Source organism: Epinephelus lanceolatus, chromosome 9 (genome assembly GCF_041903045.1).
Source record: "Epinephelus lanceolatus isolate andai-2023 chromosome 9, ASM4190304v1, whole genome shotgun sequence".
Taxonomy (NCBI): domain Eukaryota; kingdom Metazoa; phylum Chordata; class Actinopteri; order Perciformes; family Serranidae; genus Epinephelus; species Epinephelus lanceolatus.
The window spans coordinates 46,237,501-46,522,500 of record NC_135742.1 but is presented as its reverse complement, the minus strand read 5'-3'; the positions used below and the strand labels follow the sequence as shown (position 1 = coordinate 46,522,500).

Here is a 285,000-nt window from a genome sequence, read left to right as displayed (position 1 = left end):
TCAAAAAAGTCAAGCATCTGGAATAGTTTGAAAATTGACCAAGATGACCCCCCCCCCCAAAAAAAAATGGAGTGCCAGATAAACCAAAGGAAACTTGTATACCACAGATCTGCAATGAGCTTTGCAAATCTCCTGAAAACTATCATTAACAGCTTAGCCGTCTTGCAAAGTGTTCCTTTTTTTCTAGCTATTATGGCTAATGTTACTGTGACCTGCAGGTTATCAGATTGGCCAATTGTGAAATAATTTTAGGTGCATGGACTTAAACAAATGTTAAGAAAAAGTCCAAACCCCCCCACTCCCGTCAAAGCTTCGAATAATCGTAGATAATTCTCACCGAAGCTTCGATGCTGATAAAAATCTGGTATTTGGGACAGCTCGAATCAGAAGTGTGTGTGTGTGTGTGTGTGTGTGTGTGTGTGTGTGTGTGTGTGTGTGTGGCGCCTGACCAAGGCAGCCCCTGACATCTCTCCACTTAGGGCATGTATAGGTCCTATTTGTGCATGTGTGTGTTCAGACCTGTTTGTAATTGACAGCAAGAGTGGAAAAATTGAATTTCCCCTCAGGGGGATTAATAAAAGTATATCAAATTGAACAAACATGCAAATTCTATAAATGTTTGAGAGGAAACAGGAAAAAAATGTTTACAGATGTGCTCAGTGATCTAAATGACACGCTTAGATGATTTGTGTATCAATACAATGTTTTCTGTTGCTGTTCAAGGATGTCACAATTTTAAACTATCTATTTATTCTCTAATGGCATTTTTTTAAGTCTCCATATTCTAGTTATTCTGGGTAAGAAAACAAGTCCTCTTATAAAGCCATTTGATAAATCCCAAAAGTCTTAAAGTTATTAGTTGTTGGTTATAAAACTGTTTATGCTGGTTATCACGCTTGTCCTGTCAGCCATATTAACAATTGTGACAACCACAGAACGAAATCCTTCTGTGTGAATTACTCCTCACAGAGCCTCTTTACCAACTTTGTCACATTACATTTCTATGTAGATATATTTAGACAAAGGTTTAACAGTAGCTCTGTAAATGGTCTTTGGTTAAACAACATTGTAATTTGTGCAGGTGGAAATAAATTACAGACCACAGTGAAGATGGAAGAGGCTAAAGGGGAGACTTCTAAGCCTGCGATCTCTCATGACACCAAGACTGAAGTTTCAGGTGCCCTGTCCACATCAGCCTTGGCTGCACTGCAAAATGACGTCCAGCCGGTTGGTCATGACTATGTTGAGGAGGTAAGTATTGACAGACCAATACATGGGCTAGAGTCGACCTACACTTACTGAGCAGAAATGCATTTAAATCTTGAGTGTAATACATGGAACTCCTTTCTAGGTTCGAAACGATGAAGGCAAAGTAATCCGCTTCCACTGTAAGCTGTGTGAATGTAGTTTCAACGATCCAAATGCAAAGGAAATGCATCTAAAAGGTCGCAGACATCGTCTGCAATACAAGGTTTGTAGCTGACATGTCTCCTACTGCTACACAGGATTTTATTACACACTACATTCCATTCATCAGGTTTCCCAAAGCAGAAAAAAAGCAATACTTGAACCACAAAATGAACGTTTGTATATCAGTTGGTCATGCCATGTTACTTTGAATTCATTAAGAAAACGTTGTTTTTCTGACGTGCCTCCACGGAAAAACAGCAGAAATATTACAAAATATTCATTTACAACTCTCACACAACTCGTGCAGTAAAATCCAAGTTTCATTTATCCAATTGTTTATCAGCACTTTCCAAAACACATGCATTTACTATTTAAAACTGAAAGTGAAACTCCTCTATGCTCCTTCAAAGCCAGACTAAGTGCTAAGGTTTTTTTGTGAAAATGAATGTGGGTAAAGTGTTCCTGTAACATTATGAGAATGTTGCATATTTGGTCCTATATTTCAGGCCTGGGTGAAGTGATTACTCTTTTTTAACATAGAAATGGTGCTTGAGGGCTGCAGCGCTTAACTGACCTGTTGCAGTAAGTCATTAGTCATAGGTCACACTTGCACACATAATGGTTTCTATAGACAGAAGAAAGTTGCTTTTACTTTTGTGAAGTGACAAAAGCTTGGAAAAAAAATTGTATTGGGTCCTTCAAAGGTGGCATGGAAAACTTGCGTACTACCAAGGTCTCAGGGTGCACCTGAGGCTCAGATGCATCATGTTCCAGGAAAGCAGACATCTCCTCAAATACTGATTTAGTTAAGAACCTACACATCTGCTCTAAAGGCCTTATAAAATATATATATATATATATATCAGGCATACTGACGATGCTGATTCAGTACTGGATCAAAGACATCTGCCTGGCTGTCATTATTTTTAAAGCAGAACCTTTCTTCACCCTATGGGCCCGAATGACACGAAGTGCATCCAAATTCACACCTGTTCTTCTCTATGGATTTTCTCTGCAACCGTTCATCACAAACCACATGTTTTGGACAACTGTGAAGTGACAGAATGTCCCACCATCATGATTCTTATATTACCAGATTCCAGAGAGTCTCCCCTCTTCATATATGGCAGAATATGTCTACTTCCAACTTGCTATGGTGAGATACATGTAAAAATGTAAGAATTTAGTAACACAGATTTTTTTCTTCATTGATATAAAAAATAATATAAAATACAGGTACATAGAAGGACATGTAATGATGGCAAATCTGGATAGCCCAGATTGTTCTGGGAAAAAAAAACAAAAAAAAAAACAAGATATAGCATGTGTATGTAGCCTTTATAATGACTGTGATATGAGCTTAAAAGTAAAGGCAGTAAAAATACCCCAAAAAAGGCCCTAAGGGTTAAACTGTTCTATTCCTTTACTCTAAGGTGGGACGGACCTGCAGTTGTATAGCATCTTTCTAGTCTTTCGACTGGACAAAGCGTGTTTTACATTACGAGTGGCATTCACCCACTCACAACAGCATTCATACGCTGTGGCCTAGGCTGTCTTAAAAGGTGCCACCTGCTTGTCAGTTTTTAACACACACACACACTGATGGAACAGCCATCAGGAGCAATTTGGGGTTCGGTATCTTGCCCAGGGATGCTTCGACATGCATGCCGGAGGAGCTGGAGATTGAACAGCTGGTCTTCTGGTCAGTGGATGATCCACTATACCTCCTAAGCCTCAGCTGCCCAGGTGAAAATCCTAGTCAAACTTTATGCTAAATGTCTAGAGATGACTGAGATACTTGATAAATATTGGAGCCTGCAGTATAATTAAATCAACACTTTCCCTTTTATTAATGACTACCCTTGTGATAACTGACAGCAATTCCACTATATCTCTGAATGGAGTTTTCTTATTTCTTTATTACACAATAAGAGCTTTTTTAATGGTTTGTTTTGTAGAAAAAGGTGAACCCAGATCTGCAGGTGGAGGTCAAGCCAAGCATCCGAGCAAGAAAGATCCAGGAAGAGAAGATGAGAAAGCAGATGCAGAAAGAGGAGTACTGGAGAAGGAGAGAGGAGGAGGAGCGCTGGAGAATGGAGATGCGGTATGATTATGGTCATTTCTTATTAATGGTTGTTGAGGAGAGATACAGTATATAAATAGAGATGTATTCACACTATCTTGGGCTTTTGCCTGCCTCTGATGCAGGAATACTTTGGAGGGAGAATACTGTGGTTATCAAAGTTCAGTTATCAGTTTCAGTATCAGTAAGGCTCAGAACAACTTCTAGGCTTCATTAACCCCGTTTCCATCGAGCAGTACGGCATGGTACGGTACGCTTCAGTTTGGTGCGTTTCTACTGCGAAAAGTTGTGGATAGTATAGATGGAACCGTTCCTAAGCATTACCATTTTTGAAGGGGTACCTAGCACAAAGATCTGGTACTAAAAAGTGGAGCTGTGAAAACTACAGTCCGTTGATTGGTTAATAGCGGACGGTCATTCTGCTCAGTGCTGAGTTGTGGCTGGTTATCAGGGAGAAGCCACTGTTCATATCGTGGAGAGTTTAATTAATAAACTATAAATATACAGTGAAAGGATGTTTTGCTGCCTCTTGCAGCAGCCGGAGTTGGAGAAAAAATAACTTCATTCAGTGGGCCGACTGCCGGATTTTTAAGGTGGAACATTAACTCGTAATGTTACTCAATGTACAAGCTGACGACGTGACTCAATCAACACATCTTAAACATTCTATATTACAACTTGGACCATTACTTTGGTTTTTACATACACTTTTAGCAATAAGTGGATCTTCAAGCGTTTATATGTATTAATTTCGGACGGGTTATGTAAACTGCATATATTCTAATCCTCACTCGGAGAAAAAAAAAAGGGTTGCATAGCGTTCGGCCAACTCAACACTATACCCCTGAGCTTGCCTGAAAAGGACTAAATGCACAAACCCGGTATTTTTGTATATCCCATGGAGAGAGACTCTCACTGCAGCCTGTTTTGTTTTGAGCTATTTTGTTCTGTAAATGTTGGCGTGCAGTCTCGTTCTTTGGACAATAAGCGAGGTGCAGACTTTCCTCTGTGTCACCGATAATGAGGAAATATAGTGAGTGCTGGACGGAGCAGTGAGTGACAACAACCCCACCCACATTTAGAGATATGGTTTGCAGTGGAAATGCTAGGGTCTCTGTGCCATGTCTGAAGGGTATTTTCGGTTCCAAAGGTACCATACCGAAAATGTTTGGTGGAAACGGGGCTATTGTTTCTTACTATGTTAATGTTATGTACCAAAACACCATAGCAAATTTCTTGTATGTAAAAACCTACTTGGTAATAACAGGATTCTGATTCTGGTTGTGTTCAGATGGATAAAAAAAATTAAAGGACAGAACTGCATAATTGATGGCATATAATGAATGCAGGAGGTTCCCTACAAGGCAGAAGGCATCACTCTGAAGCTATCCTGTCAAATTAAACGTTAAAGCCAAAAAAAAAAAAAAAAAAAAAAAAAACAGGGATGGATACCAGCTGTGGTTTTATGTTCAGGCGTTATGAAGAAGACATGTACTGGAGACGTATGGAAGAGGAGCAGCATCACTGGGATGACCGACGCCGTATACCAGATGGAGGGTATCCACAGGGGCCTATGGGCCCTCCTGGTCTACTAGGAGTCCGGCCTGGGATGCCTGGCTTGCAGCCCCAGGGTCCTGTGGTAAGGTCTTATGATTGTGCCTACGCAGTGTGGCTCAGTAAATTGCTGAGACCATAAGTTAGTAACACTCTACATTTTACTTACTGGAGTTGGTAATAGTTGCTCCCTGGTGACACTACAAACTATTACTTTACTACTCTGTTAATACCCACAGACCACATCATTGTCAGACGAGTTTGCTTTGGCATTTTCCCCCTCTTGAGCTTTGTTAAATCCATCTACTTACACGAATGGGAGAGGACACTGTACATAAGATTTACCACCAAAAAAATTGATCCAGTAGTAGCATCACAGAAGCACGCCATGCATCATAAAGGTGTGTTTTGTCTTATGTAGAGAACAGGAATCCTGTTTCTGTATCAGGCCTTTATTTTTCATCACACACAAGTAGGCCTAGAGTTTTGAGAAGCATATGGGGCATCTGCAGGTCCTTTGTAAAAGACTGAACATGTCTTAAATTCAGTTTGTGAGTTCTTAAATGCCACATGCATTTTATCTCATTTCATTGATCCATCTTTCAGTTTCTTTTTGTCAAAATAAGTTAAGCTCTCTCATATCTTAAAACCTTCCACTGAACCCTAATACGAGGGGGGGCGATATGGCCTTAATATAACATCACAATATTTCAGGGTATTTTTGGAATAACAATATTCTTGACGGTATGACAAGTTAATGAATAAAAAAAAGTATTCCTAATTTAAAAATTAGAATTGCAACAAAATAAGTGATATAGTTTTACATGTTAACCTGACAGTTTTCCTTCAAATATTCAATAAAAACCAAACAAAAACAACAACAGTAACTCAGTGAGATTCAAATTCTGTATGCAATGTTAATAGTACAACTAAATAAAATCTACCACAAATTAAACAGTTTCCAAATACAAAAAAAATACCCTGGGATCTTTCTATATAATTTAATTGGCGATTTCCTTCTCCTTTAGCAAAAATGATTGAGTTGTTTTTTTTTTTCCCCCCACCTGGACCTGTATGCTTTGCCATTTCTCCTCCAGTCATCCCACTGTAACCCGTGACAGGCTGTTATGGTACAATAACTTTTGATATATGTAGTTTTTGTTGAGCAAAATCACTTGACTCCTGTGTGTTCATGGCGAGAGAGGAGAGGGAGAGATGCTGTGATGCTGCCAGAGGAGCCGCTGAATAAGTTCCCTCTGAGCGGGAAGTCGCTAAAAAAGTTTGAGAAGTCTGGGGCTGTTCTTAAAATATTCAGGACGCCCAGGCCTAACGATGCCACAGTTTATTCTACACTACTGAAGCTGCTCCTCTTTTTGGAACCACCGCGGAGTCGGTAATGGTTTCGCTTTCAGCCATGCTTGTTGGTGCCCTGGGTAACAGTATGACGTCAATATGTCAACAAGTCGAAGTATCACGAGTATCACAATATAAATTTTTCATATGATGTTAAGAATTAAACTGGTATTATTGTGAATTAGATGATATGGCACGTGCCTACCTAATACTGTCTTTTTACCTAAACTTACCTGTTGACAAAATGTAGATTAATCTGTCTCACTCTCATGACCATATTCCTGCATAAAAGCTTCTTCTGCACACAACTACATATATACTATTGTATACTATTACCTGCACTGCATGAATAAGAAAAAGACTATCCTAAAAATTAGTCCTAAATTCTGTTAAGAATTGTATTAGAAAAAGGTCTCTACCTGTAGACACCCTGACATAATGCATGTGAATCTTGTCGTGTTTAGAGGCCATTGAACCTTTTCTCTGGGTTGGTTTAATTAGGTTTTAGTCTGACATAAAACAACCTCCACAAAGGCAAGGAAGACAGATTCAAACCCACATTCTCCAAAGACATGCATCACAAAAAGAACAAAATATATCAAGCTCTACACGGCGTAGGAAACAAGGTGTTGATACATTAATAAGATATCTTCTACCTGTAATACCAAATATCACAATCTACAGGAAGTGTTTGTACATACACACGGCATGATTAAGTAGCAATTGACAAAATAGCTAGAAAAAAGTAAGCAAAATAGGATACAAACACATGCAAGCTAGCTGCTTCTTCTTTTCGTGTCTTTGAAGCTGGTTGGTTATATGACAGTTTCCCATTTCTTTACACAGTCCTTTGCATTTTTATTGAAAACTGCAAGATCCTTTGAGCTGTACTACAAGCTAGCTAAAGTTACATCATTAACTTACAATAGATGATTGGTGTTTTTTCGTCTGCTTAGATTGAGCTTTCTCCATAAAAGCAACAAAACACAGTGGCTTTCCTGGCTACTCAAACATAAATTCCTGTAGGCTGTCTTTGTTTGTGTGTAAATGTGTGTCTTTGTTACAGCTGTTTGCGTTTAGGTTTTATGCACTTAATCTCAACAAGACACTGGAGTGTGATGTCATTATCAAAACATGTCCATTTAAAGTAGTCTTGCTGTTTGGAACTTTGGTATCTTTCAGCCTCCACGTCGGCCTGATTCTTCAGATGACCGCTATGTAATGACCAAGCATGCAGCCATCTACCCCTCAGAAGATGAGCTCCAGTCTATCCAGAAGATCGTGTCCATCACAGAACGTGCCCTCAAACTGGTCTCGGACATAATTACAGACCAGGACAAGGCCAAGGACGAGGACAAAGAGGAGAAAGAACCCACTAAAGACAGGTGTGTCATCTGATAAGATAAAGTAAGACTTTATTAATCCCATAGTGGTGGAGTTTACATCTGGGCTGCCTGTACTTTTGAGATTGTCTACTGAATGCAGTAAGGTTGGTTAAATGGTTAGCCTTCCTTTGCATAAAAATACATTTCAAACAAAAGCTTTGCTCTAAAACAGAGTCCTGCACACCTGTCCCTGCATTGTGTAGATTAGATCAGACATGAAGTTGGATAAATATAGCTAACTGCAGAAGTGCAGGTTGTATTGCTCTTCTTTAACTTTTCCTCCAAACACATTAGTGTGAGTGGGTTTCTAATTAAGTATCTCTTTCCCTCTTTCAAGTTATAATATACATTGTTAATTGAAACAAAATTTGGTGTTTGGATGTATTTTGCTTCTCATAATAACATTTAACTGTTGATTGTATTGCTTCTTGTACAACTGTCTAGAGCCCTGAAGGGAGTGATGAGGGTTGGAGTACTGGCCAAAGGCTTGCTGCTTCGTGGGGACAAGAATGTCAACCTAGTCCTGCTCTGCTGTGAGAAGCCCACCAAGGGCCTCCTCACCCGCATTGTGGATCATCTCCCCAAACAACTAACAGTACTGTCTTTACAAATGTAACACCACAATTAATTTCTTCAGTGGCCACTTCAATAGGTGCCTGCCTCATGCTTTCTAAGACACATTTACCCTTTGGTTTAGTTGAATAATCTGATGTGAAAAATAATGAGAACACTTCTGTCACAGTAATTTACTTGGTCAGATATTTTCTTTTTATGATTAACATTTTATTGGCATTTTCAGATAGCACTGGGTCAGATATTATTATATATTATATATTAAAAATTTAAGGTAAGTGTGGTGGAGTAGAATAGTTTGACAGTAACTGTAACCCACACCACACACTTGCATTACACGCATACCAGAGATTACTTTTAAGTCGAAATAAGACCAAGTCAAGGTAGGAAACCTGAAAATGCATTTTCACCCAGTGCATCATGTTTGATGTTGTTGCCTGAAGGTTTTTTAAACTTTTTAAGCATTATCAGTTGAAGTGATGGTGCAGTGAGATGCCAGGTTCTGTAGTTAGAGAGCACATAGTTTTTCATATGGTATGTGTGTGTTCAACTTAATCAAAGTTTGCTGTGGAGGCTGTGTAAACTGACACACACACCACTTTGAGTTATAATCCTTAACCTCTTTTCACTACTGATGAAGCAATACAGATAGAGCAGGTTGTTTGCTAATCGTAAGATCAGCGGTTCAATCCTCGGCTTCTCCAGTCTGCATCCCAAGTATCCTTGGGCAAGATACTGAACCCCAAACTGCTCCTGATGGCTGTTCCATCAGTGTGTGAATGTCTAAAAACTAAGTAGCAGGTGGCACCTTGTATGGTAGCCTCAGCTGCCAGTGTGTGAATGTGTGTGTGAATGGATGAATGCAATTTGTAGTGTTAAAGTGCTTTGAATGGTTGGAAGACTAAAAATGGGTTTTACAAGTGCAGGTCCATTCACCATTTACATGTGTGTATGTTCCAACCTGGTTAATAGCATACTTGTGCAAGATATTTAAAACAATTGAAACAGTTTATACACACAATCAATGACTGCTGATTTATTTACACAACTAAAAATAGGAACCACGACAAAATCACAGATTTGCATCCCTACCACATTACCTTATTGCATAAACCCTACATAAAGCCTGTTTTGTTACAACAGTTAGTGGAAACCGTGATTCCAGTGAGCATCCTTTTACATTACAAAGACTTGGCAGTCTACATGTACTAACAACTGTACCTATTAAAGTGGCCACTGAGTAGTATAGATGACATTAACTCTGTATGCCCCCTAACTAGTGTTGCACGGTATACTGGTACTAAAATAGTACTGCAGTACTAGAGTATTCCAAACGGTACTATACTGCATTTGGAAAATACCGGTACTTTGAAATTGATTCAATTCATTAATTTAGTTAATTTATTTTACTCAATTATGCACACAAACACATTTCTTGTTCCTATTGGAGCACAGATTGCACAAGTGGTGTGTATGACAACACCTGTATCAACATTCGCAGCTGGCGCAAGAGAAAGTCTGCCTCGCAAAGGGAGACAACACGAGACAACACCAACTTAGTGAAACATTTGATCAACCAAACCATGACGTCCGTACCGAGGTACTTACCGAACCGTGATTTTTTGGTACCGTTACACCCCTACTATTTATTGTTCTAAAGGTTTGTAGCCAAAAGGACTTTTCCTTAGGAAAAGTACCGAAGAGTATCGAAAAGTATCGAAATTCATATTGGTATTGGTACCGAAACAAAGATTTTGGTATCGTGACAACACTACCCCTAACTGTTATTTGGAGAAATAACTGTCAACTAGTTGTACGTACAGTGGACTTTGAAATATTCTGTGCATTTACGCCATTTCTTTCAGATGGTAACACCAGAAAAATATGAGGTCAGTGGATCTATCCAGGAGGCAGCTATCATTCTGACATCCTGTACCGAGCCAAAGATGCAAGTGACAATCACGCTGACTTCACCTGTCATCAGAGAGGAAAATGGCCGGGATGGAGGTTGGGAAACCCATCACAGCCTTTCACATTGCACCTCCTTTTTTTGTCTTTCTGCTATCTCTATAAAATCAGTTTCAGTATGTTTGTTGACAACCTAAAGAGCGCTGTCCTGCTGGCACTCCATAAACATTGTTTTGTTGGGCTCTAAATCAGACCTGCTTTTCATGCATGATTTATCTGGACTTCAGGAATCCAAAATGACAGGTCAACCAAGGAACCCAAAGCTCCCATATTTGCAAAGTAGTTTCTTTACTTCAGGGTTTGTTGTGCACAAGCTGCAAACATTTTATTCTAAATACCATCATTGTTTGAACTACTGAAACCCTTAGAATGGATTTTTTTCTTTTCAAATTAAACATTATATTTTGATAATCTGCTTTTACTGGGAGCCCCCAAAAGAGGCCCAACTGATTACTATTATTTTTCAATGAATGCTCTTTCTAATTATGTGGGCAGATCACTTCAAATGAAAACAAGATGAAAAAGGCAAGTGCCAGCAGTATTGCCCTTAGGCTTTTTGCTCTTACCTCTCAAATGCTATCTTTATTCTTTAAACAAAGCATGACCAGTGTTTTGCATTGTGTTAAGTCTAGTTAATCCCAGCTGAGAGTCTATTTTGTTTCCTGTGTTCCGGGGGATTCTGTTTCCATTTTATTGTTGGCTATAATCAATGGGAGACATGAATTACAGTATATTTTCTCCAAATTTCCTTTAATATGAAGAGACAAAAAAGACAATTCCTGCTGAACATGACCAAATAGATAACAGGAGGCACTTTTGTTCCTCAAATTTGATTTGGAATTAATTGTGCAAAGGTGTTTGAATCTTTAAACCCCTTCTCAAATCAAGATTTGGCAGAGGAAATTGGATGTTACTTTCCCACAGGAAACAAATCTTCCTTTTGTGTACTGGTGAAACACAGCTCACCATGCTGAGGTCCCCTGTTCTGAGGTGCTCCCCTGAGTTGATTGACATCCTCCTTTATACACATAGGACTCAAAAACTGTAATTTTTTGACAAGCTTTTGTCTTTTTGATTTTGCTGAAATATTAGGACAAATAATTTCAAGATCAAGCATTTTCTCTTCTGAATTAATTGACAATATAGAGATGAAGATGAACCATGAACCATGAAAATTGTTTTGAAATCCAATTATTTCTAATAATTCTTGGGGGAGTATTGTTAAAAGTTCAGGTCCAGAAGGCTATGACAGAGGAATCTTTGGTTGGACCAGAGTACAACATTTGGTAGGCAATGATTGTTGGGGTCTTATTCCAACCTACTGATGTTAGGTATGCATGCAGTGATATCCTAACCCCCTTTGATTTTTTCCTCCTCTTCAGCACTCATTGCTTCCTTCTCTTTATATTCAAAGTAATATGTACGAGTCCAGCTCAGTGACCCCTTTAGTTTTTATATATATGTATATACAGTACAGGCCAAAAGTTTGGACACACCTTCTCATTCAATGCGTTTTCTTTATTTTCATGACTATTTACATTGTAGATTCTCACTGAAGGCATCGAAACTATGAATGAACACATGTGGAGTTATGTACTTAACAAAAAAAGGTGAAATAACTGAAAACATGTTTTATATTCTAGTTTGTTCAAAATAGCCACCCTTTGCTCTGATTACTGCTTTGCACACTCTTGGCATTCTGTCGATGAGCTTCAAGAGGTAGTCACCTGAAATGGTTTCCACTTCACAGGTGTGCCTTATCAGGGTTAATTAGTGGAATTTCTTGCTTTATCAATGGGGTTGGGACCATCAGTTGTGTTGTGCAGAAGTCAGGTTAATACACAGCCGACAGCCCTATTGGACAACTGTTAAAATTCATATTATGGCAAGAACCAATCAGCTAACTAAAGAAAAACGAGTGGCCATCATTACTTTAAGAAATGAAGGTCAGTCAGTCCGGAAAATTGCAAAAACTTTAAATGTGTCCCCAAGTGGAGTCGCAAAAACCATCAAGCGCTACAACAAAACTGGCACACATGAGGACCGACCCAGGAAAGGAAGACCAAGAGTCACCTCTGCTTCTGAGGATAAGTTCATCCGAGTCACCAGCCTCAGAAATGGCAAGTTAACAGCAGCTCAGATCAGAGACCAGATGAATGCCACACAGAGTTCTAGCAGCAGACCCATCTCTAGAACAACTGTTAAGAGGAGACTGCGCCAATCAGGCCTTCATGGTCAAATAGCTGCTAGGAAACCACTGCTAAGGAGAGGCAACAAGCAGAAGAGATTTGTTTGGGCCAAGAAACACAAGGAATGGACATTAGACCAGTGGAAATCTGTGCTTTGGTCTGATGAGTCCAAATTTGAGATCTTTGGTTCCAACCGCCGTGTCTTTGTGAGACGCAGAAAAGGTGAACGGATGGATTCCACATGCCTGGTTCCCACTGTGAAGCATGGAGGAGGAGGTGTGATGGTGTGGGGGTGTTTTGCTGGTGACACTGATGGGGATTTATTCAAAATTGAAGGCACACTGAACCAGCATGGCTACCACAGCATCCTGCAGCGACATGCCATCCCATCCGGTTTGCGTTTAGTTGGACGATCATTTATTTTTCAACAGGACAATGACCCCAAACACACCTCCAGGCTGTGTAAGGGCTATTTGACCAAGAAGGAGAGTGATGGAGTGCTGCGACAGATGACCTGGCCTCCACAGTCACCGGACCTGAACCCAGTCGAGATGGTTTGGGGTGAGCTGGACCGCAGAGTGAAGGCAAAGGGGCCAACAAGTGCTAAACACCTCTGGGAACTCCTTCAAGACTGTTGGAAAACCATTTCAGGTGACTACCTCTTGAAGCTCATGGAGAGAATGCCAAGAGTGTGCAAAGCAGTAATCAGAGCAAAGGGTGGCTATTTTGAAGAAACTAGAATATAAAACATGTTTTCAGTTATTTCACCTTTTTTTGTTAAGTACATAACTCCACATGTGTTCATTCATAGTTTTGATGCCTTCAGTGAGAATCTACAATGTAAATAGTCATGAAAATAAAAAAAACGCATTGAATGAGAAGGTGTGTCCAAACTTTTGGCCTGTACTGTGTGTATATATATATATATATATATATATATATATATATATATATATATATATATATATATATATATATATATATATATGAATGATATAAAAATTGATTACATTGTCTCCCATCAGAGGTTTAATAGGGCCCAACTGCTTCGGAAGGATTTTTGACCAAGGTTCTCTCACATTCCAAAAACTTTGCCACACCTACTATTGCCATGCCACTTTTTTATCAGGTCACTCCATATTTGTCGTTTGCCCTTTGTTTCTCTCTGCACCAAGTTCATGCTAATAATCATTAGCCATGGAATCCCTCCTCTGTACCTGTGATGAGTGAAGAAAATCAACTAAAATTAAAAACTGCCATGGTACTTACCAAGGTAATGGTAAGCTTTACAACATCTTTACCTGATAAAATGGTATTGGCTTCAAAACATTTGTGAGCCTAATCCCATGTCATTTAACTACAGTGGTGCTTTCTAAACACATCAGTCTATTTGTCGTCAATGTTGAGTCAGTAAATTCATACCCCCTTTTACAGAATATAATGACTTAACATGTAGTACACTGTCAATCTGTAGCCATCCACTTCCTTTGACAATGTGTTGGTTTGTGTAGTCAGATTTTTAGTGTCTGTAACCTTTTTTAAAAGAACAAAAAAAGCAACCAATTGTAGGTTGTCATGGAACTAGACATTGGTATGTGTGGCAATGTGTTTGTTCTTTGCCAGCCTCGCTGACCTGGTCAAACACCCATTCCTCATCACCATTTTGACACTTCAAATCCATTTTTAGATGTAACCTCGGGTATGGTGAAAGACCCAGCGGACGTCTTGGACAGGCAAAAATGCCTTGACGCTCTGGCTGCTCTGCGCCACGCTAAGTGGTTCCAGGTTCGGAACATCATTTTACTTTCTTACTGTAGCCTTATGAGATGCATTATTTATTTGTTTATTCATTTATTTGTGTTTACACATTTGGTTTTTATTATATAGTAATGAGAAAAACTATTATTATTAAAGCAAAAAAAATATTCAAGGATGCCAGATATTACAACAAAGATCTGGTTAATATCTCTTTGTTAATTATAAATCTAAGTTCATTTGAAGCTCTCATATGAAAAAAACATGCTCTAGCAAAGAACTGGCATCCTTGTATTCCCTTTCAATTTTCCAAGTACTGCATTATAGTTACATGTGATTCCATAAGGCTGCACAATAACTTGCACAAAGTTGTGCATTCAAGAAGTGCTTTCATGTTCAACGTTTGTATTGTTTTTATTCTATATATTTTGTAGAATAGGGATTGAGAGAAAAAGGAATATCTGATTAGCTTAGCTGTGATTCTGCTACCTGAGCAAAAGCACAGGCAAAGTAAAGCAGATTTCCTCTGCTCTTTCAGTCCCTATACTCTCCTCTCAGGTGGACTCTTGTACTCTTAAGTACCCATTTGTGAGATTCCTGGATAAACCTGGGGTCAGGGTTTAGAAGATGACAAGTTCTCATTTCTTGTGCATCTTGCAAACTTTGAACTCCCTTACTAACTGTGAGGTACAAGACTACTGGGAATGGCAGCTGATTGCAAGCTCTTAAGGCTCATATACACCTCAAACCATACTCAAGCTTCCATTATGCACAGTAGTGTTTGGACCTCTATGACAGAACTGATTCACTTGTTTGGTCCATTTCTTGTCACTCTTGTCACTCCATAAACCTAACTTTATTGCATCACAAGGCTAGAGCCAATGGACTTCAGTCCTGTGTGATCATCATCCGAATCCTGAGGGATCTCTGTCAGCGAGTTCCTACTTGGCTGCCCTTCCCAGGATGGGTAAGTGTGCTATTGAAACATGCTAATGAAACATGAAAAGGCCTCTAAGCACTGTGTGACTTTGTGCTCGCTCTAAAAAAGAATGAGTTGATGAAATGTGACATCTTTTCATCAAAGTTCAGTCTAGGACCACAGTTTTAAATTAACTACCAAAGACAGCCTGCATGACACTTGTTACAATGTTAGGAATTTAGCACCAAATATTTTTTGTGGTTCTTTCTGAAAACAGGAACTTGCACAGAAGCCTTTTCAAAGACCTCAAACATGAAAGATGCAGAAAGAACTTGAACTTACACCACGAGTATCTACTTCTCGTCAGACTACAAACTGACCCTGGTGGGGTGATTCCATACTGCTTGCGTTTGGATTTAAAGCCACAGTGTGTAGGAATTTCTCACATCTAACACTGAAATCATATATTGCATTCAAACAGATAGTGCACTCTAGTGTCTCACTGTTTCAAACACGTATTGCAACAACAGTAGCCGCTGTGTACCAAAAAGTTATGATAACATTGATGAAACCATGTCATCCGATACTTCATGGAGTGTTCATTCAGGCTCTTACACAGAGTTGACAAACCCCCTCCTCACCATGCTGGCTGTGTTTACAACGTGGGATTGTTGGGGCGGGTGTAAATTGAAACAAACTAATCACGTCTTGCCTTTTGACAACTGACAAGTGGCTCAGCCTCACACACCTCATCCCTCTCCTCGCATCACTGCGATGCTGACAGAGGCTAACAGCTGTTAGCGGCACTGCTACTACCCCGGCACTACTGCAGCATAACAAAGTCCCACTCTTTGAGCATACTGCAGGATCATGCATGTGCAGCATCACGGGAGACGGAATCCTCGTCGCCAAGAAAGCGCAAAAGGGAATCAAAAAGGCAACGTGACCAGCGAATTCAGAAAATGAGGGTCAACATCGGGGTAGCCTTTCCGAGGTGGAGAGAGCTGCTGAAGGAGAAAGGCAATGCAATCACAGGTCAGCGCCGTTGTTAGCAGCTGTTAGCGGCGCAGTGATGCGAGGAGAGGGATGAGGTGCGTGAGGTTGAGCCACTTGTCGCTGTTGGCTGTTAGGCGCTGGCCTGTGATTGCATTATCTTTCTCCTTCAGCAGCTCTCTCTTGACTGTCAATACATGTCATCTTTATTAAAAGCATAGCTGCAAATTAAAGCAGCAATAGATGTGAAAACACAGGGAAAATACATCTGTCATCAGTTCCCTAATTTAATTTTAACATTTTTTTCAATCATTTTCTCTTTTCCAATTTCTCGTTTTATTTTATGGAAGTGATCAATGTTTAAACTCAATAAAAAATAAAAGCTAACAAAATAAAAGATGCCTGGTACATTCGTTACATGCGTCTCAGTTTGTAGAACAAGTTTGTAGAACAGTTTTGAACAGTTAGAACAAGAGGCTGCACTGTAACGTGCAAATAACTCCTTCTCGTGGCTGCCTGCGCTTTCCCTGTCCTCGCGGCTGCAACTTGTGCTCTCTTCATCTGCTTCATCGCCACTGCTGTACACAATTTAAAAACTACAACACCCATGATTCATGTTGGAACTGCTGCAGCCAATGTGCAGCCGGCAGGAGCTGCAGGACGACTCAACCACCATGATCAGTTTTTAATGTTTTATCAGGCAATAACTACTACAGACTCTGCTCTAGTATAATTTTCGGGGCAATTAGGGCAGGAGTCGGGATTCAGGACAACTGCTTGGATTTCGGGACTGTCCTGAATTTTTCGGGACTTCTGGTCACCCTAGAGACTCGTTTTTATGGTAAAAAAATATTTATTAATCCATAGTTGAATAGGGAAATTCTCCTTTTATGAAAATAAGTAAGAGTATTGGTGGAGGTAATAGTACACCAATGATGACATATTAATGAATGCAGACATCGATTTTTGCCAATAAACAACTGAAAATGTTACACAATGTCCCTTTAAGACAGCAGTTAGCATACCTCACATTGACAGTCTTGTTTATTTCATTTTTATATAAACTGACCAATAACTACCAAGGCGAGGCCTAGTCAAAGATGTGCTGGCAAATAAGCTACATAGTCTGAGGCTTGTATCACCTTTCACATGCTGTACTGATGTTTGTTTCTTTGTTTGGGCGAAACTAAACCAAGTGCAGAGCGTACTTGTGCGTGTTGAGCTTTCCCTGAAATTATAATGCTGGGAAGGCTTATCTGTAATGACAATAGATTTGAAGCTACCGATCTAAGAGCAGTTTTTAGCAGAATCATTTTCACACCCATGCAGACATGTTTTGGATATTTTTTTGCAAAGAGACCACTACTGTAAATATAGTGTATTTCAGCTTTAAAAAACTGACTGTTGTAATGCCAGCAGAGATTGCATGCATTTGCCAGGCATCTAAGCCATCTTCACTGTTCATTCTATTCAGGCCATGGAGCTGCTAGTTGAGAAGGCCATCAGTAGCGCCTCTGCCCCCCTCAGCCCTGGTGATGCACTAAGACGCGTCTTTGAATGTATTTCTTCTGGGATTTTACTTCCTGGTAAGATATTTTATCTTTATTTTCCTTTGCACTGAGAAGGGGGACAGTTCTTTACATTCACACCCACTGTATTAACATTCACTTGAATTATCTGACTGTCCCTGTCTTTTTGCAATAAACTGAGTCAGCCTAGCATCCTTTTCCATACAATCCTGTGAGACAGAAATAGTTTGATTTTTTTTTTTTTTTTTTTTTTTTTTGGTCTAACTATTTCAGTATGATGGTACAGCCTGAACATGTTATCTTAGCTTAGCACAAAAACTGGAAAAAGGGAAACTGTTAAAGGTCAGCCTGTTAAGTCTCCACTGGCAGCCTGGATACTGTTTCCTGCAGTCAGCTTTAGAAAAGTATATTCACCGCTGGTTGAAGTATGTGTTACGTGCGCACCTGCTAATTGCATATTTTGCTTTTATGAATACCAGTTTGTGTGGGAAATAGCATATACTGTAAGTTCTAATATAAAAGCTGGTATTCAATTAATGGCTGAGTCTCACACAAACACATAAGGGTTAGGTTTAAAAAAAAATAAAAAATAAAAACATTGAGGAGGAGTGGAATAACCTGTAGCCTACCACAACACATCATATGAGAAAATCAACTCACCAGTCTGTAACTGACCTGGCTTGCGAGCTTTAGTAGCAGAGGAAAGTTTTAAAATGTAAACATCAGTTAATATCGAGGAAAAGATGGAGAAGATGGGCACCAGTTAAATTAGCGTTCTGCTAGCCAATGTACAGACATTGAAAAATAAACTGGATGAAGGGCGTCGGTGTCTTAGTGGTAGAGCAGGCGCCCCATGTATAAGGCTGTTGCCGCAGCAGCCTGGGTTCGACTCCAGCCTGTGGCCCTTTGCTGCATGTCTCTCCCTCTCTCCCTCCCCCCCATTCACACTTCACTACCCTATCAATTAAAGGCAAAAAAATGCCCTAAAAAATATCTTTAAAAGAAAATAAACTGGATGACCTCAGCTACATCAGTTTCCAGGAACTGTAAAGGCAGATTTATAGGTCTGCGCCTACGCTGTTCTGAACATTTATACTTGCCGTGTTGTACCTGTGTCACTCTGCAGTTACACCTCCAAAACACTGGTCAGCAGTGTGGTTTCTTTCAAGTGATAAAAAGTTTTATTGATTCAAAACACTCATTAAACATGGCTTAATAGCAACAGTATCAAATACAAGTACACAGATCAGCTTCATCTTAACTTGGGATTCATAAACAAAACACTTGTCTTTTGTTGGACACATTTTCCCCACATAAACAACATGCAAACATTATTAGCACAGGCCTATTGCATTTTACATTGTATAAATGAGCCTTGTGGCAAGCTGTCTTTCCCTCTACTCACATGAAGCCAGGTACAACAGCAACACTCAACAAAGGTAACGTTTCAAAATTCAGCTCAATTACACACAGGACTTAACATGCCCATTTTGTGGGGGCTTTATTGTTTCCACAATTTATTGTTTCTTATTTGTAAAGTCTGTAAAGGCTGATGCACACCTTGAAAAACTTTTGTGGACAGGTGGGTAGGAGCATAGAGTCCAGACAAAAAGAAAAAAGGTGCCCGCAAACTGTCCTTTAACTTGCAAAGTACTTTATTAACAGCAACGTTTTGGTCCTCAGACCTTTGTCAAGCAGAGATTTCTGCCTGACAGGCTGCAGTGAAACCACTTTGGGCACACTCAGTCGTCAATTTACGTCCAGTACAAGTGTTTGTTATTTCCACTGACAGGCTGAGATTGTTATTATCAGTGTCTGACAGCTTTATGGAAAGGATCCTTACAGAGAGAGATCTTTAAAAAAAAAAAAGTAAGATCCTTTTTGTTTAACCACAAACAGCCCAGAAATCACTATTGCCAAACCCACCAGACTGCAAATAAACAGTAATTTTAGTGTCTTATAGAGGCAGTATATTTTCACATCCACCTGGGTAACTTAAGGGTCAATTTCACCCAAACAGAGTTGCAGATTGTTTGAATAGTGAAAAGAAGAACCAAGATGGCTTTTGTCATTGAAGTGGTCTGTTGCGTTTGGCCATTGTGATTTCAGGGCAGTTTCTGATTTAAAAAAAAAAGGATCTAACACTCAAACACAAAGGTCAATCTCTGCAGGGATCCTTTCCATAATGTTGTCAGACACTACTAATAACAATCTGAGACTGTCAGTGACCAAAATAAACCCACTTTTAGTGGACATAAAGTGATGGTGCTAACAGGCTTGAGTGGTTACATTGCAGACTGTTTTGACTCTGCCTGCTGCATCATTGAATACTGGACCAATTTTTTTTTTAAAAAACTATCGTATCCATTAGTCACTTACACACAACAACAAAATATTGTCTGTACCAAAGTTATCCTTTTATGAAATGTCTGAAATTGAGGATGCAGTGACAATAAATGTTTTAGTGTAATATGTACTGTACAGATAACATGTCCTAACTTGACAAATGTGTGATCTATCTTCATAAAATGATGAAATAAAAATCAATTAATGCTGCTGTTTGTTTGTTTTTTTTTTTGTTGTTGTTTTTTTTTACAGGTGGACCAGGTTTGGTAGATCCTTGTGAAAAGAAGCCTGTTGATACTCTAACATCTATGGGAGAGCAACAGAGAGAGGACATTACCTCGAGTGCCCAGGTACAATTTCTTGAATTACACAAACTATCAAGCTGATTGAGACATGAAGAAATGAGACAATTAAAATAGGACACTGTTCTGAATACAACCGGTAAATCTAAACTTCTTATGTGATGATGAATGCTCTGAATCCACAGGTACATTAAAGAACTGAAGCGCTTCACACATTGAGACAATAGAGCGGGTTTTTTTAAATATTAAATATATTTAAATATTTGTGTGTGTGTGTGTGTGTGTGTGTGTGTGTGTGTGTGTGGGGGGGGGGGGGGGTTCACCTCATCTCTCGCACTCATTAAGACACAGCTGACAAATATGGCATGGGATGCATATTGTATCATTCATCATAATCAGATCCTTTACATCATAAGTAATATAGCCTTTGTAATATTCATAATAGATTATCAGTGGGTTTTCTGCCAGATTTACTGGTGGCTCATGGGAAACATACACCAGATGCTGAAACTGTCGCTTCAGATCGAGCTGGCTGTGGAGCTCCGGGCTGTGGCGCGTCCCAAGTGAACAGCCCAACTGGTTCACATGGGCAGCAGAGAACTGAGCAGCCCTTCACAGAAAATTGGCACACTGTGTGGTGCTTCTGTATCCAGTGTGAACCCGGCGTAACCCTACTGTAAGCCCAGACGTGGCAGTACTTGATGCTGACAGCAACTGATGTAGTATAAAGTGCGAGAAAGTCGGCATAGGGCAGGAGGGAGGGGAGGTGAATGTGTCAAACAAAATGTTTTCACACAAAAGACCGCAGTTCATGTCAAACGTGAAACCAAATGTAAGTGTTGTTTTTAGGGCTGTCACACTCTGGTCGGATAGATAGATCGATAGATAGATAGATAGATAGATAGATAGATAGATAGATATAGAGAGAGAGAGAGAGAGAGATACTTTATTCATCCCCGTAGGGAAATTGATGTGTCCAGGGGCTAATGCACATACAAAGTACAAGTACAGGTAGGTTAAGTAAAAACCAGGGTATAAATGAGTAATATAAATATAAAAAAATAAAGTAAAATAAGAATAAAAAGCATCTACATGTAAACAGTGTACACAATTTAAAAAAAAAAGTAGAGAGTGCAAAAATGCAGGAGGGTGTGCAGATGGAGTAGGGGAATGAGCTATTTGCTTCCTCCCCCACCTGAGGCGTTAAAGAGTCTGATGGGTGTCGGGATGGACGACGTCCTGAACTTCTCAGTCGTGACAGCGACAGGAGATGGTGGCTGCAGCTGCTTTTGTTGTCCAGCCAAGATGCAGTGCAGGGGATGGTAAACACAAGTATGCACTGCACCTTGCTCCTCAGGCATCTCTCGGTCATAGTCTCCACCGAGTCCAGGCTCCTGCCCAGCACTGAGGCAGCTTTCCGGATGAGCTTATCCAGCAGTTTCCTGTTCCTGTCCGTCAGGCTTCCTCCCCAGCAGACTACAGCATACAGCATAGTACTCTCCACCACTGACTTGTAAAACATGTACAGCATGTCACAGCACACGTTAAAGGACTGCAGCCTGCGAAGGAAGTGGAGCCGACACTGACCTTTCTTGAATAGGGCATCAGAGTTGGTCAACCAGGCCAGCCTGTTCTCAAGGTGGACGCCCAGGTACCGGTATGACCCCACCACCTCAATGTCCACTCCCCGATGCTGACCGGCGAGAGTGGAGTGGACTTTGACCTACGGAGGTGTATGACCATCTCCTTGGTCTTGGAGGTGTTCAGCACGAGGTGGTTCCTGCCACTCCAGTGAGTGAAGGTCCTCACCAGCTCCCTATACTCGCCTTTCCCATCATTCCGGATACACACCATGATCACAGTGTCGTCTGAGTACTTCTGGACATTGCAGGACTCAGAGTGGTGCTGAAAGTCTGACGTGTACAGGGTGAACAGGAATGGCGCCAGTACTGTCCCCTGCGGAGCCCCAGTGCTGCCCAAGACTGTATCAGACATACAGTTCTCCAGCCTGATGAACTGTGGTCGTCCCGTCAGATAGTCTGAGACCCAGGAGGTGAGGTAGGAGTCTACCCACATCCCCTCAAGTTTGTCCCGCAGAATGTGGGGTCGGATGGTATTAAATGCACTGGAGAAGTTGAAGAACATCAATTCAATTCAATTCAATTTTATTTATAAAGCCCAATATCACAAATCACAATTTGCCTCACAGGGCTTTACAGCATACGACATCCCTCTGTCCTTAAGACCCTCACAGCGGATAAGGAAAAACTCCCCAAAAAAAACCCCTTTAACGGGGAAAAAAAAAACGGTAGAAACCTCAGGAAGAGCAACTGAGGAGGGATCCCTCTTCCAGGACGGACAGACGTGCAATAGATGTCGTACAGAACAGATCAGCATAATAAATTAACAGTAATCCATATGACACAATGAGACAGAGAGAGAGAGAGAGAGAGAGAGAGAGAGAGAGAGAGAGATGCAGGTAATGACAGTAGCTTACAACAACATTAATGAAAGTAATAATATTATAGTTATAGTTCTGGCTACTGTGGTACAATATGTTGAAAGTATGTATTAGTATCAGACAGTATACTTGTGTGACAATAGTCATATGTGTATAATAACAGTAGAAGTATGACTAATGACTAATGATGGCAGCAGCAGCAGGAGGCATCTGGCAGGACCACGGCAGCAGCACAACCACACACGTCACACTGTCCAGGCACCGCTGCGGTATGAGTTATTCTGAGAGACAGTGGAGCACAAAGGCTCCGGAGAAGAAGCCGAGTTAGTGACATCCAGAATGGCCGAGTTAGCAAGATGCAGTAATAGGATGAGAGAGAGAGAGAGAGAGAGAGAGGGAGAGAGAGGGAGGGAGCCCGGTGTATTATAGGGGGTCCTCCGGCAGACTAGGCCTAAGTCAGCCTAACTAGGGGCTGGTACAGGGCAAGCCTGAGCCAGCCCTAACTATAAGCTTTATCAAAGAGGAAAGTCTTAAGTCTAGTCTTAAATGTGGAGACGGTGTCTGCCTCCCGGACCGTAACAGGAAGATGATTCCACAGGAGAGGAGCCTGATAGCTGAAGGCTCTGGCTCCTGATGTGCTTTTGGAGACTTTAGGGACCACGAGTAACCCTGCGTTCTCAGAGCGCAGTGTTCTGGTGGGATAATATGGCACTATGAGCTCTCTAAGATATGACGGAGCTTGACCATTTAGAGCTTTATAAGTTAACAGTAGGATTTTAAATTCAATTCTGGATTTTACAGGGAGCCAGTGCAGAGAAGCTAAAACAGGAGAAATATGATCTCGTTTCTTAGTTCCTGTTAGTACACGTGCTGCTGCATTCTGAATTAGCTGGAGAGTTTTTAAGGACTTACTAGAGCTACCTGATAATAGAGAGTTACAGTAATCCAGCCTTGAGGTAACAAAAGCGTGGACCAATTTTTCTGCATCTTTTCGGGTCAGGATAGGCCTAATTTTCGCAATATTACGCAGATGAAAAAATGCAGTCCGTGAGGTTTGCTTTAAATGAGAATTAAAAGACAAATCTTGATCAAATATTACTCCGAGGTTTCTTACGGTAGTGCTAGAGGCCAGAGCAATGCCATCTAGAGAAACTATGTCATCAGATAAAGAGTCTCTGAGTTGTTTGGGGCCAAGAACAATAACTTCAGTTTTGTCTGAATTTAACATCAGGAAATTGGTGCTCATCCAATTTTTTATGTCTTTAAGGCAGTTATGGAGTTTAGTTAATTGATTACTTTCTTCTGGCTTCATCGATAAATACAACTGTGTATCATCCGCATAACAATGGAAGTTTATAGAGTGATTTCTAATGATGTTACCTAAAGGAAGCATATATAGAGTAAATAGGATTGGTCCGAGCACAGAACCTTGCGGAACTCCAAAACAAACTTTGGTACGTAAGGATGATTCATTACGAACGTCAACAAATTGAAAACGATCAGATAAATAAGATTTAAACCAGCTTAGTGCTGAACCTTTTAGGCCAATTAAGTGATCCAGTCTCTGCAGTAGAATTTGATGGTCAATTGTGTCAAACGCCGCACTAAGATCTAATAAAACAAGAACAGAGACGAGTCCTTTGTCTGAAGCAATCAGAAGGTCATTTGTAATTTTAACTAGTGCTGTCTCAGTGCTATGATGCACTCTAAATCCTGACTGAAATTCCTCAAATAAATTATTATCCTGGAGAAAATCACACAGCTGGTCTGCGACTACTTTCTCAAGGATCTTTGACATAAAGGGAAGATTAGATATTGGTCTATAGTTGGCTAACACCTCTGGATCCAGGGTGGGCTTTTTTAGGAGAGGTTTAATTACAGCTACCTTAAAAGACTGTGGTACATAGCCTGTTAATAGGGATATATTGATCATATCTAATATATGAGTGTTAACTAAAGGAAAGACCTCCTTAAGTAGCCTAGTTGGGATGGGGTCTAAGAGACACGTTGATGACATCAGTCTCACTTAGCCACTAGACCCATCCAAATGAGAATGAGCCCTGTGCAGCATGTAGAGAACTGCGTCCTCCACTCCAGTGCGCTTCCAGTAGGCAAACTGGAGGGGGTTTTGGGCATGTTCCACTTGAGGCCTCAGGTGTCTCTCCAGTGTCTTCATTATGTGTGAGGTAAGAGCCACCGGCCTGTAGTCATTTATCCTGGCTAGACGCCCCTGCTTTGGGAACCAGCACCAGACAGGAGGTCTTCGACAGACCCGGGACCCTCCCTTGCTGGAGGCTCCTATTGAAGATGCACTGGAGGGGCTCAGCTAGTTGTGCTGCACAGACCTTAAGAAGTCTGGGGCACACACCATCCAGCCCCACTGCTTTGCATGGGCGTAGCCTCCTGAGCTCTGCTCTCACCTCATCTATTGTGAGGGTCAGGGGGTGCCTGGCCGCCGCTGCTGCGGGTGGGGGTGCTGCTGACGCTGCCACCATTGGTGGAGGTGTCACTGCTCCACTGCTGTGGAGGGGCTGCTGCCGCTGCTGGTCGAGGTCCCGCCGCTGCTGCTGGTGTAGGTGCTGCCGCCGCTGGTCGAGGTCCTGCCGCTGCTGATGGAGGTGCTGTTGTCACTGCCGGTGGAGGTGCTGCTGCCGCTGCTGGTGGAGGTGCTGTCGCCGCTGCTAGTGAAGGTGCTGCTGCCACTACTGATGAGGGTGCTGCCGCCGCCTTCACCATTGCTGGTGGAAGTGCTGCCCCTACAGATGGAGGTGTTGCCGCTGGTGGAGGTGTTGCCACCACTGCCGCTGACAGTGGAGGTGCAGCTGTCGCTGCCAGTGGAGGTGCTGCTGCCACTTCTGCTGGTGTAAGTGCTATAGATGTGGAGGCGCTGCAGCTGTTGGTGCTGGGGCTGCTGGTGGAAGAGGAGGGAGGGCAAAAGGAGCTGTGCCCGCTGTAGAGGGAGTGTCAAACCTGTTGAAAAACAGGTTGTACTCGTTGGCCTTTTCCATGCTGCCTTCTATTGCCAGGTTGTCAGGTCGATTGGTTGGTCAATATGCTCTTGTTCGACCAAATTGTCATTGATCAGACAATCGCTGGTATTACTTAAACATGGCCATGTGTCCACTAAGGTGTTTCTTTTCCAGCTGAAAATGGCAGTTGTTCTTAGGCATTTGTATTTGTCCTCTGTGATTGTTGATCTTAATGGTACTTGTCCCGCTCCTTCTCCACTGTGATTGGACAGGTGGTGACAGTGACAGGAGCAGCATTTTACCTAAAGTTAGACATTTTTCAACTCTCATTTTCATTCGGAAAAACTAATAATCACAGAAGACATTCAGTGTAGGATTTTTCATCAAGTCTCAAAAAAGACACTGCAGTTCAAGGCTGGATATAAAACCTCTGACAGGACAAGGTTCACACCGGAGCCCTTTTTGGAGCAGTGGGAAGGCTAACAGTAGCTAGTTAGCAACATTGTTAGTCAACCAAGATTTTCTTGGTTGATTACAGCCCTAGTTGTTAAACGTAATATTATGAAACTTAAGTATTTACACTTGTGATGTATTTATGAACGTACTTACTTTAACCGAAAACATGGTCTTTTTTCTAAACTCAGTCAAGTAGTTTTGTTGCCTAAACCTAACTACAACTGTTTGACAACATAAACCACATATTGCAATGTGATTCAGCTGTGTGTCACATAGATTTTCTAAAGGGTGCCCTGTGTGTCACTATCAGACGCAGAGAGGCATGACAAAGCATTGGTGTTTGATGGCCTGGGAATGAGAATGGGTTGGCTCTGCTTTCACTACAAGAATCAATGTTCTGAAAAGTTCTCTCTCTGTTTCCTTACAGTTTGCTCTGAGGCTTCTGGCATTCCGTCAGATCCATAAAGTTTTGGGTATGGACCCCCTGCCACAGATAAACCCTCGTTTCAACATCCGCAACAGCCGCAAGCGTCGCCGTGACACCAGTGATGGGACAGACAGCTTCGAGGGTGAAGGCAAAAAGGACAAGAAAGATTATGATAGTTTCTAAACTTCTCTATAATTAATATAATCTCCATTCAAAAATTTACTAACATGTTGTATGCGCTGTCTCCTGTGTACTGTTGTTTTTTTCCCTTTCTAAGCTTCACATGTACCAGTGTAACTGCAGCTTCACTCTGCTCTGTATTACACAAACTCAAACGTCAATTTGTGTACTGTTTTAGTTGTAGATTTCTTAAAATTGGGTTTCAGTCCTCTGTACTAGAAAAGGTAGTTTTTTTACCCGATGTGCTTCTTGAATAGAAGTGTTAATGACAGTGGCTCTGCCCGCTTCTGCTGCTGCTCCCTCTCAACTGTGTCTCTTTTTGATTTGAATTTGTGAGGAAAGAGATTATAGAATCAAAAAGACTTTTCTATTATGTGGATCAGCACTGCTAAGTGTATGCCTTTATTCATCTATATAGTTGCATTCAGAGGTGGACTGTGTTGTTACCATTGTAAAGCATTCATTTGGCCAAATTAATCTTGAAAGTTTTTCTTTTGAATATGAATTCGTGTGCTTCGTGCAAGTGATGTTTGATGTGGTCTTGTTATGTTTCAATGGTAGGCTCCACTTAAGATAAAAAAAAAATCTACAGGGCATTGCACAAAGATTCAAAAGAACCTAAACTGTTGATAGATCTTTGTTAGTAGCAAAGTTGTCAGCCCTTAGTGTGGTTTTATGTCTTTTCATTTTATATATATGGAAGTATTTGTATAATCTTTAAATAGATCAAACAGCTTTGGTTTGTGGAAAACATGACCATGTTGACATTGCTTACTGTTTTGGCTTTTAAAATGTAGTTTTTCTTGTTAATATGAAACTTAATTGGCTTGCTTGCCTTTTAACTTGGATAGGTGCTAAATTAAGTTCAATACTGAAAATGATGATAGAACCCCTGACTGGGAATGGGAGGAATGGTAATATAATTGCCCTTCAGTGTAGGTCCTGCTGTGAATGATTGCTGTGCTCTGCATTCTGTTTAAATGTCAGTAGCAGAATAAAAACATTTCCAAATTAAAGACTTGTGCCTTGTCTTTTTCTCATGGTATTAGACTAGACTTAAGACTTTCCTCTTTGATAAAGCTTATAGTTAGGGCTGGCTCAGGCTTGCCCTGTACCAGCCCCTAGTTAGGCTGACTTAGGCCTTGGTGCTCGCTCTCTCTCGCTCTCTCTCTCTCTCTCTCTCTCTCTCTCTCTCTCTCTCTCGTATTCTATTACTGCATCTTGCTAACTTGAGCTGGTTAAGATCCAGGATTACTACAATTTTAGGTGAGGAACAACAACCGCTCATGCTGTAGCCTCATCCTGCTTACTGCTCCAGAGTTTCTGTGTCTTGCTGGTGTGCAGAGCCTGAAGAAGTTGTCTGATATGGCAAGTCCTTTTCTTCACAACAACAGTGTCAAAGCTCAGGTTCGTGCAAGGAGACAGAGATCAAATTCCTGTTTGCATATTTGATTACCTGATGTCTAACCTTTACCATTCTGTGCAGTTATTTTTATTATTTATATAACACTGGAAACAGTTCACTGCACTCTGACGCTGCCCGTTGTACAGGCAGATAGCTGAGCTGGTTAATGGGCAGCTTTGAAGAACAGAAGTTGAAGGTTCAAGTGCTGTCTGCAAACAAAGGTAGCTCCATTTTGGTGCATTGGTAGAGCAGGTTGTCTGCAATCATAAGATCGGTAGTTTGATCCCTGGTTCCTCCGCATGTTGAAGCATCCTTGGGCAAGATACTGAGCCCCAAAATGCTCCTGGTGGCTGTACAGCTGGTGTTTGAGTGCATGTGAATGTTTAAACTGAGTAGCAGGTGGTACCTTGTTCAGCCACCGGTGTATGAAGTGGTTAAAGTGACATTTGGTGTAAAAGCATTTTGAGCGGTTTGAAGACCTGAAAGGTGATATACCAGTGCAGGTCCATTTACCATTGTACTAAAGTTTATTCGCATGTTAAAAAGTGAAAAGGTGAGGAGCTGTATAGAACATATGACTGACAGTGAACAGGCAACTGATGTACATACATTGCTGCAGCTGTGAACACAGCTCCCTCCACTGGGGGGTTTAGTTGTACAAACTATACCTTTGAGCATATTTAAACATTTAACATATTTAATATGGTTCACCACTGCAAATTTGAAAATGGTTGTAAAGGTCTTTACAGACTGATAATGGAACTAACCCAAATAAAAAAATATCAGCCCTAATTTTACCAGCAGAAAACTATGATGTTTTTAAACAGGCCTCATATCAGGAAATCACAAACAAAAACAGAGTAAGTAAAGGCTTTCTCTGTTGTTTTAGAACAGTCTTATGGTAAGTTTGATTTTGAAAGAAGTAAAGTGGTCTGTAAACACTTTAATTTTTAAAAGAGTTCCAGGGAATTTGAATGACAGCCCTGTTACAATAGTAAGTTTAATTAAGGGCATCACAAATACTGGATGTCTGTATGAGGAGAGTCTTGTTAAAAGTTTTGGAAAAGGAAATCAACAGTTTCATTTGCAAAATACTGATTTCTGGCAGTAACTACAATTTAGAGACAGTTGGTGCTTCTCAAAGTTAAGGAAGAATCCTTAAATGGCTGAATTTTAAGGAGGCTATGTCATCGAATCCCACCGAAGGACTGTTCCAATGTCAAGCTTCCTTTTGAATTCTACTAAGGAACGAGTCATTCCTACAGAGAATTAATAATAAAATAATATTAATACATTTTATTTATAGGCACCTTTCATAGCACTCAAGGACACTTTACAAAACACAGTAAAAAAACAAGCAGCAATGTATCTGTAGATCATGAAGTAAAACAATTTAGTAATGTATAGTAATACGATAATAAAATAACTAGACAAAAATCTTGATTATAAAAATCAGGTATAAAATCATCATCATAAAGTCATCATCAGTGCAGGTCTCAATCATAGACTGTATGGTCTCAATATGTGTGCCACCATTAAATGAGACTGAATATGACAGCTTGAAAATGTGTATTTTTAGACGGGATTTGAAGGTGGAAATTCAAATATTTTTTTCAGGGATGCATGCATGTATGCTCAGCAGGCATGTACCCACAAGTCTTTGCACACAATTTGTTGGAACAAGTACAGTACAGTGAACTCATTGTCATGTTCAAGAAACCAGTTTGAGATGATTTGAGCTTTGTGACATGGTGCGTTATCCTGCTAGAAGTAACCATCAGAAGATGGGTACACTGTGGTCATAAAAGGGATGGACACTATCAGCAACAATACTCAGGTAGGCTGTGGCATTTAAACAATGCTAAGTTGGTACTAGGGGGCACAAAGTGTGCCAAGAAAATATTTTCCACATCATTACACCACCACATGGACCATTGACACAAGGCAGGATCGATCCATGCTTTTATGTTGTTTACACCAAATTCTGATCCTAACATCTAAATGTCGCAGCAGAAATCAAGACTCATCAGACCAGGCAACGTTTTTCCAATCCTCTATTGTCCAGTTTTGGATTGCATACCTTGGTTGTAACGAGTGGTTATTTGAGTTACTGTTGCCTTTCTATCATTTTGAACCAGTCTGGCCTTTCTTGTCTGGCCTCTGGCATCAAGGCATTTTCACCCAGACCACTGCCGCTCACTGGATATTTTCATCCTCTGTAAACCCTAGAGTTGGTTGTGCGTGAAAATCCTAGTAGATCAGCAGTTTCTTAAATACTCAGACCAACCCACCTGGCACCAACAACCATGCCACGTTCAAAGTCACTTAAATCACCTCTCTTCCCCATTCTGATGCTCGGTTTGAACTTCAGCAGGTTGTCTCGACCATGTAGTTGCTGCCACATGATTTGATGATTAGCTATTTGCATTAACAAGCAGTTGAACAGGTGTACCTACTAAAGTGGCCGGTGAGTGTATATCAAATATGCTGCATTAAGAGACAAGAAAAGAAAAGAACTTGCTAAATGGGCCAAGGTGCACTCTAAACAGATGGGTTTTCAGTCTGAAGATGTGTAGAGTGTCTGCTGCACTGATGTAAATGGGGAGTTTGTTCCACCAGTGACAAGTAAAAACAGCACAGTTCGGACTTAAAGGATAACTTCACCATTTTTCAACCTTGACCCTGTTTCCCCATGTAAATTGATCAAAGACACTACTGTGAACAACAATTTTTGAAATTATTCAAGGAGTATTTAGGGAGCTGGCAGCGGCCGGCATCCACGGAACAGGCTGTAATGGAAGCACAAAGGGCATCTAAACATTGTCACTGTATATCCATCAAAAGTGGTTATTTTTGACACAGAGTGGCTCAGGTGTCTGAAGTGTCTCTTTACCTTTCACCTGATCCAGTCTATTTGTTACTGCCTGGTTAAGCAGAAGTCTCTTTCTGAAATGTCACCAGATGTCACTTGTCGCAGGAAAACAACAGTGGAAACCTGTGTGAGTTATGGAGAGAGTATAGTAATCAGAGTAGTTTACAGTTAACATAGTTAAATGCTATTGAAACGATATTCAGTGTCATGGATGATTATTTACCTAATTTCAATATGTGGATGAAGCTTTTATATTTGACCTCTGCCGGTATTTATATGAGTGGAGTACAGGCATTGAAGAGTGGACGAGGAGAGAGAGAGAGAGAGAGAGAGAGGGGGGGGGGGGGGGGGGGGGGGGGGCAGCAGAGGCTCTGTAGGACTTGAAGCAGGGAGACAATAAAGTTCCTGGAGTTACTGTGACCCTCTGCCCACAGAGAAAAAAAGGCTTCTTTTGTAAAGAGTGGTTCATGTTTGTGCATTTCTGAACTGTGCCGGCAAAATTAGGAGCTACACTTCAAGCAGCTGTCATAGACTATTTTTGTTGGATATGTTTTGGCTAGTTGTGCTACAAATGGATCCTGACACTGCTGTCCACACACTGGCATGGATACCTGCAGGTCTGCAGTGACCATTGGGATGACTACTACCTGTCAAAGAGGAGAAGAAATCTGGAGGTTATTTTCCTAAAGAAAACTGCTGTTCAAAAAGTGGATTTAACTTAAAATATTATGTTTACATTGCATAGCATTACACATGAAAGCATGGCAGGATAATGGCAAAAGCAGCTGTAGTGTAATGTACCTGTTTAGTCTTATGCTTTAGTATCAGTTGACCTTTAAAAATACATGTCCAGGCAGTATACTCTGCTTGATCATAACCACACCACACCATGGTTTATTGTTTCATGTATCCACATAATGTGCATATATACACACACACACACACACACACACACACACTCATTGGTGTATTGTATTGGATGCAGGATCTGATGTTCAAGGACGAAAGTGGAAAGTATCTAGGATCTGATAGGATCTGATGTTCAAGGACTAAAGTGGGAAGTACCTAGGATCTGATAGGATTTGATGTTTATGTATAACACCATTATGTTCGGGCTTATGTGGGAAGGATTAAAGAGACGAGGTGGAGATTCGACAGAATCTTCACCAGCATAAAAAGAGAGCACACAGAAAGCAAAACTTCAGTCCTGCTCCGGAGCTTGACTCATTGAGTTGTATGTGTTGCTGCCTGCGAACACATTAAACCCAGTTGCACTCAATTCTACGTGTCTCCAGTGATTCCTTGACTGCTGAGTATTTGGTTTTAAAGATACTTATTTTGGACAAGAGCAAAAGTACGCTAAAAGTTGAAGATGAGGTCGGGACCCACCAGGCCCAATTCCGGGCCCCGAATTCTGCTTCATCATGTGGCGAGCCAGCATAGGAGGGCAAGGAGGTCAGATCCTGGGACTGGGGGCACTGGGCTGCACACCAGACGTACAGGTGGCCACCAGATAAGGTAAGCAGAGCCTTTTTCTGCCTAAAACCGGCGTGCATCTGAGGTGCAGCGTTGGGAGCCGCCCAGGTCAGAGGTATTTGACAAATTCCTCTCCTAAAGAACCTAAAGTGTGGTGTGATAGTTGCTAATTGATAACACAACATTGGGACATAGCTGATTTATTGCTGGAGACAACTGAATCTAGTGCAATAAGCATGACCTTGGTGCGGAGAGAGTGAATGAGAGAGTGTGTGTAATCTAGTGCAATAAGCATGACCTTGGTGCGGAGAAAGTGAATGAGAAAGTATGTGTGTTAAAGACATAAAAGGAGTGCCAAGTACAGTACAGCAGCAAATAAATCACGTGAGAAGAGATAATACATAAAAGCATTCTGTGGATACTGCTGTTAATCTCGCAGCACCTCAAGCTCAAAAGCAGGGGTGCCGCGTTAGTAAACAGGTATGCATGGGCAGAACGCTGACAAGAAAACAAATCACTAGGAGCCTTAAAGGACTGCGATAGGAAAGGAGAAATAAATCGCTAGGAGCCTTAAAGGACTGCAATAGTAAAGGAAAAATAAATCGCTAGGAGCCTTAAAGGACTGCGATAGTAAAGGAAAAATAAATCGCCAGGAGCCTTAAAGGACTGCGATAGTAAAAGAAAGAAGAGTTGCTAGGAGCCGATAGGACTGCGCCAGCGATCAATCAAAGTGTAAAAATTGTAAATATTATAGAAGAAGACAGGAGTTGTTGTAAATACGGTAAAGATAAATAGACGTGTGTAGATAAAAAGACTAATGACATAATAGACTAACGACTAGACTAAGAAGAGGCGCGTAGAAGGTATATAAAAAGAGTGCACACAGCCGACAGAAGTAGGCACATAAGAACAAAGTAACCTCCTCTTGTGTGTTGCACTGTGAAACGCTCCTTCTTGTACAAGAAAATAAAGCTTTGTTAAACTTTCATACTTCGGCTCCGATCTCTATTGCTTTAAAGGTCATTACAAAGAAATTCTTTTGACATTTTGGCGCCCGAACAGGGACCCCAATAACTGATCTCCTCAAAAGGCAACGGACCTGTTAAAGGCCTTTCAAGAACAACCAAAGACCTCTACCGCGGAGTTCTTAAAACCCCGTTTTGGCAAGAGGGGGCCAGGACCGGCTGGGAGAGGAGACAGTGACGGGATCAACCAAAGAGTGAGACAGACCGATGGACCCCATTAAAAGGGTAGGAGATGATTAATCTTAATCATTAAAGAGTTAAACCTAAGTCAGGGACTTAATAAATAATACTGGGGAGTCTGGGACTCCGATAAAATCGCAACTTAGTATTTGTGTGTTCGTTTAATGTGTTCGTCATAATTTGGTATCTGTGTATTTGTTTTATGTGATTTGCTTTAAAGTTTTGTTAAATGTGGTAGTTATTAACAGTGTCTTAGTGAAATAAAACCAGACAAGGGTAACCTCACGGTGTCAACAAATTGTCTGGGGACCGGAAACCTAACGGTGTCAACAAAAGTCCATATATTTCACTGATCGGACCAGTTGCTCGGGTGAACTCCATACAAACTGGTTGGCTGTTAAGGGGAGAATAAAAAAGAAATTTTTTATTATCTTTATAAATAAATAAAATAAGTAATAATAATAGATAAAATAAAAAATAATAATAATTAAAAAAAAACAAAACAAAACGTAAGAATAAAATAAAAAGAAAAAGCTAAAGAAAGGCTGCTAATATTAGGTGGAAGAAGGTGACAGTAGTGGAAACGAAATTTGGACTGAGGAACATTGCACAGAGGGTTCAGTAGATACCAGAGGAATAAGAACACATTTTTGGTTAGAAAGAACCTACATAGATAACGAGGGAAAGGAGCAGTGGCAGGACAAGCAAGAAATTCGATTAAAACTTTGGCTGATCACTAAATTCACTAATTTAAAACAAGTACAGGAGGAATTTCCAAGTGTACAGTGGGAGATGATTCTGAGTGATTTGTGGATGCCCTACTCATTAGATCCACTATTGCAATATTTGTGTGACAATTATAAGGGTGGACCGGTAGCTTCGCTTCCTCTGAGCCAAGTGGTATTCCAGGACCGAGAGAACGGAGTGGATTTTAATCCACGGCTGCAGATTGTTGTCGTGCCCAGAAAAGTTGAGTGGGAGACAGAAAAATCTGGCAGCTTAACCAAAGTCCCCCATGGCGATGGGTCACATAAATTAGAATATAACCCTGTGAGATAGTTTTGCTCGAGTGCCAAGGAAGGTGGTAGGTAGGCAGACTCAGCAGACTTCTTGGCTCCATCAAAGTGTAAATTTATTTACAGTGCTCGCCATTACACGTGCAAATTAGGCAAAAACAAACAAAAACCCAAACAAAAAGCCAAGCAAACAACTGAGGAAAATTAACTCATAATAAATCAAACAAAAGGGCACTTGTTCACAGCAACACAGCCTCTCCTCTCAGCCTCGAGCTCAAACCTCAACTGCCTTTATATAGACGGACTGACTCACACTTAGACTGCCTCAGCCCCTACCAAAACAAAAGGAGGTTGCAATACACAGTAACACAAGGAAATCAAATAAACACCTAGGATTAATTTACAAGCACATTTACATCACTAAATGAACTACTAAAAGTAAATAATCCTAACCGGTTACTTTAAACTGCACTAAACAAACAAAAGAAATATTCCTACAAAAAGAAAACCCCTCCACTTAGTTCAGCCCAATGATGTCACTGATGCCATCACTAAAACTATAAAAGACAGGAAGTGCTGGGCAGCAGCCTTTCAAACAATCCTGCATGGTGGGTCTGAACAAAGGAACAAACAGAGGTAAGTACAGACAAAGGAACAAACAATTCAACTAAGTTCAAACCTGAAACACAATAAAAGTAACTGAAACCAACTTATGACTGTGTGTTTGTTTTAATTTACTCATGTGCATTGATGTTAACTGTAACATAACAAGAACACAAACAAACCCGGGATAGTAAGTGGTGCAATGTTACAAAAGCAATGGTAAATTATAGCAAAATAAACGTATGTTAAAGTAACATGGTATACTGTGTACAGTGAGCATGTAAGGGACAAGTGGTGAGTGAAGGTGCATTCTCACCCACTTCGTCACAAACCCCTGGAGAGCAAAAAAGAAATACAAAACTGCCATCACAGTTAATACGCACAAAAGAAACAGACGAACAACCACAGATCCCAAGAGCCAACAACGTTAAACAGGGCTTCATGGGAGCCAACCAAGGAAAAATGGAGAAAGGGGTTCTGACCCCCGTGGAGATAGTGATGCAGCAACACCCGAGCAGGAAGAACCAAATCCAACGATGTGTGACCAAGTGGCACAAAAGAACATCAGGGAAAAATCATTGACCTAAAGACGATACCTTCAACCTGGCATGCTGTGATGAGGTGGAAACAGAATTGAGACACATGGAGGCAAGGGACACCAAAGCTAGCTACAAGAAAAAGAACAAGAGCATAGCCAGCACCCCCAGGAACCATCGACACAAGAGAGCGTGGTACCCACAGCACCACCCCTGCCAGTAGCACCACCCCTGTACCCACAAGACACACCTCAGTTAGAGGCAGGACAGTATGCCATGCGTCAGAGAGGGAAAGCAAAGACAGCCACAAGGATGGAGGGTCAGTTAGAGGGAAGATTTACCATGACCCTGGCTAAAGACAGGACAGCTAAACTTAGAAGTAAAAGGCGAGTGTTGTCATCATGCAAAACCCTGCCAATGCAGTCACCTCACTGCACTGACGAAGACCTAGAAGAAGGATGGTGTTCAGCTGACAGCGGAGACGCCTCTGCAGAAGAGACAGTAGACTCAGATGAGGAAGTACAACGCGGACGGCAGTCAGGGGACTCAGACCAAGGACACGAGAGTCACTCTGGGCCCCACACAGAGGCAGAGGACACAGAACCAGAGGGCAGGGGAAACACAGCCAAACCACAGCTGGGAAATAGGGAAAAGCCTCCTCCAGATAATGGACAGCTGAGGCAATCTCTGAAGGCCAAAAGCAAAGCCTCCCAACCAAGTAGAGGCACCAGCACCCCAAGGACAGAGACATGGAACTGGCAAGAGCTGTGTAACAGAGAAAGGGAGGAAAGTGAAGTAAAGAGGCAACAGAAAATGGCCGACCTTGAACAACTGAGATTGCTGGAGCACATGGAGGCACAAGTGGCCCGCACCAAGCTCCTCACCCCACCTTTGCTAGAGAGGCCTCAGTTGATGGATGCCACACAAATCAACGGGAGGGACCAGCACCAGGAAATCCCAACCCCCGCTAGGTTAGCAGAGGCAAGAGAGCAGGATAAGGACATACTATGGAAGTGGGATGAGGTCGTGAGCAGACACAAGCAGAAAATACAACAGATAAGTCAAGACATGACCCTACTGGAGGCTCAACTGAACAGCTCCTGAGCCTCCCAACATGGGGCAAGTGAGCCCCCTACAGACACTTCCAAAAATCACATTGTAGTGCAACTTCAAGGCACTGTAGAGACAAGCAAAGCAGAGCCAGCAGGCAAAAAGGCCCACCGACAGGGACGTGATGGCAAAAGAAACAAGGGATACCAGAGTGACGGAGCCTCTGGGATGCTCCTAAGGGGAGGAAAGACAACTAAAGGGCTGGTTCAGACGGAGGATGATAGTGACTCAGAGTCAGAGTTCATGTGCCCCCTAGTGACAAGAGCCTCAGGGTGAACCCAATATGAACCATGGCCGTTCATGGATATGATAGGTCTGGCGGAGCGACTGCCGGCCCTCATGGATGGGGCAGACAAATGGATAATGGCCTGGAAGAGACCACCGCCGGCCTACATCTGGCATTGGGGGACATTAAAGCTCTACTTACATATGTGGCAGGTAAACAAACCACCCATGAGATGTTCAATGATGCTCGTTTGGGCCTTGCAGTAACTAGTAACACCTATGATGACAGAGACTTCAGAGAACACTGCAACAGGTTGTGGCAGCAACTGCGAAAACAGTACCCCGAAAAAAGAGATCTACTAAACTGCAACGCCACAAGCTGCCCAACCCCTGCCAGCGCCTCAGATGGCTGAACAAAGGCCCCCACAGACCCCAAGGCCAGGGGGTATAACCCCGCCAATACCACACATCACCACTACTACTATCCATAACAGGCAGGTGAAAACAACGGTAACCAGAGGCCCCCAAGGGGCGGGGTCAGGGCAGACCAAGGGGAGGACCGGCAGGCTGAGGAGGATGGAGAGGGGGACCAAACTTTCCTCCAGGACCCCAGCCACTTCAACAACAAACCTATCAGCAAGCCGCACCCTATCAGCAATCAGGCCCCCAACAAATTAACACAGGCTATCCAGGAGCGAATCCTGCTGCACCTGACAACTTGTGCTGGGGTTGACCAGCCCGGCCACCGACGTAGGGACTGTCCGGTCAATCCATGGGAAGGTCCAGCAGAAAATTGGCCTAACATGGAAACAGGGCGCCCATGGTAGGGCTGCCCAGAGAGGCCTGAGGGGGAAGTAATGTCACCAGTCATTTCGTTACAGCCACACGACTAGCCAACTATACCTGTTATCATCCACGAACAAGCATACCCTTTTATGGTGGACACAGGGGCTACATATTCATGCACTGGAAAAGAAGGCTCTAAACTCCCCCTCTCTAAGTCATCCATCAAGACCATAGGCTTCTCGGGGAAATCACAAGTCATACCATTGACAGAGCCCATTCCAATGTTCATCGCGGGTAAAGTCATATTTGCACCCCTACTCTATTCAGCTCACAACCCACTGAATTTATTAGGTACATACTATGCCCTCTCAAAGCTAAGATCATGTGTACACAGGATGGACTATATTTAGACTTCCCTGAAGACCCCCCACAAAGCATGATGCCACAACTGCCCTTGGATGAAACAGAGACACCACAGGCATTGGTCTACTGGCTCCAACTGACACCAGAAGAGTCTCACCTCAAACAGACATAGACTGAGTGGGAACCATGGGTCAGGTTACACTTTGACACGGCACATACGCCCACCTTGCCACTGCACTGCACGCTCATGTACGACGCAGATCAGACTCATGCAGATTACCAAGAATGTTGGGATGCCATACTCAATAAGAAACCATGTCTAATCACCATAGCCATAGCCATAATTAAATGTCCAGCCCATCAAAACACTGATTCTTTGATAGCCAAGGGTAATAACCTAGCTGATGTAGCAGCCAAACAGGCAGCAGTAGGTACAGTAATGGCACCCATACTAACCATACAAAACTGTGAACCCCTCACTACCATGCCTTCTCTCGTAGCCGTACAAAACAGAGTAAGTGAGGCTGAAAAGCGACTGTGGATCAAGTGTGGCGCCATCAGAACATAACCACAGGGGCCAGCAAATGGTCTCTGGCGAGATAGTCATGGGAATTTTGTACTACCTACCCTGTTGCTACGACATGCTATAATTTGGGCGCATGGTAGTGACCATTGCACAATGGGGGAGATCCTCCGGAAATTGCAAGCAACGTGGTGGTCACCATTCATGGCAGCCACGGTAGATAGAGTACTAAGCGAATGCGAAACTTGCGCGAGGTACAACATCAGGAAAGTTTTCACAGCCCCACTGGCGCACATACCACCCCCAGACAGTCCTTTCAGACACCTCATGTTAGACTACATAGACATGGGAGCACAATCCAGAGTAAGAGGAATGAGATATGTGTTGGTAGTCATATGCAGATACAGCCGATGGGTAGAAGCAACAGCCACAGCCCGATCAGATCACAGGACAGTTGCAAAATTCCTCTGCCGAGAAGTCTTCCCGAGATTTGGGATGCCAGACACCATATCATCAGATAACGGTAAACACTTTGTATCTACTGTAATACAAGAAACATTGAAGCAACTAGGCATCAAACAAAAGTTTGGCTGCGTCTACCACCCTCAATCACAGGGAGCAGTAGAAAGAGCAAATGGGATTCTAAAAACAAAAATAGCCAATATAGTAGCAGACAGTGAGGACAAGCTTAACTGGGTAGACGCTTTACCGCTTGCACTAATATCCATGCGCTCACAAGCCAGCAGAATCACGCATCTAACACCATATGAAATGCTCACGGGTCGACCCATGCCAATACCTTATTTGAGGGGGCCCTATGAAGGGCCCTCATTGGAGCAGCTGCAAAATGAAATGTTTGACTATTTACGAAGTTTAACTCGTATCCACAGGGCCATCTTCCAGCAGGTGAAAGGGGCCACGGAAGACAGGAGGGTCGAGATCCCAGAGGACCTTCAAAGAATACTCCCGGGAGTGTGGGTGTACGTCAAGGTGTTCAAAAGAAAGTGGGACCAACCAAGAAGGGAGGGTCCATTCAAGGTTATAGTAGCGAGACGGAGAGCACCTCCGTCTGGGCTGCAAGGGGAAGGCAAGGCCGCCTCAAGGGGAGTAGGGGGTCATCCGGGAGGGGAAGGCGATGCCTTCCTGCAGAGTCAGGGGACAAGGCGCTCCTCACGCTTGGCGGCCAGGTGGGGCCGGAGCAACATCCAGAGTGACAGCAGCGGGTCGTTGCCCGAGAGGGTGTCATCAGACAGTACCACAGAGGGGAGCACCTCCTCCACAGTGGCTAGCGATGAGTCTCATGAGTCGACACCTGACAGCCGCAGGGATGGTGATGAGGGCGCAGGGACAGCAGGAACAGAGGAGGTTGAGGAAGTTGCAGAGGAAGAAGAGGAAGAAAGAGGCAGCACAGAGGAAGGCGAAGCAGAAAGCCAAGAAAGTACAGAAGCAGACACAGGAAACACAGACCCAGCGGATGCAGACGCAGGAGACTCAGACTCAGGACAGGGACTAGCACCCTAGCAGGCCCCTTAATGATGGGCCCCTAGTCAATGCAGGAGGCCAAGGCAGAATAGGTGGAGGGATCCAGGCAGGAATAATGGCGGCAGTGCTACTAACACTACTACTTGCCTCAGGAGTAAAACCAGGTGAATGAACAGAACACAGAAGACAGAATCAGGGGCAGATAGACAGATGTCTACTTGCATTAGGATCTATGGCCGCAGAGCACAGACAGATACCTAAGAGAGAAATAGTGCAACTAACCTACTACAAATCACATGCGTATGACGACATATTGGTGGAGGGCCCAGAAAACATCAGGTTGCGTGGCCGTTCTATAGGACCACAATGTAGTGCCGACAGGAGGGGGACAGCAAGAGTCTGGTGTGATGGTAATGATTGTACTGACATAGACACTAGGCACACGATAATCATACAAATAGCTCAGCGATGGCTCAAACTAAATTTAGAACCCCACAGGAAACCAAGAGATGTGCCAGCCCAAGGCGCTGAATTGATAAGAACCACGACCTGGAGATCTAATATGTTCTACCAATGGTTAGAGTATTCAGCCAAACAGGTAACGAACACCTCGTGCATAGCCTGCCACAAAAAATTAGGCCTACCCAGAGTCAGGCCCCCCCTAGGTATAGAGGATTGTGAAGGATGAGACACCTGTTTTGCACAGTGTACTATGTGGATGGCGGCAGGGAAAACCAATTACGCCAATAATAGTGAAATCTGCCCAATAAGTCTTAAAGAGGCTCCTGAGCAAAATAAAAAAGAATTTCAAGTACCACCAGTAGTGCATTTGGCTCAAGACATTGTATTTCCCTTTTGCGTAGCTTGAGGGGACATCGAATATTGGCTAGACAACTCCACCAGCAGCAACCACACGCTTGAAGCGGAAGAATTGATCCAGTGCCGATGGGAGAGTGCCACCCATAAGCAAACCAATCGGACTTGGGTCACAAAAGTGTGCCAAACCATAGAGAAAGCTAAGATTCAGTGTCATCAGGTGGTAAGCAGCGCAGCAATCCCATCATACGTCATGGGGTGCAATCTCACCCACGCCACATGGATTTGGATTTATGACCTTAGTAAAGGTACAGATTCCCTAGCAGATATATTCTGGATGTGCGAGGAAGATAGACAGGTAAAAGCAGTGTTGCCAGCTAATTGGACTGGAATCTGTGCGCCAGTCATGCTGACAGGACCAATCACTATATTAAGTACGCAGATCAATTGGGGACCCAAAACGCTGGCTGGAGGATGAGAAAATATACATCACGTGGGACCAGGTGCCTCAAGGGGTCACGGTAGAACATCGGGCCATAGGACATGACTGGATAGGGGGAGGTAGAGGACTAGGTGCTATGCCATTTGTAGGGACCATAATGAACGCTCATTACATAGCACGTAATAGCCGCTGGGTGAACTATTTGTGGTACAATCAACAAAGGTTCGTAAATTGGTCTATAGCAGCACTGGAGGGTGTGAGTGAACAGTTGCATGCTACATCCCTAATGACTGTGCAGAACAGACTTGTCATTGAAACAATGTTAGCCCAAGACCAAGGTGTCTGTGATGTAATAGGCGAAGAGTGCTGTACGACCATCCCCATGAATACGGGTGAGGATGGCAATCTAACCCGAGCTTTAGAAAACATACGTAGACTAAGAGACCAACAAGTACAGCACTCCAATTGGAACACCAAAACCTCATCACTCCTTGAGTGGTTAGAAAAGTTTTCCGTTGGAAAAATCTTACGGACTATAGAAATAATATTTGGACTTGTTGTATTGACCATCCTCTTGATAATCTGCTGCGTCTTTCCCCTAATACAGATCCTGATAAGAAGGGCCATGAGAACGGCCATAGGACAGTTCGTTATGTTGATACAGCAGCAGGCAAGGTTCCCAGAGGAAATAGAATTGTTGGGATTAGACGACTCTCAGGTAAGCCCACACACACCCAAAAGATTGAACAACGACTTATACAAGCCCATGACTGGCAATCTGAACCTATACGAGCCAATGAAGGGGAACATGGAAGGGGAATACGAGGTCGTATAGAGGGAGAGTCAAGTAGGAGTCAGGGATAGCCATCAGACACACAGTACCCAGGTAGCCCTTGCTGTCACCAGACCCAAAAATACTAACCTTTCTACTAACCTACAAAGTTTCTTTCTAACACTGAGTGGTGGGAAGGAAAGGGAGAAGGTGAGTGGAAAAGAGAAAAACGACTTGAACTAAAAATGTCCCCTTACAACACATAGATAAGTGCAGAGTATGGCCAACCAGTGGAGAACCCCCTACCCATACCCGCAGAGCCCAGGGTGCCATCCCGGGCCGAGCTACCAAGAGCTCTCAGCCGTGCAGTATCGCCCAGACCACCCCTACCCGGCTCCTGCGATGATCAACACACCACCACCCCCATATGCGCTGCAAGGAGGAGCCCCCATCGAGGCCCACTGGTACCAGTATTCCTCGATGACCTCGTCGATGACCTACATGCCTCCAGTTCTGCAGCCGCCGCTGATGCTCAATCCGAGCCAACCCCTCTTCAACTCTGTGGACAACTCACAATGTGCCCTGCCAGGTTCTCAGCCCCTGTTCGAGACCCCTGGCCCAGGGATGGCCACGAGAGAATGGGGATCGACCATGACCGGGGAGATGGCAGGCCAAGGAACCTACAACCAACCCCCCAGCAACATCAACCTGTATGATATGGCCCAGCCAGGACCAAGCCAGGTGAAAAATCTATGGGAGGGACACCCAGGCAACGTGGCACCTCCCCCATCTCAATACATGACGCCGAAAGTGCCTGAGCCTCAACCAACCCCCATGATGTCACAGCCACTGCAGAGTGACTGTACTGAGGACAAGCAGTGGATGGCACCACTGTCCTGTCCATCCTCTGAGATGGCCTCATCCTCAGAAGAAGTGCCAGAAACAGATGCAGAGGGGCCATTACCCTCGCTCACGTCCTACTCCCCAACCAGCCCACCTGTCAATGAGCCCCAGCCAAAGCCAGACCCACCGCAACCGGTACCAGTGAACGCACATACACCCCTGCCCCAGACACCAATGTCCCAAGCTATCAGAGCTTGGCTGCAGCAGGATTACAAGGTGTGTCCCGAAGAGGTAGAGAGGCATCTTCGTGAGCTACAGACAAAGAAACCCACGACGGAAAAATACAAGCTGCTCATGGACCATCTGCGAACCCTGCTCCACAACGTTCCCTCGAAACGCTACCGTCATCTAGTGAGTAGCCTCCCCCTGGAGTTGCGCCCAGGACTGCGCAAAGTGCGCTACGCCATCCACAAGGCCCGAGTGATAGAAAGACACTGGGCCCTGAAGTCACAGTGCGAGCAGGACCAACAGGAGAAGGTAAATCTGGGCGCTCAATTCAACATCCTGACGAGAGATAACCGTGACCTGCGGAAGCAGCTGGCAACCTATTGAGAGTTGGAGCATGAGATCGAGCTGCTGAAGGACCAAGTTGCAGCCTACCGTCGTCTGCGTATGGCCGGGACATCGGCGTATGTCTCCCCTAAACAGTGACTGTGCTATATCAACAGTTGCGGGGCCACTGAAGTGCCCTACTCATGTAATCGTTATATTACTATGAATACACTGGAGTGATAATATATCCCACTATGAATTATCTTGTGTGTTGCACTATTCACCTTTGTAATTTTCTGATCAAGCACTGTGATAGAGTGTCATTACTGATTGTGTGCCTTACCCTTGTCGGGCCTAGATAAATTATAACCAGTAGAGTTGAATCACGTGTGATCCTAGCCAACTGCTTGAGTAGAATGGGACTTTGCAGTCCCAGAGGAGGGAATATATATTTTTCCTCTGCTAGCTTGATGACTTCGTGTAGAATGTAGAATGGGACTTTTCAGTCCCAGAGGGGGGAATATATATGTTCTCCCCCACCATGTAGTGGGACTTGTTAGCCCCAAAGGGGGGAATGTAGTGTAATGTACCTGTTTAGTCTTATGCTTTAGTATCAATTGACCTTTAAAAATACATGTCCAGGCAGTATATTCTGCTTGATCATAACCAGTCACACCATGGTTTATTGTTTCATGTATCCACATAATGTGCACACACACACACACACTCATTGGTGTATTGTATTGGATGCAAGATCTGATGTTCAAGGGCGAAAGTGGAAAGTATCGAGGATCTGATAGGATCTGATGTTCAAGGACTAAAGTGGGAAGTACCTAGGATCTGATAGGATTTGATGTGTGCATGTATGACACCATTATGTTCGATCTGATAGGATTTGATGTTCATGTATAACACTATTATGTTCAGGCTTATGTGGGAAGGATTAAAGAGAAGAGGTGGAGATTCGACAGAATCTTCACCAGCATAAAAAGAGAGCACACAGAAAGCAAAACTTCAGTCCTGCTCCGGAGCTTGACTCATTGAGTTGTATGTGTTGTTGCCTGCAAACACATTAAACTCAGTTGCACTCGATTCTACATGTCTCCAGTGATTCCTTGACTGCTGGTTTTAAAAATACTTATTTTGGACAAGAGCAAAAGTAGTCTAAAAGTTGATGACGAGGTCGGGACCCACCAGGCCCAATTCCGGGCCCCAAATTCTGCTTCATCACAGTCAATCAGTAAACGATTAGGAGGTGCAAAATATCAACCGATTCAGCAGTGATTATAAAAAATTTATACAGATTTATTACCCATTTTCATCAGTTGACATTCAAGTGATATCAAGCTGACACTATCAATGCCACACTGTGTGTGTGTGGTGGAAAAATAGATTTATGCTTGGCTATGATATAACTTCCAATATGTTTTATTATATTTTATGCCTACATTTGTCCTTCCTATACATCAAGGAGATGCCTACTGGCTATTAATGTCGATGGTAATGTTAGTTATTGTACGAGACCCGATACTTTTCTAATAAGATCATCATCTGTTATTCCCACAGTGGGAAAAATTGTGGTGTTACAGCAGCAAAGGGGATAGTGTAATAACAAGAAGCATCAGCAAGATGTAAATGAATATGTAAACAGTAAAATAAAACCGTTGGGCAGTTGGGATGAGTCAGCACCTCCAAGTCTGAGGCCATGGTTCTCTGTCGGAAACCGGTGGATTGCCCTCTCCGGGTTGGGGGAGAGTTACTGCCTGAAGCGAGGGAGTTCAAGTATCTCAGGGTCTTGTTCACGAGTGAGGGTAGAACGGAGCGTGAGATGGATCGGTGGGTCAGTGCTGCTTCTGCAGTGATAGGGGCGCTGCGCATGTCCGTCCTGGTAAAGAGGGAGCTGAGCCGCAAGGCGAAGCTTTCAATTTTGGTCCATTTACGTCCCAATCCTCACCTATGGTCATAAGCTCTGGGTAGTGACCGAAAGAATGAGATCGCCGATACAATCGGCGGAAATGAGTTTCCTCCGTGGGGTAGCTGGGCTCAGCCTTAGAGATAGGGTGAGGAGCTCGGACATCAGGAGGGAGCTCGGAGTAAAGCTGCTGCTCCTTCGCGTTGAAAGGGGTCGGTTGAGGTGGTTCGGGCATCTGACCAGGATGCCTCCTGGACGCCTCCCGCTGGAGGGCCCACTGGTAGGAGGCCTCGGGGTAGACCCAGAACACGCTGGAGGGATTACATATCTCGTCTGGCCAGGGAACACCTTGGGGTCCCCCAGGAGGAGCTGGAGGTGTGTTGCTGGGGAAAGGGATGTCTGGGGTGCTTTGCTCAGCCTGCTGCCCCCGCGACCCGGCCCTGGATAAGCGGATGAAAATGGATGGATGGATAAAATAAAACCCTCCACTGCTTTTGTTTTCTCTCCTCATCCACTTTTCATGCATATACTCTGTCACATAACGGCAGTGATAGAATTCAGAGGTGTAAGACATATTTGAAATTTGGTAAATAATCATCCCTCCTATTGAAAATCATTTAGACAACACTAAAATACATTTTCTTTAAACTACTCTGGGTATTATACTCTCTCGAAATGTCACACACATATGTTGTGATATCTTGTGATGTTTCAGAAAGAGACTTCTGCTTAACCAGTCAATAACAAACAGACCGGATCAAGTAAAAGGTAAAGAGACACTTCAGACACAGCAACAATCTGAGTCGCTCTGTGGTGAAAATAATCACTTTTGATGGACATACAGTGATGATGTTTAGATGTGCTGTGTGCTTCCATTACAGCCTGTTCCATGGATGCCGACCACTGCCAGTTCCCTGAACACTGGAACAGTTACAAAAACTGTTCACATCAGTCTTTTCGATCCGTTTAAATGGGGAAAAAGAATCCAGGTTGAAAAATGCCTAAGTTATCCTTTGAAGCAGTAGCCAGACCCCCCTGAGGTGAGGGAGTAAAAGGTTGGTTGGTATACAGAGCAGCAGTGTCGTGTGGGAGAATGTGGGTAGGCTGAGGACCAACCAGACTTACACTTAGACTTAGACTTTATTGTCCCCTTGAGGAAATTCTTTTACACAGCACCATCTCCATTCCCCAATGTTCACCACAGAACAGAACAAGACACACTCTTGGAAACACACATTAGAAAACAGACAAACAAAACAGTGTCAACACTTAACAAAGTCCACACTCTGGCCTGTTCAGCGAGGCCTTTTGTTCAGGGCTGCTATGACAGCAGGCATCAGGCTTTGCAGGGCGATCCCTTCTGCACCTCAGTACTCTGTATCTGCATCCTAAGGGGAGAGGGGTGAGGTGGGTGTTTAGTGGAAGTTTGATGTCCTGTTCTATTGAGGTTGCAATACGTGTTATGGTCCTGTTGTTTAAATCTGTTAGGTTTGGTGTGGGGAGACCAATTATTCTGGAAGCTGTGGTGGTTATGCGTGTGAGTTTGGCCTTGTTTTATCAGATAACATGTTGAAGAAGCAGGTGGAACAGTACTAAAAAGAGTCAATCAAAAAGAGACTGCTGCATATTGGATGAGCTGCAGAGGTCGGAGGCACCAGCCAGCAGGGAGTTGCTGTAGTCTGGCATGAGATGACAAGAACCTGGAACAGAACCTGGTCTGCCTCCTGGGTGTGGAATGAACATATCCTCCTCCCTTCTACCCGGATTATTTGTTTACTATTTTGTAAAAAAGTTCGAAAACATATGGTCCCCATTTCTCTACCAACACCTGTCTTGTAGCCACCCATTGAAAGTGAACAAACCAGTCTTTTTGATCGACTCATTTTAGTGTCTAGTACATATCAGCTCAGCCTGTCCATCGTTCGAGTGCTGAAGAATCCCAGACTTTTCCCACTCACCTACTTGCAATTATTGTAGGGTACTTCTCTACTTTGAGTAAATGAGAACTGATTAAATAGGACTTGAATTCAGACAGCTTGGCAGCTGACCAAATGAACGGTTCTCTTGAAGTGGGACGTCTGTTATGCCCAGGGATAACAACATATCAGTGCAGTCAAATCCTATTTCTCTAAGTAAGTCCTGTATGTAAGCCCATCTGTTGGGCTTACATGGCCTATGGCCTACTTATATACAAGCATACAAGCATAGGCTGTAACTATAATTCATAAAACAAATTATGAATCAGAAGCTCATGAATTGGTAAAACAGATGAAGGAGGGTGATGGAATTTGACTTTGGATATCAGACATTAAGAGTTTTATATTACAATAACAGAATTTAACCTTGGAGCAACACCCATCAAAAAATAGAAGCTGATAACCATTTAACGTAATTAATCTAGTCTCATAGACCGAAGGCTGCTACAGAGTTCTTTTGCCTGGTATACAGTGACTCGGCATTAATACACACACAAATCACAAGATCAAATATCTCTATAAATGAAAGATTTATTGAACTACTAACTACACAGCAAAACTACTCATCAAAGATTAAAATAAATGAAGAATAACTGTAAATAAATTATTAAACAGTGAACACAGTGATGACATCGAGTGAATAATTGAATAACTGAACCCATGAATGCAGCAACAATACAAATTTGTGCATGAAAACCTTGAAAATCTTAATTGCACTACAGTAATGAAGATGACCAAATGGATGAAAGTTTTAAAATTAAAGGAAAGTTAATGTCAAGCATAGTTCAACAGCAGAGAGGAAACTTAACCTATGGAACACTACAAGTAGTAAATAAGATACACCTTTTTACACGTGCACGCGCGTGAGGTGCGTGCGTGTGATGTGCATGTGACGTGCGTGTGATGTGCGTGTGACGTGCGTGTGTGACAAATGGTATAGCAGTGTGTGTGTGTGTGTGTGTGTGTGACATGTGACATGAGGGTGTGAAGAAGCATCATGTCACCATCAGAGGAGTGGTCTTGTTGTAACATGTCTATATACTCCCATTGGGGCGGCATGTACTAGATGCCAATTGCGAACAGTGGCGGTTGTATATTTTGTGGCACAATTCCAGATGAATTCCAATGGCTTCTGATAAACAGAGTGAATACTACGGTGCTAGCGATGATGTTATGGACATGCAATGGGAGCCTTATCCTGCTGGTTATTTTAACAAAACAGGGTTTGAGAAGTTTAAAGAATCAAACGTGATAAAGGATTCACTACTCCCCAAGGTCGCTAGTGCTAGGGGGACGTATTCAAAAGCAGTATCGCTCTCTCTAACCCCAGTAACTATAGCACATCGTTGTCTTGATTCCTCTATATGATCAAGGTAAGTTGTTTAATTGTTGTACAAATATATTACGGCATGTCTGGACATGTACTGAGCATGGGTGTCGATGGTCGTTAGTTGTTGATTTTACTGGAGACCATTCCTTCAAAGCATTGGAGCTGTTGCCACCACGTGTTGAGGATGTTTTGTTTTTTTAGGAAGTGATGTGTGGGGGTGTGGTTTGCCGCAGCTATATAGTCCAACCATGTGTCTGTTTGTAACAAACCACAACTGAGGACGCTGACGATCTGTGATTTAAACATGACAACCTTATACAGAGGATCCTTGTTTTTCTGCATTTCCTGTCTGAGACCCTACACTCTACAAAGATGGAAAATATAGGTACGTCTTTTAATTCTATGACGCCAACACGCCGCGTAATTATAAGCGATGCTGAACTACTTTTAGCTCCTAAAAAGAAAAGGACTGCTCCTACACACTTAACCCAGTTTTTGGACCAAAAAGCATGGGCACCCATGTATGAGTGGGATGTAAAAGATTGCAGGATTTCCGGATACTTGTTTGACCGGGGGATGGTGTATCTCTACACCAGAGAAGCCGATGAACTTTTTTTACAAGGAGTTACCCCACACGTCTGTTTTTCTGCCAAAGACTGGTGCCATTTCAGAAACAAAATTTGTAAGGAGTTAAGTACCTCGAAAGGCGTGTACACAGCGCAGTGGAACGGTTCAGTGTCTGGAAAGACCTATCGTGTGGAAACAGACTTAGAGGTCTATGATCCAGAGGCCTACATATTTTTCAGGCAGTGTATGGACAATACTGTTATTCACCAGGCCCGAAAGGGTACTCCAGATGAGGACAAGCTCTACCCCCTCACACCTAAAGAATGGGAAACTTGGTTTACCACAGGGTTTTTAGTTCAGTGGTGTGAATGGGAGAGAACACTAGAAGTTTTCTCCCGTGTTGATTCTCTATTCAGATGTTACAAGGTTTACAGACAATATGAGAGCCTCAAGAAAAGAATCTTTGAGATGGACGATGGCACAAATGCCTCCAAGGAGGTTGACATGACTCCAACCCTGTGAAAACATCTGCTATGTCTCATCTAATATTCAGCATCTATTTGTACAGGTTACCGTCCTTATGCATGGTGCGATGTGTCATCAGACATGGATAAAAATGATTTTTGTACAATCTGGCAGCGTGACGGAAACAACAGCTCCAGGGCGGATGACCGACAGGAGGACGGAAGTAATAACACCTGGGTGGACGACTTTGGCAAAGAGCTGGGAAAAAGAAATTTAACATTCCTCACGCCCGAAGAGGAGCCAACAGATACCCGCCAACAACCGTCAAGTCCTGATGACTGTTTGGGAATTCTGGATGATAAGGAGTGTGACTACTTCAAATGCGGTACTCCAGGAGAACCCACTATTCACAAAATTATAGAGGTAACAATAGGTTATTATCTCCACAGCTTATTAAAGGAAAGAGCTAAAGGAATCTGTATATATTGTATGTATCTGGATGAATTGTACAGAGGAAAATGCCTCTCATGTATTGACAGTCTGCCCCCGCATTATCTTGAAGGACATTTGGAAGAGATTAAGCAAGAGATTTTTAACGAAAATTACACAGTTGCGCAAGCATGTGTATTGTTTTGCCTTGGTAACACACCGCCTTCTCAGCAAGACATACAAGACATTGCGGAAGATGTTTTAAAGGAGTGGACAACTTCCCCATTTCTCACAACAAGACTTAAACAGGTATCCAGTGGAAACGAAAGACTGCACTCTGCTGTTCAAAAATCTCTGAAAATTTGGAGCAGAAATAATGGGAAATGTGTGTAGCCTACTGGACTATGCCAAAAACCTGTATGTCATGTATAGGATGAAAACTCTGTTGTGTAATGCTGTTAAAAATACGATGCTTGATGCCAATAGTTTATGTTGCGCTAGATTTATGAGACAGATAGACTGTGTCAGAGAACTATCAGAGGACTGGTCCTCTATGGTGCATACGGTTGCTGACAAATATACTGACGTAAAATCTACTCTTATCAATATTCTTGATTGTTTTCCTCTAAATGATGATGAATTTCACAAAGGTCATCTTGCTTGTTTTTGTGCTTTTAGTATTGATCTGTGTGTGTTGATGTTAAACAGAAAACAAAACGTAAATGTTAGTAGTATGATGCAGTGTCTTGTAGAATCGCTGGTTAGAAAAAATTCAAATGCATGTTTTGATTTTATAAAATGGGTATCCGTGTACTGACTTTTTCAGACACAATTATGTCCTATTATGCATGATGGATGTCAGAAAATAAAAACCCTAAAAACCAACATTCGCTACTCATTCTTATAACAACAACCATGGAGAAGGTCATGAAAAGAATATACTATGCGCCAGAAAGCGCTGGAGGATATGGGGGTATACAAAGACTAAAACAGGCAGTGTTTGAAAGTACCGGGACTCGTTTAGCAGATTCTGAGATAGAAAAATGGCTCTTAAAACAGGATGTTTACACCCTTCACAAAATGGCCCCAATACATTTTAGAGAAATCGGGTGCTAGTAAATAAAATAGATCAACAATTTCAGACAGATCTTGTAGACATGACTGCTTATTCTTCAGAAAACAACGGGGTACGTTTTTTATTAACATGTATAGATGTGTTTTCAAAGTACGCTTGGGTTCGATGTTTAAAAAATAAAAGTGGAAAACATGTCACAGCCGCTTTTAAAGACATTTTAGATGAAGGCAGAATACCCAATAAATTACAGACAGACAAAGGAAAAGAGTTCTTGAACAAAGAGTTTAAAGGCTTAACTAAAGCTAATAATATTATCCATTTCACCACGTCAAATGAGACAAAGGCTAGTGTTATTGAACGTTTCAACAGGACTCTTAAAACCAAAATGTGGAGATATTTATCAGCCAATAATTCTAAACGTTATGTGGACGTCTTGCAAGATTTAGTAAGGGCCTACAACTCGAGTTATCACCGAAGCATTAGAATGAAACCGGATGAAGTAACAAACGATAATGAACACATAGTTTTTAATAATCTATATAAAGCAAGGAGCAGTGATCCGCTTCAATGGAAATTTATAGTTGGTGATACGGTGAGAATTTCAAAATTAAGACAGCCTTTTAAAAAAGGTTATGAGCAAAACTATACTGATGAATATTTTACTGTAACAGAATACATACCAAGAAGACCCCCTGTTTACAGGTTAAAAGATTACGATGGAGAAACATTACAAGGAACGTTTTATGGATCAGAGTTGCAAAAAATTATAGTGGGTAAAGACACGACTTTTAAAATAGAAAGGGTCTTATCTAAAAAGAAACGCCAGGGGCAAAACATGGTGTTAGTCAAATGGGTGGGATGGCCAGACAAATTTAATTCCTGGATTCCGGAAAAACATGTCATTCAACTGTCGTAAGGGGATCTCGCACATCAAAGGCGAGGGGGGGACGACGGAGGTCTGACATGGATGGAGAGGGCTTTTTTATAACATTGCCTAGCAATTCCTCCTCAAAATTTTACCCTAATAACACAATAGCTAATTTTAGAACAAAGTTATCCAAACCTCTGCATTTCAAAGTGCCCTATGAAGTAGGATTAATTGAAATACAGTATCCAAAAACATGGACAAATTTCTCGTCAGACGACGCAGAATTTGTTGTGTTTGACAAAAAATCAAAAAGGCGGGCGTGTCTAACAGCAACACCAGGATTCTATACAACTATGCAGCAGATAATAACAGAAATAAATAACTGCTTGTCTAAAAATAATATGAATCACATCAAACTTCAGTACAATATCATCACCAATAGAGTCAGTATTTTGCCTATAAGAGATACTGAAATAACGTTTAGAGGAAAACTGGCACAAATGTTAGGATTTACTCCAGGCATTGCTTTTGACACCCCTGAGGACAGTTTATTGAGCGACGATAACATACCAGAAGAATTATATATGGCACAGCATGTTGCCGATCTGAACGTAGGCCTGTATAATCTCTTTATCTATACGGACATAATAGAACAACAATCTGTAGGCGACAGCTACGTTCCTCTTTTAAGTATTGTACATATTGCAGGACCAAACAATCATATGATCACAAGAACGTATGACAAGCTACATTACATACCGCTCTCTAAATCACACATTGATGACATTGAGATATCTCTTAAAACAGATCAGAATAGACATATTCCTTTTACATATGGTAAAACAATTCTAAAACTACACTTTCGACCTGTAAAAAATCAATTTTAGACAAGATCATGTATCAGCCATATATACACAATGCTGATAAATATATTAACTATTATACGGCACAAGCGGGTGGTGATTTACCAGGATACAGTGGGCTTAGCGCACAATATGGGGCAGGTCTTGGGGGTATTTTTTGCGGGTTATTTAGACTTGAATTTCCATTACTGAAGAAAGGAATTACGATAGCCGCCCCACATTTAAAGACGGCCGCTAAAAACATTGTTTCCGATGTTATTACTAACATCGTGACGCACCGCAACAATCAGCAGGAGGGATCAGGAATGATGGCACTTGCGCATAGACCAATAAAACGTCCTCCTGGACAAAGGAGGAGTTCCCAACCAAAAAGACGGCGCAAAGTTTTAAATAAGAAGAGCGGAACCAGAGCAAGAAAAACTACACCGTCTAGGAGAAGGAAGCAGGCGAAGCGTCGTAAGACAAAAGCCAAGGATATATTTTAACAAAATGGCGCTGGTCCACAGTATGTTGAAAGAATGCATTAACTCAGAATTGGATCTTTTCCTGCTACCGCTGACTCAAACGAGTGTTGAAAAAAGCGTCTATGTCGAAATTCCTCCTCTTGCCGCGATTTCGGACTCTGCCCCATTGGAATTTTTTGTGCCTGCAAGTAACGAGGACTATTTGGACCTGAACAACACATATCTTTATACGCGTGTTAAGATCACCAAATCCGACGGAGGAAACTTGGCTCAAGGAGATGAAGTAGGATTCATCAATTACCCGGGATGTACAATATTTTCACAAGTCGACATTTCACTGGGAGACAGGCTTATAACACAATCGTCCAACACCTATCCTTATCGATGTATCATAGAATGTCTTTTAAATTATGGGAAAGACATTCTGCATACGCAGTTTGGATCTGGACTGTTTTGTTTGGACACTGCCGGACACATGGATGATGCGACAGCTGGAGGGGATAATGAAGGACTTGTAAAAAGAATGGGGTATACTGAACGTGGCCGTGTGGTGGAATTGATAGCGCCTATACATGATAAACGGTGTTGACCTTAAGATTAAATTTATAAGAGCTAAAAACGAGTTTTGTTTAATGCGTAATACAGTTGATAATTTTAAGGTTAATATTATGTCAGCAAGCCTGTATGTAAAAAAGGTTACAGTGTCGCCCGCTATTAAACTAGCCCATGCTAAAGCCCTGATGCATAGCAATGTGAAATACCCTATCGACAGAGTATGCCTCAAAAATTTTAGTATTCCGGCAGGCACAAGGGTCTGTAATCAAGAAAATCTATTTTTAGGCCAGATACCTAAATTTTTCGTTGTAGGATTTGTAGACAACGAGGCTTTTACTGGTAGTTATGCCCGTAATCCCTTTGCATTTAACCACTATGATATAGAGTTTTTATGTGTATATGCAGACGGGCAGTCATACCCTTCAAAACCTTTTCAACCCAATTTTGTGAGAGGTAACGCCATCAGAGAATATCACCAGCTGGTTTCAACAACTGGAAGGTATCTCAAGAACCACGCCCTATCAATAACCCGAGACGAATTTTGCAGAGGATATACCCTGTTTTGTTTCAACTTGTCTCCTGACGAAGGATGTGGCGATAATGTATCTCTTATAAAAAACGGCAGTGTTAGATTGGAGGCCCGCTTCAGAAACCCTCTTCAGCGAACCACAAACATAATTCTTTATGCTGTGTACGATTCTCTCTTGGAAATTTCTGCCAGGCGGCAAGTTCTTCTAGACTACTTCTAATTGTTTGAATAATTACAGCATGAATACAATAGAACTGACAGAAATTCTTGATAAGCTAGCCCGACAAACCGTTTTTTTAGGAGTATTTGCTAGCGACCAGCTCCCTAAAACATTTACGAAGGAGCGACTAGCTATGATGGTCATAAACACAGACCCCTCTTACATGAGCAGGCAACATTGGGTCGCTATATACATTAATAAATATGATGTGAGGTCATTTTTTGACAGTTTTGGAAATCCTCCTACATATTTCCGTTTTCCAGAATCGATTTCTTTCTTTCTAAAGAGAAATTGTCCAACTATTAAACATTCTGCCAGACAAGTCCAAGACACATGCTCTACTGTATGCGGGCAACATTGAATTTTTTTTCTTTATCACATGGACAAAGGTCTAACATATGACAATGTGTTGAAAAAATATGGCAACAACTTGTCTAAAAATGACTTAATGGTTTGTAAATTTGTTAAAAAAATTCAACCTTCAACCTTCAAAAAAGTTTTTTGGGATGTATCCAATGTGTCCAATCAGGAGATTCTTTTAAAAGTGTGTGAAGTAACATTTATCATGGTGTGTACTATTGTACCGTGTATTATTAATACATGTCAAATAAATGTGAAGGCTTGCGTGAACGTTCTCTATACAACAAGTTTTGTTACTTAGCGAGATCTAAATAAACGACTCTACAAATGATAAATTTATGTTTTCTTTTGCTTTATTTAAAAAATACACACACTCAGCAGAATCACACATTTCAAAAATCTATCCAGTCACTTAAGCGTAGTCTAGGAGATACAAAGGGAGTTGTTTCAATGTCCGATCGTCGTCTTCTTTTCACAAGAGGAGTGGCTGGGGCAAGAGCTTGTTCCTTAAACTCCAGAATTTTTCCCCTGACTTGTTGATTTGGCACAACTGATAAAGGTATATTCAACACGGCTAAAGATTTTAAGTAATCCTCCCAACCGATAGGACGTCGATCATCAGGAACATTGTGGGATGCTGTGACATTTTTTATTAAATCATACACATGAGAACCTTTTACAACATTTCCATTAAAAATAAACTCTCCTTGTGGGTTCCAAGATGTAATGTGTTTTGAGGCATCCATTTTTTCCAAAATATGTTGTGCCTTATTCTTGCAGTTTTTCAGCATGTTTTTCAAAATGTCATTAATCACAGAGTCTTTCTTTTTTTCATTGCTCGTGTAAACCTGTTCTGAACCATCCTCGTTGGTCGGGAAAGCCAAAGTCAGCGTATTCTGCTCCCTTTCCTCCTGCTTTACCACTATGAGAAATCTCCGCAACGCCATAGAATATTTTTTTGCTTTTTCATGAAGGTCTTCAGTTTTCTGATCCAGAATGTCTTTAATAGCACGATCCAACTCATTTTCCACAGTCTCTCGAATAGACTCACGCCCGGGTTGTCTTCTTAAAAGATCGAGTTGTTGTTGAGGCACAAGAAACATTTTCTGAGCATGGTCCATAACTTCTCTTATTTTCTTGAGGCAATGAGACTCGATATGAAGGGTACAGCTATACTCAGGAGAGGTAAGAGAAATCCACCAGACTGATTGATAAACTTCTTTTTCTTTGACACGCAGACCTTTTTATCAGCTATTAATCTAATCTCCGCCTTCCTCTTTTTTAACTTTTGATACTGTGTCTTGTTTAAAGGTACCTTGCCCTTTAAAACATTCAAGGCTATTTCACACAATGTCAAAACAAAGTCTTTGGATGCATATTGAATGATATGCTTTCTTTGAGCAGGTGATGCATCATGCAGGAGTTTTAATAAAGACAGGTTTCTCCTCAGGCACCCAGACATGTTTATTTTTTTTTTGGTACATACACCACAGGCAGGTCAGAAAGCAAGTCTGTTCTGAGACGGAGGTGGTCAGGTGTCCTGGCTTTATAATCAATCAGTAAATACCCAAAAGGAACACTTGTAGCATCCTCAAAACACTCCATAAAAAATTTGCTTTTCCCCGGAAACATCTGTCTAGCCATTAACATGACCTGGTATTTATCTCGGGGGTTTTTAAACAAAACAAGATAATTTGTGTTTAGATTAATTGTCCTGCTGACTCTACCTTGGAAAAATAAATTCTGAACTAGATACAAACAGCTTAAATTTCTATGATGTACATATTTCGTAAACACATTTTGCACCTCGACATTGTTGCTTGCATCGTTCATTAAATCATCAATAATTAACAAATTGTTTTTATTTACAGGTAACAATGAATCATCACATAAAGACGAAGGCAATCCTTCAACAAAATTTACATTTCTTATTTTCATCAATTCATTATACAGTGGTTGCCAACAAGAATAAATATATACAATATTTTCAACATTATCTGAAATCAGTCTGTCAACATTCTCAATCAACATTTTTACAAAATAGGTCTTTCCGCAATTTGAGGGTCCTGACACAATTAGACTAAAGGGATGTTGTAGTCTAAAATCAAAACCATTTATTTCTTTTGCCCCCATGTTAATAGCCATATGGCAGAGTTGTCAAGTCCGAGAAGACGCGGCGTTTGGTGTACACCACTTGAAGTTTTTTAATGTTTGACCTATTTTTCAGCTCAAAGGTCTTTTTATTCCTCACTATTGTGTCTGATCTTGTCACTAAATTTTGCGTTGTCTTGCTACGGTTTGCAAACTCATAAACAAGACTGACGAGGGCATCATGTGTGACGACAGAAGCGTTGTGTGCGTTTAGAGTGATTCCCTTGCATTTTAATTGTGTTTTGTTATGGGCTGTCTGATAGGCATAACATTTCGGCCCTCCCGACACAAACTCAGTAATATAGTCATCATTGCCAGTATCGCCATTTACCTCATCAGTCAGGTCCCCTAAAAAGGGGCCTGTTTCTGGGATCCAATCTCCATCCTTTGACACAAAAATAACACTGTCTGTGTCAGAATAGAGGCATCTCTCCCCCAGTTTATCCATGAGGTCGTACAACATCATGCGTGCATACGCTGTCGTCATTGCCCCAATAAAGATGTTTGTTTTTTGTTAGAGCAGCCTGCGCCAGTCTGTATCTCCACTGAACAAGTGCAACGTGATCAGATACAAATGAAAACTGTCTGACATCATACTGATCGCTAAACATGTAGCGGGCAAATTGTTCAGGGTCTGTCACTAACTCACATGTAGCCTGATTTTCACGCATTGAAAAACGACCCCACAAGGAATTGAGCAGCAGTTTGTTGATACTTCGCATGGCTTTGTTGACAACTATTTTTTCAGGGTTTAGTTGGATCCCCTCTTTGTCATAGTAGTCTTGGACATATTTGGCTTTTGACGTCTCATCTTTTGCGTAACTTGGATAGCCTGAAGCTTCCTGCTTTTGCTGAAGGAACGCTTTAACATATTCTTTGAATAAGTCATTGCTCTTTTCAGCAAAATGCCACACCTCGTCAATTTTGGTAACAACATACCCTTTTTCAACAGCTTTTTGAAGTTCAAAACTGACCCAGACTGAGAGGGCCCTCTCAGGAGCAGAGTGATTACACTCACCGGTTTGGTTTTGAACTTCGGCACATGTTCGGCACAAGGAAAACATCAGCTTGTTGTTACAACGGTATGGAAGCACCGGATGATACAACCCCCGGGGAGGCGACACAGTACACTTCACCAGACCAAAGTAATTTTCAATGGGCTCAAAGTCGCGGATTATTTTGGGGTGTCCCACTGGGTAGTTTTTACGAGCCTGCACGGTGGGGTACAAGCTTGTAAAATCGTAATAACTTATCTTTTCACCCTCAGCAGCTTTGTAGTGTAGTCTGTATGCATTGGTGCGACCCCCAAACAGTGCTTTTCGCGGGTCGAGTCTTTCAGGCGCATCATAACTTTTCAGAAAGTCCTGCAGCATCTGGTCTGTTTTTTTGGCATGTTCCCACTCACATTCCCACATTATCAGTACGTTTAGCTTGTGTGTCAGTTTGAGAGCATGCAGTTTTTCTTTAAATTGTCTGTAAAGGATGCCGAATGCAATCTTGTTTACAGCATTTTTATGACCGGGACTGTAGCACTTTGGACAGCCGTGCCAGAAACAACCGGCAAACTCATATGCTGTGCGTTCATTTCCACTGTCACAAAAACCATCAACATGATACGGCCCAAATTTTTCTTCCCCATGATTGAGGGCATGTCGAATTTCTATTTTGTTTCTGAATGCCTCAAACTCTAGCCACTGTATAGACGCACTGGAGAATGTCTTGTACTGGCCGATGTATGCGCCGTCATATGTCAATGCCAGTGTGTCAGGGGGTAGGAATCGTGTTTTAAACACAGCCATGCAACACGAGGCAAGTGTGGTGTAGTCAAAAGGATCTAAGTCGGTACACTCTATGAACGCCTCACGGTACACCGTACATGCCTTGTGCAGCACAACAACGTCACTGATTCCATATCTAAGTAGTTCAAGCTGGAAATCAAACACCCCGTCACGCACTGTATTGTACCACTGCATGAAATCTGTCCTGTCTTTGTCAGACATGTTGTCATACCCGTAAAAGTGAGGTTCAGGGAATGGGCCTACGTACTTTTCATTTTCTGTTTTGTTGAACAAATGTGGAAAGAAGCCCTTCTTTTCTTCATATTCGAAACCTAATGCTGCAGGAGTCTTTGACAAACGCATTGGTAGAAAGCTGAAAGAATCGAGCCATCTCTGTTGGTAGAACGCATCATACATCAACAAGACTCTACTACCGCGCATAGTTAATCTCGGTGTGATGCCCTGTTTGGTGAAGTAGTCTAGCATTATGTAGTTGTCAAACCCCGATGCGTTGTGTGCTATGAATGTATAATTTTTGTATTTTGGTTGCCTAAATTTTTGCACAAATAGATCGACACATGTTGCACCGGAGGCACACCATTTTTTGTTTTCAAAATCAATTGCACATACAAAATTGGCTTCGTGTTTGTTGTCATCGGATCGCGTTTCAAAGTCATAAAAGACATACTTAGTCTGTGGTTTTGACGGTTTTTCGGGCTGTATAAAGCACTGATGCTGTATGTCTGATGTTAACAGATCTCCGCAATGACTGCATACGCCTTTTTGACATTTATGCCCCACAGCATTTTTTCTGTGACTTACTGAGTACAGACGGCCACAGTCGTTGCAGTATTTAGTGCTGTCACACGGTGTAAATCTCTTGCGATGTTTGGTTTCTGTCACATCTTTGTGTTTGTTCAAACAAAACGCTGACCTACAAATTCGCTGACAGTCTGGACAGCGCGTGGGAGCTAGATCCTGTTGTTTGTGACACTCATCAGATAGACATACATTGCAGAAATATTTGCATTTGTGATATGCCTGAGACGTATAACCTTTGTAGCAATATTCGCACATGTATGCACTACCAAAAAAACCTGTTTTGTTCTGTATCATATAATAATGGTCTTCATACAGATAGAGCCAAATTGTTTTTGGGTGAGGTTGTTCTCGTGTCTGATACAGATCCAATTTTTTAGTACCACAATTGTGGTGAAAAACAAGAATTTTAACTCCCATGTGCTGCTCAAATTTTGTTATGTCTGCTAGCGACACTTTGTGATTTGGATTAAACCCTACTTGGGCATGGATTTGCTGCGCCTGTTTTTGAATGTCGGTCTCAGACGTGTGGGTACATATAACGTGCTATACACATAGAGAAACACAGATTATTGTCTGTGTTTGACGGAGCGTAGAGACAGGCTTTTTTTTTTTAATGATCTGATCATACTGGATATTACCTAGTTTGCGCCTCACACCTCCTCGTTTGTTTAAAGCGGCTGTGATGACAAACTCAAACATATCGTCCGATATTGTTCGGTCATTGCATTGCATAACCTGCTCAATCTCGCTCAGAAATGTTTCTGCATTATAGTCGTTACCGGCGTTTAATACCGCGCACACGTCGCTGGACAATGATGGACCTCTCAGTACAACATTTAAAACGCCGTCTGGCGCTGCCAAATTTGTTGAAAAATCAGTAATGTCTGATAATTTGTGTCTTAGTGTCGCCAATGCTGTTTTCAAATCACTCGTCCTTATGCTGCCTAAATTGATATGCTGTCTAATTTCGACCCCGTTGAATTTTTTTCTCTCTGTGATGTTGAAGTCCCGCATCCCTCCCGCTCGCCTAATACGGTCAGCCAATTCCCTACTGAATCGTTTGTCTTGTCTTTGTGTCATAGCGTCGCCCTTCTTTTGGCATGTATGATGGTGGGGGTTTGACTCTACAGTGCCGGTGATCTGATTGTTATGTCTCTGGGGTGTTACCTCCCATCTGAGGTGTGGGATTTACAGGAGCAGGCTCCAGAAAGTCTACTACATTTCCTTTCAGTATACCCAAATCATGCAAAAGATGAAGACTGTGTGTTGTGGTGAATTCTACATCCTCCTCTTCTATCGCATCAACCTCATTTTCAACGTCAGATAGGCTTTTGAGTGGTTCATATTCAAGACAATTTTCCTCACTGTCTGAGTATAAACCGTTACACAATTGATCGGTTTCATCCTCTATATCTGACAAGCTTTTGAGAGGAGAGGAAAGTGTAGAATCATTGTCGCCATCGCTTTCGTCGTCAGTGATTACAATAGTGCATCGCTTGCCATGTTTTGATTTGCTTACGCATTTAAGAGACATGATTAATCTATACTATAAAGCGGCACTATCAGACACAATGAAATGAGTAGACGAGTCTAGGGGCTCAGCTTTTTAAGAATATCGTCAAATTTAGTGTGTAGAAGTCCAATATCCCTATCGTATTTTGCTTGTAATAGCCCTAATTCCCTTCTGAGATGGACAACTTCCTTCTCAATTTTGTGACTTTTTCTCATTTGTTTTAATGAAATATTGCCTAGTTTTCTGGTTTCACTAATTAACATGCTCTTGGTTAATCTGCATATTTGTAGCTGAGCCTTACTGCGTCTCACCAGACCTTCCTGTTGATTTTGAGCATAATTAAAAGTTCTAATTTGAAGTGGAGGGTCAACTCTGTGTACCAAAGATGTGGTGTATTTTGTCTAACTGGTTGTTGCCTCTGTCTGGGGATCGTCCACGCTGAAGCTGTGTGCGTCGTACTGCTGTATTTGCGCCTCCGTCCAGTTCTCGATGTCTGACCCCTCAGCAGCAGGGGCGGAATTCAAAGAATTGTTTGTGATTGTTCCCGTTGCATCTCTCAAATCTTCATGGCCAATGTCCCCTATGTCCGTACTGTCCGTGATTGTGATTGGCGATGCAGGAGGTGTTGTGTTCTGCACAGGTCTTCCAGGTACTGATTCGTCTCTCGGCCTTTTAATCAAACGCAGTCTGTTCCTGCTGCTTGGTGCTCGTGGCATTGTCTGAGATTCTCCTGTTTGACAAATACAAAAACACATACACAAGTTGAAATTAAAACATAATTATTTAAACAACCGTTTTATATCTTGTTTCACATATTTTAGATGAAGGGATACTGACCGTATGAGACCTTCTCAGATGGTTGAGTGGGCTTTCCAAATCTGCTCCCTGGGGTGATTAGCATCACCAGATCTGTTAAGTTCTGGCTAGCAGAGTCCTCGTGACAGGTCAACTCTGGTAGTGACTCGTCTCTCAGCCTTTTATGTAGACGCTGTCTATTGTTTGATGCCCGCGGCGTTGCCAGAGACTCACCTGTTTAATATATGTTAGGAATTTAAAACAGAATTATTTAGACAATAGTTTTTAATTTCACACAGTTTTAGAAAAAAGATTACTTACAATGGTTTCCATGGTTTTTGGCGGGAGATCTCTTTTCAGAAACAGGTCGAGAGCAATCTTCGAGCCTTCGGCACGGGATTTCATCAAGTAGATGATGTTCCTCTACAGAAAATCACAAACTTTGTGTGTTATACAGAATATATACACCTCTTTTTTCTCCGAGACAATACAGGGATATATAATTGTATATGACAATGTGTGCAACGTATTACCTAAGAACTGTGGCCTTTTTTCCAGAGCCGCTGATGAATTTTCCCGCTCCTGGGATTCTTCTAAATATCTCAGAACTGTTTTGGAAACACTAGTAGATTTAAAAATCAGACACAGATTTTTGTAACATCTTAAATAGCATTTAAAAGAAAAAAGAAAGAAAAAAAGAGTTTTGTTTCTACTTACCAGAAACAAGAGCCATTTCTACAAATGTAGAGGTGAGCGTAAGTTGATGTCTAGCGAAAAGTGTTGTCTTCACACACGGGGGGATGCGATGTGCTTGCCGTGGGTCATGTCCTTAAATACCCCCTACCCACCATTTGACCACCAATAAACTGCCCTGGGAGGGGTTTTGATCGCGTCACAATATGTAAATCTCAGATAAATACTTTTTACTTACTTCTCTTTAAAAACTGTGTATAATTTAGTAATTTAATTTATATCTCAAAAAAAAAAAAAAACAATAAGAAACCATGTAATTTATCTTATATTCTTAAAAACAGACCTTTTTTTCAAAAGAAAAAGACTTTTGTAGCCCTGAAAAACTTAAAACACTCTGTAAACACTCTGTGAAAAACCACCAAACGGCATCATTTGTAAAATGAGGAAACAGTTTGTTATGTCTGCAAACTTAAGCAGTTAAAAAACAAAAAACAATAAGAAGCTGTGTGAAATGTATGAGGATTATTGTTTTAAAAAAAAAAAACTGTATGTAATCTTAGCTTATATTCTTAAAAACAAAACAAAACAAAACAAAAACAAACAGTTTTGACAGAGATTCTCAACCGCTATTTTACTGAACCGTTTTTTTCAAAAGAAAAGACTTTTGTAGCCCTTAAAAACTTAAAAAACTCAAGTCTGTGAAAAACCGCCAAAACAGCATGATTTATAAAAATGAGGAAACAGTTTGTTATGACTGCAAACTTAAGCAGTTAAAAACTCAATACCGTGTTCCTTATTATTTGAGGAAAACTAAATAAAAGTTCTTTATTAAATTTATCTCATGTCATTAACCATTTTCCCTCATTCCCACAGTTTAAAGTCCTTGCACCATTTGTCACACACACACACACTGCTGTCCTTCTTTTTGAAATGTATGAGGTAGGATCAGACACACTGCCCCAGTTCCTTCCAACATCCTCATGGCAATTGTCAAAAGTCCTTGCACCATTTGTCACACACACACGTCACACGCACATCACATGCACGTCACACGCATGTCACATGCACATCACACGCACGCGCCTCACGCGCGTGCACGTGTAAAAAGGTGTATCTTATTTACTACTACTACAGGAAAGGATATGTTGGGAAGCCTGATTAGATGACAACCTATAATTTCATTAACAGGAGATCCTATTCTTGGCCTAACATCTGCTATCAATCAATCAATCAATCAATCAATCAATCAATTTTATTTATAAAGCCCAATATCACAAATCACAATTTGCCTCACAGGGCTTTACAGCATACAACATCCCTCTGTCCTTTGGACCCTCACAGCGGATAAGGAAAAACTCCCCCAAAAAAACCCTTTAACGGGGGAAAAAAACGGTAGAAACCTCAGGAAGAGCAACTGAGGAGGGATCCCTCTTCCAGGACGGACAGACGTGCAATAGATGTCGTACAGAACAGATCAGCATAATAAATTAACAGTAATCCGTATGACACAATGAGACAGAAAGAGAGACAGAGAGACAGAGAGAGAGAGAGAGAGAGAGAGAGAGAGAGAGAGAGAGAGAAAGAGAGATGCAGGACAGACGGTAATGACAGTAGCTTACAACAACATTAATGAAAGTAATAATGTTATAGTTATAGTTCTGGCTATTGTGGTACAATATGTTTAAAGTATATATTAATATCTGGTAGTATACATGTGTGACAATAATCATATGTGTATAATAACAGTAGAAGTATGACTAATGACTAATGATGGCAGCAGCAGCAGGAGGCATCTGGCAGGACCACAGCAGCAGCACAACCACACACGTCACGCTATCCAGGTGTGGGGAAGAAAGGGATCCCTAGGAAGTATAACAAACTGTCAATACCTGAGGCATTGGAGACTGCCAAGTGAAGGCTCACAGCTCTGGCTACCCACCTAAAGTGATACAAAAGAAAAGTAGAAGCCCGAAGAATAAATAGGATGTTCTTCACTGAACCATCCAACAACAGCATGAAAATAGATCCACCCAGGGCTGAAACTGAATAATACTGGAATAGCATATGTGAGAAGGGGGCATCACATAACACAGATTCTACGTTGCTAGTGGATCTAAGAGCAGACCGCAGCAATCTCCCAGAACAAGAGCCAGTTACCATTACAATGGCAGACATCCTAGAAAGAGTATCAGGTATGAAGAGCTGAACACTACCGGGCCCTGACACGATCCACAACCACAGGCTAAAGAAACTAACTGCATTCCATGAACACCTGGAAGCACAAATGAACCAGCTGCTGATGGATGGGACCCATCCAAAGTGGTTCAGGGATCCCCTGAAGGGCACAGTCCCATCCAACTACCACCCAATAACCTGCCCCTGTACAACATGGAAGCTCCTGTCAGGCATCACAGCGGCTAAGATGAATAGGCACATGACCCAATACATGAGCAAGGCCGAGAAAGGAATTGGTAGTAATCCCAGGGGAGCCAAGCACCAGCTACTGATTGATAGAGAAGTCACCCAAGATTGCAAGACCAGGCAGACCAACCTTTGCACTGCCTGGATTGATGACAAGAAAGCCTAAGACTCAGTGCCAAACACATGGATCCTGGACAGGGCCCTTAAGGGCCTTCATCAAGAACTCAATGGGGCTGTGGGAAATGACTCTGAAGGCCAACTCAAAGCCAGTTGCACAAGTTACCATCAAGTGCTGCATATACCAACTGTCCCTGCTACTGTTCTGCATAGGCCTGAACCCCCTCAGCCAAGTCATCACAAAGAGTGGCTACGGATACCGGTTCCGAAATGAAGTGCATCAGTGACCTACTCTACATGGATGACATCAGGCTGTATGCCAGGTGCGAGCGGGAAATCAACTCACTGATCCACCTCACCAGGATCTACAGCAATAACATCGGAATGTCATTCAGACTAGATAAGTGTGGTCAGATGGTGTCCAAGAGAGGGAAGACAATCAGAACCAATGGGATTGAACTACCAGAGGGCAGCATTGCAGATGTTCGGGACAGCTACAAATACCTCGGAGTCCCGCAGGCAAATGGGAACCATGAGGAGGCCACAAGGAAGTCAGCCACAGCCAAATAACTTAACAGAGTAAGGCAGGTCCTGAAAAGTCAGCTGAACGGGAAGAACAAGGTCTGAGCCATCAAGACTTATGCTCTGCCAGTCGCCAGATACACTGCTGGTATATTAAGATGGCCAAAGAAGGACATAGAGGCCACTCTTATCAAGACAAGGAATCTCCTCACAATGCATGGAGGGTTTCATCCCAAGTTCAGCACCCTGAGACTATACACTAAGTGTAGCCAGGGGGGGTGGGGACTGGTGAGCATCAGAGCCACTGTCCAGAACAAAACAACCAAGATCCAGATGGCCCCTGGTCAGCTCTACTCCTTCACAATCAAGGCCACAACCTCAGCCCTGGGTTGTTGTCGGCAACCAGAACAAGAGGGGTAGACTCTCATGCCCACCTCTCCATGTTTCTGTAATCCAGGACATCCAGTCAGTAAATCGATATGATGTCCTCAATTTGCAGGAATTCCCTCCACTGGCTGGTGACCACGACCCTCCTATAATACATCGAGCAGCTTCTCTCCTTCTCTCTCCTTTCCTAACACTGATGTCCTGTTACTGCATCTTGCTAACTCGGCTCTACTGCATGTCCCTAACTTGACTACTTCTCCAGAGCCTTTGTGCTCCACTGTCTCGCAGGTTAACTCATATTGCAGCAGTGCCTGGATGGTGTGACGTGTGTGGTTGTGCTGCTGTCGTGGTCCTGCCTGATACCTTCTACTGCTGTTGTTATCATTAGTCATACTCCTACTGTCATTATACACATATGATTATTGTCATATACATATACTATCATATATTAACCCTTACACCCTGCAAGGACTCAATGAGTCCTCGCCCGTTCCTCTATTTATTGAGCAGCATTTTGGCTGCAATCATGCTTTAAAAAATGCTTTGGGGAAGTTTTGCCTTTATCTGTTAATGTTGAAATTTAAAAAAAAAAAAAAGATAAAAGGTTTTTTTTTTCCAATGTGTAATTAAATTTATAGCTCTCACCCAGTAAGGACTCATTGCGTCCTTGTGATAGTTGAAGTTATAACTTTTTAATGGCTTTATCTTTTAAGATTTTTCTCTTTTGGTTATGTTATTTAACTTCTCTCCCACCATAACTGTTAAATTCAAAAAATAAAATTAGTTAATTAACCCTTTACAGGCTGGTTTCTGTACCACTCATTTTTATACAAAAAAACACCCCCAAAGTGAAATAATTTCAGTTTACAAGAGGCTGGTGGGATATTTTTTTAATACTTATATCTGCCTGAGGTCAGTCAGTTTTCATGCAGAATATTAGTTCATATGCAGTTTTACTTTTTGTACAGTGTAAGATTAAAGTAAAAGACTCATTGAGTCCCCTATTCAATTCCATGTAATTTTTTTTGAGAACAATGGGTGAACCCTTGGCTGAAACAGTTACTGAAAAAGTTACTCTTCAACACTCTCACTGCAGGGCTGGCAGTAGAGAATACCCTGACGCCATGCTCCTTACAGGTGGTATGTTTGCATTTGAAGCAGACAGTGTCCACTTTTCCTCTCTTTGTGCCCGTGCACAGAACACACAGGCGCCGACCCGACTGCCTCCTCTTCGGCTCGCTGGGTCGGCCGGTAGCGTTCCTCTGGCTGGCTGTGTTGGAGGCTGCTATAATATGGGGTCAGATCAGTCTCATAATGAATGAACTCACGCAGGGTTTTTCACGAATGCACATGGTCTGGTTCGCAGTTGTATTTCAGACTCACTAATGCACACGATCTATTTAGCAAATGGACATGCTCTGGTTCACAAATATAATTTTTATGCAAACTTGTAACATAAATTTGGAAATGCACATGATCTGCTTCACAAATATTATTTTGAGGCACACTTGGAATATAAATTTGCAAATGCTCATGATCTGTTTCGCAAATGCACACGCTCTAGTTAACAAATATAATGTTTATTCAAACTTGTAATATAAATTTGCAAATGCACACGGTCTGGTTCACAAATATAATGTTTATGCAAACTTGTAATATAAATTTGCAAATGCACACACTCTGGTTCACAAATATAACTGTTTTGCAAACTTGTAATATAAATTCAGAAATGTACATGATTTGTTTCGCAAATGCACACGCTCTGGTTCACAAATATTATGTTTATTCAAACTTGTAATATAAATTCAGAAATGCACATGCTCTGCTTCAAATATTATTTTGAGGCACAATTGTAATATCAATTCACATTTCATTTCATTTATTTGTTTATTTGTACATGGACAGTGCACATTAATGACCATTTCTGTAAATGTGCCAGTTTTAGCTGAGTAGCTAGTTTCCAACTGCAGTCCCCAGGCAAGGTGTTAAATGCCAGCTAAAAGAAAAAACATTACAATCGACATTTCGTAATAACAGTAAAATATACAGCACAGCACGTATAAAAGCACATGGATCAGAATAGAAGGCATAACACACACAGTAAAAGACAAGAAGTGGTACATAATCACAATGGAAAGCACACCAAGCACATTAAAAGACAGGAAAATAAGCTTCAGCAGGCAGGTAGATTACATCAGGCAAACAGACAAACATAGTAGCAATGCAGCATATTGGCAGGACACCAGGAACAAACAATACAGAACAATACAAAACAAAACGCAATGCACATTTAAGCAACATGTAAGCAAGTGAAGCAGACAAGCAGATAGGCAGTCAAGCAGGCAATATGGAGGCAGAGAGGCACACAAGCAGGTAGACAGAATTATAGGATTAGTATGGACTACTGATTGTGATCGCAGGCCTGATTAACTTTTAACCATATTTTTAGAGTGTGTTTGAAGGCTTTGTGTGTTTCAATATTGCGAATGTGTGGTGGTAATGAGTTCCAGAACTGGGCAGCTCGCACTGAGAAGGCTGACTGGCTGAAGGAACTTTTTCACAGTGGTACGATGAGAGTAGTTGTTGAGGCCGATCTGGTCAGTCTGCTGCTCAAATGTAAAAAAAGTCGGCAAGTGGTGGTGGAGCCAAACCATGGAGAATTTTGAAAACTAGATTTATGTTGTGAAATTTTACAGTGTTATCCCAGCTTAAAAGGACATGCTTGTCCAGGATACTGCAGTGATGATAATGAAAGGATTTCTTGTCCAGGACTTTGAGGGCTTGCTTATACACAGATTGAATTGGTTTTAATGTTGTTTTGCAGGTCTTGGTCCAGCTGGTGAGGCAGTATGTTAAGTGGGGCATTATCATTGCATTTAAGTATAATTTTGCAGTTTCCAAGTTTAAACAATTTCTGATGTATCTGAAGTTGGCCAGGTTGTGTTTGATTGTTTGCGTGACTTTCTTTACCTGTTTTTTGAATGTGAGGTTTGAATCGAGAATAATTCCCAGATATTTGAATTCTGTCACCACTTGAAACCTCTCACCTGCAACATACACATTTGGGTCAGGTGTATTAGATGTTTTCTTTGTGAAAAACATGCAAACAGTTTTTTTAACATTAAGGTGAAGACAGGAATTGTGGAGCCATTTGGATACCTGCACCATAGTTGTTGGAAGTTTTTTTGCCACCTCCTCTTTGTTTTTACTATGTACATAGATTACTGTATTGTCTGCACACAGATCATGCAAATTGCTGAATGTGCATTTACAAACTGCTTCTCATTTGTGAACCTCTCTACATTTGCGAGAGAAATCTGTGTGGTGAATTTTGAGACTCCCCTGACGTTGCAGGTCAACGAACGTCACCATTGGCTGATAAATCTGTCGATCAATTTTATGATTCTGATTGACAGATTCATCAGTTAATATATACCTACAACATATTGTACCACAATAGCCGAAATTATTATTGTAATATTATTACTTAAATTAATGTTGTTGTAAGCTATTATCATTACTGTCTGTCATCATACATCTCTCTCTCTCTGTCTTTGTTTATCATTTTGTCATACAGATTACTATTAATTTATCATGTGGATCTGTTCTGTACGACATCTATTGCACATCTGCCCATCCTGGAAGAGGGATCCCTCCTCAGTTGCTCTTCCTGAGGTTTCTACCATTTCTTTTCCCCCGTTAAAGGGTTTTTACAGAGGGATGTCGTATGCTGTAAAGCCCTGTGAGGCAAATTGTGATTTGTGATATTGGGCTTTATAAATAAAATTGATTGATTGATTAATTAATGAACCATTGACCCATGGGTTCTCTGACAGCTCCCACAGCCCACACTGGCCGGTGCGGGCTCCTCCATCAATGCTCATCATAGGTGACTCGATAGTTTGGAATGTGAGAGTACACAGAGCTCATACTCTCTTTTTACCAGTTGCTACTGTTCAACACATCACAGATAAAGTCCCAAACATAATAAAATCCTACCCTGAGGTTGACAGGGTCATCATACATGTCGGTACAAATGGCATTCAAAAACAGCAGTCTGAACTGTTATATTGAGATTTTTTACAAGTGTAAATCACAATGTATATCTGCAACACCCACCCTCCGGCGTGTAGTAGGTCGTTTCTGTAGGGTTACTCTCCCTCGGCACCTGGCTTTCATCTGAATGCAACACCAATGGACTGAACTTTATTGATAACTTCAACCTCTTCTGGTGCATGGTCGTCTCTTTGGTTCAGATGGTCTCCAACACGAATGGCCTCTGCCAACCTGGCATACAGCGTCTATCATCCACGTGCTCCTAAATCCACCTGTCCACCTCATCACCGCAGCAGGACCACCCATCAATCCAGTGCTGACCGGTCCATTACTAATTGATGCTCAAGTGGTCCTAGTCCCCATCACAATGGTTCCACCACACCCACAGACACACCCCCTACTTGGACCATTAAAAGTCCTTTCTCTTACCAAACAAGCTGGACAGTCCCCTTAAACAAACAGAAAATTAGTAAGTAAACCTCACCAAATTTTCCCAACAGTGAATCATGCAAAAATGATATGGAACAGAGATATAAAGCCTAAGGGCATATTTGGTGGGCATCTTAATGTTCGCAGTTTACTCCCTAAACATGATGAAATTAAAACATCGTTAATAGATTAAAAACCAACCTTTTTGTGCCTCAGTGAAACCTGGCTCCACAGTAGGATTCAAACTAGTTTAATTGATGTTCTTGGGTATAAATGCTTTAGGAAAGATAGAAAAACTGGCAAAGGAGATGGAGTTGCAATTTACATTCAAAATTCGATTGAATGTAGAGAAACCGTGTTGGATTATGATGTGCACATTGAATATCTCTGCCTTAATGTTTGTTTATCACTTCAAGTGCATTTTCAGATCATGGTTTTATATAATCCTCCTGCTTGGAACAGTTCATTTTATGATAATAATAATAAATAATAATACATTTTATTTGGAGGTGCCTTTCAAGTCACCCAACGTCACCTTACAGATCGTCGAAGATAAAAGACATCATTAAAACAAAACATCAACATAAAAACAAGTGTAGTGCACAGTGTCCAGTTAGAGTGAATATGCCAGTTTGAACAGGTGGGATTGAGTTGAGTTGAGTTGGGATTTGAATGATGTGATGGAGTCTGACTGTCTTATGTGTGGGGGGAGGGAGTTCCAGAGTCTGGGTGTCGAGCACCCATGGTACTGAGGCGTGAGGTGAGGATGGTGAGGAGTCCAGCAGAGGTTGAGCGGAGGGTGTGGGAGGGGGTGTATTCCTGAAGGAGGTCACAGAGGTAAGTAAGGGCTATAGGTTTTTGTAGTTGATGCGGTATTGTACAGGGAGCCAGTGAAGTTGGATGAGAACAGGGGTGATGTGGTCATATGATTTGGTGCAGGTGGTGATCCGAGTGGCCGAGTTCTGAATGATTTGCAGTCTGTTGATGAGTTTGGTGGGGAGGCCGGTGAGGAGGGCGTTGCAGTAGGCGATGTGACAAATGAGTGAACCAGGATTTCAATGCTGGATTGGGACAGTGATGGGCAGAGTCTGGAGATGCTGCGGAGGTGGAAGAATGCAGTCCGGGTGATGTTTTGAATATGAGGTGTAAATGAGAAGGTGCTGTCCAGAATGACGCCGAGGCTCTTGACTTGGGAGGAGAAGGGTACAGGGAATCCGTCGATGATGATGGGTGGAGCTGGGGTGTGTTGTGACTTGGTAAGGGTGGATTTAGAGCCGATGAGGCTCTACAAACTGCAATGAGAAGTTGCTTGAATAATGACATGGCTATATATCAAGGACTAAGAAATCATATTTGTAAAGAATTAAGAAATGCAAATGCTGAGTATTATATCTATGTAATCTCAGAGGCCAGAGGAAATTGTTCGGCAATGTGGAAATGAATAAATAATTTAATAAAGCCGGGGGGCAATGGGGGCAGAGAAGGTGAGAGATAAAAAGATTAAATCTCTACAGGCAGAGGCCATCAAGTGTATGAAAATTACACATTTGTTTGCGGGGGCTGGGGCTAGCAGTGGTGGTGCATGTGCATCTGCTACCGCTAGTATACAACAGGTGCACCATCAGGACAGTGATGGCTGCAGAGAATTACTGCTAGTTATCTTACCTATCCGACTTTGCTAGCTGTTTAGCCCCTCCCACCTAGGCAAAAATGCGAGGAGCTAGCGCTAGGAGCGATGAGCGAGCATTGTCGGTTTAAGAGACATGAGACGTCCTTTTCACTGAACCGTCACGTGAAGCGACGTCCATTCCTGATGACGGCGGCACTGCTAGATCTGCTGCATAACAGAGCCAGCGTTTGGCGTACATCCCAAGTCATATTATATTCGCTGATCAAAGCCAAAAAAACCCCTTTAACGGGGAAAAAAACGGTAGAAACCTCAGGAAGAGCAACTGAGGAGGGATCCCTCTTCCAGGACGGACAGACGTGCAATAGATGTCGTACAGAACAGATCAGCATAATAAATTAACAGTAATCTGCATGACACAATGAGACAGAGACAGAGAGAGAGAGAGAGAGAGAGAGAGATGCAGGTAATGACAGTAGCTTACAACAACATTATTGAAAGTAATAATATTATAGTTATAGTTCTGGCTACTGTGGTACAATATGTTGAAAGTATGTATTAATATCTGGCAGTATACATGTGTGACAATAGTCATATGTGTATAATAACAGTAGAAGTATGACTAATGACTAATGATGGCAGCAGCAGCAGGAGGCATCTGGCAGGATGTGTCATGCGGATTACTGTTAATTTATTATGCTGATCTGTTCTGTACGACATCTATTGCACGTCTGTCCGTCCTGGAAGAGGGATCCCTCCTCAGTTGCTCTTCCTGAGGTTTCTACCGTTTTTTTTCCCCGTTAAAGGGGTTTTTTTGGGGAGTTTTTCCTTATCCGCTGCAAGGGTCATAAGGACAGAGGGATGTCGTATGCTGTAAAGCCCTGTGAGGCAAATTGTGATTTGTGATATTGGGCTTTATAAATAAAATTGAATTGAATTGAACACGTAATAGTCATAATATAATCAGAATAATACAATATATACATAATATTATAATATAATGTAATATAAGTTATAATATGATAAAATACTTACTTGTCAAGAGTAGTGTCTTATGTCTTAATGAGTAACCATCAAACTCCTACCGGACTCACTCTCACTCTCTGTCTGCGCTCTTAGCGCATGACGCACGATTCTATACTTTGCCTTACGCACGGGACTGGCCGTTTCAGCATAGACATATATACGTAGACGCCACATCGAGCGCTGAGCCGTACGTCAACGTCGCCGCCATATTGGATGTGGCAAGGCTGCACTGTAAACTAATACAAGTAAATGGACTTAATTTCATAAAGCGCCTTTCTACAAAGAAATTTACGTTAATGCCTCTTGTTTATTCATTCACACACACACACACACACACACACACACACACACACTAATATACTTGGGAAACAGTTAGGCACCAAAAACAATGTATTTGATCTTCTCAGATGGCTAAGATAAGAACTTTATTGATCCCACACAGGAGTTACATCAGCTATAGAAAACAAGGTAGTGCCGAAAAACAATACACAGTATGTATGTATACATATATATGTATATATATATATATATATACTGTAGCGTGTGGAAAGGATGACGCAGTTATTCGGCAAACCACCGTTTATTACGGAACAGTAATACGCCGTAACCACGCCAAAACAACCCACAAACAAGAACTTAGCTGTAACTCCAACTGTGCACTCCTGCTCTGTCCTCCAGCTCATTCCTACACAGCACGCAGCGGCCCTCATCCCCGTCACACTCGCACCCCGCCCCCCTACCTATACTCATTCAATCCCAAACCATTAACTCACAGAACATTGACATTATAACAGAACATTTACTGCAGGGTCGCTACAATACACACACACACACACACACACACACACACATATATATATATACTTTGTATTGTTTTTCGGCACTACCTTGTTCTCTATAGCTGATGTAATGTGAATTACTCCTGTGTGGGATCAATAAAGTTCTTATCTTAGCCATCTGAGAAGATCAAATACATTGTTTTTGGTGCCTAACTGTTTCCCAAGTGTATTAGTGCGTGTGTGAATGAATAAACGAGAGGCATTAATGTAAATTTCTTTGTAGAAATGCGCTTTATGAAATTAAGTCCATTTACTTGTATTAGTTTGCAGCGCAGCCTTGCCACATCCAATTCAATTCAATTCAATTCAATTTTATTTATAAAGCCCAATATCACAAATCACAATTTGCCTCACAGGGCTTTACAGCATACGACATCCCTCTGTCCTTATGACCCTCGCAGCGGATAAGGAAAAACTCCCCAAAAAAACCCCTTTAACGGGGAAAAAAAACGGTAGAAACCTCAGGAAGAGCAACTGAGGAGGGATCCCTCTTCCAGGACGGACAGACATGCAATAGATGCCGTACAGAACAGATCAGCATAATAAATTAACAGTAATCCGCATGACACAATGAGACAGAGAGAGAGACAGAGAGAGAGAGAGACAGAGAGAGAGAGATGCAGGTAATAACAGTAGCTTACAACAACATTGTTGAAAGTAATAATATTATAGTTATAGTTCTGGCTACTGTGGTACAATATGTTGAAAGTATGTATTAATATCTGGCAGTGTACATGTGTGACAATAGTCATATGTGTATAATAACAGTAGAAGTATGACTAATGACTAATGATGGCAGCAGCAGCAGGAGGCATCTGGCAGGACCACGGCAGCAGCACAACCACACACGTCACGCTGTCCAGGCACCGCTGCGATATGAGTTAATCTGAGAGTCAGTGGAGCACAAAGGCTCCGGAGAAGAAGCCAAGTTAGTGATATCCAGAATGGCCGAGTTAGCAAGATGCAGTAATAGAATACAAGAGAGAGAGAGAGAAGGAGAAAGGTGCCCGGTGTATTATGGGGGGGGGGTCCTCCGGCAGACTAGGCCTAAGTCAGCCTAACTAGGGGCTGGTACAGGGCAAGCCTGAGCCAGCCCTAACTATAAGCTTTATCAAAGAGGAAAGTCTTAAGTCTAGTCTTAAATGTGGAGACGGTGTCTGCCTCCCGGACTGTAACAGGAAGATGATTCCACAGGAGAGGAGCCTGATAGCTGAAGGCTCTAGCTCCTGATCTACTTTTGGAGACTTTAGGGACCACGAGTAACCCTGCGTTCTCAGAGCGCAGTGTTCTGGTGGGATAATATGGCACTATGAGCTCACTAAGAAATGATGGAGCTTGACCATTTAGAGCTTTATAAGTTAACAGTAGGATTTTAAATTCAATTCTGGATTTTACAGGGAGCCAGTGCAGAGAAGCTAAAAAAACAGGAGAAATATGATCTCGTTTCTTAGTTCCTGTTAGTACACGTGCTGCTGCATTCTGAATTAGCTGGAGAGTTTTTAAGGACTTACTAGAGCTACCTGATAATAGAGAGTTACAGTAATCCAGCCTAGAGGTAACAAAAGCGTGGACCAATTTTTCTGCATCTTTTCGGGTCAGGATAGGCCTAATTTTCGCAATATTACGCAGATGAAAAAATGCAGTCCGTGAGGTTTGTTTTAAATGAGAATTAAAAGACAAATCTTGATCAAATATTACTCCGAGGTTTCTTACGGTAGTGGTAGAGGCCAGAGCAATGCCATCTAGAGAAACTATGTCATCAGATAAAGAGTCTCTGAGTTGTTTGGGGCCAAGAACAATAACTTCAGTTTTGTCTGAATTTAACATCAGGAAATTGGTACTCATCCAAGTTTTTATGTCTTTAAGGCAGTTATGGAGTTTAGTTAATTGATTACTTTCTTCTGGCTTCATTGATAAATACAACTGAGTATCATCCGCATTACAATGGAAATTTATAGAGTGATTTCTAATGATGTTACCTAAAGGAAGCATATATAGAGTAAATAGGACATCCAATATGGCGGTGACGTTGACGTATCGCAGCAGCGGGCAAACCCACTCGATGCGGCGTCTACGTATATATGTCTATGGTTTCAGCGTTGATGACGTCACGTCAAGCAGCATATCGTTGTTTTCAGAATTTCATTGGCTACACAATGCGTCAGTCATCCGACCAGTTGGTTCCAATTGGCTCAGGTTATACATGACAGAAGAGGGGCAGGAGCTTCATTTCAACACAGGCCCTCCTTGGCTGTTGCAGGCTGTAGATTGGACAGGGAAGCTCCTAACTGGTCGTGTGAGGTGTCAATCGAAAGCTCAGAGTGCAGGCTTCATTTTGAATGCAGGATCAGCGGTAAGCTCACATGTAAAGCGGAGTTACAACGAGAAATACGAGTTTTTAAATATTGACTGGTGCATTTCAAACGATGTAGCAGCGGTTTGAGGATATTTACTGGCATAATAATGTGTTTTGGACTAAATACTTTACTGGATTCGATCGACTGGACCTTTGTGAATGTAACAAGACCATGTTTGTGGAAATACTTTTGACCGGAGGATGACTATGCGGCTTCATTGGTGAGTCACGTCAGCTTTGTAACTGTTTGTTTGGTTGTTTGTAGTCTGACAAAGGTGTTGATTATACCTGCTGTGATGATTGTGTCTTGAAATGGTTGACATCAGTTGAATCACAAGAATCTTAGCTTTCCAGGGATATGCGGCATGAGTAGCTCACGTGACATACACGCTGTGTAAATGACGTCGTCTGTGTTTAAATACCCTCTGGGCCCGCGGGCGGGCCGTCGGAGTGGTAACAGGTTCCTCATCACATTCAAATATTCAACAGTAGCTAAGGTGTTTGTATTCATGTATTTATTAATAATATGTATAATGTTATACATATTATATATTTGTATAATATCAGATGTGTTGCATACAGTTAGGGCTGCCACTAACTTATATATTTTAAAAAAATAATGGATTAATCATTGATTATTTTAATTGATTAATCAGATTTTGAAAAAAGGCACAAGATGTATTTTTGTATGACATTTCTATTGTCATAGTAGGTGATAAAACATTGTTCATATGAACGCAAGTGAAGGAGCTGCTATGTTATGTTCTAATAACCCTTCCTATTTTAATTTAAACTTTTTTATGTCAACCGCCCAATGAGGTACATTTTCCTCATCGCTGCCCTGTGCATTGAGGCCCTCCAGACTGGACCGCTATGGACTAGTGTAGGGTGGTCCATTTGTATATGGACAAAGTGGACCTGTATTGGGATAACATAGTCTTGCAACAGTGAGCCTCGACAAATATCCACTTCATGAAAATTGGGATTAAAAAGTACAACTATGTTATCAGTTATGACCTGGATGTGATTGCAAGTCCATAAAACCAAGCAACTGTATTGATGTCTGTGTTGTATTTGTTTAAAGTCCTATAGAATGATGCTAGCAGCATTGTCACCCTTACGTTCCTCAGTTTGTTTATACTTTTAATATAACTAATCTAATGATCCAAACTGAATAATATTGAAGTGGCACAGTAATAGATTCAAAATGTAGTGTGTACCAGTTAAAGTTACTAGTGTTAAGGCCAGGCTTGTGTTGACCACAACATGCATAAAGTGGGGACCACAAATCTTTAACAAATCTTTACTTTTCAATGAACACAAGAAAAAAAAATTCCTGTTTTGTCCTGGCTGGAATTAAAAATTACAAGGTCTTTAGTATCCCGGTTTTGAGGCTTATCCCGGCTTTGAGCATATCCGGGATATGATGTTTACATGGAACACAGAGAAACCCGGTTATTCATATCCCTGTATACATGATAAATACCACTAACCTGTTTTCTGATCACTGCATCCTATCTGCGCAGGTGTGTGTTACGTCTTTTGTTTACAACAGATTGAGCGGGAAATGTGATATATTTATTATATTTAGAAGTAAGACAAAAATGAGACCTCTGTGGCTAACAACTATTTAGCTAACATTAGCTAAATAACTCACCTGGGTATAAGGAATCTCCCTGTGGAGGCTCTGCTGCATTCGAGAAGCCGATGTCAACACCACTGCTGGCTGCTGTTGCCAGAGAACGGTGACCTAACGTCTCGTCTAGTGTTTTGAAAAATTTGAAGGTTGCTGGATCAGAGCCACTTTTCTGGTTCTGACGCTTGGCTAAGTAGTGCTTCTTCAATATTTTCCACCGCGACCTAACTTGTTCAACGGTGCGAGGTGGAAAACCAGCGCCACGTAGCTTGTCCGCAACAGACTTGAATAGGTCGGCATTTCTGTGTCTTCTGCCGTCTAAACACGTAGTTATGTTAAGTTCTTTCATCATTTTCAGGCAAAATTCAGTCTCTTCGTCGCTCCAAAAATGGGAAACTGGTAACTGATGTAGAAATCAGACAATAGGCTGCAGAGGCTGCAATACCAGCTGACTGAGCGCTAAGATTCATGGGAGCATTTTGAAAATGGCGCCAAGACTGTGAGACCTCATACCAGCCGAACCGACATGCTGCAAAACTAAACTGAATTTTCACCAACTTCACCAACCCAAGCTGGAATCGTTTGTGGAAGAATCCATTGAAGATTTGGAACTTTATATCGACACGATCTACGACAATATGTCTAATTGGCACGATAGCAAGGATGGAAGAGCGCAGCTGAGCTCAAGTGAACAAGATGACTCGAGCATTTCAGAAGATTCGCTTCGCATAAGAGAGTCAATGAACACCATGGAAAAACAACTTAAGAAGCTAGATCTACTAAAAAAGTTGTCAGACGACGTTGAGGATCTAAAACAAGCCATGGACTTTAACAACTCTTTGATCGAAGTCCTCAAGCAAGATAACGCCTCACTCAGAGTCAAGGTAAACAATCTTAAAGAACTGACAACTGAACTCCAACAAAAAAATGACAAAATGTCAAATGATATTCTTGAAATGCAATGCAGGAGCATGAGAGACAACATAATAATCCACGGGCTGCCTGAGACAAATAAAGAAACTTACTAGTCCATGGAGCAACTGGTGAAATCTTTCATGAAAGAAAACCTCAAGATGGACGAGCGTGAGGTCGAAGCCATCCATTTCTCCAGAGCGCACCGGATTGGGCATGCCGACGCATCCAGCCAGAAAAGTCGTCCCATTGTGGCAAAAGTTCTTGATACAAAGATGAAAATGTCCATCATGAGAAGAGGAAAGGAACTGCGCGATACCAACTTCTCCATCAGTGACCAGTATCCACCGGAGATCCTGAGGAGACGCAGGCTGCTTCACCCCACCATGACAGAGGCGCGGAAAAATGACAAAAAGGTCCGTCTTGTCATTGACAAACTTTACATCGATGGGAAGCTCTACAGTAACCCCAAAATTACTTACTGGCTTGGTGGAGGAGATGTAAACACGAGCCGGTAAAATTTCAACTTGTTGCTGTTTGCTCATGTAAACAGTCGCATACATCAAACGTCATCAGAGCAACGGGTTACCATGGATATTTGTCAACAAATCCGGGCTATGCTGTGATAAGAAACTGCAGATTCGTTACGGTGATGTAGTCCATGGTTTTCCTTTTCTTCAATTGTTCTTTTTTTTCTTTTCCTTTTTTTTTCTTTTTGCTTTTCCTTCTCATTCTAAGTGACTTCAAATTATGCAGCTAGGGTATGGCTGATACATATCTTTTTTTTCTTGCTTGCTTTCTTCCTTAATTTTTTTCTTTTCTTTTTTTTGTTCTGTCTGTTTGTTTGTTCGTCTTCTTGTTTGTTTTTTGTTTTCTCTCTTGTCGGATAATGTTGAATTCCCTTATCCCGTTTTTTGTCTTATGTATTGATTGCTTTGTTTTGTGTTTTGTGTTTTTTGTTTTTACCTGCAGGAGGGCATTGTGAACATGGGGGAGGGGTTGGGACGGGTCAAGGGGAAATGTTGAATGTTATGAATGGGGAGGAATCAACACACACACAGGCACACACAGACACACACATAAATCAAATCAAATCACTTTTCATTACTCTTTCTCAAAACACAGCAAGAAAGGGAAGAAAAAAAAAGAAAACAAAACAAAGTGCACATATTTCTGTTTATTGAATCATGTCCACAATTAAATTTGTAAGCTGGAACATATGTGGAATTGGGAGTCAGGCAAAACAACTAAAAGTCATTAATCATTTGCTCAAAATACAAGCTGACATTTGTCTATTGCAAGAAACTCATTTAACTGATATTAGAAACACTGTTCTGAAATCTACACATTTTCCTCATATCTTTACTTCAAATTACAATTCAGGACAAAGAGGGGTTGCAATTATAATTAATAACAAAGTTAAATTCAATCACAATAACACAATTTCAGATCCGGAAGGACGATATATTATTATTAACATATCCACTGATAGCAACCCTCTCACAATAGTTAATCTTTATGGCCCTAATAATGATGACCCCTCTTTCTTTCACAGTCTTTTCTCTATCCTTAAAAATCTACCCAGCTCAGACTTAATCATAGGTGGAGATTTCAATACAATACTTGATCCAACAATAGATAAATCAAACACAACAGGAAATATCAGAACACTTAAATCTACGATAGTTTTAAAACAGCTGGAGGCTAAATCATCCTAATAACAGAGAATACACCCATTTTTCAAAAGTACACCATACAAACTCTAGAATTGCCTTTTTTCTCACTAGCAACTCATTACATTCTGACATATTTGAAACACAAATCCATCCAAACACAATCAGTGATCACGCACTAGTCTCCGTTAAACTGCACACAAAGACAACTTTCAGTACTTCTTCCAGATGGAGGTTCAACACATCACTGCTAGAGGATCAAGAATTTGACAGTTATTTTAAGAGAGAGTGGACATTCTTTATGGAAATGAATGACTCTCCAAATACCTCGCCAACTCTACTCTGGCAAACCGGGAAAGTTGTTTTAAGAGGTAAAATAATTTCATACTCATCATACAAAAAACGAAAAGACACAAAGTCACAACTGGAAATGGAAAAGAAAATTAAAGAACTTGAAAACGCTCATGCAACCAATCCTACTGATAACATTTTTTGCGAATTACAGAAATACAAAATGGAACTGAACAATTTGTTAAATAAAAAAAACAAGTTTCTTATTGAAAGACTCAGACTTAATACATCTCAAAACAGTAATAAATCAACCACATATCTGGCAAATATGGTTAAACAAAATAAAGATAGAACAACTATAACGGTAATTAAAGACTCAGCGGGGAAGTCATACCATAATCCGAAAGATATCAACACTGTATTTAAGAATTATTATCAAGATTTATACACATCCTCTCACAACCCAAATGCTTTTGACATACATCAATTCCTCAATAATGTTAATTTACCCCATTTAACAACAGAACAAACTAACTTACTTGAACAACCATTAACCCCCAGCTGAATTTCATAACGCACTCAATAAAATGGAAAATAATAGAGCACCCGGTCCTGATGGCTTCCCCGATGAGTTCTATAAACATTTCTGGTCCACCATCTCACCCCTTTTTCTCAGAATGATTGATGAATTCCTCATAACCAACAGTATACCTCCAACGATAAACACAGCCGTAATTACCCTGCTTTTAAAACCTGACAAAGATCCTACTCACCTATCTAGTTACCAACCTCTCTCACTAATTAACACAGACATTAAAATTATAAGCAAGGCACTGTCAAATAGAATTGAAAAAGTCATTCCCTTCATAATAGATCCAGACCAAACCGGATTTATCAAAGGAAGGCAGTCATCTTATAACACACGGAAATTATTTAACCTAATGCAGCTCTCAAACAATAAGAAAACCGAAACCATAATCCTCCAACCCAGTATCACGGTGAAGCGTGTAATACACCCGCCGGTCCATAGGGGATTCCGTGTCAGGGTCACGGTTTACCTCGCCTAGGCGTGTAAAAGACACGCCTCCTTGAAGTTGCAGTACCAGCAGGGGGCGATCATTTTTTCTGATGCCTACGGACCCACTTTTTTCACGGACCCACGAAAAATGTACAGATCATTCCCAGCCCCCTCTGCGCCAGGTAAGATGATGATACATGCTTGATTTCTTTATTTTTTTATTCGTTTATGGCTTTTGTCTAAGATGTTTGAGGTTGACTGTGAGTTTTATCATGTTAATTACATTTCATTAGGCGGTAGAGCCGAAGGTCGTCAGGAGAAGTAGCCTAATGTTACCGTGTCTGGAGAGGTAATCCTGTCCAGCTAGCTCTTTTAGCATTTATGCTAGCTTTACAGCTACCGTCAGCTGAAAAAGTTGTCTCTTTTATAGCTTTATGTTAATGTTTGTTAAAGTAGAGGAAGTAAAAGCAACGCCTGGGTTACTGTTAAGTCTGAACATATTACAGGACGCTGCGTGGACGTGACGCAATCCAACCCACCAGAGTCCTGTCATCTTTTTTATCAATTTAGGTCCATTTAAAAAGTCCTAATGTTGTTTTAAACTTCCTGTAACGTTATATGTGCGTGTGTGGACTGTGGAACTCGTTTTGACATTACTGTTAAGTTGCTGATAAATGAATTAATGGTATAGCAGGTTAATAAACAGTCGCTCCGCAGGCATCATCTGTCACTATAGCAACGTGGAGTAGAGAAATGTCACTGCCTTGTTGATGATGAAATGTGACGCGAAGATGAGCTTGTCTGTGTGTACTGTCTACTCTATTCTGTGGTGCAGGCTCTCCACTCCTATTTTACACATTTCCTGCAACAAGTTAATAACAGTCACAAGCTTTCTGTAGAAAGAGGATTGTCCTGCTGTTTAGATGGTGAATTGAATTAATTTCAATGAATTCAGCTCAGTGTAGTAGATCTATATTGTCTGCAAGAGAATTAACCATGTGTTTGTTTTCTTCTGTCCAACTCTAGGTGTGATCCACCCCATTAACCTCCACCTGTAGCCTACCATCTTTATAAGTATACGCTGTCTTCAAGTAAGTTTTGCTTTTCTGTTTTTAATCTTGTTCTCTCAGTGAACATGGTTTATCATAAAATGTGAGTCTTTCTCTCTCTCACACACACACTCTCTATCCCTGATAGAAATGCCAGGCCAGGGATCCACGTTGAGGGAGTGTGTGGTCTGCAATGCACAGCTTAATGTGGCCTGCAAAACCTGCAAGATATGCAAAGCTGAGCAGCCACGAAAGTTGAGGCTCAAGAATAAAATTGAAAATTTTGACAAGAAGCGGGAGAGCTGGGTCAATACCCACATGAAAAATAGGACCGCCTCGCATATTTGCGATGAAGGTTACATATTGGTATGTTATCCCTTTTATTCTTTAAATTCTGTGCAGTTTCCAAATGTTGCTTTTTATATTAATATCTTTTATTTATTGTTGTTGTTGTGTGTATGTGTGTGCCCTTTGTAGCTCGAAAAATTGCAGGCCCTTGGAGTAAGGGATGTTTTGTTTGTCTCAAAGGCTGGGAGGAAACCTGGTTCTTGGGTTTCAGAGGTTTTGGCACCCCATTGCCAGCTCTCAGAAACCTCCACCACATGCCTGGAGAGGATGAAGAGCTTGTATGACATTGTTATTGAAGGTAAGAATGTCTTATTTATTAAAAGAGGGACCAAGTTTGAACTCTGATGTGGATTTAGGAAGTCTATGTGTTTGTAAAAAAAAAACACATAGATAGACTACCTTTTTCTCTCACTCATTGCATTTGAATTGAACTGAAGGCAACACCCTAAATCAGTGCTTGGTCCCATGCTCTTAGCGGCTGAATGATATGAAATACAATTGCAAAATGGGTTATCTGTGTATTGGATTATGAGAAAACAAAACAGATTATTGTGAACCATTTTTAACATTTATCAAAAAAAATCCTAAAAGTTATGTATGATTTGTTCCCCTCGCGCAGCAATAAATTAAATTCTGCTTGAAAAATTAACTCCTGGGCTACTTTAAATCATCACGTACAAAGAAAATGAAGGAGAGTAATTGAATACTTAAAAGTATTAAATATTTATCGTTAATATCATAAAGGTAAGACTGGAGCTGCCCCTGAAAAAACAGTAATTCAAGTTATTTGTCAGGAAGACCCCAAGTCAACTTTTTGTCAGTCAAATCTTGGTACACTTGTATTTAACTGCATCATTATACACAGGGCAACACAGGAGCACACATGGGGCACAAATGTGGCACAACACCTCAGCCACAACATGTCTCCAGCAGAGAGCGTCCATTATAATTAGTTAAAGCTGCTCCACTGAACATGGCAGACGTGTGTGCCCATGCAGCTATCGCACGGCTCATCTCTATTTTTTTAATGGCTTGTCTATTTTTCCCTCTTGCACAGCTATGCCGCCCTCAAACAAGTAAAAACCAGCTGCATCTGTCAAACCCCAACATTCACACCTCAAAGTCGAGTATCTGTCATCTGTCCCTCTTTAAATTTATTTGTTTGTTTGTTTAACAGGGACAGTGCAGAGCTCCTTAGCCACACCAGAGTTAGCAGTAAGCTAATTTTCATCTGTACTCCCTGGGCAGGAAACAGAGAATAATTTCTCTGCTAAAAGACACTATTATATAAAAATAGAACATATTCATGACACAGCAGCTTCAGTAATAACAATAGCAAGAGAACACAACATCAAGTCATTGCAACAATAATAACAATCTCCTCAGAAAACACAACCAGCACACAACAAAGACAGTCTATGTAGCTGGTAAAAATCTCTGCTCTGCTCTTCCTATGTGATGCGTCCCATCGAAGCCCCATGTATTTCAGTCAGTGAAATCGGCTAAACCACTTTTGAACCAGGCAGTGGTCGGTGGTACAACCTCCTCTACTGCTGTCCACTGTGACTGGCTGTTCAGCTGACAGCAGCCTGGCAGAAGAGACACTTTTTGGTGCACTTTTATAACTTAAGTATGAGCAGGATACACACTTTTAGTTTCTGACTGCATGTAAAATCTGAGTTTTTGACATCACAAATGACAAAGAAATGCAGTAAAACTTGAGTCTTACAGGTAAATCATGAGACTCATTTAGGCTGATAAGCTAGTGTGGCCCTAAACTGAAGACAAACAAAGAAAGATTCCAGTCCTCATGTTGAACAGCCTTTATTGTACACTGTGTTTATGACATTAACTGTGTAGAAAACAAATGTAATTAACCCTGACATCACAGCTAGGAGTGTATTGGCATACAATGAATTATGTGAATGTATGTCACAGAATACTACTACTGCATTAGCAACATAGTTTAATGAATGTTGATGCCAGTACAACACATTCAAATTGTATAGTGAGACAAGGAAATTAGCCATGCTGTAATTTAATGATACAGTTTCAGTAAAAAAAAAAGTGAAGTGTAGTAGACTTTCTCATCTTCACATCTTCAACATGTGACACCGTCTTGGGAACAATCTCATGTTAAATAACTTCTGCTTTGTAAAAGTAGTTTGGTAGAACAATCAATCAGCTACAGCCAGTAGACACATCTGTTTCTATTAACGAGTTGTACAAATTTGCAATGTACTAGTGTAATAAATAGATCACACTACTGTTAATATTTATGTTTGTAATATAATTTTCAATAGAAATTTCCAACAAAACAGTCAGACTGCACAACCATGCAGATTATTTTTAATGGGTTAGCTGGATATATAAAGGATTATTTTTGTGGAGTCTGCACTTGCTTGAATTGACATAGTTGAAACATGTTACTTAATTACATGAATTTGCTTTAGTTGGAATACAGTGAGAAGGGCAGGGTTCAATATAATGAGGCAGCTTTATACTGGTATCTACAGACATCAAGAAATTAATGCTTTTTACATAAAGGTAATTATTTCATAATAATTGTGATTGCTTATAAAGCACTTGTTTTTGGACTAAAAGCTCTTTTTGAGTAAACTTTAAAGTCAAAATCAGCAACATTGTTTATAAACACACCATCAAACTTTGCCCCTCCTCCCCGGCTCAACGAACAAGTGAGATTGAAAGAGACATAAATTGTAATTTAGGTGAGTGAGCTTCAGTTGGAAGAAGTGAAGTAAATCAAAGACATTATTTTCAAAATGGTTCACAGCTGTTACATTCTAAAGCAGAAATATATAGGCCCATTGCCTGTCTGTGAATACAGACGACACAATCCTATATGCTGTTTGTGTCCACTCAAAAAGACTGATGTGTGATCTGACTGTTTGCCACTAAGTTCTGACCTCAGAATCTGTGCGCTGTATTGACTGGGGGCTAATCACTGCTAAAGAGGCTGAAGCCCAGAAATGTTCTGATAATTTTGAGGGATTCTGTTTATATAACTCTATACATTTGTTTTTTTTAGCAAATTATGCAATTTAACTTAAATTAGTGGAAGTATTTTTACTCTCAATAATTCACTTCTTTTCCAATGGAGGCTGGTTACCACAAGACGCCACAGGACAACTGGGTGAACCCTCATCTACCCCAGCTGATCCCCCAGCTGGAACACCACTGGCTTCACCAGACCCTCAGGTACCAGTGGCCCTTGATCCCCCAGCAGCCTCAGTGGCCCCAGTGACCACACCATATATTTATCCTACATGTTTTAAGTACAGTAATTTACCAGCATTGCTTACAGATTTTGTACCAGAATAACTACAAAAAGAAAACTGAGACTAAGTATAAACTATGTGATCTCGATAACCTCTTATCATTCTGTAAAGGCTTGTTTAATGTAGTATTAAGCTTTATGAATTTAATGTTTTCCTTTCAGAATGCCCACATACAGTGTCAGGGAGCCAAGACTTTTACCCTGTGAAGAGGGTTTCCAAATGCAAAGTTATGAAGGTTAATTATAATCCCACTCAAACACAGTTCCTGTCACAGTAATTCAGCCCCTTCTGTAATCAAGAAATTCAAAATTATAAACTTTGTGTCAGTGAAAATAGTTTCAATAGTTCAAGTGTTCCCTTTTGGTAACAGGACATATAAGGCCCTTCTGGACTGTAAGAACTCAACTGTTACAATACAAATTTGGCGATGACACAATTCGAGGTAAAGCTCCTGGAATTAATTTTAAGTTGTTTTTAAACTGTGGGAGCAAAACTTAACAAATTTAAGTCTAAGATTCTTAATGTGATACTTGCAGCTCTGCGTGGTTGTTTTTTCATCCATTGGAAAAGTCTCTGAATTTCACGTTTTCTGGAAGGTCTCATGTTAGAGAATGTTACAGTCAAAAAGGGCTGATATTTTTTGTTATTGCTGTAATTCTCCTGAAAAAGTATTCAAGACAGTGGTATGGCAAAGATTTGAAAATAAGAAAAGTCTCTCTATTTTTAAGGGCCAAAAAATGAAGCTTGTGGAGTGGGAACCGTGCAAACTCTGGTATGTATAACTTATCAAGTGTTGCACATAGATAATTAGTGTGACAAGTATAAACTGTTGCCATATTTAAGGTGCATTTCGATGGTTAAGTTTGTCTATAATGCTGTTTAATAGGTGCTCAATACTTGCTCATGACTATGTTTAATATACACAGCATAAAGTGTTTAAGTAAGATCCAGCATGAGCCACTAGAACAGCTTCAGTGTGCCTTGTCATTGATTCAACAAGTCTCTTCCAAAAGATATTCCCTCATTTGTTATTTTGATGATGGTGATGGAGACTCCTATAGGTTTTCAACTGAGTTAAGATTCCGTGAGTGCAAAGGCTATAGCATCATGACTTACACAATTTTCATCTTCATTAAACCATTCAGAGAGCCCTCCCGCTCTTTGTACTGGAGCATGGTCATCCTGGAGTAAACCACTCCCATACACTGGCAGTATTTACATACACACCAATAACTGAGTTATGGCCAATACTGAGAAATATATTATGTCCAAACTAAAAACGTACTGCTGTAATAGCCTGCATTATGTGAAAGCCATAGGTCTCCTTGGGGAAATGTGACAAAAAAGGCAAAATATTAAGCCACATAAGTTCACTCTATGACGATCCAGCCTTTTATCTAATTTGGGTAAAAAGATAAAATGTGTTCCACATTTCAAAACCTGCAACAGCTCTGACAAATCATCTGTTCCTCATTCAGTCTACAAAAGCCATGAGTTCATCAATGTAGCAAACAGGCTTCTTTTATGAGTACAATACTATGATCACATAACGGTCACAACATCTTATAATAGACTAAAGTCTGAGCGTTTAAACTTCAAGAACAAACAGAATATTTGTTCTTTGCTGACTTCTGCTCCTTGAAATCTCCAGCGCAGACCAGGCCAACAAGCAGGAGAAGTGCCAGGTTTTTTATGGTGAAATGGATGATAATGGCCAGCTATGTTCTATTCTGAAATCAGTGACTACTTTCATTTTGTTGACCTTATATATTACATTAATTTAAATATATGGAGCTTCAACATAGATGGAGTTACATGGAGTGAGGAGAGAAAAGCAGATGAGGAATTACCTGGAGCATCAAGGCTTTTTTAAAAGTTATTTTACCTTTATTTTACCAAGCGAGTCCTTAAGAAACAATTCTTATTTACAAATGCTAATATACTTAAAACATAAAGACTTTGAGTACATAAAGGATATTTATAGTGCTTTCCATTGTTAGCTTGCTGATGGCTCATATGCCCCATATAATTCAGTCAGAGCTATTTTTCTTTATCTTATAAGGTTTCTCAGTAGTAATACGTGCAGTTTTTTTAAAATATCATTATATATTTATTGACACCATTGTAGAGTAGTCATAAAAAATCATCATTTAAATAAATAATGAAAAAGCATTACTGCTTTACTCAGTTTATAATTGGATGGATGGTGTACATCACATATGTACTGTGTCAGCATGTGATCTTCATTCAGCAGATATATGATCTGTGAGAAAATTGTGGAAATATTCCCTCTCTCTTTTATGATTTATGACTTTAAAAGACATAATGCAGTTTATCAGTGATCTCAAATGGTAATTAATTTAGTAATTAAGTTAGTGTACTTAATGTTAGCGTAATGTTTGTAATTAAAATCCACCACAATGCAGCTAATGGAAGCGGCAGCTATGGGAATTTTTATGTGATTCTTTACGTGTCTACATTCAGTTGCATAATCAAAACATCTGATTTTTTTTTCCTATTTGTGTTACAGTGGAAAGAAGTGGCCATTGGAGTGGGTGCCGGATAAGGACACCTGTTAGTGCTCCAGTTTCACAAGGTTCCCAATGCTGAAGGTGTAGAAGCACTGTTACATGTCAGATTTGTGATTTTTTTATTTGTTTGTTATTCCTTCTTAATGTTATAAACATAAACAAGACTGCCTGTTGGGCCTGGAACTCTCCACAGCTGCTTGTGGCTGTATTTCATTTTAAACTTTGTATTGTTTATTACTACTGTTGTGTTTTGTTGCACACCAATTGTTGTCACTTGAAGATATGCATTTTCATTGACACTACTATCTTCAATATTACTGCTGTTGTGTTTTGTTGCACGCCAATTTTTGTTACTTGAAGATATATGAATGTTAATTGACATTACTATCTTCAATAAAAAAATACCAAATGAAGTACTTTCTTCTTTAATGTCTTACTATATTTATTGTATTTCTTTCTCTACTTCATTATATCTACACCCAAGACAACATACAATTTATCTGAGAATTTGGTTCAATGCATTAATACGAAAACATGTCAGCTTTTTAAAGAGTTGCATTACTACCTTGTCTCTCTATATAGAAACCATACTGGCTCTCCTGTGATAGGTGACTCTCACTGATTACATATTAACACTAATCACATATTTTGTCATTATGTTAAATAATGGAAAGGCCTTGACTCACAGCATCTAAATTTCAAAATGACTTGTTACCCATTACACAACTTTATACAAAGCTATCTTATTCATAAAGTCTTGTAGATACATTGTATGTCATACATTTTTTAAGAACTAACAGTACAACAAAATGCAATATATAAAGTAGGGTGACCAGATGTGCCTGTTACTTACTTTTACCTTCATCTCCACATGGCTGTGTTATTACCAGTTGTGTTGGGATTAATTAGATTACTTTTAATCAGATGACTCCAATCATATATATTTTTTCAGTAACAAGGTAAACTAATGGATTACATTTAGATTTTGATTTTTTCACATAATGAAACTCTCATTAGTGCCATTACTTCAGCACAGGACTTCTGAAAGACATTGTGAACTTACATGTTGGCCTAGCGTGGTGAGTGTTTGTCCCAACCAGTCTGCCTACTGTTTGTCAGTCAGCAATCACTATTCACTATCACTATCACTATAAATTATTTATTCTAATTTAATATGTGAATCCAATCATAGATCAGTCCTAATGATTTGGTTCGTGTTCTACTTTTTATAGGAACTGATCTGGCATATAGAATGTCAGTAGTAGTCTACCTTTTAGAGAGAGTTATTACTACAGGTTTAGTATTAGAAATTGTTGAAAGTGATAAGTAACTTTGATTGTGATTATTAAGTAACTTACCAAACATGTATCACCAATGAGGTGACAAGAATTATATCAGACTTGTATATAAAGGTGTATTACTCTTGGAGATAATGCTATTGGAAGTGTAATATAATGGCCTCTTTATTGTAAATTATGTGATGATGTGGAGTAATTGGTGATTGTTAATAAATGTTTATACCACATAGCCATATGATCACAGCATAAACAGTCATAATTATGAATGGGTGTTCTGTAAAAGTTATAGTATGGTAGGATGGACACAGAAGTTTTGCAGTATTGAAGCTGAGGGTCAGGCTATTTACTTCTTTGAGCACTTCAGTTCTTTTAAAATGCAACTTTATTGTCATAAAGGATCATAATTTTAATTTCTGATCAGTCTGAAACTTTTTTCTTGACATATGGTGCAACCGATAAGGATTTTCTGGGTGTTAGGGTTAGGGTCTGTCAAAAATGTTTAATTATTTGGAAAAAAACGTGCTCAAAATGGTACACAATGGCTGCTTTGATTTCAGATAGGTCAAAACAACATTATCATTTAGGAATTTGATCATTATGTCCTCAAAACCAAATGTTTATCAAGTTTTCTGCATTTCACCCTCCATGTCTCTCTGAAATGCATGCCTGACAGAAGGGATGGGGCCAAGGAGTGAAAATTAAAACTTTGTCATAGGATTAAACCAAACACATCACCAGAAAGGTTGTGATCAGGACAGCAATATCATGACAGTCTGAGGGCTCTATGTAGCTCCTGCTTTGAGATATTGACCTCTGAACTTTGACTTTGGTGCATTTTGTAAGTCTTACAATTCAGCAACAGAATGGACTATAATCATAGGACCAACTGTTATACAAAGGTCTTGAATTCTTCTATCATGTGAGCTACAGTTTGGTGTGATCACCAATAAAGGGCATCCCAAAATATGGTAAAAACTGAATTTCACCAAATTATCATTACATTTTTTTTAATCTGCCCAAACAGCAGTGGTCCCCATCTGCCCAACCCCCCTGGTGCACTGTCAATTTTATATTGCAGGCTGCCACTTATGAGAAACAGTCATTTTCAAAAGAAAACTACAATTCCCTATTGCTACGCATTACAAAGTGACAGGAAAGTCTGTTAAATATGTAGTTCTTCCGGTTTACAAACTCGGGTTGTAAGCAATTAGGGTTTTAAAAAGTACTAAAGTCCCTCCTAACTTCCAAACAGACATGCTAATGCAAAAGCATAATACTTGTTGTATGACTTCAGACCAATAAACACTGTATTATGATAGTAATTATTACCCAAAAAGGGTTCTTTGGGAGGGTTGTGTTCGTTGCTAAGGTAACCGTTTTGCCGTTGGCACGTAGTTTGTACGCAGACACGGAAGTAATGGTTCAACAGATCCGCGAAACACCTTGTGAGTTATCATTGGAGCACAAACTATCATCTTTCTCTATTCCTGCACACTCGTTTTTTGTCCCTTAATCTATTCAGATTTTAATTACAGCGTCGGTACATTATTAAACATAATGATATAGTTCTTGTTGCATAATAAAGGAACAACGCGTGCAAATCTCGTGAGAGTTTCACAAATCAGGAGTTCCCTTCTAGACATGAATGAGGTATCTTGTCTTATGTAATAATAATAATAATAATAATAATAATAGTTGTTGTTATTATTATTATTGTTGTTATAATGATGCTGATAGTTGTTGCTGTTCTTTATCATTATATATTTGTGGCAACAATTAAAAATGATGAAATAATAAATTTGTGTTCTTGTGTCTTCCTGTGTCTTTAACCTAAATACTCTGAACATAAATGAATTACACTGTTATGAGGATAAAAAATGATCAACAATCAGCAATTTCACATACTTATTTTATTTTGAAGAAAACAGAGAAAAACAAAACACCTCAGCATCAACTAGTTTACATGCCCTGTAACAGTTTTGTAGTTACTTGATGGCGTGGCAAATGAGTTCCTTTTGTTGGTACAAGAAACAGCAGTAATGACAACAATAAACACTCACACTCAACTATGGATATTGATCATATGTCATGTTTTGGAAAGTATTTCATGTAGTGACATGTATATAAATGGTTCATTCCAAAAAATAGTAACACTGTCACCATGAATGACATTACACTGGAGTATGATGAATGATGAGTATGACAGAACTTTAAAGAAATGCACAAGGAAAACATTTCAATGAGGAATAATAAACATATAGTAACGTGCTGGTGGTTAACTGATGAGAGTGGGTGAAATGAATAGTTGGTTGACCAGTTTTAACACTCTTTTTTTTTTTGTGTTTTTGCTTGTGCTTGTCTTTGTCACTGACAGACCCAGATTGTTTGTATACATGTCTAACAATGTAATGGAAAGGATTGTGGCAGAAATATACCTAACCAGACTCCCTTTGCAAAGCAGTATTTTTACTCATTATCACCAGCTTCATTTGAACTAGACAAAACAAAGTAAAACTCACAGAACACATCCACCAATCATCAACTCTAGTTTTGAATCCTTATTTTTCATGGCATGAAGGAGCACGGAGGATGCGGGGCGGGTGACCCCCTGCAAAAGCCCAGAGAGATAAGCTCCATGGCAAACTGGAATTTGTTACAACTGAACTAAAGGAGGACACACACTTTTACTTTGTCTGACTGTGTGTAAAGCTTATGTTTTCAAATCACAGGTGACAAAAAAAATGCATTACAATGTGAGACTTACTGGCGAAACATATTCATGTAGCTTGATACAGGAGTTTAGTATGACGGACTGAAGACTGAGAAGCAGTGATTTACACTGCCTCAAAATCACTGTCATCTGAACTTTCATAATCAAATTCTTTATGGTCCTCCAGTATCTCCTCGGGTCCATCCTCCAGCAGAGAACCGACATTTGGTCCCAAAGCCTGGCTGTAACTTGAGCATACGACTTGGAACTTTTCCTCCACATCTGCAAGCCTTTTCTGAAGAAGACACAGTAGCCCATGATGCCCGTCTTCACTAGAACTTCCTGGAAATAAATATGAAAGATATTACAAATATTTCCAATAAGTTTGTGCTATTCAGCTAGTCATAAACTCACTTTACTGAAGAATGACAGATCATTTAGATTCTGCCACAAGCAATTTATAATGCCACACCAAAGGGTCTCAAAGTGACAGCCTGGGTGTGTTGGAATGGAGTTTGAGCTCTCAACACCTTTTAGTGGTGAAGAGTTACTGTGGCTTAATTTCCTCCTTGTCAGATATCAACTAGCAAGACCAACCGACGCTAACCTGGAGATTTCCACTGAGCAAATTGTCCTAACAAAGAGGGAATTTAGGAACAGTGAATAAAGGTTTCCACTCCAATTTGTAACGAGAAACTTCCGTAGCATCATATTATCTTTGGCTGTAACGTCTGGTGGGTTTTTGTAATGAAATAAATTAAAAATGTTGGCACCGTGGACTTGAACTGGGTTGCAGTTGAGCTGTGCCTCCAGTACAGTGGAACTAGATGGATTGAGGTGAAAATGTGACCTCCACTGCATGACATTGGACACTGGACATTGAAAGGGAATAGACCTCAAAAAGTCTGAACCTATCCTGTATTCAGGGTTGAGTTAAAGACCACTGTGTTAGAGGAAAGGTCATAGGGTCACCAAAATCAATACAATTGTTTGTGTAGGAGTTACACGTGAGAAAAAACTTGTAAACATTTGTAGTGTTCTTAACCACGATCTGCAGTGGTGGTTGGTTACAAATACTTAGTATCCCCAAAACAAGCTGCAAGGAGATAAAGGTTAGCTTCTTACCACTGGCCCTGACAGAAGACATTTCTGATATCTTTGTCCTGATACTCTCAGCCAGACTTCTGAGGTAGGTGCAGTGCTGTCTCATCTCCCTCATCACAATGACCTTTTCCTCTTCAAGCCGCACTTTTGACATGTATGCATCAAAAATCTTCTTCTTTGTGAGGATATTGCTGGAATCTGAAGTCACACAAAAAACATCCCGTCAACACAAGTTCCGAGTTTGAGCTGCAAGTTCTTAATAGCAGGCATCCCTGCGGAAGCCAAAATATAGTATGTAGTCTATGCGTTGGCAATACTATTCACAAGAAAATCATGCCAATAAAATTAAAATAAACATTGTCATTATATCATTCTATTATCAACTGTGATACTAAAAAAGTATAGACCCAGACAGCATCAAAAATGCAACTAGTACAATTACACCAGTTTTTGAGTTGACACTCAAACACACATATGTGCAAACATTACAGAAGAAATAGCGTAAAATGAAACTGTATACTGTATACAGCAGCATATACAGTACATAATCAGTTTGTTTAATCATGCACACAGGCACACAAACAATTGGTTTAGAGAGAAACTGTTCCGTACCACTGCTGTGCACTTCCCATGGCCATATTAGATCTGTGCCACTGTCTGGTCCTACCACAGAGAGTCTGCTCTCCACCTTCTCCACATCAATCCACTCCTCATGTGGCACCTGCTCATTGTAGAGCTTGATCATCTCCAGGAGTTTTTTCTTCTCTTCTCCCAATTTCCTCCGTCGCAAGTGTCGAATTTTGTTGCTGTCTATGCAGTTACAAACCACAGAAAACATAATGCACAAGTTTGTGTATGCAGATATCAGAAAGTTGCGTGTAATACTGTTATGAATAATACTTACAACTGAATTAACAATTAATAAATCAAAAAGTAAATCTAATCACTGAAAAGGCATAATAAGCCTGTATTTGTAAAATCTAGGGGACATTTTATAACTAAAAACTATCCCAATAATCTGCAAATTGTAAGTATGAAGTATAAACAAGAAAAACATTAGATGCGTCAACATACCAGTCTGAGTATAAAGCCTGGCTTTTTTTTGATGTACACCAAGAAACATTTGTTCGATTGATTGCTGAAGGTCATCACATCGGGAACCAGCAGAATCTTAAAAAACAACAAAAACAATAACATAATGATGTTTTTCGGTAGTAAATATCAAGAGTTCCAAGTTTAAGTTTATCTGAAGGCCAAACGCTCAACAAATTTGCAGCAAACAAAAGAGGATGACATTCCCTGTCTTAATTCTCACAGCTGGCAAGAAATAATTCCTAAAACAAACAAACAAACAGAAAAAAAACGGGAGGTAATCAAGACTGAATAAAAAAAGAGAGAATATGGCACACAAAAAGCTACAACAAAGCTAAACTACTGTACCATCGGTAGCCCACTGTTTGACATCATGTACCCACTGCTGCATCATGTTCTCAGGACACCCAACTTCACTGCTCAAATCCTCTAGTCTCTGAGACTCAGCCTGAGCCTTTTGGAAAGTCTACAGTAAAAAAAAAAAGGGGGGGGGGGAAGTAAGTTCATTAGTTCTTTATAAATGTGGTCAAAAACCTGATCCTGTCTCAGGGTATCTGGTCAATACCTTGATATATCTGCTGGACAAGGCAAGATGAAGGCCATCCTGCTTCCGTCTGTTCCACCCAATTGCGTGGATCGTCAGTCTGTCATTCCTGGCTTTTTAACAGCACATATTATATGAAGCAGGAAAGTGCCATTAATTGTCATGGTATTTCAGTTCAGCATTGCATTGAATTAATCTCTAATTAAAGACAAACTGAGTTTTATTAATGTACTATAATATTAGGAGAATATTACAAATTTTGCTAACTTTCTTTTATCTCATACTGGATAAAGTATTAGAATGAAAAAAAGAAAGCATAAAAGACAGGTTTCATGATATGATATGATATGATATGATATGATATAAATAAGAAACACTTACCAGATTTTGTCATATACTTGGTGGTGAGGGCACAACGAGAAAGGTAGCTGTTTACCATTTCCACCTCCTCCCCTGCAGTTGTGCCTGCACCCTCCTGGTTTCTGCCACTCCAGATGATCTAACAAATCACAGAGAAACTTATCCTCTTATACACTATAGTAAGTAATGAAATTCCAATCAAATCAATTAATTGATTACAATCAAATTACAATTTAAAATGGTATGATGAAGAATATGTAGTACCTCACACTTGGTTGAATGGGCCTTGGCATGCATGACGGACAGGAATGGCCTCATCTGCAGCAAAGGTCTGAGGTCCATCATGGATGCTGCCAGCTTCTCCAGGTAGGGCCAGTATTTGCAGGCAATATCTGTGCAGTAGAACTGCCCTTTTGTGGTTGCCTGAAGCTCCTTTTGCAGGAACAGGGGATAGGCAAATATTTCTCCCCTGTACATATTGAGAGCCTTGAGCAACACTCCATGCCTGCAAACAACCACCTCAAGCCCCTCTTCATCAAGTTTGCTCGCTCTTCTTGCAGTCTCCCGAGCAGCAGACCACTGACTTGCTCCGCAGGTTCCTCTCCCTGCAGTCTGCATGAAAAAATATTCTGGTTAAAACTGAAAGCTGTGATTTTCTCAAAATTAGTTATTTTATCCATCAGGAACATGGAGTGACATCAACTGGCATCTTTGTGATTTGAGACACTAAAAGTTTACTTTCATACTAGTACATAATACTAGTTTGTGTTATATAAGCTGACACCAAATGGTCTTGACAGATACAAAAAATATTAAATAATGGACAAATCATACTTTTTAATTGTCTCAATTGTCATTTTTGGCCACATAACATATTTAAAGCAAAGTTGCAAACATTACTAACACACGCAGATGTCCACACAAAATGGTGGACATCTGCGTCTCTGGAGATAAAGGTGCCATCAAAATATGGCTCCTCTGACCTTAATGGGATAAGAAAAAAGATGATGTTCATCAACCTCAGACATTATTTTTTCAGTTTATTTTACAAAGTGTACTACAAAGTAAATCAACTAACCCTTTTGACTGCCGAAATCGGTATTGTTTTCTGTTGCCATCTGCACAGAGAGCAAGCATGTTTGGTGTACATGCTGGGCAGGTGAACTGTTCCACGTTGGCCATTCTGTCACATTGGTACTGGCAGAATGTATATTCAATGAAGCTTCGTTGGAAGACATCTCCATGTATTTTCCCATCCTGTTGATTAGTAAAAAGTAAAATGAAATAGCTACACTAATATTATCTTATCTCTACTTCAGGCAACTTTCATCCAGACTGAATTTACCCTTCCAAAGTGAACAGTCCTGCACTCCAACATCCGCAAAAATGCTTGTCTTGACAAACTTGGGGCAACCGTTTTCATCTCTTCGAATGTGCTGAAGACATCCATTGAAAACAAAGTGTCGGCATGCACAGTTGCCGCCCAATATCCACTCTTTATAAGGTCTCCCCGGTCAGGTGTCCACAGTGCCAGACACAATCTGCACAGCAGATTTGGCATGTGCAAATCATACCGGCCTAAAAACAAAAAGTAGTACATTAAATTGCTGGTTACTTTGAGACACACACTAGGGCAAAAAAATAAAATTAAAATATAAAGCTACAGGTCATACCATTAATGCAAACCAAAATGACCGCTCTGCCAGCTGACTCTTTGATGTTTACAGGGCCACATTTGCATATCTGGGAGGGTCTCACTGTTGGCAATAGACGTTCTGAAATGAGAAGATTAATAATTAGGGAGAAGCCTTAAAAATGCATTCAATTAAGATTAGAATTTAAGAAAAATAACATGACTCAAAAAAACAACTTTACCAAAAAAGATTAACAAATTACCTTGACTGACAAGTGAATACACGCCATCCTTTTTGGCACAGCACACTGTTGGCTTGATGGGCTTGTAAATCCCCTCTATGCATGAGTCCCTGTTATGAAGTGTGAGCTTTGTGTGTATTTGTATGTCACACTCCATACACAGCCACTCATCTGGCATGCAGTCTCTGCAGCGAATGATGGCAGGGGATGTGCAATGGCTGCACTTCTTCTCAGGAACTTCGTTGCAGAACAGCAAACAGTCAATGTGATGGGCCCTTGCTTTCCGCCACTCATCCTGGGCTGCAGTTTGGCGCAAGCTCCACGATGAAGATGCTGAAGGCTGTTCCGATGGCTGTTCTGATGAGGTCAGAATGTCCTTCAACATCTGCATCTCAGTGTCTGAAAGACAGATAAAATAAAATGAACATTCATGTCATGCTTTGTGCTAACTAAATTAATTACAGTAAGGTGTAATCTTACCAAATATGTGTTGAGAGCTGTTGTCTTGGCTCACTGTAGGAACCTCCTCAGACTCATCACTGGGAGCCACAGAAACTGAAAAGATACATAGACAAGAAAGAGATAAAAAATACATCTGTTACAGGCATAAAATTCAATGTTTGTATGTTAACTTAACACTGTAATTGGGCTGCACATTTAATTGAAATATCGACAGCACATACGGCCAAGTGCAATATCTAAATCACAGAGGTGTCAATATTTGGAAAAAAGTATGAGAAAACATCATTATAATGAAGTACTTTAGTACTGCAGAGATGGCCTGACAAGCAAATCTTGTTCTCCAGAGGAAAGAAAACACGTTTGTATGGTACAGACCTCAATAATGTCGCGTCATCATGGTTTTAATTCTTTTTTTTTTTTAATAAAAATGAAAATTGTGATGCAGAAATTCTTTCCAACTAATCATTAAATACTGTCATGATAATCACAAATTTTCCTGGTAAATTCCCTTCATTTTGCTCTATTGTAGAAAATTCAAAACTAGCGTCTTCCGATTAGGGCACACCTAACCTTTAGAGTTGTGTATCAGGTCAACCAAGCTTCACATTAGTCACTGAAAATGAAGGCATGGGTAATTTCCAGGTCTGACTGATGATTAGGTCCATGACTCACGAACAATTTTTTAATGTGTTTTTTCTCAGCACTTCAAGATCAAAAAACATAATAGTAAGACAAAACATAGACAAATGAAAGGTTTCTACTGAAGGTTTAATGGACCACCACAGTGATTTGGATCTTATGGTTCCATCTCCTTAAGAGAGGAATGGGACCACACATCCAGGAACTAAATCTCTGCTTCAAACTCACTACCTGCTTCATTTTGACTTCATTTATCTTGTTTCCAGACCTATACCAAATATACATTGTAAAACAGATGAAGTTGACAACATATGGAACAGATCCAACCTGTGACCTTTCTAATGGCGCAATTTAAAAGACAATATATAAAGGAAATATATATAAATATATATAAAGGACAAACATAAAGGAAATGCATGTGCACTGGAGGCCCCACCCAGTTTGGTGGTCTATGTTTCAAACACAATTAAATGACATAGGGCTACAGTATGTTAGCTGAATTTTGAATACCTGGGAGACAGTTACTCGATATTACCCATTTGAGGGGGGTAATAACAAGTAATTTTGCTAGACATGAACCACCTGTAGCTGAAGCATGTTTCCTTGTCTCTCCACTCCTAGTTCTTTTCAGTAATGGACGTCCTTCTGCATCTCTCTCCACCCATCGGACTTGAAATTTAGTGCCCTTAGCAGGTATAGTGGATGCTGCTTTGTCCTTGGCTTTCTTTGCCTTGCATGACAGAGAGTGAACATTGTATGATACAACTTAAATACATTCAACTCTTGAGAAGTTTCGTACAAATTTCACTCTCCAATTCACACACGTTAGTATCATCACCAATACTGCAAGATTACTGAAGATACTCACTTCTTCTTGAGCCAGAAGCATGTCTGCAAGGAAAATAGCATCCTCTGCTTTGCCTTTGTCTTGCTGATCAGCCATTTCAGACAGACAAACATATTGGCAGGCAGAGGGATGGTCAGACGGACAGACGGACAGACAGACAGACAGACAGACAGAAAAATAGATGGATAGACAGAGAGAGAGAGAGAGAGAGAGAGAGAGAGGCAGAGAGAGAGATGGTGTTCGTGTGTGTGTGTGTGTGTGTGTGTGTGTGTGTGTGCGTGTGTGAGAGAGAGAGCGAGAACAGTATAGGAGTGGCTCTTAAAAGAGCCGTTGGTTTGTTTTAATAAGAAGGTACAGGTGGAGGATATAGGGATAACAAAAAGAGCTGTTAGACAGAAGAAAAAAGAAAATGGTTACTTCTCTTATAGCAAGACTTATAGGATTTCTCATATTATAAATGCAGAACTATAACAAAATAAATAAGATGGCTGTGATACTGCACAATGTAAAAAATTGCTTCAGAGTCTGTATGTAATCATATTCAACATGTTCACTGCATGGATTTTAGCAAAATAAAGGACAGGAGCTATTTGAGGACAATATAGATCTACTACACTGAGCTGAATTCATTGAAATTAATTCAATTCACCATCTAAACAGCAGGACAATCCTCTTTCTACAGAAAGCTTGTGACTGTTATTAACTTGTTGCAGGAAATGTGTAAAATAGGAGTGGAGAGCCTGCACCACAGAATAGAGTAGACAGTACACACAGACAAGCTCATCTTCGCGTCACATTTCATCATCAACAAGGCAATGACATTTCTCTACTCCATGTTGCTATAGTGACAGATGATGCCTGCAGAGCGACTGTTTATTAACCTGCTATACCATTAATTCATTTATCAGCAACTTAACAGTAACGTCAAAACGAGTTCCACAGTCCACACACGCACATATAACGTTACATGAAGTTTAAAACAACATTAGGACTTTTTAAATGGACCTAAATTGATAAAAAAGATGACAGGACTCTGGTGGGTTGGATTGCGTCACGTCCACGCAGCGTCCTGTAATATGTTCAGACTTAACAGTAACCCAGGCGTTGCTTTTACTTCCTCTACTTTAACAAACATTAACATAAAGCTATAAAAGAGACAACTTTTTCAGCTGATGGTAGCTGTAAAGCTTGCATAAATGCTAAAAGAGCTAGCTGGACAGGATTACCTCTCCAGACACGGTAACATTAGGCTACTTCTCCTAACGACCTTCGGCTCTACTGCCTAATGAAATGTAATTAACATGATAAAACTCACAGTCAACCTCAAACATCTTAGACAAAAGCCATAAACGAATAAAAAAATAAAGAAATCAAGCATGTATCATCATCTTACCTGGCGCAGAGGGGGCTGGGAATGATCTGTACATTTTTCGTGGGTCCGTGAAAAAAGTGGGTCCGTAGGCATCGGAAAAAATGATCGCCCCCTGCTGGTACTGCAACTTTAAGGAGACGTGTCTTTTACACGCCTAGGCGAGGTAAACCGTGACCCTGACACGTAATCCCCTATGGACCGGTGGGTGTATTACACGCTTCACCGTGATACTGGGTTGGTCCACCAGAGATGCAGAGACGATGCTGCTCAAAGCTCAAAGCCCCATGTATGAGCATGGGGAAGAAACAGGACATATTCTAGCACAGCAGTTGAAGGGCTGAATGGCCTCACAACAAATTTATCAAATAACCAAAAAACCAGGCTTACTAACCACTAACCTCTCTGAAATAAATGACCATTTCTCTGATTTGTACAAATCTGACTCACCTGAAGATGATGGTGATATGATTTTCTTTTCAACGGGCTTAATGTGCATAAGTGATGCCATCAAGCTAATGCAAAGCGGGAAGTCCCCTGGAACCAGGTGGCTACCCGGTGGAATTTTTAAAAAAGTTTTCCAATCAGTTGGCATCATTGCTCTTAGAAATGTTTGAGGACTCTCTCCATCAAGGCCCATGGCCTCCAATGCATACCCAAGCCTCTATTTCACTAATCCTGAAAAAGGATAAGAACCCTAACTTGTATTCTTCTTATCGACCTATTAACTTCTTAATGTAGATGAAAAAATACTTGCGAAAGTCTTTGCAAGTAGAATTGAGACTGTTTTGCTTTCTATTATTTCCATCAACCAAACAGGATTTATTAAAAACTATCATTCCTTTACTAACGTACGGCAACTTCTCAACATAATCCACTTACCAACTCTTCTTTCCAATCCTGAGATGGTTCTATCACTTGACACAGAAAAAGCTCTCAATCGAGTTGAGTGACGCCATCTACTCTTCGCATTAAAGCAATTTGGGTTTGGAGAGAAATTCACATCCTGGATACGCTTACTGTATGCTTCCCCACAGTCCTGTGTATGTACTAACAATCAGCGTTCACAGTTTTTTCCCCTCTCACAGGAAACACGCCAGGATTACTCACTTTCTATGGAGTCTCAAAATGAATAAATGCACACAGAAATTAATAAAGGGTTAGGATTCACAAATGTTTTTGGGGATTTATAAATATATATATGACTCAAAACACAAACACATTTTCAGTGCGCACAAAAATATGTTTCATTTCATATATAAGTAAAAGAAAATCCACATATAAAAAATAAGATTCATAAACATATTTGTGATGCACACACAAATATTTCTTGTTTTAAATATGTGCAATTGAAATTCACAAATGTACGCATGTAAAAGTATTTGCAATTTTCATCAAATACATATTTGGAGATTGTTGCATTGATATATGAACTGTTGAACCTGCATTTACAAAGTGCTTTTAATTTGTAAACTTCCCTGCATTTGTGTGTGTGAGTTTTGAGACTCCCCTGATGTGACTCGATTCACAAATGCATTTTTTCTAAGAGGGGATTGTCTGCAGCCAATCAGATGTCTCACTCCTTTACAGCCAATCACATGAGGGCCTCCCCACGAGGGGTGTTATATGACGTCATTAAAGTGCGCACAGGTGGCCAGAGGCTGGAGGAGGTTTGTAGCCTGCCAGTATTCAAAGAAAAAGAAGACTGGACTGCAGCGACATGGTGTCTGGTAACGAGAACCTTGGCAATTTAAGTGTAAGCAGTGTTTCCCTATATGCAACTAGCAGCGGCGCACCAAAATATGAACGCCGCTGCTGAAATATGACCGCTGCTGCTGATTTTTTTTTTTTTTTTTCCATCTCAGCTCTTTAGAAATTGCCGTTATATTATTTGCCACTACGGATGCCAAATAAGTGTGCAGGAGTCCTATAAAAGGACTACCACAAACTGTCTAACTTGCAATATATAATTTATTTGTGATGTTAGACCGAAACGTTGCAAATAAATGATATATTACAAGTTAGACAGCGTGCGGGAGTCCTTTTGCAACTTTTTGGTCTTCTCTCTCCAACGCACCTGTCTTTTTTTAATAGATGTGCGAAGTGTTTCCTTTGCTCTAACGTATTTAAAAAAAGAAATATTTGTGTTTGCATCACATATATGTTTTTAAATCTTATTTTTTATGTGTGGATTTTCTTTTACTTATACATGGAATGAAACATATTTTTGTGTGCATTGAAAATGTGTTTGTTTTGAGTCATATATATATATATATGTATATATATATATATATATATATATATATATATATATATATATATATATATATATATATATATATATAAATCCCCAAAGACATTTGTGAATCCTTTTTTGCATTTATTTTTATTATTTCTGTGTGCATTTATTCATTTTGAGACTGTTCTAGCTCCATCACTTTCCCCCCTCCTTTTTGCTGTGGTTATCGAACCTCTGTCAATTGCTCTTAAAGCTAATAAGCAGTTCTCAGGTATTTAAACAGGTGGAGTTGAGCACAAGGTATCCTTATATGCTGACGACCTGCTTCTTTATGTTTATGATCCAATAAGCTCCATTCGGCATATTTTAACCACTCTCGAGTCCTTCGGAACTTTCTCTGGGTGCAAATTAAATATACAGAAAAGCGAAAACTTTTCTATCAACCAGTTGGCCCAGGAAGTACCCCAATCTAGTATCCCCTTTAAACTTTCTGGCTCAAGGTTTAAATACTTAGGTATAAATATCACTGGCTCCATCTGCTCCCTACATGGAAATTTTACAGTACTAATCAATCAATCAATCAGTCAATCAATTTTATTTATAAAGCCCAATATCACAAATCACAATTTGCCTCACAGGGCTTTACAGCATACAACATCCCTCTGTCCTTTGCACCCTCACAGCGGATAAGGAAAAACTCCCCACAAAAACCCCTTTAACGGGGGAAAAAAACGGTAGAAACCTCAGGAAGAGCAACTGAGGAGGGATCCCTCTTCCAGGACGGACAGATGTGCAATAGATGTAGTACAGAACAGATCAGCATAATAAATTAACAGTAATCTGTATGACACAATGAGACACAAAGAGAGAGAGAGAGAGAGAGAGAGAGAGATGCAGGACAGACGGTAATGACAGTAGCCTATAACAACATTAATGAAAGTAATAATATTATAGTTATAGTTCTGGCTACTGTGGTACATTATGTTGAAAGTATATATTAATATCTGGCAGTATACATATGTGACAATAATCATATGTGTATAATAACAGTAGAAGTATGACAAATGACTAATGATGGCAGCAGCAGCAGGAGGCATCTGGCAGGACCACAGCAGCAGCACAACCACACACATGTCACGCTATCCAGGCACCGCTGCGATATGAGTTAATCTGAGAGACAGTGGAGCACAAAGGCTCCGGAGAAGAAGCCGAGTTAGTGACATCCAGAATGGCTGAGTTAGCAAGATGCAGTAATAGGATACGAGAGAGAGAGAGAGAGAGAGAGAGAGAGAGAGAAGGAGAGAAAGTGCCCGGTGTATTATAGGGGGGGTCCTCCGGCAGACTAGGCCTAAGTCAGCCTAACTAGGGGCTGGTAGAAGACAAGCCTGAGCCAGCCCTAACTATAAGCTTTATCAAAGAGGAAAGTCTTAAGTCTAGTCTTAAATGTGGAGACGGTGTCTGCCTCCCGGACCGTAACAGGAAGATGATTCCACAGGAGAGGAGCCTGATAGCTGAAGGCTCTAGCTCCTGATCTACTTTTGGAGACTTTAGGGACCACGAGTAACCCTGTGTAGCCCAGGCTTCATAAGCTGTGGAGAGAAATAAAAGAGAAGCAGGAGTCTGCTATTCAGTCTATATGTATGTGTGTGATTTATAGCTGGCATTTATGGGGTTAACTGCGCCTCCCTGAACAGACAGGGGATCAGCCAATAGTACTGTGTTATGACGCCACAGGGGGCCAATCAGGTTGCAGCTGTGCACAGCCCTCCAGTGGATAGTTAGAGAGAGAGGAGAGACCACACCGTCTGACTGCGTGCATGAGGGATTGCTCTGCACAAAAGTTAGCCCTAAGTTCAAAAAGAGTTAGCCAGTTGTTCAAAAGGGAATTTAAGACGGTTGAAATTCACCGTTCGCCGATCCTACAGAGTTTTTGGTTGCCATTTTCTGCTCAGCGGTGAGTTAATTGTGTGTTTTGAGATGTATGGCGTCGAATAAATGTGGCGTTAGCCGCGAGTTAATGTTAGCCGCGAGCTAAAGTTAGCCACTAGCCGCTAGTATAGCACCACATGTGTGTTAGCCACTAAGGTAACTGTCTATTACTGGTATCTGTATTGACTTGAGCTAATGGTTAGCATTGTGGGATAATGCAGAAAAATGCTAAGCTGTATGTGTGCGTGAGGAGAAAAGGAGAAACTTATCCTGAATGCTTATTTTTGTGTGTGTGTGTGTGTGTGTGTGTGTGTGTGTGTGTGTGTGTGTGTGTGCGGGCGTGTGCGTGTGCGTGTGTGTGCACGTGTGTGTGAGAGGAAAAGGAGAAACTCACCATGAATGTTTATTTCATTTTTTTCCTAATATTTGATGGCAAAAGGCCTAATTTAAGTCATTTGGAGAATTTTTAGTTATGTTGCACTGGTAAAGTGAGACCTATTAAGAGAGATGAGAACAAATATTTTTTGTGTGTGATCATTTGAGTTTATATAGGTCATATTTATGTTATATCTATTTTAACTGAGAGTTTATGGCCTGTATAACTTAATTTTATTGATACAAGTGATTGTGGCCTGTCCCACAGGTCAGGTTTTTTTAGTTGGATATGATTCGATGGTGATTTGATGTTGGGAGAGGACATCAACACCAGTTTCGACACCAGAAAAGAGAGACCAGCAGCAGATAGCCACAAGGCGACTTCCTGGACACCTGCTGGAGGAAAGGATCCAGTGAACCGGTTGGCGGCCAGAGCTGATTAACAAGGAACAACTTACCTTCCTTACCTGCGGTGTGGTAGGACGTTGGAATTCACACAGATTAAAGGGCCCCAACGAAATAGAAACTGAGCTCATAATAACAGAACAACACAACAGACTAAACACAACAACAACAACAGACTAAATATACCAACCACAACTGAGGACATTTTTTATTTCTTTTTTTTTAATTATTTTCGTGCGTGCTTTATTATTTTTCTTGTTCATTGAATGGTATTGATGGCTTGTTGTCATGTTTTGTTATCAATGATATTCTTTGCAAACTAAGTCTAGTGTGGGTGTGGTCAATATTGATGTTCCATCCTGGGCTCCATGAGCGACCTCCTAGAATCCTGGTAACTGGTCCAAGCTTTGAGTTGAAATCCGTTATTATTGTAATCGTAGTAAACAAAGAGGGGTTACAATAAAGTGGCGAGCCAGCCAGGAGCCCAGTATAGGTGAGCATCAGTATTACTTCATTGCAACATGGATTTTATCCAGAGGTCCAGTATTAAAATACCCAATGCAGTCATTGTTGATGGAATAACTGGATTAGACCAAGATGAAGAGGTGCTTGACTTCCTTAAGAAGTATGGTGCCATTCAGCGTACTGTTTTGGTTGATGATGAGTCTTCTGAGTTTCACAAAAACCTGATCGTCGAGTACTCCAGTGGCTCAGCTGTAGGAGGTTTGGCGCCACTGTTACCATATAGGCACACACTAAAAGGCGATCTCAATGTTGTGTATAATGTTGAGAACTTAAGTAGTGTTTACACTTCCAAGCTAGGTAGCAGTGTTACTAAAACCTATGTAACAGAGCTAAAAGAGCTAGCAAAGCTAAGCAGCAAAGACTACGAGTTAGTCTTAAGAGAAATGATGATGCAGATCAGTAGTGATGTTGAAAGCATGCAATCTGCAGATGAGCCGTCACCTTCAGCACTCAGTGAGACCCCTGTGGAGTCACCACAGCCCACCAGTCCTTTTCCAGGTCCCCCTCAGAATGACAATGACGTAAACATTGCTACACCAGCAACAGTCACCGATGAAAGACGAGTTCCACCCCTTTCTGTGAGTGATGTGAATCCACCAGAGGTTCAGAAGGTTGTGGTTGAACATATTGTGAGGAGGGAGGACACAGGTTCTTTCTTGTTATCCCCTGTCCGACTTCGCTCCTTCTCTGGGAAAACTCCCAGGCCTAATAGCGAAGCAGATTATGACACTTGGCGTTCACACATTGAACTTCTCTTGAATGATCCCAGCATGTCTCCTCTTCAAGTGTCCCGAAGGATCCTGGAGAGCTTGCTTTCACCTGCAGCAGATGTGGTTAAAGGCCTGTGCTCCAATTCACTGCCTTCCTCCTACCTGCAACTGCTAGATTCGGCTTTTGGTGCAGTTGAGGATGGAGAAGAGCTGTTTGCTCAATTCATGAATACTCTCCAGGATCCAGGTGAGAAACCATCTACTTACCTTCAGCGGTTGCAGCTCGCACTTAACCAGGCCGTTAAGAGGGGGGGGTTGCACCAGGGGAAGTAGGTAAACACCTTCTTAAGCAGTTTTGTAGAGGGTGCTGGAATGCTGCTCTGCTCTCTAGTCTACAACTTGAGCAGAAGAAAAGCTTTCCACCTTCGTTCTCAGAGCTTCTGTTAATGCTACGTACTGAGGAGGACAGGCAGGCAGCCAAAGCTAGTCGCATGAGAAGACATGTAGGATCCACAAAGCAGAGAGTTCAGCTCCAGGCACAGAGTAGCTGCATTTTTGAGCCGACAGAGAACCCAGGGACCAATCCCAGTGCTGTTGATGATCTTAGGAAGCAGGTAGCTAGCCTCCAGAGTCAGCTAACCACCTTAATAGCTCAGAAGAAATCTAAGGGGTTTGGTGACAGGGGTGCTACAGGGAAAGCGAAGGATAAAGTGTTAGCATCTCATAGTGCAAAACCAGACATGTCAAAGCAACCAAGAAAAAACTACACGAACAAACCCAGACCTTGGTATTGCTTTAATTGCGGGGAGGACGGGCACATAGCAACGATTTGTGGCAATGACTCAAACCCGACTTTAGTGACTGAAAAGAGAAGACAGTTAGAGGAAAGACAGCATGTTTGGGAACAACAGAACCACCCTAACTTACCTTTAAACTAGACTCAGTCCCTGTCGTGGGGCAGACCGGGGCTGAAGAGAGGCAACCACGTCCCTCAAAGAAACGCCAAATTCAGATGTGTGCCACTTCAGGGCACTTGAAAAGAAGCCAACCTTTTAAGCTTCCTTCTAGGTTGGTTGGTACCAGAAGTACAGCTCAAGTGACTATCAAGGGTGAGCAAGTTCAATTCAATTCAATTTTATTTATAAAGCCCAATATCACAAATCACAATTTGCCTCACAGGGCTTTACAGCATACGACATCCCTCTGTCCTTAAGACCCTCACAGCGGATAAGGAAAAACTCCCCCAAAAAAACCCCTTTAACGGGGAAAAAAAAAACGGTAGAAACCTCAGGAAGAGCAACTGAGGAGGGATCCCTCTTCCAGGACGGACAGACGTGCAATAGATGTCGTACAGAACAGATCAGCATAATAAATTAACAGTAATCCATATGACACAATGAGACAGAGAGAGAGAGAGAGAGAGAGAGAGAGAGAGATGCAGGTAATGACAGTAGCTTACAACAACATTAATGAAAGTAATAATATTATAGTTATAGTTCTGGCTACTGTGGTACAATATGTTGAAAGTATGTATTAGTATCAGACAGTATACTTGTGTGACAATAGTCATATGTGTATAATAACAGTAGAAGTATGACTAATGACTAATGATGGCAGCAGCAGCAGGAGGCATCTGGCAGGACCACGGCAGCAGCACAACCACACACGTCACACTGTCCAGGCACCGCTGCGGTATGAGTTATTCTGAGAGACAGTGGAGCACAAAGGCTCCGGAGAAGAAGCCGAGTTAGTGACATCCAGAATGGCCGAGTTAGCAAGATGCAGTAATAGGATGAGAGTGAGAGAGAGAGAGAGAGAGAGAGAGAGAGGGAGAGAGAGGGAGCCCGGTGTATTATAGGGGGTCCTCCGGCAGACTAGGCCTAAGTCAGCCTAACTAGGGGCTGGTACAGGGCAAGCCTGAGCCAGCCCTAACTATAAGCTTTATCAAAGAGGAAAGTCTTAAGTCTAGTCTTAAATGTGGAGACGGTGTCTGCCTCCCGGACCGTAACAGGAAGATGATTCCACAGGAGAGGAGCCTGATAGCTGAAGGCTCTGGCTCCTGATCTGCTTTTGGAGACTTTAGGGACCACGAGTAACCCTGCGTTCTCAGAGCGCAGTGTTCTGGTGGGATAATATGGCACTATGAGCTCTCTAAGATATGACGGAGCTTGACCATTTAGAGCTTTATAAGTTAACAGTAGGATTTTAAATTCAATTCTGGATTTTACAGGGAGCCAGTGCAGAGAAGCTAAAACAGGAGAAATATGATCTCGTTTCTTAGTTCCTGTTAGTACACGTGCTGCTGCATTCTGAATTAGCTGGAGAGTTTTTAAGGACTTACTAGAGCTACCTGATAATAGAGAGTTACAGTAATCCAGCCTTGAGGTAACAAAAGCGTGGACCAATTTTTCTGCATCTTTTCGGGTCAGGATAGGCCTAATTTTCGCAATATTACGCAGATGAAAAAATGCAGTCCGTGAGGTTTGCTTTAAATGAGAATTAAAAGACAAATCTTGATCAAATATTACTCCGAGGTTTCTTACGGTAGTGCTAGAGGCCAGAGCAATGCCATCTAGAGAAACTATGTCATCAGATAAAGAGTCTCTGAGTTGTTTGGGGCCAAGAACAATAACTTCAGTTTTGTCTGAATTTAACATCAGGAAATTGGTGCTCATCCAATTTTTTATGTCTTTAAGGCAGTTATGGAGTTTAGTTAATTGATTACTTTCTTCTGGCTTCATCGATAAATACAACTGTGTATCATCCGCATAACAATGGAAGTTTATAGAGTGATTTCTAATGATGTTACCTAAAGGAAGCATATATAGAGTAAATAGGATTGGTCCGAGCACAGAACCTTGCGGAACTCCAAAACAAACTTTGGTACGTAAGGATGATTCATTACGAACGTCAACAAATTGAAAACGATCAGATAAATAAGATTTAAACCAGCTTAGTGCTGAACCTTTTAGGCCAATTAAGTGATCCAGTCTCTGCAGTAGAATTTGATGGTCAATTGTGTCAAACGCCGCACTAAGATCTAATAAAACAAGAACAGAGACGAGTCCTTTGTCTGAAGCAATCAGAAGGTCATTTGTAATTTTAACTAGAGCTGTCTCAGTGCTATGATGCACTCTAAATCCTGACTGAAATTCCTCAAATAAATTATTATCCTGGAGAAAATCACACAGCTGGTCTGCGACTACTTTCTCAAGGATCTTTGACATAAAGGGAAGATTAGATATTGGTCTATAGTTGGCTAACACCTCTGGATCCAGGGTGGGCTTTTTTAGGAGAGGTTTAATTACAGCTACCTTAAAAGACTGTGGTACATAGCCTGTTAATAGGGATATATTGATCATATCTAATATATGAGTGTTAACTAAAGGAAAGACCTCCTTAAGTAGCCTAGTTGGGATGGGGTCTAAGAGACACGTTGATGATTTAGATGAAGAAATCACTGCGGTCAATTCTTGAAGAGAAATTGGGGAGAAGCAATCTAAATATATATTAGATTCTACAGCTGTGTTTGAGGTTAGATAGGTAGGCCTACCATCCGAGGGCAGGAGGTCATGAATTTTGCCTCTAATAGTTAGAATTTTGTCATTAAAAAAGCTCATAAAATCATTACTGCTAAGGGCTAAAGGAATACAAGGCTCAATAGAGCTTTGACTCTCAGTCAGCCTGGCTACAGTGCTGAAAAGAAACCTGGGGTTGTTCTTGTTTTCTTCTATTAATGCTGAGTAATAGTTTGCTCTGGCATTGCGGAGGCCCCTCTTATAAGTTTTGAGACTGTCTGTCCAGATTAAACGAGATTCTTCCAGTTTGGTTAATCGCCAATTCCTTTCAAATTTTCGCGATATTTGTTTTAACCTACGGGTTTGAGAGTTATACCAAGGAGCAAACTTTCTTTGCTTTGTTAACTTCTTTTTAAGAGGAGCTACAGAGTCGAGCGTTGTTCGCAGCGAGCCTACGGCGCTATCAACAAAATGATCAATTTGGGAGAGGTTAAAGTCGGCACGGGAAACCTCTGTTACTGAAGGTATTGGTATTGAATTTAACGACGAAGTAATCTTTTCCTTAAATTTTGTGACAGCACTATCTGATAAACATCTAGTATAGTAACTGTTGCTAAGTGGCGTGTAATCGAGTAAAAAGAAATCAAAAGTAATCAGATAATGATCTGATAGCAAGGGATTCTGTGGAAAGACTTTTAGGTTATCAATTTCAATTCCATACGTCAGAACTAGATCGAGGGTATGGTTAAAACAGTGAGTGGGTTCATGTACACCCTGACTGAAGCCAATGGAGTCTATTAATGAGATAAACGCGGTAGCCAGGGAGTCATTATCAACGTCGACATGAATGTTAAAATCGCCTACAATAATAACTTTATCTGATTTAAGAACTAAACTGGATAAAAACTCTGAGAATTCAGATACAAATTCAGAATACGGGCCAGGAGCACGGTACACTATAACAAATAAAAGTGGCTGCGAGGTTTTCCAGGTCGGATGTAAAAGACTAAGAACGAGGCTTTCAAATGAATTATAATCTAGTTTAGGTTTAGGGCTGATTAACAGACTAGAGTTAAAAATGGCTGCAACTCCCCCTCCTCGGCCGCTGCCTCGAGGAATGTGGGTATTATTATGACTGGGAGGAGTGGACTCATTTAGACTAACATATTCATCTTGACACAGCCAGGTTTCAGTGAGACTGAGTAAATCAATATGATTATCTGATATTAATTCGTTTACTAACACTGCTTTAGACGATAGAGACCTGATATTTAACAGTCCGCATTTAATTCTCCTGTTTTGTCTTTCTGTCACAGAAGAGGTTTTAATTTTTATGAGGTTGTTATGCACAACTCCTCTTTGTTTAATTTTAGATTTAAATAATTTAGGTGGTCGGGGGACAGACACCGTTTGTATAAAACTATGAAAACTATGGCTGGGTAACTGAACTAGAAGCTCAGAGAGGCGTTTAGGACTGCAACTCTCTGTCCTGGTCTCAACTCTGGGTTGTCAGGGATTTAAATTACTAATAAAATTTGCCAGGTTCCTAGAAATGAGAGCAGCTCCATCCAAAGTGGGGTGAATGCCTTCTCTCCTAATAAGACCAGGTTTTCCCCAGAAAGTTTGCCAATTATTAACAAAACCCACATCGTTTGCTGGACACCACCTGGACAGCCAGCGGTTAAATGATGACATGCGGCTAAACATGTCATCACTGTTAACTGTCTACTTGATACGGGTTCACAGGTCACCACCGTTCCCCATTCGTTTTATGAACAGCACTTAGCCGAACAAGAGATCAAACCCTTGCATGATCTCTTAGAGGTAGAAGGAGCAAATGGACAATCTGTGCCCTACCTAGGTTACATTGAAATGACCGTTGTCTTTCCACCGGCTTTTCTTGGAGTACCGATTGAGGTACATACCCTTGCTTTGGTCGTGCCTGATGTCCGGGCCAACTCACAGTCTCTTGTGCTCATAGGCACCAACACCATGGATGTCCTGTACGACATTTATTCTGATATGTCAACCGACTATCAACCAGCCCCTTATGGCTATCAAGCTGTGATCAAGGTCCTTGAACTCCGACACCGACAGGCAACCGATGGCCATGGCATGGTGAATCTACAAGGCAAAAACCCTGAGGTCATTCCGGCTGGAAAGACTGTTGTCATTGAGGGTGTTGCTGTAGCTATTGACTTCCAGAATGAGAAGACTGTTATTGTTGAGCAGTCATCTTCATCTTCTTTGCCTGGTGGGTTAATAGTGAAGACTTGCTTGGTTGACCTTCCCAACCAGCGACCCTTTAAGCTACCAGTCATTGTAAGTAATGTGTCCGAACATGATGTTGTCCTTTCTGCAGGGTGTAAAATTGCAGACGTCAGTGCTTACCAGAGCATATTGTCCCAACAGCACTGCGTAAGTAAACCAGTCAATGCTGAGTCACCTCAGAAATCGCACTTGCACTTCAATTTTGGGGAATCTCCAATCCCACCTGAGTGGAAGGAGCGTGTAGTCAAGCAGCTTCATAGCATGCCAGAAGTGTTTGCGCAACACGACTTGGATTTTGGGCGAACAAATAAAGTGACGCATCGCATCAAGCTTTCAGATGAGACTCCTTGTAAGCAGCGGCCTCGGCCAATACACCCAGCTGATGTTGAAGCTGTTCGTGAGCATATCCAAGAGCTCCTAGATACTGGGGTAATTAGAGAATCAGAGTCACCTTTTTCATCCCCAATTGTGGTGGTCAGAAAAAAGGACGGCACTATCCGACTATGCATTGACTATCGCAAGCTGAACCTGCAGACAATAAAGGATGCATATGTGCTTCCCAAGCTTGAAGACACCTTCTCCGCACTTTCAGGTTCTCAGTGGTTTTCGGTTCTTGATTTGAAGTCAGGTTACTACCAGATCGAAGTTGAGGAGACGGACAAACCCAAGACGGCATTTGTATGCCCTCTTGGGTTTTGGGAGTTCAACCGGATGCCTCAGGGCGTGACTAATGCACCAGGTACCTTTCAAAGGTTAATGGAAAAATGCATGGGTTGACATGCATTTGAAGGAAGTCTTGGTCTTCCTGGATGACCTGATAGTCTTCTCAAAGACCTTGGAGGAGCATGAAGCCCAACTCATGAGGGTTCTTGGTCGTCTTAAGGAGTTTGGCCTGAAGCTCTCACCTGAGAAGTGCGTTTTTTTCCAGATATCTGTCAGGTATCTCGGACATGTCATCTCCAGGAACGGGGTTGAGACTGACCCAGAGAAGATCACGTCTCTCAAAACTTGGCCGGTCCCTCAGAATTTACGAGAATTGAGGTAATTCTTGGGGTTTGCTGGGTACTACAGGAGGTTTGTGCAGGGATACTCTAATATTGTGAAGCCCCTACACAGCCTAACTTCTGGGTACCCACCTCCACATAAGAAATCCAACTTGAAACAAAAACACGATCAGGCTTACCATAACCCGAAGGAACCCTTTGGAGGTTGGTGGACACCTGCTTGTCAGCAGGCATTCGAGCAGGTCATTGAAGCACTTACCACTGCTCCTGTATTGGGCTTCGCTGATCCTCAAAAGCCGTATGTAATTCACACTGATGCCAGCACCACCGGGCTTGGTGCAGTTCTTTATCAAGAACAGGAAGGTCAGCTCCGTGTCATAGCTTATGCGAGCAGAGGGCTGTCGCGGAGCAAGAGCCGATACCCCGCCCATAAGCTGGAGTTTTTGGCACTGAAGTGGTCAGTTGCTGAAAAATTCTGTGACTATCTCTATGGTAATCACTTCACCGTGGTTACTGACAGTAACTCATTGACATATATTTTGACCACTGCGAAACTTGATGCAACAAGTTACAGATGGCTTGCGACATTGTCTACCTTTTCATTCAAGCTTGTGTACAGACCTGGAAAACAAAACACAGATGCCGATGGGCTGTCCCGCAGACCTCATGGTGAACTGTCGGACGATTCCAAATCGCAGAAAGAGAGGGAACGGATTTGTCAGTTCACTCGAGACCATCTCTCTGAACCAGACAATATTGATGCAGTTGACCAAGCTGTCATTCAAGCTATTTGTAAGAGGCAGTCTGTCTACGGTGACAACCTTGATGGCCATGGTGGTGTTGCTTTGGTTGAAACTCTTACCACCTCCACAAGAGCTGTACCTGATAGCTATGGGAAGGAGGATCAGTTTGGGGAATTACCGTTCATCCCTCACTTAACTGAGGACGAGTTGGCAAGCAAGCAAAGGGCAGATCAGTGTTTAAGACATGTCATTCTCCAACTTGAGTGTGGGGAGAAGCCACCCCCTACACTACGGAGCGAACTCCCGGAACTCCCACTCTTGTTGAGAGAGCTACAGCGTCTTGAGCTTGTCAATAATGTGCTGTACCGAAGACAGCAGGTGGGCTCTCAGGCATCTTATCAGCTGGTCTTGCCAGCTGAGCTTCGTGACATGGTTTTGACGAGCTTACATGATCATATGGGACACATGGGGATCGATCGTACCCTGGATCTTGTAAGGACAAGGTTCTTTTGGCCCAAGATGGCTTTAGACGTTGACAAGAAGGTCAAGACTTGTGGCCGATGTGTGCGCCGAAAGGCATTACCCGAGAAAGCGGCACCGCTAGTCAATATTAGCACTACGAGGCCCCTTGAGTTGCTTTGCATGGATTTCCTTTCTCTGGAACCCGACAGCAGTGGAACGAAAGACATCCTTGTCATCACAGATCACTTCACGAAGTTTGCGGTGGCCATTCCAACGCCCAACCAAAAGGCCCGAACTGTGGCAAAGTGTCTGTGGGACAATTTCATTGTACATTACGGGTTCCCAGAAAAACTTCACAGTGACCAGGGACCTGATTTTGAGTCCCGTATGATCAAAGAACTTTGACAGGTAGCCAGCATACATAAGGTCAGGACAATCCCGTACCACCCTCGAGGTAACCCGGTTGAGCGATTTAATGTCATTTTATTGGACATGCTTGGTACCCTGAAGGATCAAGAGAAGTCTCGGTGGCGTGAGTTTGTAAAACCCTTAGTCCACGCGTACAATTGTACAAGGAACGAGGTGACGGGGTTCATGCCATACGAGCTCATGTTTGGCCGCCAGCCACGCTTACCAGTCGACCTCGCTTTTGGTTTGCCTGTGCAGGGTGGTCAGCACACATCACACTCTCAATATGTACAGACTCTTAAGTCTCGCCTTCAGGAAAGCTATAAAATGGCAACAACAAATGCTGCAAAAACAGCGAACCGAAACAAAACAAGATATGACAGACGTGTAACAGCTTTGGATTTGGGGGTCAGAGACCGAGTGCTCATCAGGAATGTCCGCCTGCGGGGAAAGCATAAAATCTCAGATAAATGGGAAGCAACTGTCCATGTAGTTGTCAATAGGGCTGGAACACTCCCAGTGTACATGGTCAAGCCCGAGAACAGTGAGGGTCCTTTAAGAACATTACATAGGGACTTACTACTTCCATGTGGATACTTACCAACAGAGAACAGGCATCCTGTCCCACAGTCCGCAAAGCGCAGGCCATCCACTCGCGCAAAACCTCCCCCAGATGAATCAACCCTCTCAGATGAGGAGGAAGATGAGATCATCCCGATTTGCTGGTTTAGGGATCCTTCTAGAGTCCCAGCTTTTCAGAGCACAGCTCAGCTTGATCCAGGGGTGTCCCCTGTGCAGGACACACTGCGTCTGATACTTCCACCTGATCATTTTGTTGAGAGTTCTCCAAGTGTTCAGCTTGTGGATGACTTACCTGAAGTTGACAAACTACCTGTTAGGCTAGACTGTACTGCTGATAGCCTCCCAATACTTGGTCAGCCTGACAGTCATCCGAGTGACACTGAACGCTCAATTGCTGACATAGCCACAAGGGCTGAACCAATGGGTTTGGCTGAAAATGACTGTTCTGACACACAGTGTAATGAACCTCCAGATGACTCTGGTGATGATGCGACGATAGGTACATGTGAAACACGTGAGCCCAAACAGGTTAGTTCTGTCAGGCGTTCGACTCGGACCAAAGACCAACCTAACCGACTTTGCTATGTAGAACTATGTAGTCCGTTGGTAGCTATGATGTGGCTTAACTGCAGCTGTTGACACGGCCTCGAACGAGAGTTCTTTAGGCTCCTCTTCCTTAGCCTCCCAGGTAGTAACTACTCAGCCTTTGCCATGCCACGGGACGTGCATGAGCTCAAGGGGGGAGAGTGTAGCCCAGGCTTCATAAGCTGTGGAGAGAAATAAAAGAGAAGCAGGAGTCTGCTATTCAGTCTATATGTATGTGTGTGATTTATAGCTCGCATTTATGGGGTTAACTGTGCCTCCCTGAACAGACAGAGGATCAGCCAATAGTACTGCGTTATGACGCCACAGGGGGCCAATCAGGTTGCAGCTGTGCACAGCCCTCCAGTGGATAGTTAGAGAGAGAGGAGAGACCACACCGTCTGACTGCATGCATGAGGGATTGCTCTGCACAAAAGTTAGCCCTAAGTTCAAAAAGAGTTAGCCAGTTGTTCAAAAGGGAATTTAAGACGGTTGAAATTCACCGTTTGCCGATCCTACAGAGTTTTTGGTTGCCATTTTCTGCTCGGCGGTGAGTTAATTGTGTGTTTTGAGATGTATGGCGCTGAATACACGTTGCGTTAGCCGCGAATTAATGTTAGCCGCGAGCTAAAGTTAGCCACTAGCCGCTAGTATAGCACCACATGTGTGTTAGCAACTAAGGTAACTGTCTATTACTGGTATCTGTATTGACTTGAGCTAATGGTTAGCATTGTGGGATAATGCAGGAAAATGCTAAGCTGTGTGTGTGCGTGTGGCGTGTGCGTGAGGAGAAAAGGAGAAACTTACCCTGAATGCTTATTTTTGTGTGTGTGCGTGTGCGTGCGGGCGTGTGCGTGCGCATGTGTGTGAGAGGAAAAGGAGAAAGTCACCATGAATGTTTATTTCATTTTTTTCCTAATATTTGATGGCAAAAGGCCTAATTTAAGTCATTTGGAGAATTTTTAGTTATGTTGCACTGGTAAAGTGAGACCTATTAAGAGAGATGAGAACAAATATTTTTTGTGTGTGATCATTTGAGTTTATATAGGTCATATTTATGTTATATCTATTTTAACTGAGAGTTTATGGCCTGTATAACTTAATTTTATTGATACAAGTGATTGTGGCCTGTCCCACAGGTCAGGTTTTTTAGTTGGATATGATTCGATGGTGATTTGATGTTGGGAGAGGACATCAACACCAGTTTCGACACCAGAAAAGAGAGACCAGCAGCAGATAGCCACAAGGTGACTTCCTGGACACCTGCTGGAGGAAAGGATCCAGTGAACCGGTTGGCGGCCAGAGCTGATTAACAAGGAACAACTTACCTTCCTTACCTGCGGTGTGGTAGGACGTTGGAATTCACACAGATTAAAGGGCCCCAACGAAATAGAAACTGAGCTCATAATAACAGAACAACACAACAGACTAAACACAACAACAACAACAGACTAAATATACCAACCACAACTGAGGACATTTTTTATTTCTTTTTTTTTTATTATTTTCGTGCGCGCTTTATTATTTTTCTTGTTCATTGAATGGTATTGATGGCTTGTTGTCATGTTTTGTTATCAATGATATTCTTTGCAAACTAAGTCTAGTGTGGGTGTGGTCAATACTGATGTTCCATCCTGGGCTCCATGAGCGACCTCCTAGAATCCTGGTAACTGGTCCAAGCTTTGAGTTGAAATCCGTTATTATTGTAATCGTAGTAAACAAAGAGGGGTTACACCTGCATTCTCAGAGCGCAGTGTTCTGGTGGGATAATATGGCACTATGAGCTCTCTAAGATATGACGGAGCCTGACCATTTAGAGCTTTATAAGTTAACAGTAGGATTTTAAATTCAATTCTGGATTTTACAGGGAGCCAGTACAGAGAAGCTAAAACAGGAGAAATATGAATTCGTTTCTTAGTTCCTGTTAGTACACGTGCTGCTGCATTCTGAATTAGCTGGAGAGTTTTTAAGGACTTACTAGAGCTACCTGATAATAGAGAGTTACAGTAATCCAGCCTTGAGGTAACAAAAGCGTGGACCAATTTTTCTGCATCTTTTTGGGTCAGGATAGGCCTAATTTTCACAATATTACGCAGATGAAAAAATGCAGTCCGTGAGGTTTGTTTTAAATGAGAATTAAAAGACAAATCTTTATCAAATGTTACTCCGAGGTTTCTTACGGTAGTGCTAGAGGCCAGAGCAATGCCATCTAGAGAAACTATGTCATCAGATAAAGAGTCTCTGAGTTGTTTGGGGCCAAGAACAATAACTTCAATTTTGTCTGAATTTAACATCAGGAAATTGGTGCTCATCCAGGTTTTTATGTCTTTAAGGCAGTTATGGAGTTTAGTTAATTGATTACTTTCTTCTGGCTTCATCAAATACAACTGTGTATCATTCGCATAACAATGGAAATTTATAGAGTGATTTCTAATGATGTTACCTAAAGGAAGCATATATAGAATAAATAGGATTGGTCCGAGCACAGAACCTTGCGGAACTCCAAAACAAACTTTAGTACGTAAGGATGATTCATTATGAACGTCAACAAACTGAAAACGATCAGATAAATAAGATTTAAACCAGCTTAGTGCAGAACCTTTTAGGCCAATTAAGTGATCCAGTCTCTGCAGTAGAATTTGATGGTCAATAGTGTCAAACGCCGCACTAAAATCTAATAAAACAAATACAGAGACGAGTCCTTTATCTGAAGCAATCAGAAGGTCATTTGTAATTTTAACTAGTGCTGTCTCAGTGCTATGATGCACTCTAAATCCTGACTGAAATTCCTCAAATAAATTATTATCATGGAGAAAATCACACAGCTGGTCTGCGACTACTTTCTCAAGGATCTTTGACAGAAAGGGAAGATTAGATATTGGTCTATAGTTAGCTAACACCTCTGGATCCAGGGTGGGCTTTTTTAGTAGAGGTTTAATTACAGCTACCTTAAAAGACTGTGGTACATAGCCTGTTAATAAGGATATATTGATCATATCTAATATATGAGTGTTAACTAAAGGTAAGACCTCCTTAAGTAGCCTAGAGACACGTTGATGATTTAGATGAAGAAATCACTGCGTTCAATTCTTGAAGAGAAATCAGGGAGAAGCAATCTAAATATATATTAGGTCTTACAGCTGTGTTTGAGGTTAGATAGGTACTATCTGAGGGCAGGAGGTCATGAATTTGGCCTCTAATAGTTAGAATTTTGTCATTAAAAAAGCTCATAAAATCATTACTGCTAAGGGCTAAAGGAATACAAGGCTCAATAGAGCTTTGACTCTCAGTCAGCCTGGCTACAGTGCTGAAAAGATACCTGGGGTTATTCTTGTTTTCTTCTATTAATGATGAGTGATAGTTTGCTCTGGCATTGCGGAGGCCCCTCTTATAAGTTTTGAGACTGTCTGCCCAGATTAAACGAGATTCTTCCAGTTTGGTTAATCGCCAATTCCTTTCACATTTTCGCGATATTTGTTTTAACTTACGGGTTTGAGAGTTACACCAAGGAGCGAACTTCCTTTGCTTTGTTAACTTCTTTTTAAGAGGAGCTACAGAGTCGAGTGTTGTTCGCAGCGAGCCTACGGCGCTATCGACAAAATGATCAATTCGGGAGAGGTGAAAGTCGGTACGGGAAACCTCTGTTACTGAAGGACTTGGTATTGAATTTAACGACAGAGTAATCATTTCCTTAAATTTTGCGACAGCACTATCTGATAAACATCTAGTATAGTAACTGTTGCTGAGTGGCGTGTAATCGAGTAAAAAGAAATCAAAAGTAATCAGATAATGATCCGATAGCAAGGGATTCTGTGGAAAGACTGTTAGGTTATCAATTTCAATTCCATACGTCAGAACTAGATCGAGGGTATGGTTAAAACAGTGAGTGGGTTCATGTACACCCTGACTGAAGCAAATGGAGTATAATAATGAGATAAACGCGGTAGCCAGGGAGTCATCATCAACGTCGACATGAATGTTAAAATCGCCTACAATAATAACCTTATCTGATTTAAGAACTAAACTGGATAAAAACTCTGAGAATTCAGAAACAAATTCAGAATATGGGCCAGGAGCACGGTACACTATAACAAATAAAAGTGGCTGCGAGGTTTTCCAGGTCGGATGTAAAAGACTAAGAACGAGGCTTTCAAATGAATTATGATCTGGTTTAGGTTTAGGGCTGATTAACAGACTAGAGTTAAAAATGGCTGCAACTCCCCCTCCTCGGCCGCTGCCTCGAGGAATGTGGGTATTATTATGACTGGGAGGAGTGGATTCATTGAGACTGACATATTCATCTTGACACAGCCAGGTTTCTGTGAGACTAATTAAATCAATATGATTATCTGATATTAATTCGTTTACTAACACTGCTTTAGACGATAGAGACCTGATATTTAACAGTCCGCATTTAATTCTCCTGTTTTGTCTTTCTGTCACAGAAGAGGTTTTAATTTTTATGAGGTTGTTATGCACAACTCCTCTTTGTTTGATTTTAGATTTAAATAATTTAGGTGGTCAGGGGACAGACACCATTTGTATAAAACTATGAAAACTATGGCTGGGTAACTGAACTTGATGCTCAGAGAGGCGTATAGGACTGCGACTCTGAGTCCTGATCTCAACTCTGGGTTGTCAGGGATTTGAATTACTAATAAAATTTGCCAGGTTCCTAGAAATGAGAGCAGCTCCATCCAAAGTGGGATGAATGCCTTCTCTCCTAATAAGACCAGGTTTTCCCCAGAAAGTTTGCCAATTATTAACGAAACCCACATTGTTTGCTGGACACCACCTGGACAGCCAGCGATTAAATGATGACATGCGGCTAAACATGTCATCACTGGTCAGATTTGGGAGGGGTCCAGAGAAAACTACAGAGTCCGACATCGTTTTTGCATATTCACACACCGAGGCAATATTAATTTTAGTGACCTCCGATTGGCGTAACCGGGTGTCATTGCCGCTGACGTGAATAACGTAAATCTTACTGAATCTACGTTTAGCTTTAGCTAGCAGTTTTAAATTTGATTCAGTGTCGCCCGCTCTGGCCCCAGGGATACATTTGACTATGGCCGCTGGTGTTGCTAACTTCACGTTCTTCAGAATAGAGCTGCCAATAACCAGAGTTTTATCCTCAGCAGGTGTGTCGCTGAGTGGGGAAAAGCGGTTGGAAACGTGAACAGGCTGGTGGTGAGCCGTGGGCTTCAGCTTGGAGCTATGCCTCTGGCGAACGGTTACCCAACCTCCCGGCTGAACAGGCTTTACGGGAGGACCGCTAGCAGAGGCTAAGGCTATGCTATGTGGCTCCGTACCAGCTACAGGGGGCTGGCTAACTACCGCAGCTACTTAATGGTTTTCCATGGTGCAGAGCCGCGCTTCTAATTCACTAAGCCTCTCCTCCAACGCAGCAAATAAGCTACACTTATTACAATTACCACTGTCGCTAAAGGAGGCAGAGGCATAACTGAACATTTGGCACACCGAGCAAGAAAGAGCAGAGGGAGAAGCCATCGCTAACTGTAAAGCTAATGTAGCTACCAAGGCTAGTAACGTGCAAACAACAGCTAAGAGATTAGCAAGAAAGTCGTAGAAAGGAGGAGAGCTATAAGTGCTTAAACAGAACCAGTGTGGGTTAAGACTTGAAGTAGACGTTAAAGCAACTGAAGTGAGAAAGCAGAAAGCAGGCTAGTAGAATTCACCAGAGCAGTACAGAGACGCTGTCACAGAAACACCGGAAATGACACAATTCGCTTACCACAATACGTCAGCACGTCTGCAGCACCCGATGTGTCCTCTACTAACATCTAAAGTGAAAAATGATCTGCAGAGATGGAACGGCCTACCTCTCTCTATTATGGGATTTGTAAAGTGGCTCACACTGAAATTAACAGCAGCATTTTGCCACATTTAGCTTCCAACAACGTTTAAAAAAAGTGGTGTGATTTTTTTAAAAGTCACTTTTTACCACATTTACAGCAATATTTGAAATATGTTAAATATAATGTCACGGTGAAATCTAAATATTATATGTTAAATCTAAATGTTAAATCCAAATCTAAACGTTAAATCTAAATCTAAATGTTAAATTTAAATGTTAAATCTAAATCTAAATGTTAAAATGTCAATATTAAATATAAATCTAAATGTTAAATGTTAAATCTAAATACTAAATGTTAATTCTAAATGTGCTTGGTGAAACTAAATATTTAGCTAATATGCAAATGCACACTGCCGGTCGCCGGAAGTACCAAAATAAAAGCCTGAGTGGTCAGACTGTGTTTATAGCATCAAATAATGAATTACAACCAAACTAATCAGAGAAAATGAACACTTGAGCATACATCAGCAGCGTGATAAGAACTACCTAAAATGACAGTCCAGAGGAGGTTTCATAGAGGATCTGCACTGCCACTTAACAGCCCCACTGAATGTTCTTCAGGAGGCCCAAATTTCCAAAGGGCTGTCAATGTTGACAACAGACAATTCCCTGATTTTCCAGAAGATGAGAGAGACTTTTCAGCACTGGGTGTTAATGACCCAGGCAGAAGCGTTGATATTCTCTCCACCTTTCCAAGATTCTTGGATACAAAAGGATTGGTAAGTTTGCAATGAGATGTTTAGAATGGCTTGTAATTATTAATTTTTAATAATAATAATTATTAAGTATTTCCTGTAGTAGTTTAATATCTTCTTCTTGAAGGTGGATCAAGACTTTACTCACCTATTTGATGAAGAGACATCCTCCAGGCTGCTCTAGAAATGGGATGTGTTCTTCAAGCCACATGTTAGACCAGTAGCTAAGCAGCTAATTGCATTTTTTTCAGTAAAATCTTTCACAAGCGGAAAGAAGCACCAAAATTGGCACAAATACTCCTTGCGGGTTGTTCTTTTGATAAAACCCATTAGCCACGCAAAAATCACAATGGCCGCCAATTCAATCCCAGAAATGCTATTTTGGGGGCAACTTTGTGTAAAATTGTCCAATAAGTATGATCTTGATATCTAATCATACATTTTTGACCACAGAGAGGCCAGATTTATTGTACTGGAGAGGCCAAGAAGCTTCCTTCTACCATATTTCAGCCACTGAAAGAAAATATTATGCTTACTGATCTCTGGGCTGCTACACATGGCGTAGGGGAGAGTGGCTTAAGATGAGCCAGTGGGTAAGTTGACCCACACACTGTTTTTAAATTAGTTTATAACCCTAACGCTAACCCACAACACAACCGTTCAGCCCGAGTTAGCTATATAGCTAATTTACATCTGCGGTCTCTGCGGCTTCTCTGCTACTGTGCAATTTGTTGTCATGTGACCATAAATTAACGAAGCACCCATCATTTCTATCTGGCTGTGATGGAGAGAAGTACATGGGAGAAGTGGTAAGTATTTGTTTACACAAGAAACTTTTTTGTTTGTCACAGTAACTTTTATGCTTGTCAGGTAATGACCATTATGTCAAAGCAAAGTGAAGCAGAGTCGAGAAACTAGCGCAATCGCAAGTGACAGCAAAACACAGTTAAGACTCTCACACTGAGCTGAAATGAAGTGAGTGCACATAAATTAACTACATAACATGTTAGGGATGTATTTAAGCTCTTATTACTGTACTGCTATACTGTAATATCACACTGAAACTACGTTAACTGTGTGTTCATAGTAAAGGCGCAAACATACTCGGGCGCAATGTACGCGGAGCGGACTCCATGGAGGTCCGCCTGGACTAAAAGCGGACGTCTGCAAGCCCTGTGCGCACAAAGCTCAGATTTTACGACCGTGAGGACTCCGCTCCGCGCACCAGTGTCACACAAAAGACTGCTTGGCATGTATTTTTCACATTGACCTCCAATAAATGTGGGACGCCATGACAGAAGAGTGTAAACAACGCACAAGACTATGGAAGCCCGAATGACTGCGGACATTCCTCGCAGAGTCCGCTCCGCTTATAGTACGCCCGAGTCTGTGAGCACCTTAATTCAGCACAAGCTAGCTAGGCTAGTTAGCAAGGCTAATTTCCGTACCAGCTAACTACTGAAACAACTGTTTACTGACATTACAGCGGTATAGTAAATACACTTTAGATTAACTAGAAAGGGTAGGTGAAACACTGATGTTGGTGATTTGCCAGCTTATAAAATTATGTGAATCATTTGGCTAAACATTAGCCTAAATGCCAAGCTAGCCAAATAGGTGGGTATGGGGCAAAGTGAGCCAATCACTGTGGGGTAAATTGAGCCAGTGGTTGAACTTGACCTTCCTTAAGGCACTGAAGTTAAGTCTCTGAAGTATGAAATGGTATTTTAATGTAGTATTACACAACTGGTTTGGTTTATCACATGTTAAATATTGTAGATTTGTTATAACATTTAACATAACGTTAGTATTTATTGGAATTTTCTTTTTTTCTTTCTTACTTTTTTTCTTTGCTCCTCAAAACTACACTGGTTGTCCTTTTAATTTGGATGAGTACCCTCATTTAACAGAAATGTTTAAAATTGTTTCACCAGTGGCAAAAATTAAAATATTCTAAATATTAAACTTTATTTCGTTGGTTTCATGTTGTTTAAGTTAGCTTTCAGGAAACAGGCAGAAATAAGACTATTTGGAAAATTAATCGATTACTTTTTTAAAAGAGGTAAATTATTATATATAAATTATGTTCATGTGTCAACTTAAAAAGTCAGACGGTCAATTTACCCCCACATGGCTCAACTTACCCACTGACTCAGATCAGCTTACCTCTAACCTGGGAGCCACAAGAACCCTTTTTTAAAGTCATATTTTCAGGGCCCTTTGTTATAGATGGATTCTTATAATTTCAATGATAGGAGACATCCTGAAATAAGGGTAGATGTTTTCAGTGTAGTTCTGTCTCATTTTTCCTTGCCTACAGGACGCCATAAGTAAAACTTGGCTGTGTAGCTGCAGATGTGAAGATTAGGCTCTGTTTCATAGGTTAGTTAGAGCATAGTTTAGTTGATTATATACTCTAACACAGCTGTTGAGTCTAGAATGTTAAGGTTATTGACGTTACAGATGAATTTGATGTGACAAATGTACATTGATTCTAAAATGTTCAGGTTACACATAATTGCATTTTACATTTTGTATGTTTTATGCTATGCTGTACAAATGATATGTACAGTAGTAAGCAAAGGATCATATTCAGCTTCTCATGAGCAAATCAATTGATCGCGAACGAATTGTTCAAAAGAACAAATCTGTTGAGTGAACGTACTGAAGTGAATCACTTCCGGAACTGATTCGTTCATTTCTCAGTTCAGTTGAGCTCAGCAGCGAGCATGCAGGCCGGGAATGGAGATGCCGATTCAGTCCGTGCGTACGTTGAATCACTGGCGAGTCACGAGGCAGCCAGGGTGCAGGGAGGGACTGCTTACCGCATGACGAATCACTCGGTGAACAAATCACTCAGTGAACGATGTAACCTCGATTCCTGAGTGATTCAAATCATTTCTTCTCAGTGATACACTTTCATAGGGACTGTTTTCTCCAAGCTAACGGTGAATGTAGCCAGGAGTCAAGCCACATGAACACAATCACACACCTCCCCATTGTTTTAACAGACTTAGTTTCCAGATAAACAAACTTAAAATGTTAGGTTGGCCAGTAATGAGACTCACCAGTGCAGGGCAGACGCAGCAGCAGCAGCAACGGAGAGAGACTGAGTCGGACTACGTGGTACACAGTCAGGGCTCCTCCTGCCAAGCACTGAACAATTCAGTGAACAAATCTTTTGAACAAATCTTTTGAACGACTCTTTTTAATGAACTTATTCTAGTGATTCAGTAACATCTAAAGAACTGCTTTGCCCATCACTAGTACATTTCTAATAAACGTTTTGCTGGAATAATGTTGTGTTTATGCAAATTTGTAGGCTACATAACTTTAAAAAATATTCTGAGTAAATGGCATAAAGAGATATAAAAAGGATTTCTGATGTATAGATTAGAATTTTCCATAGTTAAAAACCTATAATTTGACACCAGAATCATTGAAATTGGCCCAGAAAATGAAGTTCTGTTGTAAAAGATGGTTGAAATGGTGGCCGTCTTTAAAAATGGCGGCCATTTTGAAATTTACGTGGCTAATGGGATTCTTCAAAAGAATGACCCAAGAGGTACACTCAGTCAAATTTTGGTGCTTCTTTCCAGATTTGAAAGACTTTTTTGCTTATCTGCTCAGCTACAGGTGACCTTGCAGCTGCACCTTGGTCTAACATCATGCAGGCGGACTTCCATCGCGTCTGGTTCCTTGTGCAAGCAGTCTATGATACCCTGCCAAGCCCAGCAAACCTCCATGTCTGGGGAAAGTGAGACACCTTCCTGCCTCCTTTGCTCCGGAAGAGGCTCCTTATAACACCTCCTCATTAGCTGCCCAAAGACCCTGCCTGATGGCCGCTATCATTGGCGCCATGACCAGGTGCTCAAAGCAGTTGCTGAGAGCGTAGCCTTAGCCATCAGCGCCAGCAAACACCATCATGCTCCGAAGACGGCAATCCCCTTCATCAAAGCTGGAGAGAAACCTCGAGTGCATCCACAACAACATCCATCCGGCCAGACATGATCATCACCTCTGAGGCTTCAAAACATCTGATCATGCTGGAACTCACTGTGCCCTGGGAAGAGCGGATTAAGGAAGCCAATGAGAGGAAACACACAAAGTACCAGGAACTGGTGGAAGAGTGCAGGGGCAGGGGCTGGAGGACATTCTACGAGCCCATAGAAGTTGGCTGTAGAGGCTTCACAGGACGCTCACTCTGCAAAGTCCTTTGCCGATTGGGCGTCACAGAGGCAGCTAAGAAGAGGGCCATCCAACCTGCAAGTGAAGCCACAGAGAAAGCCACAAGGTGGCTTTGGATTAAGGGGGCTGACCTGTGGCTTGCTGCTGGGACACAAGTCGGGGCCTGATCGCCCCCAGCTGGGTCGCCTGGATGAGGGTGTCTGATGTTGCAAGACCCGAAACACCCAATGACCCCAGGATACATCACTGAGGATGCGTCCCAGTGCATCCAGGAGATGTTTCTTGCATAGTCATACAAGAGGGCTAAGCAGCTCACCTCAATACCAGAGTTGCGTCACTTGGTGTAGTCAGCAGAATGTCCCCAAGGAAGTGATCTTGATGAGGCAACAAGTGGGCAATTTGCTGTAATTGCAGTCACAGTTTCTTCAATCATTTTTCTTTCAAGGATATCTGATTTAAATTAGAAAATGGGAGCATGTGAGCATTTTTGGCATCTGGGTTGTTGCTGATACATCTGTTTCCACTACCGCTGGAGTGATTGATCAATCAATCAATTTTATTTATAAAGCCCAATATATCACAAATAACAATTTGATAACAACAGCATACGACATCCCTCTGTCCTTTGGACCCCTGCAGCAGATAAGGAAAAACTCCCCCAAAAAATACCCTCAATCACCATACCTTCAAAGTATTACTAAGTCATGAAAGGTGTGTAATGAAAGTGTCTGATCTTAAATTTCGTTTGATATTCAAAGCTCATATAATATGTCAGATGACAGTTTGTACTTTATACCTTCATTTACAATGATTTGGCTGCAAGGTTAAAAAGTTACAAAAATTTTATTTATTTATTTTTGAAAATTGTTTCTTGGGTTTCTTTTGTAATTCTATCATTTTAACATTTTTTTAGTGTAGGTAGCCTGACACTTTAGGGAGTGAAACTAATACTACTCAAATAGTACAAAATGTAACTCAGAGCACTGCTTTTGTCTAATCCCATAGTGTTGATTTCACTCTGTTTTGTGAGTTAAAGAAGCGACACTGGCATAGTATTAAATGTTAGCTATTTTGAAAGTTGATTTGTCTCTGGACAGTGTGGAGCTATATAAACCCTGAAAAGGGGTTTGATTTTATGGCTTTTGCTTGTAATAGAGTATTGTATGTATTGGTACTTTTACCAATAAATATCTGAGTATTTCTTTCACCATGGTGTAACAGTAATCAGTTCACAGTTTTATACACTTTTCAAAGTCTTAATACCTCTTTGTGCTACTTCAGTGCTGTCTGTTACAGTATGTTGTTTTAAATAATTAACGTTTAAAATAATACTTATAAATAACTCATACAAATTCCTTGCAATATCATATATATTTTCCTACACTGAGAAAATTACAATGAAAAGAAGAAAATTAAAACATATATGCTATTTACGATTGTAGTGATCTACCTCAATCTGTAATTCTTGACTTGTCCCTTAAATTCTCTGATAAATGTATTTAAATTTATAGAAATCCTGTATATGTCACAGCATCACATGTTTATTCAGTGTGTCCTTGTCTCTAGATGCATACACTGAATTAAATAGTCAAACTCAACTGGAACCAAACCTTCAAACTGTGAAGATGTTGATGTGATAATGTCGTTGTCGGATTGTTACAAAAAACTGCTCTCAGTGATTTCGGGATTATTCAGGTTGGATTGGATTATAGTTGTTACATAAAGCAGCTGCACAGGATTGGTGGCCTGAGCCGAGCATGCGCAGAGTGTCGCCCCTAACAACATAACGAACCATAAGCGTGTTTACGGAGTTAAAGTTAAACAGTGAAGGTTTGAAAGGAAAGGAAAGGCTTCGTGCAAAGAGTAGAGGTGAGTTGTGTGTGTCTTCTCTGCTTGTCGCGGCTCGGCTGCGTGTGTGTGTGTGTGTGTGTGTGTGTGCGTGCGTGCGTGTGTGCGTGTGTGCGTGAGTGTGTGTAACTCTAGGCTTGTTCTCTTATGGAATTAAGATGCATAAACGAGGACGGCCACGGCATTTGCCGGTGTGGAAAGCAGGCAGGCATTAAATCTAGTCTATCGCGAGTACATGCAGTGCTCGCAGTCTCATCGTGTTCACAGTCAACACTGGCAGTCACTGCTTCCATAGCGATGGAGTGATGGAGTTTTTATCGGGAACAAAATGTTCTGAATCCAAACTTCCTATCCTAACATGAAGCTGCAGCCTGATACCATCCTTCGTTACTTCGAAAGGCACACAATGCTGCCTATACCATTTGTTTCAATACAACTTCTTTGTTTCTCAGGTAGCCTATTTCTCAGCCAGGCTGCCAGCTTAAATTAGTTGTGTACATTGTGTGTACATTTTATTAGTGTGGTTTTGAACACACACACTAAGAGCTCTTTTTTCTTTTTTCTTTTTTTTAAATCAGTGGCGTAATTTTATTTCATTTGTTTTTACTTAGTAAATATGGAATAGATTTAATAGATCAGACGGCCAGTAATGAATTTGCATGTGTGAAATCTGTTGGCAAGTTTACTGTCCTTTTTGCTGCTGCCAGTGGGACACAATCTTCAACACTTTCAGCATGCCTGCCAGAGAGCACCCCCCCCTCCCCCCCCTCCACACACACACACACACACACACACACACACACACACACACATCCCATTCACTACTACTGACTTTGGAACTCTTTGTTCCCTTTACTTTGCGCCATTTCAGACAGCCTGGCTATGCTTTGACTCTGTTTCATTGATGGTCTGTAAAGCAATGAATTAAAAAGTGCAGCATTTGCCTACTTGCTGCGTTCATTCAAGCTTGGTAGTCATGAGTTGAGTTCATGATCTTCTTTTTCACCCACCTCCATGAAAAGTCAGCTTTGAACATTTACAGTGCGCGTGTTAACTGAAAGAAGTCATTTAGTATAGCCTAATTTCACATTGGAACATCATGTACCAGAAGTCTTTTCATCCGTCTCTGTGTGTCCAAACGACTCAGAACCTTTCAAAATATCCACCTTTATTTTCTCATAGCAACTTACACAAATACTTCTGAGTAAGTTCCCAGTAGAACGTATCAGTAGGTTGCAGCCAGGATATTAAGACCAAAAGGTTTTTTAGATGCAAATATTCTGGCCGTACTATTGTTGTCGGTGAGATCAGTATGTTATATGAACATTATTCCTTAGTCTCTGTGACATATTAGGAGGATTTTACGACTATTTGCTTTAGATTTCTTACATATAGCTCCTTTAAGGTCAAACTGGTCTGCTAATAAATCCTCTCTCTAAACATAGTGGAAATGCCAGATGTAAAACTACACAAAAAGTTGAAGGTCCAGTGTGGAGGATTTAGGGGCATCTAGTGGTAGAATTGATGTATAATATATATAAGCATGTTTCATTAGAGTATAGTCATCTGAAAGGGAAGGGAAGGGAAGGAGGGGGTTGGCAGGTTAACAAGGGGACCCTTTCTGGTCATTTTGCTAACAAAGGGGCAAGTGTCTCTCATCCCTGCTCAAATCACCTTCTGGTGATATCACATAAGTTAATGCCTCAACCTCCCCCCTCTTTCCAAGCACAGTGTCACCCCCTGTTAGTCAAGAGGAAACCCATCCCTTTATATTTGATATGTTAAGTGAAGAAAAGAGTATTGACGTTGAAGTTTTTATCTACACATGCAGACACACACTTCTTTTAAATTCAGTGATGTCTCTGAGCAATGGGGGGCGTGAGCAAGTAACAAAACGTGTAGCTCAGTGTGTGACGTAAACAGTGACGTACTCCGAGGAAAGCCGCGGCTGGTCAGACCTTCGGCGATTCTCTCATAATTTGGCCCGTCCTTCACCACCCCTGTCACTTGGCGGTTAATGGCCTCTTCATTTGCGAGGGCAATGAGGGCACGCATTTCTTTTTCTCCCCAGTTGCTCATCTTTACTGTAGTGTCTGTCAGGTTTGTGTGTCCTTCTTGCTACTAGTACTAGCTGCTCATTCCTGCTATCAGCTGTTTCCTGTTAGTCCACTGCCAGTGGGTTGTCGTTGCGGCGTCATCAACAGTTCCTCCCAAAAGTCATCGACAGCCCCTCCCGTGGGGGACGAGGCTCCCTTTTTATAGAACGAGGCTCCCTTTTTAAACCAGAAAGGTTTCGCCAATATGACTACCCTACGAAGTGGGAAATTGAGCACATCGGATCAACTTGCCAGTCCGGCTCTGTGTGTCTAAACGCTTGCAGCTTGCTGGCAAAATGGCCCAACATCTGGTAGTGTAAAAGGGGCTTGTGTCTCAACAGGGCTTGAAATTAACTTTTTTACATGGTAGACTTCAAAAACTTAGGAGCACCAGCAAAATTTTGGGAGCACCCACCGTAATGTAAGAAGCACCAACAGTGTAATCATTTTTTTTTATTGCAACAAAAAGTCGACATTATACTGTATACATTACATTGTATATGTATAGTACACTTATCATTAACAACTTTTTCAATCAATCAATCAATCAATCAATTTTATTTATAAAGCCCAATATCACAAATCACAATTTGCCTCACAGGGCTTTACAGCATACAACATCCCTCTGTCCTTTGGACCCTCACAGCGGATAAGGAAAAACTCCCCCAAAAAAACCCTTTTCAGTTGAAGATATTTTTAGAAAAAACACCACTGAACCACTGAACACCACTGTGAATGAAAGAGAAACCTTAGATGATGATAATACTGATGATGATGACAGTCTTCATCATCAGTATTATCATCATCTAAGGTTTCTCTTTCATTCACAGTGGTATTATCAGTATTATCAGTATTATCATCATCTAAGGTTTCTCTATCATCATCTGAGGTTTCTCTTTCATTCACAGTGGTGTTCAGTGGTAGCCTGGCGTTGCCAAACCCAATTCGCAAAACGTGAATGGGTCTGGACACGGAGTGTACATTTCCTCTATTCCCGAGGGGCAGTATCAACGGCTATCACTCAAAGTGCCCCTTCACACAATTGGAAAGACGGAAAACCAATCAGAGTAAACGAAACGTGACGTAGGCTAGCACAACGCCACTGTAAACAGACCAGCAAGCTGCAGCAGAGATGAGCTGTGACAATGTCTGGGAAAGAGTGTTGCCGTCTTTGTGGATTTCCTCCTCACTGTAGACTCCGAGTTGCATGGCTGTGATTCCCAGCTTGGTCGCTTCCCTGACCTGCTCCTCCATGAGAGCAACTAGCGGAGAAACAACAATAGCCACTAAAAAAGTGTTCAGCGTTCTCTTCATTTTCTCTTCTAAAATCATTATCATCATTAAAGGTCAAGCTCACGTTTGATTGGTCACTGTCAGCTCACTAGGTAGAGAGAAGCCTGGGAACTTTATCAATGTAGCCTACCAACTTGAGGGGGGAAAAAAAAACTTGTGAATGAGACATTCGACTCGGGGGAAAAATAGTTGCACCAGAAGAATTATTTACACTCGCACCAGTGCTCCCAATTATATTTTGAGGTCGCACAGATTAAATTTTGGTCCTATACACGACCAAAACAGCCCCAATTTTGAGCCCTGCTAAATGAGTTTCTAACCTCAGAGTAGTTGAAAGAGACGTGTGTGGGGTGAATGCCACAAATTATCTTAACTCACTTGTATGTGTCATATGAACACCAATTTGTTGGCACCAGTGGTTCTATCATGCAGTGCAATGTCTCATTTTTTGCTTACCTGTGTCTACAACTGACATAGATGCACATTGTGGATGCAGAAATAAAAAAAATGACTTTTGTGTCAGGTTAGGCTAATGAAGCATTTATGTCCTGTTAGAGAAATGGGAAGAACAGGAAAACCTCATTAAGCATTATTCCAAGATAGTTTTGTAGTCACAAGACATAAACGGAAATAAAGCCTTACTGACCTCTTTTTCGTTATAGTGATTAAAAATGGTGAATAGCTCCTTTGTAATAAGATAAGATACACCTTCATTGATCCCACAATTGAGAAATTCCAGTGTTACAGCAGTCAAGGAGAGAGAGTTAGATTAAAAATTTCAAAATTTAAACTTAAAAAACTTAAAAAAATACAAGAAACGGCGATAAATAATAATAATAATACTAATAATAATAATAATAATAATAATAATAATGAGAAGTGGATAATAATGAGCAGTGGATTAAAGAGAGCACATCTAGTGCAAGTAATGAAGTAATGAAGTAATGAAAATGTTAGTGTTAGTATTAGATTTTATTATTATTGTTGCTGCCGGTGAGATGCTCAGTGACAGTGAGTGCATGTGTGTGTATGTCAGTGGGAGACATGAGTGAGAGTCCATCTGCCCGCTCCATTCTTAAGAACACAATATCTTAAGAATGCCTTGAGGGAATTTTCTCAAATTTGGCCCAAACATCCATCCTTGACCTGAAATGATCAACTGATTAGAATATAATGGTCCAAGGTCAAGGTCACTGCGACCTCATAATGTTCTGCAAAAACACTTTTCTGGCCATAACTCAGTGAGAAGGAGAGGCATTTGGTCAGATACTGAATTTGATACATTAATTCTGGGTGCCTACCTTGTTTTAAATGTCCTTTAATATTGAAATGCCTTGCCTGTTTTATGTCCATTATGTCTATTTTCATGGGAAGCACCCAGTGCTTATCCTGCATATTGTAAAGTCCTTTGTGCTGCATTTCTTGTATGAAAGGTGCTATATAAATAAAGTTTAAAATTATTAGTATTATTATCACAGTATAAATCTGGAAACCATGCAGAGACCACCAATCAGCTGTGTAAATAACGCCTTTGCCTAGTTTGAGCTGTTTCACAAGGATTAGCCCGATGGAGGTTCTGTCAATATCTAAAGCCTGTGTAATTGCATAGCAAAGTCCATTCCGTAATCAAGAGACTGCTGTCTGCATGCATGTATATAAAGATCTGTTGCTAAAGCCCTTATACAATATGCCCTACAAGATGAATTTATTTATAATTATCAAATATCTATGGATGGAATCCAGCACAGACTGCTTGTATCACACCAGCGTGCTTTTAAATCCATGTTAACAGACAATAGTCTGTATTACAGTGGCTTATGGATCCATAAGTGGCATTCAGTGGTTAGCTGGGGGACAATGCGTCAGTCCGACCACCCTATAGTTCGACTACCCATTCCTCCGACTACCCAGTAGTCCGACCATAGGGTCCTATCTTTTGAGATCCATTACTCCGACTTCCCAATAATCAGACCATACTTTTTTTCCACCATTTTTCCGACTGCAGCTATTCCGACCCATTAATGTAAATGTTAATGTGGATACCTCAATCAGAGGTTTTACCAGATAGCCTGATGTAACTGCTTTATATTATACAGGCACAGCTCAGCACTGCATTACAGAACCCAATTTTTTCGCGTGCAAACAGCTATGAAGTTGACTTTCCAATTCTCGCTATTGAGGGAAGTTACTAAACGATATGACACTCTTGGTTACGGTTGCACACAAAAGTAGCCCAGCCCCAACCACAACAATAAGATAGGCTAAACTACAACAAAAATACAATAAAAGGGCTATAAAAGAACACAAAACGGGTTTAAGTAGCCTTCAACACGGCCTGAAACGCCCTCTGGGTAATATGCAAAACCACTGGCTGACGTCACTCACCAGCCAGCACACTAGCAAACACGTTGAGCTGTTAGCACCAGATGGTCACGTGACGCTGTGGCGCATTCGGTAACACATCAGCAATAGAGTTTACATAGGGTATTTCTTTTAGGGTTGTCAAAAGTATCGATACTCTGAAAAGTATCAATACTCAAACGCTGTATCCGGATACAATACTAATTTACAAAAGTATCGATACTAACAGTGCACGCCTCCTCAGTGCCTGTTGGGTGCACGTGATAGGTCCGACGGACACGTGCTGTGCAGGCAGTGTCTGGCAGGCACAGAGCTCTCGCTGCAACCCGGCTTGTTGTCGTCGCTGTGCATGCATGCACACATTTCTGTTGCTGTAATATGGCCAGCGGGGCTGCAGGAGATGATAAAGGAAAAAGCGCTCTTTGGAAATATTTAGTGAAGTGAACACAGCACGCTGCAGATGGCAGGTACAGCCCCTCCCCTCACTAGCAGCTGAGCAGCTGGTGTCGCCAGCATCAAACTAAATATAACTTCTAACGTTAATGTGGGAGCTAAGCAGAAAACTTTATCAGCCATGCCCGTTTGTAACATTAATAGACAATGTTAGTTTAACAGGACAACACAATTATGTGTGTCTGAAAAGTTATGTTAACTGTAAAGTCACAGATTGAAGGTGAAAAAACATTTGGTTTCTCCCATAACCCCTGGTTCTCTGATCACATAGTGAGGTAGAAACAGGAGCATCCTGAGCCTAAACTACCAACTCTATTTGATCAGCAATGAAAATATGGTGCCAATTCACCAGAAGCACAGAAAATAAACAGGGCTGTAGATAAATACATTTGTATGAACAGATCTTGTTTCTGGTTGTTATTTATTTTGGGGGGATTTTTTGTTGTTATCATTGATGTTACTGTTCTGATGTATTTAAAAAATGACATGCCTCTTAATTTTTTGCTGCTGTATCGAAAATGGTATCGAGTATTGAATATTTTCCTGGGTATCAATATCGAGTTTGAAATTTTAGTATCGTGACAGCCCTAATTTCTTTACTTTTTTTTCATGTCACCCAACACAGTTTTATATACACAGTCATTACGTATGGAAAAATCTCAGCTCCCGCACACTGTCTCACTCTCTTTTCGGTCGGTGTGACCTTCATCAGGCATCATGATGCCTGATGAAGGTCACATCGACTGAAATGTTGCTTAAATAAAATAAAAACAAGAGAGTGAGACAGTGTGCAGGAGCCTTTTTTGATTTTTATATACACAATCATTTACACCGTGCAACTACTAGACTCTCACACTGTTTACTAGACTTGCATCGATTACAATTTTTTGGGCCGATACAGATTTCCAATTTGCAGAGTGTTTGGATGGCCAATTCCAATTTTTTCCGATTTCATTTTTTCCAAACACTTTACGACACACAAGATATTGCAATGTTTTCTATCTTTACTTTATTAGAACATTTTAACCAAGATACAACCAGCTTTTCAATAATCATCTCAGACAAACAAACAGGTTAAGAAACATTTTCCTTTTTGCTCAAATATAACTTCAGGTACAGTATTAAACTAAATAAGTAAAAAGGCATACATAAATAAAAACATAGATAAATAAAATAATAATTCTTGGTGTATAGCATTTGTGGGTAATTTCTTGAATAGACGAAAAAGTAAAAATATGTGGAAAATTCACACAGGTCTTCAGGATGCGCCCGCCAGTAAGCGTGCAGACACGCGCATCTTTGGCACGTGGACACGTGCCTTGTCAGTTTCAAGTGGCACAGTGCAGCAGTGAGAGCTCCGCAGTTAAAGGGAAAGTTCGACATTTTGGAAAATTCGCCTATTGCCGTAATCCCTATAGTCATATGGGTAGGTACGTTACCCTTAATTATCAGTGCCTGTTGTTCTGAGATCGGTGGGGTAGAGCTGCCTGCTGCTCAGCGCACAAAATGGAGGTGAACGGTACGACCCCCTCTCTCCCTCAAAACTAATCAAATACACCATCAAATGACTCCAAAATGCTCTTGTGGACAACTTGTAGCTTACACATTGACAGTCCTGAAGGTACTGAGAAAAAGATGGCGCCAGTGTGTGTGGCCTGCCGTCTGTCAGGGCTGCTTGGATTCCTGTTTGCTGTATTATTGTTCTGTGTTTGCTGCCAAGATGTATCTGCTTTACTTGTGTATGATCGCCAAGCACTTCTTAACATCAGAGTCGCTGTTCAAGCATGGTTTGGGTGATCAAAACTCGAGCCTCCCACTGTTCCTGGTGTCTGTACCGGCTTACCTGCGCCGCTCACCTGCTGTCACTTCGTGGAAGAAGCGGTCCAGAAGACGGGGCAAGCGGGGAGGTGTTTTGGTGAGAATCAGGGCTCACTTGAAATCTGCCTGCAAGTCAGGTCCCTGCTACTGTTCGAGCGGATTTTCTGAGTCTCTGCAACCACTGGGGCTTCGTTGGATCCAGCCTGTTGTTCCCGATCACCCAGTCGCAGGCCAGCTTCACCTGCCAGTGGAGACTCCCCTTCCCAGGCGGAGCCAGGTGTGCCGCGGCAGTGTGGAGTACGGAAACCTCCGTCCTCTTGCCCGCACCTCCAAACCGGACCGCGAGGAGATGACTTCGTTTGGCTCTATTTAATGCTAGATCGCCAGCAAACAAGACTTTTGTGCTGAACGATTTCTTCACCTCGCGTGAACTGGATCTTATGCTTCTTACGGAGACCTGGCTTAATGTTGGTGAGTCCACTCCATTCTCCGAACTTCTTCCTCCTGACTGCTTGTTTTTTAGCTCCCCTCGGTCCACTGGCAGAGGTGGGGGGCTAGCGACTGTATACCAATCCAGCCTTCAATGCCGACAGGTGCAGACAGACTCTTTCCCCAGCTTTGAGCTACAGACGTTTATCAACTCAAACTCTCCTGTCCTGTGTGCGCTCATCTATCGTCCGCCAAAATTTAACAAGGACTTTATACAGGACTTTTCAGATTTTGTGGCAGGACTATCATTAAATTATGATTGGTTCATAATTGCTGGAGATTTAATAATATTCATGTCTGCTGTCAATCTAGACCTTTGGTCAATGAATTTTTGAATCTGATTGACTCATTTAACCTCACTCAGTCAGTGACTGGTCCCACACATGAGAAGGGACATACTTTGGACCTTGTGTTGTCCTTCGGTCTAAGTGTATGTGTCACTGACATTTGTGATATGCATATTTCTGATTATTTTCCTGTCATGTTCAATGTTACGCTGCCTTGTTCTGAAGCTAAACCGCGCGTCCTGGCGCACAGGGTGCGTACAATTACTGCTTCAACAGCATCTCGGTTTTCTGCAGCTTTTAACGATTCTGTGCTCCACTCTCTGGATTGTAATCTTAGTCCCGATGAGTTCATGGCTGTTTTTAATTCTTCTTGTAATGATTTACTGGACTTGGTGGCTCCATTTAGGATTAGACGCTCCAAGCCAGTGACAGAGCCGTGGCTGAATGATGCCACGCGTGCTCTCAGACGCACTTGTAGACGCGCTGAGCGAAAATGGATAAAGGATCATCTTCAAATTTCTTTAGATATTTTAAAAAACAGCCTATTGGAGTATGAGAGGGCAGTTAAAGAAGCAAAAACCCGTTTTTTATCTAACCTTGTGTCAAGTAATAGTCACAAACCTCAGTTTCTTTTTAACACTCTCAGCTCTCTTATTAACCCTGGTAACTCCAATCATGTTGTGCCTTCACTTATAATGTGTGAAAAATTTCTTACATTTTTTAAAGACAAGATTGCTGCTATTAGGTCTTCTCTTTCTCCCTATGTTTCTGATCCTGCTACTTTTTCCTCATCTTCAGCAGTCTTTGAGAACTTTGAGCAGGTATCACAACATACAACATACAACATTTGCGGCCATCTCACTGCCCCTTAGATATCATACCACCTCGCCTACTCAAGGATGTTTTCAATACCCTTGGTTCATGTATTGTTGACCTAATTAATTCCTCTCTGAGGTCTGGCTGTGTTCCAGCTGCCTTTAAGCATGCTGTAGTACAGCCCCTCATTAAAAAGAGAAATCTTGACCCTGATGTTTTGTCCAATTTCAGGCCCATTTCCAAGCTCCCTTTTTTATCAAAGGTTCTGGTAGTTTATGAGCAACTGCAATCACACATTGACTTAAATGGTATCTCTGAGAAGTTCCAGTCTGGTTTTAAATCGCGACATAGCACAGAAACGGCCCTTTTAAGAGTTTTTAACGACCTGCTTTTAACTGTTGATTCTGGCAACTCTGCTGTCCTGGTTCTTCTGGATCTATCTGCTGTCTTTGACACAGTGGATCACGACATTCTCCTGTCACGTCTTGATTCCTGTTTAGGCATTAAAGGCACAGCGCTAAAATGGTGCTTAGCGTGCCTTTAATATTGAATTAAGGCCAAGCCCTTTCGAGTCATCTGTCTCAAGTCAAAGTCAAGTCTCAAGTCATGAATACAAAGTCAAAGTCAAGTCAACTCTTTTATCAACCTTAGTCAAGCAAGCCTCAAGTCATCATATTTGCGACTCAAATCTGACTCGAGTCAAGTCATGTGACTCAAGTCCCTTATCTCTGCTCTACTGATATGCTCAGATTGATGATTGGACCCACGGTTTGGGAATAACAGGGAGGAGTTTGAGACATTTTAAAGCCATCCCCATCTGCCTGGTCTCACACAGCTTGTCTCTCCCTCTCAGTGACGGACTCAGGATGTTTGAAGGGCAGGGGCGAAAAGGAAAAAAGGGCACCTACTGCATGACATGGGGTCCCTTTGGTGCGCAAACAAACAAAATTTGACCCCCTAAACATGCTCAAAAACTCACCAAAATTGCTATGCAGGTCAGGACTGGTGGAAATTTGATAAAATTAAAAGATTTACCCCAAAAGTGACAAAATGGGCTCTCTAGCACCACCTAGACACACTAAAATGGCAACTGCGGCCCGTAGGAATGTCGTAGAAAGATCAAACCAAAACTGGCTTGTTCATCTCATCGAGACCTACAAATCACGCACTGACACCCCTGACCTAAATTCAACAGGAAGTGAGCTAGTGCCTCTGAAAATAACATGAGCAAATGTGGAGAAATTGTCAGCTGTGAGCTAGAGTGAAGAGGGGTCTAAAATCGTTTGTCTATAACTGCCTGCATGAGCTGGAGGCCGAAACAGCATGAGTCCGAGGTTCCGCCCAACGTTGCTTGCAGCTTTAATTGTTATTATTATTGTTATTATTATTTTTATTATTTGTAATTTTTTATGGTCTAGTTCTCATTATTTTTCCTGGGGGGCCAAATGGGAAACCAGGATTGTTGCCGAGTGCCAAACAAATTGTCATTTTTTCACTTTCTCTGCACGGATATGATGTGCTTTGGGACTGACAGCACATCACTTGTCAATTTCAAACACAAGGACCAGAAAATCACACAGGTGACCTATAAATAATAAAGTTTTGTATATCATCATATCATTATCATCATCATCGTCATCACTCACCTCAATGTCAACTGTGACCTGAAGGCACGCACACAATTTCAAAATAAGAGTCAGTGTGTTTCTAAGTAAAATTACATTTTCGGTTATAAAATTGGTGGTATTTATTTGTTTACTTATTGGCCTCATAATTGAAATAGTGTAGACCTCCCGAGGGCTACAATAAATAAAATCCCCAATCCCCGGTCTTTCCATGTATGCTAGTTACCCCAATCAAGCTGGTCAAATAACTTATCCCTAGGGGTATCATTGTCAACAAGACAACAAAACTTTGTACATTATAAAACATCTGGCCCATATATACAACTGAGAATCGTTGATTTGCTACTTGAAGAAAAGCCTCACTTACTTTTGATAAGTCTGACTTTTTCCTCACGACAGAATCGTGATAAAACTCTGTAGAACTGTAGAATCAAAGAATGTGAAATCTTCATTAATGTTACTCTGCTGCTGTTGTCTTCAGGTCACCTTACCCGTTATTTCACCTTATCAAAAGGGTGAAACAACGCCACTAAAATCCCACTTGTGGCCAAAAAAAAAAACATTGCATCTGCAGTGATAAGAACTACCATAGACAATGTAAAAGTAAAGAGAATTAAGGCTTCACCAAAGCCACGCGAGTCTCTACCACATGTTCCGATGAAGGAGGTTTGGTTCCGACAGAACTGAATTTATTGAATTGAATTTATTAAAGGATATACCCCTTGAGATGGACCATCTCATTTTTTAAACTGGCTGGTGAGTGACGTCAGCCAGTGGTTTTGTATATTACCCAGAGGGCGTTTCGGGCCGTGTTGAAGGCTACTTAAAATAGCTTGTTTTATGTTCTTTTATAGCCCTTTTATTGTATTTTTGTTATAGTTTAGCCTATCTTATTGTTGTGGTTGGGGCTGGGCTACTTTTGCGTGCAACCGTAACCAAGAGTGTCATATCATTTAGTAACTTCCCTCAATAGCGAGAATTGGAGAGTCAACTTCATGGCTATTTGCACGCCACTTGGTTCTGTAATACAGTGCTGAGCTGTGCCTGTATAATATAAAGCAGTTACGTCGGGCTATCTGGTAAAACCTCTGATTGAGATAACCATTTTAATTAAAGTTAACAGGCCGGCATAGCGGTGGTTGGACAAATGGCACAAATATGGTTGGATTATTGGGAGGTCGGACTAATGGATCTCAAAAAATAGGACTCTATGGTCGCACTACTGGGTAGTCGAACTAGAGGGTGGTTGGACTGACACCACACATTCGGTTAGCTGTTTCTCTCTCTCACACACACACACACACACACACACACACACACACACACACACACACACACACATTCTCCAAGGAACCTCTTAAAGAAACATGTTGAGTCCCTGCATCATCTGACTTTGTATTTGTACTAGGGCTGGATGATAAATCGATTTTATCGATTAATTCGAATTTGTAGTTTAGATCGATTTGTTTTAATGAAAATCGAGTTTCTCTTTAACATCCACCACTAACGCCCCCCGCGCACTTGATACACAAACAACATGGCAGTGAGCGGGGAAGAACTCGTTCCCAAGAAAGGGATTTGGTTTGGTTTTGCTGTCAGGAAAATGCGGACCGGGCCGTGCTCTCGTGTGCTCACCTGTGCTCACCTGTGTGTGCGCACACGTGTGTGTGTGAGTGTGTGTGCGCATCGGGGCGGAACTCTGACGTGCACGATACACAGAGCAGAGGAGAATTGTAAAGGCGTACCATGTAGAGACAGAAATGACATGCTGTTGTGTAAATAAGATAAATAACATAAGGCTATTTAGTTTGTTTAATAAAAGGACAGGGTATAGACCTATTCTATAGGAAAGGTAACCTTAAATTACTTCTGTTGCGATCTGGCGCTATATAGAAAACAAAATTAATTGAAATTAACTTTATCTTCAAGGGAGGCGGGGCGCCCCCCCCAATATAATGGTAGGGGAAACACTGCAGTATGATAGGAAAGGGGCCTGGTGGAAAGCGATCATGGATGCAGTCGCGATGTATATTGCAAGAGATATGGTGCCCATATATACTGTGGAAAAGCTGGGGTTTATTCACATACTGAAAGTTTTGGACCCCAGGTACGTGCTACCAGGCCGCAAATATTTTTCTGAAAATTGATTTTAAGTAGGGGGAAAAATCGATTAAATTGTGAATCGGATTTGTTGTGAAAAAATCATTTGTACACAGGAATCACATTCCACACTGGTCATTTCCAAAGGCCTTGATATAACCTTAAACTGCACTCTAGATGTTGGGATTTCAGATCATTTTTGTATTTTTTTCAGTGTTGCTTGGGTAACCAAACATGTACCTGGTCTAAAATCAGTTAAAAGGCGATCCATCTGTGCAGACACATCTGAAAAGTTTATCTCTAGATAAACAAACTCTGCTAGGTGTACCTGGTCACTTTCTGATGTTAATTCTGATTTTACTTCTGTTTTTAACTTGTCCTCATTGTCTTTGTGTGACAACTTAGTTAATAATTTTAATCTTTCAGTGACACACATTTTAGATGATATTGCACCTGTAAAAACCAAGATAATTTCTGGTAAATCAAAAGCACCTTGGAGGAATGTGGAAAGAGTGAAGGCACTAAAAAGAACCTGCCGTAAATTTGAGCGCAAATGGCGTAAAACCAAATTGCAGGCTGATTACATTCTCTATAAAAAATATAAAATATAAAATATATAAAATAATATTAAAAATAAATAAAAACATCTAGACAGCATTTCTTCTCTCAAATTATTAGCGAAAATCTCAATAACTGTTCAGCAGTTTCTGTTCAGCACAATTGATAAACTGGTCAATCCCTTCAGACCAATACCTGCTGAACACCACTCTTCACAGAAATGCAATGAATTTGCCTCATATTTTAAATCCAAGATTATTAACATTCGAAACAAAATCATGGTGTCTGCTGGTGCGAATGACTTCTCTTCTTCCACTCAGTGCCATACTGCCATCACCCTCTCCAACTTTGCTCCCATTCAAAGTTATGAGCTGCATGAAGTAGTACAACAGTTAAGCTCTGCTACATGTGCTCTTGACCCAATGTCCACCAAATTGTTTAAAAGTGTTCTCGACTGTTTGGTAAAAGATGTCATTGAAATTGTTAATACCTCTCTACTCTCTGGAATCTTCCCCACAGTTCTCAAACATGCTATTGTCACACCACTGTTAAAGAAGAGCAACCTTGATCCGTTTGTCCTAGAGAACTATAAACCAATCTCAAACCTGCCATTCCTGGGGAAAATTCTTGAAAAGGCTGTATATCAACAATTACACATGTATCTGTCATATAACAATCTCTTTGATGTTTACCAGTCTGGTTTTAGAGTTAACCACAGTACAGAAACTGCCCTGGTCAGAATTGTGAATGACCTTAAAATTAGCTCTGACAACCACAAAGTTACTGTTCTAGTACTTCTTGACCTCAGTGCAGCCTTTGATACTCCTTTTCTGTTGCTGTTGGTAACTGTGAATCAGATGTAATAAGCGTTCCATATGGGGTCCCTCAAGGGTCAATTCTTGGCCCTCTACTGTTTAATTTGTATATGCTCCCACTTGGGTCCATCATTCAACAATACAACATATCATATCAGTCCTATGCTGACGACACACAGTTATACATGTCTGTTTCTGCCAACCACCTTAACCCTGTGAATGACCTCATCCAGTGCATTACTGAAGCTAAATATTGGATGGCCAAAAATTTCCTGCAGCTAAATGAAGAAAAAAACGGAGATTCTTTTTGTAGGTCCGAAGGCTTTGAGGCACCAGATTAACTCTTAACTCCCCTGTCAGTAAAACCCTGTGAGCATGTCAAAAACTTGGGTGTGATCTTGGATGCTGATCTTAACTTTCAGAAGCACATTTCCAGTACCTCTAAGACTGCTTTTTATCATCTTAGAAATATATCTATATCTTATATATATATATAAGTTAGATTTTTCTTGTCACAGTCTGATTCTGAAAAGTTGGTTCACGCATTCATTTCTAGTCGACTAGACTATCGTAATGGACTCTTTGCTGGACTGGCAAAGCAATCGCTTAACCAACTCCAGCTTATTCAGAATGCTGCAGTCAGAGTTTTAACCAAAACCAGAAGGTGTGAACCCATCACTCCTGTTTTAATTTCTCTTCACAGGCTCCCAGTAAAGCAAAGAATTGATTATACAATACTTTTTATTGTTTTTAAACCTAGTTCCCTTCTACGTTGTTGACATGCTCTCTGAATACACACCAGACAGACCCTTGAGATCATCAAATAAAGGTCTCCTCACCATACCAAGAATAAATACTAAATCAGCTCATGGTGCCTTCAGCCATTATGTTCCTACTCTTTGGAATTCTCTACCACATGAACTCAGGTCTGTTACAACAGTGTCTTCCTTTGAAAGCAGACTAAAAACATATTTTTTTTCACAAGCTTTTAGTTAGGTTAATGGGTAAAACCTTCTTTTTAGAAACAGTATTATTGTTATTTCTTTTAACAATGATAATAATAATACGTTCTTACCCTACTCTCTCATTGTAATACCTTCTCACCGTCTTATTTTTTATGCTGTCTTATGTTTTTATATATGTTACATCTTATTTTATGTTTTATCATATTTGTTTTACATTTGTAATGTTAATGTAATGTTATATATTTTGTCGTATATGATTTTTACTTGCTTTTAAGCACATTGAGTTTACGCCTGCCATATGAAATGTGCTATATAAATGAATTTGACTTGACTTTGACTTGACACTGAGGCATAGAGTAAAAGAATAATAGTTTGATTAAGCTGGAATGGAAAGAAGTGCGAAAAGAAACCACTCTCTGAATGAGATTGGTGTATGTCTCCAGGTTGTTTTGATGATGTTAGCATACATGTGTAGGCATTGACAGATCCTCTGGGGCTAGTTTACATGCCTCGGAAACTGGTCTGGCAGGTAGCTTGCACTGAATTATCAAGACGTTCTTACTGTGTTCATCACCAGCAGTGTGTGAGAGCTGTGTTATTGCTGTGTAGGCTGGTGTGTGCATATTTTGCCTTGTAAAGCTGATAAGTTGTCTAAGGGGGGCATGTGCCGAAAGGCCGTGATCTTGCCACAGCAGCCCAGGTTCAGTTCCAACCTTTGTTGCATGACATCCCCTCCCTGTCTCCCCCATTCACACTGAAGTGTTCCTATCAAATAAAGGCAAAAGGCTAAACAGGAAATCTTAAAAAATGATTGATGTTGCATTTATTAAACCACCTTAGAATAACTGAAAAATGACGTTTCACGTCCAATGATCATATCAGGCTAATTCAGTTATTCATGTATGATAAATGGACTTGCACTTGTTTAGCACCTTTCAACCACTCAAAAAGCACTTTTAGGGTGCATTCACACTAGGACAGTCCAGGGGTCTTGGTTCGATTGGGCGGGGAATGCTGAAAAATTTCACACCTTCATTTGGTTCGGTTCACTTTCACACTGCACTTTTTAAAGCAGACCAAACTGCCCGGACAACGTCACGTAGTTACAACAGCTGCTAGTTTGGGGGTGGTATTGCCCGAAACGACCACTGACCAGAAAGAAATAAAGCATGAGGAAGAAGAAAACCCAGCTCATCGATTGGCCAGGACTGAAAATGGAAATCCATTGTGCGTAGCCACAAGCAACTGCAATATATAGTCTTCTGACCTTTTTTTTTTTACCTCTGCTTCTCCTGGTTCGTGCTGTTGGCTTTGTTTTTTTCTACCCCAAATGCACTGCGCTCTATGTCACTTCCTCTCTTTGGTTCACTTCCTCTCTTTGGTCACTGGATAGTCCGTTTGCATTTCCCAATGTAAGTGAACCGCACCAGAGTTCACTTGCAAGTGAACCTAGACACCCAGTTTTCAAGCAGACCGGGGTTCGCTCGTTTGGTCCGCACCAGAGTTCAAATGAGCATTTACACTACTCCAAACGGACTAGGGTTCAAACCAAATAGCACCAGTGTGCTATGTGTCCTTAAACTACTTGTCACATTCACCCATTCACATGCACATTCAAACACTGGTGGCTAAAGCTACCATACAAGGTGCTAACTGCTAGCTGCAGTTAATCATTCACATGCAACACTCACCAAGAGCATTTGAAGTTCAGTATCTTGCCCAGGGATACTTTGACATCCAGACTGAAGAAGTCGGGAAAACCACAGATCCCCTGATTAGTTGATAACTCCCTCTGCCTCCTGAGCCACAGCCACCAAAGAGCAGAAGAATTGAGATCTTAAACCCTGCCCAAAGTATTTCATTTCACGCACACACAAAAAAACAAAAAAAATACAACTAAATGACACGAATTGTTGGTGCAAACTGAGTGGCAAGTTCAGAGTGCAGAAACACTGATTGTGGCACAGGCCTCAGCTATAGCTCAACACCCTCCCCCTCCTCTGAGCCAAATCACAAACTGGGCCTACATGCAAGGGCTGTGAACTTCTTGGTTCTGAAACACCTCTCTTAAGGACTGCTCTGTTCAAACATTTGACATGTTCAGCAGTATGTGATGCTAATTTAAAAAATACAAACACAAACTCAACTGAAGACTCATTATTAAAACACTGCTGTAACTCTGTGTTGAATCTACAGTAAGTCACTTCAGTGTTTCCCCCATGATTATATGCCCCCCCTTGAAGGTCAGGTTAACAGTGTCATTTTCTATATAGCGCCAGATCCCAACAGAAGTCATTTAAGGTAACCTTTCCTATACAACAGATCTATACCTTGTCCTTTGTTACATAAACTAAATAGCCTTATGTCATTTATCTTATTTACACAACGGCATGTCATTTCTGTCTCTACATGGTCGCGCATTTCCAATTGTCCTCTGCTCTGTGTATTGTTCACGGCGGAGTTCCGCCCCAGTGTGCACACAGACACGTGCACACACACACACACACACATACACACACATGTGTGCGTTTCACACAGGTGAGCACACTCCCACCAGTGGACAGAGAGCACGAGTCAGAAAATATGTCTCGTCAACCACTAAAAAGCAAAAATATCTGCATTTTTTAAAGGGCCAGTGTGTAATATTTGGCCTGGTTTATTATCAAATCTGAATCTGAATCTGAATGTTCTACCCATTAATATGTTTATATAAGTGTACAATCGCTATAAAATAAAATTTGTTTGGTTTTCATAGCCTTATAAATATGCTTTTTTATATATATATATATATATATATATATATATATATATATATAGCAAGGGCCTTGCTTTAGAGAGGTCGCCATCTTGCGCCGCCATGTATGTACGGCAGACCGAGCGGACAATCCAGCCAGCCAGAGAACGCGTTTTGCGTGTATAAATAAACCAACGAAGACAGTGGAAGGAAGGAAGAAGGAGGAGGAAACAGCAGAGAGTGTTAGTAGTTCGTAGATAGAGAGTAGTGAAAAGTTTTTTTAGTTATAAAGTTTGCGAATGGACCACCCTTACCACGCAACAGGAGAGAATGAACCTGAACCGTCATCTGCAAGGAAAAGAAGACGCAACTTCACTCCTTGTGATGCACTCTCTGCGGCGCTTTTCCTCCTGATGATATATCTCCCCAGCGATGGTAGCACCGAATCACATTCTGTGCAGCAAAATGTGAGCGGAGGATACAGCCTCTCTTCTCGCCCGCTCAGCATCTAAGTTCCTCATCTGTATGCTCCGGCTCAAACAGGTATGGCTCTGGGTCTGTGTCCGCTACAAGAAACTCTTCAAAATCATGTCAAAGTCGTCCATTGCAGCTACTATAGTCTGGAGATATTGCTAGGCTAAATTAACAGCTGAGCTCTGTTTACAGGCTACGCTGTCAGTCAGTGTGCGGGCTGGAGATTGGTGGAGCAGAGGGGGGAGAGGGTGCCCGCTAGGTATTGTAACGAGTATGTGTGTATGGAGTGTGTGTGTTACGCTAGAAGAGTCAGAGTTTGGGACGGAGCCTTTTACCCCCTGGAGTGTTACCGGAGTTTTTGGAGTGCTCAAATAAACTGGCCTTTTTCCTGAACGCTACTCTGGTCTCCTGCTCGAGAGGGATTCATTACAATATCGTAACATGGTTTAGATTTCTAAATAAACATTCACCTTGTCGCTAGATAGACCTGCTCCTGAAAAACTCTTGTCTGCGCAAGGCTTTTTGTCCCTACGAGGCCACCGTCATTTACCCAATGGGAGGGGTGAGTGAGTGAGCCCTGCAATCTAGAATTTGACCACTGATGTCACTGTTTTCAACGGTTTTCAACCCATTTTACATAGTGGCCCTTTAAATGCTCTGGTGAAGAAGAAATGTTCTGATGTTTAATTCAATGTACAGTTCAAATAATTGTTAAGTTGTCATATCGACAGCTGTCATTAAAAGAAACACATGAACACCATGATTCCTAGCTGTAAACCTGGGCGAAACACTGCACTCAGTACGTTTACGTGACATTAGAGAAAATCTCTTGTGTTAGTCCGACTAAAACCGGACTTTTAAAATACATATTCATGTTAGTTCGACTGAAATTGAACTAAGATGAATTTCTCAAAGTCAGACTTACACACACAGATAACGGGTGTATCGGTGGAGAGCAACTGCAGCGCCTGCCTCTAAAAGGTGTGGCCACCTCGATCTTGTGGGGTTATCATTGTTGACCTATCCATGACATCAGAACAAGTCCAGATGAAGTCAGACACAAATCTAACCACCATGCATTGTGCGGCCATCGACAGTGATTGGCTCTGCTCAGGCCTGGCTAATTTCCAGGGAGCCTATTGACAGGCCTCATTTCGGGACAGTGTGAGTGTCACTGCAGTGTGACTGTGTTACAGTGTGTACATTCAGTGAGTCTGAAATGGTCCAAGCTCTGTTGGATGAAGCCAGTCTGTTATTAAGGAATGTGGTAATTATATAACAGTCTGATGTAGAATTGTCTCCTCTCTAAGTTTTCTGCCTGCATGTTACCCTAACTGAAAAAAACTGTTTTTGCGGTTCATTTGAAACAGACTCTGAGTTTTCTCAGCATGTGTCTTCCTGTCTCTTGGCAGCTTTTACTTTGGTTATATAAGTCACAGTTAGACTTGTTTTTAATTGACTTCAGCTGAACTGGTTTGACATATTGGCCATTTTAGCTTCAGGTGCTCATTCATTATCAGTGATAATCAATAATTAATCAATCAAAACACTCCCACCGGTGTACATCACTGAAAAAAAATGGTAAGAAAAAAAAATGGGTTCTAATGACCACAGCTAATTTCAGAAAATAACTTTGACAGTGTATTAGTCTTACAAGGGATCACTGAGAATTAACTGGGATCTGTTGTGGCAGGTGGATTGTATCAGGTTACTACAGCTAAAGGTTAAGTTCAAGTCTCTCTACATAGGAACTCTGAAGTGTGGCACTGTTTGGTTTAGATGCATGTACTGGGAGTGGGAGGGCCATGTTGTTTTCAGGTTTGGGTATTTCTGAGGAGATCAGTGTGAGTGATGATTTGTTAATTTATCAATGCAGTCAAATCACTGCAATCATTTTTGCAAAAAGTATAGTGTTTTGCTGTAAAGGTAGGCTGAATATCAACTTAAAAAGCTTCAGCGACAAAATGTGCAACTCCAAAATGACAAGAGAAAACAATTGGAAGTGGAGTCTGTAGTGATTAATGGATCATTTATTAATTCTTTATAGATAAGTTAAAAGCCATAAATAAAAACAAATGTTTGGTCGTGAAAGTTGTGATAACTCCCTTTGACTGGTTAGATCATTTGTTATAGTGCTACTCTTGCAGTAGTGCTAGAATGGTAAACTATCATTGACTAAACCTGTCTCTTTGATGCATATCCATTTAGGACACTTGGATTATGCAGCTGAAAAATTCTTTTCTCTCTTTGCAAGTAGGAGAGGCAAGGGCCTAGGTTTCATTTCAACATTGGTGGGGTCCTTCCCCCGCAAATTTGTGTGGTGGAAATATTATGTGACGGAAAACACAAAATTCAGGTGGCAGGTGACAGTTCAAAATATCAAAATACAATGGAATATAATCAGAGATGGGCAAAAATATATCAAAATGTATTTTGATATAAAATACAACTCAAATAAATGTATCAAAATAAAATACAAAATACTGGTGCCAGAAAATGTATCAAAATAAAATACATGTATTTTGTATTTTCGAAATACAGATAATACTTTTTTCCTTTTTCTTTTTAGCAGCAACCCACAGCACTATAGGTCACCCTGTCAGTCGGTTGGTTGGTCGGTTGGTTGGTCGGTCCACAAAGCTTTTCGTGATTAACTCAAAAAGTCCTTGACCAAAAATGCTCAAAATTTGCATACTGCAACTGGAGACCATGAGTAACTATACCAGAAAGAATGCCCACGATTTGTCCATAGGTGGCGCTATACTAATCCATTCAAATCTTTTCGTGATTAACTCAAAAAGTCCTTGACCAAAAATGCTCAAAATTTACATGCTGCAATTAGAGACCACAAGTAACTATGCCAGAAAGAACAACCATGATTCATCCATTAATGGCATGATAGTAGCAAATTTGATCGCATCTATTGCAAATTTGAGCTTGTTTTCTCACAGTTTGGTATAGCAGAGTATTCAGGTTTGGGCTATAGGATATACACAAAGCTCTGGTGAACCCCACAAAAAGGCAGAACAGTCACAGAACTAACTATGTGTAACTAAGCAAAGCCATTAAAAGACAACAACTTGATTATGTATATATATTCATTAACCAGACTTAACAGCCCATAAACTTTTTTGTATCAACAAATAAAATATTCACAGACACTGTGATAATAACATATGAATGAATTTCAACTTTTCTCAAATGAAAAAGAGAAAAAAAAAGCTAGGGACATGTAGGCTACCCTAAAATATTATTTATTGATTCAGATTTAGATTCAGACAACTTTATTGATCCCACGTGAGGCTATTCATTTGTAGCATACTCATCCCAGGCATCAACCACAACAACGTACAATTTCCTATGTTATGCACAAACCAGTAAAATAGACCACTAGGTCATTGAAGGGCACATTGAATGGCCCAAGTTTAAAAAAACATATAGATAAATTATTATTATTATTTTTTTTTAAAGTAAAAAATATTATTACAGCCAATATTATAAGAATGTGTAGCCTATTTTTTTTTTTTTTTGATTCACTGAGAAAGTATTTTGAGTATTTTAAATACAAAATGACTTCACTCATAAGTATTTTGTTACGAATTACATTTGCTTTTTATCGGCCTTATCAAATACAAATTACAAAATACTCAAATGTAATTCAAATACGTATTGTATATACAAGTAATAGAAATACTGCCCATCCCTGAATATAATGCAGTAAGGCTCTTTGTCATTCAGTATTGCTTTCAAATCTTTATTTTATTTATTGTAGATCAACTTTCCTCATTTAATGTTATCCCTGCTCAATCAGCACACCTGTAGACATGATTTTCTTCATTCCTCATTTGTCTTTTGTGTGCTGTGCCACATGCACACTTAGAGTAACCTCCTCAGGTGTGCATGTTGCACCTATTCATGCCAATAATCAGATCATTCACTTTAATTATTTTATAAACTCCTTTACTTGAATAGCTCATATTGTATGTGTTTCAGCAAGATTTCAAAACTTTATGCATATTCAACACATATCCCAAAACTGAGAATAAACTTGTAATATTTTGAGAAAAAAGTTGCAGTACTATGAAAACAAACTCATAATTTAATGAGAATAAATATTTCCCTAGTGCCCTATCCACCTTATTTTCAAACACGGAAGTAAATAGTGATCAACTTCCGTTTTTTGTATGTGACTTCCGGTCAGCCGCTTTCCCTCATGCTTTCCCTTACCAGAGCTAACGGTGCAAGCTAATTTTTTTTTCAGTTTTCAGTTGTTTATGTTAGTCAATCAGTTAGTTAGTTAGTTAGTTAGTCTGTGTATTTTGTATAACGTTAGATAACTGTGCCCACGTTTACGTTATAACGGAAATTTATGCCCTCTAAACGCGAATAAATCGCACGTCAATCATAAACTATGAACCAAAAAAGCACAATCTATCCAGAGTGAGACAAACTGCTTGATCCCCGTCTCCAGTGTACCAGCAGAGAACCTGCAGAACTGAATCAGCGAAAAAACACACCGGGCTACACAGCCTCTCTACCTGAGCAGCTGAAGCTGTGGCTCGCACCCTCGACACACAGACACACAGACGGTGCTTCTGCATGCCAGCCACACGTGTGCGCAACTGTGAGAAATAAATATGTGAGGTGTACACTGCTTTTCTATCTTTTTTTCCCTTTCCTTTCTTTCTTTCTGTACACTCCTAACACAGGACGGGTTGTTTTAATTGACTGAGTTGATCGTTAAGCCATAGTGATGCGGGGATCGGCTCTGATAGCACCCGAATCAGCATATACGCATCAACCATCCAGCCGTTACAACATGATTGAGCTAGCAAAGCAGTTTTGTGTTGTTATGTGTGGTATTTATTCAGTTTTGGGAAATCACGATGTCTAGAAAGCATCAGTGGCTGCAGCTGACAGGGACAGCTAACGTTAACACTAGCAGCAAAGCTAACATCAGGATTGTCATCCGTTAAAAGCCTCCCGTTGTCGGATACGACATGAAACTACTCCAATTAGCTCAATCATGTTGTAACTAAGACATCCGCTGGAGAAAATATTTTTTTCACGGGCCACTTTGTGAGTTTAGTGAGTTATTACAGACACGGCTAACGGCTGGTCAATCTGGTTGGTTGTTATCCCATCCGGGGACCGCCAAGTGAATTTGTGTATGGACTTGTGTGGGAAGATGGTACCACCAACTACACAGTTGTTTTCAAGGCAGAAGTCGACAAGACGCTGACCATTGTTATTCCACACACCACAGCCATGCCTCCCTACAGCTCTGTCACAGTTGTCATTTCCGGCTCCAACCTTGGCGTTCATGTCACCCATAACAAGCAGCATATCATGTTGAGGGACCTTGGAGATGGTTCGTTGTAGATCTTTGTACCAGTCATCCTTGTCCTCTACCTCAGCTTCATTTGTTGGAGCATAACTTTGTATGATGGTCAGTTTACAATGTTTAGAACTGAAGCGAGCCCTGATGATTCTGTCACTCACAGGTTCCCATTCTTCCAAGGTTTTTGCCTTCTCTTTGGAGACTACGAGGGCCACACCATGAATGTGTTTGTCCCCATGTCCTGAGTATAGGACAACTGATCTTTTGTTGGTTGATTGGCGGCCAGAACCAGTCCATCTACACTCACTAATTCCCAGAATATCCAGCCTGTACCTTTCCATCTCATTGGTGACCTGGGCTAGTTTGGACGTCTCATATATAGTGCGGACATTCCATGTTCCTGGCGGACATTTGTTTTGGGCCTGAGTAGACTGTGTGTCGCACGCCTGGCTTCCTCTTGAAGGCTTTCACCAGGAGTGGTCATACTGTCAGTGGACTGACTCGAGTCTGCTACATGGCCTGGAGAAATTGAAGCATTTGTCGAAGTTTCTGTAACAATAATAAGTTTTTACGGGGTGGGGTTGTTGGCCCCACGCCCAACCCCCACCTAGGGGAAGTGTTTTGGAGTTGGCTTGTTAGTCCCCTACCCTTGTCTATGGTCTTCCAGGTGATGGATTACAGCCTCATACCACGTGAGGCCAGACAGACTTTGGGTCGTGTACAAGCTGCCCTGTCACGTCAAGCCTAACCAACTCCAGCTACTGTATAGAGAAAGCTGCAAAGCAACCCTACCAGCAGCACGAATATCCTACACCAATGTATTCTGGGTCTAGAGGCCTGGCCCCTTGAGTTTACAACATGTAAAGATGTAGTATGGCCAAGGAGAGAAACTTCTCTGAGCTAGAAATGGAAAAATGCTGACCTTCCAGGTCTAGTACACCCAACTGATTTTATCTGGCAGTCTGAAAAGAGGAATCAAAGGAAGTTGAAAAAGCACAGTGTGGAAAGAAATCAGTGCTGCAGTGGGCAGTCAAACTCCAGCTGAGGTTGAAATATTTTATTTATACATCCACATGTACCAACCTATAGTTTTCATATATGAATGATATAACATATATATTATATAATATTGATACTGGTATTGATATTCATGTAAAAGCTTATTATTGACCCAGACCAAGGAGCACATGGTTACGTGCGTTGGGTCTGCTTCCATTTCAGGCATGACCGGTGGTAGAGGAGACACAGAAGCACCATCTGTGTCCAATCCTCAAAAAATGAAGGCAAAATTTTAGGCAACTAGTGTTTAGATATTGATACTGTTGCAGGTTTATTTATTTGTTTGTGATGATGTTTTAATTATAAGTGATATAAAAATGTTTTGGTTTGTCAGTGGTAAAGAAAAAAGAAAGGTTTCATATAGATTAGAACCGGGCACAGTGGTGTTCAGACTCTATCAGCCTGGAGCTAGTCCTACTGAGCCAGGCAGCTACAGTGCCCTCCAAAAGTATTGGAACAGTGAGTCCAATTTGTTTACTTTTGTTGTACACTGAAAACATTTGGGTTTGACATCAAAAGATGAATATGAGACAAGAGATCACATTTCAGCTTTTATTTCCAGGTATATACATCTGGATCTGATACACAACTTAGAAGATAGCATTATTTGTAATGGAACACAAAATTTTTAGGTGAGCAAAAGTATTGGAACATATAAACTTAAAATAGATTAAAGTGAATGAGACTTAATATTTAGTTGCAAATCCTTTGCTTTCAATAACTGCATCAAGCCTGTGACCCATTGACATCACCAAACTTTTGCATTCTTCTTTTGTGATGCTTTTCCAGGCTTTCACCGCAGCCTCTTTCAGTTGTTGTTTGTTTTGGGGGGTTACTCCCTTCAGTCTCCTCTTCAGCAGGTAAAATGCATGCTCTATTGGGTTTAAGTCTGGAGACTGACTTGGCCAGTCTAAAACCTTCCACTTCTTGCCCCTGATGAACTCCTTTGTTGTTTTAGCAGTGTGTTTTGGGTCGTTATCTTGCTGCATGATGAAGGATCTCCCAATCAGTTTGGTTGCATCTTTCTTTAAATTAGCAGACAAAATGTTTCTGTAGACTTCTGAGTTAATTTTGCTGCTGCCATCATGTGTTACATCATCAATGAAGATGAAAGAGCCCGTCCCAGAAGAAGCCATGCAAGCCCAAGCCATGACATTACCTCCATCGTGTTTCACAGATGAGCTTGTATGTTTGGGATCATGAGCAGATCCTTTCTTTCTCCAAACTTTCGCCTTTCCATCACTTTGGAAAAAGTTAATCTTTGTCTCATCAGTCCATAAAACTTTTTCCCAGAATTTTTGAGGCTCATCTCTGTACCTTTTGGCAAATTCCAGCCTGGCCTTCCTATTCTTCTTGCTAATGAGTGGTTTGCATCATCTGGTGTAGCCTCTGTACTTTTGTTCATGAAGTCTTCTGCGAACAGTAGATTGGGATACCTTCACTCCTGCCCTCTGGAGGTTGTTGCTGATGTCACTAACAGTTGTTTTAGGGTCTTTCTTTACAGCTCTCACAATGTTTCTGTCATCAACTGCTGATGTTTTCCTTGGTCTACCTGTTCGATGTCTGTTACTGTACACCGGTGGTTTCTTTCTTCTTCAGGACATTCCAAATGGTTATACTGGCTATGGGTAATGTTTGTGCAATGGCTCTGATTGATTGTCCATCTTCTCTCAGATTCACAATTGCTTCTTTTTCACCCATAGACAGCTCTCTGGTTTTCATGTTGGTTCCACCTCTAAATGCAGTCTGCACAGGCAAAACCTATCGTACCCAATCTGAAACTGAGCTCAGACATTCAGTGCTATTTATTGTTTGAATAATCAATGTAATTGGGAGACACCTGGGCAACAAAACACACCTGTCAGTCACATGTTCCAATACTTTTGCTCTCATGAAAAATGGGTGGGTTCAAAAAAAAGGTGCTATCTTCTAAGTTGTGTATCAGATCCAGATGTAAATACCTGGAAATAAAAGCTGAAACGTTGATCTCTTGTCCCATATTCATCTTTTGATGTCAAACCCAAATATTTTCAGTCTACAACAAAAATAAAGGAATTGGCCTCACTGTTCCAATACTTTTGGAGGGCACTGTATGAGCTGTGATAGAGAGCACACATCAATTTTTAATGATTGATATGTGGCTGCAAATACTTAGATGCCAGTCAAAATATGGTCTAATAACACTTCTCTAACTCAGCCAGATTTACTATGCTGCACAGCAAGTCTGCTCTTACTCAGACTTGCATTCACAAGCTGAGACCTGATGTGAGATTTGATAGTGGCCTCAGCTCACATCCACACTGATAAAGGCCGAGCTTTGCATGAAAATGACCGTACACCCAGTTTTCTGTCGTACCTTTGTTTCATAAATGAGGGCCATCGTCAAATGTGGCAAAGAACATTTCAAGAATGTAGGTCAGATAGCTGTACATAAGAAACAAGTTGCACTATGAGGTATTGTTTAGCTGGCATGAAAGTTTAGTGGTTGATTAATTTGATGGGCCCTGATACAGACCCTGTGGTTTGACTCACGACATCCCAAACTTTAGTTAACAATTGTATTGGAGCTTGCCCTTATTTGTATTGAATATCGGTTCTTTAAAAAGAGTAGTAGAACAGTAGTGTACAGTGTGAACACTATAAAACTCCTTAATTTACCATGACATTGAATAACACAGCTTTCGCAAACATATTTTTTTGAGCTCATCTCCTGTTAGCCATTGTAAGATACAAGATAAAGATACCTGCTAACAAAATGGAATGTTTTTACACTTTCAGATCAAACTACTCCACATAAAACGGATCCCAGTTCACCGAGAGTACACACAACAGACATTTCCAAGTTTCATTAGTCAGATGATTTAAATACTGCCAAGTTGTACACATTTTGAAGCTGCATGGCATAGAGGGACTGCTTGTTAGGGCAGTTATCATGGTGGTATGTAATAATAGATACACTTTGTTTAAAGAACAGCTAAACAAAACTGTGCAAAAACAACCAGTGTTGACAAAGCAGCAGCTATCAGCTCAACTCATTAACCACAGCACTGAACTGTTGACCAGTTTTGCCACAAAATCACTCATGATTCATTTGGAGCTTTATATTTAAACTACAAAACTGGATGAAACAAAATTACTGCTTACAACTTAGCTACAGTGTTGTATCATCAGTCTTCCGTGCAGTGTTATTCCAGGAGGTACTTTTGTTATGCATTTATATCTTCAGCCTTACATGTAATTTATAGTTCTGCGTTGAATTGACGTGTTGGTTACAACATACGGCATAGGCGACATGCGTAGGCTACGTGTGTAGGGTCAGCGCACGACCATAAATTTGAATGTGTAAGTTACAGATTGGAAGAGTAGTCAGAAGAATAAGGCTGGCAATATTCTTTACTTTTTCCTCTTGTCAACAATTTCCATGTACAGATCCAACAATGAAGGCATCTATTGTTGTCTTCTTTGTGACATCTCTCAGAAACGACTGACAGAGTAGAAACACTGCTCCTTCTCACTGCTGTCTTCTTTGTGTGTGTAGGGATGAAGTTCCCTGTGGATCTCCTGGCTGATGTTAGCCAGACAGAGCTGGAACACTTAGCCCACAACTGCATGAACAACCTCCTCTACAGCAACCCAGATTCTCCTGAATGCCTAACCCTCTCTGACTCTACCCAGGTAAAACAGCTGTGGTAACTAGGGCCTGACCGGCATGCTGTCTTCATTCTTATCTGTCAGGTCAATTTAAGTAGTGGTGGAATGATATTTAATCAAAAACTGTACTTAAGTACTTTTTTGAGCTACTTTATTTCTAGTATAAAAGTACTAATATGTCTATTTTATGTTGCTTTATACTTCTACTCTACTACATTTTGGAAGCTTTTTCGTGAATTGCATTATATTTGACAACATTAGTTACCAGTTACTGTTAATTTTTTTGATTACAAATATAAAGTATTAATCGATAATGAATGATTAAATTAAATAAATAAGTGATAAAGACATTAATGCATTAGTAATTCTAGTTCAATAGTATCTGCTATTCTTTATGGATCATTCTGCATAATGAGTTCTTTTACTTTTTGTACTTTCAAGTATATATTGATGGAATTTGAATTCAGGACTTTTACTTGTAACCGAGTACTAAGAGCCTTGAGTATTTCCTCCACCACTGCATAAAAGTCAGCATTTAAATCTTTATAGTAGAGTCTTGGTGTCATGGCTTGTTTGTAATGAAGCATGTCAGAATTACTGCCAGGAGTCACAGTGGAAGTTCAACTATGACTCAAAACACTACAAAGATTACATCAGAGAGGACTTTTTGCTTTGAGATTGTATTTGATATATGTATATCATGGAATAAGACACTTTTCTGATGATAAATTAGACTTAGTCATTATCAGTCAATATGCTGTTATGGCTGACATTAAAGAGTAGCACCAAGCCAGTGTTTGTATTTATATGATTTGGAAAACTGGAATGATAAAGCAACTGTTCTGTTGAAGACATGGACTTGTGAAACCCTGTGTCAATCATTAGATAGGATTATATTTAGAAGAGAAATTCAGCTCCAATAGCCTTTAGAAACTGGACTGCAAAACTGTCTTTGTGTAATTCCTATTGTTAAAACATTTAGTTAGAGGTTAGATATTATCAATAAGGAGTAATTTCATTGTGAATTAAAGATTGGATACAGTGACTTGTATAGGCCACAAGGTGGCAGTAATATTTAGGCCAGATTTAGTAGTTTCACTGAAAGATGTGTAAATAATGAACACGGCTGAGACGTGCTAGCAAAACAGCTCTCAGCTTGTTCAGTAAAAGGTTGAAAGTTCCAATCCTTTTCTGTTAAGACTAAGTCTCCGCATCACACACATATTTTTCAGGACTGCCCAGTAAAGTTTTTGGAGAAGCATAAATAAAACAAATTGACAAATTATGGAGACAGATGTCCTACTAGACCCATTAATATTTTTACTAGGAGTTATACCTAAACATAGTTATAACATGAACCAGAGGTATATGCTGAGGATACTTTTATTGATTGCCAAGAAACTGATAACTGTAAACTTGAAAGCCGTAAAACCCCCAACTGTAACCCCAAGACTCAAAAGGGTTTACACAGCGGAACAAATGACAGCAAGTGTGCAACTGAAAATAGACACTTTTACACAGAGCTGAACTGGAATTACATCATATGTGGGGTCTAATCAAGTAGCAGGGGTTGTTGTAATAGATTGTAATATAATGGATTGTTGTGTTCTTCTGTAACTGAACCTGCTCCTTGTTTAATTACACTTAACAAAAATATAAACACAACACTTTAAATAAAAAAAACGAATATCAAATACCAAATTTTCATAACAAATACCTACCCATAGAAACGAATATTCGAATATCCTAATATTTGGGTACAGCCCTACATTGAAGAGGAGTGGACCAACATTCCACAAGCCACAATCAACAACCTGATCAACTCTATGTGAAGGAGATGTGTTGCACTGCGTGAGGCAAATGGTGGTCACACCAGATACTGACTGGACCCCCCCAATAAAGCAAAACTGCACATTTCAGAGTGGCCTTTTATTGTGGCCAGCCTAAGGCACACCTGTGCAATAATCATGCTGTCTAATCAGCATCTTGATATGCCACACCTGTGAGGTGGGATAGATTATCTCAGCAAAGGAGAAGTGCTCACTAACACAGATTTAGACAGATTTGTGAACAGTATTTGTGAGAAATGGTCTTTTGTGTATATAGAAGATGTTTTAGATCTTTGAGTTCAGCTCATGAAAAATGGGAGCAAAAACAAAAGTTATATATTTTTGTTCAGTGTATATACTTCAGTATACACATAAAAAGTCTCCATAACATCCTGCAGCCTTTGGGCATAGATTAGAGGCTGTTTTCTTATATAATTGAATTTATACAAATGGAGTGAGGTGTGGTTGATGACTAGAGAAAGCAGTTGCCTACCACCTCCAGGACCACCTTAAACATAACAACCTCTTCGAAAAATTCCAGTCTGGTTTCCGCTCCGCCCAAAGCACAGAAACTGCCCTCGTAAGAGTCACTAACGACCTCCTTATATCATCCGATGCTGGCTCCTCCTCCCCCCTCATCCTCCTGGACCTTTCTGCTGCATTCGATACAGTCGACCATGTCATTTTATTAAACCGGCTCCACCTCACCACTGGACTCAATGACACTGCCCTCAGTTGGTTCCAGTCATACCTCACAAACCGGACAGAATACATCTCCCTGGGTAACTCCAAATCAAATCCACACACAGTCACCTGCGGTGTCCCCCAGGGGTCAGTCCTTGGCCCTATCGTCTTCATCCTCTATCTCATCCCCCTTGGTCAAGTCATCAGCTGCCACGGAATTTCATTCCACTGCTATGCCGATGACACACAGCTCTATGTAAATGCCACAGCTGCAACCCCACCCTCATCATCACAGTCATCCCTGTCAAAACTCACCACCTGTCTGGAGGAGATAAAGGTATGGATGGAGTAAAACTTCCTCCAACTCAACAGCTCCAAAACCGAAGCCATCCTGGTTGGCACCCCTCACCAGACCAAATCATCATCCATAACCAGCATCACCTTTTCTGGCTCCAACATCCCCCTCTCATCAACAGTCACAAATCTTGGTGTAAAAATGGACCCCCAGCTCACCTTTGAATCCCATATCAACCACCTTTGTAAGACCTCCTCCTACCACCTCCGTAACATTGCCAAACTCCGCCCCATTCTCTCCCTCTCAGATGCCGAACAGCTGGTTCATGCCTTTATCTCCTCCAGACTGGATTACTGTAACGCACTTCTTATCGGGATTCCTAGCAAGAGCCTGCAGAGGCTTCAGTACATCCAAAACTCTGCAGCTAGGATCCTGATGAGAGTGCAGAAACATGAGCACATCACCCCCATCCTCTACTCACTCCACTGGCTTTCCGTCTCCACCAGGATTGAGTACAAGATTTCCCTCCTCACACAATACGCTCCCTCCGCTCCACTCACTTAAACCTCCTCCACATACTCAGAACCAGACTCAGGACCATGGGAGATAGGGCCTTCTGTGCTGCTGCCCCACATCTGTGGAATGCCCTCCCTGACACCTTGAGGGTACCACAATCCACTGACTGTTTTAAAAAAGGTCTTAAGACATTTCTTTTTAGCAAAGCTTTTGGTCCCCCTCAGATGTTTTTGTTTTTAAACCTTTTAAATAACTGCTCATCTTGTTTTTATTCCCTTCCATTCCCTTTTTTATTATTATTTGTTATCGTTCTTTGTTTTTAACCTGTAGCACTTTGAGATCTTTTGATGAAAAGGGAATTATAAATAAAATGTATTATTATTATTTATTATTATGTCATTTTGTGTACATCTGTCTGTCTGTCCTCAGGTCACCATAGACATTTCCAGTGTGGGCTTTGTTCCTCTGTATGGATCCAGTGATAAACAGAAGATCCTGGCCCTCTTTTCCCCCAGTGACCCATTCACTGCTGTGGCTCTGTACCTACTGGACCAGTGGTGGGCAGTCGACGATATTCTCAAGACCGCAGACCCTGCTCGACACGGAGCTGTGGAGGTATGAGGAGATGTTTTTCTAGCCAGGAAATCTGCTCTCTCACTATTCATAATTATTCATTAAGATCAGAGGAATATGCAGCACATGATCAATGAATATTCTCCACTGACCAAGGAAAAAAGGTTTCTCACAGTGATCATTCTTGTGTAGCACTATTGCACAGGTAGGAGTTCACAGCGCTGATATCTTCAGGGTGTTGTCAGTCTTGGGCTGACTGCAGAGGCTGTTGTGGACCCAAGGCTGTTTGACCACAGAGTTTGGCACTTATACATTGTAAAGGCTGTAGCCGAATTCTTGGACCGTACTAGGGATGAGTCCGTGTACTAGGGATGTCCCGATCCAGCTTTTTCACTTCCGATCCGATACCGACATTACAGCCTTGAGTTTTGGCAGATACCGATACCAATCCAATCCAAGCGCATATTATACATATTCACTTATTTTGTTGTCAGTCATGTTAGGAAAGGTTTGATCAAGCGATGTTACTCTAACAAGAACAACTACTTAATCGGGTTAGTTAGAATGATCCACAACAGTTGGTATGAGAAACTGACCTGTTTATTGTTAACAGGGTTAAATAAAAAACTTTAAACTTGAACATTAACATTAAATAAAAAATATAGCTGGTTTGTTTTGGCTGCTTTGGCCCCTTAATAAATAGAAAATAAATCAACACAAGAAATCTTTAAAATGTCTAACACTGAAATTAAAATAGCAGCAAGACTCCACACACTTGTGCTTTGGCCCCCTAATAAATAAAAATAGATTAACACCACAAGACATTGTTGACATTTAACAAATAATGCAGCCTTTCCTTTTCAGTTATTTTTGTAGTGTCAGTGCCAGCCTGGTGCTGCTGTTTCCTGTGTCTGCATGCTGGCCTGGTGGATTGATAGTAAGTGCTGGAGCGGATCACTGGAATGGAGTGCTTGAATCGCGGCGCGCTGGGCTGGCCGGAAAACCTGGATCGGATTCCATGAAAAACTGGATTGGTGTTCTTGGATCGGCATTTTTCCACGCAGTCCGATCTGATGCAGACGCACGTTTTTTGCTAATATCAACGGCTGATACCGATCTGAATATCGGATCGGGACATCCCTAGTCCGTGGACACTCACAGCTGATAAGGAAAAAGTTTAATGTGGAAAAAAAAAGAAAACATTACCATTATTATCACCTTGAATATAATTTCAGGTAGAGGGAGGGACAGGTGGGAGGGTCTATTGAAAGAACAATAGACTTAAAAAAAGTCTTAATCTTTTCATTAATACTCAAGATGTAAACCAAGATGGCAGCAGCACGTCTCTACCTGTCTCTGTCTGTTCCGTATGTTTGCTTGAATACTCAAGTGTTGTCTGAGTCTGAGTGTTATTAGTTCTCCTAAAATATTCAAAATAATGGCATTCGCCATTTTAAATGGGGATTTGGTTTTAAACTGTTTAAATTGAATATCTGATGGTAGTCAATCAACTGCCGGTGTTTCAGATTTACTCACGACTATGTTAACTGGCGACTTTCAGCCAAATGCGTCTGTGGTTGTCGTGGTAAAGCAGCAGCTGTATAATAGATTTATCTCTAAGATAAATTATCTATTTATGCTGTAGCATTAAGGCGATTAAAAGTGTAAAAATATGACAAACACTAGGCTGTATATGTGGTATGGAAGTCCATTAACTCCTGCAAAGCATTTTAGAGTTACATGCAGTGCACCCTTGGAATCCTTTGGTCTTGCCATGATCAAAGAAAGTCCCTATTTGCTCAGAATATTAACTTGACTTTTGACACTTTCACTTAGTTCCGATGTCATGTTTCCTACCAGCACAATGCTACCTAGTAAACAATAATCTGCTGGAAACTACAAGCACAGCCACATTAATAAAAGGTGAACATTGAATGCAAGTTTAGTTACATGAATGACAGTCAGATGAGTACATCAAATCTACCTGTGAGTCAGCTCAAGGAAATATGACCTTTTGGCCAAAGGAGTTAAGTTGGTTGGTGCCACAAATTTGGTCATGTTGCAGGATCTTACACATTTGTTTCTTCACTGTACATGTTTGGTATACCATATACCATGTGTTTTTTCTGAACCCTCAAATTTATTTATTGTTATTGCTAGGTTTACATAAAAGATATGTGATTTTCAATGTCGACTGGTACGGGAATTTGAAAGAACATTTAGGAAGCTGGCTGACTACAGGAACCACCTGTGTTTCAACCTGAGATGCAGGCAACACAGGTTCATCCCTAACAGCCTAGGCTTGGGTTCCACCGTGAAAGGACACAAGGTTGCAACTATCCTTGAGAGGGCCCAGAACCAGCTACTCAATGAGAGAGTGAGACAGATTCACTTCACCATCGATGCACTTAAATCCAAGATGGAACAGATATTGGAAGAACTGACAGCACTTCTACCCAGGGAAGTCCTGGAAGATGTCTCCAAGTTTGTTGAGAAGGCACAGACTTCGCAACACTCCAAAGGCAAGAAACGACAGACACAAAAATTCCTGACATTTACAGTCCCGTCATAACATCTCTAATAGAACAGACGCACTGACCTGGAGAAACAAGGATCACAACACAGCACATCCGGACATACATGATAAGTGGGTAAAAAACTTATCGGACAGAGAGCCCACTCAACCGGAAAAGGATATCTTGGCCAAATGACTGAACTTTGCCGTAACACCAGAACAGATACAGGTGGTAGATCTTATCACAGCAACAGAGACAGCCATCAGAAACAACAAGCCGGCAGACACAGAGGCAGAACAGCTGAGATCAAAGGTATCAGCCGCAAAAACACCCCCCTCCAACCTAAATAAAGGAAGGCCCTGGCATCACTAAGGAAAGACTGGAACATCACCATCTTGCCGGCAGACAAAGGGAGATGCACTGTGGTGCTGAAGACAGCAGACTACCATGCCAAAATCACAGCTCTGCTCAGTGACACAGCCACATACGAAACACTGAGGTGTGATCCTACCAGTGGCTACAAAAAGAAGGTCATAGATTATCTACAAAAACTGGAAAAGGACAAAATCATTGATAGACCACTGTATTATCGGCTGTACCCTGGCGAGGCCATCCCATGCATCTATGGACTCCCAAAGATACACAAGGAAGGAGCACCACTAAGACCCATCATCAGCAGCATCAACTCAGTCACGTACAACATCTCCAAACACCTAGCTATGATCTTAGCTCCCTTGGTTGATAACACTCCACACCATGTAAGGAACTCTCAGGATTTTACCAACAAGACCAGAGAGATAACACTGGACTCTGACGACACTATGGTATCATATGACGCCACTTCACTTTTCACCTGCATTACCACCAAAGAAGCAGTTGAGACGGTGAGGAAATGTCTGCTACAAGACAGCTCCCTTCCAGACAGGACCAACTTCACCCCAGACCATATTTGTGACCTGCTGGACCTTTGTTTGACCACCACCTACTTCAAGATCAGCGAGGGTTTCTACCGACAAAAGCACAGCTGTGCTATGGGCTCACCGGTGTCCCGTATAGTTGCCAATCTTTACATGGAAGTTGTGGAGAAGAGAGTATTGACCACCTTTACAGGAACTGCTCCTAGCCACTGCTTCAGGTATGTGGACAACACCTGGGTCAAAATCAAAACTAAGGATGTGGAAACCTTTAAGGAACACATTAATGTAGTGGACCCCAACATTAAATTCACACGGGAGGATTTCAGAGGAGACAGTCTACCCTTTTAGACTGTGCAGTGCACATTGAAAAGGGCAGGAACCTAAACATAGAGGTGTACAGAAAACCTACACACACGGACCAATACCTGCTGTTTGACTCGCACCACCCACTGGAGCACAAGTTGGGAGTTATCAGGACACTGAATCATCGGGCTGAAAACGTGCCCACTAGGACAGAGGGGAAAGTGAAGGAACAGAAACACATCAGGGAAGCACTTCAAACCTGTGGCTATCCCAACTGGGCCTTTGCAAAAACCTCTAAAAGACCCAGAGCAGACAGAGAGGAAGAGACACAAAAACGTAACAACATTGTCATTCCTTATGTCGCAGTAGTGTCTGAGAAACTCAGGAGAATTTTCAACAAACACCACATCCCTGTGCACTTTAAACCCAGTAACACACTGAGACAGAAACTTGTCCACCCCAAGGACAAAATCCCCAAACATAAGCAGAGTAATGTAGTGTATGTAGTTCAGTGCAACCAGGAATGCACAGATTTATACATAGGGGAGACAAAACAACCACTCCACAAGCGCATGGTACAACACAGGAGAGCCAGCTCCTCGGGTCAAGACTCGGCTGTCCACTTACATCTACAGGAGAAGGGACACTCCTTTGAGGACAGCAATGTGCACATCTTGGCCAGGGAGGAAAGATGGTTTGAAAGAAGAGTTAAAGAAGTCATCTACGTCAAGCTGGAACGACCATCGTTAAACAGAGGGGGTGGCTTACAACACTACTTATCACCCACCTACAATGCAGTCTTGGGATCCCTCCCCAGATGACTTCACACCCATTCACCTCTTGTCCCACCTGACCCTAACGACTCACATGGTGACCAGGTGGGTCAACGACTCACATTGTGACCTTAACGACTCTGAAACTAAGAGCTCACGTGACCCCTACGACTCTGCAAGGGTTCCCGCCCACACAGGGTTTATAGCCTGCAACTTTGTACCAGTCATTTAGAACTGAAGAAGCTTCTTGGATGAGAGGCGAAACGTCTTCAAGAAACGCAAGCAAGTCCAGTTGCCTACGATATTAGCACTTACGACCTTTATATTACAGTTTTTCTTGATTGCTTTGACCTGCTTAAAGAAACTGGGATCCACTCGGTTTTCATCATCACTGTCTCAGCGAGCACAAGACACCTCTTGCAAATGTGTTAACCCTTTCTCATTGGATTGACACATTTTCCCCACCCTTTTGCAGAACAGTTAACACGGATGTCATTCAAGCAGTCCAAACTCCATTGTTTTAGCTATGGTAACCAAACAGAAACCATCTGTTCCTAACTATTAGAAACTACCTACATCAGTATGAAATCACTGAAACACCTGTTTGACACTCCTTCACACAAATCTTCAATTAGCAATCAGTCTGCAGGCCTTAAAAGGTGCAGCGTCTGTGTTATTCTTTGCCAACATGGATGGAAGAGGTCTAAGGCAGATGAGAGTGAGAGTAAGAGGTAGAGGGGTCCGAGGAAGAGGAGTCCGAGTGCGAGGTGGAGGTATAGTTGGAAGGGCTCAGGTTTCTGATTAAATTCGGGCAACTGTTGTTGATCACGTTATCAGTCATGGCCTTTCACTTAGAGAGGCTGGACAAAAAGTCCAACCTGTTCTAAACAGAAACGCTGTCGCATCCATTGTCAGAATTTTTTGACAGGAAAACAGGTAATGTTGCTGTACAGTATAAATAGAAATATCTTCAGTAATATACTTTATGTAATTGTTTCCTCATTCCCATTACATGTATTCTTTATAGAATCCAAAGGCTACCATTCTCTGGTGGTAGAGGGAGAATTTTTAGTGCTGAGCAGGAGGCAGCCGTTGTGAACATGGTTGTGGCAAACAATGCCATAAGGCTGCGTGAAATCACGGCAGCAGTGATCGCAGATCAGGGCATGTTTAGGAACATCAACAACGTGAGCGTGACCACCACTGACTGCATCCTAAGAAGGAACCATATGGCCATGAAGCAGCTCTATACAGTTCCATTTCAAAGGAACTCTGACGTTGTGAAGGAGGCCAGATGCCAATATGTGGAGGTAAGGAAACATTACTACAGTATACTGTAATGCCTTGTCATATCATGCAGTTAGAGTCAACTGTAGTCACTTTTCATTGTCATTTTGCTTTTTTTTACTTGGAGAATAATGGAGCTTGAAGCTGAGGGGGCACATCATGTCTTCATTTATGTTGATGAAGCCGGCTTCAATCTCTGTAAAGTGAGGAGACGTGGAAGGAACCTCATTGGGTACAGGGCCACTATCACAGTTCCAGGACAGAGGGGTGCCAACATAACCATGTGTGCTGCCATCTCCAATGATGGTGTCCTATGCCATATCCCCACTATTGGCCCATACAACACCGAACGCCTCATAACATTGCTGAATGCACTTCATGACAGGCTGATCCCACCTGAGGAGAGAGGGCTGTTGAGGCCTGGCATGCCACTCTTCGTCATTATCTGGGACAATGTGGCGTTCCACCACTCTCACCTTGTCAATGAGTGGTTTGCAGTACACCCTCGAATGATGATGCAGTTCCTTCCAGCATATTCCCCATTTTTGAATCCCATAGAGGAGTTCTTAAGTGCTTGGAGGTGGAAGGTTTATGATCACCATTCCTATGAGCAGATGCCCTTGCTGAATGCAATGACTGCCGCTGCCCAAGAAATAGGTGCAGAGGAATGTCAAGGTTGGATAAGGCATGCAAGAAGATTTTTCCCTCGGTGCATTGCAAGAGAGGATATTGCATGTGATGTGGATGAGGCCATGTGGCCCCATCGTCAAGACAGAAGAGACTGAGTATCAATAGTGGCTATTTCTTATACTCTACAGTAATAGATTTTTATACTTTACTGTAATAGATTTTATTTTGGTTTACATGTATTTTGTGTAATATTTACAGTATTTCAGTTTCAGCCACAGTTTGAAAAAAATAATCAATTGAATCAATAAAATTTGCGTCAGAGCATTTCTGATCCTGGATCCAATTCTTTGCAAGAAGGCAAATTTGACAACAAATGACACTGGCATTAAAAAGCTACGTACAGTAATAGGCTACAATGACAAGCAATGGTGCACTGATTTGCACTGAGTGCTGTATTTTGTTGTCCACCGTGTAATGGTTGATTGGAAGAGCTCATACACTTGTTTGCAAGTTGTGTTATTTGAAGGCAAAATTTGCTTTTGTTGCCTTTTGCAAACAAAATGTGTCATTTGACCTTGAGTGCCACTGTTTTGGCCTGTGTGTTAACTGTTTTGAAAATGTGGAGTTTGAGTTGACTGCTGCATCAAAGCAATCAAGACAAACTGTAAAGGGGAACTAATGTTTTTTTCAACCTGGGCCCTATTTTCCGATCTACTTTTGTCTAAATGAGTGATAGGATGTTCAATATTTGACATTTCTCCAGTACGAAGCTCGGGTTGACCTGCCTGCAGCCCGTGAGCACGTGCTATATTAAATAATGGGGCACTCAGACAGCGTCAAACAGCGTCAAAATGCATCCACTCAGAATACATTTTTTTCACACAGATAGGCTTGGATTGTTAGTATAATTATCCGACAACATAACGGAAAGGAGAAATGAACATCTGTGTTTACCTTTAGCTGGATTTGTACATGTTCCTCTGCCTGTTGCAATTTTAGTATATGTGCTACCTAAGTAACACTGCTCCCTCTCTCTCCTGGTCTGCTCTTCAGTTTCAAGGACAGAGGGATGTCATATGCTGTAAAGCCCTGTGAGGCAAACTGTGATTTGTGATATTGGGCTTTATAAATAAAATTGATTGACTGATTGATGAGCTCTGCATCCGTGTACATCCATGCACTCCGTGTTCACATAAATACGGGCGGTCATCAAATTCAAATGGCTCATCCAGATCCAGTTGGTCAAAACTGAGTAAAAATTCAGCCATGACTACTCCAAACAGTGTAACTCCTTGCGTTTGTAAGGTCACTCCAGCGGTAACTTCCTGCAACAACTAAAATCTCGTGATACGTGAGATCTGAATGTTTTGACTTGCCACAACAAACGTCTGAATTTTTACCCGCTTTTGATCAACTGGATCTGGATGGACCGTATTTATTTGAACATGGAGTACACGGACGTACACGGATGCAGAGCTCATTGAAACTGAAGAGCGGACGAGGAGAGAGAGGGAGCAGTGTTACTTCGGTAACACATATAGGTATTTTTGCAAATGATATTAGTGGCCACTGTGTCATTGCTGCTGTCAGATAAGCCAAGCTCCCTAAATCAAGACCTTGAATTGTTGTTTAAAGAGATTTTAAGCACTTCTGTGAGCAAGCTTTTCTTCGTGATCTGTGGGCCTTTGATTGGGACAAAATCTCTCTCATTAATGTTGAATTCGCTTGAAAATATTTTCATGATGCTTATATTAAAATTGTAGATAAACATGCTCCTTTTCGCAAATTCAGAGTGAAAGGCCGAAGCAATCCATGGTTTACTCCCCAGTTGTCCAATTTACTAAAGGAAAGGGATGTTGCTTGGGCTAAAGCTAGATTATCCAAATCCCAGGCTGACTGGTTGATTTTTAAACAGCTTTGAAATCGTTTTACCTCTCGTACCAATAAGGCCAAATCTGATTTTTATCTTTCAAAAACTGCTAGCACAACCTTAATGACACTAAGAAATTTTGGAAAGCAATAAAATCCTCGTATGGAAATGTTGCCATTAACGAATTGCCAGCCTGCATTATGAAAGATTCACACATTATAATGGATAAATCAGCCATTTTCAATTGCTTCAATGAACATTTTGTCTAATCAGGTTCCTTATTTGATTCTCAACATCCATTTCCAAATCTGCCTCATGAAGAGAGGGCTCACTCTTTTTTACCCCCAGTCAATTCAAAAATTCAATCATTCAGTCTCACTCCTCTTGATGTGATTGATGTTTGTAGAGCTTTAAAGCATCTGGATCCTTGCAAATTGACTGGTCCTGACTTACTGGATCCCCACTTTCTCAAGTTTGCAGCACATTTTATAGCAGAACCTCTGACATATATTTTTAATCTAACACTTTGTAATAATGTCATTCCTAATATTTGGAAATCTGCCTATGTGCCCCCATTGCTGAAAGGAGGAGATCCCTCAGTTGTAAATAACTACAGGCCAATTTCTAAATTACGTGTCCTGGCTAAAGTCCTTGAAAAGTTTGTTAGTGAACAACTTAAAAGAGTTTTTAGAAAGAAATAGCATTTTGTCACAACATCAGTCTGGTTTTAGAAAACAACACAGCACGACAGCTGCTATTAAGGTGGTCAATGACATTATGGAGGCACTGGACTGCAAAAAATTTTGTGCAGCTTTGTTCATTGATTTGTCAAAGGCCTTTGACACTGTAGACCATGTCACCTTGGCAGATAGACTCCGTAAAATTGGTCTATCTGAGCATGCTGTACACTGGTTTGCTAACTATTTGTTGGGTAGAACACAGTGCGTTCAGTTTGCTGGGTCTTCCTCTACCTTCCTCCCAGTGTTAAAAGGTGTTCCTCAGGGTTCCATACTGGGGCCATTGTTCTTTTCTATATATATAGATAATCTCTGTGACAACTTATCAAATGTTGCCCACCATTTCTACGCAGATGATACCGTCATCTATTGCTTGACCTCTTCAGTAACAAAAGCTCTGGAATACCTACAGTCTGCCTTTGATGTTGTTCAGACCCACTTAATTCAACTTAAAGGTCATATGTAGCTGTTTCATCAAAACAAATATTTTTTCAAAAATAATACATCCACAGAACGTCTAGAAAGGTGTAGAATTAAAGTCTATATTTTCCTGAAAAATAATTACAGTAGAGAAATAATTGTTTTAGAAATTTTTACGGGCCCAAAATATGTCAGTATTTTGATTTGGTTACGTGGCAACCTGTAGAATTGAAGAGTGGAGCGAGAGCGAGCGAGTGTGAGTGCGACACCTACTGGCCAGGAAGTATGAATCCTATATCTCTCCCCTTTAAGCTGTGTTAAATGCAGAAAAATCTAGGGGGTGCTCGAGAGCAGCAACATGTGAACATGTATCTTCCCTGAGCTCTGCATGAAAATAATAATTTTGTTAAATTTCAGCCTCTAAAATAACACTATACCTACCTAAAACGAACCTTACACCTCTTACAACATTATAGCTGCATTTTTTTTCTTTCTATCCCTGCCTTTTCTACTTAAATATCAAGCAACATTCGCGCTCAAGAACAGGCCAAGACCAACAACAGCTAAAGCCTTGGAGTCCCCTGAGATGGGACCGCCTAAGGACACGCCAGATCTGGCCGTCACTACTATAATGGAAGCCATCAAAGCCTCTGAACAATCGGTCTTGACTAAAATAGAAGACACAGTGACTGTACTATCAACGGACTTTCACACTAAGATAGAAAAAATCTCTCCAAAGAGCTGCGTGGAGAAATAGCCACAGTTGGTTCCGAACTACACGAAGCTTTGGAGAATGCCAACCAGGAGATCAAGCTACACGCTACATCAATCCGTAGCCTGGAGGACGGGGCTAACCAATACTCCGACCGGGTCGTTGAGCTAGAAACACACTCACATCATTAACCTCTCAAGTCAAGCAACTGACAGCCAGAGGATTTGGAGTCAAGGCAACGCAGAGATAACTGTCGTGTTATCAGCGTGGAAGAAAGCTTCGGGGATGTCCATATGGAGCGGTCAGTGGCTAAGCTATTGCAGGATTCACTGGGTTTGGATTATACTCCGACACTCGACCAAACCCACAGAAGCTTACAGCCTGCGGCCGATTGTTGTCAAGTTCCGCTATTTTCAAGAAAAGATGGATATCTTGAGAAAAGCATCAAGCCAGCATAACAACAAACGGATCTTCATTTATCCGGATTATACTGCTGCTGTGAGGAAGCGTCGGGCTACTTTTAAAGAAGCAAGAGAGCTGTTGAGCAACTAATTTGGAAATTCTAGTTTTGAGGATAGTTACTTCACTTCATTGTTTTACTCATGCATAGCACTTGTAGGGCTTAGTTTAGTACCAAGTGTTCTTGTTGATGGTATGCTCAACTGGAGATGGAGCAACCTACATTGTTGGGCTGACTGCCTTTAGGGATGAGTACCAAGAGCCTTTATTTTCTTATTGTTTTTTAGTTTTTCACAGTTGTTTTTTAATTTGGTTTGAACTATATGTTTGTATTATTAGATCCAACTATTTTCTTCAAGGACTTGATGACATGGCATATCTTTTCAAATTCAATGTAACATGACATCACAAAGACAGATAAACAGAGCTCCTGGCTCTGTCTCCTTCATTTCATGGAACATTAGAGGCATGGGCAACACAATTAAACACAACAAAAATTTTTTGCCATTTGAGATCATTTAACCCAGACGTCACATTTTTACAGGAGACGCATTTAAGGTCAACCATCACAAAAGGCTGAGAAATAACTGGATTGGTCAGGTCTACCATTCCAACTTTAACCACAACTCAAGGGGTGTTGCAATTCTTTTTAGGAAGGGAGCCTAATTCAACCATACCACAACGATTAAAGACCCCAATAGTAGATTCATTATATTAATAGGTAGGCTCTGCAGTTCTCCAGTTATCCTTGTAAATATGTATGGCCCCAATTGGGATGATCCACAGTTTTTTACTAAATTAATTGCCTCTTTACCTGATGTTAACACCCATCAGCTTATCATAGCCAGAGATCTAAACTGTGTATTACATCCACAATTAGATAGATCAAATCCCAAACCGGACAGCCAACTATCTAAATCGGGTAATGTCCTTGAATCTTTCATGCAGTCCTACAGTCTCACAGATCCATGGAGGAATCTAAATCCAGATACGAAACAATTCTCATTCTTTTCACCTGTCCACAAAAGCTACTCAAGGATAGACTATTTTTTAATTAACAATAATCTCCTTCTACATGTTACCAATTCACAATATCATAGTAGTGTTGTATCTGATCACTCCCCTGTGCAATTGGACATTCATTTCCTAGATAATGTCCAGCCCCAACGAACATGGCAGCTTGACCCCTCTCTATTGTTCATGCACTGAATTTAAGAAATTTGTTACCGAGCAAATTGACTTCTTTCTTGAAACAAACGACTGCTCAAACATATCACAACGCGTTCTGTGGGAAGCACATAAAGCCTACATTAGAGGTCAGATAATTTCATACACAGCCCATCAGAATAAACAACGCAATAAACATCTTTCAGAAATTGAGCAGTCTATCCTGGACATTGATAAAAAATTCTCAACATCTCCCACATCAGAATTACAGAAAGGGCACATTTTGCTTCAGATGGAATTCAACAACCTCTCTACCCATCAGGCAGTAAGAAACTTACTTAAAACTAAACAAAAACTTTATGAACACGGACAGAAAGCAGGTCGACTATTCACACATCAACTCCGTCAAAGAAACAGCAACTCCCAAATTACAGAGAGTAACATTGGCCCAGGTGTTATTACATGTGAACACAGATGCAAACACATGCACAATACAATATTTTCTAGACTCTCTAGATATTCCCACTCTTAACTCAGATGCTCAAACCTCGCTTGATCAACCTCTTACCACTAACGAGATACAAGCTGCAATTAACTCCATGCAGAGTGGACGGGCTCCGGGACCCGATGGGTTTCCCATTGAATATTACAAGACATTTGCATCCAAATCAGTACCTATCCTGAAATCAGTGTATGACGAAACTTTGGAAAATGGCAGCCTACCATCAACCCTTACTCAAGCAACCATATCACTAATATGGGAAAAAGACTCCACTCGACTGCTCATCTTATAGACCCATTAGTCTCCTCTGCTGTGACTATAAAGACCAAATCACTGGCAAATCGATTGAATGATGTGATACCAACACTTACACACCAGGATCAAACTGGTTTCATTCCAGGTCGACAGCCATTTTTTAATATGAGGCGCCTGTGGTAAGTCTATCACTTGACGCTGGAATGGCCTTTGATAGAATAGAGTGGGAATACCTACACGCAGTCATGAAGAAATTTGGATTTGGGGAAACATTTTGCAATTGGATTAAAATTCTGTATGGCAACCCTACATCGGCTGTTAAAACAAATGGCTTAATATCAATATACTTTCCAATATATAAAGGGACACGTCAGGGCTGTTGCTTATCACCATTTTTATTTGACTTAGCCATAGAACCTATTGCTATTGTGGTGAGGGGTGACTAAGGTATCAAGGGCATCACGAGAGGAAACACAATCCATAAGGTTGCGCTTTTTGCGGATGACCTACTTCTTTTTGTTGCCAACCCAATTCAGTCTATACCTCATCTTCTACATCTATTACAGAAATTTAGGAGTTTTTCAGGCTATAAATTAAATTTAACAAAAAACTTTTTATTCCCTATAATTGACACGAGCAAAGCATTATATTATGACCCCTTTCCCTATAAAACTGAACATCAGTCCTTTAAGTACCTAGGTGTGAATGTAACCAGTTCATTTAAAACACTTAAAACAGCAAACTTCGACAGTTTATTAGAACGCACAAAAAAAGACTTGGGCGGCACGGTGGTGTGGTGGTTAGCACTTTCGCCTCACAGCAAGAGGGTTGCCGGTTCGATCCCGGGCGTGGGAGCCCTTCTGTGCGGAGTTTGCATGTTCTCCCCGTGTCAGCGTGGGTTCTCTCCGGGCACTCCGGCTTCCTCCCACAGTCCAAAGACATGCAGATTGGGGACTAGGTTAATTGGTAACTCTAAATTGTCCATAGGTGTGAATGTGAGCGTGAATGGTTGTTTGTCTCTATGTGTCAGCCCTGCGATAGTCTGGCGACCTGTCCAGGGTGTACCCTGCTTCTCGCCCGATGTCAGTTGGGATAGGCTCCAGCCCCCCCGCGACCCTCAAGAGGATGAAGCGGTTAGAAGATGAATGAATGAATGAAAAAAAGACTTAGAAAGGTGGTCATTCCTCCCGATCTCACTGGCAGGTCGCATTAATGCCCTTAGGATGACAGTATTACCAAGATTAATACCAGTACCAAAAGTACAAGATTTTAAACCTTCACAATGTGTAAAGAACCTGGGCGTCATTTTTGACTCTGAGCTTAGTTTTATTCCACACATAAAAAATCAGGAGCATCAGGACTGCAGAGACTGTTGATGTTTTTAAAAGGAGGCTCAAGACTCACCTTTTTAGTTTGGCTTTGAACTGTTTTCTTTTACTCTTTTAATTCTTATATGTTATTTTAATTCTTATATTATGTTATTTTAATTTCTAATGCTTTTAAATGATTTATTTTTAAATCCTTATACATCTTATTATTATTACATTTCTAAATCTTCATTTATTTTTTTATTATTTTATCTCATACTTGTTTTATCTTACCATATTGCCTTTTAGTCTTTTAGTTTTTAGCTCCAGTGTTTCCTCATGGGGGGCCTCTGCCCGCGGGGACGTCGTCCTGGAGATCCCTCGGGTCTGGAGGACTGGGGGGGGCTCTGCACCATGTGTGGAGTCCACCCTAGTCTATCTGGGTCGGGGTGGTCTCTGTGGCGGCGCTCCCTATGGCCGTAAGCTGTGACACCTCTCAGTGTGGATGAGATCCCCATAGGTGGTTCTTTCCTCACCTGGTTCCTCAGTGCCCAGCCATGTTATTGACTATATTGACCGTGTGTGTGTGTGTGTGTGTGTGTGTGTTTATGTGTGGCGGTGGGAGGGGTGGGTTTTCAATATGTATGTAATATTTTTGTTGTATGTTTTTATTCTGTGAAGCACTTTGTGCTGCAATTTTAATGCATGAAAAGTGCTATACAAATAAAGTTTGATTTGATTTGATTTAATGTATTTGTTTATAGCAATAAATAAATGTCTCAAATAAATAAATGTATCTCAACTTTAATATGGAACCATTCAACACCCCGAATGAAGAGAATTTATCTAGGAAGACCTAAATCTTAAGGAGGACTGAGTCTCCCAAATTTTCTTTATTATTATTGGGCATCGAACATTTCCAAATTGGCATATTGGATAACAACATTCTCCGATAAAGACTGGCCCATCTGGGCAACAATGGAACTCTCATCACATGCATCAATATCACCAATCTCTCTGGTTACGGCTCCACTGTCACTATGTACCAATAGCAAGATTTTTTCCAATCCTGTTGTTTCCAATTCCATTAGAATCTGGATACAATTTCGCAAGCATTTTAATCTCAATCAGATGAGTGGCCTTTCTCCTGTGTCCCATAACCATCTTTTCACACCTTCACAAACTGATTCGAACTTTGCTGGCTGGCACCGACATGGATTGGTTTTCTTTGATGATCTATTTGACAAACATTTCGTCCTGTCTTTTGAATTCCTAGTAAAAGAACACAATATCCCAAAATCACACTTTTTCAGATATCTCCAAGTCTGTAGTTTCGCCTCCAAACATTTTCATACTTACCCCAAGCCGCCAAACAAAGACTTTAAGTATGATTTGTTAAACTTAAATCCATGGAACAGGGGTCTAATTTCTAAGACTTATAATATAATTCAAAACATTGACCCTCCAACGCACACTAAAATATGACAAGCTTGGGAACGGGACCTAGGAATTACAACTACAGATGACGTCTGGGTTTAATGCGTCACTAACATACACACCTCTTCTATATGTGTAAGACATGGGTTGATAAAATTTGTTCAACCCTAATGTTTTTTTCAACCTGGGCTCTATTTTCCGATCTACTTTTGTTTAAATGAGTAATAGGATGTTCAATATTTGACATTTCTCCAGTACGAAGCTAGGGCTGACTGTGACCTGCAGCCTGTGAGCGTGCGCTATATTAAGTAATAGGGCACTCAGACAGCGTCAAACAATGTCAAAATACGTCCACTTATATGCTTGTATGGCATATGGAATGAAAGATTTCTTATATATGTTACGGCTTGCCCTCGGGGCCCTGAATCGGCGGCCAGATGGAAGCAATTCAAACTCTGAATTTAAAGGGTGTGAGGCATCTCCAGATATCTGTCTGGCCTTCCTACCTACTGCCCTGTTAAATACCTCCCAGAGTTGTTGTTGGGGCTTACCAACCACTTTCCCTGTGGTTATATGTGCTACCGAAGTAACACTGCTCCCTCTCTCTCCTCGTCCGCTCTTCAGTTTCAATGAGCTCTGCATCCGTGTACGTCTGTGTACTCCATGTTCAAATAAATATGGTCCATCCAGATCCAGTTGGTCAAAATCGGGTAAAAATTCAGACATGTTTGTTGTGGCAAGTCAAAACACTCACTCAGAGAGTGAAAGTCTAGCTCTGAAATCTCATGTTTTGCAAGATTTGAGTTGTTGCAGGAAGTTACAGCTGGAGTGACCTTACAAACGCAAGGAGTTATTCTGTTTGGAGTAATCATGGCAGAATTTTTACCCAAATTTGACCAACTGGATCTGGATGAGTCATTTGAATTTGATGACCACCTGTATTTATTTGAGCACGGAGTACATGGGTGTACAAGGATGCAGAGCTCATTTAAATTGAAGAGCAGAGGAGGAGAGAGGGGGAGCAGTGTTACTTTGGTAGCACATATACTAAAATTGCAACAGGCAGAGGAACGTGTCTGAATCCAGCTAAAGGTAAACACAGACGTTCATTTCTCCTTTCTGTTATGTTGTCGGATAATTATACTAACAATCCAAGCCTATTTGTGTGAAAAAAAGCACTTTTAGGAGACGTATTTTGACATTGTGTGACGCTGTCTGAGTGCCCTATTATTTAAGCTCAGCCCGAGCTTCGTACTGGAGAAATGTCAAATATTGAACATCCTATCACTCTTTTTTTTTTAAACAGTATATTTATTGATTTTTTTCCCTTATACAACGAATAAGACATACATTGACATATGACAATACAACAAACAATACACACAATGGCATATATATAACAATAACAAAACAATACACATACAAACCTACATCTAAACAAAAATGACTGACAACACCCTACAAAACAAACACATAAACAACCAAAAGAAAACAAAAAACAAATAAACAAACAACAAGGCACTTAGCTATAGTGTAACCCTCTAAGCCTAGAGCACGACAACCATGCGTCCATAGAGGGTTCATTCATCAAATCTCATGGTCATTCACTAGATGAGATAGATCATTATTTTTGACATATTGAGCAAAATGATCCCACACATTCTGGAACACGTCTTGTTTATCTATTAAGTGCAACACACACCGGCGTGGCGCTGTGGCCGTCAAGTGCCGCCCCCCAACACACATTGGCAGCGGCGCGCAGCGGCGCCGTCGATGTGTATTTCCCACCCCAGCCCACTAGGTGGCTGTACCTACATTAGTTGCCAATGGTTGCCAACTGCTAGTAATGGAAGAAGAGGAAAAACTTTGAGGCAACAACAACTTGGATTTCACGGGTGAGTTTCTTATCAAAGTCGTCTTATTAAAAATTTGAAACAACCGGAGTTGATACTACGGCGGCCGAGACGTACATAAAAGGCTTTTCTCGCAGCGCCGGCCGCCCTGGAAATAGAGCAGTGGGCTGAAGCAGAGCGGCGCAGAGCGGCGCAGCGTGGCGCGTCAGCTGGCGCCAGTGTGGGTTGGTTCATAGAATATAATGGAGGCAGGCGTTTTGACGCACGGCGTATGGCGGCGGTGTGTGTTGCACTTTAGAATATAGGTGATTTTTTCCAAGGGTAAATACAGAGATAGTTCCTTTAACCATTTCGCAATGCTTGGGGTGTCTGCATGTTTCCACAATAAGGCAATAACTCTTTTAGCTTGTAGTAGACAGTTATCTATTAGAATTTGTTCATTATGTTTCATCTTATGACCATCTGGGTAGAGGCCCAGTATAAATAGTTTGGGGTCCAACTCAACATTGACCAATGAGATCTTTTGAACCTCTTGCCTAACCTCCTCCCAGAATTCCTGTACTTTTGGACATGTCCAAAGACAGTGGAACAGAGTGCCTTTGTCTTTTCCACATCTATTACATAAATCTGGTATTTTATCATTAAATTTATTAAGTTTTTCTGGTGTAATGTACGTCCTCATCAGCCAGTTATATTGTAAACGTTTTAGACGTGTATTACCCGTCTGGGTTTGGGCCACCTTACAGGCCTTATTCCACTGTTCCACTGTTAAATCCTCCTTTAAATCAGATTTCCAAGCATTGCGTTTGTGGTTAGAAGATTCTGGACAACTTGCTAACAAAAGATCATAAAATTGAGATATAATACCTCTTCCAAATGGGTTTTTATTTAAAGCTTTCTCAAATACAGACAAAGGAGGGATCTTCATGGAGTGACCCTGGTTAGACCCAATAAAGCTCCTTAGTTGTATATATTTTAAAAAAATGTTTACGAGGAATGTTAACTTGAGCAACTAGTGCTTCAAGTGATAACAAATTCCCACATTGGCAATCAAAAACGTCCTTTAGCTGTCCCAAACCCTTATCAGCCCAAAACTTAAAGCCCCCCATCAGATTTTCCTGGGGTGAAATAATCACTGCCCAAATTGGGCTAAAGCGAGAGATGGAAGAGGTATCTTTTAAATGATTTTTAACCTCCTGCCAGATACCAATCATATTTTTAACTATGGGATTAAAGGGCCAGTGTGTAATATTTGGCCTGGTTTATTATCAAATCTGAATCTGAATATTCTACCCATTAATATGTTTATGTAAGTGTATAATTGCTATAAAATAAAATTCATTTGGTTTTCGTAGCCTTATAATTATGCTTTTATATATATATATAGCAAGGGCCTTGCTTTAGAGACAGGGTTCAACGCTAAGGTTTTTTTTTTCACTTGCCCGGTCGGGCAAGTTGGTCAGAGATCTACTTGCCCGAAGTCAGTTTTTACTTGCCCTATAAAAATTGTTTAATTTAAGCGGCTATCAAATAACAAAGACTGCAGTTATTTTTATGTTATATAATCTTTATTCACACTGTATTTATTAATTAAAACAACATATGTCATGTATTGTAGCTTAATTCCTACACAAAAATGACAGTGTCAGGGCTTAAAGTGAAAAATTGGTCAATCGTTCTCCGTCTATAATTTTGCGCCCTACTTGAGCCATGCCCACCCCTATTTATTTTTCACCCCTCTCTCCAGTTCTGCTGTATTAACACCGGGTTTAATATATTTTGCTTCCATCTCTCTGCCCTGCTCTACTCTACTTCAACGCTACTTAGCTCTCTCTCTACTCTACCAGTAGACTACCACATCCACCTGTTGCACAAAATGCACACAGCAGTGTTTCCCCCAGGATGGAGTTGTAGCAGCGGAGGTGAAGCACACGCATGAAAAATAATTTTCACATGCGTGAAACTTTTTTGTATGCTTGCAAAGCACAGCCTGCTGGGATGTTTCTATGTATCTACTGGCACCAGAAGGGCTCTTTAGGACTAAGTACATACAGTACATGTGTGCACAGTATGAACAGGTGAAATGTCTGTCTAGCTTACATATGAGGTGTCTCAAGATTTAGGAACATACAATTTTATTGAATATAATAAAGTAAAAAGTCACTTGACATGCTGCTGTTTTGTGCTATGACCTATTTAAGTGTTGTAAGTTGTTATTTACGTGACAACACCTGAACGCAACACAAGCTCCGCATGAGTGCAGTGCTGAGCTGCCGTGCGAGCAGCGTGTTTGTCTGTGCGTAACAGCACTCTGTTGGTTATTTACACACTGTCCATTTCAATAACTTTGTCAGCTGACAAACTGCACCGGGCTCGGGGTCAGGTTTGGTCAGGAAAATGCGGCCCGAGCCGCTCCAGTGTGCTCAGCTGTGTGTGTGGCGGAACTCCGCTGTGCGCGATACAGAGAGCAGAGGAGAATTGTTAACGTGTGACCATGTAGAGACAGAAATGACACGATGGCATAACACCATAAATAGTATATTGTTATGTTATTATATGAAGCGTCCGTCGTGCAAAATAATATCAATGGGGGCTGTGGGCAGGACATTGTTACACAGCTGTGCCTGTGACTTCAGGCAGAGAGACTGCTGCATCAGAGCAGAAGACCACGTTTTAAAATACATTTATTTTATCAATTAGTTATTAACTTTTACTATTTTTAGCAACTTGCCCAATCGGGCCAGCCAGAGAACGCGTTTCGCGTGTATAAATAAACCAACAAAGACAGCGGAAGGAAGGAAGAAGGAGGAGGAAACAGCAGAGAGTGTTAGTAGTTCGTCGATGGAGAGTAGTGAAAGGTTTTTTAGTTATAAAGTATGCAAATGGACCACACTTACCACGCAACAGGAGAGAATGAACCCGAACCGTCATCTGCGAGGAAAAGAAGACGCAACTTCACTCCTTGTGATGCACTCTGTGCGGTGCTTTTCCTCCTGATGATATATCTCCCCAGTGATGGTAGCACCGAATCCCATTCTGTGCAGCAAAATGGGAGCCCTCAGCATCTAACTTCCTCATCTGTATGCTCCGGCTCAAACAGGTATGGCTCTGGATCTGTGTCCGCTACAAGAAACTCTTCAAAATCGCGTTCAAAGTCGTCCATTGCAGCTACTATAGTCCGGAGATATTGCTAGGCTAAATAAACAGCTGAGCTCTGTTTACAGGCTACGCTGTCAGTCAGTGTGCCGGCTGGAGATTGGTGGAGCAGAGAGGGGAGGGGGTGCCCGCTAGGTATTGTAAACGAGTACGTGCGTATGGAGTGTGTGTGTTACGCTAGAAGAGTCAGAGTTTGGGACGGAGTATTTTACCCCCTGGAGTGTTACCGGAGTTTTTGGAGTGCTCAAATAAACTGGCCTTTTTCCCGAATGCTACTCTGGTCTCCTGCTCGTGAGGGGTTCATTACAATATCGTAACATGGTTTAGATTTCTAAATAAACATTCACCTTGTCACTAGATAGACCTGCTCCTGAAAAACTCTTGTCTGCGCAAGGCTTTATGTCCCTACGAGGCCACCGTCATTTACCCGCTGGGAGGAGTGAGCGAGTGAGCCCTGCAATCTAGAATTTGACCACTGATGTCACTGTTTTCAACGGTTTTCAACCCATTTTACACAGTGGCCCTTTAATTGTAAATTATTTGAGATTTTTAAATGAATTTGAATATATGTAATTAGGTAGTGGGAGTTTTAGGGAACAAGATTCAATACCTCTCCATGTAGGTGATCCCTTCTCTGTGAAATAAAACATTAAGGTTCTCAATTGAGTCGCCCAGTAATAGTACAGCATGTTAGGGCACAATAATCCTCCCCTATCATAAGGCAAATATAAGAGAGACAAACGAAGCCGGGGGCGTCTATTATTCCAAATGAAATCACAAAATACTTTTTTCATTTTACAAAAGAAGTCTGGGGGTGGTGGTAGGGGGATATTCTGAAATAAGTACAATAGCTTAGGGAGTACATTCATTTTGAGTATATTAATTCTACCCATTAAAGAGATTGGCAAGCTTGACCATCTATCTGCTAACTTTGAAATAGAAGCCGTAGTTGGATTATAATTAATATTCACAATATCATCCAGTTTGGAAACAATCTGAATACCTAAATAGATAAAGGAATTCACGGTTTTAAGGTGACTGATGTGTTTAGATGGGTTAGACCTCTCTTTCGAATTAAGGAGCATTATAGATGATTTTTAATTATTTACTTTGTACCCAGAGATACGACCAAATTGTTCAGTTAGCCCCGTAAGAGCTGGAATAGATTGGCCTAGATTTCTAAGAAAAAGAATCACATCATCAGCATATAAAGCTATCCGATAATCCAGTCCTCCTAAGTTTATACCTGTAATCATTGCATGATTTCTAACAGCAATAGCAAATGGTTCCATTGCAGTTAAAAATAAAAGAGGGGATAAAGGACATCCTTGTCTGCAGCCTCTACCAATCTTTATCAGCTTTGATATTGTATTGTTGGTTATTATTTCAGCATAAGGCTCATTATACAGAAGTCTAACCCACCTGCAGAAATTATCCCCACAACCAAAATGATTAAGAAGGTTGAACAAATAAGACCATTCAGCCCTATCAAAAGATTCTCGGCATCTAATGCCAAGAAAGCTGTATCTGGTGCCTCTTTCTTTTCATATAAAATATTCAAAACCCTTCTTACATTATGAAAACCTTGGCGTCCGACTATAAAACCATTTTGATCATCTTTTACAATGCCTGGCAATAGACCTTCCAGTCTTTTGGCTAAAATTTTACACAGTATCTTCAGATCTGAGTTTAGGAGACTAATAGGTCGCATATTTTCACACTTATCATTTATTTTTCCAGGTTTTGGGAGGAGGGTAATTAAAGCTCCTTTCAGAGTAGGAGGGAGTATACCATTTCAAAAAGATTCAGAAAACATTTCCAGAAGGGGTGACTTTAGTTTTAATTCAAATTTTTTATAAAACTCATTGGGCAGACCATCTGGTCCTGGTGTTTTTCTAGAGTTCATATTTTTTATTGCCTCCGAGATCTCATCTAGAGTCAAATCTGCCCCTAATTTCCCACTATCCTCCTCCAGTATTTTAGGGATATTAAGGTTGTCTAAAAATAAGCTTTGGTCCATGTTCCCTTGAACTAATTCAGAACTATACAGTTTTTCATAATAGTCCCTGAATGCCTTATTTATTTCAGCAGGATTTGTAACAGTCTCCCCCTTATCATTTCTTAATACTGTGATAGTTCTTTCAATTTGTAGTTGTTTTATGCGCCATGCCAAGATCTTGCCTGATTTTTCCCCTTGATCAAAAATAGTTTAAGTTTCAACAAATTAGCTGCAGCTTTAGCAGCTGTTATTTCATTATTTTGTGCTCTTAATAATAACAGATCTTGGTGCATTTTAGGGCAGGGGTTCTTAAAATATATATTTTCCAAATATTTGATTTTAGTTTCTAATAATAATTCTTTTTGTTTGGCCTTTTTGGTTTTGGAACTGGTAAAGTTTTTAATCTGGCCCCTTATGAAAGCCTTAAATGCTTCCCATTTAGTACATATAGAAGTTTATCAGTATTAACTGCAATGTACAAATCAATTTGGTTTCCCAAAAAAGCTATTAGTTCTGAGTCTTGTAACCATTTTTGATGGAATTTCTATTTGGGAGGGTCCTGTTGCAGTCCTGACTCCACATACACAAGACTGTTCGGGGCATGATCTGAAATCAAAATGCTGTCATAAGTACACTCCTTAATTTTATATGTTAAACTTGCAGATATTAAAAAATAATCGATTCAGGAGTATGACCTATGAGAACTAGAAAAACAGGAATACATTGATACATCAGGATTTCTATCCCTCCATGTATCACTCAAATTTAATTCTTTTATAAACTGAAAAATAATTTTCCTGCTTTTGTTATGAGTCTTATCCAGGTGAGATGATCTGTCTTTCGTCATCATTATTTGGTGCATATAAATTGAGTAAATTAAGACTTTCTGTAAAAAGAGTGCCCTGAATTATCAGATATCTGCCCATGTGATCTGTTATTACATTAGTAACATTAAGTGGAATAGAATTATGTACAAGAATGCTGACACCTCTCACCTGAGTATTAAAAGGTGCTGAAAAAACCTCCCCCCGCCACCTCCTTCTAATGCTTATATCTTCTTTCAAGGCTAAGTGTGTTTCTTGAAGAAAAATTATTTGAGATTGTAAATCTTTTAATCTCCCCATAACTTGTTTGACTTTTTTGAGTTTTCGCATCCCTCTACAGTTCCAAGATGTAATCTTAATTTCTAGTCCACTGGTCATGGCTATCAACTCTAGATTTTATCTTAACGTGTAGATATATTAAAGTGCCTTTACTCAACAAAAATACAAAAAACATAAAATACACAGACATTTCCCACCATAACAAACATGAAACAAAAACCTTCATGCCCTTAAACAGGGCTTCCTCCCCCCTCCCTATTGTGTGCTTCAGTAAGGCTATCAACCATTCCACACTTTGTGAGGAATAGTCAAGCAACGCCATCCATCCTATCTTTAAGCATAGCCTATCCTCCTCTACATTAACTTAAACAGTGCCTTTTCTTCATAAAATTTAATCATTGGGCAATTTTTCTCATTCAACCATTGCACTCTTCTTCATTTACAAAAAGAAAAAAAGAAAAAAATCACATTATTGTCTTTTCCTACTTTAAATTAACCTATAACAACAGAGTTTGTCCTCAAACAGAATTATAATAAATTAAAATAAATTGTACAAATGGGCACTTTTTTCCCCTTCAAAAGTAAATACAAGTGAGGACTGTAGACTGTATCCTTTTCCAAAACATATTTTCTCATGGTATGTTTGACTAATCTTTGCATCAATCAAAGTAACTTGAAACTAAAAATAAGGAAATGTTACATGTTGCATCATAACATATTAAATATTAGCCTATATCAAAACTAATACTCTGTTGATCTGTTCTATTAGTATAGTACCAAACTTTTCCACATTTCTGAAGAGGCAACTTGTGTGTAACTTTTTAACCAACAACATATGTATGTCTAACAGCAAGTTATACAAAAATGAGGTAGAAATCGTAATAGAAATAGTTCAGACTAGATTAGCCTTTGGCCACCGGTAGCCCTTCTGTCTCTTCTCCCGACCAAAATAAAGTCCGCCACTGAGTACTTGATGCATATTTTAAATCAAAACATTAATACAGTCTCATAACAGTACAGTGGCTCTGCCCAGCTGAAACGCAGGGTGTGATAGCAGAAGGATACGAGAGTGATTGAGACTGACCGTAGTTATTAATGTTCTGTTGAATACAGCCTCGTACATTAGTGGGAGCTTAGCTGCAAGGCTATCAGGCTAACCCGTTCACTGGTCCTATCTTACCGCAGTTCATCCAGTGTTGTCCGCTTCCACTCGCCTGATGAAAGCCTCCACATCCGCTGGTTTTTCAAATGTTTGTGTTTTTTCCTTGTAGGTCACCAGAAGCCTGGCAGGGACAAGCATACCGTAGCGTATCCCCAGGGAGCGCAGCTTCTGTCTCACGGAGTAAAATTCCCTCTGTTTCTTGCGAGTCCCATCTGCCAGGTCCGGATAGAAACGCACCGGTCTGCCCTTGTAGAGTATTTCCTTTTGGGCTCTAGCTGCTTTCAACACCACCATTGGGGTCACTTCTCTGACCAACCCAGTGAGCCCTCCAGAGGAAAAACTTTGAGATTAGCGAGGTGGTACCTAGCGTCTTCGGGACCCACTTTTCGAGGAAGGCGCATGCATCATCTCCCTCCACCTTCTCCGGCAAATTTACCAACCTGAAGTTAGATCTTCTGGACCTTGCATCCAGGTTGGTAATTTCGCCTTCCATTCCTTTGTTTTTGTTTTTGAGTTTCTGGATCTTAGCTTGCAGGTTAGCAACAGTGTCTTCAGTATCAGAGATGCGGGTCTCTGCTTGCTTCACACGCTCCAAGCACTCTCCAACGTCCTTCCGTATTCCTTGAATTGCAGCCATTACTCCGTCATGTCTGTTGGAGAAGTCTGACTTTAAATCTTTAATGGCTACGAGGACTGGCGTGTTTGCAGATCCTTCCCCTGCGGAGTTTTCCTCCTCTGAGTCAGCCATTACACTAGCGTTGTCTTGCCCACTTTGTTTGGTCGAGCCAAAGTCTAATTTAGACTGCTTTTGGCTGCGAGTTTTGCTCTTTTTTTGCATTACAGTTGCCATCCCATGGCTTTCTAGCCAAATTACTGCCCTCTTTGCGATGCTAGACTGTTTGAATTGTGTAAAAGTTTTAAGTTTTTGAGGAGGCGATAGGCACAGGTTGAAAGAAACATTAGTTCTCCTTTAAGGTCCTTTACAGAATTCATTACTGTAATGACAGTCTAGCTAAAATATATCCATCTATTCACCCCATCTGTCCCAGATGTGTTAACCCAGTGACGCTAAGTCATATGTTTTGGTCCTGCCCCCTTCTCACAAATTTCTGGTACTCCATATTTGATTGCTTATCAGTTCTCTGTAATACATCTTTCAAACCTAACCCACTCACCGCTATCTTTGGAGTCACACCCATGGAAATACATACCACAAATACACAAAAGAGAGCAATAGCATTCAGTAGCCTCATAGCGCGCAGGCTGATCTTATTGAACTGGAAATCCAACAAATGCCCACCCTTTAAAAGATGGATTCAGGAGGTATTGTCTTTACTCCAACTGGAAAAAATCAGGCATACATTGAATGGGTCATGTGACAAATTTGTGAGAGTGTGGTCCCCATTTATTGAATATGTGAAGGAGTTAAATCTCTAATAGATCATGTTATTCAAGTGATATGTCTAGTCGATCTGTCTGACTGGTCCACTGATATTGTACTTCGGCATTTACAGTCTTAATAATGGATCCTCTCTTTTTTTTTTTATTCTGTCTTGCTTTGTTTATGGTTAATTAGTCGTCATCATCATTACATAACAGGAACTAAGAAACGAGATCATATTTCTCCTGTTTTAGCTTCTCTGCACTGGCTCCCTGTAAAATCCAGAATTGAATTTAAAATCCTACTGTTAACTTATAAAGCTCTAAATGGTCAAGCTCCATCATATCTTAGTGAGCTCATAGTGCCATATTATCCCACCAGAACACTGCGCTCTGAGAACACAGGGTTACTCGTGGTCACTAAAGTCTCCAAAAGTAGATCAGGAGCTAGAGCCTTCAGCTATCAGGCTCCTCTCCTGTGGAATCATCTTCCTGTTACGGTCCGGGAGGCAGACACCGTCTCCACATTTAAGACTAGACTTAAGACTTTCCCCTTTGATAAAGCTTATTAGTTAGGCTTATAAGCTTATAAGCTAGTTAGGGCTGGCTCAGGCTTGCCCTGTACCAGCCCCTAGTTAGGCTGACTTAGGCCTAGTCTGCCGGAGGACCCCCCTATAATACACCGGGCACCTTCTCTCCTTCTCTCTCTCTCTCTCTCGTATTCTATTACTGCATCTTGCTAACTCAGCCATTCTGGATGTCACTAACTCGGCTTCTTCTCCGGAGCCTTTGTGCTCCACTGTCTCTCAGATTAACTCATATCGCAGCGGTGCCTGGACAGCATGACGTGTGTGGTTGTGCTGCTGCTGGCATCCTGCCAGATGCCTCCTGCTGCTGCTGCCATCATTAGTCATTAGTCATACTTCTACTGTTATTATACACATATGACTATTGTCACACATGTATACTGCCAGATATTAATACATACTTTGAACATATTGTACCACAGTAGCCAGAACTATAACTATAATATTATTACTTTCAATAATGTTGCTGTAAGCTACTGTTATTCAGGACGGCTGATCAAGGAATGTGCAGACCAGCTGGCCCACGTGCTCACAGACATCTTCAACACCTCACTGAACCAGGCTGTCGTCCCCCCGGGTTTCAAGTCAGCCACAATAATTCCAGTGCCCAAGAAACCAGCCATCACATGCCTAAATGACTTTCGCCCCGTTGCACTCACATCCACCATCATGAAGTGCTTCGAGAGGGTGGTTAAGGACCACATCATCTCCATACTCCCCCCATCATTCGACCCGTTCCAGTTCGCATACCAGCCAAACCGCTCCACTGAGGATGCCATCTCCACTGCCCTCCACCTGAGCCTGGAGCACCTGGAGGAGAAGAACACCCACGTACAGATGCTGTTCCTGGACTTCAGCTCAGCATTCAATACGATCATCCCCCAGGACCTGGTATGCAAATTGGAGCCCCTGGGTCTCAAAACCTCCCTGTGCAACTGGCTGCTGGACTTCCTCACTGACAGAAGCCAGTCTGTCCGAGTGGGTAACAACACATCCAGTGTCATCTCCCTGAACACCGGCTCCCCCCAGGGATGTGTTCTGAGCCCCCTGCTGTTCACCCTGATGACCCACGACTGTCGCCCCAGGTACAGCAGCAACCACATCCTGAAGTACGCGGACGACACAACAGTTGTGGGCCTCATTCAGGACAACAACGAACTGGCTTACAGGGAGGAAGTGCAACATCTTGTGGACTGGTGTAAGGTGAACAACCTGGCCCTGAATGTCGACAAAACTAAGGAGATCATCGTGGACTTCAGGAGATCCAAACCCAGCCACACACCCCTCCGCATCAACGACACAGCCGTGGAAGTCGTGAGCACAACCAAGTACCTGGGGGTGCATATCACTGACAACCTCGGCTGGTCACTCCACACCTCCTCCCTGGCGAAGAAGGCACAGCAGCGCCTGCACTTCCTGCGGCGGATGAGAAGGGCCTCCCTCCCCCCTCCCATCCTAACCACCTTCTACAGAGGGACCATCGAGAGCCTGCTGACCAGCTGCATCTCCGTCTGGTCTGGGAGCTGCAGGGCCTCAGTCTGGAAGTCCCACCCCCAGCATGGACTGTTCTCCCGCCTAGCGTCTGGCAGAAGGTTCCGCAGCATCCGCTGCAGAACAGCCAGACTCAGAAACAGTTACTTCCCCCTGGCCATCAGACTGCTAAATGCCAAATAACCCCCCCCCCTCCCCCCGCCCACACACCCACACCCACCCACCCACCCATTAATTAATTAATTAATTAATTAATTAATTACCTCTTATTTGTGCAATAATCCCCCCAGCTGCTACAATGTTTCTGTTTACACAGTTTATATACTGGTTTCTGTTTATGCACTACACTGTTTACACTGTTTATATACTGGTTATTCTGTTTTGCACTATTTATTTATTCTGTTGTTTACATTCTGTTTATCTACAGTACAGGCCAAAAGTTTGGACACACCTTCTCATTCAATGCGTTTTCTTTATTTTCATGACTATTTACATTGTAGATTCTCACTGAAGGCATCAAAACTATGAATGAACACATGTGGAGTTATGTACTTAACAAAAAAAAGGTGAAATAACTGAAAACATGTTTTATATTCTAGTTTCTTCAAAATAGCCACCCTTTGCTCTGATTACTGCTTTGCACACTCTTGGCATTCTCTCCATGAGCTTCAAGAGGTAGTCACCTGAAATGGTTTTCCAACAGTCTTGAAGGAGTTCCCAGAGGTGTTTAGCACTTGTTGGCCCCTTTGCCTTAACTCTGCGGTCCAGCTCACCCCAAACCATCTCGATTGGGTTCAGGTCCGGTGACTGTGGAGGCCAGGTCATCTACCGCAGCACTCCATCACTCTCCTTCTTGGTCAAATAGCCCTTACACAGCCTGGAGGTGTGTTTGGGGTCATTGTCCTGTTGAAAAATAAATGATCGTCCAACTAAACGCAAACCGGATGGGATGGCATGTCGCTGCAGGATGCTGTGGTAGCCATGCTGGTTCAGTGTGCCTTCAATTTTGAATAAATCCCCAACAGTGTCACCAGCAAAACACCCCCACACCATCACACCTCCTCCTCCATGCTTCACAGTGGGAACCAGGCATGTGGAATCCATCCGTTCACCTTTTCTGCGTCTCACAAAGACACGGCGGTTGGAACCAAAGATCTCAAATTTGGACTCATCAGACCAAAGCACAGATTTCCACTGGTCTAATGTCCATTCCTTGTGTTTCTTGGCCCAAACAAATCTCTTCTGCTTGTTGCCTCTCCTTAGCAGTGGTTTCCTAGCAGCTATTTGACCATGAAGGCCTGATTCGCACAGTCTCCTCTTAACAGTTGTTCTAGAGATGGGTCTGCTGCTAGAACTCTGTGTGGCATTCATCTGGTCTCTGATCTGAGCTGCTGTTAACTTGCGATTTCTGAGGCTGGTGACTCGGATGAACTTATCCTCAGAAGCAGAGGTGACTCTTGGTCTTCCTTTCCTGGGTCGGTCCTCATGTGTGCCAGTTTCGTTGTAGCGCTTGATGGTTTTTGCGACTCCACTTGGGGACACATTTAAAGTTTTTGCAATTTTCCGGACTGACTGACCTTCATTTCTTAAAGTAATGATGGCCACTGGTTTTTCTTTAGTTAGCTGATTGGTTCTTGCCATAATATGAATTTTAACAGTTGTCCAATAGGGCTGTCGGCTGTGTATTAACCTGACTTCTGCACAACACAACTGATGGTCCCAACCCCATTGATAAAGCAAGAAATTCCACTAATTAACCCTGATAAGGCACACCTGTGAAGTGGAAACCATTTCAGGTGACTACCTCTTGAAGCTCATCGAGAGAATGCCAAGAGTGTGCAAAGCAGTAATCAGAGCAAAGGGTGGCTATTTTGAAGAAACTAGAATATAAAACATGTTTTCAGTTATTTCACCTTTTTTTGTTAAGTACATAACTCCACATGTGTTCATTCATAGTTTTGATGCCTTCAGTGAGAATCTACAATGTAAATAGTCATGAAAATAAAGAAAATGCATTGAATGAGAAGGTGTGTCCAAACTTTTGGCCTGTACTGTATTTATTCTCTATTGCACTCATTATTATTATTTTTGTTCTTGTTTTTTAGTTACATAGACTATATTTTTAATTTTTAAACTGCCCCATAATTCCATCTCTGTTGTAATCCGGAAGCCAAGCAACGACATTTCATTGCCAAAATCTCACTGCTGTGTTTTTTTTGTGCAATGACAATAAAGGAAGTCTAAGTCTAAGTCTAAGTCTTATTACCTGCATCTCTCTCTCTGTCTCTCTCTGTGTCTCTGTCTCTGTGTCATTGTGTCATACGGATTACTGTTAATTTATTATGCTGATCTGTTCTGTACGACATCTATTGCACGTCTGTCCGTCCTGGAAGAGGGATCCCTCCTCAGTTGCTCTTCCTGAGGTTTCTACCGTTTTTTTTCCCCGTTAAAGGGGTTTTTTTGGGGAGTTTTTCCTTATCCGCTGCGAGGGTGCAAAGGACAGAGGGATGTCGTATGCTGTAAAGCCCTGTGAGGCAAATTGTGATTTGTGATATTGGGCTTTATAATTAAAATTGATTGATTGATTGATTATCCCAAGATCGCTATGGCCACTACCATGTTTGGAATCTTATCGAATGTCAATGGGTCTATTTATATATTTATTTATTTTTTGCTCTTCTCTTCCTCTAGTATGCTCTTGGTCCCAAGGGAGGGTATAGAGGGAGGGTTATGGGGAGGTATACGGGATTATGTGTACTGATGTTCTGTATGTCTGTAAATGAGTGTATGTTTGCTTGTTCATAAAATTGAAAACCTGTTAAATAAAGTTTTAAAAAAAAAAATGCAGAAAAATCCAAATTCATGCTATTTTCAAACAGCAAAGACTTACCTTCTGATCTTCCAGAGATCTTACCAATTCAAGGGACTGAAATTGAAATGGTTACAACTTACAAGTATTTAGGGTTCATCATTGATCAGAACTTGTCTTTTAAATCACATATTGAAAACCTTGTCTCCAAGCTGAAGGTTAAATTGGGCTTTTTCTTTAGAAATAAATCAAACTTCTCCCTTCAGCCAAGGAGACACTTAATATCTGCAACTTTTTTTACCTCTGCTGGATTATGGTGATTTGCTTTTCATGAATTCCCTTGACCAGTGTCTAAAGAAGTAAGACACTGTGTACCATTGTGCTTTGCACTTCTTTACTGGTTGTGGAAATCACATACACCACTATACTCTGTATGCCACTGCTAAATGGCCGTCTTTATATGTCCGCAGGCTCTCGCATTGGTTGTTTTTTGGGTTTTTTTAAGATTATTTTTATGGGCTTTTTGCCTTTAATGATAGGACAGTGAGTGAAATGGGGAGACAGAGAAAGAGTGGGGACTGACATACAGCAAAGGGCCGCAAGCCAGATTCGAACCCGCGGCCGCTGCGGCGAGGCAATGCCTCTGTACATGGGGCGCCAGCACTATCCACTACGCTACTGATGCCCCAGCGCATTGGTCGGTTTTTATATATAAATCTATTATTGGCCCTTTTACCTTTCTACATACATGTGCAGAAACCATAATCAATACGGCCTTCGCTCTTGTAATAATCTTCAAATGCAGGTTCCAAGGGTGAGAACAGAACTAGGCAAAAAAGCTTTTAAATATGCTGCTCCCTCATTTTGGATAATCTTTAGAAGGATCTGAAACTGGCAGAATTGATCACTGTGGGGGAATTTAAGTAGATTTTAAAGGATCGCGAAATTAGCTCTTTTAGTCAATGTGACTTAATTTATTTTAAAGATGTACTCACATCATATTTGTTATTTTCCTGGACCTTTCATTTCATTTTCATTTATTTCAAGCAGTAGAGCATTTTTTACATCATAAATGACCTGTATACAACAAAAACTAATACGGCAAATACTTTGAACAGGAGACATGCAGGTTCGATATTTAAATTAATTCATTAACACTCGAAAAGGAGTGGGAAGAAGAAAACTTATTTAATCCCACCCCCATTTCTCATCAATAACTTAACACAATGAGTTAAATACTCCCTCCTGTCTTTTAACATCAAACCAGGACAATGAACAAAAAGGCCTATACCAGATTATAATAAACTTATTCCACAGTATTTACATTATATAACCAAAGTGTGTGTGAAAATAGGAACAATGTACATTCATGGTAAGAACAACAATATCAGAAAGGTAATGGACACTACATACCAACTTAGTGAGGAACAACAAGCACACATCAACATTTTAAGACAGAAAATTGATTTAACATAAGTATTAAGACCCGCTCTCTTTATACTGTGACTAGACCATATGTTTATATAGCAGTTTAAATCTGTGGATATTTTGGCATTGCTTATGTTGGATATCCAGACTGTTCCAAAGTTTCACTCCACATACAGAAACACAAAAACTTTTAAGAGTGGTTCAAACTTTAGGTAATGTGAAGTCTCCATATACTGTTAAATTATGAGTTCTCTCCCGAATTGTGTAGAAATGTTGTATATTACTTGGTAGTAATTTGTTGAATGCTTTGAATAAGATTATTGATGTATAATATTTTACAAGACCATGGATTTTTAATAGTTTTGACTGAATAAACAGATTATTAGTGTGTTCTAGAAATCCTACCTTGTGAATGATCCGCACTTTTGGAGATTTTTGTTTTTATGTGTCTGACATGGGCTTTCCATGATAATTTATTGTCTATTATAACTCCTAAAAATTTATTCTCATCTACATTTTCAATATGGACACCTTCAATCATTATATGTAGTTCTGAATTGGTTTTAGAATTTCCAAACATCATTGCCTTAGTCGTATTTAAATTTAATGATAATTTATTATTGTCCATCCACTTCTTCAGTTTATTTAATTCCTCATTTACCGTGTTTACAAGTTCATTATAATTATTACTACTAAAGAATATGTTGGCGTCATCTGCAAAGAGTATGAGTTTTAGCGATTGGGATACATCAAATATGTCATTGATATAAACACTGAATAGTTTTGGTCCCAAAACGGACCCCTGGGGGACACCACAAGAAATGCCAAGATTTTTTGATGAATACAGTCCCATTTTAACATATTGTACCCTTCCTGTTAAGTAGCTTCTTAACCACTCCCCGGCAACCCCCTCTAATACCATATAGTTTAAGTTTGTTGAGTAGGATTGAGTGATTGATTGTATCAAAAGCTTTTGTTAAGATCGATAAAAATTCCAACAGCATGTGTTTTTTTTTTTGGTCCAGTGCGTTAGTGATTTCTTCTATTGCTTCAATTATTGCCATTGAGGTGGTTGTTTTTGTTCTAAATCCATATTGACCATGATTAATTATCCGGTGTTTGTCAAGAAACTTTTCTAGTCAGGAATTAAAGAGTTTTTCTAAGATTTTGGAAAATTGCGGTAGTAGGGATATTGGTCTGTAATTTGTGTAGCTGTGTTTACTCTCATTTTTATATAATGGAATTACTGTTGCAATTTTCATTTTATGTGGGAAACGACCAGATTGGAATGATAAATTACCTTGTATTTCATGTTAATTGTATATTGTGGTTTTTATTCATTTGTTGGGTATGACAGTTGTATATGTCTATATGTCCATGTTGTAACTTGTAACAATATTGTATGCTGCCCTCTTGGCCAGGTCACTCATGAAAAAGAGATTTTTAAATAAAGGAGATATAAGATAAGCATCAGCGCCAAAATCTTAAATGTCTGTTGTTGATTACAGTGGATGCCTCTATGTGTTTCGGTGCTTACAAATGAAAATCTAGTTTTAAACTGATCAATCAGAAACAGCGTTTGAACAAACATTGAAAGTAAATAAAACACAAAGTTTTGTTTCGAATACAACAAATGCAAACATGGCAGGGTGCCATAATATTAAGAATGAAATGCTTTCTTTGTGTGTGTCCCTTAGGTGGAGACAGTAGGAGAGAGAATAGTTTTATACATCCTTAATCGTGTCATCTATAGAGCCAAGGAGATGAGCTCTGATGAGCTTCCCTTCCTTTGCCATGGAGAAAAAGATCATGCAAAAATCCTCTGGAATAATGGAGAGGCAGTTGGCTTCTACTCAGTCAAACCCTCAGGTAATTTATCTCCACAGATAGACCCAGACTCTTATCTGGTTCTTCACTGTGTAGTTTTCTTTCAGTTGGTATTTACTATGGAGAATTTTTCTAAAGGTTTTAAAAGAAAAACTGTATATGCTGACAATGTAAGTGATCTTCTCAATGCCAACACTGCTTACTGCTCAGTTGTTTCAACCACTGTTTGTTCAGCCCAGGAAGTGTTTGTAGATACATTTGCATTCATGCAGGACCAGAGGGCTGCACCACAAAGCAAGTTTGCCAGAATCAGGCTCTCTCTGCCTGAGCTGACTTGACAAACCCTAAAGCCTCAGTCAGAGGTAACAGATACCACAAAGGTGGTTATCAACTGTCTCTGTTAACTTCAGGCTGTGAGTGTGAGTGCTTTGCGAATCAGGGATGAGGTGACATAGTCAGATAGGTTACGGGTAGGAATACCTCGGAGTTTGCTTGCTAAATGAGTTTTCTTTAGGAGTTTATTCTTATTGGTGCTTGTGAGCATATGGAAAAAAACAGATGGCACCATACAGAAAAACTGGTTCGGTAATGCTACAGTACAGGAGAAGAAAAGGATGGGGTTGTATTGACAGGTGGTTTAATTTATGGACGGCTGTAAGTCTCTGCTGACATTTGTAAATGTCCGTGGTATGCTGATTGAAGATAAGGTTATTATCCAGTGTAATGCCAAAGTGCCTGAGAGACTCCACCACCTCAACCCTCTCCCCTTTGATGGTGGCCCAGAGTGGATCAGTGTTTTGGGGGGGGGGGGGGCTCAATAGCAGTTCTTAAGTTTTTGGGATGTTAACATGGAGAAAGTGAGCCTAAATGGGATATGGAATGTTGATAGGCTAAGAAGGAGTCGCTGTTGTTACTGAGCAATACAAGATTGTGTCATCTGCAAATTTACAGTAGAGGGTAGTGGTGGAAGGATTCAGACAAATGTCTGTATACTGAGTGTAAAGAAATGGACTGAGTACACACCGCTGTAGAGCGCCAGTATTGAGAGTAATGGTACGTGAAAGTGAATTTTCAATGTAACATTATGACTAAACAAGTTGGATTAAGCACATTTGCAATGTATTCCCTTAGCTGAGAATCTGTAGTACTCATATATTGATATATATTGACACTGACTATAGAGTGACACGACTCCAAGGAGTGATGAAAAGCGCTTTTTAGCCGAAACTCCGCACATAAGCTGTTCCTGACCAGGTTTGGTCTGCAGCATAACTTACCATGGCGATCTAGCCAGGTTAGAAGACAGCCACCTTCTTAGAATGAGAAACTCTGGCTTTAGACCCAACATACCTTGCTAACACACTAATCTCACTTCCTGGTATAGCCCTGTGGTTTAGTCCATGTGTGATAACTGATATCAGTTCGTTCCTTTCTGTCCTCACAAGTGTGTTTTTTTCCCTTTTGTAGGCAGCTTATGTAATTCTTTTTCAACCAGAAGCTATCAGCTCCCTGTGATGGACTCCATATTTGTCCGAAAATGTCAGCGTGGTAAAGGCTTCGGCCTCCAGATGCTCGAGGACTTTGTGCTTAGTTTCAAAGAGGACTGTCTGGGGTTGAGGTACCCCCTTTCACCATCCATGTATAAAGGTACATGACTCCACCTTATTAATATGAGCAGTATGAATTTACTGTCTTACAGTCAGCTGTGTTTGTTCTGTTATTTCATAGAAGCGTAAACAGTACATTACTATCAAGACACTCCTCTTTGTTCGCAGTGTGTGAGAAGTACCTGTGTCAGTATCCAGGAGACACAGGCCTGCTGTGGGAGGTGGAGGGCATAGGTGGGCCCAACCAGAGGACAAATATTGCCAGTAGGATTCAGGCCATGGAGCAGAGTGGTAAGAAAGCACAGAAACGACACTGTAGAGTTGGACGTTTTAAAAGACTTGACACCATAAAGATTATATTTTCAATCATCTTGAAATTGTTTGTTTAATTCTGTTAAGAACTGCAAAACTGTTTGACAGATTTTTTAGTGTACTTATCTAAGCCTTTAAATATTACATCTTTGTCCATCTACATCTTAATCTGTTTCTCAGCAGTATCCAAGAACCTGTCATTCACAGAAGAATCACTTGTGATTACCCAAATGACCGGAAAGGGTGTGGCGATGGAGGCAGTTACCACTCAGATAAAAGATGCTGAATCAGTGGAATGCACTGTTGAAATTGTGGTACATTATAACTTTTTCTTCCAATGTGAGAAACATGAATTTGAGAAACAAATAATTCTGCAAGTAAAAATAATCCACTTAATTTTTAGGAGGAAGTGACAGTACTGAGCGCTACCATAGGTGAGCACTTTGTCATTTTAACCTTTTAACATTGTAACCTTTACCTTACATTGTATATTAATGTATGTATTATTAAAGTGATAACATACATTATAAAAATTTAACCATTTCAGAGGCCGAAGTGCCCCTCACAGCCAGGGGGAGGAGCAGTGGCTCAAAACGAAGGAAAACAGGAGAAAAGATTGCAGAGGACAAGCCAGAAAAAGTACTCAGGTCTGTAAGAATTCAACCATGTTACTCCTGAGTGCACCATGGATGCACTTATGTGAGGAAATTAAGAATTTACATCTTAGATGCTTGGAATTCAAATAGCTGGAAATCTAAAGTCTAAAACACAGTTGCATATTGATTCAAAGTCAGAGCCTCAGTGGTCTTGTTAGAGGCTGTGTGCCGTTGTGGCCCACTGTGAAATTTCATCAAGGGAACTATAGCCATTTCAATATGTTAACATTTTAATTGTGCAAGTGCAACAACCAGTGCAAAGTAGTAGTTCTGGATGCAGAGACGATGTGGGCATCTCCACCTGGTATTTTGGCTCATGTATGTGCAGCAGTGCAAAGTACAAAAGGACCACTTGAAGGTGAATATAGATCAGAGGGTGTGATGATTACAATCACAGCACAATCAAAGTGAACTATGATAGCAACTGTTAGTACAATGATCATGGAAGTCCATCCATTTATTTTCATCCACTTATCCGGGCTGGATCACAGGGCAGCAGGCTAGACAAGGTATTCCAGACGTCCCTCTCTCCAGCAACATTTACCAGCTTCTTCTTGAGAACCCAGAGGCGTTCAGAGGCCAGAGGACATATATATATATATGATCCCTCCCTCCAATTACTATTTGGATGTGCCCAGAAAACGTCTAACGAGAGGCACCCAAGTTGATCCTAATTAGATACCGTAATTGCCTCAACTGGTCCCTGTGGTCGCAAAGGAGCAGCAGCTCTACTATTTTTCTCTGGATGTCTAAGCTCCTTTCCCTATCTCTAAGGCTGAGCCCAGTCACCCTACAGAGGAAACTCATTTCACCGGCTTTTTTTCAGTCACTACCCAAAGCTCATGACCACAGGGGAGTGGCAGAAAGTTGAGGGACTAGTGAAGCAAGAGTTTTGCTTTGGGGCTCAGCTTCTTTTTCATCACACGGACCGTGAGAATGCCCACAGCACTGCTGACAAAGCACCTATTCGCCTTTCCATCCTGTGCTCTATTTTACCCTCACTTGTGATCAAGACCTCAAGATATTTGAAATCCTTCACTTGAAGCAGTAACTTGCTCCTAACCAAGACTAAGCTATCCACTGTTTCCCGGCACGTTTCTCATCAGAGTTGTACTGTCTCATTCAGGGCTTATTTCTGTCTTATACCTAACTATGCACATATCCATTCCATAGTCTTTCACGTTTGCTTTATGCGCGTTTCTCTAGTTACACATCTCCCCTTAATTTTATCTTTACTTATTTATTAGAAGCCTGTTGCCTGTTGGTAAAGTAAAGATCACCTCATGTCAAACAGTAGGTTGTCCCTCTCCCTCCTTACTCTTCTTTTGGGGGGGTTCCCTATTCGACTATGGAGTCATCACCCTCCTTAATCATACCATCTCTTTGGGGTCCAATCGGCAAAGACTTTCCACATTCTTATTCATACGTTCACGTTAATAAATATTCTTTTACCATTAAAAACAAGTCACTCCTGATTGAAATGAAGCTCAGCCTAAGTTAAATCAGGAAGACCATCTTTGTGCTCACCCTTTCACATTTCTCTCCATCCCACTTTCACTACTCCCTCTAATCAGCTGACTATGGGTGTTCACTTCTCTTGTTATCCAATCACACTTTGCCATGATCTCTCAGCCAATCAGGATGCCACTGCAAAATTTTAAATCTGCTCTCTCTTCTGCTGATGCCAGCCATCATTTAGGTTTACTTTGCAGTTCTCTTGTTGATAGTAACAGCCTTGTGCGATTCCTCAGCAGAAACGGAATCATCTCTCACTCATCACATCCTCCAGTTCCGGCATTTGCACCTGTTATAGGTCAGTATTGTCAACAAGCCTTCGTTTCTAGCTCCTGTCTCGATCTTAGTGTCATGTACGGATTCAAGATGTGGGCCCAAACTACACGTAACATGATCTGTTGCTTCGGGACACTGCATACGTACACCCGGAATGCCATGCACAGTCCCCGGTCACTCCCTTCTTCATCCAGTACAAGCTCTCAAAGACACAACTCCTCGTCTTATCCAGATCATTGGCACTTGGGAACACCTCGGGATCCCCCAGGAGGATGGACGTAGGGAATGCCTTGCACAGCCTGCTGCCCTCGCAACCCATTCCTGAAAGATAATGGATGGATGGTGTGGATGTTGTACTGTAGAGCCAGGTGCAGTCCCAGGTTTTATAAAACATGTTTACTCATTCACAACATCCTGTGTGTGTGTGTGTGTGTGTGTGTGTGTATGACAAAAACAATAAATGTCGCAGTATCTCCAAATTAATTTCAGAAGCATTCATTTTTCTCAGCCTGTCTAAAATTTTTATTAGTACCTAAAAGTTGTAAAGGGGCAAGCCCACCTAATCTCATTCCAAAGTCATCAAATACTGCCACTTTGTCAGTGATTTTGGCATCAGACACCTGACATCAAAAGCCACTTTTCACGGTAATATGATACAGGGCCAGCTGGCCAGAAGGCTCTTGTTGTGGCACTATGATATGCGGACAGGCGGCATCACTTTATAACGCAGCTGGTTTGGTGCATTTCGCTGCGGTATGATACACCGCTGGATGGCGTCAGGTTAAAACGTTGCCAGTAACAGCATAATGTATTAACTTGGAAAGTCCCCTGTAGGGCGGAGGGGAGGGGTGGTGGATGGGTCCAACAAACCCTAGACTTTTACCCAGGAGCCCGGTGTTTGCTTCCTGTCTGAATGTAGAGCCAAACCATGATGTTTTTTTTCGAAACCTAACCATGTGCTGTTGTTGCCTGAACCTAAGCACGTGGTTATTTTTGTCAAAACCAAACCATTTGCTTTTGTTGCCTAAACCTAACCACATGCCTTTGTTGATGTCCCAGCATTGGTTTTGATTCCCCAGAATGTCAGCAGCAGATGCAGGATGATACGTAGCGCGTAATATGTAGATGTGAAAGGACACTGATAAAGTTGCAACATGTGACTACTTAGGATGAGAACGTGTTGAGAAAGCTTGAGACAGAAAATAGGCTGTTACAGGAAAAGATGGCTCTCTGTGTCACAGTGCTCAAATTCCCTGACGCCTAACAAGCATGTTGAATGTATTCTCTCTCTGCATTTCCTGCAAGGCAGATTCTTCCATTTAGAATGTTGTGAGAAGGCCTTCTCAAGTCCCCCATAGTTGTAAAACACTGTTGAGAAAAGTAACAAACAAACAGCTTCACGTGTCAATACAGCATTCCATTTTTTCTGTTAAAAGTGGAAATGAATTCTTGACTTTGGAAACGGTATAATATGAATATATTTGAAAATTCTATCGTGAAATATTATGTTATGAAAAATAAATGTAACTCAAGGTCTGCCCAATAGCTTTTCCTCACATCTTGTGGTTTTCATCATTTTTCGGTCATGTAGTACTTGTGTATCTCTTTTAGATGGTAACAGTTTCTGGTGTCTGAAGTGAATGTCCTTTATCTTTCTCCTGCCATCCATTCACTTTTGCAAGATGACTTCGACCCCTACCCAAGTGGGAAACTGAAATTTCTAATTATGATACAATACCTTGAAAAATATTGATATTTGATCCCATATATCACAGGGATAATTAACATTCAGGACTCAAAATTTTAGCTCAGTCCATAGGGACTTGGGTTGGGAACCGGAAGATCGCCTGTTCGAGTCCCCGTCCGGACCAAATATGGAGCGTGGACTGGTGGCTGGAGAGGTGCCAGTTCACCTCGTGGGCACTGCCGAGGTGCCCTTGAGCAAGGCACCGAACCCCCCAACCGCTTGGGGCGCCTCACCAAGGCAGCCCCCTCACTCTGACATCTCTCCACTTTGTGCATGTATAGGTCCTGTTTGTGCATGTGTGTGTCTTTCGGACTTGTGTGTAATTGACAGCAAGAGTGAAAAAATTGAATTTCCCCTTAATAAAGTATATTAAAAATAATAATAATAATACTAATAATATTAATAATAAGCTGGGGGAAACACTATATTAGTGAAACAGCAAGGATCCTAGACATGAACACCAGAAACAGACAGCATCAGCTGTCTATGAACACCAGACCAAAAGCACTCACAGTATACACTGGAAGAGGTCAAAGTTGGTCTAGCAGGAGTCAGGGGACATCAGGAGGAAACTGACACCAGAGACCATCTTTGAAACAGACAGGAGCTAAGATCCACCCATATGGAACACTGACAAGGGAACTTTGTCATGGACAACTGAGCTGACTATATCCGCTGAGGAAAACTACAAAATGGGGTAGAAAACTCAGAAATTAGATAGAAGACCTTGAACAAAGGACAGGTTTATAATTTTGCAAGTCTGTCTGAGAACAATAGTTGGGTGCCCATATGAACAATAGGCCTCCTGCATGAATGTTTTCTTATTTTTCTTGTATATTTTTGCACAAAGCCATAAGAGGAAAAGAACAAAATCCTACATGGGATTCATGACACGTGCACTGACAGCCAAGTCTGTTCTTACCCATGTTAATGAATCACATGCCAGGCAATTTGCATTCAGCACAGGGAAAAGCCCTAAACAGGCAGAATACTTAAGTGCTGGGTGCAAACCACAAATCAACAAGCCACTAGCATTTTACAGGTAGCATTAAACTCAGACAAAAATAGAAAGGAAGTGGCTGTCAGTTTCTGGTTATAGGCCACCTCCTGCTGGGTCTGAGGTAGGAAAGTGGTGTCATAAACCATGGTAGTAGCAGATAGCCCAGATTACCAAAATTAAAAGTTACATTTATGTTGAAATGGGAAGACTTTAAAAAAAATTCTATCATAGGCCTAACACTTACACCACCCATCTCCAGCAGCACCTTGATCCAACCACATACCCACGAACTGCATTTTCATAAAATAAATTGCTGATTCACCATTATTCATATTTCACAACACAAACTTTTCTTAAATTTTGATCTTACTTAAGAACAAGTGCAAGTACTGATGAAAGCCACAAAAGTTCTCAAATTGTAATAGCAGGTATGAACAAATTGATTACAGTAAGCAAAAACAGTTTCAGTGTACATATGGCCATGTAAATATTGTTTAATGACGGACTTGACAAAAAGTTACTCTATTCTTGTTTTTGTTTACACAGCTTAAAGCGAATAGAGCAGATCCATTCATTAAAGGGAAATTTCGGTTTATTTCAACCTGTCTCCTATCGTCCTAAATTTGTTTCAAGTGACTAGTGACATAAAAATAATAGTTAGCATGTTAGCCGTTAGCCTAGATACAGCCGGGGCACATTAGTAGCGTCAGACCTGTTAAAACGTAAGTGAACGGGCATACCTTCAAGTGCGAAGTTAGTCCACTAAACAAGCTTTTTTTCCACAAAGACCGCCTCATATCGTTAGGATAAATGTCAGAGAACATACAGACAACGACATGTAAACGTGTTGTCTTACCTTACCGGTGTGCTGCCATGTTTGTTTGTCATCTAGCTCTGCTTTCCAAAGCGTGAGAGAGGCGCAACAGGTAGAGGAAAATTGGTGGTGTACCTGTGAGGAATGCCTCTGTTGCAAGGAATGGGACTGGTTGCAGCCTTATTTTCAAGGTCTGGATGTGACCAAGGACGAGACACTTCCACCTGGAGTAACGTTAGTATCCAGCTGGGCTTTATCTAGAGCTGGCGAGATATATTTCGGCCGCGCTTTGGAAAGCAGAGAGGGATAAACAAACACGGCACCACACCGGTAAGGTAAGACAACACGTTTACATGTCGTTTTCTATATGTTCTCTGACATTTATCCTAACGATATGAGGCGGTCTTTGTGGAAAAAATCTTGTTTAGTGGACTAACTTTGCACTTGAAGGTATGCCCGTTCACTTAGGTTTTAACAGGTCTGACGCTACTAATGCACCCCAGCTGTATCTAGGCTAACGGCTAACACGCTAACGATTATTTCTATGTCACTAGTCACTTGAAACAAATTTAGGACGATAGGAGACGGGTTGAAATAAACTAAAATTTCCCTTTAAAATGGCAATTCACAAAGGCAAATCATGAAGTATATATTCATATGTTACAGTTACAATTAAGAGGAAAGCAATAAATTCACCCCTGAAAGGAATAGAGTTTATTGCCTGTCTGTTTTTGCAAGAAGATTTAAAAGTGGTTGGTTTTCAAACGTTTGCTCTGCCTTGTTACATCATTTAATACTTACACCAATTATTGTTTGAAATTAACATGTGATGTCTAACGTCTTTTAGAATTGAGGATATTGAAGCAGAAACTCCCAGAGGGGAGCAAGTTTCTGCGCAACAGGAGACAGAACTGCATAATGTCTCTGAATTGGTACAGACTGAGGTGTGTATCTTCAAATTCTTACTTGCATGTTTGTCTACATGACCAGCACAGCAACTTGTACATTAATTATTTTGTTTATTTTAGGGTATGATCAGTGTGGCTCCTGAAGGACAAGGAGAGGATGCAGTTGATACTGTACCTGAAGAAACAGTTCGTGTGTTGGACCAACCAGCCACTGTCTTAGCCCCACAAGACCTAGAGGAAGCTGATGTTACATTAGCACCAGTGACTGAAGAGCCACAAGTAGAAAATGATACCCCACAGGATCTGACCAACACATCCCATGGCTCACAGATAACGGTTGAGAATGTGGCATCAGAAATTGAGGAAGCAGAGAAAGAGTATCAGAAAGAAGACACTGCAGTGCTAGTTGTTTCTGAAGAGGTTTTGGAGGTACACAAGGGAGCAGAAACTCTGGACAAAGTAGGAGAGAAAACTCAAATTGGGGACACTGGTGAAAAGTTAGAAAAAAAAGTTACACAACATGAGGTGAGTCTGTTAACATATGCAACATCAGAGGATGGTGAAGCTGGAAGAACTGGAAAAACAAGGAGAACTGTTGTAAAGGCCATAAAAACTGTACAGAGTGAAACCCCCAGACGGAGATCTAAGCGGCAGCACAAGCTACAGGAGGGGTTAAAGGAGGAATCTACAGTCCAGGGTGGAGACTTAATTTTGAGAGGAAGAACTGTTACAAAGACCCCCACACCTAAACGCAAAAATCCCTGCTGCAGCCAGAAAGTAAGTGAAGAACTAGAGAAAGAGGCCAATGAAGTGGCAGATGAGAATGAAGTTTCCACAACTGATGTAGTGGAAGAGTCAGCTGTAATTGAGAGAGAGCAAGAAGAAATGACATCTGTAAAAAGGGATGTAGTTGATGTGGAAGAATTAACAGAAGAAAAGCAACAGCTCAAAGATGAACAACTAGCAAATGAAGGGGAGGCAAAGAAACAACATCAGCCTGGGGTGGAAGACACTGTAGTGAAGGGATGTTCCACAGAGCTTCCCAATATAGCAGAAACTGCATTGACAAAGGAAAATGAGGATGAAAAAGTTACAGATGAATCTCAGAAAATACAAAAAGGCAAGAAGGTAGAAACATCAGTGATAGGGGATAAACAAGATGTCTCTGATGATGAGATACAGGAGCCCCCTGTTGCACAGAAGAGAGCCTTGACTGGCAGACTTAAAGTCACTCCCAAACCTCAGCCCACAAGACAAAGCAAAAGACATCAGAAACAAAAGGCAGAGCACACAGATGAAGCTGACCTGGAAACAGGAGGTTATGCTGGTGAAGAGAAAGCAGATGAACAACCGACAGAAAAACAGATGGATGAACACCACAAGGATGAACAAGAGGAGACTGCTGACAAAACAGAAAAAGATATATCAATAGAGGAAACAACTGTTTTGAAAAAAAGTCGAATTCCACAGACAGAGAAGACAGCAGAGGATGTTATACCTTCAACTGAAGTAAATGTGGAAGGGACCAAGGAAGTACAAGAAATGGAAGAGACTGAGGGAGAAGCAGAAAAGGAGAAAGAGTCAGTCAGTGTCTTCAGGAAGGGAGGGTGTTCTGCTGCTGCCACAGCTAGACTTAAAATAGCCCACACACAGTGTCAGACAGAGGAAGAAGGAGAAGAAGAAACTGAAGAGACTGAAAGAGAGGAAGAAGAGACAGGGCAGGAATTGTCTGAGGAGAAAGGGGAGGGGGTAGGGGAAGAAGAAAAGAGTGTGGAAATGGAGAAAGACAAAGATGTGGAAGATGAAATTGAGAGGGTGGCCGGGGAAGAATCTGCCATAGGTGACACAGAGCAGATGAAAGATGTCTCAGCAGAGGAAGCAGCAGTGCTTGAAGAGGAGGACAACAGTGTAAAAGCTGTTGATGAGATCAGTACTCACACAGTCCAGATTTCACCAGCTGAGGTAGAAGAGAGGAACTCAGCTAAGGAAAGGCAAACCACAGTTCTAGAAATACCTACTGGTGCTACTGAAGTGGGATCAGACACTGCCATCACTGAAGAAGAGGAACTAGTAGGAGATGCATCTGTGGTGCCAGAAGAAGAAGCCCCAGCCATAACAACAAGAGCTCATAGGAGCAAAATAAAAACTTCACCTACCACACCATCACGATCCAAAAGACAGAAAGACCAAGGAGTTGTGGAGACTCAGCAACAGGAAGAGGAAAACCCTGAAGAAGAACAAGATCATGAGGTAACTAATGCTTCACCTCCAAGATTTGTACGACAAAGGCCAAGAGTGGACTCAAGTGTAAAAGGGGAAGTGGATGAGCAAGGTGAGACTGAGGCAGCCACTGACAAGGAGGAATCAGATGATGACGAAGACAACAAGGAAGCTAAATTTTCTGCAGATGAACCGAAAGAGAAGCTAGACAATTTAGATATAGATAATGAGGTAGAGACAACTGGTATAAGTCAAAAGGATGAGGACAATGAGCAGAACATGTCAGAGGAAGAGGTGGAGCCTATAGTGATTGGAAAGAGAGTTTTAAGAGGGAGGTCACTGCCTTCAGTAACAGTCACACCCCAGCCAAAATCCAGAAGGTGCAGGGCAAGAGCTCCAAAAGCAGAGGAGTCTTTGTCTGATGAAGAAATGAGCACTAAGTTAGCTCAGGCAGAAGAAAATGCACAGCCAGACGTTGAGATGGAAAAGCTAGAAGCTGTGGCACAGGAATCGGTCACAGAGCAAGAGGCAGTGAAAGAGGAACAGTCTGCTGTATCAGAGACATGTGCAGAGGGACAGGAAGTGGCTTCTGTTGGAGAAAGTTCTGAAAAGACACCTAATTCAGACAAGGGAATGGTTACTGATAAGGCAGAAGCACCGCCTGTTGAAACAGTAGTTCGTAGAAGTGGTGAAAAGACAGTGAGAACCACAAGAAGCAAAACCACAAAAAGACAAGATGATGAGCAAAAACAGTCGGCTGTTAAGAAAAGCACAGAAGAAGGTGAGCTGGCAGTAGAAACAAGATTTTTTAGGAGGGGAAGGAGGTCTGCTGCTGCCACAGCTAAACATAAATCCAAAAGAGCCTGTCAGACAGAGGAAGAAGGAGAAGAAAGTCATCCTGCTGAAGAGACTGGAAGAGAGGAAGGAGAGACATGGCAGAAATTGCCTGAGGAGAAACGGGAGGAGGTAGAGGAAGAGGAAGAGAGTGTGGAAATGGAGAAAGACAAAGATGTGGAAGATGAAGTTGAGAGTACAGCTGGGGGAGAATTTGCCGTAGGAGATGCAGAGCAGATGAAAGATGCGTCAACAGAGGAAGCAGCAGTGCTTGAAGAGGAGGACAACAGTGACAAAGATGTTGATGAGATCAGTACTGACACAGTACAGATTTCACCAGCTGAGGTAGGAGAGACTAACTCAGCTGAGGAAGAGGAAACCACGGTTCTTGAAAAACCCACTGTTGCTCCTGATGTGGGATCAGACACTGCCATTGTAACTGGTGTGGCGGGTGATGTGATACAAGAGCCTGATACTGTGGCTGCTACTTTAGAAGCAGTCATACCTGATATAGTTCTAGGTGAGGCTGATGCATCAGCAGCTGGAGAGCCTCAGGAAAAGGACATTGGCTCTGAAATCCCCAAGCTCCAGAAAGCCACTATTATCTTAGTAGACATAAAAACAACCTGTCATCATCTTAGTGTAAAGGAGGCAGAAGAAACACCAGTTGCCAGAGTGCATGCTGCTTCAGGAAAGCAACAGGAAGAGGAGAATGGAGATAAACAGGAGAACATTAAAGAAAAACCTGTAGAGGCAACTGTAGAGACAGAGACTTCCAAGAAAGAAGAGCTTGAAGAAGACAATACTGAAAAAGAAAAGGATGAATCTGCTGATGTGAGGAAGTATGCAGAGGAAGCACTGGTTACTGAAAAACAAACAGTTGAATCAAGCTGTGAATCAACAAGTAGAAGTGACCAGCAAAAGGAGGAAGACAACACAGGTGAGGGTTTAACAAAAAATGAGTTGGATGAAGTAGAAACAGGCACTGATGAGGTGGAAGAAGAGATGGAATCTGTGGATAAGGATGCAGTTATAGTAATAGTTCCAGTGGAGAAGAAGCAGTCTGCAGTTTCTGAGATATGTAGAGAAGCAGACATTCCAGCAGGAGATGATGCTGAAGGGAATCTTCCACCAGCTGAGGTAGATAAAGCAATGAGCTCGGAAGAAGAAGAAGAAGCATCAGTTGTTGAAACCAGAGCTCTGAAGCGTCAAACAAAACCAAGCAAAGCTACACCAAAACGCAAAAGCACCAGAAGAAGAAAGCAAGGTGATGCACAAGAAGAAGACAACAACAACAGGGAAGAACAACTAGCAGTGACAACGAGAACACTGAGGAGTGGCAGGATATCTGCCTCTGACACACAAAAAGGCAAATCCAGAAGAAGCTGCAAACAAATCCAGGAAGGAGGGCAAAATGTAGAAGAGAAAACTCAAAGTGTCAACAAAACAAGGGTAGAAGAAGATGAGGCTGTAGAACCAGCTATAGAAAAGACAGATAAAGAGATGGAGGACAAAGATAAGATAGTAGAAAAGTTTAAGGAGGAAGCTGCCACTGAAAGAGTGGAAGACTTAGAACCAGAAATAGATATGGAGGATGGGAAAGCAGTAACAATGCAAGCACAAGATGGAGTGGAAGAGCAATTAGAAAGTATATTCAAAACATTTGCAGAAAAGGAGGTGGAGGCTTCAGGTGAAGAATGTGATGAAAGGAAACCAGCTATGGGGCGTGAGGAAATGGAGCTACTGCCAGATGCTGTCACCAGATCTCTGAGAAGTGGTCAAAAGATGTCCAAAGCTTCACCAAAAAACAAGTCCAGACAAAGCAAAAAACAGCAAGATGAAATGAAGGAGGGGGGGGTATCTGCAGAAAAGAGCACTGATGGAAATGAACCTCCAGCAGAAACAAGAATTTTGAGAGGGGGAAGGAAGTCTGTTTGCGGAATACACAAACAACTCAAGAAAGAGGAAGACGGATTGAAGGAGTCAGGTGAGGAAGCAGGGGTAGTGGAAGAAGAAGAGGCAAGGCTGGGATCAGTCAAAGAGCCACCAACAGAAGCGGATGAGGGGAAGGTCCCAGAGGAGGATAAAACAGAGATGGAGAATGAAGAATTTGTTCCTGTAGAAGTGAGAAAAGGAGTGTCAGAAGAGGGAACGATGGAAATTACTGAAGATGAAGAGAACACAGCTGGAGACGCAGCTGATGCAGATGAGTTAGTACAAGGAGAGACTGACACACAATTACCCGAACTAGCTACGGACTCCGCTGTACTTTCACCTAGTAAAGAAGAGGCAACACATTCAGCAGAGGATCAACAGAGTGAAGAAATGGCACCCAAGCTTTCTGATCTCCAAAGACTGACTGTGGTTTTAGTGGACGTGCAAAAAAAACATCATGACATTAAGGAAGTAACAGCAGCTGCCAGGCTGGGGGGTTCTGTACAAAAGACTGCCACTACCGCAGAAGAGGAGCAGAAAGAAGAAGGAGCGGCAGAGGAGAAAGTTACTGGGTTCCCTTTGGGAACAGAAAAAAATGAGCTGGAGAAGGTGATAGTGGAAGAGGAAGAATTTCAGGATGATGTGGAAGCAGTCACAACAAAAGATACAGGGGAGGGGATAGCTGAGGAGACAGCTAAAGAAGAGGAGGCTAAAAGTATTAATGATGAGCAGGAGCCTATAATCACCGAAACTAAAACATGTAGAAGTAAAAAGCAAGCAGTCAAAGCCACACCAAGTACCAAATTAGCAAGAAGCGGACAGAAAAAGGGTGAACTAGCAAAGGAGGCTTCAACAATTCAGAAAGTTCAAACAGTTCAAACAGTTCAAATAAGGGTTCTGAGGAGGGGAAGGATGTTTAGGCCTGTCACACAAAAATGTGCAACAAAAAGAACCCACAAGCAGCTCCAGGAAAGAGAGGAAGTAGAGGGAGGAGAGAAATCTACAGCAGTTAAGGACAGAGTGGAAGAACAGAAACAACAGCAGGTGATTGATCAAGAGAAGAAAGAGAAACTTAAAGAACGAGATGTAACTGAACAAGTAGAACAGATAGAAGCAGAAATGGGCATGGACAAAGAGAATACTTTAGCAGAGGAAGCTGTCATACAACAAGAGGAGGAACAACTCAACAGCACTGAGACAGCTGGAAATGAGGAAACAGGGGCTTCAGCTGGACAGCATGCTGATGAGGGAAAGGCCCCAGATGTTGCAGAGGAAGCAGTCCCAACACAAGATACAGTGGAGGGGGAACAGTTGACCTCTGCATCGAAGGAAGTGGAAAGTGCAGCTGGAGTAAGTACACAAGAGACACTGTTGACAGCAAAGGATGACAAGGCAAACAATGTGTCTGAGAAGGAGGAAGCAACAGTTACTGAAAGAGTTCTGAGAAGTGGTGAAAAGACAGTGAGAGACACAAGACGCAAAACCACAAAAAGACAAAAAGATGAGCAAGAAGAGACAGCTGTTGAGAAAAGCACAGAAGAGGATGAGCTGACAGTAGAAACAAGAATTTTGAGGAAGGGAAGGAGGTCTGCTGCTGCCACAGCTAGACAAAAATCCAAAAGAGCCTGCACACAGTGTCAGACAGAGGAAGAAGGAGAAGAAGAAACTCCTCCTGCTGAAGAGACTGGAGGAGAGGAAGGAGAGACACGACAGGGATCGCCTGAGGAGAAAGGGGAGGAGGTAGAGGAAGAGGAAAGGGGTGTGGAATTGGAGAAGGACAAAGATGTGGAAGATGAAGAAGTTGAGAGTGCAGCTGGGGAAGAATTTGCCATAGGAGATGCAGCACAGATGAAAGATGCCTCAACAGAGGAAGTAGCAGTGCTTGAAGAGGAGGATAAAAGTGATAAAGATGTTGATGACATGAATACTCACACAGTCCAGATTTCATCAGCTGAGGAAGAGGAAACCACAGTCATAGAAAAAGTTACTGATGCTACTGAAGTGAGATCTGACACTGCCCTTACTGAAGAAGAAGAAATAGTAGGCGATGCATCTGAGGTGCCAGAAGAAGAGGCCCCAGCCACAACAAGAGCTCCTAGGAGCAAAATAAAAACTTCACCTGCCACACCATCACAAAGATGCAAAAAACTGAAAGACCAAGGAGTAGTGGAGACTCAGCAGCAGGAAGAAGAAGACCCTGAAGAAGAACAAAATTATGAGGTAACTAATGATTCACCTCCAAGATCTGTACAAAAAAGGCCAAGAGTGGACTCCAGTGAAAAAGGGGAGGCAGATGAGCGAAGTGAGACTGAGGCAGCCACTGAGAAGGAGGAATCAGATGATGACAAAGACAACAAGAAAGCTAAATCTTCTGCAGATGAACCAAAAGAGAAGCTAGACAATTTGTATACAGATAGAGAGGTAAAGACAGTAGGTATAAGTCAAAAGGATGAGGACAATGAGCAGGATATGTCAGAGGAAGAGGTGGAGCCTATAATGATTGGAAAGAGAGTTTTAAGAGGGAGGACAGTTGCTGCAGTAATAATCACACCTCAGCCAAAATCCAGAAGGCGCAGTGCTAAAGCTCAAACAGCAGAGGAGTCTTTGTCTGATGAAGAAAAGAACATTCAGTTAGCTCAGACGGAAGAAAATACAGAGCTAGAAGTTGAGATGGAAAAGGTAGATGCTGTGGTACAGGAATCAGTCACAGAGCAAGAGACAGTGGAAGAGGAACAGTCTGCTGTATCAGAGACATGTGCAGAGGGACAGGAAGTGGCTTCCGTTGGGGAAAGTTCTGAAAAGACACCTAATGCAGACAAGGGAATGGTTACTGATAAGGCAGAAGCACTACCTGTTGAAACAGTAGTTCGTAGAAGTGGTGAAAAGACAGTGAGAACCACAAGAAGCAAAACCGCAAAAAGACAAGATGATGAGCAAGAAGAGTCAGCTGTTGAGAAAAGCACAGAAGGGCTGGCAGTAGAAACAAGAATTTTGAGGAAGGGAAGGAGGTCTGCTGCTGCCACAGCTAGACAAAAATCCAAAAGAGCCTGCACACAGTGTCAGACAGAGGAAGAAGGAGAAGAAGAAACTCCTCCTGCTGAAGAGACTGGAGGAGAGGAAGGAGAGACACGACAGGGATCGCCTGAGGAGAAAGGGGAGGAGGTAGAGGAAGAGGAAAGGGGTGTGGAAATGGAGAAAGACAAAGATGTGGAAGATGAAGTTGAGAGGGCGTTCGGGGGAGAATCGGCTGTCGGAGATGCAAAACAGATGAAAGATGCGTCAGCAGAGGAAGCAGCAGTGCTTGAAGAGGAGGACAACAGTGTGAAAGCTGTTGATGACATCAGTACTCACACAGTCCAGATTTCACCAGCTGAGGTAGGAGAGACTAACTCAGCTGAGGAAGAGGAAACCACAGTCCTAGAAAAACCCACTGCTGCTACTGAAGTGGGATCTGACACTGCCATTACTGAAGAAGAGGAATTAGTAGGCGATGCATCTGTGGTGCCAGAAGAAGAGGCCCCAGCCATAACAACAAGAGTTCTTAGGAGCAAAATAAAAACTTCACCTGCCACACCATCACGATCGAAAAGACAGAAAGACCAAGAAGTAGTGGAGACTCAGCAGCAGGAAGAAGACCCTGAAGAAGAACAAGATCATGAGGTAACTAATGATTCACCTCCAAGATCCGTACGAAAAAGGCCAAGAGTGGACTCCAGTGAAAAAGGGGAGGTGAATGAGCAACGTGAGACTGAGGCAACCACTGACAAGGAGGAATCAGATGACGACAAAGACAACAAGAAAGTTAAATCTTCTGCAGATGAACCGAAAGAGAAGCTAGACAACTTAGACAGACATAGAGAGGTAGAGACAGCAGGTATAAGTCAAAAGGATGAGGACAATGAGCAGAATATATCAAAGGAAGAAGTAGAGCCTATAGTGATTGGAAAGAGAGTTTTAAGGGGGAGGTCAGTTTCTTCAGTAACAGTCACACCCCAGCCAAAATCCAGAAGGCGCAGTGCCAAAGTTCAAAAAGCAGAGGAGTCTTTGTCTGATGAAGAAAAGACCACTCAGTTAGCTCAGGCAGAAGAAAATACACAGCCAGAAGTTGAGATGGAAAAGCTAGAAGCTGTGGCACAGGAATCGGTCACAGAGCAAGAGACAGTGAAAGAGGAACAGTCTGCTGTATCAGAGACATGTGCAGAGGGACAGGAATTGGTTTCTGTTGGGGAAAGGGCTGAAGAGACACCTAATGCAGACAAGGGAATGGTTACTGATGAGGAAGAAGCACCAACTGTTGTAACAGGAGTTCTGAGAAGTGGTGAAAAGATAGTGAGAATCACAAGAAGCAAAACCAGAAAAGGACAAGATGATGAGCAAGAAGAGTCAGCTGTTGAGAAAAGCACAGAAGAAGATGAGCTGGCAGTAGAAACAAGAATTTTGAGGAAGGGAGAGAGGTCTGCTGCTGCCACAGCTAGACAAAAATCCAAAAGAGCCCGCACACAGTGTCAGACAGAGGAAGAAGGAGAAGAAGAAACTCCTCCTGCTGAAGAGACTGGAGGAGAGGAAGAAGAGACACGGCAGGGATTGCCTGAGGAGAAAGGGGAGGAGGTAGAGGAAGAGGAAAAGAGTGTGGACATGCAGAAAGACAAAGACGAGGAAAATGAAGAAGTTGAGAGTGCAGCTGGGAAAGAATTTGCCATAGGAGATGCAGAACAGATGAAAGATGCGTCAACAGAGGAAGCAGCAGTGCTTGAAGAGGAGGACAAAAGTGATAAAGATATTGATGACATCAGTACTCACACAGTCCAGATTTCATCAGCTGAGGTAGAAGAGACTAACTCATCTGAGGAAGAGGAAACCACAGTCATAGAAAAAGTTACTGATGCTGCTGAAGTGGGATCTGACACTGCCCTTACTGAAGAAGAGGAATTAGTAGGCAGTGCATCTGTGGTGCCAGAAGAGGCCACAGCCATAACAACAAGAGGTCTGAGGAGCAAAATAAAAACTTCATCTGCCACATCATCACGAAGATCCAAAAGACAGAAAGACCAAAAAGTAGTGGAGACTCAGCAGCAGGAAGAAGACCCTGAAGAAGAACAAGATCATGAGGTAACTAATGATTCACCTCCAAAATCCGTACGAAAAAGGCCAAGAGTGGACTCCAGTGAAAAAGGGGAGGCAGATGAGCAACGTGAGACTGAGGCAGCCACTGAGGAGCAATCAGATGACAACAAAGACAACAAGAAAGCTAAATCTTATGCAGATGAACCGAAAGAGAAGCTCGACAACTTAGATAGAGATAGAGAGGTAGAGACAGCAGGTATAAGTCAAAAGGATGTAGACAATGAGCAGAATATGTCAAAGGAAGAATTAGAGCCTATAGTGATTGGAAAGAGAGTTTTAAGAGGGAGGTCAGTTTCTTCAGTAATAGTTACACCCCAGCCAAAATGCAGAAGGTACAGTGCTAAAGTTCAAACAGCAGAGGAGTCTTTGTCTGATGAAGAAGAGAATGCTCGATTTGCTCAGAAGAGAAAAAGCACTGAGGTAACAGCAACTCGCAAATCTAAGCGTCTCAGCAGAGATTAGGATGTTCTCAATGCTATGATTGACTCACATAAAATGTATGTAATTGTGTTCATACCTGATGTTTTACTGCAAGCTTCTGTAGTGTGCAGGCTCACAGTGTAGACATACAAACTTTTGTACATTTTTCATCTTGATTTAAAGGTAGACTATCACTTTTGCAATGTTACCTCCATTAGTACGTGTTTCATGCTAGATATGCTCTTAAGTTTTGGTCTGTCCAGTAGGTTATGATGGGTAACATTGGCTAGTGGTAGATGCAACTGTGTAACTGGTATTACTGAGTCAGGTCACTGACTTAACGACTCTTTTCTACTTTAGCTAATGTTGCACTAAGCTGTAGCATTTACCCTTATCCCATAAATGGTGACAGACCTTTCCAGGGGTACCCCACCTCGATCAGTGCAAGCTGCAATAGGCTCCTGTGCCCCATGGCCCTGCAAAGGGTAAATGGCTAGAAATGACAAATAGCAGTATCTTTTTACTGTTAGGGCTTGTGACCACAGTGGCTGCTGTGCATAAGTCACATATTCTTGCTTTAAATACACTGTCTACAATCTAAAAATATAGGAACAAAAGATGAACTTCAGGCACTCATGCATTGAGCAGGAACAGATGCTTTTGAATTAAGTTAAAAAGCCTTTTTTTTGAGTATCGAGAAAGCACACTACTATTTCATTCTTTAAAGTGCAATTTCAAAATATAATTTTAAACTTCCCCCTTTACACCCGGGGACACTGTGGGTCACAATTTTTTTCACCAGTATGTCTCATTTATCTACAAACAAAAAACGATGCCACCACGATCACTCGAAAGACTCAAGACAAACAAATTCTACACAATGTGGCTTTAAAAGACCTCTGATTCTCTGCATTCTATACTCATTAATTCGAATTTTTGTAAAGAGTTTTTGCCTTTTCCCAGTTTGTATGTGAACATCAAGTATATTTTGTGGTACAACACCAAGTTTGATCAAAGAGATAACAAAATCTAACGGGACCACATTGGATTTCTTTTGACTGTTCCTTAAAAAGCCATAATTTGGATTTCAACTGAGGATTCTCACATATGGGAATTACTATTTTTATATTGTAAATATTTTTTTATATTTCATCGAAAATGTGAATATCTAGTTTGCATTTTGCAAACAGATCTCTCAACTGCAGGTCTTTATATAATCTTAATTAGCAATATGCAACAAGGTCCAATTAGAATTACAAAGAATTTATGAGATGCTTATTCCAAGGAACAAGTCAGTTTGTAAAGGCTGCATTTTTTTTTAATTATTTGTGTACTTTGATATAAAAATTATAACCAAAACATGCTCTTTCTTTGCAACTATCAGCAGAACTCAGGTCTTAATGTTAGCATGTTCTCTTTTTATATACATTTAACATGTAGAGATTTTAACATGCAGCTCGATCTAATATGTAATCACCTCATGTTACACCTTTGATTAACTGTGAACTTGAGCTTCATACCCTGTAGAAAGGCCATCATGGAGTCAATGTCCTCAGTCATGTTTATGTTGTTTTCACTAATGTGGTATCATTTAGTCAACATTATACATTGTCTCATCAGTGGTAGTTTGAGTGTTGATTTTGTTAGTTGTATCATTTGGAAGCTAACATTTATTTAGCAGTGTGATGTAAAACTTTGATGTGTCACACTTGTATTTGTGCTAAATAGATGCCAATTAAGGTCATGAACTAATTTTTAGCTGCAAAATTATTTTTCCATGAAATGAAATGGTGGCAAATAAAGTTTTTAAAGGTCATATTCCAAGTGTTGTTGTATTGATTAACTTGACATAACATTGAGTTTCACTTAATTTTAGTGTTCAATCCATGACACACATCACTTACTAAATATTATTAATTTGCCATTTTCATCAATGTGAATGCTGAATGTTCATCAGATCTTCAGTTAAGCTGCCAGGACACTATTGTAATCCTAGGTATTCTTCTTCTTCTTTCTTCTTTCTTCTTCCAAGGAAATCATACTTCCCATGGGTAAAAACTCACCAAACTTTGCACAAAGGTCCAGTCTCATGCCAGATATCCTCAGCTGTAAACCCAAGCCAATAGTCCTGATGGTGGCGCTACAGCAAGCGTCTAAAGTTCAAAACTTTGAAAATTCATAACAAATCAACCATACATGCTACAACTTCACAACTTTAATCAAACTGTAGCCCCAATACTGAAGAAACTTTTGTACATTTATACAACCTATTAAAAATTATGAAGTTCATCACTGTTTTTTTTTTTTTCAAAAACTGTAAAACTTCTTAAACCTATCTCCTCCCACAATTTTTGCTCAGTTGACACCAAACTTGCTACAGAGCATCTTCAGACTGTCCTACAAAAACTAAGTTTCTCAGATTTTTGATTTATCAAAAATTGACTCTACAGTGCATCACAATGTTTGACTGTAAACGGTACTGTAAATATATACATGCAAATTCTTGCTAAATAAATCTTCAATGTTCATGAAAAAAATGACAAAATTCTAGAGTCATGGTAGATGATGAGATTTTTCAGAATTTTGTCTCAAAAACTGAATTTTTGACAGCATTTTCAATTTTGCACTAATGTGAACAATTGGAGTCAGTGTAAAAATGGCAATTTTAAACATCAGTTTTTCACTTATGGAGCAAATCATTCATTGTTACAAACAAATTACCAACATCTCCATGCTGTCTAGATGCAATATGTGTATTTTCAGATATTTGTCTTAATAACTGAATTTTTTACAGTGGTTTCAAATCTGCCTTTCCATGCACGGATGGCTGCTTTCCTACACAACAGTGAATGGCTTACTCAACTTGTGAAGCCACTGTTGAGTTGCTATTTGCCAATTAGCTCAGAGCGGTAGATGACCGTCTTAGGTTCCAGAGGTTGCGGGTTCGAGCCTCAACTGGTGCAGAATCCGCATTGTAATCTTCTTCTAATCTTCATCTTCTTGTGCTCACTGTGTAGCATCTTCAAGTCATTTTTCTGCTAGACAATCTGCCTTCTCATGCTTGAAAATAAACCAAACTTTGCACAAAGATCCAGTGTCAATACTTCAGTGTGAAACCATCTGAGGCTTCTCACTTTGCATAGCTCAACTAGTTAAACATCAGTTTTTCACTTATGAAGCAAAGCAATTATTGTTAAAATAAATTACCAACGTCTCCATGCTGTCTAGATGCAATATGTGTATTTTCAGATTTTTGTTTTGATAACTGAATTTTTTACAGTGGTTTGAAATCTGCTTTTCCATGCATGGACGGCTGCTAAACCTGCACGTCTGGCTTAGTCAATTTGTGAAGCTACACATGAATTGCCACTGACTAATTAGCTCAGTGAGATAGAAATTGATTCTTAGTCTCAGAGGTTGTGAGTTCAAGTCTCAGCTGATGCGAAAGGCAGATTGTGTTGCTAAATGTCTTCCAATTCTTCTGCTTGTTGCTCAGAATTGCCTAAAAATGCCCGGACCCGACCCATCGCTGCGCAGCAGCTATAATTATTCTTTCGATTCCATAAGAATAATTGGCTGTCTGATGCTTCTGCACACTTTCAGCCACAGAAACCATTCAAGCCTTTTTCTACCACTTATACTTTATTAAATATTAAGCTTTTTTTCAGATTTTTAATATGAATGTTGATTCAGCATTCACACTACTGTGGAATTCTCTCACTTCTGTATGTTTTCAGTTTACTACTCCTTTTCTTTCACCTACAAAAAAACATTAGAATATCAAAAATGCTGAGCTCTTTTAGGACATGTGTGCTCTTTAATCAATGTTTTTCTTCCACTTATCACATAGTTACAATGTAACTATGGGGCGACTCTTTAAATCCTCTTAAACCTTCTCCACCTCAAAATGCTATTCCTACCAAATTCTCTCAGCGACAGACTTCATGTAAACTTTAAATAAGTTAAAAAACTTTGAACTGAATGTGAGGACAGGTTTGAACATGAGCAGAAATCTTGCTGAACCACGTGAGCTATTCAGTTGTATGGGGTTCATGAATGAATTAAAATGAATTAATTTATTATTGATTTATATGTGCGACACTTGCAATTTGAATGAGGTTCCTTCCCCAAACAATAGTCAACTCTGCCCACAGGTGTGCTGACTCAGCAGAGATAACATAAAATGATAAAAGCCGATATGCCCGGGACAAAAATATTTGAAACCCATACAGAATGCCTCAGAGCCTTACTGCATTATATCCTATTATTGCCTATTTTTATATTTTTGAAACATCATCTATCACCTGAATTTTGCATTTTTCTTTGCATAAAGACATTTCCACCATAAATTGGTGCAGAAAAATCACGTGAATGCAGGAAATAAAGTGTTAAACACTTAAAATTTCCTGCACACTGATATGTGTCCCCACCAATATGTAATTTAGAGTCTGGCCAATCTCATTCGTAATAACAGCTATGTATGATTTAGACTCACATTAATTCAGCCTTAAGGCCAGGAGCTCGTGGGGTCTACATCATATCGTAGTAGTATCTCTGCATTCTGTGATGTGAAATGATTTCTGCTTTTGCTAAGGATGGAGTTGTATTCTGCCCTCAATTTTTTTAAGATTCTGAGATCTTTTTCTGTAGAAGGGTCTGTAGACCCTCTGGGTCAGAGAATCTTTTATCCCATGCTTCAAGGATGATAAAAAAAACAGATGTAATTTCCTCTAAGAAAACACTTAAAAACTTCCCACATGACCTGTGGAGTGTAAAAAGTTGTGAACTGAAGCGCCATCTACAGGGTCTATGGGAAATTACAGGAGTAAATTTACATTGGGTGCAGACATACATTCATACGAAGATGATGATATAAGAATGTAATCAATTCTAGAATATGACTTGTGACATGATAAATAAAATACTTATTACAGATTGATTGAAAAACCTCCACACATCAATCAAATCATTTATGAAATCACAGACGTTGAGACCCAGCTGGATGTCCTATCAGAGTCTTGAGAAATACCATTAGAATGGGACAATTTCAAAAAGTGAGAAGTGTATGTGTTATTAAAAGAAAAATGGTGGGTCAGCAATATTTGAAGCACATACTGTGGTAATGATCATTCATGTGTTGTGGACATGTAAAAAATCAGAGGGCTCTACCAGAGGCCTGGGAGTTTGAGGTTTCTGCGCAGTATCTTAGCTGTTCCTTGGACTGCGCTGTTCTGGACAGAGACCTCAGATGTTGTACTTGGAATCTGCTGGAGCCTCTCTCCAAGTTTGGGGGTCACAGCCCCGAGTGCGCCGAGTACCACTGGCACCACTGTTGCCTTTACTGTTGCCGTTTTTTCCCCCTGTTAAAGGGTTTTTTTTGGGGAGTTTTTCCCTTATCCGCTGTGAGGGTCGTAAGGACAGAGGGATGTTGTATGCTGTAAAGCCCTGTGAGACAAATTGTGATTTGTGATATTGGGCTTTATAAATAAAATTGATTGATTGATTGATTTACTCCCCACATCTTTTCTAGGTGCTCTTTCAGCCCTTGGTATTTTTCGAGCTTCTTGTGTTCCTTCTTCTTTATGTTGCTGTTTCTCAAGTTTCTACATCTATCACCACTGCCTTCTTCTGTTGTTTGACCATTAACATGATATCCGGTTGGTTAACTATCACCAGTTATTCAGTCTGGATCTGGAAGTCCCACAGGATCTTAGCTCAGTCATTCGCAACCGCCTTAGGAGGTGTCTTCCATTGTGACCTTGGGACTTCTAGCCCATACTCAGTGCAGATGTTCCTGTACACTATTTTTGTATAATCTGTTTGTTTGTTTTTAAACCCTTTATTTTTTTTTACCACCTGTGACATAAACATATTTACAGAACAGTATTTACAAAGCAAAGAAGAAAGACATTCAAACAACACAAAACAAATTTAAGCTGTCATATTGGTATTGGGAGGATGAAGTGAGTGAGTGAAACAGTATAAAGACAAATCAGCTTTGAATGAACCGCAGAAACGCAGACCAGGTGTTATGGAATGGGGTCAGGTTTGACTTTTAGGGCTGCTGTGAGCTTTTCTAAGTTTGCGTGGTCCATCAACAGATTGAGCCATTGGTTTACTGATAACTGTTAACTGACAACTAATTACTGCTATTAGAATTAAAGTCTTGAGATGTTGTGGGATTGTGAATGAGAAGAGATCACCTAGAAGAGCGATGGAGGGGGAGAGAGGGATGCTGAGGTTGAGGATCTTGGACAGCTCTCCCATGACCTCCAACAAAAACCGTTCAACATGCGTGCAGAGCCAGAACGCATGGAAGTGGTTGTCTATTACAGAGGGACAGTGTGTGCAGGTGTTACAGTGAAGTATTTTGTGGGTGGTGATATGAACTCTGTGAAGGGCCTTGTATTGAATTAGCTTAATTTTTTTTGAGTTGGATGACAATGAGAATGTATTGTTACATATTGTTTGCCAATTATTGTCTGATTGGCATTCAAGTCTGATGTCCATTTGGATTGGAACAGTATTGTCATGATGGGAGAAGAGTTTGTAAATCTGTGATAATAGTTTTCTGGGTTGGAAAGAACACAGTTGTGATAATTGGAGAGTGGAGTTGTCAAAGTTGTGGATATCAATTTTCTTTCTTATGGTCTCTTTAAGTGTATGCTGGTAGTGCCAGTAGTGGGGGTAGGTTGTGTTTGTTTGAGAAGGTTGAAGGTTATGTGAGAGCTGCCACGAAAGAGGTGCCCAGGCTGGTTGCTTCTCTCCGTTTTCATGCCGGAAAGTTGATGGGTTTTGCATTGATTTGAAACATGGGGTAATGCTAGATTGGGGTGAGAGCAGAGGGGTGTAGTTTGAAATTGAATATATTGTTTTCTTTCCACCAGGCAGTGAGAGTCATGTTTATGGTATTAACTTTAAAGCAGGTGTGAGTCTTAACTGATTTCTCTGTAAGTGGGATGTGCTGAATTGGGAATTCCTTGCAGATTATCTATCTATCTATCTATCTATCTATCTATCTATCTATCTATCTATCTATCTATCATAATGTTACATTATGCAGTGCTTTATTCACTTATTTGAAGAGTACATGACCTCACATGTTTGTGTTATCTATTGTGTGACCAGGCCACTCTGGGAATTTCACCCAGAGAATGAATAAGTCAATGCACAAGTTCTTTGAGAAGAAAAGGAGCAGAGACATGAGTTTCTAGTTTCAAAATAACACTTTTATTTAAATCCACCAGTATTTAACTTATTGGGGAAAGAAGCTATAAGTAAAAAAATATGGTTCTTTATTACAAAATAGACTCTAAAATGTTAAGATTTCTAGGCTCATTACCAGTACAGGGGGAAGGGTGCCAGGGAAACCCACAGGAGGATGGGAGTGAAGGGGGGAGGAAACCACCACCACGAGCATGAAGGGAGTTTACACATGCACTGTGAAACAAAAAAGGCACACGGGTTAATACACACAGCAAACACATGCAATAGAGAATGTCCCACTATTCATGCAGAGGGACACACACACACACACACACACACACGTTTAAGGCCACAGCAGATAAAAGAAAAAAAAAAAAATCTGGATAGCTGAAAAGCTCCACCCAGTGACCAAACACCTACAGGTATATAACAACCCAACCGTCCCGTAACTGGCAGAAAAGAAACCCAGCAATATCACAAGTCTCAGGTTATATAGGCTACACAACCACATCAATTTATAAAATAAAGGTGTACAAAACAGAGTAAAATAGCTCCCTCACGTTACGGGCCTTCACATAATCAATATACACATACAATGAGACAGGGTAGAGCCAACTGAGTCTGCCTTAAGACAGAAAATAATCCAAATCAACTATCACAAATGAATAGAAGCAAAAAAAGAAACCTAAAAAAAAAAGTATGAAAACTAAATTAACTACAGGACAAAAACAGCAGTGGCAACAGAGCTCCGCCTAATAGGACAAAACAAACACAATATTAAAACATAGGTCTTCACTTGAATAAGAAAACACTACTAGGCAGTTGAACAATGGTTACCTTTGCTGAAGTACAACGGAACTAGTGCATATGGGACACCAACATCATACTCCTTGCTCCTACGACAGACTGACATTACCCAAAGTATGACATTAGGTGAAAAGTATGACATGTACAGGACTCATGTATGAAACTACAGTTGTAAGTAGTAGCATACCTTGGGCAACAGGTTACAGTGACCAAACAATTGCCCCACATGTGATCCAACACACACACGCAGCACTCGTGGTGTCGGGGGATGGGGCTGAGTCCTACTGCAAACAACACCTGTGAAGATGCCAGAGAGAAACTTAACATGCCCACAGGTAACAGCTAGAAAGGAGGCAGATAAGATGCATAACTTATTGTGACATGATCTCTCTCAAACATGGAGACAGGACAGATGAGGAAAGCCTGTGGCTGGCTGCACACAGCTACTTTTAATGGGCAGTTAGACCAGGGAGTAATCAAGTCTCACCTGGTCCCAATAGAGTAATCAGAAGGGTGTGGCAGAACACAAGAGAGAGGGAGGGAGTTTGAGCGAAAGAAGTCTCCCTCACTACAATCGGTTGTTGTTGCATTACTCTTGCTAGCCTAGAATTTGATAATAATCACATGCAATAATTCAAACCCTGCATTCCAAATTATCTTCAAGCATTATAATGTAATGTAATCAATAAGGTCTAATCAACCTCCTTGCCCCCCCCCCCCCCCCCCCACACACACACACACACACAGACAAAAAGTCAGAAAGTGACAAAAGAGGGAAAGAAAGATGTCAAAAAGAAAGCATTTCCTCCAGAATACATTATTCATTTGTTTAAAGAAAAAACCCAAGCCATGTGACAATGTGTATGTATGTTTTTTGTGTTTTTTTTATTATAGATGATGACTTTGTGTGTAGTGTACAGCGTGGGTAGTGTACTTGTGTTTGTAGGTGTCATTTTGGTATGAATTTTGCTAAAACTGGTTAAAGGGGCCTCTTTACCTCTCACCTCAATATGTCTCAGTGAAAATGGGTTTCTAGAGTCATAACAATAGAAAACCTCTCTCCCTCCTCTCTCTCTCAAAAGACCATTGTTGTTGTACTAAACCTACTAGCACAAAGTAGCCTGCCATAGGACAAAAAAAATCACCTCACTGTATAGGATTATGTACAGCCTACTATAAAGTAGTTACTAGCTAGAGTGGTCCAAACTGATGTTAAAATGCTTATATTTTTTAGTCAAATAATATGAATATTTTCTGCAGCTGGGCCACAATCCCTGCGGCACCAGGCGGCATACACATGCTGTAGTGTTGTGATCTGAATCAATCGCACAGACGAGACGTGTGCTGCTGGGCAGTGCTGCTGTGTTTTATCTAAGCAAACCAGCCAGTAGGAAGCAAAAAACTTGTAGTTTCTTCCAAACAAACTGTGTAAGTTGAGTAATGCTGTTGCATGTAGAAATGTTAGCTAAATGATGACTAAATAATAGATGCCAATGTATCAAGTTAAGCTAGTTAACAAGAATACTAATGTCATTGTTACCTATGTTAATTCGCTTGCTAGCTAGTTTCATGCTAGGAATAAACCCACTCCTTAATTTCTGCGCAGAACTTGTGCTCACTATTGCTTTGCACATATTTTTTAATCTTTATTGCGACAATAGAAAGCAGTATCAGGGAGGAGACAGTGGACCAGGGCCCAGCAAGGATGGTTATGCAGGGTCTTCACAGGTGAGGAGAGAATATAACTGGCTGAGAAAAATTATCATTAAAGTGACACAGCTATGTCACCACTACTATTCTTAATTCTATTGATAAATTTTGCTTTGCACGTTTATTATCTATATTATTGCAATAGATAGAAGAGGGACAGGGAGAAACCAGGCAGGTATTTGGCACTTAATTATCTGCCTACTTACCCTGTAGATGCTCGAGGGTCATTCTGTGTCAACTCAACCAGAGTTTGGCAGCTTAAACTTTAGATTTTGATAGTATATAATTTTAAAGAACTAAAATCGGTCCCCTGGTGCTGTACTGTGGCTGTTTGTGGTTATGTGGTTCTTTAGCCGCTAAGGAGAGGTGCAACTGAATGTGAGGGGATGATAAATCACTCAATAGACCTCGGAAAAATTTGTCCCCCTCACTTCTGAAATGATGGCTACACCCCTGCCTTCATTTGTATACTAGTCAGTGAGGGGAACATTTCTCTATGCCGTATCAAACTTGTGCCAGCCCAAGCAACCACACTCACTACTTATACTTTGTAACTGCATCACACTTTTCACACCAGCACTATGCTGGATTTCCAGCGTGCGGCGAGGGAAAACAAACAAAAGTTGGTGCGGGATACATGGGCGCGTCGCAGACAGTAAACAGGCTCTGGTAGAAGCGCTTTAAACTGAGACCTCTCGGTCTCAACCTATGGCTTTCAATGATGTTGATTTATTAAAATGTTATCAGACCCATATGTGGCAACAGGAGGGATGGAGGGAAGTTTAGGTTACCAAGTTATTGGTGAATATTAATATTAATTAGTCAACCAGGACAAGCCGGACAACGCCACCCTGGGAGTTTCACCCAAGGAGATAGTTAGATCTACAAAACCCCAAATAAGGCACTCAGGTTCGCTCTACAGTGAGGCAGGAGACGTGTTTCCAAGTTTAGAAAAATCTTTATTACAAAATACATCGCTAAAATACACTAGACACACCGTCCACACAGGGATTAAGAAAAGGGGGACCTTTCAGTACTGAGGCTTATCGGCAGGGAGGTGGGTCGACAGAGGTGTGAGGGATCCAACAAAATTAAGGTCAGCCCAATCACACATGACAGCCACACGCGCGCACACACACACACACACACACACTTTAGTGAAGGGAAAGCCAGGACCAGGGGACGCACAGCACACCAAAAGAAAGAGGGGAAGCCACCATCCAGGACACCATGACCACCACCTTTGGCTCTCAGCAACTGAAGGGGGAAGACGGAAATAAAACTAATGGGGTTGCACTCAAATGACCATAAACAAAACAACCAAATCAACAAACAAAAACAAACCTTAAATAAACAAAACTTGTAAGGTTGGCAGCCAAAAGTTTACAAATTGACCCAAAAAAAAAAAAACCCAAATACACAAATATAAACTGCCAAAAACAAGTTAGTAACAAAATAAATCAAAATACCACAAATCGATATTCATAAAGAAATCCAAAATTCACAAAAATCAGGAATGAAACAATATAAGTCACCAGCCACAGAAATTAAGTTAACACAATACAACTTAATCAAAACAATGCATTAAACTTAATCCTCTGGGGATCATAAATAAACTCAAAGAAAATGTAACAAAACAAAAACAAAATCAGAGATCCAAACCTGGGGCCTGTATCACAAAGCGAGATCAACCTTTCCTGGGTTACCCAGACCTATCCTGGGTTGACTAACCCTAACAATGGCAATCAGGATAATCGGTATCACGACACTGGATATCAACTCGGTAACTCAACCCAGTGTTGCTTTATCAAGAGCCGTGAACGCGCACGCAGCGGACCAATCACAATCATGAGAGAAGCGCAGCGTCACTGAGCGTCCTCACAGAGCGCCGTATGTGAGGAGAAAAAAGTATTTCTCGTGAGGATCAGAGATTAATTCTACTAAAATATGAGGAGGAGAAAAGCAACATTACAGAAAAGGCCAACACCGTGGCAGCTGCAGGAGGAGGAAACATGTGTGGCAACGCATAATGGGATGAATAATGTTTAGTTTTAGTTTAGATTAGTTTATTTGCACATAATGTTAAAAACAGACAGTATAAAGTTTACAAGATTAAAAAAAGAAAAGTGCCGGAGAGGTTAGAAGCCACTAAAAGCTTATCAAAGAAATTCCCCTGTCAAAACATCAATGAAATCACATAATAGAGAAGAAAAAAAAATGGGTAAGGAAAGAAGAACGAGGAGGAGAGAGGGAAAAATCAAGACAAAACAAGGTAGCAAATAAAATGATGTGTAGGTTAAATTACTCATCACTGGTTCAAGTAGCTACAGTACCTGTACCTGTACATCTGACACTGATCACACCCTTGAATCCCATGAAATCAACGCTGCGCAGATGAATTGCGTGTATTACAATTATCGTCTAACATCATTGCGTCTGATAAATTGGTCTTCTTTGTCATAACGTTATATATGCTACAATAAAGCTGACGCCACAATTAAATCTTAACACCAAATTGATAGTCTGAATAAAATCATCCTGATATTGAGCTGTGTTAGAAATTATCAGCTGCGCAAAAATATACCTAGTCTCCCTCTTTAAAAAACAAAAAAGAAAATCCCTCAAACAACATGAAGTGTAGACATGATCAAACTTCAATCAAACTTTATTTGTATAGCACTTTTCATACATTAAAAATGCAGCACGAAGTGCTTCACAGAATAAAAACAAACAAAAATAATACGTACATATTGAAAACCCGCCCCTCCCACCCCCACATATAAACAAACGCACACACACACACACACACACACACACACACACAGTCAATATAGTCAATAACATGGCTGGGCAATGAGGAACCAGGTGAGGAAAGAACCACCTATGGGGAGCCATCCACACTGAGAGGCGCTACAGCCCACAGCCATAGGGAGCGCCACCACAGAGACCACCCCGACCAGACAGACCGGGGTGGACTCCACACATGGTGTGGAGATTAGGAAAAATTAAAGAGTTAAAGATTAAAATAATATTAATAATAATAATAAATAAATAAATACAGTGGTGGAAAAAAGTTTTCGGACACCCTTTAAATTTTACACAATCTCAAATATTATCATAAAATATTTGTGGAAAAATCTTTCTTGTGTTTCAAAAGGTGTGGCTGCATTAGACAGATACAAACAAATATAAATTATATTTTTTTGTTTATTGTTTACAAGAAAAACTAACAAAACTAAATTCTTGACAGTTTCAATATGTCAGTTCTCAACATTGTCGGTATCAAAGTCAACAGATAACAGAGAATGTGTTCAAAACTGAACAAAAAATAAATAAACCATCACATCATCAAATTAATATTTAGTAGTCCTGCCATTGGCACGTAGCAGAGCTCTAATCCTGGCTGGCATGTTCCCCACGAGCCTTTCACACTGTTGAGGGGTAATCTTGTCCCATTCTTCTTGAATTACTGCTTTTAATTCTTCTAAATTCTTTGGTTTATGCTTTGAAACAGACCTTTTGATAATCCACCACAGATTTTCAATGGGGCTCATGTCCGGGGATTGAGCTGGCCACTCTAAGACCTGGATACTGTGCCCCTGCAGCCAAGTTCTACTGGCCTTGGATGTGTGGCAAGGGGCATTATCTTGTTGAAACATCCAGTTTTTACCTCGACGGAACAGTGCACGCGCAGAAGGGAGCATGTGGGTTTCGAGAATGGTACAATACTTGGTAGAGTTCAATGTGCCATCACAGACAGTGAGATGACCAACACCAGCAGCACTCATGCATCCCCAAACCATGATACTGCCTCCACCATGCTTGACAGTAGGTACTGTACATGCTGCAGATAATGCTTCGCCTGGCCTTCTGCGTACCCTCACATTAGTAGGAGGAAGATAAAGCTGGAAACTGGACTCATCTGACCACAAAATCTTCTTCCAGTTCCTGGCTGTCCAGTTCTTGTGTGCCTGGGCCCAACGACGCCGGGCTAACCTCTGTCTCTCATTGATCAGGGGCTTCTTGATAGCCTTGTAGGACCTTAAGCCATGATCTAAAAGTCAGCCACGTACAGTGCGGGTGGAACACTGGACACCAGTTTGGTTTGACCACTGCTGCTGAAGCTCCTGTGATGTCATTCGGCAGTTTTGCCTGCACATGCGGATCAAGATGCGGCCATTTCTTGCTGAAGAAACCCTTGGACGCCCAGATCTTGGTTTGTCTTCCAAGCTGTTGTTCGTCTGTATTTCTGCAGAGTGTATCCAACTGCTGAAGGACTGCATCTGCACTTCGTGGCTATCTGGGGGCAGCTGTACCCTTCCTGGCTGAGAATCTTTATCTTCAGGCGTGTTTCCTGTGTTAGGTTCCTTGTTTTAGCCATTTTTGTGTCTGAAGAACTTTCAAATGTGCTGGCTTTATGTAGACACGAAGCTTGGCAACAAAAATTGTGTCTTTTAATAAAAAGAATGACCTTCATCACTGGTACCAAAATGACCCAATACTCAAAATTTCTTATGTATTTTTATGGAACCAATCAATTTTAAGTTTTTAATGGCTTTTTTAGGATTTATTTAGTATTTTGGCTGTGACTGTACTAAAAGAAATTGCACTTGAAGACCTAAGAGTGATTCTTAGTGCAATATTTCACAAATGCATGGGGTGTCCGAAAACTTTTTTCCACCACTGTAAATTAAGATTTAGAGACTAAAATGCATAAAGATTTAAAAATAAATCATTTAAAAGCATTAGAAAGTAAAAAGAACATATAATAGAAGAATTAAAAGAGTAAAAGAAATCAGTTAAAAGCTAAATTAAAAAGGTGAGTCTTGAGCCTCCTTTTAAAAACATCCAACAGTCTCTGCAGTCCTGATGCTCTCCGGCAGGCTGTTCCATAAGTGAGGGCCATAATGGCTGAATGCAGCCTCCCCGTGGGTTTTTGTTCTAACTCTTGGAACAATTAAAAGGCCGGTGCCAGAGGACCTCAGGATTCGCGAGGGTTGATACGATAAAAGCAGGTCAGATAAATAAGATGGCCCAAGACCGTTAAGACATTTAAAAACTAATAAAAGAACCTTAAAATCGATCCTGAAACACATGGGGAACCAACACAGCGATTGTAAAACTGGTGAAATGTGCTCCCGCCCTCTGGTCCTCGTCAGCACTCGTGCGGCTGAGTTTTGGAGTAGCTGCAGGTTAGAGATGGTCTTTTTGGGAAGACCAGACAGCAGGGCATTACAGTAATCTAAACGACAAGAGATAAAAGCATGCATCAGCACCTCCGTGTTAGCCTGAGAGAAAAACGGGCGGACTCTGACTATATTCTTAAGATGATAAAAACCTGTCTTTGTTACATTTTTGATGTGTGGAATAAAACTAAGCTCAGAGTCAAAAATGACACCCAGGTTCTTTACACATTGTGAAGGTTTAAAATCTTGTAGTTTTGGTAAAAGTTTCTCTCTCTGGCCTTCAGGACCAATAATTAAAACCTCTGTTTTGTCCTGGTTGAGCTGTAGGAAATTCACTGCCATCCATGACTTGATATCTAAAATGCAGTTAAAAAGGGTATCAATTGGCCCTGTGTCATCAGGAGACACGGCAATGTACAGCTGTGTGTCATCTGCGTAACTGTGGAAGCTGATGCCATGCCTCCTGATCCCCAAGGGGAAGCATGTATAGATTAAAAAGAATTGGACCTAAAATTGAAATTTCATGCGTTCTGGAGGAACATGTATCCATACTTACAAAGAAACAACGATCTGTGAGATAAGAACTGAACCAGTTAAAAACAGTACCAGAGAGGCCCACCAGAATTCTGAGTCTGTTTAATAAAATGTGGTGATCTACTGTATCAAAAGCGGCGCTTAGATCCAGTAGTACCAAGACTGAGTTTTTGTGAATCAACATTCAACCTGATATCATTTAAAATCTTTAAAAGGGCTGTCTCGGTACTGTGGTTCATCCTAAAACCAGATTGATATTTCTCCAAAATACTGTTTCTTTTTAAAAAATCATTTACTTGGTTAAAAACCAGTTTTTCTAAAATCTTACTTAAAAACGGTAAGTTGGATACAGGTCGGTAATTATTAAAAATGTTGGGATCTAAATTACTCTTCTTCAGAAGGGGCTTCACCACCGCCGTTTTGAAGGCAGTGGGGAAGACACCCGTCTGAAGAGAGTAATTCACTACATTTAAAATCTGTTCCTCAAAGAATCCATAAAATGTCTTTAAAAGTGATGTGGGAATCGGATCTAAAAGGCAAGTTGTTGGGTTTACCTGGGAGAAAACTCGACCAAGTGTCCTTGCATCAACCAGGACAAAACTCTCCAGTGTTTCCTCAGGTAAAAGCAATGATCCAGGTGTGTTAAAAATTACATTCCGTTGGGATAAAAGACTGGACCTGATATCATCGATTTTACTCTGAAGTGGTCTGCAAAGTCCTCGCAGAGGGCATCTGTTGATATGTTGGATGGTTTATTAAAATTGGTGCTGGTTAAAAGATCGAAGGTGGAGAAAAGAAATTTGGGGTTGTTTTTATGATCGGAAATGAGTTTTGAAAAGTGGGATATTCTTGCCTGTTTGACTGTTTTATTGTAGGTTTTGAGTTGTTTGCGTAATATTTCAAAATGAACTGTCAATTTGGTTTTTCTCCACCTCCTCTCTGCACTCCTGCATTTTCTTTTCAGTCTTTTGATGTTATCATTTCTCCACGGGGGTGTAGGTTTTGTTTTTATGATTTTGGTTAAAAGTGGAGCCACTGAGTCAAGTGTTGCCTTTAATTTACTGTTAAAATTGTCCACAATAAAATCACAGGGTGCAGGTAAAATTTCAGCAGGAGTGCTCTGTAAAATCTGGATAAAATTTGCAGCCACTTCAGAAGTTAGGTAGTGTTTCCTCACCGTTCTCACCGGGGCCTCCTGATGGCTAAAACTGGTGATGTTAAAATACACACAGTAGTGGTCAGACACAGCCAGGTCAACAACAGAGGACACACCAGTGGACAGGCCATAGGTTATGACCAGGTCCAGGGTGTGTCCTCTGTTGTGAGTCAGCTGTGTGACGTGCTGTTTAAAATCCATGCAGGTTAAAAGGTTTAAATTCTCTGGACATTGGATCCGAGGTATTATCAACATGTAAATTAAAATCACCAGTTATTAAAATTCTGTTATAGGTGGTGTGTTTGATCACCTGAGCGAGAGCGGAGCAGAGCTCGCGCTGTGCAGCAGCGGGAGGACAGCCAGACAGCTCAGGGGAACGGCGCGCGTCATTAGCGTCAGCCCAGGACAACAATGCAGGAAGCTACATACAAACAAACCATCTAATTAAATTGTGAAGCAAACAGCCAATTTTCCAGGTGTGTACAGGCAGCTACTACATTACCTGCGCAGGTGGCAGCGGGGAAAGGAAGCGAGGCGACCAGGAAGTGGACGGTCTCGGAGCCAACGAGCAAGAGAGAGTCAGACTGAACACAGCCTCCTCATATAGAGTGCCCTCATGCGGTGATTGGCTACAAAGTGGAGATGAGAGCAAGGAAGCACACTCTCATTAAGGGCGGGGATGAGCATCTCACCCTGCTACACATATATCAGTTTGTTTTCAATCTCTGGTTGTTTTAGTGACAATAGATTTATTAAAATGCTTTACAGGCGATCTGTAATTTATGTTCATGGTTCGACCTCCATTTCACATTAATTTTAATGTGAATCAGCATCATTTCAGTTTGCTGCTGCAGAGCAGACCTGTCCCCTCAACTACACAGGCTATATAAATTGTATCTGACAATAAGGTTCATATTGTATATAAGATAACAGCTTTCATTACAGATCAGTCAGATATAGTCAGGGCTTCATATCTGTACAGATGTTATTTTAAGTATCCTCACATCCCACTGACCACAAGTCTTTGTGATGTTAAATACTTAAATACCTAAAACACTCTCATGTTAATATACAGTAGCCTCTGTATAGTTTATGATGGATGTATCTAGTCTACTCATTACTCATTAGTTCCTCAGTAACTACTCCTCTGAAATTTGATCAGGGGTTACTGAAGAACTGACCATTAACTAATAGTGTGTTCATCATTAGTTCCTCATTAGTTCCTCAGTAATTATTCTAATTTTGTGTACCTTAGTTCCTCAGTAACTACTCATTAGTTCCTCAGTAACGACTCTAATTTTGTAGCTTAGTTCCTCATTAGTTCCTCAGTAACTACTCTAATTTTGTGTACCTTAGTTCCTCATTAGTTCCTCAGTAACTACTCTAATTTTGTGTACCTTAGCTCCTCAGTAACTACTCATTAGTTCCTCATTAGTTCCTCAGTAACTACTCTAATTTTGTGTACCTTATTGTTAAGTGTTAATGATAACACACTGTTCTCGGTCAGATGGATAAGATTGAAAGTACGTTTTGTTGGAGAAATTAAATTTCGAGAGTTGATGAATGAGTATATTATGATTTAAAGTATCAAAAGCTTTTTTTTAGGTCCAGAAAGACTGCTCCAACTACTTCACCTCAATCAATTGAAGATTTGAGCTGTTCAATAAAAAAATGCAGTTCACAGTCTCTGTGGAATAATTTGGACTGAAGCCAAACTGTAGGGGATGTAGATAATTGTTTGAATCTACATAACTGAGCAACTGATGAGTGACAACTTTTTCAAGGACCTTAGAAAATACAGGCAATACATTAAGTGGCCTATTGCATACCTGGTAAGCTGTTCCTGATTTAAAAATAGGTATGACACAGGCTAGTTTCCATTTACTGGGAAAGATCCCACTAGTAAGAGAAAGGCTGATAAGATGAGTGAGAGGCAGGGATGGACTGGGACACAAATTCAGCCTGGGGCATTGAGGCGCTCCGGCCCACACACTGGCCCAAGCACCAGCCCATGCTTTTCTACCTATGATCCTCTATATGCTTGTACACACTACACAGACACACTGACTAATTATTATACAAAGACATCAGTAATTGTCTGCCCTGCCCTGCCCTGCCCTGCCCTGCCCTGCCCTGCTCTGCCCTGCCCTGCTCTTGTATTACATAAACCCAATTTATATCTCCATGGCTCACAGTCATGAACTAAGGGGGTATAAATTGGACAATAGGCCCTATAGTCAACTTTTAGTCAACTTATTACTACAACAAAAAAATCCTACTTAATACTACTAAAAAGGTTTTCCTCCAGCTAAAATGTAATGCATAGTAGGCTATGCCTTTACATTGCACCTGTCATATTTCTGCTCTCATCCTCCGCCACATCACAACTGGGGTTAGTCTGTCCCTCAGCTTCATTGTCCTTGGGACTAGGAGCACCACCTAAAGTTAATTGCATGCATCCACAGGAAAAAAGCAAGCATATATTTTCTTTTAGTACAGGTTTAAATTATAATGACTTAATGCAATATCTAGTAGACTAGTTGGCCTCTTGAACCGGACACCAATAAGAAATATGCAATTTGCCAAAGCCAACCTTGCACATTACACACTCCCCAGATAGCACACATACATCTGGCCGACGTCGGCCTGAGGACGACACATTGGCCCTGAATTTATAATGTCTGACAAGCGTCAGCCGCATGGGCGGATATCTTTAAATTTAATACTTTTTTGTCCCAGCTCATCAAACGTCTCTGTTACGTCAGCTTTGGGTTGGCCCAGTCATAAACATATAGGCCCAATTCCATTCCGGCCCCTAAAGACTCAAGCCCTGAACCCTCACTGACTTAACTGACGTCAGCTGTAAGTGATTGAGTGTGAGAGTCTGAAAGGGCTCCGTATGCTACAAATAGGAATGGGACAGCACTTATCCCCCTCTCTACAAAATGTTGTTAACATTGGCGGCTCTGGGCGTGATCGTTTATCGGTTATTGTCAGCATATATTCCACACACAAAGAATATATATCTATATAGATAGATAGATAGATCTATATATCTATATCTATCTATCTATATATATATATATATATATAAATATATATATATATATATATATATATATATATATATATATATATATATAGATAGATAGATAGATAGATATTCTTTGTGTGTGGAATATAACCACTGGTAAACCTCTGACTTTTCTATCTTTTTTTCCCTTTTCTTTCTTTCTTTCTGTCAGCGACATACACTCCTAACACAGCACGGGTTGTTTTAATTGACTGAGTTGATCATTAAGCCATAGTGATGCGCGGATCGGCTCCCTAATGTCGGCTCTGATAGCACCTGAATCAGCATGTACACATCAACCATCCAGCCGTTACAACATGATTGAGCTAGCAAAGCAGTTTTGTGTTGCTATGTATGGTATTTATTCAGTTTTGGGAAATCACAATGTCTAGAAAGCATCAGTGGCTGCAGCTGACAGGGACAGCTAACGTTAACACTAGCAGCAAAGCTAACATCAGGATCGTCATCCGTTAAAAGCCTCCCGTTGTCGGATACGACATGAAACTACTCCAGTTAGCTCAATCATGTTGTAACTAAGACATCCGCTGGAGAAAATATTTTTTTCACGGGCCACTTTGTGAGTTTAGTGAGTTATTACAGACACGGCTAACGGCTAATGGCTAACAGCTAACGGTTAGCCCAGCTAATCTACGATAACCATGTTATTAATTACACACAGAGAAAATACTAATGTTTGCTCAGTCATTGTGTTTATAGACTTTACAAACACCAGATTAGTCTAAACGGTGATATAGTGACGTGAAAAATGTGATATATACATAGCCTATATATAGCTAAACTCAGCAAGGTAAACAACAAGGCGATTCCCATTTACACAGTGGTACGAGTGCTGGACCGGAAGTGTCGCACAAAAAAACGGAAGCTGGCTGCGTTCTGTTTTGCATCCGTGTTTCCATGAAAAATAAGGTGTATATACTGTGTATTGTTTTTCGGCACTACCTTGTTCTCTATAGCTGATGTAACGTGATTACTCCTGTGTGGGATCAATAAAGTTCTTATCTTAGCCATCTGAGAAGATCAAATACATTGTTTTTGGTGCCTAACTGTTTCCCAAGTATGTGTGTGAATGAATAAACGAGAAGCATTAACGTAAATTTCTTTGTAGAAAGGCGCTTTATGAAATTAAGTCCATTCACTTGTATTAGTTTACAACGCAGCCTTGCCACATCCAATATGGCAGCGACGTTGACATATCACAGCAGCGGGCAAACCCACTCAATGCGGCGTCTACGTATATATTAGGTTCGTTCGAGATGAGCCAGGCCTGCACAGATTCGATCACCGGCGATCGGCACACAATGCATGCCGGTTAGTTTTGTGTCCGACTTCATCCCGACTTGCTCTGACGTATTACAAAAGTGGACGGCGATAAAGCCGCAAGAGCGAGGCGGTCGCAGTTTTTAGAGCCAGGCGCTGCAGTTGCTCTCCACCAGGGGGGAATTTGTTGCTATAGAGGCAGAGCATGCCGGTGGAGTGAGAAACCGTGTAATGCACTGACATTTGCATTACCTTGAAAGGGCTTTAATAAGCTACAAAGACTTTACTAAGAAGGACTAAAGGACCTAAAAGTTTTTAAAGAGGTTTAAGATTATGAAATGGAGCCACTGTGCTGATTGGGCTAAACAAACGCACCTGTGTGGGTGAGCCTGAACGCTGCACTTCGGCGACACAAGCCTCATTTGGACACTATTTGCTGCTTTTGGACAATTATGAGTAATATTCAGGATATGCACTCTTATGCAAGAAAAGCTATGGATGAACAATTGGAAAAAATGGACGAGGAGCTCAAGAAAGCTTCCACTACAGATGCTTCAGGCACTGCCAGCCAACCTAGCAGACCATCTAAAAAATCAAAAACTTTAGCCAGTGCGGAGGACAATGATCGGCACATTTCTAACGCCCACATTTTTGCTGCAATGAAAAGAATTGAACGGCTGCGGATGGAAACACTTAAATGCACACATTCTGTGGAAAACACTGTGAAAGAGGTCAAAGACACATTGGATGGCATGGGGAAGCAGATGGAAGAACTAACAACAAAAGTTCAAACCTTGGAGACGACAGTCACCGCTCTGCAAAAAGAGAAAGCGGAGCTGCGGGAGAAATGCGACGAGCTGGAGGCATACAGGAGGCGCTGGAACCTTCGGGTGGCCGGGATCCCCGAGACAAACGGCGAGGACAGCAGGAAGATTATCACCGACCTGTTTGGACAGGTCTCCCCAGGAATCAAGGAGCAGCTGGAGCTGACGGTGGATGTCGCACACCGGCTGGGCCCCCGGTCCGGGGAGCAGAGGTCCAGCCGCAACATCATTGTGCTTTTCATATCCAGAGCCCACCAGCACCGCGTCTGGAGGGACGCTAGGACAGCGACGGTGCTTAAGTAGCGCAAGATCAGGTTCTTTGAAGACCTTACGCAACAGGTGAAGGATGCCCGAAACAAGCTGTGGCCCCAGGTGGAGCAGGCCCGTAAGGAGGGCAAGAGAGCTGGCTTCAGGGGGCCATTCACCTACATCGATGGACGAAGAGTGACTGTGTGACGTAAGATCACATTAAATGTGCCAAAACTACGGAGAAAAAAAAAATGTAAATGTAATGCCTTATACACTTAAGCTTTTCTTGTCTCTTTACTAAAATACTGAACAGATATCACTAATTATACAGAGGAACATTTTGATTTAGCCCTATGGCCTAACACCGAGAGGGGGCAGTTTTATTTTTTATCTCGACCTAAGCGAGGATCGAGATTTCGTTAAATCTTTTGTTTGTTTGTCCGTTCTGTTTGCTTTTTTTTAAGTCGTTAGTCCAGTCATGTCTATTTCTATTTTGTCCATAAATTTGAGGGGGATTAGAAATGACTTAAAAAGGAAAGGGGTGTTCTTGTTTTGTCAGGGGAAACCAGCAGATTTTTACTTCATCCAAGAAACGCATGCCGAAAAGTCAGATAGTTTATTCTGGAAAAATCAATGGAGGAAAGACATCTGGTTTTCATTTGGTACAAACAAGTCAGCAGGGGTCGCTGTCCTAAAGGGAAACTTTAAAGGCCAAATTATTAAATACCTTTCAGATGATAAGGGACGATGGATTATGTTGTTATTAAACACAGATCATTCACAATTTATTTTGGTAAACATTTATGATAATAAAATAATAAAAAAGAAAATGTTAACCTGTTCTTGGCTATAGAAGATGCAATCAGTGGATGGTTGTCAACATTTCCTTTGGCTAAGATTATCTGGGGTGGGGATTTTAATACAGTTATGAATGATGAAATTGATAGATTTCCTACAAAAAATAAAGGAACAATGAATGAGCTAGATAATGTATGTAATAGATTAAACTTAATTGACATATGGAGACATAAACATCCAAATGATAAAATGTATACATGGAGTAATAAAGATAAATCCTTACAGTCTCGTATTGACTTCTGGCTGGTTTCAGCCAGCACAACTGATAATGTAGAGAAAACAGACATTGAACCCACTATTTTCACAGACCACAAAGCAATTTCAATTAGGATAAACCTGTCAAAAAGTAGAATAGAATACTAATTCAAAATCATGACTTTCAAAACCAAATAAAAAAGCTTATTGAGAAGTACTGGAGACAAGCAGTGACTACCAACCTGTATGGAGAGTCCTGGGAGTTATTAAAATATGAAATCAGAAGATTGGCTATAGCATTGGGCAAAAAAATGTCTAAAACAACAAGAGAAAAAGAACTCCAAATTGTTACAAAAATTATGAACTTGCCTCACTGCAATCTGCGTCGGATTTAATTTATGAAGAAAAGGCTAGAGGTGCTTTCATTAGATCCAGAAGAAAATGGCTAGAGCAAGGCGAGAAGTGCTCTAAGTATTTCTTTAACCTGGAAAAAAGAAATGATGAAATGTCTTCTGTGAGCAAACTTAAAATTAATGGTACGATTTGTGAAGATGAATCAATAATCTCTAACTACGTGGCTAATTTCTTTGAAAAACTGTACTCCAGACAAACTCTTGATGAAAATCAAATGGATCTGTATTGTCAAAATATAAATCAAAATATTAAAAAAATTGACAACAAACTTAAGGACTTGTGTGACCAAAAAATCTTTAATTATGAAATACTTAAAGCTATAGGTTCACTAAAAGATAATGAATCTCCCGGAAACGACGGCATTACTGGCGAATTCTACATGTACTTTTTCTGTTTCTTGCATGTACTTTTGAAGAATCAATCACCAAAGGCAAACTCCCACCTTCTATGCAGCAAGGACTTATAAAATTAATACCCAAACCAAATAAAGACAAAATGAATATAGAAAACTGGAGGCCAATAACCTTATTAAACAATGATGCTAAGATATTTGCCTCCATCTTTGCGCAGAGACTAAAGGTGGGATTGGGAGAAATTATTGATGAGGAACAATCTTGGTTTATGGCAGGTAGAAGTATAATTAATAATGTAAGATTAATATTGGACTTAATAGATTATAATGAATACATAAACGAGGACAGTCTTGTTTTGTTTGTTGACTTTTACAAAGCATTTGATACAGTAAACCACCAATTCATAGTAAAAACACTCAATACCTTTGGATTTGGAGAACGATTTATCGTTATCATTGGAACTTTATACAAGGGATGCAACCGCTCAGTAAAACTACAACATGGAACCTCTCCTAGATTCAATATTGACAGAGGAATAAAACAGGGCTGTCCTCTAAGCCCGTACCTGTTTCTCCTTGTAGCACAGATGTTGGCTACTCAAGCTAAAATGAGAAACTTTCACGGTATCTGTGCTTTTGACAGAGAATTTAAAATATCACAACTGGCAGATGACACTGCCATTTTTATTAAGACGCAAACAGAAGTAAGTAAAGTAGTAAATTGTATTAGAGAATTCTCTGATGTATCTGGCTTAACTATGAATTTAGGAAAATCTGTATTGTTGCCACTTAAAACCTGTAGCTTGCCCGAAGTCTGTGGTATTCCTGTCAAGAACACAGTTACTTACCTTGGGGTAACAATAAACAACCAGTCCAATCGATCTGAACTGAACTTCAGCTTTATCATAAATCAAGAAAAGAAAAGGTTTAATATGTGGTTAATGCGAGATTTGTCCATTTATGGTAGAGTTTTATTAGCTGAAGCTGAAGGAATATCAAGGTCTGTATACATGTCTTTGTCAATGGATTTACCTGTAAACATATGTAAAGAACTGGATAAAATGCTTTTTAATTTCATATGGAGAAACAAAGCCCATTATCTAAAAAAAGAGATTCTCTATAACCAGAGGGGAAATGGAGGGTTGGAAGTTTTGAGTTTTGAAACTATGAATAATATGTTCAAAATTAATTGGTTATGTCGCCTTGTCAGAGAAAATGTCAATATGTGGAATGCAATTCCAAATTATCTATTTAATAAATTAGGAGGAATTCATTTTTTACTCAAGTGTAATTTTAAAATTGACAAAATACCAATTACGTTATCAAACTTCCATAAACAGGCGTTGCTTTCCTGGGGGCTGATCTACAAATGCGGCTTCTCGCCAACCAGCTGCTACATCTGGAACAACCAACACATACAGCACAGAAACAAAACAATATTTTACAAATCTTGGTTTGATCAGGGGATATTATGGGTTAATCAGTTAATTGATAAACAAGGACAAATCTTATCTTACAACCAATTTATCAATAAATACCATCTCACAATCTCACAAACAGAATACACTACAGTTTCCAATACAATACCAATGGAAATTTTACAGCTCCTGAAAGGTTCCCAGTTCCATCCTCTTACACAGAAAAATGATACCAAACTATTCATCCATGACATAGATATAACAACTAAAATCTGCTCAAATAAATTTATCAGGAATCTCATTCAACCCTCAAATCAACCGGCAGCCAACTCTTACTGGAATTCACTGTATGGGGAAATAAACTGGAGAGGGGCGTGGCTGGTTGGCGAGAAGCTGCTCATTCACAACAAAGTCAAAGAAATATCATACAAAATCTGTCATAATTTATATCCGGCAAAAAAAACCCTGGAGAGATTTAAATTAAACATAGACTATAACTGTGATTTTTGCCAAACAGAACCAGAAACCATTATCCACCTCTTTTATCAGTGCTCATACAGTAAAAACCTCTGGACTCATATACAAAACCTAATCCATAACAAAACCGGACACAGGATCGGCCTCCAGGAAAGCCACATCCTCTTTCACTTTGAAAACCCCTCCATACCTCATGACCTTTCCCTCTTGTTACAGACTATCATCATGCTGGGCAAATTTCACATTCATAAAACAAAATGGGCAAAGAAAAAACCAAATGGAAAATACTTTGAAAATGAACTCAAACAATACTTTAATACAATAACAACATCATCAAACGACAAAGCCATAAAAATATCAGACTTGTTTAACAAATACTTAAAATTCCTTGATTTAATATAAAATGTGTTTATATTATTTAATTTCACCATCTTCTGCACACAATATGGATGAATATGGTTTGTTACTTTATATATATGTTTGTAATACTGCCTTTACATGACTCTTTGTGTTTACACTGTAATTTGATTAAGTTGATGTTTGCATTTTGTGTTATTTCCTATGATCACTTTCAGTTAAAACTCTGTATAACCTCCTTGTGTTGATTAAAAAAAAAAAAAAAAAAAAAAAAAGTTGCTCTCCACCGACGGCACCGCCTGGCTCTCACCTGATCTAACAGCTGATTGGTTTAGATGCCGACTCAACAATATGACGTTTTAGATAAACTACTCATTTTTGTTGAATTTTAGAGATTAAGATTGTATTTGTCTAATCTGAAGGTTTATTCTGTGAACAGAAAACATGTTGTGTGACTGATGGTGAAAACAAACTGATATATGGGTCTGATCACTTTTTTAATGAATTGACATCATTCCAGACAGGATGTAAGTGTGTCTGTGACTTCCTGTACGGACTGAAGGCTGCTGGAAAATCTGGAGCAGGTTGATCAACGGGGAGAACAGGGAGCTGGGAGTATCGCGTGAGTTGGAGAGTGGTAGGATTGAAAATTGTTTGGCGGGTTGCATAAACTGTACTTTGACTGTATCATCATGTCAACTACCTCAGATGGTTTCAGTGAGAATGAAATGGAGTGGATGATATCCAGATCTACAAGACAGAAAAGGGCGGCTAGAGAGAGGAATAGGAAAGAACGGGAGTTAAGCTGGTCAGATGGCAGCGAAGTCGAACCCACTAAGAGGAAAAAATCAAGACACAGTCCTCAGAAGCAGGACCAACATGATCAAACAAACGACTGGAAGGTAGTGATTGAGTTTAATCAAGACGGAGGGCATTACCACCCGATAAAGCTTACTAAAGCAATCGAAGATGAGATTGGAAAATCAAGTTCGCGAAGTTTATGAAAAATAAACGAGTAATGATACATGCAAACAGCAAGCAACAACAAGAGAAAATTCTCGGTACGTCTACCTTGCTTGGAGAGAGAATGAAGGCTCACGTACCCGGGGACTTAGCAAGTGTTTGTGGTGTCATTTCTGGAATACCTTTAAGTATGACTATGGAAGACATCAAAAAAGAAATTAAAGGTGGTAAAGTGATTAAGGCCTCAAGAATCAAAAATAAAAGGGATGGGGTACTGAAAGATACCACGGCTGTGATACTTCAGTTTGAGAAAGTTCTCCCCAGATCAGTGCAAATGGGTTACATAAATTTCAATGTAAGGGAGTATATCCCAAAACCCCTCAGGTGCTTTGCTTGTCAAAGAATGGGGCACATTGCCAAACAGTGTAATGGAAAACTTAGCCCATAAGAACCCGGACCAATTTCTCCTTAAAGGAAAATTATGGGGGGCATAAAACAGGCTAAATAGACCACTTAGAACATATTTCTGACATTTTTTTTCAAAATACCACCCCTCACTGTCAGAGATCTGTAATGTTACATATATGTCACATTGGGCGTTAAGAACCTGGATAATTTATCCATCAAGGAAAATTATGGGGGACACAAAATAGACTAAATAGACCATATAGAACACATTTCTGACATTTTTCTCAAAATAACACTCATTAGTGTCAAAGATCTGTCAATGGGTGTTAATGGTAAATTCATTCCTCTTTTGAAACTTAATCAGCCTTAGTCTTTTTTGGTTTGATAACAAAGCTTTGTCTTTTTATTTGCGTTTCCACAATATCATAATTTTACCTCTTAGGTTTAACAACAAAATCTTTAACAACAAAATTTTGATTTATTTCACAATACAAAAATTTGTAAATTGAATTAAAAAAAAAAAAAGACTGCCTCATCATATTGGAGGTCTTCTCAACAAGCCATTGTAGCTGTAAAAAAACTGAGCTACAGTCTTTTTCTGGTCATGTTTTTCTGTTTGGTAACAAAGATTCTAACTTTACCTCTTAGGTTTAACAACAACATTTTCTTTTCATATTTGTTTTACAACACACAAATGAATACATTTGCAAAAATCTGCAAATTGAATAAAAATACAAACTATACTGGGTAGTTGTATTTTGCTGTCCAGGGTTCATCTTTGGTTGAGGTACTTCATCTAAATCACCTGATTCACTGCAGTCTGAATCACTAGACTCACTTGACTTGTCATTCTCCATGTCTTTGTTGCTGGGAGTGTAATCAGGGTCTTCAAGGTCGTCATCTGAGCTACTTTCACATCCCTCAAAGTCACTGTCGTCTCCCTGGATGACTGTCAGTGCATCCTGAACACTGTATCGCTTCTTATCCATAATGCAGATAAAAATAAATTACAATTTTCAATTATTCTTTTCAATTTTTATTATTTATTTATTTTCATGAAATTTTAAAATGATATAGGGTAGAACAAAGTGATATAGGGTCTGTTTTTATTCACTGATGGGTAAAAATGGTTTCCTTATATATTTTGTTAATAATTGGATTCATATAATGTGATTTTTTGTTTACATTTGTTTTAATATGCTTTGAATTGAACAATATAAAATGTATTAACTAAATATCATTGAAAAAGTTAAGTTAACTGAGCAGATCATAAAAAAATTTCTTATTGTGACATATATGTCACAATAGGTTTTCCATGACAATTTTAAGGTTAAAGGTCCGATGTGACATATATGTCACAACGATATTTACCTGACTTGTTTTATATCAATTTGTTCATGAAATGTGTTCACAGCAGGTTAAATGTAATAAAGGACTTGTTATGTAAGCATTACAATTCTTAAATGGTTTGAATCTTACCTTTGGCAACCAAAAACAAGCTTTTTAAATTTAGCTAGCTCTGCCCCTAGTGGTAACCTGGCACACAGACATCTTGGAAATGTTGTTGTGGGAAGACCAAATCACATGACCTGTCACATGATCCACCAGGATGTTAAGTATGTGTCACTCTGGGACTTCATGAGTTAAAGTCAAGGAGAAAGCTGTTTATGGAATTTTCCAGAACATTTAAAGGATGTGTGGCACCTGTGTCACAGTGGGTTCTTATGGGTTAGATGTGCAAGATGTGGAGGACAGCATGAATATGGAAAATGTGAAAAAGACGCTAAAGTTAAATGTTGTAATTGTGGTGGAGATCACAGTGCAGCATATGAAGGCTGTGTGGTGCAAAAAGAAGCCAGAGAAGCTCAGAGGGTTAAGATAACAGAAAAGGTATCATATGCAGAAGCACTCAAGAAAGTCAGAGTGGAGGGAACACACCAAGTCATTGTAAGTGAGCAGGCTCAAAGAAAAGTACTGCAAGATAAAGCCCATACAAGAGAAAGCCAGGTGCAGAACCCTGTACAGAGTGTCTGCAGTCACAAATGTAAGACTGGAGAAAACACCATAGCTATCAACAGAATCCAGTTTGTGGCCTTTATCTGCCATACCATTAATGTAGCCACTCAAATGACGAGGAAAAGTGATAAAATCAAAACTATTGTGGAGGCAGCAGGAAAGTTCCTTGAAATGAAAGATCTAAAAGCTGACCAAATCCATGCTCTATTGTCAACGGATGAATCAGTTGGAAATGTACAAACTGTCAGTTAAAACATTAATTATGGTCCTCCTTATTCTCCATTGGAATGCAAGGAGTCTTATAGCTAATGGTCAAGAACTCAAAAAATATATTTACTCTCTAGAAACTGTCCCAGATGTAATATGTATTCAGGAAACCTGGCTGAGACCTCACTTAGATTTTATAATCCCTGGATTCAGTTCAGTTAGGCATGATAGAGCCAATAATCAGAATGGTGGAGGGTGTGCTACATTTATTAAAGATGGGTTAGCTTATAGAGAGATTGCTTCACCTAATGATATTGAGTGTGTAATTCTTGAGATATGCAGTGGAAGAATTAAGGGAAATATTAAGGTAATAAATTTCTATAATCCATGTAAAAATCTGGATGTAGAAGTGTTAAAAGAAGTGGCTGGAAGTCCACACAGAGGAGAAATATGGTGTGGAGATTTCAATGCACATAATACTTTATGGGGCAGCAATCACACAGACAGTAATGGTTCTATAATAGAAGACATTTTAGATGAAAGATCACTTGTATGTCTTAATGATGGACAAGGGACAAGATTCGATGTAAATAGAGGTACATTTTCATGTATAGATCTCACACTAGTGTCTGACTCTTTAGTTAATGCTTGTGAATGGAATGTTAGGAATGACTCTCTGGTAGGTAGTGATCATTTTCCAATACTAATTACAATGAATAAAGAGGTATCTAAACAAGAGGGTTGCACGTTTACAAGATGGTGCTTTGATAAAGCTGACTGGAAGAAATTTAAACACTGTTGTGAAGCCTCAGTAGGCTCTATTAGTCTTGAAGGAGATATTGAGGACTATGCAAAACAGGTAACAGACCATATTCTAGATGCTGCAAATCTGACTGTTGCTAAGAAAACAACAGGGAGTAGGAGGAGGGTAGTTCCTTGGTGGAATGAGGAATGCAGTAAAGCCATTAAAGAGAGAAACAGGGCTTTTAGAAAGCTAATGAAGAACATGATACAAGAGAACCTTATAGAGTTCAAAAGAAAAAGGGCTCTTGCTCGGAAAATAATTAAAGACGCAAAAAGAGATCATGGAGAGATTTCTGTTCCACCATTGGCAGAGAAACAAAATTATCTCCTGTATGGTCTATGTTTAGACAAATGAATGGTAATAGAAAATCAGGTAAAACTCCAGCTTTGATTAATGAGGATGAATTGGTAACTTCAGACAAAGGAAAAGCAGAGCTACTTGGGAAAACATTTATTGCCACTCATAGTGGTGATCACCTTGATGATTTACACAGGAAAAAGAGAGAGCAGGTTCTTAGGGAACATAAAAACATCTGGGAGAAAAAAGAGAATTGTAGTTCAACATTAGATATGGAGTTCACAATGAAAGAACTTAAAACAGCCTTACAAGGCACAGGAAATACGGCTCCAGGACAGGATCAGATTTGTTATGCAATGCTCCAACAGCTTCCTGAAGTAACGTTACGGATAATATTGAATCTTTTTAATAAAATATGGAGAGAGGGACAGATACCCAGGAGCTGGAAGGAGGCAGTAATACTGCCATCCAGCAAACCGGGGAAAGATCCTGGAAACCCAAACAATTACAGACCTATTGCGTTAACATCTCACATTTGCAAATGGATGGAGAAAGTCATTGTAAATAGATTAGCGTTTTTTTCTGGAGCAGAAAGGGCTGCTAAATAATAATCAGTGTGGTTTCAGAAAAGGGCGCTCAACAGTGGATGCCTTAGTAAGAGTGAGCAATGAAACTGAAAAGACTTTTAAAATGAAAGAGGTAATGGTTATTGTGTTTTTTGACATTGAGAAGGCTTATGACTCAATGTGGAGAGATGGTCTTCTTATAAAACTAAATCAAATGGGTATTGGTGGAAGAGTCTTTAATTGGATAATGAATTTCTTAACAGGCAGAAAGATCAAAGTTAAAGTAGGAACAGCATTATCTCAGGATTTAGAGGTAGAAAATGGTATTCCCCAGGGAAGTGTCATTAGTCCACTTTTGTTTAATATCATGATTAATGATATTTTTTCAAAACTAAATGGGAGTATTAATTCAGCCCTTTATGCGGATGATGGTACCATATGGATGAGAAGCAGAAATGTGACGCATGTTATCAGGAATATTGCAAGCGCTATACAGGAAGTGGAGAGGTGGTCATATGAGTGGGGGTTCAAACTTTCAGTCAGTAAATCCTGCTACATGATAATAACAAATAAACGGAAGGTTAATAATGTAAACTTAACACTGTATGGTCAACCACTGCAGAAAGTATCGGAGTTGAAATACCTTGGCCTTTGGTTGGACAATAAACACACATGGAAAACCCATATCCAACATTTAGAAACAAAATGTAAAAAAGTAATAAATCTTTTACGAGCTGTTGCTGGATGCTACTGGGGGGCAGACAAACAAGCTCTAATGGACATATATAAAGCACTGATGAGGTCAGCAATAGACTATGGCTGTATAATATATGGAGCAGCAGCAAAAACTACTCTACAAAAAATAGACAGATTACAATACAGGGCTTTAAGAATATGCACAAGACTCATGAAAACAACACCAATTAATGCAGTCCTAATAGAGGCAGGAGAAACACCATTGGAGATGAGGAGGGACAAATTTTCACTAACATACTGGGTTAAACTGAAAGGAAATGGTGATGAAAACCCCTCAACTAATACATTAAAACCGTGTTGGGAATACTCTACATTTCAGAGAAGAGGCTTTGGATGGGAGATAGGAGATAAGGTGAAACAGTTTGGCATGGAGAACTTGGAGTTTACAAAAGCTAATCCTACAAGTAGTGTTCCTCCATGGCTGTACCCAGAAACAAAAGTTGACATGAGCATTCTAGAAAAGAAAAGAGAATGGCGCTTGACAGAAACTGGAGTTAAAACAAATGTATATCTGAGACAAAAATATTATGGATACCTAAAAATATTCACAGATGGCTCTAAAAATGAACATGAGTGTGTGGGTATTGGTGTTTTCATTCCAGAATTCAATGTACATATCTCTAAGAGAATTTCAAATCAACTGTCAGTTTACACAGCAGAGGTGGTGGCTGTCATTGTATGCCTGCAGTGGGTGGAGGAGGTCAGACCAGATCGGGTGGTGGTGTGCACAGATTCAGCAGCAACTTTAGAAAGTATACAGTCAACTAAATCAGACAGAGAAGATTTACTAATAGAACTACAACATAGCCTATTAAGGCTTCACCGGGGTGGTGTGGATGTACAGTTCTGCTGGGTACCAGCACACGAGGGGGTGAAAGGGAATGAGACGGCTGACAAGTTAGCAAAAGCATCACTAAGAAAAGAAATTACAATACCTATTCAGCTAGGTAAAGGAGAAGGAAAAACAATAATCAAGAAAAAAGGAATGGAAAAATGTCAGGAAAAGTGGGATGAGGATCAGAAAGGAAGAGGATTTCATAAAATACAAAAGTCAGTAATAACTAAGATCTACAGAGAGAGGAACAGGAGGGAGGAAATCCTCATTTCACGTCTTAGAGTAGGACACACCGGACTGAATGACACCATGTGGTTACTGGGGAAAAGGATAGATGATTTGTGTGATATGTGCAGAGTAAAGGAAAATGTAGAACATGTGTTGCTTCAATGTATGAAGTATAAAATAAAAAGGAAAAGATTTGAAGAAAAAATTAAAGAGGCAGGTAGGGAGTGGGGCCTAAATGGAATTCTGGGAACAGAAGGAGAGGGAGAAGAGATAAGGAAGGGGAGGAGGGCGCTGCTTGTGTTCCTAAGGGACACAGGGCTGGCAGCTAAAATATAAAAATAGGTAAGTGACATGATGATGCACACTCTTGTACAGTAGGTGGCAGTATGCACCTAAAAGTTGTTTGCGACCCGCCATTAAAAAAAGAGAAGAAGAAGAAGAAGAAGAAGAAGAAGAAGAAGAAGAAGAAGAAGAAGGAGGAGGAGGAGGAGGAGGAGGAGGAGGAGGCGGCGGCGGCGGCGGCGGCGGCTGCTGCTGCTGCTGCTGCTGCTGCTGCTGCTGCTGCTGCTGCTGCTGCTGCTGCTGCTGCTGCTGCTGCTGCTGGAAACGTCGGGAAACTGTCCGACTTCACCGCAGCTTTCTGTCACCGCCCCCCGCTGCGGCCGCCTGCTCTCGTCTACTTTCCAGGCGAGGCGCAGTTCATCTCGACCGAGCCTAATGTCTATGGGCCCAGTGCCGTAGAATGTCTGCCCACATACGGAAGTCGCCACAGAGACGGAATTTCATCTCTGCGGTCTTTGTTTGGAACTGAGCTCGCAGGACACAGCATCTCATCGCAGTTGGTTTCAGGTAAGCTAACTGGAATAAATTGGCAGAAAATAGCTATGCTGTTTCTTCTGTGACCGTTAAAAGAGGTTCCTGGTGAGTGGTGAGGCACGATTATCAAATAGTTAAGTTTAAGGATGCCTTCGGTATGTTGGTAATGTGATTTTATGGGCAATTTTTCAGTCGAGGTCTCCTCCTCTGCAAAGCAAACTGACCCGGTGGCTACAGGTAATAGCGCAGTTTTGAAGCCACTGTTTTTCCGAGATGACGGACTGATTGTTGAGCTGCTGTTAACAGTTAATGGAGTTAACGCCGGATCCCGTTATTTAACAGTTTCCACACTAAATGAAGCAGAGTGACGGACCCAAAGCCTTCAATCTGGCTAAAAGACAGCTGAAATGCTAAAAAAAAAAATACAGTGGTGAAGTTGGGATTTGTTTCTTGAAGTTATGTGCTCATCATCTTTTCTGTGTCTTGCAGGCTGCCAGGAGAAGCGGACTGGCCGTCAGATATTGTTTGTGGAAATTTGAAAATAAAGTTTGTCAAATTGACTTTTGTCTCTTCATAGTGCACACTTACACACGAAAAAGGTTAACAGTCAGCTATTTTTGAATGTTAGCATTAATTTCTCACATTGAATGGTGAAATATTTGTAGTTTGAAAGATCTGACTGATAGGAAAGAACTTCTGGTCCAAAGACAAAATAGTAAAAGATGCACAATAGACAACAAGTTGATCTTCAATTGACGGTTTAATAGCAGCGCTGTGGAGAAGGTACAAGCTCTCTCTCAGTCTGACACATACATATAGATACTTATATAGTTGGCCAAAACCCACATCTGGAACCATTATACATTCCTCTAACCTGGGTGATGTTTTTCTCTGGGCCCCCCTATGTAACTGCCAGGGGCCCCCTAAGTACCTGATCTTCATGGTCTCATATGGGCCCCCTATGTAACTGAACTGTGGCGTCCCTATAGAAAACACATCATCCATTAGCATCCAGACTTTGGGTCTCTGCCCACACCAGATCCTGATGTACTGGACATCAATCAATAAAATTAATACAAACATGACGTAGGCTATGCCTATACCTAGGTCATTTCATCCTAACATCGACCTAAATGAATAAAGATCGTAGTTAACAAAGCATATGAATAATAATGAAGGAGCGCCTACTGAGTGCAGCTTTTTATTGATTGTTTGAACGTCGCGTGGTGGTCATTTTCGATTAAAGGCCGACGTCTTGGAAATGAACAAACGCTCCCCCATGCTACGTCGTAACGATCTAAACTTGATACATCGGCCGACATGTATGTTTAGCCCCTCCCACCTAGGAAAAACTGTGAGGAGCTAGCGCTAGGAGCGATGAGCGAGCATTGTCGGTTTAAGAAACATGAGAAGTCCTTTCCACTGAACCGTCACGTTTAGCGACGTCCATTCCTGATGACGGCGGCACTGCTGGATCTGCTGCATAACGGAGCCAGCGTTTGGCGTACATCCGAAGTCACATTATATTCGCTGATCAAAGCCGTGTATCACAAATCACAATTTGCCTCACGGGGCTTTACAGCATACGACATCCCTCTATCATTAGGACCCTCACAGCTGATCAATCAATCAATCAATCAATTTTATTTATAAAGCCCAATATCACAAATCACAATTTGCCTCACAGGGCTTTACAGCATATGACATCCCTCTGTCCTTATGACCCTCGCAGCGGATAAGGAAAAACTCCCCAAAAAAACCCCTTTAACGGGGAAAAAAAAAACGGTAGAAACCTCAGGAAGAGCAACTGAGGAGGGATCCCTCTTCCAGGACGGACAGACGTGCAATAGATGTCGTACAGAACAGATCAGCATAATAAATTAATTAACAGTAATCCGTATGACTAATGATGGCAGCAGCAGCAGGAGGCATCTGGCAGGACCACGGCAGCAGCACAACCACACATGTCACACTATCCAGGCACCGCTGCGATATGAGTTAATCTGAGAGACAGTGGAGCACAAAGGCTCCGGAGAAGAAGCCGAATTAGTGACATCTAGAATGGCCGAGTTAGCAAGATGCAGTAATAGAATACGAGAGAGAGAGAGAGAGAAGGTGCCCGGTGTATTATAGGGGATCAGGAAAAACTCCACAAAAACCCCTTTAACGGGGGAAAAAAACGGTAGAAAGCTTAGGAAGAGCAACTGAGGAGGGATCCCTCTTCCAGGACGGACAGACGTGCAATAGATGTCATACAGAACAGATCAACATGATAAATTAACAGTAATCCTTATGACACAATGAGACAGAGAGAGAGACAGAGAGAGAGAGAGACAGAAAGAGATGCAGGACAGACGGTAATGACAGTAGCTTACAACAACACAATTGCAAGAAACACTAACAGGTTAAAATAATATGAATCAGATGTGTTACATACAGTGTTACATACAGTTAGGGCTGCCACTAACTTATATATTTAAAAAAAAAAAATCGATTAATCATTGATTATTTTATTCGATTAATCAGATTTTGAAAAAAGGGGCAGCACGGTGGTGTGGTGGTTAGCACTCTCGCTTCACAGCAAGAGGGTTGCTGGTTCAATCCCGGGCATGGGAGCCCTTCTGTGTGGAGTTTGCATGTTCTCCCGGTGTCAGCGTGGGTTCTCTCCGGGCACTCCGGCTTCCTCCCACAGTCCAAAGACATGCAGATTGGGGACTAGGTTAATTGATAACTCTAAATTGTCCATAGGTGTGAATGTGAGCATGAATGGTTGTTTGTCTCTATGTGTCAGACCTGTCCAGGGTGTACCCTGCCTCTCGCCCGATGTCAGCTGGAATAGGCTCCAGCCCCCCCGCGACCCTCAAGAGGATGAAGCGGTTAGAAGATGAATGAATGAAGATTTTGAAAAAAAGGCAGAGGATGTATTTTTGTATGACATTTCTAGTAGGTGATAAAACATTTTAAATACATGTAATTAAAATGCTGCCCATCTCTGCCAACAATGCATAGGCCTATGTGATACAATAATATAAAAGAATACAAGTAAACATATGCTGCATATAATCTGAATTGTCCGTATCAATAACCTGAAGAATTGCAGGTCTGTATAATCCAACAGAAACTAAGAGAAAACCAGGCTTTCAATGACAGCAAATAAATCCATAGGCCTACTGCCATCTGCTGGTAAAAAGGACAAACATCAGCTTGACACTTACTGACACAACGATGCGTTATGGAGAAAACCAGTGTTAACAGTAACAACGCGGCACACACAATAATTTATTATATCCTCGATTACTTTATTGCAAACAGTTTGGCGAATGAATATTAAAACACAACCTTTGAGGGAATCCCTATACGTCCTTCATGGGAACAATATGCATGACGATTTCCCTCTGAACAGCAACGTTATGGTTGAACAACAAGTTTCACTGTAGCCATAAAATTTGCTATCATAACATTTTTTTTCTATTTTTATGAATAAAAAGTTCCTCACAGCAATGGCAGGCAGCTTTTCAAAATGCACAAAGCATCATGTGTAAGTGGAAATAAAAGATACATGGGAAGGTTTTATAGGATATTTATAAGTTTTATAGGCAATCTTATCTTCCTGTCTTTTATTTTGAAGTTACTACCGCCTCTGATGTCACCGCGGTTCTACTTTATGTCCAAAACAATAAATGAAAAAATGAATCTGCAAAAAAACAAAATCGGGCTGTTATTTGAATTTGGTTTTGTCATTTTTCGTTTTTTGATTCTGACAACAAAAACGGAAAAATGGCTCCATTTTCTCTTTTTCGTTTTAAACCAAAAAGGAAAAAACGGGAAAACCATGGTATTTCTGTTTTTTCCTTTTTGGTTTAAAACGAAAAAACAAACTGCCTGAAGGTACCCTGACCCCCTAGTAGGCAGAGCTATGGGGATGAAGGGATTCTGCGGTCTAATATGGTGGAAAGCAGTGTTAACTTTGTCAACTAAAACTTAAACGAAAACTTTTCGTTCACGCCCTTTATTCCGTGACTAAATTGTAACGAGAACGTAAATTTAATAAGTACTGACAACAAAAACTAAAACGAAATCTCTGTTCATTATGAACTGACGAGTAAAAACGTAATGAAAAAGCTGATGCTGGCCGGCCGGACAATCTAGATTACAACCATCCTCAATGCCTTGATTGTTTTCCCTTTTAACCAATTAATTATCTTAACTCAAATTCAAACCCTCAGTCTATCTTTCTGATTGGATGACTTCCCCCCGCCCTCCGCGTGGTGGCGGTGCACATCCAGTTTTGCCACACAGAAGCCTTGGCTCCACAGCGGAAAGCCGGGAACAACAACGCCTTTAAAACTCAGTAAAAGTACACCAAAGCATACATTTTCGTTTCCAAATATTTATTTGAAAACAAAACCATTCATACGGTCAACAAAAAACATTTTGTTAATAATAAAAAACTAATGTAATCTCAACAGTGACCGCGCCAGCCAGCGGGACTGCGGCCGAAGCGCTTCCAATGTTCATTCATTCAATCACGTGTTCAATGTGTGTGTGTGTGTCTGTGTTAGTATGTCAGAGAGGAGAAGTATCAATAAAAAAAAGGTTTCCACTAATTATTTCGGTGTTTATTTCTTTTATTCTTACGTTTTTTTTTATTAAAATGCATAACATAGCCAACAATATTATTGACCAAAAGTTAATCTAATATATTATGGTAGAATGTATTTAGCAAATCACCACTTTCAATGAGACACAGCGCAGCAGCAGCGCAGCAGCAGCGCAGCAGCAACAACAACAAAAAAATGGCATTATAAAAAGCCGACAAATAGTGTTAATTGACATGAGACATTGGAGAGGTTGTCAGTCCTATTCTATAGTCTGTAATATTTTTTTTTTATTTTATCATAACAGACAATGAAGTTACATATGACCGTTGCGGCGCTTGGAGGGGCGCTGTAATCCTGGCGGTCCTAGTGTTAACAAACACTGAATTAAAATGACCATATGATTAAATGCTTTGGCTAGGTTTTGATGCCCTTGTAAGAAAATACTAAATTAAAATGGGCATAACAGTTAAGCTGTCTTCTTTTGATGTCTTAAGAGGATTGGAGCTTTATTCTTGCAGGTTGTAAGTCATTTGTTGTACAAATATACAGGAAATAAACAAGAACCTGTGAAGAAGAAGACGACGAAGAAGAAGAAGAAGAAGAAGAAGAAGAAGATTTATTTATAAAGCACATTTCATACAGAAAGCAACACAATGTGCTTCACAAAAAAAACATGTATAAAAACATAAAATATGAGCACATATTTACAAGCATGCAGACAGACAACAAACAAGAACATGAATGTATGCAAGCATACATGGATGCATCTTATTTAAAGTGCATAGTGATTCTAGTATTTAGTGATCAAAAAAAAAAGGACATGATTATGTATTGCACTTATGTATTGACATGATTATGTATTGCACTTTTTCTAACAAGCCTTAGACATTCATTTTTATTATACAAGAGTAATATGGTACATTCTTAGTTTAAATGACTAAACACATAGGCTAGTTAAAGGTATGCTTACAATGGAGTTTTTACTACCATGACAAACATCCTTTTGCAAAATCTATCACAGTATAACAAAACTGTCAAATTACGTCAAAAGACTAAAATGAGACTAAAACTAAAACTGATTTCCACTGACTAAATTTTAACTAAAACAAAACTAAACTAAAAGACTAAAATGTGACTTTAACTAAATCCAGTCTTTGGTGAGTGACTAAGACTAAAATGAAATTAAAAATTCTTGTCAAAATTAACACCGGTGGAGAGATTTTGTGTGACAGAGTTCCAAAAAGAGTGAACCGGTTGACAAGCCCAGAGTGCGTGGAAGTAATTATCTGTTGTGCCTATTGTGCATTGTGAGCAAGTGTCTGTGGTTGCAAGTCCCATTTTTATACATTTTATATTGAGTGATATGTTCGGTGGATAGTTTTGTATTGGATTAACTGAAGGTTTGTATTGGATGTCATGGCAAATATGTTTATATTTATATCTATCCAGAAGTCAGGTGATGGGGAGATGTTTAGATCTGTGTTCCAGTGGGCTATTGGGAGTGTTATGGAATCATCTGAGGCTAATATTAGTCTGTATATTTTTGAGGTTAGTTTATTTAGATTTGTAAATTGAATTATTGAATTATGCCCAAGGCATAATCAAACTAAGCGCCTGCTTGACCACTAGGGGGCCCCCAAGAGCAATTAACTTAAAAAAAGAAAAAATTAATTCTTTTTTTCCATGTGTGAGTGATGATGATTCATATATTATCAAATGTACATTGTTGTACAAAAAGACAATATTATGTTAACAGAGTGTAGTTTCCTACTGCCTCTCTGCTCTAAATGTCAGAGCTCCACTAGTTACGTGTGCATCCAGCCGTGCAGTGCGCACTGCGCATCCAAGGAGCTAGGAGCAGGTGGAAGGCCTAATAATGTCGCTAAAAACGACATACCCTTCAGGGGCAGAAAAAAAGAAAAAGGAAGAAAGAGGAAGAGGAGAAAAAACGACAAGATAAAGGTATGTTTGCATGTAATGTAACATTTGGTGTCAAGGAGATTTTGAAAAGTTTCCTCAAATTAGGAAAGTCCCTAATTATTGTTGATATTTTGTTCCAACTATGTTAGAGCAAATTAGCTAGCTAACGTTAGTTCAAAACGAGAGAAATTTCTCTTTTAACTGGTAGGTTAGATAGCTTACTATTCAAGCTAACGTTTTTGTGTTTGTGTAATACTTTGAATAAGTTGAATAATATGTATATATATATATTCGTACTCGTACTTGTCGTCCTCACAGCAGCCTCAGCAAAGAAGCCCAGTCCTCTCCCCAGCCACTTCCGTCAGCTCTTCCGAGGGAACCCCGAGGCGTTCCCAGGCCAGCCAGGCGATGTAATCCCTCCAGCGTGTCCTGGGGCAGCCCTGAGGTCTCCTCCCAGTTGGACATGCCCGAGACACCTCCGAAGGGAGGCGTCTGGAAGGCATCCTTACCAGATGCCCGAACCACCTCAACTGGCTCCTCTCGATGTGGAGGAGCAGCGGCTCTACTCCGAGTCCCTCCCGGATGTCCGAACTCCTCACCCTATCTCTAATGTTGCTGCAAGAGCTGGAGGTCACTGTTCGATAGGGCTAGGAGGACCACATCATCCGCAAAAAGCAGGGACAAGATCCTCCCGTCACCGAACCTGACACCCTCCACCACTCATCTGCGCCTAGAAATTCTGTCCATTAAAGTTATGAACAGAACCGGTGACAAAGGGCGGCCCTGGCGGAGTCAGGGTAAAGAGCTGGTCCACGGTTCTGCGTCCGGGACGAAAATCACATTGCCCCTCCTCAATCTGAGGTTCAACTATAGGCTGAGGAGTGTGATCCCCCTGTAGTTGGAACACACCCTCTGGTCCCCTTTCTTGAAGATGGGGACCACCACCCCAGTCTGCCACTGCCCCGATGTCCATGCAATGTTGTAGAGGTGTGTCAGCCAGGACAGCCCTACAACATCCAGAGCCTTGAGACACCCAGTGCGAATCTCATCCACCCCTGGGGCTCCGCCGCCGCAGAGTTGCTTCACTACTTAGGCGACTTCCGCCCCAGAAATTGGATGAATACGTGTTGGTGGGATTGAGGAGCTCCTCAAAGTATTCCTTCCACTGCCTGACAATGTCCCCAGTTGATGTCAGCAGCTCCCCGCCCCCACTGTAAACAGTGTGAGCAAGTTGCCGCATATATATATATATATATACATATATATATATATATATATATATATATATATATATATATATATGTATATATATATATATATATATATGGGTCGCTTTTTGGCATCAAAACAACGTTTGATAGCAAATGTTCAATAACAACTAACATTAATTACAGACACTGTGACATTTGCTAGCAATTTGTTTTTGCATTAATGAATTAACTTAGTTTACTTACAGTTTGAGATATGTTGTTTGCTGCAGAGCATAGTAATTTATGTGAGTAAATAAACATATTCCTTTTACATCAACTCCCTATTATGCTCATAAGTTATATGAAACTTCCCCAGGAGCACTGTTAAAGCATTTTGGAGGAGACACTGACTCAGCCCAGGAGCAGTCCACCTGCTCAGGCTCAGCCAAGGCTAATGAATCAGGTGAGAGAAACACTGTCACTATATATATTTAATTTCTAGTCAAATTATCTCATTAAGATATACTAATATAAGATATAATCATATGACAAGGGACATGTTTTTCATCTTGGGTCCATCTCCATCCTCTGCTCCATCCACTGTGCCCACTGTCTCCTCTGTGTCTGCTGCAACCTCAGCTCTACCTGGTAAGTTAACAACAAAACAGCCTTAGTAATTGCTCAGTGCACTGCAGAATATTCTAAGACGAATAATTTTTAATATAAGATATAATCATATGAAAAGGGACATGTTTTTAGACAAATGCATATTATTTCAAAACTTCTCAAGCAATTTGTTCCACTGGCAGATTGTTTTCTTATTACAAGCTATAGCTGTACTATTTTACTTAGAAAATAAGCAGGATACTTTTCAAGTGTAATATGACATCTAACATGACTAGCTTTTGTTGTTGTTTTTCATCTTAGGTCCATCTCCATCCTTTGCTCCATCCACTGTGCCCACTGTCCCCTCTGTGTTGCAGTTTATTTAAAACAAAAAATAATAAAGCAGATTGTGTTTACAGTAAATGATTGGTTTATTTTGTTACTTTTAGTTGGTCTAGATGACATTCGGTATCCCACTTAGTACTATATCACTTTGAATATTAAGTGTAAATCAACCCCAGGCTGCTCTTGTAGCTGAATTTGCTACCATTTCAGATTAAAAACCATAAATGGGTAAAACATGCCAGGCTGCTCTTTGAGGTTTTATGTACTGATTCTCTGTGTGGCCAGTAGGGGGAGTTGCTGACTTTGCCAAATATTAATTGAAAGATTTTTCAGCAAGTTTGCAAATCTGTTGTCTGCTTCCATGGCCTTAATCACTGTGGATTACAATCTAACTACAACAAAAAGTTCTCACATCTATTTTTACAAGTGTATCCGTAATGACAGAGTAGAACATGAAATAACTTATAGTAGGTGTGTGAATGATCGATAATCAGTATTATTGGCAGGAGTAATAGAGGGCCCCAATATCAAATTTTGCTTAGGGCCCCATGGAGGCTTGGGCCGGCCCTGGTCAGAGTTGTGGAGATTATCGTATTTTTGAAACAGGGATGTCATTTGATGGTTGTATTGAGGAAAGGTAGATCTGAGAGTGAAATGTTTTGGCAATAGTGCTGTTCTAAGTCTGACCATAAGGTATTGTGGTTGGTTTGGTGGATCCATTTGGCGATATATTGTGTTTGATTTGCAAGGGAGTAAAAGTAAAAGTTTGGTGCATCCAGTCCACCTTGTAATTTGCTTTTTTTGTAAAGTAGATAGTTTAATTTTTGTTTTTTTATTTTTCCAGTAGAAATGAGAAATGAAAGAGTCGATACATTTGAACCAGTTTTCTGTTGGTATGATGGGCAGCACTGAGAAGAAGTAATTGATGTGGGGGAGTATTTTCATTCTGACAGTGGCTATTCGTCCTAAAAGAGATAATGGTAAATTTATCCAGTGCCGCAGATCATCTACTGTTTTTAATAATGGGGTATAATTAAGATGAAACAACTCTGACAGCCTGGGGGAAATGTCATTACCTAAGTATTTAATATTCCCAGTGCGAAGTGAAAGTGATAAGTTTTGTTCTGCAGAATCCCAAGCATCTTCTGAAAGTGGGAGTATGGTGGACATGTTCCAGTTTATTGTGTAATTGGAGATTTTTGAGAAGGTGTTAATAAGATTAAAGGTTTCTTTGAGTGAAGGTAATGGGTCCTGTAGGTTGAGGTGACTGAAATCGGTGCCTGGAATTGGGCCTGACGGCTCCCGACCCCGTCCTCCTTGATTCTTCTAAAATGTCTTTTGTTGTCAACTCAGTATCTTAGGTTCGGCTGGCAGGTACTTAGAAAAACACTGGAGATAGGCAGAATCTGGTGCAATCGAGTTTATTGTGTTCACAGGCAACAACACAGGCAAACTCACGAGTCAGCCTCCGGAGGACGACTGAAAAACTGCTCTCAGCGCTCTGGCTTATATGCTGGTGAAGGTCGAGGAGATCTCCACCCATTTCTGTAGTCCTTCCCATTTCGACCCGTTTTTACTGGTAGCAGACTTTTGCCTTTATTCCTGCTCAAGCTGGAATCTGCCACCAGTATTTCTGGAGTCGCTCTCGCTCTATTTTTTAAAAACCCATGTGATCTGTGGGGACTCACATGCTACAGTCCCTCGTGCTCTTATTTTTAGAAAAACATGTGATCCCTGGTGACTCACATGCTACAGTTCCTCGTGACACAATCATTTGAATGTGTGTGTGACCTTTATATAAACTCCTAAGTGCATTAAGCAGTACAATCAAGTGAGTGTGCTATCTTCTTCACACAGCACATGGTAACCTGTATGAGTGTCACTATAAGTTCACAACATCATGTGAGTGTAGGTTAATGCATTATATCATTACACAGCGCGTGATAGGTTATGTGTGTCAATAAGAGTTCACAGCTGAGATGTCACTAAGAGTTCACACCGTTATATTGCATATTACACATGAATGCAGGATTAGTTTTTGCAAACGTCTACACACTAACATGGTTATATAACTATTTGTATCTTATCCAACTTATATGGTCTAATATCTGATGAGGGTTTTGACTTTTACACTACATTCCCCCCTTTGGGGCTCCATAGTCCCACACAACACTTTTTAAATCACAGAAGAAGGGGTGAAAATATATATATCCCCCCTTTGGGACTATATAGTCCCATAACATTAGCTTAAGATTTGTTAGCACCATACATAATTTCATTTTCCAGTGATTATATCCGTAAATCAGTAGTAGATATCACACATATATCACACATAAGTCACGGAGAATGAGCGCTAGCCTGATAATGTCATCTTGTGGCATAAGGGTGTAGAATGACATTCATATACAGTGATTGTGACTACAGTCAGTACTAACATGTGCTACAAAGGATACCTGATAGTTTTCACATATGGTGGTTACAGTTTGGCAAGATTTATAGCTACCGTGGTTGTTAACATTGTCCCTTTACAGTCCCTCGAACCCGTAGACTGGCATCCGCAAGCGTGGGTAGTTTGCCAGCTGACTCTTCAGTGCGTCAACCTCTTCTTGTGTGGCCTCATAAGCATTAAGTTGCTGCTGTAAGGCATCCCTGGCCTGAGTCAGTTCGCAGACTTGGCCACGCAGCTCCAGCACCTGCTGCTCGAGTCGACGCAATTGCGCCCTGTGCATCCTCTTATTCTCTCCCTTCCTGATTGCGTAGGTACAGTGACGGACTCTGCGAAGCCTCTTTCGCAGGTTAAGGGGAAGACTGCGCACCAGCCGGCGAAAAGTCAATGTGGGAACAAGATGAAGCTGGTTACGCAGCTCGGCTGTCAGTCTCAGATGTTGGGCTGTTACTGGTGCTCCATCTGGCAGACATCGGAGGCTGATTTCTACTGCGTCTGGATCCACATTGTACTCCCTCTCTAGGAGGGTGCGGGTTGTCGGTGTTAGCTTGTGCACGCTCAGGTGACCCGTATTTCGAGGTGGTAGGCTAGCCCGACGTGGCTTAACAGGTGGTGGGGTGGTTGGTGAATAGCTATATGAATAATCAGTACTGTCTTCTGTCGTGGCGGATGAGGCAGGGGAGCATGCTGGCAATATGTCTTTACGATCATCGGGTTGAGGGGATCCATCTTGGGATGGTGCTTGTGAGGTGGAGGGTGCCTGGGGCTGTACTGGGCCCGGCGACTGGTACGGGGGGGGGGGGGGGTAATGCGGGCCTGGAGTGGCAATAGTCCAATCTGGAGTAAGAACAGGCCAATCTGCTCCTTGCCCTGGACCCATCTGGGTTTGACCTCCCTGGCTGGAGGTACTGGCAGTTGGGTTGAGTGATTCTGGGCGGGTTCCCACGTAGCTGGGGCCTGCAACTGGTTCTGGGTTTGGGCGGGACAGTAGATAGCGGATCAGGTTGGTCGATGGAGGGTGGTTCAGTGTCTGGATCGCTGGCTGTGGGGTGTGGAGTTGATTGTAGAGCTCGTCCAGTGGCAACTCAGGGGGATGGGCTGGCGGTGGAAGGCCGGTCCCGGGGTAGGGTTGAGGATGAGGGGTCTCATCACACGTGGTCCCTGCTGCTGGTACCAGAACACAGACTGGTCTCCCTGGTTCTGCTGATCTGGATGTGGTGTTCTCCAAGACCCAGCCATGTTCTGCTTTTATCTTAAAGGTGTAGAGGACATTTTAGTGCATTCTCCCTATAATAGTTTTTACTCCTCCCTATTTACTATTAGGTTTACGCTACACATAAGCCATGCGAGAAGGATTAGTATGTTAGTGATAATGAAGCTTAAGTATTGGTGAGCAATAGTATTGGTCTGGTGACAGCAAAGGTACCAGGGTCTTCTTATGCAATTTTGTCATACACTTCTTCTGCTGACTTAGTTCTCTGACCATATTGAGCAGTTCCCAATGCTCTGTCTTGTAGCATTATCTCATACTGGTTTCTACATTTTCCACCTGAGCCCTGCTCTTGTTTTTTAATGAGCTGTCTTTGGGAACCGGTCATGTCTTCATAAGATTCAGCGCCGGTGGGCCGCGGCCCTTGGTCTATTACGACAAATTGTCCTGTAACACTTGTCATTGTTCGCTTGATTACAATCCGCACCAGGGGAAGAACACAGCAGGCTATCGTGAGAAGGGCCAACACGACAATTCCCAATAACATTCCCGTCATTTTTAATATTTTTTCAGGGGATAATGTTGATAACCAGTCCCACATTGAGGGGATCCTGGTGTTCCAGTTTGAGTGTTGTACATGCTGATCTCGTAAGGTGCGCATGCCTTCCAAAGCTTTGGTCAAATTGCCACCCTCCCCCGTGTGCATTGGAATGACAGTACAACAGTGTTCCCCTATTATGTCACAGACGTCTTGATCATGGGCTAGCAGGGTCTCAATGACAAGTCTGTTCTGTACCGTCATTAGGGATGTGGCATGTAAATTGCTCGTTCACTCCTTCAAGGGCCCTTATGGTCCAATTCACAAATCTTTGTTGGTTATACCACAAATAATTTACCCAACGGCTACTACGGGCTATTTATTGAGCGTTCACTACAGTTCCCCAAATTGGCCATGAGTCCAATACCCTGCCTGTCTCTATCCATTCATCTGCTATAGCCTGTTGGTCCCTAGGGACTCCTTGTGGTATCTGGTCCCATGTAATGTATACACTAGCATCCTCCTCCCAGGAACGTCCCTGAGGTTCAGATGACCTACGGCGTCTCGCTGGGGTGCTGTTAGTTAAACTGAGTATCGTAATTGGTCCTGTTAACATTGCTGGGGCGCAGAGTCCCGTCCAATTGGCTGGCAGTACTGCTTTCACCTGAAGGTCACTTTCACATATCCAAAATATGTCCGCCAACGGAGTGGTACCATCGGTCAAGTTTAGTACCCAAATCCAGGTGGTATCATTATAATTTTGGCCTAGAACTATAGAATCATCACCCCCATTGACCACCTGGTGGCATTGGATTTTGGCTTCTCGAGTTGTATTACATACCTTCTGTGCCTCTGAGAGCTGCAGTGTACCTGCTGACGAGGACACATTTCCTATGATCTTTTCATACCTGCATCGAATCAGCCTCTCCGCCTCCTGGGAAGTGTTAGTGTGGGTGGCATTGCTCAGCCAATGTTCTATCTTGTTTCCTCGTGCTACGCAAAATGGGAATATGAGGTCTGGTGTCAGATGTACTACTGGAGGTACCTGGAATTCTTGTTGGAACTGATCAGAGGCATTTTTAAGATTTTCTGGACAGATTGCCGTTGTGTTGGTCCATCTCTCTCTACCCGCTGCCATCCACATGACACATGCAGCAAAACATTTATCCTGCTTCCAGCAATTATCTATGTCAGGGAGAGGCCTCACTCTAGGTAGGCCCCTCCTTCTGTGGCATGCTACACACGTAATATTGGTTACCTGTTTAGCAGATTATTCCAGCCATTGATAGAAGGCATTGGACTTCCAAGTGGAGGTTCTTACTAATTCCACCCATTGTACTGGCACATCTCTTGGCTTCCTTGGGGATCTGGGGCCTAATTGAAGCCATTGTCGTGCCACTTTTAGGGATATAGTGAACCCTACTTCCATATTAGTACAACCTCTCATATTACACCAAACTCTTGCTGTCACCATTCCTTCCACACTACAGCGCAATCCTGTGGATCGTCCATGCAGTCTAATGTCTCCTGGGCCCTCCACCAATACATCATCGTAAGCATGTGATTTATAGTAGGTTAGTTGTATCGTTTCCCTGTAAGGTAGCTTTCCCTGTTTTGCAGCCAAAGCTCCTAGCGCCAGCAAGCACTCGCCTTTCTCTTTCTGGTCTCCTTTACCCTGTGCTGCTCCCTCACTCTGGTGTACTCTTGTTGCGATGAGCAATAGGGTTAGTATTATTACAGCTATTGTGCCTACTTTAGCACCTCGTTGCATGCTGACTGAACCCTTAAGCCTGCCAAGGGGCTGGTCCCTCTCCGGGGTCTGAGTCTCTTGTGTCTGTGTCTCTTGAGTTTGAGTCTGAGTCTGAGCTTGAGCTTGAGTTTGAGTCTGAGTCTGAGCTTGAGCTCGAGTTTGAGTCTGACCTCTCTGGGTCTCTAGCTTCGCCTGTTTCTGAGCTAAGGCTTTCCTCTCTTTCTTCTCCTTCTGTCTCTGCTCCCACTCCCTCCGATCCTTCTGCCTCTGCTGCCACCTCTCTCTCTGCACTTGTCCCCTCATGATTTGTCCTATCACTAGCAGGTGATGACTCATGAGACTGAGGTTGGCTGTCAGTCCCGGGGGATGAGGAGCCTCCCTCTGAAGAGCTCTCTGCTCCTGTTGATACCCTCTCTGGTAAGGACCCACTGCTCTCACTCTGGGCTGAACCGCTGCTGTCACTCTGGGCTCTCTGTGCCCTGCGTCTCTGTGCCACGCGCGTAGACCTTCTTGACCCCTGTTCCTGTGGGGAGGCGTCGCCATCCCCTTCTGGTTGGTCCCTTATTGCCCTTGGGGCGGCTTCGCCGTCCCCTTGTGGCTCTGGAGTTACTGCTCTCTGTCTGGCTCTAGGTCGGGGAACAGGTGGTCTCTCTGGGGTGTTAGCTCTGCAGCAGTGGTTAAGATGGAACCAAACGTCCTTACCTTCGACTTTCAAGGCAGTTGGTGTGGCTAGTATGACCTTGTATGGACCTTCCCTTCGCGGTTGGTCCCACTTTCTTTTGAACACCTTGACGTACACCTGTTCTCCTGGCCGTATTCTCTGGAGGTCTGCAGGGATGTCGACCCCTCTGTCCTCTGTGGCTCCTTTCACCTGCTGGAACACAGCCCTGTGGATACGCGTTAGACTTCGTAAGTATTCAAACATTTCACCTTGCAACTGTTCCAGGGACGGTCCCTCATGGGGACCTCTTAAGTATGGTAGCGGCATGGGCCGGCCCGTAAGTATTTCATGCGGTGTTAGATGCGTGACTCGGCTGGCTTGTGAGCGCATAGACATTAGTGCAAGTGGTAAAGCATCCACCCAGCTAAGCTTATTTCTGCCGTCTGCCACTATCTTGGCTATTTTTGTTTTCAAGATGCCATTTGCCCTTTCTACCGCTCCCTGCGATTGGGGATGGTAAACGCAGCCAAATTTTTGTTTGATTCCTAATTGCTTTAGTGTCTCTTGTATGACATTGGACACAAAATGGCTGCCGTTGTCTGATGATATGGTGTCTGGCATTCCAAATCTCGGGAAAACTTCCTGACACAAAAATTTTGCGACTGTTTTGTGATCTGATTTTGCAGTGGCTTTTGCCTCCACCCACCTACTATATCTACATATGACCACTAAAACGTATCTCAGTCCCCTTACTCTTGACTGTGGTCCCATGTCTATATAGTCCATCATGAGGTGTCTGAATGGTCCGTCTGGGGGTGGTATATGTGCCAATGGGGCTGAAAAAACTTTCCTGATATTGTATTCTGCGCAAACGTCACATTCATTTAGTACTCTGTCCACCGTGGCTGCCATGAATGGCGACCACCATACTGCTTGCAGTTTCCTTAGGATCTCCCCCCTTGTGCAATGGTCACTACCATGCGCCCAAATTATTGCATGTCTTAGTAGTAAAGTTGGTAGTACAAAGCGGCCATGGGCATCCAGCCAAACTCCATGCAATGGTCCCCGTGTTGGGCCCGTTTGCGTATTCTTAATAGCTCCCCTTTTTACCCATAAGTGTTTCTCAGCCTCTTCTAAGGGAGAGCAAGGATGTGAGAGGTTCGCAATCTTCCACTCACTACCACCATACTCCAGGCTGAACAGACATTTTCACACAGATATGTTTCTTCTTTGTCATGCCCTGTGAATCTATTGGGGAGAGATGTGCTGCTGAAGTGTGGAGCTTCCATACTCTGCACCCAGATGGGCTGATAGTGACCTTCCCAAATGGCTACACTGTGAACTGCTCGTTAACAACTGTGCATTCCTCCTCGCAAATGTTGTTATCAGCGGATACCTCCCCCACGGCTGAAGGACATTGGGCTGATATCTACTGGGGCCTTCTCGAGCCAGAAACCATGGAGACGCCTGGCATTAGCACTCTCTATCAGTCTTGGCGTCCCTGGGTTCAGTCATTAAATCCCTACACGCCTCCTCCCGATCCCCTCCATGTAACTCTTTATTATGACAGGAATGGCGACGAGCTGTATCAACAGGCATTTTATAATGAGATAGAAGGGAAAATGTAGGAGATAACATCCACCTGCATACTGGTGGGAAATGAGGGAGTGGCTGCAGCTGTTGAACTGACCTCAGAGCAATTGCAGTGGTATGAGGCGGCGGAGGAAGCCTCCCCTCACATATCCTTGGCAATACATGCAAAACATCAAGCCAAAGACTTAGGCCCTATGTGTAAAAAACACTGTTCACAGATGGATGTTGTTTTAGACATCCAACGGAGGGACTCAAAGCAGCATATGCAGTGGTAAGACAGACAGAGACAGGGTTTGAGGAAGTGATTACAGAAAGTGTGACAGGAAAAGAATCATCTCAATTGGCTGAACTCCAAGCAATGATTGCAGCATTAGAATGGTCAGAAGGGAAAAGAGTGAACATCTACACAGACTCTGCCTATGTCGTAGGAGCGATCCATGTGGAAATGACACAGTGGATCAGATCTGGCTTTTTAACAGCAGCAAAGACCCCCATTAAGCATGAGAAGGACATGAGGAGCCTACGGGAGGCTCTGATGAAGCTGGCACAGGTAGCAGTGATTAAGTGCAAGGGTCATGACAAAACAGGGACAGTTGTCTCCAGAGGGAATGACGCAGCAGATGTGGCAGCCAAAAGAAAGGCAGGATACAGTCAGCAGTATGTAATGCTACAAACAGAGAGAACAGTGCATGACCTCCTGCCGCCCTGTGATGTAAATATGTTAATAGCAGAACAGCAGAAAGCCTCTCCAGAGGAGCTTACAGTCTAGAGAGAAAGAGGAGCAGTAAAGACAGAGGGTATGTGGGGGTCTCCAGATGGGAGACCTGCACTGCCCCCAGGGCTGAGGAGATCAGTCCTTCAAGAAGCTCATGGTGTGACTCACTGTGGGAAAACGCAAATGGCGCGATATCGCACTCATTTGTGGCACCCGTTTTTGCCAGCAATGATTGAGAATCACGTCCAAGAATGTAAGATATGTACAGAATACAATGTTAGACCCACGGTGAAACCACATCAGGGGGAGATTTCCCCTCCCTAAACTCCCAGGTCAAGAGGTCATTATTGACTATACAGACATGCTAGAGAGAGTGGGAGGATACAGGTGTCTTCTGGTGGCAGTGGATGCATACACTGGTTGGCCAGAAGACATACCTGCCAAATCAGAGGATGCAAAGACAGTAATCAAATTTCTGATAAATCAATATATCCCCAGGCATGGGTTCCCCAAACGAATCAGATCTGATAACGGGACTCACTTTAAAAACAAAGACCTACAGCAGGTAGAGAAGGCATTGGGGCCAAAACATACATTTGGCACGGTCTATCATCCTCAGTCACAGGGCAGAGTGGAAAGAATGAATCAGTCTATTAAGGGAAAAATAGGCAAGATTTGTGCCCAGACTAAAATGACTTGGGTGGATGCACTACCCCTAGCTCTATTATCCATCAGGAGCTCTGTTAACTCACTGACAGGTTTTACTCCATATGAGCTGAAAACAGGGCAACAGTTCCCGGGACCGGGAGCTGGGATTCAAACTACAGAAGAGGAAGAAAGTCCTCTAAAATATAAACCGTATTATGACCAACTAACAGCATTGGTGTCAGCTTTCTCCAAACAGGTGACAGCAGCTCGGGAGGGAGCAGAAGGAAAGGGGTACCCAACATCAGAGTGGGTCCTGCTCAAGGTGATTAAAAGAAAGTGGTCGGAGCATAGGTGGACTGGCCCCTACAAAGTCGTGGAACGGACGTCCCACGCCGTCAAACTCTAGGGAAAAGGTGACACATGGTATCACTGGAGTCAGTGTGCAGTGGCAGAGACACCTGCCCGAACACTGGAAGACATAAGAGACAATAAAAAAAAAAAAAAAACTCACTCACACCTACATTAACTCTTAGTTCAGCATAAGTGCGGTAAAGATATCCTGTGATCAATGTGAAGGTTAGAAGCTCCTCTGAAGCAACACTTTGCCCAGAGTACGATTGAATATAGCAGGCCAGGATATACTGAAAGTTTGCTTGCCACATTTTTATATTTACACTCCATATTTACCTTTACTTTTTACATTTACATTCATTTATGCATTATAGAGGAAATGATGAGATTGTTGGGAGTAGAGCAACGCCACCATAAGTGGTGTTGGCTGGGAGGCTTTGTATTGACCTGTGTTATTGTTTTACCTTTTTTTATATTTTGAGTCTTCCCCAAGAGACAAAGCCACAGAGCAACCACGAAACCGAACCAAAAGAAGCGCGGGAACAGGCAGACCTTCCGACAGCAAGTATGGTGGCATCACATTGAACTATACGAGGGGAACAGCCATGGGATTTAAATTTGACCTGTGTTCTGTGATAAACTGTGGAGATAAAACCCTCCATTTATCCCTGCCATCTACCTGGACCGGCACGTGCGCACTGGTCCTACTGGCAGTGCCTCTGGTCCTCTTAGGGCTGAGGGACTCCCAGGCCAGTTCTAGCAGAAAGAAAAGAGACACGTTTGACATTGGCTCTGACTCCACCACGTATATAGACGCCATAGGCGTTCCTCGTGGGGTTCCAGATCAATATAAACTGCGGGTTTTGAAAACATACCCATACTAGCTGCACTGTTTCCCATCACCCCTAACAAGAATGTTGACAGAATTAATTATGTTCATTACAATGTTCTCAGATTGGCTAACAGCACCAGAGATACAGTTGGGGGACTCTCGGAGCAGTTGGCGGCCACCTCCCTAATGACAATCCAGAACCGAATTGCCTTAGATATGCTTTTGGCGGAGAAAGGGGGTGTCTGCTCTATGTTCCAGGGTCTCTGCTGCACTGTCATCCCAAATAACACAGCTCCAGATGGGTCAGTCACTAAAGCACTGGAAGGGCTACGTACACTGTCCGAAGAGATGCATGAGCATTCAGGTATCGATAACCCTATAGGCGGAGTGTTCAAACAATGGTTTGGTAAGTGGAAGAATCTAGTGGTATCGGTATTTTTGTCTGTGGTGGGAATGCTCGGGGTGTTAGCATTGTGTGGCTGTTGTTGCATCCCATGCATCAGGTCTCTCTGTGAAAAGATCATAGTGTCAGCAGTGGAGAGAAAACATCCACAACCCCCACCGTATCAGATGACTCAAATGGAGACGGCCACCCTATTGGGGGAACCGCCGACAGATTCAGATTCAGATTCAGAAGAAGACAAAGTATGAGTGGTCTCATGTGTATGAGACCAAAAGGGGGAGTTATAACTTTTTGTTTCAAAAGAAACAAAAAGTGCAGTAATCACAAGACCTAAAAAGGGGGACCTGGATACATTGGGACTGAAAAAAAAGTGGCCTCAGTCCTATGAGGCCAAAAGGGGGACTGTTGGGAATAGAATGATTTTATGTGTTTTACTATAAGTTGTGTTTCACTATATAAGTTTTAGATGTGTGAACAATGAGAATACTGAGATGATTTCAGCTGATCTGAATGTGTTTGCTTTGCAGAAGTGGAGAAGTACAGGAGAGGAAGAGACATGAAGTCTGAGGAGCACATACCGCAATGCTTAGATAATTAGTTTCATATATGGTAAAAAGAATAGAAAGTGATATACAGATAGTAAGGTACAGCACGTGTAGGGAGTTGTGTTGTTCTCTTGTCTTTCAAAACAGGAACCACGCCCCCACCGCCAGCGGGAAGGAGTCAGATTAACACGAGGCAGGGGCGTGGTGTGGTGAAGGAGGAAGTGGAACTGCCAATGAGAAGAGGACAACGCCTTGCGTGCACAATGACACTCTGTTACGCTCAAATATACTGGGTCAGGGAAAGGACAGGAGGTCAGACTTCGTGAACTGACACACCTTTGTTGTTCGTCAGGGACGTGAAGTTGAGACCCAGAGCTCTGTAATTTTATTCCTTTACTGCTTAATAAACTACATTAACTGAGACCGAATATCTTCTCCTATTGCTTCATTAAAGAACACGCAGGACTGAGCTCACACATAGCACATTGGAGAGTAGGATGAGACTCTTAGTCCAACATTATATAACTATTTGTATCTTATCCAACTTATATGGTCTAATATCTGATGAGGGTTTTGACTTTTACACTACAAGGTACAATAAAATATCATCTGTGCAAAGGCTAATTTTGTGTTGGTGGTTTTTGGTGTGAACTCCTTTGATGATATTGTTCTTACGTATAGCAGCAGCAAGTGGTTCTATTAAGATTGCAAATAATGAAGGGGAGAGTGGGCATCCTTGCCTGGTGCCCCGGTGAAGTGTAAAACTGTGTGATGTAATTCCGTTTGTGGTGACAATGGATGAACGACTCCCCAAAACCAAATCTATGCAATGTGTGTAATAAAAAAGTCCAGTTAACTTGATCGAATGCTTTTTCTGCGTCTAATGATACGATTATTGTTTTGATTTGAGTTTGTTGTGAAAGATTAACAGGGCTGTACAGTGCACGTACGATGGAAAAAAATGTTTGTGCGATGAATTTATTTGCAGTGTGTCACACATGTGCGACACACTGCAAATAAATTGCTTGTGAGCCGCTTGTGTGTGTGTGTGGTCTGTCTTAGACGACAAGAGCGTTCACTGCCGTGCATCGTCTGGCAGCCAGGTGAGTTGGTTCATTAGCGTAATGAACAGAGGGAAAGCTCTTGTCATCAAGTGTCTTTGTCTCTGTGGGGGAGGCGGGGCTATGGGCTACACACACACACATTGCGATCTTTGTGAGGGGGAGACAAGGTGGAGAAGAAAACAGAGAGTTGAGCGTAAGAGAAACACAGAGAAGTTGTTCCTAAACCAAACGACACGGCCCCTGTGTGGGAGTGTTTTGGATTTAAACCAAATGACAGAGGGGAGCCCAGTAATTTGGACGACCCAGTATGCCGGGTTTGTTCTAAAACCATCTCAACAAAAAGAGCGAATACGACCAACTTAACTGCACACCTGAGAGTGAGAGGCTGGCAGTCTATTTTTTTTTGTATTTATAAGGTCTTTATTTATTTATTTTGGTATTTTTACATGTTGTTTTGGATATTTAAATTTTCTTTTTTTTGCATTCGGAAATATTCTTGTTAAATAAATGTTTATTTCTCTTTAAAAGGGTGTACTTGCATCATTGTGCCTTTATTATCATTATATAAGTTTAAAAAATAGTCTAAAAACAGCAAAATTACAACAATAATAAAAATGGTCTTAAAAGCACAATATTGCGCAATATTTAAATTGTTTTTTAGATATTTTATGGGGCTTTGTAGCCTTTAAAGTATAGGACAGACAAGAGTAAAGGGGGGAGAGACAGAGGGAGTGACATGCAGCAAAGGACCACAGGCTGGAGTCGAACCCGGGCCGCTGCAGCAACAGCCTTGTACGTGGGGCGCCTGCTCTACCACTAAGCCACCAGCGCCCCAATATTGTGCAATATTATCGCTTATCGCAATAATTTCTGTCGTAATTAATCGCCCAGCAAAATTTGTTATTGTGACAGGTGCTACAAACTTTCTGCTACAAAATTATCACTCTCTGTAGCAACACAGCCCTGATTAATGATATTGAATAGTCTTCGTATATTGTCAGAACCATGTCTTTTTTTAATAAAGCCTGTCTGATCAGGGTGTATTAAGGTGGAGATAACTGTTTCTAATCTCATGGCTAGAGCTTTTGTGATGATTTTTAGGTCTGTGTTTATAAGTGATAATGGGCGGTAGCTGGAAGGTTGCATTGGATCTTTATTGGGTTTGAGTAGAACTGATATAACGGATGTATTCATGTGTGAAGGAATTTGTGATGTATTTTGAATTTCTAATGTTAGTTTGTAAAATAGTGGGGATAGTATGTGCCAAACTTGTTCATAGAATTCGGGAGGAAAGCCATCAGGTCCGGGTGATTTATTGTTGGGCATCTGGAGTAGGGCTTTGTAGAGTTCATCTGATGTTAGTGGCTTGTCAAGTGTGTCTGCATCTTGTTTGGATAGTTTGGGTAGGTCCAGGTTATTAAAGGACGATTGTATCTCTGATGGGTCAGGGTCTGTATTTGAAGAATATAGGCTAGTGTAGAATGTAGGGTTGGGTCAGTATGAGAAAAAAAAACGGTCCGGTTTTTGTAAAAAACCGCATCAAGTCGGTAATACTGGATTTTCGTCACTTGGGGGCGCAATTGACTCATTTAAAATAAAAAATGACCATAGGACAACAGAGTGACAGTAACAAGTTGTTTCTTTTATTCCTTATAAATAAATTTTGCAGCTTACTCAATCAGTCAAACAAGGGTTGCCTCCTTCGTCTGGCTCAAAGCCAAAGTGTTGCCGTAGCGGCGCATTCTTTGATTTTGTCGAGACTAAATTGTCCGCCAAAACTCCAGGCTACAGTAGAGGCGCATGCGCATGCGCACTCGCACCTCCTAGCTCAGTCCCCGCCCCACCCCCACCCCCCTCTCTCTCCTGCTTGCTGTGCGCTTGGTGAAGAGGCAGACACAGGTGCCCACAGACTCGGCCGTACTATACGCGGAGCGCACTACGTGTAAAAATGTCCGTGAAAAATCCCCGCGATGTACATGCCGAACAGTCTTTTGTGTGACACTGGTGCGCGGAGTGGAGTCTGCGCGGTTGTGCTTTGCGCGCACAGGGCTTGCGGACGTCCGCTCCACGGATGTTCTGCCCGAGTATGCGGTCCGGTCGGTCTCAAAAAATAAAACCCGGTCCAAGACGGAGTACCGGACCGAATTGGTATTACCGAGAACCGACCCAACCATGGGAGTAGAATGTCTGAAAAATATTGTTTATTTCTTGTGGGTTTTGAGTAGTTTCACCTGTTGAGTTTTTTATGGTTGGAATTATTGCTTTTTCTTTTTTACGTTGTAGTTGACTAGCTAAGTATTTACTTGATTTATTGTTATTTTCAAAATGATCATATTTGAATGTGTTCATTGGGGTTGTTTGAATAGATGTCTGTGAGTTGCCTAATTTTCTGTTCCAGATGTTTTCTAGTTCCTGTTCCTTTTTTTTCTTGTTTGTTGAGTATGATATTATTTGTCCTCTAATTACTGCCTTGCCGGTTTCCCATAGTACTGATGATGAAATTTCTGGGGAGTTGATCAATTCCAAAAAGCATGCCCACTCTCTCTGTATGAAAGCAGTAAAATCAGAATCTTTGAGTAATGAGGTATTGAGGTGCCAGCGGGGAGAGTTTTTGACAGTGGATTCAAAGTTTAAGGTGAGAGATACTGGTGCATGGTCACAAACTATGATTGGATGTATGATGGTCTCAGATACCTTACTTAAAAATGTCTTACTAATCAAAAATAAATCTAATCAGGAGAATGATTGATGTAGTGAATAAAAATAAGTGTATTCTTTTGATGATGGGTTGCTTATTCTCCAACTGTCACCAAGACCAAAATCTGTCATGTATTGTTTTAATAGTTCAGTAGAGTGCCAGATTCGTAAATTGCCTGCTGTGCTTGATCAGTCGATTGTGGGGTTGATTACTGTGTTGAAGTCGCCGCCAATTATGATATCTGTAGATTCTTGTAATGTAGAGAAAAATGTGCTGCAGAAGGGTGGACTGTTGGAATTGGGACCATATATGTTGGCAATAGTAATTTTTTTGTCATAGATGGATGCAGTAATTATGATGTGTCATCCTTGTGGATCAGCAGTTGTGGAATCTAAAAAAAAAATTCTATCATATAAATACAATATGGACAAATACAATACAAAATAGCCTAGCTGAGAGGCCAAGGCTATTTATACTGGGGTGCAAATAGTCACAACATTTTCCTTCCGTATTTCCTTTCGTTAACAAACATTCCTCCCCACCTCCCTACCCTCAAAGTCCATAAACAGGTTCAACACACATTGATTCCGTATAAGAAAATAAAGTACAGCAAGAAAAAAAGATGAATAATTTAGTCAAAGTCAAAGTCAGCTTTATTGTCAATTCTACAATATGTACATGTAGTGGGGTATAGCACCTGACACAGTCAAGTAGCGCTTGTGAACGCACCTTCAGACTCCACTCCACAGTAACCACTCCCCTTAATCACAGCCAGCCTATATAAGGGGCGAGTGAGCACATGCTCTTTCGTTTTGGCTGCTGGTTCCTGTGTGAGGTGGCTGCTGTTTGCTGTACTGGTAGGTAAGGGATCCCATTTCAGTTTAGTTGTCACGTTTTATTTTCCCTGTACTTTTATTTAAAACCCCCCCTTTTTCTCTCAGTAAGGCTGAAGGTAGCAGTGGCGTCTGAGCCCCCCCCCCCCGCTGTAGTGATCCAGTAATCCAGGTGGTAAGTAGGGTTGTGCTTTTAATCTTTCAAAGGCAGTGTTGTGAACCTTAATTAATTTCACTTTTCAGTTTATTATAAGTTCATGTTACTTACTGCTGTTTTGCCCTTTCAGAGCTTTTGTGTTTTGCCCTCGTTTGTTTCTGTTTTTGTTGTTTGGTTTCCTGTTTTGCTTTTTGTATTTTGTGCTTAGTTTTGTTTTTATTCCTATTTGCTTTTGCATCCTATTGAGTTATTTCTTTGAATATATTAAGACATTTGGGTTGCTGTATTTGTAAATTTTGTTATTAGTATTTTTCTTTTAATGAAGTGGAGCACCATTTTGTTGGGGAAGCTAGGCACCCCGGGTGAGGTTCCTACACATTGCATGTAAGTAAAGGCACCGGGACACGATTGTTCTCAAGATTGCTGTGAGACTTGCTGTGAGGTTTGTTGTGTTTCACTGAGGTGAGTAGTGGTGGCACCTTTAGGCATCCCTTCATAGTAGTCTGCCTCCCCCCTGATGGCCTCTGCTCACTCTTTTATTTAGGTTATGTTGGGCTGAGTTTTTTTAGATATTTTACCACATCTCTGGTTTTTAGATTGTAATTGTTAAGGCCTTTTTTTTTTTAGACAATATTGTAATAAAAATGTTTAATTCCTTTCAGTGTTGATTCTGTTTTATTTTTGACTCGTTAATTTTTCCTTCTTCCTTTGCAGTTCCAGCCCTGCCTGTTTATTTTGATTTTCAATAAATAATTCATTTATTCAAACAATACGTCTCTGTCCTGTTTCAGAACGAATCTGTGTGCCTTACTAATCTTCCAACGTTAATATTTTTGCGGTATTTCCTGGGGTGCAATTCCCCAGGTGGTGTTGTTGGTTCTCCCCCTCATACTACTTGGTGGCCTCTTTCACCTCACCACGCCACATACAGAGGATCGAAATTACTTTTCTCCTCAGACCCTCGGTGCAGACAGTACACTTGACATAACATGCAAATATAAGATATTAGGCATAAATAAAACCTGAGCTAAAAAGAGTTATACTCTAAAAAAGTAAAGGCACAGTGGTAGCAACAGTGCAATATGAGAAACAGATCAGTAGTGCAAATTGAGCTTATGGACTGGATAAAGTGTATGTGTGCATGTATAGCTCAGAGTTCAGTGTTGATGGGGGGTAGGGGGTTCGTCGTCCAGCGATTGAGTGGGCAAGGGGAGGGGGGGGCAGAGCAGGGAGAGAGTTAAGCATCCTGACAGCTTGGTGGAAAAAGCTGTCTTTCAGTCTGCTGGTCCTGGCCCATAGACTCTGCAGTCTCCTTCCTGATGGCAGCAGGCTGAAGAGGCTGTGCGACAGGTGGGTGGGGTCACCAGTGATGCAGAGGGCTTTGCGGGTGAGGCGGGTACAGTATGTGTCCTGAAGGGAAGGGAGAGGGGCACCGACGACCTTCTCAGCTGCTCTCATGATGCGCTGGAGGGTCTTACGGCGGGACACGGGGCAGGCGCCGTACCACACCGTGATGGAGCTGGTCAGGATGCTCTCGATGGCGCCTGTGTAGAAGGTCTGCATGATGGGGGCCGGGGCTCTGGCTCTTCTCAGCTTGCAGAGAAAGTAGAGGCGTTGGTGGGCTTTCTTGGCCAGTGATGTGATGTTGTTGGTCCAGGAGAGGTCCTCTGTGACTTGCACACCCAGGAACTTGGTGCTGCTCACCCTCTCCACAGCAGCCCCGTTGATGGTCAGAGGGGCATGCTGGGTGTGCACTCTCCTGAAGTCCACAACAATCTCCTTCGTCTTCTCGACATTCAGAGAGAGATTGTTGTGTCCACACCACAAGGCCAAAGGGTTCACCTCACTCCAGTAATTTGTTTCATCGCTGTTGCTGATGAGACCCACCACGATCGTGTCATCCGCAAACTTGATGACGAGGTTTGAGCTGTGCAATGGTGTGCAGTCGTGGGTCAGCAGAGTGAAGAGGAGGGGGCTCAGCACACATCCTTGGGGGGCCCCTGTGTTCAGTACGATGGTGCTGGATGTGTTGCTGCCGACCTGTACCGCCTGTGGTCTCCCGGTCAGGAAGTTCAGCAGCCAGTTGCACAGCGCGGTGTTCAGCCCCAGCCGGGGCTGAACACCGCGCTGTGCAACTGGCAGTTTGGGAATGAGCTGTTGGGGGATTATGGTGTTGAACACTGAACTGAAATCAATGAACAGCATTCTGACGTATGTGTTTTTTGAGTCCAGATGTGTGAGGGCTGTGTGGAGGGTAGTGGAGATGGCATCATCAGTCGAGCGGTTGGACCGATATGCAAACTGGAAGGGGTCCAGGGAGGGGAGGAGGACAGACTTGATGTGTTCCATGACCAGCCGTTCAAAGCACTTCATGAGGATGGGTGTAAGTGCGGCTGGGCGGTAGTCATTGAAACAGGAGGGTGATGACTTCTTCGGGACAGGGATGATGGTGGTGGTTTTGAGGCATGTGGGGACAACAGCCTGGCTCAGGGAGATGTTAAAGATGTTTGTGAAGACATCTGTGAATTCCCCTGCACAGTCCCTCTGCATGCGGCCAGGTATGTTGTCTGGACCCGAGGCTTTGCGAGCGTTGATCTTACTAAGTGCTCTTCTTACCCTGTCCGGGGTCAGTGTCATCACCTGGTCGCCAGGAGGGGGTGGGGTCTTCTGTGCAGGCGTTCTGTTGTGTGCCTCGAAGGGAGCAAAGAAGTCATTCAGCTCATTCAGCAGTGAGGTGGTACTGTTGCAGGACTGCGGTAGGGATTTCTAGTCCGTGATGGTCTGTATCCCCCTCCACAGGCTCTGTACGTCTTTGCTGTCACTGAAACTATGGGCTATCTTCTTGGAGTACTGACTTTTAGCCTCTCTGATGCCACGGGAGAGGTTGGCCCTAGCTGTCCTCAGGCCCACCTCGTCTCCAGCTTTGAAGGCGGTGTTTCGAGCCTTCAGGAGCCTGTGGACCTCCCCTGTCAGCCACGGCTTCTGATTGGCCCGAACAGTGATGGTCTTCAGATCTGTTACATCATCAATGCACTTGGTGATGCAGGCAGTGACAGTGTCAGTGTACTCCTGAATGTCTGTGTTGTTGTTGTAGGTGGCAGCCTGTTTAAACCTCTTAATAACCATAAACTCCACTAACAGTGAGCAGTGTTTGCAGACCACAACAGCGTCTCGACACCAGGCATCATTGATGTAAACACAGAGTCCTCCGGAGCAGAACGCAGTCACATAGCTCTTCTGTACACGTGGAGTTTAACTCCAGAAATGTGGTTCTGCCGATGTCGAGCAGAAACTCACAACAGTATGTGCGCTTCGGAACAGGTAGACATGACGAAGACATACAAAAACACAGCGACTTACAAGACGAAAAAGACGAAAGCACTGTTTTGTCGGGTGAGAGAGAAGCCGCTGCATCTGCACGCGCCACCATGTGTATGCTTTGCTTACTTAGCAGTAAGCAAAGCATAGAATTAAGTGTTTAGCTAGATATTTGGCCTATCTAATATAACAATGCATAATCTGTAGCATCCTCATTCTATTTAATTTACAGTATAGTATAACATTAGAGCATATCGCTTGCAGCTCTAGAATGCAGTTTGAATGAGATGAATATGTTTGTAATGTTCATCTGTGGCACTTGTTGTGACATGTTCTGTTCTGTATATTAAGGTAACATCAGGGTTTTCCCTGGTTTTTTTCGAGACCAAGGTGGCAAAGGCCTGTGGCAGGGGACATCTTGACAGCTGTACTTTTGGATACATCCCCCCCCCCCCCGCACATGACCCGCGTCTACATTGAAAGTAACGGGTTTGTGTGCACAAAAGACGCTATATCTGAACACCCACACGCACACACACGCTTAACCAAGGCGGCAGCCAAAATCACCCAGGCGGCCCGCCTTTGTCTTAGATAGGCAATGAAAACCCTGAACATACTTGGACAAAGCAATATGTTTAAAACATAGCTAAACCTTAGTTATGGAGCTTTATCCCTATCTTTATTCAAGAGAGTGGTCTATCAGTTTGAGAGCATTATTTATTGATTTCACGTTCAAAAACCCTGCCCTCGTACTCAAATAGCCTCTGCTTGCACTTGGATCTACTTTGTTTCTGCTCAAACTGTGTGCTCACACTCAGATACCATTTGCTCACACAGATTTCCTGCTCGAGCTTCGGCTTTTCCCCTCGGGCTCAAACTGTTTCTGTGGCTTGTGGAATTTCTGCTCTCAGATTTCTGCCCTGCGCTTGGATTTTTTTGTGTAACAATCCTGTCAAAATCCCCCAACCAATAGAATGCTAGATTTACTGTTGACCAATGAAATGATCCCTGCCTCCTTGTGGGCGCGCTCGCCTTAGTTTTACAGTGTCCCGGCCGAGCAGGTACTCTTTAACCGGGTTCATCCACTCCCATCCTTCAGGGAAAGCCCTGTAATTTAAATGTTATTCTCTTGCTTTCTTTACCACTTTTGGAATAAAGGGACTGTTCATTTACACACGTGCGCCATATATATATGATATCTTTAAAGTTAATACTCTTTTGTCCCAGCTCATCAAACGTCTCTGTTACGTCGGCTTTGGGTCGGCCCAGAGCCGTAGAATATACCCGCCCACATACGGAAGTCGCCACAGAAGGCAGAATTTCATCTCCGCGGTGTTTGTCTGGAACTGAGCTCGCGGGACACAGCATCTCATCGCAGTTGGTTTCAGGTAAGCTACACTGGAATAAATTGGCAGAAAATAGCTTTGTTGTTTATTCTGTGACCGATAAAAGAGGTTCCTGGTGAGTGGCGAGGCACGACTGGGTGTATATAGCACAGGTTCTCACCAGCTAACATTATCTTTCATTAGCTGTTAGCTAGTTTAACTCATGTTAGCTAACAGGCTACAACTGTGGTGTTTTCATTTTATTTTCCCTAGCTGACGTCATCTGCTCATCTGGTTATCGTGAGCACTCGTTTTGGGTTAAAGTGGAAGTGCCCGGAGCTGCCACCCGTGGTCCCGGGCAGGGCTTGAGACTTGGGATCCACTCACCCATGGTCCCGCCCGGGCCTGACCTCCGCGGCCTGGACAGATGCTCAAGTGCGGCTTAGAGGAGTGGAGAGGAGCGCGGAGGTCAGGCCGGGCGGGCCAACACTGTGTATCCTAGAACGGGTGCTCAATTGTGGGTGAGAGGAACGGAAAGGACCACGGAGGTCAAATAGTGAAATTTAAGGATGCCTTCGGTATGTTGTTAATGTGATTTTATGGGCAATTTATCAATTGAGGTATCCTCCTCTGCAAAGCTGGCTACAGGTAATAGCGCAGTTTTGAAACCACTGTTTTTCCGAGATGAAGGACTGGTTGTTGAGCTGCTGTTAACAGTTAATGGAGTTAACGCCGGATCCCGTTATTTAACCGTTTCAACAATAAATTAAGGAGAGTGACGGACCCAAAGCCTTCAATCTGGCTAAAATACAGCTGAAATGCTAACAAAAAATAAAAAAATAAAAAATACAGTGGTGAAATTGGGATTTGTTTCTTAAAGTTATGTGCTCATCATCTTTTCTGTGTCTTGCAGGCTGCCAGGAGAAGCGGACTGGCCATCAGATATTGTTTGTGGAAATTTAAAAATAAAGTTTGTCAAATTGACTTTTGTCTCTTCATTGTGCACACTTACACACGAAATATGGTAACAGTCAAGCTAGTTTTGAATGTTAGCATTGATTTCTCACACTGAATGGTGAAATAGCCTATTTGTAGTTTGAAAAGTCCGACCTAATGGTCGTAGATAACGAAGCATAGGCTATGAATACGTTTGAACGTCTCAGCGACGTCTTGGCAATGAGCAAACGTTTTCCCTGCTATGTGTTAATGATCTAAACTTGATACATCGGGCCGACGTCGGCCAGATGTGCTATCTGGGGTGAGTGCTGATATAGAGTATAACATCACTGGAACATGTAACAGTAAAATCACTCTGCTCACAGGTGTTAAGGTGTGTTCACACCGGACCTTTTTTTTCGCTAACGACGAGTTTACATACAAAGTCAATGCAAACGGGCGATTGAGCGTATATTCACCAAGGAGAAAAATCGTTCGGGCTCCGAGCAACAGCGACAGAGTGATGTTTTGCTCGTCGCTTGAGATGAGAAATCTTATCTGGAGTGGTATTTCGCTGGGTCCTGTCACTTGCAGCTCAACGCTGATTGGCTGCTGTAACCCCAGAATCCCGGGGGGTTCTTGACTGTCATGACATGTCAGCTTCATTAAAAGTATAGCTGCAAATTAAAAGCAACAATAGATGTAAAAACACACAGACGCAATGCATCTGTGATCGGTTCCCTAATTAAATTTTAACAATTTTTTCAATCTTCTCCAATTTCTCGTTTTATTTTATGGAAGTGATCAATGTAAGTGCACTTGTCCTAGAGCCACCACAACGGTTTTTATAATGCAAATAACTCTGAGATAAAACCTATAAGCTTCTCTTCCTATGACTTTTTATGTGTCTTGTATGTTTTCTGAAGCCTTTGGGCCCTATATAGATGGTCTAAAGCGGACGGCGGAGGGCCCATAATCCATGTCGCAAGTGTCATTGCTATTTAGATGCAGACGCAGTTGTCATTTTCACGCCCTGCACCCTCGTCGTCTAACTAGCAAATGAGCTTGCGTTTCTCTGGGTATGTTGGTCTAAAAATGAGGAGTGGTCAGGCGCAGTCATGGCGTGTTGCTAGTTAGATGACATAAAAAGCAAACGCGCCAGTGACCAACAAAAACCTGGTCTAAAGTCAACGGCGCAGTATTTCGCTGTTAAACAAGTTAGTAATATGCATCTCTAGGCGGGTGCACAACGCTCTGCTCAGACACACACGGAGCAGCCACACATGCAAAATTTAACAAATAAAAATATGATTACAGTGTGAAAGGTTAGTATTGTGCACATTAAAATATTTATCAGAAACACGTCTTAATGGTCAGTCATTAATCAGAACGATCTAATCGCAGTAATAATGGTCATCATAATCCAAACTCGCAGTGTCCAAATATACGGAACTGCGAGCAGACCTCCACGGGCTGATGATGCATAGCCTGTAAAATGAACTTGTCTTTCCCAAATGAATTGAGATCATTTTGGCATGTAAATCACAAAATCAAAGATGTTAAAACGTTTGATAAACTTTATTATGACATAAACACAACAATAACCAGCTTATGTGAACTAAAAACGTAAACTTATAGCCCTACAAGTAGGCTACAAATGTATATGGAGAAAAAAAAAGCTTTTAGAACGTAAAACTGTCTGGAGGAGGAGAAGGAGGAGGAGGATGACCCCAGCTCCGCAGCCAGCGCGCAGCCAGACCAGACGGCCCGGGTGCAGCCATGGGACCAGCCCTTCCTGCACCTTCAGGCGGGGGGGTGGGGTTCAGGATGCTGGAGAGGGAGCTGGGCTCTCTAACCTCCCGGGTTAAAATAAAATAAATTGAATGATTTACAATTTGTTGACAGCGTTGACAGTCTCTCATGCACGCACGCTCTCTCTTTCTCTCTCGCAGTCTCACTCTGTTTCTTTTCTTTTGACTTTTCTAAGATGACAGATGCTGAACATATACTCCCTATCTGATGCTCTGGCTGTTTGTGGTTGGCTGAGAGGGATGTGAACTTATTGGATTGCAGCTGTGTTAATCAAATCAGGTTGGGTTTCCATTACGCGTGCCAAACGTGCCAAACAGTGCCAATCCCCTTTGATCTGACATCAGATGTGACGGGACAGTCGATACAGAGATACATTTATCGTCTCCTCAGCTGTAAAACACTCACTCTTTCCAGTTGGTAGGTCCGCCATCTAACTAGCTCTCCACCGTGGCCTCTTTTAAAGGGAATGAGAGGTGACACTCTGATTGGCTTATTGAATGATACGCCCAAAACACACCCATGACTAATTCACAGAGTAAGTCCAACCCTTTTAGACTGTCTGCCATGGAGCACAGTCTGAAAACGCGCTGTCTAACTAGCAAGTGACTGGGACACGCCCATGCGCTGCACGCCTGGCGCTTTGCGTTTTAGACCATCTAAATAGGGCCCTTAAGGTTACAAAAATGAAACACACTAGACTTCTGAGCATTTATACCTCCAACCGTGGAGGTATAAAAATGAATAATTATAAAAAGCTGAAAATTATACATTTTGATACATAGGTAGGCTATACATATTGCAAAACTCTGTAAAAGTACACCAAAGCATATATTTTTGTTTCCAAATATTTTATTACACAGAAGACGAAGAAATTATGATTTTTTTTTTTTACCTACTTTGGCACATACATACAAAATCCTTCCGCTCCTCGCTCCAGGCAGCTCCAACTCCGCTCACATGCTCTGTCTCAGGCATCAGAGCCTCTGCGCTACAGCGATAGATGCATTGGCGCTGTCCATGGTGCTTAAGGACCGCCAGGATTACAGCACCCCTCCAAGCGCCGCAACATATGTAACTTCATTGTTTATGCTGCCCATGTGCTCAGAAGCACGCCAAAAATGCATTTGAGTAATTTCCGAGAAGTTATGATAAAATAAAAAAAATATTACAGACTATAGAATAGGACTGACAACCTCTCCAGTGTCTCATGTCAATTAATTAACACTATTTGTCGGCTTTTTATAATTCCTTTTGTTTTTCTTTTTGCTGCTGAGCTGCTGCTGCACTGTGTCTCCAGTTGAAAGTGGTGATTTGCTAAATACATTCTACAATAATAAATTAGATTAACTTTTGGTAATAATATTGTTGGCTATATTACGCATTTTAATAAAAAAAAATAAGAATAAAAGAAATAAACACCGAAATAATTAGTGGAAACTTTTTTAATTGATACTCCTCCTCTCTGACATACTAACACACACACACATACATACACACACTGAACATGCGACTGAATGAATGAACGAACATTGGAAGCGGTTCAGCCGCAGTCCCGCCGGCTGGCGCGGTCACTGTTGAGATTCGTTTTTTATTATTAACAAAATGGTTTTTTACTGACCGTATGAATGGTTTTGTTTTCAAATAAACATGTGGAAACGAAAATGTATGCTTTGGTGTACTTTTACAGAGTTTTGCAATATGTATAGCCACCTGTAGGGCCTATGTATCAAAATGTATAACTTTCAGCAGCGGTCTGCCGCGGTCAGAGGTATAAATGCT

The 285,000-nt window shown here is 41.3% G+C and overlaps 4 protein-coding genes, 3 long non-coding RNA genes and 1 pseudogene across 11 annotated transcripts in view; 6 read left to right on the top strand and 2 right to left on the bottom strand.

The window, feature by feature from the left end:
- The window catches only part of zfr (zinc finger RNA binding protein), a 68,241-nt gene extending 40,373 nt beyond the window's left edge, over positions 1 to 27,868 (top strand). Inside the window, exons 9-20 of one of the 2 annotated variants that reach the window (XM_033620285.2) lie at positions 1,082 to 1,251; positions 1,352 to 1,471; positions 3,369 to 3,514; positions 4,967 to 5,132; positions 7,583 to 7,785; positions 8,230 to 8,380; positions 10,224 to 10,365; positions 14,203 to 14,300; positions 15,142 to 15,237; positions 17,657 to 17,768; positions 20,310 to 20,407; positions 26,673 to 27,868. In XM_033620285.2, coding sequence (XP_033476176.1) covers positions 1,082 to 1,251; positions 1,352 to 1,471; positions 3,369 to 3,514; positions 4,967 to 5,132; positions 7,583 to 7,785; positions 8,230 to 8,380; positions 10,224 to 10,365; positions 14,203 to 14,300; positions 15,142 to 15,237; positions 17,657 to 17,768; positions 20,310 to 20,407; positions 26,673 to 26,855 — 1,685 coding nt within the window. In that variant the 3' untranslated portion in view covers positions 26,856 to 27,868. The remainder of the gene's footprint in view (positions 1 to 1,081; positions 1,252 to 1,351; positions 1,472 to 3,368; positions 3,515 to 4,966; positions 5,133 to 7,582; positions 7,786 to 8,229; positions 8,381 to 10,223; positions 10,366 to 14,202; positions 14,301 to 15,141; positions 15,238 to 17,656; positions 17,769 to 20,309; positions 20,408 to 26,672) is intronic. The other variant, XR_013492068.1, reaches the window with a different exon arrangement.
- A 53,898-nt stretch (positions 27,869 to 81,766) lies between these two features.
- Positions 81,767 to 87,218, top strand: LOC144464368 (uncharacterized). The gene is made up of 3 exons (XR_013492096.1): positions 81,767 to 83,969; positions 84,081 to 84,249; positions 87,073 to 87,218. It is a non-coding gene; the product is annotated as an uncharacterized LOC144464368 (long non-coding RNA).
- A 715-nt stretch (positions 87,219 to 87,933) lies between these two features.
- Positions 87,934 to 90,194, top strand: LOC144464367 (uncharacterized). The gene is made up of 2 exons (XR_013492095.1): positions 87,934 to 88,022; positions 89,781 to 90,194. It is a non-coding gene; the product is annotated as an uncharacterized LOC144464367 (long non-coding RNA).
- A 3,719-nt stretch (positions 90,195 to 93,913) lies between these two features.
- On the bottom strand, positions 93,914 to 102,139 carry LOC144464371 (uncharacterized). Its single transcript, XM_078171100.1, has 14 exons — positions 102,106 to 102,139; positions 99,245 to 99,319; positions 98,786 to 99,163; positions 98,563 to 98,664; positions 98,235 to 98,467; positions 97,968 to 98,146; positions 97,785 to 97,872; positions 97,154 to 97,501; positions 96,911 to 97,028; positions 96,551 to 96,642; positions 96,334 to 96,451; positions 95,506 to 95,703; positions 94,915 to 95,091; positions 93,914 to 94,131 (listed from the first exon to the last, which is right to left on the bottom strand). The coding sequence occupies exons 1-14, from the start codon at positions 102,137 to 102,139 to the stop codon at positions 93,914 to 93,916; spliced, it is 2,358 nt and encodes a 785-aa protein (XP_078027226.1).
- A 28,190-nt stretch (positions 102,140 to 130,329) lies between these two features.
- On the top strand, positions 130,330 to 217,604 carry LOC117253156 (uncharacterized). Of its 3 annotated transcripts, none has more exons than XM_033620527.2 (11): positions 130,330 to 130,467; positions 159,269 to 159,405; positions 163,135 to 163,320; positions 197,236 to 197,407; positions 198,833 to 199,012; positions 199,141 to 199,263; positions 199,468 to 199,598; positions 199,688 to 199,718; positions 199,832 to 199,931; positions 206,140 to 206,236; positions 206,321 to 217,604. In XM_033620527.2, the coding sequence occupies exons 2-11, from the start codon at positions 159,271 to 159,273 to the stop codon at positions 216,773 to 216,775; spliced, it is 11,610 nt and encodes a 3,869-aa protein (XP_033476418.2). In that variant the 5' UTR covers positions 130,330 to 130,467; positions 159,269 to 159,270; the 3' UTR covers positions 216,776 to 217,604. The 3 variants fall into 3 exon arrangements, with proteins under 3 accessions (XP_033476418.2, XP_078027139.1, XP_033476417.2); XM_078171013.1 differs by having other exon boundaries at positions 199,465 to 199,598; positions 199,841 to 199,931; XM_033620526.2 differs by having other exon boundaries at positions 199,465 to 199,598.
- LOC144464336 (uncharacterized) lies at positions 168,476 to 173,488 on the top strand (annotated as a pseudogene).
- A 6,539-nt stretch (positions 217,605 to 224,143) lies between the features above and the next one.
- LOC117252373 (uncharacterized) lies at positions 224,144 to 232,863 on the bottom strand. 2 transcript variants are annotated; one of them, XR_004501313.2, is made up of 3 exons: positions 224,934 to 232,863; positions 224,777 to 224,845; positions 224,144 to 224,691 (listed from the first exon to the last, which is right to left on the bottom strand). It is a non-coding gene; the product is annotated as an uncharacterized LOC117252373 (long non-coding RNA). The 2 variants fall into 2 exon arrangements; XR_013492067.1 differs by having other exon boundaries at positions 224,777 to 232,863.
- A 12,793-nt stretch (positions 232,864 to 245,656) lies between these two features.
- Positions 245,657 to 253,034, top strand: LOC144464309 (uncharacterized). Its single transcript, XM_078171011.1, has 2 exons — positions 245,657 to 250,757; positions 251,214 to 253,034. The coding sequence occupies exons 1-2, from the start codon at positions 250,295 to 250,297 to the stop codon at positions 251,261 to 251,263; spliced, it is 513 nt and encodes a 170-aa protein (XP_078027137.1). The 5' UTR covers positions 245,657 to 250,294; the 3' UTR covers positions 251,264 to 253,034.
- The last annotated feature ends 31,966 nt before the right edge of the window (positions 253,035 to 285,000 follow it).

Bases quoted from the DNA above. Each gene is read 5' to 3' on its own strand.
- LOC144464371 (XM_078171100.1), bottom strand. From the start codon at position 102,139: ATGTACAGATCATTCCCAGCCCCCTCTGCGCCAG. The intron at 99,320-102,105 runs GTAAGATGATGA...GTATCTTTTCAG, and splicing joins CCCAGCCCCCTCTGCGCCAG to TTTCTGTGGCTCCCAGTGAT. The intron at 96,452-96,550 runs GTATTGACCAGA...TTTTTACTGTAG, and splicing joins TGTCCAGCAGATATATCAAG to ACTTTCCAAAAGGCTCAGGC.
- LOC117253156 (XM_033620526.2), top strand. From the start codon at position 159,271: ATGAAGTTCCCTGTGGATCTCCTGGCTGATGTTAGCCAGACAGAGCTG. The intron at 199,264-199,464 runs GTAAGAAAGCAC...TCTGTTTCTCAG, and splicing joins TCAGGCCATGGAGCAGAGTG to CAGTATCCAAGAACCTGTCA. The intron at 199,932-206,139 runs GTCTGTAAGAAT...AACGTCTTTTAG, and splicing joins AAGCCAGAAAAAGTACTCAG to AATTGAGGATATTGAAGCAG.
- LOC144464309 (XM_078171011.1), top strand. From the start codon at position 250,295: ATGCACCTAAAAGTTGTTTGCGACCCGCCATTAAAAAAAGAGAAGAAG. The intron at 250,758-251,213 runs GTAAGCTAACTG...TGTGTCTTGCAG, and splicing joins CTCATCGCAGTTGGTTTCAG to GCTGCCAGGAGAAGCGGACT.